Source organism: Mobula hypostoma, chromosome 12 (genome assembly GCF_963921235.1).
Source record: "Mobula hypostoma chromosome 12, sMobHyp1.1, whole genome shotgun sequence".
Classification (NCBI taxonomy): Eukaryota; Metazoa; Chordata; class Chondrichthyes; order Myliobatiformes; family Myliobatidae; genus Mobula; species Mobula hypostoma.
In genome coordinates, this window is record NC_086108.1 from 13,545,441 (window position 1) to 13,813,644 (window position 268,204).

General features: G+C 42.7%; 3 protein-coding genes across 5 annotated transcripts in view; 1 reads left to right on the plus strand and 2 right to left on the minus strand.

Moving 5' to 3' along the window:
- Window positions 1–207: 207 nt before the first annotated feature.
- Window positions 208–159,818, minus strand: cop1 (COP1 E3 ubiquitin ligase). 2 transcript variants are annotated; one of them, XM_063063631.1, is made up of 20 exons: window positions 159,573–159,818; window positions 135,919–135,978; window positions 121,693–121,790; window positions 112,823–112,887; window positions 112,067–112,186; window positions 105,687–105,755; window positions 103,816–103,875; window positions 93,690–93,802; window positions 92,756–92,810; window positions 81,922–82,033; window positions 74,659–74,794; window positions 73,123–73,266; window positions 64,866–64,974; window positions 38,675–38,756; window positions 28,961–29,077; window positions 24,579–24,696; window positions 10,419–10,543; window positions 8,139–8,299; window positions 1,774–1,818; window positions 208–1,450 (listed from the first exon to the last, which is right to left on the minus strand). In XM_063063631.1, exons 1-20 carry the CDS (start codon window positions 159,776–159,778, stop codon window positions 1,433–1,435), a joined length of 2,013 nt encoding a protein of 670 aa, XP_062919701.1. In that variant the 5' UTR covers window positions 159,779–159,818; the 3' UTR covers window positions 208–1,432. The 2 variants fall into 2 exon arrangements, with proteins under 2 accessions (XP_062919701.1, XP_062919700.1); XM_063063630.1 differs by having other exon boundaries at window positions 210–1,450; window positions 92,756–92,813.
- Window positions 159,819–172,143: 12,325 nt separating this feature from the next.
- On the minus strand, window positions 172,144–218,633 carry LOC134354619 (vesicle-trafficking protein SEC22b). 2 transcript variants are annotated; one of them, XM_063063632.1, is made up of 6 exons: window positions 218,339–218,633; window positions 209,675–209,784; window positions 189,887–190,047; window positions 181,572–181,718; window positions 176,905–177,038; window positions 172,144–176,521 (listed from the first exon to the last, which is right to left on the minus strand). In XM_063063632.1, exons 1-6 carry the CDS (start codon window positions 218,411–218,413, stop codon window positions 176,489–176,491), a joined length of 660 nt encoding a protein of 219 aa, XP_062919702.1. In that variant the 5' UTR covers window positions 218,414–218,633; the 3' UTR covers window positions 172,144–176,488. The 2 variants fall into 2 exon arrangements, with proteins under 2 accessions (XP_062919702.1, XP_062919703.1); XM_063063633.1 differs by having other exon boundaries at window positions 172,151–177,038; window positions 218,339–218,632.
- Window positions 218,634–259,110: 40,477 nt separating this feature from the next.
- Window positions 259,111–268,204, plus strand: part of LOC134355117 (uncharacterized protein KIAA0040) — a 13,894-nt gene continuing 4,800 nt past the window's right edge. The window contains exon 1 of the mRNA XM_063064866.1: window positions 259,111–259,318. The gene's annotated coding sequence lies outside the window, so the exon portion shown is untranslated. The remainder of the gene's footprint in view (window positions 259,319–268,204) is intronic.

Below are 268,204 nucleotides of genomic sequence, written 5' to 3' on the forward strand. Positions count from 1 at the left end.
TCAAACAGAACAAATACATACATCAACATCCTGACGAAGGGTCTCGGCCTGAAACGTCGACTGCACCTCTTCCTATAGATGCTGCTTGGCCTGCTGCGTTCACCAGCAACTTTGATGTATGTTGCTTGAATTTCCAGCATCTGCAGAATTCCTGTTGTTTGCGTTTAAATACATACAAGTATTGTTGGCCCTGGCAAGGTTGCATCAAGTGCAATGTCAGTTTAAAATCAGAACAAGAAAAATCCATCATCCAGACAGCACAACTTGAAAAATATTTTAATGATGGTTAGACAATTAGAAACCAATTATGAGTGGAAAATGTACAAAAATGTTGTGACTGAGTTATAGTGTTCAACTTGATAGATGAAAATATTTTCAATACTCCATCACAAGCAACTACCTTTTGACAAGAATTAACTGAAACTCAAAGAAGAATTAAAATCAGACTGTGACAAAGATTTGCTCACAAAGCTAGGTAAACATGACAAGTGTTGAAAGGTCAATATATTTTTTTCAACCTGAATGTCAATGAAGGCCAATCCACAGCCTGACCGGGTAACAATTAATTAAATGGGACAGTCACAAAGCAATGCAGTCTAATTGCCCTCCATAACTGAGAACCTGCTTCATGCACCCTCAAATCTCTGATCACTGTGAAAAGTGCCCCCATTTACACCTTTCTATTCCCACACATAATGCTACACAAACAGCCAGACCTGCCCCCATGAAACAAGTGTGCTGCCATCCTGGAATTTATAAAGCTACCTTTGTAGTATTTTGTCTTAATTTAGTCAAATAAAACACTACACGAGACCAGTGGCGGAGTCCACAGAATCACAGTTACTCAAATGCTTTCATTATTTCTCACTGTACAGCTGGTATCAGTAAAGAATGTATTTGTCCAACACAAGGAAAGAGAGCACTGTTTGGTGACTGTCCAAACCAAAATCATATCAGGTTAAAATCAACGACTTTAAACCTATTTACCAAGGATCAGAGCCTCCAGACAAAAATTGAGTCAGGTTACCTTGGCAGAGCTTAAATAACTGAAATGGAATGGCCTAGTTTTTTCTCTCTAGTCTTGCTCATTGTAATCCAATTGCACTCCGGTTATTTGTAATAATCTGTGATACACAAGACAGAATGTAAATCATTGCAGTTATACACAGACCACATCCATTGAAAATACGAGTTCCTTACTCTTCGGGGATTTCAGTTTATGAAAAGATTGGTCAGGAATACTTCAACCTCACATCTCATTCTCCTGATCTATGAGGAGCATTTACAGTCACATAGTCCTGGCATTTGCAACTGTTGCTGGTGTTGAAGGATTGTGAAAAGGATGGTAGGTTGCCTGCCAAAGGTTTGCATCAATCCCAAGGAACTTATCTTCATGGTAGAACTTGGAAGCTACCACCAAAGTCATCTCCATTCATACCAATTCCAGCACCTGGAAACAATGTAACAGGTTAATTCATGACTGTACCTGAGGAAAAGAATAACAGAAAAACAGAAGCAAAGACCTCTCAATCTGGACTAAAATGAAATAAGCGCACCCAAAATACAAAAACTGCACTCCTCGGGATCGAACTGGTTGAATGTTCACTGCTCCCCCATTAAAGGCAGTGCCTCATTCTAACCTGCTCTGACAGTAAACACAGATTCACTGCAATTTGGATTTAAGCATGAGATAACGGTCCATGGGATGCTCATTCTAAACATGAATATATTGCAACTTTGAAGTTGCTTTTACACTTTACGTTCTTTGCTCACCTTTATTGTGCCTTGGCTGTTAGCAGCTATTAAGACATTCGATTCCTGTTGAGTAAAAAAAAATGCTTAAAACAGGAACAAAGATTATAATAATAAAATAAATCTGAATCTCCATGTAATCATAAACTACAATTATTCATTGACAAAATTCCAATTCACTAATTGTACTTCTTCGTGAACCAGAGTACCCTCTATTCTGAAGTGCAAATATGCATGTGCCCACTTCGTAGGCAACTGGTGTTAAAAGCCCAGGGGCTGGTCCTGAACTGCCAAGCCGATTTTCATCCGCTGCCCATTCAAAAAAGCATTCTGAATTTCTTACATTGAAGTGTGCACCCATTCCATTCACTGAAACAGTATTTTGTATAACCCAGGGGATGGGCATCATCTGAACCAAACATTGTGTGTCCTCAAGATCAGCAATCTTTCAATCTAAAGAAATTGTTTCACCAATCGCCATCATGCAGATAACATACAGCATGAATGCTTCCAAATGTACTAACACTTAGCTAACCTTTCACTCCATCAGAATCAGGTTTAATAACACTGACATATGTTGTGAAATTTATTGTTTTGCAGCAATACATTGCAATACATAATAAAACCTACAAAATATATATAAATAAATACAGTGCAAAAAGAGAGGGGAAAACTAAATAGTGAGGTAGTGTTCAAGGGTTCACTGTCCATTCAGAAGTATGATGGAAGAGGGAAAAAAGCTGTTCCTGAAAGATTGAGTTTGTGTTTTCAGGCTCCTGTACCACTACCTTGATGGTAGCAATGAGAAAAAGGCAGGACTCAGGTGATGGAGATTCTAGTGTCCAAGATGGAGCTGGCTGAATTTACAACCCTCACCAGCCCTTTCTGATACTGTGCAGTGGCTCTCCATACCAGACAGTTAGAATGGTACCTTTATAGAAATTTGCAAGTGAATTTGGTGACATACCAATTCTCCTCAAACTCCTAATGAAATACAGCCCGTCACACCTTCTTTGTAATTGGATATGTTCGGTCCAGGATAGATCTTCACAGATGTTGACAGCCAGGAACTTGAAACTGCTCACCCTTTCCATTTCCGATCCTCCCAGGAGGACTCATGCATATTCCCTTGACTTCCCCTTCCTTGGTCTTACTGACATTGATTATAAAGCTGCTGCTGCAACACCACTCAACCAGCTGATTTACCTTACTTCTGTATGCCTCGTCACCACCTGAAATTCTGCCAACATAGTTGTGTCATCAGCAAATACATAGATGGCATTTGAGCTGTGCCTAGCCACAAAATCATGGATGCTTAAAGAGTAATGGACCAAGAATGCATCCTTGAGGTGTGCCAGTGTTGAATGTCTGCGAGATGTTATTTCCGAACTGTACAGACTGTGGCCTCCCGGTGATTGAGGATCCAGATGCAGAGGGTCAGGTTTTGGAACTTGTTGATTAGAACTGAGGGAATGATTGAGTTGAACACTGAGCTGCAATTAATAAACTACAGTCTGGCATGGGTATTACTATTATCTAGGTGATCCAAGGCTGAGTGGAGAGCAAGTGAGATTTCAGCCACTGTAGATCTATTCTGATGATAGGCACATTGCAGCATGTCCATATTATTGCTTAGGCAATAGTTGATTCTAGCCATGACTAAACTCTCACTGCACTTCATCACAGTAGATATGAGTGCCACTGGGCGGTATCCAAGGAGGTAGCTCATCCTGGGTACTGGTATCATTGAAACAGATGAGAACCTCTGACTGTAGCAGAGAGAGATTGAAGATATCTTTGAACACTTCTGCCTGTTGGTTGGAGCAGGTTTTCAGAGCCCTATCAGGTATACTATTAGGGCCTTATGAGGATTTATTCTCTTGAAAGATGTTCTGACATCAGTCTCCAAGCTAAATCAGACAGTCATCAGATGCTGCAGGGATTTGCATAGGTGTAGTTTTATTCTCCCTTTCAAAGTGTGCATAAAAGTATTAAACTAACTGGGAGTGAAGCATAACAGCCATTTATGATTTTAAGCAATGGCCTGCCAACCCTGCCAAAGCTGATGTGCATCTGATTCTGCCTCTAACCTCAATCAAAGTTGTTTTTTCACCCTTGAAATAGCCTTCCACAGGTCAGACCTGGACTTCTTGCATAGTTCTGGATCACTGGTCTTGATGCCATAGATCTAGCCCTCAGCAGACTAAGAATCTCCTAGTTCATCCATGGCTTTTAGTTTGGGCATGTCTGGTATGTTCTCAAATGCACACACTTGTCCACACAGGCTTTGAAGTCGTCAGTGACATATCCATTCAGATTCAAAGATAAATCCCTGAAAGTTGTCCAGTCCACTGACTCAAAGCATTCCTGTACCACTCCTCTGTCTCCCTTAAGCATTCCTTCTTGGTCCTCACCACTGGTGCTATAGTCTTAGTCTCTTCCTATAAGCTGGGAATAAGAGTACAGGCAGGTGATCGGACTTTCCAAAGTGTGGGTGGGGTATGGCATGGTAAGCATTTTTCTTGGTGGTACAGTAGTGGTCAAGTGTGCTGGTTTCTGTGGTTCAACAGGTGATATATTGGTGGTAGTTATTCAAAATTTCTTCAAGCTGACCAGGTTGAAATCTCCTGCAATGTTAGGGATGCATCAGAGTGTGCAGTTTTGTGCCTGCTGGTCACGTTTGCTCAGCTTGTCCAGTGCCTGCCTGATGTTGGCCTGTGGTGGTACTCACTGCAGTACAATGAACAAATCTGTCCTTTTCTTATCCAAACCAGAACCCTGGATCAACAGTTTAATGCCTGCACTCGCTGCGCGAGACAGCTTTCGCCTTCGGTAACCACCAGGCACTCAAGAAATGCAGCGACGATCTACAGAAGGTCAATCAAGGTAGCAAAACAATAATACAGGGACAAGATCCAACACAAGTCTCAAACAACAGCTTATGGCAAGGCCTGCACACCATCGCAAACTTTAAAGCTAAATGCAGTGGTACTGCCAACATCACTGCCTCTCTCACAGATGAGCTAAATCTTTTTTACGCTCGTTTCGATGTCGCCAACACTGAGCCCCAATGTGACCTGCACCTTGGTCATCTCTGAGCCTGAAGTATGCAGGTGTTTCCAATGAGTGGACAGCTGCAAGGCTGCGGGACTGCACAGCATCCCAGGGTGGGTTCTCAAGTGTGCACGACACAACTGACTGGCGTGATTGCAGACATTTTTAAGTCTCTCCCTCTCCCCATGTAAAGTGCTCTCCTGCTTCAAAACATCTACCATCATCCCTGTACCTGAAAAGACCAAAATAACTTGTCTGGACGACTGGTGTCCTGTCGCACTCACTTCAATAATAAGCAAATGCTTTGAGAGGCTGGTCAAGGACTATATCTGCAGCATGCTACCACCCACACTGGACACCCTACAATTCACCTACCAACACAACTGATCGACAGATGACGCAATAGCCATAGCTTTACACACTGTCCTTACACACCTGGAGAGGAGGGATACTTGTGTGAGAATGCTGTTCTATTACAGTTAAGCATTCAACACTATAATTCCCTCCAGGCTTGACAAGAAGCTCAAAGACCTCGGCCCTTCACTCTGCCTTCTGCAGCTGGATCCTGGACTTCCTGTCAGTTCGCCGGCAGGTGGTAAGAGTGGTCTCCATCACCTCTGCCCCTCAACACAGGAGCCCCCTAGGGCTGTGTCCTAAGCCCCCTCCTTTACTCTCTGTATACCCATGACTGTGTCACCACCCACAGCTCCAATCTGCTAATTAAATTTGCAGATGATACTACACTGATTGGCCTTATCTCAAATAATAATGAGGCAGCCGACAGAGACGAAGTCATCACCCTGACACAGTAGCCTCAAGAAAACAACCTCTCCCTCAACGTCAAAAAAACAAAGGAGCTGGCTGTGGACTACAGGAGGAATGGAGACAGACTACCCCCTATTGATATCAATAGATCTGGGGTTGAGAGGATGAACAGCTTCAAGTTCCTCGGTATATACATCACCAAGGAACTCACTTGGTCTGTACATACCAGCTGTGCAGTGAAAAAAGCACAACAGTGCCTCTTTCACCTCAGACGGTTGAAGAAGTTCAGCATGAGTCCCCAAATCCTAAGGACTTTCTACAGGGGCACAATTGAGAGCATCCTGACTAGCTGCATCATTGTCTGGTATGGGAACAGTACTTTCCTCAATCGCAGGACACTGCAGAGAGTGGTGCAGGCAGCCCAGAGCATCTGTGGACGTGAACTTCCTACTGTTCTGGACATTTACAGCGACAGGTGTGTAAGAAGGGCACGTTGCTACCATCTGGGAAACGGTACCACAGCATTAAAGCCAGGACCAACAGGCTCCAGGACAGCTTCTTCCACCAGGCCATCAGATTAATTAATTCACACTGACACAACTGTATTTAGACCATAAGACAAAGGAGCAGAAGTAGGCCATTCGGCCCATCGAGTCTGCTCTGCCATTTTATCATGAGCTGATCCATTTTCTCCTATTTAGTCCCACTCCCCTGCCTTCTCACCATAACCTTTGATGCCCTGGCTACTCAGATACCTATCAATCTCTACCTTAAATACACCCAATGACTTGGCCTCCACTGCTGCCCATGGCAACAAATTCCATAGATTCACCACCCTCTGACTAAAAAAATTTCTTCGCATTTCTGTTCTGAAAGGGCGCCCTTCAATCCTTAAGTCATTTCTAAGCTATACTGACTGCTCTGTTGTATATCTTACTGTATATACTATTTACCACAAATTACTATAATTTTCACATTGCACATTCAGACAGAGATATAACGTAAAGATTTTTACTAAGAAATTGTCAATTCAATTAGCCTATTCTTATTTTCTCATTACAGGAAAAACAGCCTCTCAACTGCTGTGATAATACTTCGGTTGAAGCCTGGTTAAGTTTCTGGCCACTGCTAACACCAGGATGTTGACCCTGGGTATTCAGAAATACTAATGCCAGTGATTGGTAAAGAAAGGGTGGGGCTGAACTAAGGTACTCAAGGTCAAAGTGATCGTGCTGCCATTTGTGAAGTCCAAACGATATTCAACTTTCAGCTCATACCTGACCATTCTCCAAATTTTACCTTACGCAAAGCTTGCTTTTTTGCTTATGTTGCAGATTCACTGAGTGAAACATTTTCCTCTTGTTCCCATCGTCAGTTTCACTCTGAAACTTGCCAGACAAACAGACTTTGGTGTACATCCCATCTCAACTCTTAGGTTTTACTAAAATTGCCCACGTTTGGAACTTTGTAAGAATGAAACCTGGAGCTGAGTGGTTCAGAAAGCATACAGGGCATTGTTGAGAAAAATGCTTTTTTATGGGACTATTGACAATATCCTTAAGTGGTGGCAATTTACTGAATTAGGTACCCTTTCATTTGGAAACAGCCAAGGAACAGCACGTCAAAAGTCCACCTTTCTGAGAAGATGTCAGAAATGTAGATATTCAAGTGGCATAACTTGACTGTTTACAAAATGTCAAACCTAATCCAGAAAATTAGATTAGAGTATAGCCTACGCTGAAGAATACATTTTTAGCTGAGCAAGCACCACGAGGTAAGCGTTGTTGCCTTTATTGCACTCATCTGATTGCAAAAGGTCTAAATGATAGAGGTTTCAGAAAATACTTGCTTTTGTGGATCAATTTACAAGGTTACAAGGTGGAGAAGCTCAATTGTTCTCTTGAAAGCTAAAAAGTGAGGATTCGATGTAAAATTCTTTATTAGGTTTGGATTGTATAACAGTGATTACTTCAAGGATCAGGGACAAGATCGATGGTGAAGAATAAAAGAATCAGGGAAATTCAAGAAATTGTTATAACTTCAGAATAAGTATGACCTAAAGATATTAAGAAGTATTGAGGAGGACTGAATAGGCATTTGTAGAATAATTTACAAGAAAATAGGGAAAAAGTAAATATGTCAGATCTAAAACACAAAATAATGCAGATGATTATCCACTTATTTAGAGATACAGCAGCCCCATGATTCTGTGCTACTAAATTGTAACCAATTAACCTACTAACCCAAATGTCTTTGGAATATGGGAGGAAACTAGAACACCTGGAAGAAGCTCATGTGGTCAAAAGAGAGAACGTGCCACCTGAAAAATCATTCACTTGAAACATTAGCACAGCTTCTTCCCCACAAGAAGCTACATGATGGTCTGTATGTTTCAGGCTTTTTTGTTTGACATCAGAGAAATGGAATGAAAATGATCGTTCTGCATACTGCAATGAGTCCAGCATTATTTACTTCAAATAAAACAGCCTCCAGCATTCACCATGTATACAATCACCTTTACACTGGCTGTAATAACTCTTTATTACACTAAATATATCACCACTTACCCCATCTGGTAATGCTCTCCAACACACAGCACTGACAAATTCATTGGTATCATCTTCCTTTTTGTCTTTGTCCAAAACACTTTTAACTGTGTCAAATTTAAAGGTAAGCAGTGTTTTTGAGAGCCCCTTGTAGTAGAGGTAGAGAGAATTATTTTCACTTCCTGAAATAAGAAGCAAGGTTAAAGCCACACTCTCAAAATGCATTATTTAACACAATCCATCATTAATATCCCTCAAGATTTCAGAATGGGAAAAAATCTACAGTTGACTAGCAAGAACAGCAGCTAATACAGAAACTGGCAGGGCTGCTCAACATGAATAAATTGCAGTGGATGCAAAGAAAGAGAGAGAAAAAAAACACACAGTCCTATTTACTTTCTCAGTTCCATACAACCACACAACAGATCTCTTTCTCATAGGATTTCCCTCTCATTCCTTTACCACTTATCTACAGACTGTGGAGACTCAAGTGGTCTGAGGGACAACATGGAAATTCCGCACAAGTGGTACCCCAGATCAGGACTGCATCTAGGTCCCTGGAGCTATGAGGCAGGAACACTAAATGAAGTATGAATATGTTACCTATACTCCTCACAGGAATCTTGGAATTCTCACATAATCTTAGCTTCTAAAAATTGTCCTTAAAATCACTTTTCAAGTTGATCACATCCTTTAAAACTTCCTCCATTTAATCTAATTTTGCTTTCATGGATTTTCTTGGGCATTTTTCCAAATAAATAATTTTTCATCAGAATCAGAGAACTTTACACTACCATCCCTGTGGTAGAGTTCTCACCTGTACATTTCCCAAAGCAATTTTTCTCTAACTTTTCCAAGTTACTTCTCATTATTATCACTGCATTTACTTTAACTTACTTTTCAGAGAGATTAAAATGATCAAATTACACTTTAGGTGGTGCTGTTAATTCCTAGAGATCTCTTTTAATAAATATTATTTAATTTCAAATATGATCAATAATCATGACCTGATCAGCAGATAATTTAGATGCAGGGTATAAAATCTTATTTCCAAGAAAAATGTCATATCCACATTTATCTTGACTATATCTCTATCTTTCCACCCCGTCTTCTGTAAAAATGCTATTTCCCTTTTCTCAGTTCCTTTGTCTCCACTGCAGCTGTTCCCAGGATGAAACTTTCCTTTCCAGGACATCAGGGGTGTCCTCTTTCAAAGAACAGTTTCCCTTCCTCCACTATTGATGCACTCCTGCATCTCCTCCATTTCCTGGACATCTGCACTCACTCCACTTTCCTGCCACCGTAAAAGAGTTCCTTTGTCGTCACCTACTAACCCCACGAGCCTCCACATCCAACTCTGCAACTTTTCCCATCTTGAATGGGGCCCAACCACCAAACACATCTTTACCTCCTACCCATTCTACGTTTCCCACAGAGATTGCGTCCTCCATGATTCCATTGTCCATTCGTCCCTCCCCTCTAGTCCAAAGATTCCCTTGTCCATCTGTCCTCTAACACTGGTGAGACCAGACTTACATTGGGGGACCAATTTGTCAAGCACCTCCGTTCCACCTGCAAAAAGCAGTATTACCTAGTGGCCAACCATTTTAGTTCCTATCCCCATTCCCATTCCTTTATGTTGGCCCATAGCCTCATCTTTTGTCATGATGAGGCCACTCGCAAGCTGGAGGAGCAACATGTCATATTCTGTCTAGGTTGCCTCCAACTTAATGGAACATCCATTTCTCAGATTTCCAGAAATTTCTCACCCCTCCTTCCCTCTCAATTTCCTGCTCTGGCCTCTAACTTCTTCTCCTCACCAGCCTATCACCTCCCACTGGTGTACCTCCTCTTTCCCATTCTCCTATGGTCCACTCTCCTCTCCTATCAGATTCCTTCTCTCCAGACTTTTACCTTTCCCACCTATTACCTCCCAGCTTCTTAATCTATTCCTACTCCCTACACATCTATCACCTTCTAGCTTGTCCTCCTTTCCCTCCCCCCACCTTCTTAATCTGGCATCTTCCCCCTTTCCTTTTCAATCCTGATGAAGGGTCTTGGTCCAAAACATTAACTGTTTAATTTCCATTGACACTGCCTGACCTGCTGAACTCCTCCAGCATTTTGTGTGTGGTGCTCAACATTTACTGGCTGTAATTGTCTCTTTGTTTTCACCAATGCCGCCTAATAGGGAGAAATGTTGAACTAACGTTGAGGGTTTGCTCAGAAAAAACACTCTCTTTCACCCATAGCCAATACAAATTCAGGCCTATACAATCAGTACTAAAGTCAGCCACTTACCACAGGCGATATAATCTCCATTAGATGCTAAACCCACAAAGTTCTTTTCATTGATGTGGCCTTTAAATGACCGCAGACAGTGTGGTCTGTTCACATTCCACAGCTTCAATTGACTATCTGTCGACCTGTAAAGAAACACTCCATGTCAGCAACCAATGAAAAATAGTACGATCATCTTCCAAGGATCATGATGGGTCAACACCTGCTCTGTGTGAACTGATCTGTGAATTTGAAACAGAAATGGGGGATGGGGAGCAACACACACAAAATGCTGGAGGAACTCAGCAGGCTTCGCCGAGCATCTATCCTCCATCCGCTACAACAAGCAGGATCTCCCAGCAGCCACCCATTTTAATTCCACTTCCCATTCCATATGTCCACCCATTGTCTTCTCCATTGTCAGGATAAAGCCACACTTAGGTTGTTAGAACAATACCTTATATTCTGTTTGGATAACCTCTAACCTGATGGCATGAACATCAACTTCTCATACTTCCAGTAATGCCTCCCCCGCCCTTCACTATTTCCCATCTCCTTGTCCCTCTCTCATGTTATCTCCCTGCCCACCCACTGCCTCCCTCTGTTGCTCTTCCACTCCTCCCCTTTTTTTCTTTCTGCTCTTTCCTCTGTCTCTTTCACTAATCAACTTCCTAGCTCTTTGCTTCATCCACCCCCCACCCCCAAGTTCCACCTATTGCCTGGCATTTTTCTTTCTCCCCTCCCCCCACCTTTCAAATCGCCTCAGCTTTTTTTCTCCAGTCCTGCCATAGGGTTTCAGCTCAAAACATCGACTGTAGTTATTTTTTGCCCCATAGATGCTGCCTGGCCTGCTGAGTTCCTCCAACATTTTGTGCATGTTGCTCGGGTTTCCAGCATTTGCAGATTTTCTCTTGTTTGTGGGGGGTGGGGAGGAAGGGAAACACAAAAAGAATAGAAAAAGTAGGCTAACAACAGGAATTCTGCAGATGCTGGAAATTCAAGCAACACACCTCAAAGTTGCTGGTGAACGCAGCAGGCCAGGCAGCATCTCTAGGAAGAGGTACAGTTGACGTTTCAGGCCGAGACCCTTCGTCAGGACTAAGTAGGTTGTTTAACCCTTTGAACCTGCTCTATCATTCAATCTGATCATTGTGGATCATCCAATTTTCTTTCCATATCCTGTGCAGGTTGATAGGGTGTTTAGGAAGGTGTACGTCATAAGACTGGGATTAAGTTCAGCAGCTACGAGATAATGCTGCAGCTCTATAAAACTCTGGTTAGACCACGCTTGGAGTATTGTGCTCACTTCTGGTTGCCTCATCAAAGGAAGGATGATGAAGTTTTAGAAGGGTTCAGAGGAGGTTCACCAGGATGCTGCCTAGATTAGAGAACATGTTTTATGATGAAACATTGAGTGAGTCAGGATTGTTCCTCGTTGGAGTGAAGGAGGATGAGAGGTGACTTGATAGGGGTATATAAGACGATAGAAAAGAGTAAACAGCCAGCATTTTATCTCAGGACAGCAATGGCTAAAATGTGAGGCAATTATTTTAAGGTGATTGGAGCAAAGAATAGGAGGGATGTCAGAGGTAATTTTTCTTTTCTTATACAGAGTGTAGTAACTGCATGGAACACACTGCTATGGATGATGGTAGAGGCAGATACATGAGGAACATTTAAGAGCCTCTCAGGATGAAAGAAAAATAGAGGGCTATTGGGAAGGAAGACAGATCCTGGAGAGGGCTAAAAGGTTGATACAACATTGTAGGCCATCGGCCTGTACTATGCTGTACCGATCTATGTTCTATCCCTTAATCTCCTGAATCATGTGAACCATATCCAACTCCTTCATGTACATACTAATAGAATTTGTCTCGATACTCTTCTGTGGTAGAGAATTCTACATGTCTTCTAGACTTTAGTTGAAAAAATTTCACTTCCTGTTTCCCTGTATACGAAACAGGGAGCAAATAAGGTGCTCGAGGAGTATAAAAAGTGCAAAAAAAATACTTATGAAAGAAATCAGGAGGGCTAAAAGAAGACATTTTCTTTGACTAATTTCATTATGAGTTTGGAAGTCTATTATACCTATGTTACTTAAAATCTTTTTTGTATGTTTATTAAGATTATTCCAATCTCTTTGTATCAACGTTGTTATTGTGTTTATAATTCTGAAAATTAATAAAAAGATTTAAAAAGAAAGAAGACATGAGGTTGCTTTGGCAGTCAAGGTGAAGGATAATCCAAAGACCTTCTACAGGTATATTAAGAGCAAAAGGATAGTAAGGGATAAAATTGGTCCTCTTGAAGATCAGTGGTCGGCTATGTATGGAACCAAAAGAAATGGGGGAGATCTTAAATGGTTTTTTTGCGTCTGTATTTACTAAGGAAACTGGAATGGAGTCAATGGAAATAAGGTAAACAAGTAGTGAGGTCATGGAACCTATACAGATTGAGGAGGAGGAGGTGCTTGCAGCAAATCAGAGTAGATAAATCCCCAGGACCTGACAGGGTATTCCCTCGGACCTTGAAGAGAGACTAAGCGTTGCAATTGCAGGGGCCCTGGCAGATATATTTAAAATGTCGGTATCTACGGGTGAGGTGCCGGAGGACAGCTCATGTTGTTCCGTTATTTAAAAAAGGCTCTAAAAGTAATCGGGGAGATTAAAGGCCGGTAAGTTTGGAAGGATCTACAAGTATTTGGACAGACAGGGATTTATTAGGGAGAGTCAACATGGCTTTGTGCGTGGTAGGTCATGTTTAACCAATCTATTGGAGTTTTATTGAGGAGGCTACCGGGAAAGTGGATGAAGGGAAGGCAGTGGATGTTGTCAACATGGACTTCAGTAAGGTCTTTGACAAGGTCCCATATGGGAGGTTAGTTAGGAAAATTCAGTCGCTAGGTAGACATGGAGAGGTGGTAAATTGGATTAGACATTGGCTCGATGGAAGAAGCCAAAGAGTGGTAGTAGAGAATCGCTTCTCAGAGTGGAGGCCTGTGACTAGTGGTGTGCTACAGGGATCAGTGCTGGGTCCATTGTTATTTGTCATCCATATCAATGATCTGGATGATAATGTGGTAAATTGGATCAGCAAATTTGCTGATGATACAAAGATTGGAGGTGTAGTGGACAGTGAGGAAGGTTTTCAAAGCTTGCAGAGGGATTTGGACCAGCTGGAAAAATGGGCTGAAAAATGGCAGATGGAGTTTATTACAGAGAAGTGTGAGGTATTGCACGTTGGAAGGACAAACCAAGGTAGAACATACAGGGTTAATGATAAGGCACTGAGGAGTGCAGCAGAACAGAGGGATCTGGGAAAACAGATACAAAATTCCCTAAAAGTGGGCGTCACATGTAGATAGGGTTGTAAAGAGAGCTTTTGGTACATTGGCCTTTATAAATCAAAGTACTGAGTATAAGAGTTGGAATGTTATGGTGAGGTTGTATAAGGCATTGGTGAGGCAGAATTTGGGGTATTGTGTGCAGTTTTGGCACCAAATTACAGAAAAGGTATTAATAAGGTTGAAAGAGTGCAGAGAAGGTTTACAAGGATGTTGCTGGGACTTGAGAAACTGAGTTACAGAGAAAGGTTGAATAGGTTAGGACTTTATTCCCTGGACCGTAGAAGAATGAGGGGCGATTTGATAGAGGTATATAAAATTGTGATGGGTATAGATAGAGTGAATGCAAGCAGGCTTTTTCCACTGAGGCAAGGGGAGAAAAAAACCAGAGGACATGGGTTATGGGTTAAGGGTGAAGGGGAAAAAGTTTAAAGGGAACATTAAGGAGAGCTTCTTTACACAGAGAGTGGTGGGAGTGTGGAATAAGCTGCCAGATGAAGTGGTAAATGTGGGCTCACTTTTAACATTTAAGAAAAACTTGGACAGATGAGAGGTGCTTGGAGGGATACGGTCCAGGTGCAGGTCAGTGGGACTAGGCAGAAAGATGGTTTGGCACAGCCAAGGGCCAAAAGGCCTGTTTCTGTGCTGTAATGTTCTATGGTTCTCAGTCCAAAGTGGCTTATCCTATACGTTTAGGCAACAACTTCTGATTACAAAGTTCCACAGTGGAGAGCATCCTGACTGGTTATATCACAGTCTCGTATGGAAACACCAATGTCCAAGAATAAAAAAGCTGACAAAAAGTAATAGAAAAAGCTCAGTCTAAAGAAAAATCCTCCCCCACTATTGAGTGTGTACAAAGGGTGTTGTCAAAAGAAAGCAACACTAGTCATCAAGGACCCCCACCATCCAAGTTATGCTCTTTTCACACTACTGCCATTGGGAAGGAGGTACAGGAATTTAGGGCTCACATCACCAGGTTCAGTAACAGATATTACCCTTCAACCATTAGGCTCCTGAACTAGCATGGATAATTTCATTCACAACTGATTCCACAACCAATGGAGTCACTTTCAAGGACTCTACAACTCACGTTCTCAGTATTATTTATTTCTTGTATTTGCACATTTTGTCTTCTTTTGCATATTGGTTGTCTGTTAGTTTTTGTGTGTAGTTTTACATTGATTCTATTGTATTTCTTTGTTTTACTGTGATCCGGGGTAAGAAAATGCATCTCAGGGTAGTGTATGATGATATATGTGGACTTTCATAATAAATTTACTTCAAACATCTTTAGGGGTATCCTTCCTGCATTTTGCCTGTACAGTTTCAATGAATTATAGAGACATGAAACACAGAAACAGGTCTTTTGGCCCACCAAGCCTATAACGACCACAATCCATTTAAGCAATCGAACAAAAAAAATACATCACATTTTATTTTCTCCACATTTTCACTAAATAAAATCCTCCAACCTTCAGAGTTTACCAGCCACCCACAAACATCGGGCAATTTTATGATATGGAAGGAAATTCTTGGCAGTCACAGGGAACGCATGCAAAACTCATACAATGGAGATTAGAATTGAACCAGGATCTCCAGTGTGTTACCGTACTTCAGTTTCCTAAACTCTTCTAAACATCATCACAATGTGCTTTCATACGTCACCTGTGCCATTGCAGGAATCAGTCTTTGAACCTTGCCTGATCTTCCACCATAGCAAAAGCATCTTCCTCAATTAAGGAGAATAAAACTGCACATGATACTCAAGGTAAGATCTCGTTAAAACTCTATGACGGCAGATGGATATCCCTAGCGCAATGGTCCCCAACCACCAGGCCGCGCGGAAATATGATTTGGCGATATGAAACGATTTGAGTCAGCTGCACCTTTCCTCATTCCCTGTCACGCACTGTTGAACTTGAACACCCCCACCCCCCCCCCGCCCTGTCAGCCAGTCTGCAAGAATATCGTCAATATTAAACTGGTCCGCGGTACGCAAAAGGTTGGGGACCCCTGCCTTAGCGTTATGAAGGCTTGCATGCTTATGCTTATTAACTGACATACAAGGAAAACCAGGTTTCATTATACCTGGAGTTACAAGGATTGAATTTCCTTCTCTAGCTGTCTTATCCAAGGAGTTGTCCAAATGCCTTTTAAACACTGTATCTGCCTCAGCCTCTTGTAGCACATTCCATATAACCACAGCTGTGCTCCTCAGATCTCCTTTAAACTTCTCCCCCTGACAATTTTATGCTCTCTAGTTTTAGACTGGCTAACCCATGGAAAATTCTGACCATCTATGTCCTTAATATCCCCGATAAGGATAGCCAGTGAGACAAACCCAACTTATCCAATCTCTCCTAACAGTATCCCTCCATTCCACGCAATATTCTAGTGAATTTCATTTGCATTCTCTATTGCTATCCCATCTTTCCTGAAGTGTGAATCAGAACTGTACACAATACCCTGTCCCCTGACCAGTGCTTTGGAGAGGTGCAGCATGACATTTCAACTCTTATACTCAATGCCTCAATTCAAATAGGATAGTAAAGTCAAATAAGGATGGCAAGCATGCTGTTTTTACCACCCTATTTCACTTGTGTCACCATTTTCAGGAAACAATGAAATTGTACGCAAAGATCTCTATACGATCAATACTAAGGACCTTAGCATTCATGTCTGAGCAACCTATGCACTGCCTTGCTACTCTCATGTTTCTAATATACTTCCCTAATCAATATATCAGCACACCTCAAAGATGTGTGCTTAGCCTGCTGCTCTACTCTCCTTACACCCAGACTACATGGCTGGATCATCTGTGTTCCATTTATCATTCATTACGTGCCATGTTGTTATGATTTGGGTGATCTTGGTCTTTCCATGACCATGACTGTTCTTGGCAAATTTCTGTATAGCAGTGGTTTGCTGTTGCCTGCTTCTGGGCAGTGTCTTTACAAGACAGGTAACACCAGCCATTATCAATACTCCTCAGAGATTGCCTGTCTGGCGTCAGCAGTTGCATAACCAGGTCTTGTGATCTGCACTAGCTGCTCATACAACCATCCATCACCTGCTCTCATAGCTTCATGTGACCCTGACGGGGGTGGGGGGGGGGCACTAAGCAGATGCTGCATCTTGCCCAAGGATGACCTGCAGCGTGGTCTTCACGTCCTTTGGTAGAGACCTGTCACCAGGATCTCAGGTGGGAACGAGGTGCACAGGAGTGAGATAGATCAATTGGTTGAATGGTGTCACAACAACAATCCTGCACTGAGGGGTCAGCAGTGGAAAGGGTGAGTAGCTTCAAGTTCTTGGGTGTCAACATCTCTGAAGCCCAACATATTGATACATAGAAACATAGAAAATAGGTGCAGGAGTAGGCCATTCGGCCCTTCGAGCCTGCACCGCCATTAATTATGATCATGGCTGATCATCCAACTCAGAACCCCGCCCCAGCCTTCCCGCCATACCCCCTGATCCCCGTAGCCACAAGGGCCATATCTAACTCCCTCTTAAATATAGCCAATGAACTGGCCTCAACTGTTTCCTGTGGCAGAGAATTCCAGATTCACCACTCTCTGTGTGAAGAAGTTTTTCCTAATCTCGGTCCTAAAAGGCTAAACTGTGACCCCTCGTTCTGGACTTCCCCAACATCAGGAACAATCTTCCTGCATCTAGCCTGTCCAATCCCTTTAGGATTTTATACGTTTCAATCAGATCCCCCCTCAATCTTCTAAATTCCAACGAGTACAAGCCCAGTTCATCCAGTCTTTCTTCATATGAAAGTCCTGCCATCCCAGGAATCAATTTGGTGAACCTTCTTTGTACTCCCTCTATGGCAAGGATGTCTTTCCTCAGATTAGGGGACCAAAACTGCACACAATACTCCAGGTGTGGTCTCACCAAGGCCTTGTACAACTGCAGTAGTACCTCCCTGCTCCTGTACTCAAATCCTCTCGCTATAAATGCCAGCATACCATTCGCCTTTTTCACCGCCTGCTGTACCTGCATGCCCACTTTCAATGACTGGTGTATAATGACACCCAGGTCTCGTTGCACCTCCCCTTTTCCTAATCGGCCACCATTCAGATAATAATCTGTTTTCCTATTTTTGCCACCAAAGTGGATAACTTCACATTTATCCACATTAAATTGCATCTGCCATGAATTTGCCCACTCACCCAACCTATCCAAGTCACTCTGCATCCTCTTAGCATCCTCCTCACAGCTAACACTGCCACCCAGCTTCGTGTCATCCGCAAACTTGGAGATGCTGCATTTAATTCCCTCATCCAAGTCATTAATATATATTGTAAACAACTGGGGTCGCAGCACTGAGCCTTGCGGTACCCCACTAGTCACCGCCTGCCATTCTGAAAAGGTCCCGTTTATTCCCACTCTTTGCTTCCTGTCTGCTAACCAATTCTCCATCCATATCAATACCTTACCCCCAATACCGTGTGCTTTAAGTTTGCACACTAATCTCCTGTGTGGAACCTTGTCAAAAGCCTTTTGAAAATCCAAATACACCACATCCACTGGTTCTCCCCTATCCACTCTACTAGTTACATCCTCAAAAAATTCTATGAGATTCGTCAGACATGATTTTCCTGTCACAAATCCATGCTGACTTTGTCCGATGATTTCACCGCTTTCCAAATGTGCTGTTATCACATCTTTGATAACTGACTCCAGCAGTTTCCCCACCACTGACGTTAGGCTAACCGGTCTATAATTCCCCGGTTTCTCTCTCCCTCCTTTTTTAAAAAATGGGGTTACATTAGCCACCCTCCAATCCTCAGGAACTAGTCCAGAATCTAACCAGTTTTGAAAAATTATCACTAATGCATCCACTATTTCTTGGGCTACTTCCTTAAGCGCTCTAGGATGCAGACAATCTGGCCCTGGGGATTTATCTGCCTTCAATCCCTTCAATTTACCTAACACCACTTCCTTACTAACATGTATTTCGCTCAGTTCCTCCATCTCACTGGACCCTCTGTCCCCTACTATTTCTGGAAGATTATTTATGTCCTCCTTAGTGAAGACAGAACCAAAGTAATTATTCAATTGGTCTGCCATGTCCTTGCTCCCCATAATCAATTCACTTGTTTCTGTCTGTAGGGGACCTACGTTTGTCTTTACCAGTCTTTTCCTTTTTACATATCTATAAAAGCTTTTACAGTCAGTTTTTATGTTCCCTGCCAGTTTTCTCTCATAATCCTTTTTCCCCTTCCTAATTAAGCCCTTTGTCCTCCTCTGCTGAACTCTGAATTTCTCCCAGTCCTCAGGTGAGCCACTTTCTCTGGCTAATTATGAAGAAGACTGCCAGCAACTATATTTCATTAGGAGCTTGAGGAGTTTTGGTATATCACCAAATACTCTTAGCAAATTTCTCAGATATACCATGGAGAGCACTCCAACTGGTTGCATAACTGTACAGTACGGACAGGTCACTGCACAGGATCGGAAAAAGCTGCAGAGAGTTGTAAACAGCCAGGCTCCATCATGGGCACTAGCCTCTGCACTACGAGGACATGTTGAAAAGGTGAGACATCAAAAAGACAATATCTATCATTAAGGACACCCCCCTCCCACCCTTACTATTTTTGCTGTCTTTTTGCACGACTTATTTAACTCAGTGGCCACTTTATTAGGTACACCAGCTCATTATGCAACATGTGGCAGCAATTCAATGCATAAAAGCATGCAGACATTGTCAGAAGATTCAATTGTTGATCAGACCAAACATCAGAATAAAGAAGAAATGTGATCCAAGTGACTGTGACCGTAGAATGATTGTTGGTGCCAGATGGAGTGTTTTGAGCATCTCAGAAACTGCTGATCTCCTGGGATTTTCATGAACAGTCTTAGAGTTTACAGAGAATGGTGTACAAAACAAAAAACATCCATTGAGTGCCAGTTCTGTGAATGAAAACGTCTTATTAATGAGAGTTCAGAGGAGAACGGCCAGACTGGTTCAAGCTGACAGTAAGGCAACAGTAACTCAAATAACCACATGTTACAACAGTAGTGTGCAGAAGAGCATCACTGAACACACATGTTGAACCTTGAAATGGATGGCTACAGCAGAAGACCACAAATATGCAGTATGCTCAGTGTCGCTTACAGGAGGGACCTAATAATGTGGCCACTGAGTGTACATTTTTTATTGCAACTTCTTGTGTATTTTATGTACAGTTACATGAAAAAGTTTGTGAACCCTTTGCAATTAACTGGTTCTCTGCATTAATCACTGATAAAATGGGGTCTGATCTTCATCTAAGTCATGAAAATAGACAAATACAATCCACCTAAGCTGATATCACACATACAATTGTACTACTTCTTGTCAATGCTGAGTACACCATTTCAACAATCACAGTATAGGTTCAAAAATGCATGTGCACCTTTGGAGTAATGCCTTCCACAAGAGCTTTTTGGAGTCAGGTGTTCCAATCAATGAGATGAGATTGGAAGTGTGGGTTAAAGAGATACCCTGTCCTATAAAAAAAAGACACATAAAGCCAGGTTCCTGATAGAGCCTGCTCTTCCCAAGAAAGATCTGTTTATGTGCACCATGCCTCAAGCAAAACAACTTTCTGAGACCTTCGAAGAATTGTAGAGATGCATGAAGCTGGAAAAGGCTACAAAGGCATCAGTCCGTAATAAGAGAAACTGTCTACAAATGGAGGAAACTCAGTACTGCTGCTACTCTCCCTAGGAGTGGGCATCCTGCAAACATCACACCAAGAGCACAATGTGGAATGCTCAAGAGGGTGAAAAGGAACCCAAGGGTAACAGCAAAAGACTTGCAGAAATCTCTTGAACTTGCTAGAAATCTTTAGTCTCTGTTCATGTGTCCACTATAAGAAAAACACTGAACAAGAATGGTGTTCGTGGAAAGACACCACAAAGGAAACCACTGTTCTCCAAAAAAAAACATTGCTGCACATCTCAAATTTGCAAAAGGCCACCTGGATGGCCACAACGCTTCTGGGACAATGTTCTGTGGACAGATGAGACAAAAGTTGAACTTTTTGGCAGAAATGCACACTGCTATGTTTGGAGGAAAAAGGGCGCTGCACAACAACACCAAAACTTCATCCCAACTGTGAAACATGGTGGAAGGAGCATCATGGTTTAGGGCTGCTTTGCTGCCTCAGGGTCTGAACAGCTTGCAATCATTTGAGGGAACAATGAATTCAAAATTGTATCACAACATTTTACAAGAGAATGTCAGGGTAGCAGTCTGGTACCTGAAGTTGGATAATGCAACAAGACAATGATCCAAAACACAAGAGTAAATCAACAACAGAATGGTTTAAAAAGAAAATGTGTGTTTTGGAATGATCAAATCAGAGTCCAGACCTTAACATAATTAAGATGTTGTGGTATGACCTGAAGAGGGCTGTTCATGCAAGTATCCCAGAAATACTGATGAACTTTAACAGTTTTGTAGGGAGGAATGGACTAAAATTTCTCCTCACCATTGTGCAAGTCTGATCAGCAGCCACTACAGGAAACATTTGGTGGAGCTTATTGCTGCTAAAGCAGGTTCTACCAGTTATCAAGTACAAGGGTTTACATACTTTTCCAGCCTGGACTGTAAATTATTAAACAATGTATTCAATAAAGACATGAAAAGTACAATTGTTTGTGTATTATTAGTTTAGGTAGATTGTGTTTGTCTACTCCTCTGACTTAGATGAAGATCAGATATTTCTTGAGCAATTAATGAAAAAAAGACAGGTAATTGCAAAAGGTTCCCAAACTTTTTCTTACAACTGTATTACTGCCTCAGAACAACAAACTTCACAACGCATGGCAGTGATAATAAACCTGATTCTGATTCTTCTGAAGGGAGTAACCTCACATTTACCAAATATCAATCCATTAATTCAACCTGTCAACATTACATCAGAGTCTCTGTGCTTTTCATCATACGTCACATTTCCACTTAGTTTTGTCTTAACTGGTATCAAGTATGCTGACACCTTGGCCAAGTAAGTTCACCAGCATCTCCATTCCTTCAGGAGTCTGAACACATTCATCCCGCCAGCTTTAACCCATCCAACAATTTTTATCGATGCATTACAGAAAGTAACCTATCCTGATGTATCACGACTTGTATAGGTTCTGCCCGTGATCACAAGAAACTACACAGTTGCAGACACAGCTCAGCATATCGCAGCAGCTTCCAGTAAGGTGGTAGTGCATTCATCGCAGTGGCCAACCAGACATTAAAGAACTTCAAGTATTGTAAATCTACCCCATCAGCAAGTTGCTCGTTAGCAAAGAAACTGAAGGAGCTGGACTTTGTGCTGACCATGCTGCTGCTTGTATCAGAGGCACGCCAGAGGAGTCAGTGCACAAAAGCAGTGTGCAGTCTAAAGCAAAGGATCTTCAGTCACTTTTCTTGTGATCGCAAGACCCTGTTTAACATTGTTAATGTGAAATGCTGCAAGTCCAATTCATTGGTTTATCAGCGGACAGTAGGGGAGCTGCGTGGCCTTTGTTGTAGCGAAGACTCTGCCTCAAGCTGCAGTGTTGCCTGCTTACAGCCACCCAGGAAAGAGGTGCCAGAGTGCTCCACCGAAGGCAGTGTGGCCCAGCGTCCAAGCTGCAATTTAACCTTTAGGGAATCCTGCACAAAGACTCCCAAGTTCCTTTGTGCCTCCGTTTTTTTGAATTTCTCTCCATTTAAATTATTGTCAACGCTTCCATCAATTCCATTGTCCAAATCATTGACATATAAACGTAAAAAAAAATTGGTCACAACACAGACGCCTGTGGAAAACAAGTCACCGGCAGCCAACCAGAAAAGGCTCCCATTATTCCCATTCTTTGCCTCCTGCCAATCAGCCACTGCTTTATCCATGCTAGAATCTTTCCTGTAATACCAGGTCTACTGAAAATCCAAGTACATAACATCAACTGATTCTTTGTCCACCCTGCTTGTTATTTCTTCAAAGAATTCCAACAGATTTGTCAGACAAGGTCTTCCCTTGAGGAAACCATGCTGACGACAGCCTATTTTATCACATGCCTCCAAGTACCCTGAGACCTCATGCTTAATAATCGACTCCAACATCTGTCCAACCACTGAGATCATAATAAATGGCCTCTAGTTTCCTTTCTGCTACCTCTCTCTCTTCTTGAGGAGTGGAGTAAAATTTGCAATTTTCCAGTTTTTCAGAACCATATCAGAATCTAGTGATCCTTCAGATTATTACTAATGCCTCCACAATCCTTTTAGCCATCTCTTTCAGAATCCTGGGGTGCATACCATCTGGTCCATGTGACTTATCTACCTTCAGACTTCAGTTCCCTTCAGGAACCTTCTCTCAAGTAATGGTAATTTCACACAGTTCATGACCCCAACACCTGGCACTTCCACCATACTGCTAGTGTCTTCCACAGTGAAGACTGTTGCAAAATACTTATTTAGTTCACCCTCCATTTTTGTCTCCCATTATTACCTTTTCAACATAGTTTTCCAAACATCCGATATCCACTCTCACCGCTCTCTTACACTTTATGAATCTGCAAAAACTTCTGGTATCCTCTTTATTATCGGCTAGCTTACTTTTGTATTTCATTTTTATCTTCTTAATGTCTTTTTTAGTTACCTTCTGTTGGTTTTTAAAAGCTTCCCAATCCTCTAACTTCCCACTAATTTTTGGTGTATTATATGCCCTCTCTTTGGCTTTTATGTTGGCTTTGACTTCTCTGTTAGCCATGGTTGTGTCATCTTGCCTTTAGAATACTTCTTCCTCTTTGGGATGTATACATCCTGCGCTTTCCAAATTGCTTCCAGAAATTCCAGCCATTGCTGCTCTGCCATCATCACGGCCAATGTTCCCTTCCAATAAATTCTGCCCAACTCCTCTCTCATGCCTCTGGAATTCCCTTTACTCCACTGTAATACTGACACAGCTAACTTTAGATTTTCCTTCTCAAATTTCAAGGTGAATTCGATCATATTATGATCACTTGCCCCAAGGGCTTTTTTAAAACCTTGAGCTCTTTGATCAGTTCCAGCTCATTGCACAACACCCAATCCAGAATAGCTGATCCCCTGGTGGGCTGAACCACGAGCTGCTCTAAAAAGCCATCTTGTAAGCATTCTAGAAATTACTCTTCTTGGAATCCAGCATCAACCTGATCTTCCCAATCTTCCTGTATATTGAAATCCCCCATTACATTGCCCGTTTGGCATGCACTTTGTATCTCCCATTGTAATTTGTTGACCACATCCTTACTACTGTTTGGAGGTCTGCAACAACTCCCAACAGGATCTTTTTACACTTATAGTCCCTTAGCTCTATCCACAATGATTCAATAATTTCCGACCCTATGTCACCTATTTCTATTGATTTGATTTCATTGTTTACTAACAGAGCAACGCTGCCCCCTCTGCCTTCCTGTTCAAGTTTCCGTCAAGTTTTGCATCTCTTTGCCCAGCCAGCCATCACTGAACTCGGTTTCAGTTTATGAGTTGCTGTGCAGTGCAAGGAATATCCAATCAAAGGAATAAACAAACCTCTCAGTTCTCATTATATTTCCCCTCGACACGGGTGAAGTTCCTCTCCCTCAGATCCATACAATCTGTTACATCTGGTAAGGTGAAGAGATTTGAAATGTTTGGAAGCAAAGACCAATATGAACTGCTGACGTTCTGTCCCCAAATGCATTCCTACAAAGAAAACTGAATGGATTGTGCAATAAAGCAACAAATGCATCACAAATGGGTCCAAGAGAGTTTCTTAAATTGACATGGAGGTCATTACAGATCTATAGACAAAAAGCTCAAGAATTAAAACAGAACTTACGCTGAAACTATTTCTTCTCCAATCACAAATTTGGCATATGATACCGCCTTGCGATGTCCTTTAAAGACCATGATGGGTTGTTTTGTATTCCGCAAATCATAATAATGGACACAATGATCTGTGAAAACACAATTTTTGACTTTAAAAATGGAGTACATTCAGCAAGGTCCTATTCACAATAGTCTTTTAATATCTATAATTAAATGTACAGAGTAACCCACAAAATTTGAGATTAGTATTATGAAATATAAAGTGTATAAATTGCAAGAGATAATGTCCATTCAGTGAGCCTAATGGTAATCCGAAACAACTTCATTTTCTGACTAAGGACAAAATTCCCTCATTATTCTGTATTCCTGTATTGTGTCAATAACAAAAAGAAAATCAATCATGGAATCCCAATCAGGCAGTGGATTCCAAACTACAGCCTCCTCTAGGTAAAAATATTCTTCGTTAGCTTTGCATACCTTGGATTTGTGCAAAAATTTCTATGAAACTATGCCCTTCATTATTTTGCATCCTTCTATCAGGTTCCTCTGTTCCCAAACAACCCCAATCCTTCCTCCATTGCTGAAATGATCCATCACAGAATGCATCCTTAAAAATCATCCCTGCAATCTCTCCAGCACAATTATGATCTTCCTCATAAGCCAGATGTACCCAAAATATTCCAGCTGTTTTTAAACACTACAAACCAATGTTTAATAAATTTGTATGACATCTTCTCTGTTCTTACAGTACGTATATTCTATGGTCTGGTGAGTGATGACAAAATACATAGATTAGTAAATTGGTTTGTTATTGTCACATGTACTGAGTGCAGTGGAAAAAATTTGTTTTGCATGCCGACTCTACAGATAATTCCATCGCATCAGTACTTTAAGGTAACACACAGGAAAAGCAATTAAGAATGCCAAACTTACAACACAAAAGATTCTGCAGATACTGGAAATCATGAGCAACACAGCTGGAAAATGATGGAGAAATGGTGGTCAAACTTAATTAATAATTTGCATCACTCTTTACTGTGGAAGACACCAGCAAAATGCCAGAAATTCAAGAATGTCTGTGCACTGGAGTGTGTGCAGTTGCTGATAATAAGAAGGTGCTTGGGAAGCTGAAAAGTCTGAAGGTAGACAAGTTACCTGGACCAGGTGGACTAAATCCCAAGGTTCTGAAAGAGATTGTGGAGGCATTAGTAGTGATCTTTCAAGAATCACTAGATTCTGGAATGGTTCCTGAGAACTGCAAATATCATTCCACTCTTTCAGAAGGAAGGAAGGCAAAAGACAGTAAATTATATAGCCTGACTTGGTGGTTGGGAAGATGTTCAGTATCAGCATCAGACTTAATATCATCAGCAAATGTGAAATGTTGTTATGCGGTAGCAATACATAATAATAAAAACTGAATTAGTTAAATTAAATAAGTATGGCAAAAAAAAAAGTGAGGTGGTGTTCATGAGTTCAGTGCCCACTTCAATAGCTGAGGTTCCTGTATCTCTTTCCCTGATGGAAGCAATGAGAAGAGGGCATGTCCTGGGTGATAGGGATCCTTAATGATGGACGTCACCTTTTTGAGGCATCGGTCCTTGAAATGTTCTGGATGCTGCGTAGGCTAGTGCCAATGATGGAGCTGACCAAGTTGGAGTCCAATCTGAAGAATGAGATTTCAGGGTCCAAGTAACTTCCATGAAAAACTCTACAACATTAGTTAGACATGACCTACCATGCACGAAGCCATGCTGACTATCTCTAATCAGTCCAAGCCTATCCAAATACTTACATATCTGGTCCCTTAGAATACCTTCCAATAACATTCCCACTACTGATGTCAGGCTCAGCCTATAGTTTCCTGGTTTATATTTTGAGTGTTTCTTGAACAGTAGAACTTTGCCCATCTTCCAGTCCTCTGGTACCTCACCTGTTGCTAAGGATGATTTAAATATCTCTGCTAGGGCCCTGACAATTTCTGCACTTGCATGCCCTGGGGATTTATCCATCCTAATTTGCCTCAGGACAGCAAACATCTTCTCCTCTGTAATCTGTATAGGGTCTGTGAAGTTGATGCTGCTTTGCCTCACTTCTATAGAGTCTGTATCTGTCTAGCAGTGTGGTGGAAGTTGCAGGAGTTGGGGGTCATGAAGTGTGTGATGTTACCATTACTAGAGAGAGGTTTCTTGGGAAACTCGAAGGTCTGAAAGCTAGGTAAGTCAGCTGGACCAGATAGTGCACAGTCCAGAGTTCTGAAAGAGGTGGCTAAGAGATCATGGAGGCATTAGTAATAATCTTTCAAGAATCACCAGATTCTGGAATGGTTCCAGAAGACTGGAAAATTGAAAATACCACTCTACTCCTCAAGACAAGAGAGAGGCAGAAGAAAGGCCAGGCCAGTTAGTCTGACCTCAGTGGTTGGGAAGATGTTGAAGTTATTAAGAAAGACACCTCAGGGTACTTGGAGGGATATGATAAAATAGGCCATAGTCAGCATGGTTTCCTCAAGGGAAGATCTTGCCTGACAAATCTGTTGGAATTCTTTGAAGAAATAACAAGCAGGATAGACAAAGGAGAATCATTTGATGTTATGTACTTGGATTTTCAGAAGACCTTTGACAAGATACCACAATTGAGCCTGCTTTAAAAGCTTCGAACCCATGGTATTACAGGAAAGATTCTAGCATGGATAAAGCAATAGCTGATTGGTAGGAGGCAAAGAGTGGGAATAAAGGGAGCCTTTTCTGGTTGGTTGTCAGTAACTAGTGGTGTTCCACAGGGGTCTGTGTTAGGACTGATTCTTTCTATGTTATATGTCAATGATTTGGATGATGGAAATGATGGGCTTGTTGCAAAGTTTGCAGATGTTACGAAAATAGATGGAGGGGCAAGTAGTTTTGAGGAAATAAGGAGGCTACTGAAGGACTTAGACAAAGAGAATGGGCAAAGAAGTAGCAGATGGAATACAGAGCAAGGAAGTCAAGCACTTTGATAGAAGAAATGAAAGAGTTGACTATTTTCTTAATGGAAAAAAAATACAAAAATCTAAGGTGCAAAGAGACTTGGGAGTCCTTGTGCAGGATTCCCTAAAGTTAATTTGCAGGTTGAGCCTGTGGTGAGGAAGGCAAATATGATGTCAGCATTCATTTCAACAGGGCTAGAATATAAAGGCAAGAGTGCAATGTTGAGATTTTATAAAGCACTGGTGACACCTAACTTGGGAGCATTGTTGGCAGTTTTGGGCCCCTCATCTTGGAAAGGATGTGCTGAAACTGGATAAAGTTCAAAGGAGGGTCACGAAAATGATTCCAGTATTAACCGGTTTGTCATAAGAGCAGTTCTGGGCCTATATTCACTGTAATTTAGAAGAATGAGGGGTGACCTCATTGAAACCTATCAAATGGTGAAAGGCCTCGATAGAGTGGGTGTGGAAAGGAAGTTTCCTATGGTGGGAGTGTCTACTACCAGAGGACAGAGCCTCAAAACAGAGGGGTGTCTTTTTAGAACTGTGATGAGGAATTTCTTTAGCCAGAGATTGGTGAATCTGTGGAATTTTTTGCCAATGGCAGCTGTGAAGGCCAAGTCTTCATGTACATTTAAGACAGAGGTTGATAGATTCTCGACTGGTCAGGCCATGAAGGGATATTGGGGGGGAATGCAGAAGTTTGGGGCTGAGGGGAAAAATGGATCAGCCATGATGAAATGGTAGAGTAGACTGGATGTGCCAAATGGTCTAATTCTACACCTTTATCTTATGGGTCTTAAAACTAATAGAATTGTGGTCACTAATGCTTGCTATTTCATTCCCTCAGTGGAGGCCCAGTGCTGTTTCCCCTCTAGTAGCTTTCTTGAATACATTTAACACCCTCCTTCCCGTCCGAGCCCTTTACAATATTAGTGACCAGTCGATATTAAGGAAGTTTAAAATCTCCCAATTATTCTTACATCTCTCAGTGATTACACCACATATCTCCTCCTGTAATTCTTGCAGACTATTGGAGGGCTTCTAATTCAGTCCCAACAAAGTGATAGTTGATGGAAATAGCCTTGCAGGACCACAGAGAAGGGCAAGAGAGATGAAAAGCTGAACTCCGCTACAGTTTGCATGAATATAATGCCTCCCAAATGAGATTGTGAAAATTTTCAGCTCAAGTTCACTTGTTACAAACACAGAATGGTGGGGACACGGGTGCTGCAACAAAATGTTCCAATTTCTGTGGCAATAAAACTGTAGTATTTGCTTTCAATTCCATGTCAATCTTGTTACATATTTTAGAAGTTTAAAAGTGGTACTCCACACATCCAGACAATTCTAAATTCATGCAATCTCTCCATAAAGAAAACACTACACACCAAGTAATAGATAACAGACATTTCAGAGGATGTTACCTGCACATCCAAAGGCCAAGTGGTACCTAGACGTTGGGCTGAACTTAACACAGCAAACATTGGCTTTTGCTTCAATGCTCGCCACAGAGTTGTCCAAGTTTGTGGACCACAATTTCACTGAAATTAAACCAAATGAATTAATAAAAACAGCCATCAAATTAAACAACACAAAACAAAAATCAGGAAATTTATTATTAGAGAAATTCTGGATGGAATCAGCATCCAAGCCTTGATTAAGAGGGATATTTTGCTATGCTAAAAAGTGAAGCGCATGACTGCACTTGCTGCCTGTTAAATTTTACAGAAAAGGACAGCTTCAAAAATAATGGATCAACTTTTCCTTTGTTTGAAGAGCTGATCTTCTCAACTCTACTTTGCCTCCTTTCCCAAAAAGCTTGGAGGTCTGCAGATATCCAGCAATCAAACAACTCGGAAGTTTCATGGTTAGCATTAATGAGATTAAACACTCAGTGGCCACATATTAGGTACAGGAGTAGAATCCCATGTGGTCTTCTGCAGCTGTAGCCCATCCACTTCAAGGTTTAGTGTCATGTACTTTCAGAGATGCTCTTCTGCACATCACTGTTGTAACGTGGTTATTTGAGTTACTGTCAACTTTCATGTCAGTTGAACCAGTTTGGCCATTCTCCTCTGACCTCCCTCATAACAAGGCATTTTCACCCCCAGAACTGCTGCTGGCTGGATTTTTTTTTTTGTTTTTCCACACCATTCCCTGTAAACTCTAGAGACTGTTGTGTATGAAAATCCCAGGAGCTAAGCAGTTTCTGAGAGACTCAAACCACTGCATCTGGTACCAACAATCATTCCAAGATCAAAGTCACTTGGGTCACATTCTTCCCCACTCTGATGTTTGGTCTGAACAATAAATGAACCTCTTGACCATGTCAGCATGCTTTTTTGCATTGAGTTGCCACCTCATGACTAATTAGATATTTGTATTAATGAGTAGGTGTACAGGTGTACCTAATAAAGTGGCCATTGAGTGTAAATTGTTCAGGTTGTTTAAGAACTTTGATTTTAAGTTTGCACTATTGGATTAATAGTGCAGATATCCAGATTAATAGAGTAACACAACAACCCCAATGGAGAATGATTTGGAAATATGCAATACACTTTGAACTTGAACTGGAAAATCTTTTGGCAGGATGAAGCATTTTATCTCTTTCCAGTGAAGTTGTTTAATTTTATACATGGCAGTTTACTTAGTCATAAGAATTAGTAGAGTGTTGTGTCCCAAACATAAACTGCCACTCATTAAGATTGCACTGATCTTCCATTTAAACACCATTTTCTCATCTTATGACCTTTTTCCATAGTTTTCTATTATCTAAAAATACTTCAATTTTGAATGAAATTTAAAACTGAGCTTCCACAGACCTCTGTGGCAGAGAATTCCAACAATTCATTATTCATAAAGTGAAGAAATTGATTATCATTTTAATGCTTCCCACCCCCCATGAGACCCTTAACAATAATGTATATTCTTGTAAACTGTAGAGGACTGTGGCCTAGCCTTTTCAAACTTTCCTCACGACAGTGTTCTCAGTATCTCAATTAGGTTTACTACTATGTTCTTGCAAAAGCAAGTAAATTCTTTGCGTTATATGTAAGCAGACTAAAATTGTACACAATTCTCCAGGTGTTGTCTTGCCAAGATTCTGCATAATAAAGCATCTTTACTCGGCTAATAAACATATCATTTGCCTCCCTAATTGCTTACTACTCCTGCATGATCATTTTCCATGTCATGTTTTCCTATATAGAATTCTAAAGTCATCCTGATCCTCAGGCTTACAGCTCTTCTGACGAAATTATAAATTTTTTCCTTAGATTTACTACAATCTGAAAACTCTATTGCAATCCACGACTGGAACCCATTTTACCTTTCTGCCTTGAATAATGTATATTTGTTGCAAATTATGTTAATGTTCATCATTTCTCGAGTACTACCATACCATTAAAGTGTTTCCCATTCAACAACTGCCAACAAATTCTTCATTTTATAATATTCTTTGTTTGGATTGAACTGCATTACCCCGAACTGCAAATTTCAAGCATTTTATGGTCATCCTCTTTGCACAGCATTTGAGTTATCCCTTTCCGATTGTACAATACTAAATCGAAAACAAACCTGTTAGTTTCCCAACATAATTCTGGAAACCCACCTTTATGCATTCCAGGAATCCATTCTCTACATTGCTTATGCTACTCTGATTTGCTCAGTTTTCATGTAGATTAAAATTCCAAATGTGCTATCTTTGGTACATGCGCCTATAATTTCTTTGTTTTGTTAAAATACAATTCTTGACATCCAATGTTCCCTCAATAATTTTTTTTTTTCACACCTGCACGGACCAAGCACTGCTCTGAGAAGGAAATTCTTAACCGACCTGAAAACTGCATGGCACTTTAACATTATATAAAAGAAAACTCCAGCTCTGCAGCAACAAAGGAAAGTTAGAGAACATAGAAAAACTACAGCACAATACAGACCCTTCGGCCCACAATTCCTTGCCGAACATGTACTCAATTTAGAAATTACCTAGGGTTACCCATAGCCCTCTATTTTTCTAAACTCTATGTACCTATCCTCTGCATAAAAAACTTACCTGACATCTCCTCTGTACCCACTTCCAAGCACCTTAAAACTGTGCCCTTTATACAAGAGTACAGCACAGAAAAAGGCTCTTAGGCCCATCTAGTCCATGGCAAACCATTTAAACTGTCTAGTTCCATTGACCTGTACATGACCCATAACCATCCATACACCTGTTATTCATGTACTTATCCAAATTTATCTTAAACATTGAAATCGAAATTGTATCCACCACTTGCACTGGCAGATCATTCCACACACTCACCATCCTGAGTGAAGATTTCCCCAATGTTCCCCTTAACCTTTTAACCTTTCACCCTTAACCCATGACCTCAAGTTCTAGTCCCACCTAATCTCATTGGAAAAAGCACGCTTGCATTTTCCTGATCTATACTCCTCATAATGTTGAATACCTCTATCAACTCCCCTCTCAATTTTCTACTTTCCAAGGAATAAAGTCCGAACCTATTCAATCTTAGTCCCCCAGTCCCAGCAAAATTGTATATTTTCTCTATACTCTTTCAACCTTATTTACATCTTTCCTGTAGGGAGATGACCAAAACTGCACACAATAATCTAAGTTTAAGCCTCACCAATGTGTTACATACTTCAACATAACATCCCATCTCCTGTACTCAATACGTTGTTTTATGAAGGCTAATCTGCCTAAAGCCAGTGATGCCACTTTCAACAAATCCCGCTGGACAAAGATTCTTTCATTCCTCATTGCCTTATTGTTCACTGACTAAGACCTACACTGGTTGGTCCTACCAAAGTGCAAAACCCCACACTTGTCTGCATTAAATTCCATCTGCCATTTTTCAGCCCATTTTTTCAGCTAGTTCCAGATCCCACTGCAAGCTCTGATAGTCTTCCTCATTGTCTACTACACCTCCAATCTTGGTATCATCCACAAGTTTGCTGATCAGTTAACCACATTATCATTCAGATGGTTGATACAGATGACAAACAACAACGGACAAAGCACCAAACCCTGTGGCACTCCAGTAGTCACAGGCCTCCAGACAGGCAACCATCTACTACCACTTTCTGGCTTCTCCCATAAAGCTAATGTCTAATCCCATTAACAAAGTCGTCTTGAATGCAAAGTAACAATCTTTATACACTATCTCATAGAAAATCTTCTAATAAATTTTCCATAACTGATGTCAGATTCACTGGCCTATAATTTACTGGCTTCTTTTTAGAGCCCTTCTTAAACAGCAGAACAACATTATCTACCCTCCAATCCTCAGGTACCTCACCTGCAGGTAAGTATAATTTAAATATCTCTGCTAAGGACCCTGCAATTTCTGCATTTGCCTCCCACAGGGTTTAAGGGAACATCTCATCAGGCCCTGAGAATTTATCCACCCTAATTTGCCTCAAGATAGTGAACACTCCTCCTCTGTAATCTGTATAGGGTCCATGAACTTGATGTCGCTTTGCCTCATTTTTTTTAGACTCTGTCAGTCTCCTGAGTAAATCCAAATGTAAAAAATTCATTTCAAGAATCCTCCCATCTCTTTTGTCTCCACGCATAATTACCATACTGATCTTCCAAAGGACCAATTTTGTCCCTTGCAATCTTTTTGCTCTTAATATATCTATCAAAGCCCTTGGGATTCTCCTTCACTTTACCTGATAGGGCAAGCTAATTGCTTCATTTAGTCCTCCTGATTTCTTTTGTAAGTGTTCTTTTACATTTCCTACACTCCATAAGGACCTCATTTGTACCTAACTGCCTATAGCTCCTATGTACCTCCTTTTTGTTTCTTAAACAGTGCCTCAATATCACTTGAAACTTAATGTTCCCTAAACCTATTATCTTTACCTTTTATTCTGGCATACACAAGCTTTGTACTCTCAAGATTTCACTTTTGAAGGTCTCCCACTTACCAAGTATACCTTTGACAGTAACCTGCCTGTCCCAATCCACACTTGCCAGATCCTTTCTCCAATTTAGAATCTCAACCTGTGGATCAGACCTATCATTTTGCATATTTACTTTGAAACTAATGGCATTGTTATCACTAGATGTCACCTTCCCTGCTTCATTCCCTAATAAACACATCAAATATTGCATACGCTCTCGTTGGTACTTCTCTGTATCGATTAAGGAAACTTTCCTGAACACAGTTATCAAACTCTATCCCATCTAGTATAGGAGTCCCAGTTAATATGTGGAAGTTAAAATCACCTACTATAACAACTTTAAGAGAAGAGACAAGAGGTCCACAAGAGAAAATTTAGAGAGAAAGGTACAGAACTGGAAAACAGGACCTCCAGGGTAACAATCTCAGGATTGCTGCCTGTGCCACTCACCAGTGAAAGCAAGAACAGGATGACTTGGCAGATGAATACATGGCTGAGGAACAGGTGCAGGGGCAGTGTCTGAGGTTTATGGATCACTGGTATCTCTTCTGGGGAAGGCATGACTTATTAGGTTACAAGCAGAGGTAGTGTTTAGTGAGATCATTGGGAAGGACAAGCAGATGATAGTGGAAATTGCAATCAGTGCGCTGGGTGTGGAGATAAAAGATTGGAAGGTGTGACGCTGTGGGTATCATGAAGTCATAGCTGAAACATAAAATTGACCCTGATGGGAGTTACTTACATGCCTCCGAACAGTAGCCAGGAGGTGCTTTACAAATTACAGCGGGAGATAGAAAAAACATGTCATAGGGGACTTCAATGTACAGTTTAGTTGGGAAAATCAAGTTGGTGCTAGATTCCAAGAGATGGCTTTTTGGAGCAGCTTGTAGTGGAGCCGATTAGGGGATCAGCATTTCTGGATTGCGAGTTGAGTAATGAACCAAGTACAATTAGGGAGGTTAAGGTAATGGAGCCCTTAGGAAACTGTGATGATAATATGTTAGAATTCACCCTGCAATTTGAGAGGGAGAGGCTAACAATAGATGTATCTATATTGCAGTGAATTAGAGGCGGGAGAGAGAAGTTGGCCAAAGTTGAATGGAATGGGGGACTAGCAAAGATGATTGCAGAGCAGCAGTGGCTGGTGTTTCTGGAAGCAATTCAGAAGGCACAGGACAGATACAGCCCAAGGAAGAGGAAGTATTCTGAAAGGCAGAATTGCGCAACCATGGCTGACAAAGGAAGTCAAATCCAACATAAAAGCAAAAGAATAGGTATATAATAGAGCAAAAATTAGTGGGAAGTTAGAGGATTTAGAAATGTTTTAAAAACCAACTAAATAAACCATAAGGGTGGAAAGAAGATGAAACAAAAAGGTAAGCTAGCCAATAGTATCAAAAATGATACCCAAAAGATTTTTCATATTATATAAATAGTAAAATAGAGGTCAGCGTTGATATTGGACTGCTGGAAAATGAAGCTGGAGAGATAGTAATGGGGGACAAGGAAATGGTGAACAAATGGAATAAGTGTTTGCATCAGTCTTCACTGCGGAAGACACTAGGGGGCTGAAGTAAGTGCAGTTGCTATTGCTAGGGAGATGGTGCTTAAGAAACTGAAGGGTGTGAAGTAATTCACCTGGACCTAATTTTCTACACCCTTGGATTCTAAAAGAAGAGATTGTGGAGGCATTAGTAATGATTTTTCAAGAATCAATAGGTTCTGGCATAGTTCCGGAGGACTGGAAAATTGCAAATGTCACTCTGCTCTTCGAGAGGGAGGAAGGCAGAAGAAAGGAAATTATAGTCCAGTTAGCGGTTGGGAAGATGATGGAGTCTATTCTTAGGGATGTAGTTTTGAGGTACTTGGAGATACATGATAAAACAGGCAAAAGTCACTATGGTTTTCTTGAGGGAAAATCTTGCCTGACAAATCTGTTGGAATTCTTTGAAGAAATAACAAGCAGGATATTGAACGCTCTGGGCCTGCAGTCGTTGGAGCTTAGAAGAATGAGAGGAAATTTCACTGAAACCTATTAAATGTTGAAAGGCTTAGATGGAGTGCACAAGAGGAGGTTGTTTTCTTTGGTGGGGGAATCTACAACTACAGGGCACAGCCTCATCATAGAGAGACATCCATTTAGAACAGAAATCAGGAGGAATTTCTTTACCCAGAGGGTGGTAAATCGGAGGAATTCATTGCCACAGGTGGAGGCCGGGTTACTGGGTACATTTAAGCTGGCAGTTGATAGGTTATGGAGATAAGGCAGGAGAATAGGGAGAGGGGAAAATTGATCAGCCATAATGAAATGGCTGAGCATACTTGATGGGCCAAGTGGCCTAATTCTCATGTTTCTCGCTAGTCTGCGGTCTCTGTACAGATTCTTTCCTCCAAATCCTTCAAACTATTGGATGGTCTATTATATAGCCCCATTAACATGGTCATACCTTTCTTATTCCTCAGTTGCACCCATAAAGCCTCACTGAGTTCTCCTGTCTGCATCCTGACTGAGCACTGCAATGACATTTACCTGACTAGTAATGCCACCCATCCCCCTTTCATCCTTCCCACTGTGTTGGGTCTAAAACAATAGGACCCTGGAATATTGAGCTGCAGTCCTTCCCCTCCTGCAACTGTCTCACTAATGCCTACAATATCATAATTCCATATGTTGATCCATGCCCTGAGTATATTTAGCTCAAAACATTAGCTACACAATTCTCAACCTTTTGATTCCCAACTTTAATCTGTGGTCTTAACAATATCCCACAACCTCTCCAATATCTGTTCCAGCACTCTGGGTCCTGTCCCCCTGCAACTCTAGTTTAAATGCCTCTCTCCCTCCCTCCTTCCCCCCACCCCCGCTATGCAGCACTAGCAAACCTTTCCATTAGAACATTAGTTACCCTGCAGTTTAGGTGCAAATTGTCTTTTCTGTACAGTCCCACCTTCCCTGTGAAACACTCTGGTTTCCTCGTTGCCGATCCTCCATCAATCTCACCCCAGGCTTTGTCAAATCACGGTCCCGCTCTGGGTCAAATCCTATGACCTCTTCTCTCTGGCGTATTCTCACTCCATCTCTAACAAAAGCCCAACCTTCGTGTCCGTCACCAGAGAAACCTCCCGTTAATCCGACCTTCCTAATTGGATGGCACACAATTCTCCTATCTCTTTATTCAACAGTAACCCAAACATAAGCTGAGAAAACAAGCACCTTGCACAGAACAGCAACAAATGAAATACGAAACGGCATTACAGCAGAACATTGCACCTGGAAGACAGCCCAATTATCTAAAAAGTCCAAGGCCCTCCTCCTTCACCAATTCATCAACCACATAAACTGTGTGACCTTCCTATTTCAGGCTTCACTAGCATGTGCAGCAATGCTGAGATCACAACCCTGGAGGTCCTGCCCCTTAACGTAGCACCTAATTCCCTGAACTCTCTATGCAGAACCTCATCACTTGTCCTACCCATGTCATTGGTACCTACATGGACCACAACCTCTAGCTGTTCACCCTCCCACTTCAGAATGCTGAAGACTATCTGAGATGTCTAGACCCTGGCACCCGGGAGATAACATACCATCCTGGAATTTTGTTCTCGTCCACAGAACTTCCTTTCCATTCTCCTAAAGAATCCCCTATCACCACAGCTCACCTCTTCTCCTTCCTTCATTCCCAGAACAATAAACTTAAACACAAACAGTTAAGAACAGTATACCATGATCTCTTGAGCCAGGGTCCTTCCAAACGACCCGTCTACACTTGCTCAGAGCAATTCCATTCCCCATTTGCGATTTACTTTCTTTGTAACCTATTCGCCCCGTATTTCCTAATTCTACCACTTCATTACATGAGGGGTAATTTTACAGTGGCCGATTGATCTGAGAATGAAGTACCTGAAGGAAATCAACTTGGTCACAGGGACAGCACCGTAGATCAAGTTTCTTGGGTCACAGGAGCCGAGAGACAGTAACTCAACCAACTCTGCCACTGTGCTACTCAAAGTTTTATTCCTACATTCTCTCTAGCCAAAGGTTAATTTGGTTTATCCTCCTATTCTGTACTTGTTAGAATTGGATACAACCCTGAAGTCACAAACTTTAAGACCAGCTTTTCATTCGCTCACTAATCAACCTCTAGTTGGTTGACCTCAACTCTCTAGTGCAACAATGGGGTCACAACTTTTGGTCCTCTACCTTATCCCTTTGGATACCTTCAATGTTCAATGAAGTGTACAAATTTTTGGTAGAATGGATACAGAGGTGATGCTGTATGAATAGATGCCTCAAACCAGTCCATAGTGTCAGAATAAGGGATCAAATCAAGGCTAAGGCAAGAACAAATTTCCTCATCCAGTTTTATCTGCATTTATTTCTTTAACTTTAATTTAGAAACGTAGCATGACATCAGGCACTTGAGGTCCAACAAGCCTGTGCTGCCCAGTAATACTATTGTGACCAATTAGTCTACTAACCAGTAGGTCTCTGGAATGTGAGAGGAAACTGGAACACTCAAGAGGAAATCTACATGGTCACAAGGAAAACTTGCAGACTTCTTATAGATAGGGGCAGAATTGAATCCTAGTTACTGGCACCGCAATGGTGTTTGGCTAACTGCTACGCAACAGTACCGCCGCAGTGTGCTCTGAGGTTTTGGAGTTCTCTACCTATTGGAACATGGAGGCTCAGTCACCAAGTATATTCAACACAAAGATGAAAGAATTTTAAATATTTAGAGAATCAGTGGTACAAAGGCGAGAAAATCTGCAGATCCTGGAAATCCAAGCAACATACACAAAATGCTGTAGGAACTCAGCAGGCTAGGTAGCATCTATGGAAAACAGTAAACAGCCGATGTTTTGGGCCCAGAATCTTCATCAGGACTCATGAAGGGTCTCAACCTGAAACATCAACTGTTTACTCTTTTCCATTGACGCTGCCTGGCCTGCAGAGTTCCTCCAACATTTTGTGTGTGTGTGACATTGAGTTAGTGTAGAGCTGTGGTGCTGAAGTAAAAGATAAGCCATGATTTTATTTAACTGCTAAGTCAGTAAAAGTAAAATGGCCAACTCTTGCTCATTACAACATTTATCTCACTGTATAATGCTGATTTACAAAATCTGTAAGGCGTCAAATTGAAAGTTACTTTTATATGAATGTTTATGGAGTGCAGGAAATATTGTCATTATTGCTTGCCTCAATGGGCACACAAGATTACCTTTAGCATCGTCAGAACCTGAAGCAAGGAGCTTGGGATCCATTAGATTAAAATCCACACTCCAACATCGCTTTTCATGCTCCTATGATAGAAATGTACAACAGCCGAGTAAAAATAAGCTCAAACAAAGGATATGGTAACACTATTAAGAGATGTTATGGATCAAATGATGATTTACACGAATCCACAAATACGAGTTGCATTTAAAAAATGCATCTAATTTTTTTGGGGGGTGCTTTTCTTCATCATATACTCCACTAACGTCTTCCTGGGGGAGTGGGATTGAGTAGGAGTGAAGTGAGAATGAAGTGAAAGGGATGAGGAAGTGTCCAGGAGGAGATTGTTGAGCGAAGGTGTTCAATAGGGAGGAGGAGGCTGAGAGGTGACCAAACAGGGATGCACAAGTTACAAGATAATAGAAAGGGAAGGCATCAGTAAGCTCTTCCCATACTAGAGATGCCTGTAATCAAAGTGTAGGTTTAAGACTGTAATGTATGGATCCATTTTTTTTTCTTAAAAGAGCAATGACTCTCTTCAGCACTACCTATAATCTGTTGTGTGCACAGGTGCATTGGTCTGTTGACCACACGTGCGCATTGCACCCCTTCCCTCTTGCTGCAAATGTGGATACATCAGTTAAAACCACCTCCCATGAGCGTATTTCTATTTTAATTGATATGTAGATGTGCACAGACACAACAAATTAGCAACGAGTACGAACCTGAATGTCAGAAAATATCACGAACTGCACCAATGGTTACGGGATGAAACAGTGAGGGGCAAGAGTTAAACAGTAAGGAAGTCGTCATGGACACTAACAAAGGGACATGTGAGTAAAGCATAGTACATAGTGAAAGGTGCGCAGCTAGCAAAATTTAAAGTGAAAATAATGTGGTGATGGCTTCAGTCGGGAAAGTTGACGAATTTGACAGCGCTAACGAAGGCTGGGAGTCGTATATCTAAAGGATGAAACTGTATTGTAATGTGAAAAACTTGGAGGAGCAAAAGAAAGCCCCCATGCTTCTTGGCAGTCTCTTACACAACTTGAAAAGACAGCAAACAAGACATTTGATGAAATTGCTACAATTTTACAAAATCACTTCAGCCCTCAACAGCTGGGAATAGCTGAGAGATATAGATTTTACAAAAGGAACCAGTCATTTCTGAACACATTGCAGAACTGTGCAAACTTTGCCAGTACTGTGACTTTAGAGATGGACCTTCTGATGCTTTAAAGGACAGGTATGTATGTGGTATGCATTGTCAAAGCACTCAAAAGAGGCTACTGGCAGAAAGAGACATAACCTTAGAACAGGCAATGACCATTGTAATATCATTAAGGATACAGCAGAACTACAGAAAAAGAGGTTAAAATATGAAATGCACATAATGTCCCTGAATGGTGCGAAAACCCAAAGATGTGGCAAATCCTCTCATGATGCAAATGACAGTTCAAAACAAGTTTGCAGGAAGTGTCACAAACAACGCCATAGAGAGAGTGTGCAAGGCAGACAGAAGGCACTAACAAAGAGAAAAATCACATCAAGTGAAAAGTCTCATACAAAACTAAGCAAATTCATAAAGCGACCAAATATGAAACAGACAACAGAGTCTGACAAAGGTGTGCTGTCATGTCTAGAACTGCATAGCATTACTGAAGCAGATCACAGAATCATATGGATCACAATAGAAGTGTCTGGTGTAAAACTGAAAATGGAGCTGGATACAGGTGAGCTTTGTCTATAATTACAGACGCTGACTACAACAAATTGTTTTCTAAGCTACCATTAGAGAAGACTTCAGTGATCCTAAAGACCTGCACGGGCAAAAAAGTGCCTCCTAAAGGCAAACTGAAAATAAATGTGAGGCCAAACACAGCAGTTAGAGCTTTACACATTGAAAGGAGGAGGCCCATCACTTTCGGATGTGAATGGTTGAGAAAATTCCAACTAGACTGGCACTCAATCAAAGCTCTCAGTGTGACATCAACAGGCAACATTAGCTGGTTAATGCTAATGAGGTTTGAGAAGGGAATAGATAAACAGTTTGAAAATTTGGCCATAAAGTGTTCAGGATGCCAAAAGGTTCAAAAGGCACCGTTATACCCGTGGGAGGAGTAGTCATCGCTGTGGCAAAAAGTACATATTGACTTTGCTGGGTCATTCTCGGACTCTATGTTTCTGATTGCTGTGGATGCTCACTTGAAGTGGCTGGAGGTTATACCAATGAAGTCAACCATCTCAGCAAAGACCATCTCCGCTCTGAAGTCAACCACACCAGCAAAGACCATCTTGCTAGGAATGGCTTACCAGAACAAATTGTGAGTGACAACGGACCACAATACACATCAGAAGTCTGACTACTCATGATGAAAATGGCATGAGACATTTCAAGTCAGCTCCTCACCACCCAGCAAAGAATGGATTAGCTGAAAAGTTTATCCAAACCTTCAAGTAGTCTATTAAAGCTATGAACAAGGAGGACATTTCTCTACAGCACAAGGTGGACTTTTTGTGTATCAGAACTGTTCATGCAACGTCAAATCAAACACTTGTAATGCTGTTCATAAGCAGGAATCTGAGATCTTGTATAGACCACCTGAAACCTGACCTATGGACAGAGTGCAGAATAAGCAGTTCAGCCAGTGGTCAAATGAAGCAGCAAAGAGCTTCAAGATCGGATAGGAAGACCTAGTGCACAATTACCGAGAAGACAAGTGGACACCCGGTAGGATGGCTACAAGAACTGGACCACTGATGTACATAGTGGATGCTGGCAATCATACACGGAGACATCATGTGGACCAGACACTAGATGCTCAATTGAAGAACACACCTGAGTCAACTGCATCCAACAAGATGGACACATTAATAGCCACCAGACTTGCCTCTCAGGTGATGATCATGTCACTGACAGCAACGTGGCACCTGCGAAACCCGATGCCACTCCCCAGGTCAGAGGTGCTATCCTGAAAGAAACAGTGTGCCACCTAAAAGCCTGATTCTTTAGTATAGTGAAGTTAGTTATGGGCCACATTTCTGAAACCAGGTTTATGAAAGGGAAATTGAATGTTTTATAAACATATGCGTTTTATGTAGCATTAATCTAAAGGGCGAGGAAGTATAATGTATGGATTTATTTCTTTCAGAGCAATGATCCCCCTCAGCCCTACACGACCTGTTGTCTGCACATACACATTGCTCTGTTATCTATGTATGCGCATTGCTCCCTTTCTTTCTCTCACACTGCGATGTGAATACACCAGTTAAAGCTGCTTTCCACATGCAAGTTTTTAATAAATTGACACATCAAAGACAATGATCAAGAGGGAACAGAAGGAAAAGTTTCATATAGATTGTTGGGAGTTTGAAATACACCTTCTGAGGGTGCTGGAAGCAAGTACAGTCATTTTATGAGGCTGTACCTTGAAATCATGAGGAACTAAGGGGGAGCTACAAAGCTAATGAGAAGTAGATACAGAAGGACAGACATATTGAAGCAGTCATTTTAAAACTGGCTATTTTGGAGGTTGGAGCCCTGTGGTTGAAGTAAAAGCGCGGGTTTAATTCCATGAAAATAATATCTCAATCTGTTCATTATAACATCTTGCAAAACTATACTCAAGTGCAGAACTGGAAGGGCCCCAATTAGAAAAGAGAAAACCATAGTGTTCTCTCTTCTTAAGAGAAAGGACTGGAACAAAGGATAATAAAGGGGAGTTTTATGTTCCTCCTGTAGGATGTGGGCGATCAAGGACATTTCCACTGTTGATGGTGACTATATTAGGATGCCACAATAGTGTAACAGCACAACGTATTACAACTTGGGGCACTGGAACTCAAGAGTTCATTCCAGTGCCATCTGTAAGGAATCTATACGTCCTCCCTGTGGAAAGCACGAGTTTTCCCCAGGTGTTCCGGTTTCATAGAAAAATAGGTGCAGGAGTAGGCCATTCGGCCCTTCGAGCCTGCACCGCCATTTATTATGATCATGGCTGATCATCCAACTCAGAACCCAGCCCCAGCCTTCCCGCCATACCCCCGATCCCCGTAGCCACAAGGGCCATATCTAACTCCCTCTTAAATATAGCCAATGAACTGGCCTCAACTGTTTCCTGTGGCAGAGAATTCCAGATTCACCACTCTCTGTGTGAAGAAGTTTTTCCCAATCTCGGTCCTAAAAGGCTTCCCCTTTATCCTCAAACTGTGATCCCTCGTTCTGGACTTCCCCAACATCGGGAACAATCTTCCTGCATCTAGCCTGTCCAATCCCTTTAGGATTTTATACGTTTCAATCAGATCCCCCCTCAATCTTCTAAATTCCAACGAGTACAAGCCCAGTTCATCCAGTCTTTCTTCATATGAAAGTCCTGCCATCCCAGGAATCAATCTGGTGAACCTTCTTTGTACTCCCTCTATGGCAAGGATGTCTTTCCTCAGATTAGGGGACCAAAACTGCACACAATACTCCAGGTGTGGTCTCACCAAGGCCTTGTACAACTGCAGTAGTACCTCCCTGCTCCTGTACTCGAATCCTCTCGCTATAAATGCCAGCATACCATTCGCCTTTTTCACCGCCTGCTGTACCTGCATGCCCACTTTCAATGACTGGTGTATAATGACACCCAGGTCTCGTTGCACCTCCCCTTTTCCTAATCGGCCACCATTCAGATAATAATCTGTTTTCCTATTTTTGCCACCAAAGTGGATAACTTCACATTTATCCACATTAAATTGCATCTGCCATGAATTTGCCCACTCACCCAACCTATCCAAGTCACTCTGCATCCTCTTAGCATCCTCCTCACAGCTAACACTGCCACCCAGCTTCATGTCATCCGCAAACTTGGAGAAGCTGCATTTAATTCCCTCATCCAAGTCATTAATATATATTGTAAACAACTGGGGTCGCAGCACTGAGCCTTGCGTTACCCCACTAGTCACCGCCTGCCATTCTGAAAAGGTCCCGTTTATTCCCACTCTTTGCTTCCTGTCTGCTAACCAATTCTCCATCCACATCAATACCTTACCCCCAGTCTTTACCAGTCTTTTCCTTTTTACATATCTATAAAAGCTTTTACAGTCAGTTTTTATGTTCCCTGCCAGTTTTCTCTCATAATCTTTTTTTCCCCCTTCCTAATTAAGCCCTTTGTCCTCCTCTGCTGAACTCTGAATTTCTCCCAGTCCTCAGGTGAGCCACTTTCTCTGGCTAATTTGTATGCTTCTTCTTTGGAATTGATACTATCCCTAATTTCTCGTCAGCCACGGGTGCACTACCTTCCTTGATTTATTCGTTTGCCAAACTGGGATGAACAATTGTTGTAGTTCATCCATGCAACCTTTAAATGCTTGCCATTGCATATCCACCGTCAATCCTCCTACATTCCAAAGATATTACCAGGTAGGTTAATTCAGTGTTGTCAATTGTCCTGTCGTCAGATTAGGGTTAATTGGGGTTCTCAGAGGTTGCTGGGGTGGCATGGCTCAAAGGGCCGGAAGGGCCCACTCCATGAAGTAGTGCTAAATAAATAAAGGATGTGCAGTTGTAACCACTCCCATTAGACCACGAAGCACTCGACTTCCTGAATATCCAGGATGCAGTAAATAAATGTGCAAGATAGTTTGCTTAATGGTCACATCAGATGCACAGCGAAGAGATAGGTGACTTCCAGATAGGGCAGCAAGAGGAGGCACATCCCATCTCAAACAGGTATGCAGTGTTGCATGTATATTTTTTTCTGGTGGAAGGAGTGGCATCAAGGTCTTTTATACACACAAGAAAAGACTAAGAGTGGGAGGGTGATTGTGTTTGGGAATTCTATTGTAAGGTGGGCTGACAGGTGCTTTTATAGCTGCAAATGAAACTACACAATGGTTTGCTACTTCCCTGGTGCTAATGCTAAGAATGTCTTAGAGTGGCTGCAGGGCATTTAAAGGGGGAGGGTGAATAGCCAGAGGTTATGGCATATGTTGGTATCAATGACATAAGAAGGGATGAGATCCTGCAAGCCAAGTTGAGGTGGTTAAGTAGCCAGTGCAGAGTATCCCAGTGGTGGCTCCCTCGAAAAATAAGTATACTGTTTTGGAAACTGTTGGGGCAGGGGAAACAACCTACTAGGGGAAGACACAGCAACTAGTTCTGGTTCTGTGGGTGAGAAGGGAGGTGAGGGGAGAAGAGTGCAGTAGAGATGAGGGATTCCATAGTTATGAGCAACAGACAGGAGATCCCCTCGACACAAAGGAGACACCCAGATGGTATGCTGCCTCTCAACTGGGGGTTACTCTATTGGGGGTATTCTATAGGCCCCCTGGTAGCAGCAGAGATACCGAGGACCAGATTGGGAGGCAGATTTTGGAAAGGTGCAAAAATAACAGGGTTGTTATCATGGGTGTCTTTAACTTCCCTAATATTGATTGGCACCTGATTAGTTCCAAGGGTTTAGATAGGGCAGAGTTTGTTAAGTGTGTCCAGGACGGATTCCTGTCACAGTATGTGGACAGGCCGACTAGGGGGAATGCCATACTAGATCTAGTACTAGGTAATGAACCGGGTCAGGTCACAGATCTCTCAGTGGGTGAGCATCTGGGGGACAGTGACCACTGCTCCCTGGCCTTTCGCATTAACATGGAAAAGGATAGAATCAGAGAGGACAGGAAAGTTTTTAATTGGGTTAGGGCAAATTATGAGGCTATAAGGCTAGAACTTGCGGGTGTGAATTGGGATGATGTTTTTGCAGGGAAATGTACTTGTATGGACAAGTGGTCGATGTTTAGAGATCTCTTGCAGGATGTTAGGGATAAATTTGTCCCGGTGAGGAAGATAAGGAATGGTAAGGTGAAGGAACCATAGGTGACAAGAGAGGTGGAAAATCTAGTCAGGTGGAAGAAGGCAGCATACACGAGGTTTAGGAAGCAAGGATCAGATGGGTCTATTGAGGAATATAAGGAAGCAAGAAAGGAGCTTAAGAAGGGGCTGAGAAGAGCAAGAAGGGGGCATGAGAAGGCCTTGGCGAGTAGGGTAAAGGAAAACCCCAAGGCATTCTTCAATTATGTGAAGAAAAAAGGATGACAGGAGTGAAGGTAGGACCCATTAGAGATAAAGGTGGGAAGATGTGCATGGAGGCTGTGGAAGTGAGCAAGGTCCTCAATGAATACTTCTCTTCAGTATTCACCAATGAGAGGGATCTTGATGGTGAGGACAATATGAGTGAGGTTGATGTTCTGAAGCATGTTGATATTAAGGGAGAGGAGGTGTTGGAGTTGTTAAAATACATTAGGACGGATAAGTTCCCAGGGCCTGACAGAATATTCCCCAGGCTGCTCCACGAGGCAAGAGAAGAGATTGCTGAGCCTCTGGCTAGGATCTTTATGTCCTCATTGCCCACGGGAATGGTACCGAGGATTGGAGGGAGGCGAATATTGTCCCCTTGTTCAAAAAAGGTAGTAGGGATAGTCCAGGTAATTATAGACCAGTGAGCCTCATGTCTGTGGTGGGAAAGCTGTTGGAAAAGATTCTTAGAGATAGGATCTATGGGCATTTAGGGAATCATGGTCTGATCAGGGACAGTCAGCATGGCTTTGTGAAGGGCAGATCGTGTCTAACAAGCCTGATAGAGTTCTTTGAGGAGGTGACCAGGCATATAGATGAGGGTAGTGCAGTGGATGTGATCTATATGGATTTTAGTAAGGCATGTGACAAGGTTCCATACGGTAGGCTTATTCAGAAAGTCAGAAGGCATGAGATCCAGGGAAGTTTGGCCCGGTGGATTCAGAATTGGCTTGCCTGCAGAAGGCAGAGGGTGGTGGTGGAGGGAGTACATTCAGATTGGAGGATTGTGACTAGTGGTGTCCCACAAGGATCTGTTTTGGGACCTCTACTTTTCGTGATTTTTATTAACGACCTGGATGTGGGGGTAGAAGGGTGGGTTGGCAAGTTTGCAGATGACACAAAGGTTGGTGGTGTTGTAGATAGTGTAGAGGATTGTCAAAGATTGCAGAGAGAAATTGATAGGATGCAGGAGTGAGCTGAGAAGTGGCAGATGGAGTTCAACCTGGAGAAGTGTGAGGTGGTACACTTTGGAAGGACAAACTCCAAGGCAGAGTACAAAGTAAATGGCAGGATACTTGGTAGTGGGGAGGAGCAGAGGGATCTGGGGGTACATGTCCACAGATGCCTGAAAGTTGCCTGAAATAGGGTAATTAAGAAAGCTTATGGGGTGTTAGCTTTCATAAGTCGAGGGATAGAGTTTAAGAATCGCAATGTAATGATGCAGCTCTATAAAACTCTGGTTAGGTCACACTTGGAGTACTATGTCCAGTTCTGGTCGCCTCACTATAGGAAGGATGTGGAAGGATTGGAAAGGGTACAGAGGAGATTTACCAGGATGCTGCCTGGTTTACAGAGTATGCATTATGATCAGAGATTAAGGGAGCTAGGGCTTTACTCTTTGGAGAGAAGGAGAATGAGAGGAGACATGATAGAGGTGTACAAGATAATAAGAGGAATAGATAGAGTGGATAGCCAGCACCTCTTCCCCAGGGCACCACTGCTCAATACAAGAGGACATGGCTTTAAGGTAAGGGGTGGGTAGTTCAAGGGGGATATTAGAGGAAGGTTTTTTTACTCAGAGTGGTTGGTGCGTGGAGTGCACTGCCTGAGTCAGTGGTGGAGGCAGATACACTAGTGAAGTTTAAGAGACTACTAGACAGGTATATGGAGGAATTTAAGGTGGGGGCTTATATGGGAGGCAGGGTTTGAGGGCAGGCACAATATTGTGGGCCAAAGGGCCTGTACTGTGCTGTACTATTCTATGTTCAAGTGCCAGGGTCAGGGATGTGTCAGATCAGGTCAACAGCATCCTAAAGGGAGAGAGTGAGCAACCAGAAGTTGAGGCACATATTGGTATCAACAACATAGGCAGGAAAAAGGAGGATGTCATGAATAGAAAATATCGGGAGTTAGGTAGAATGCTGAAAAACAGGGTGGTAATCTCTGGATTGTTACCTGCGCCACGCACCAGTGAGGGCAAGAATATGATGATTTGACAGATGAATCGAGGAACTGCTGCAGAGTTTCAGATTTCTGTACCATTGGCATCTCTTCTAGAGAAGATATGACCTCAAAAAGGACGGGCTACACCTGAGCCCAATATCCTTGTGGGCAGCTTTGCTACAGCTGTTTTTTTTGGGGGGGGGGTCAGATGGAGTTTAAATTAACTTAGCAGGGGAGGGAACTGGAGTGATAGGGCTGAGGATGGGGCAGTTGGTATATAAGACGCAGTGTGTTGTGTAACAGTAACTACAGGCAGATAAAAGGGCAAAATTGCCGTCAGTACAGAGTTTAAGTGTCACATGGTGGTGATGGTGGAAATCAGAAAAAAGTGATGACTATATGACTGAAGGTGTTATATCTGAATGCACGCAGTATATGCACAGTTAGAGATTGGCAGGTATAACGTGGGCACCCCTGGTTTGTGGCCAAAAGAATAGTTGGGAGCATAAACATCCAAGGTTACATATTCCATCAAATGGACAGGTAGGTATGCCAGGGTGGGGGGTACTCTATTGGCAAAAAAAATGAAAACAAATCATTGGAAAGAAGTGGCATAGGATCTTTAGATGTAGAATCGTTTTGAATAGAGTTAAGAAAATGCAAGGGTAAGACGACCTCCAAAAAGAAACCAGGATACAAATTACAAGGGGAGACAGAAAAGGCATGCACAAGAAACACAATGCTAAACAGTCATAAGGGATTTTAATACGCAAGTAGATTGGAAAAATCTGGTTGCTGCTGAATTCTAAGAGAGAGAATTCATATAATGCCTACAAGATGGTTTTTTAGAGCAGCTTGCGGTTGAACCCTAGGGGAGAAGCAATTCTGGATTGGCTGTTATATAATGAATCAGATTTGATTAGGGAGCTCAAGGTAAAGGAACCCTTAGGAGGCAGTGATCACAAAATGAGAGATTTCACCCTGCAGTTTGAGAGGGACAAGCGACAGTCAGATGTATCACTATTACAGAATAAAGGGAATTACAGAGGCATGAGAGAGGAACTGGCCGAAGTAAATTGACACAAAGGTTGGGGGTGTTGTGGATAGTGTGGAGGGCTGTCAGAGGTTACAGCAGGACAGCGATAGGATGCAAAACTGGACTGAGAAGTGGCAAACACGAGGAAATCTGCAGATGCTGGAAATTCAAGCAACACACAAAAATGCTGGTGGAACGCTGCAGACCAGGCAGCATCTACAGGAAGAGGTACAGTTAACGTTTCGGGCCAAGAGATGGAGTTCAACCCAGATAAGTGTGAGGTGGTTCATCTTATAGGTCAAATATGATGGTAGAATATAATATTAATGGTAAGACTCCTGGCAGTGTGGGAGGAGCAGAGGGATCTTGGGGTCTGAGTCCATAGGACATACAAAGCTGCTGCGCAGATTGACTGCGTAGTTAAGGCGGCATATGGTGCACTGGCCTTCATCAACCGTGGGATTGAATTCAAGAGCTGAGAGGTGATGGTACAGTTATATAGGACCCTAGTCAGACCACCTTGGAGTACTATGCTCAGTACTGGTCACCTCACTACAGGAAGGATGTGGAAGCAATAGAAAAGGTGCGGAGAAGATTTACAAGGATGTTGCCTGGATTGGGGTGCATGTCTTATGAGAATAGGTTGAGTGAACTTGGCCTTTTCTCCTTGGAATGACGGAGGATGAGAGGTGACCTGATAGAGGTGTATAAGATGATGAGAGGCACTGATCGTGTGGCTAGTCAGAGGCTTTTTCCCAGGGCTGAAATGGCTAACATGAGAGGGCACAGTTTTAAGGTGCTTGGAAGTAGGTACAGAGGAGATGTCACGGGTAAGTTAGTTTGTTTGTTTGTTTGTGTTTTTTTTATACAAAGAGAGTGCTGAGTGCGTGGAATGGGCTGCCGGGAACGGTGGTGGAGGTGGATACAACAGGGTCTTCTAAGAGGTTCCTGGATAGGTACATGGAGCTTAGAAAAATAGAGGGCTAACCCAAGGTAATTTCTAAAGTAAGTACATGCTCGGCACAGCATTGTGGGCTGAAGGGCCTGTATTGGTTGTAGGTTTTCTATGTTTCTATGGGAGGGGACACCAGCAGGAATGACAGCAGAACAGTAATGGCTGGAGTTTCTGAGAACAGTTTGGAAGGCATGGGATAGACACAATCCCAAAGATGAAGTAGTATTCGAAAGGGAGGATGACGCAACCATTTCTGACAAAGGAGGTGAAATAAAGTATACAAGTCAAAGGGACGGCATATAATATAGGAAAAACTAGTGAAAAGTTAGAGGATTAAGATGGTTCTACATCCGCGGGTCAACCAACCACGGATCGGGATGGAAAAAAAAATCCGTAAGTTCTCTCCAGCACTCGTTGTTTGAGCACAGATCCTGACATTAGTATTATTGAGCCTCCTCCAAAGCATCTTTATTCCCTAAACAATACAGTGTAACTACTATTTACATAGCATTTCCATTGTATTAGGTATATAAGTACTGTAATCTAGAAATGATTAAAAGTATTACTCGTTGTTTGAGCATTGTTTGCCTCGCGTCTTGTTCGTTCGCTCGCTCGCTACTAGTGTTGTGAGCGAGAGGAAGGAGTTCAAGGCTAGTAAGGGATGGCGCTACAGCCTCAAGAACTTAAACATCACGGAAGAATTGTCATCGGCTGATGCCGAGGCAGCATCAGCGTTCCCAGAAGAGCGACAATGGTTGTGTCTGTACTGAACATATACAGAGTTTTTTTTTGTCATTAGTCCCTAAACAATACAGTATAACAACTATTTACATAGCATTTACATTGTATTAAATATAAGTAATCTAGAGATGATTTAAAGTATACTGGAAGATGTGCACAGGTTATATGCAAATACTATGCCATTTTATATAAGGGACTTGAGCATCCACGAAATTTGGTATCCGTGGGGGGTCCCGGAACCAAACCCCCGCAGCTACAGAGTACCGACTGTACTTAGGAAATACAGGCTGCAATTAATTGCAGTTCAGAAGTATGTATGAAGGAGAGTATTCAATAGTTTTGTAAGCTGTCTCGGAAGGATGGGGTTTCGGGGTACATGGAGGTGCATTATAAAGTAGGCCAAAATCAGCACGGTTTCCTTAGGGGGAAATATTGCCTGACAAATCTGTTGGAATTCTTTGGGGAAATAGCACGCAGGATAGACAAAGGAGAGTCGGTGGATGTTGTGTACTTGGATTTTTAAAAGGTGTTTGACAAGATGCCACACGAGGCTGCAGAACAAGATAAGAGCCCATAATATTACAGGAAAAATACTAGCATGGAAATCAGATTTGGTGACAGGCAGGAGGCAAAGAGTAGGAATAAAAGGGGGCCTTTTCTGGTTGTCTGCCACTGTCTAGTGGTGTTCCATAAGGGTTGGTATTGAGACTTCTTTTTATGTTATATGTCAACGATTTGGATGATGGGTAGGAAGTCTGCAGAAGTACTTTGACAGATTGGGAGAATGGGCAAAGAAGTGGCAGATGGAATATTGTGTAGAGAAGTGTATAGCCATGCACTTTGGTAGAAGGAATGAAGGCACAGACTGCTTTCTAAATCTGCAGAACAGTAAAATATCAAAGGTGCAAAGGAACTTGGGAGTCCTTGCCCCTAATGGTTAATTTGCAGGTTGAATCAATGATAAGGAAGTCAAATCTAATGTTAGCATTCATTTCCAGAGAACTAGAGTATAAGAGCAACGATGTGATGCTGAGGCTTTAGAAGACATTGGTCACACTGCATTTGTAGTACAGTAAACATTACTGGGCTCCTTACCTAAGAAAAGATGTGCTGACATTAGAGGAGGTTTACGAGAATGATTCCAGGAATAAAAAGATTAATATATGGGGAGTGTTTGATGGCTCTTGGCCAGTACTTGCTGGAGTTTAAAAGAACAAGGTGGGATCTAATTGAAATATATCGAATATTGAAAGGTCTAGACTGAGTGAATGTGGACAGGATATTTCCTATAGTTGGTGAGTCTACAACTAGAGGGCACAACCTCAGAACTGAGGGATGTCCATTTAGAACAGAGCTGAGAAGGAATTTCTTCAGCCAGAGGATGGTGAATCTGTGAAAAAGCAGAGGTTAATGGGTTCTTGGTTAGGGCATCAAAGATTACGGGGAGAAGGCAAGGGGTTGGGACTGAGAGGGATAATAAATCACCCAAGATGGAATGTTGGAGCAGACTCAACCGCCCAAGTGGCCGAATTCTGCTTCAATGCCTTACAGTCTTACTCCTCCAGGTATTCACTTGACCCAAACTGCCTGTAATTGACCTTTGCCTCATTTTTCCTGATAAGAACATCCATACCACCCATCAAGGGTTAACTACTCTTGCCAGCCTTGCCCTTCACTCTATCAGGAACATGCAGATCTTGAAGTTTTGATAACTCACTTTCAAAAGTCTTCTACTTGCCACGTGTCCTTTTGGCTGCAAACAGCCTATTCCAATCAACTTTTTCAAATTCCTGTCTAATACTATCAAAACTTGCCATGCCCCAATTTTTGAACTTTAATTCATGGACTAGATCTGTCCCTTACCATGACTAATTTACATCATTAAGGACCTTCACCATACAAGACAGATTTTGAACAAACCATGAACATTACCTCAATTTTTGCACAACTTATTTTTTAATATTTCTCATTGTATCTGATAGTATTTTTTATGTATTACACTGTACTGCTGCCACAAAACAAATTTCATGACATGTCGGTGATAACAAATATGATTCTAATCACCTGTCCCAAAGTGCTGCCTCTCCAGGTCCAATCAAAGGTGTAATTGTTCATTTTGTCTGTGTTTTTTTTACCATTGTCAGTCACTGCTGGATACCAAGGACATCAAGCACAGCAGGGCTATCCCATCAACAGCAATGGAGCTGCCGTTGCTGTGTAATTTGCTAGACTTGCTGTGTAATGTTGTGCTGAGACAGTGCACAATCCAACAAGTTGATTAGATTAGATTATGAGGACACTCAGTCCTTGTTTATTGTCATTTAGAAATGCATGCATTAAAAAATGATACAATATTCTTCCAGAATGACATCACAAGAAACACAGGACAAACCAAGACTAAAACTGACAAAACCACATAATTATAACATATAGTTACAACAGTGCAAAGCAATACCGTAATTCGATAAGGAGCAGATCATGGGCACGGTAAAAAAAAGTCTCGAAGTCCCAATAGCCTCGTCATCTCACGCAGACATCTCTCTGCCATGAACCTCCAGCGCTGCAAACTTGCCAATGAAGCACCATTGGAAGCACCCGACCGCAGCGGACTCTGACTCCGTCCGAAAACCTTGAGCCTCTGAACAGCCCTCCGACACAGCCTCTCCAAGCACCATCCTCTGCCAAGCGCTTCAACCCTGCCCCGGCCTCTGAGCAACAAGCAAAGCCGAGGACTCGGGGCCTTCCTCTCCGGAGATTCTGGACCACACAGTAGCAGCAGCAGCAAAGCAATCATTTCAGAAGCTTCCCCAGATGTTCCTCCGTGATCTCACATCCATCTCCATCAAATCAGGATTATGCACGGCACCCTACTTGACAAATTACAGACATCACCACCGGAGTGGCCGCTGCGAGCTGCATCGTGCCGCCTTCTTCTCCTCCCTCCTTTGTTGAATGAGTGATTGTTGTGAATGTATTTATTCTGATTGCAAGACCCTGTTGGACATCGGTAATTTAGAACACTGCAAGTCTAGTTCATTGATTCATTGGTGAGACAAAAGGTGGGACAGCTACATTGCTTTGGTTATGGCGAGGACAAGTCTGAGGCTGCGGTGTTACCTATTCAAACTGCCCATGGGAGGAGAGCCGGGAAGGTGTGGGAGGGGGTAGGGGCCACTGTGGGTGTGCTGGAACCCGTATCAGGTTATGAGGCTGGTCTCTCTTGTAGGCGCTACTCACCAGTGTCTGCTCAGTGTAACACAAGCTGGACCAGGCCAATCTAGTCATGCCACTCAGGGACCTGGGCTATACACTTTTTTTCCTTGTGGCTGCATGTTTTTCTGAAATCATAACCATTTACTACCTGTGGTATGTTGTTTTCTATGTGTTTTGCATCTTGGCTCAGGAGGAACGCTGCTATTTGGCTATTTCATGAATGGGTGAATAAAACTTGAGCTTATTTCTCAGCTTCACCCACAGAGCCTCACTGGATGATTCCTCTGTTATTGCATCTCAGACTACTGCCTTCACATGCTTAATTAGAAAAGCAACTCCCTCTTTATCCCACCTATATAGCACTTGTACACCAGAACATCTACCTGGCAATCTTGTCACTCCCTTAGCCAAATTTCTGTAATGGCTATAATATCCCAGTCCAATGTAGCTCTCTGTGCCTTGAATTCAACCACCTTACCTGTCAGGCCTCTTCCATCAAAATAAATGCAATCGAATCCAACGGTGTTTCCTTGCTCCTTACCATGCTGCAGTCCATCTTGTTTACTGACTTTAGGATCATTGAATTCGGTCTCAACTTTTAGCCTTCTATCTGCTTCACCTCTGTTTTTGATCCCAACTTCCTACAACTTTAGTTTAAACTGTCCATAGCAGCATTAGACATGGGTACCCCTCCAGTTCAGGTGCCACCTGGTCCTTTTGTACAGGTTACCTTCATGTTAGAAGAAATCCAAATAGTCCAAGTCTGAATCCTTTCCCTGCACTAAATTTACAGCCATACATTCATTTGCCACATCTTCCTATTCTTACCCTTACTTATAACACTGAACATCACTGAAGATGTGTCCAGAAGCATCAGTTGATATACGTACACAGCCAGAGATTACAAGCCAATGTCCCTTTTCTTAATTCCCTATATCCACTCTGCAGATCCTCATCCCTTATTATACCCAGTCATTTGAACCAATGTGCACAATGATTTCTGGGCACTCCCCCTCCCCCTTGAGAATGGTCTGCAGCTGCTCTGAAACATCCTTGACCCTGGCATCAGGGAAACAACACATCATCTGAGTCCCTTTTGTTGCCACAGAATCTCCTGTCTGCCCGTAAGCCAGTATCAGACCTAGCGGTCCTCTACCCATGCGGTGTCCAAAACAGCAAATTATATTCAAGGGGAAAATTGTATAATCTACCCCCTCTAACTTTCTTGGTGGCCTTTCTGAAGCCAAGGGATCCACAATGATTTTTTTTTAATCTATGGTGCTCTCAACATCACAGATGATCTTAAGTGTGCCCAGCTCCACTGCAGCTCATTTATTCCATTAAACAAGAGCTGCAGCAGGACACACTTCCTACAATGGGAGTTCAGCAACACTGAAGTTCTCCTGATCTCCCATGTCCTACAGGATAAGCACACCTCCCATCCTAGTGTACCAAGTGTGAAGATTAAAGTTCTGGTTACCCCTTTACAGGAAGGATGCACAGACACTGGAGGGTGCAGAAAGATTCACCAGGACATTTAGAATACGAGCTACAAGAGGTTGTACAAATTTGGATTGCTTTCTCTCAATCACTGAAAGTACATAAAATTAAGAGAGTAGCAGAGAGGGTAGATTGTCAGAAACTTTTTCCCAAGGAGGAAATATCAAATACTAGAGGACATATCTTTAAGGTGAGAAGGGAAAAGTTTAAAGGACATTTATGATGCATGTTTTTTTTAAAAACACAGAATAGTAGAATGCACTGCCAGGAGAGATGGTGTAAGCAGGTGTACTATAATTGTTTAACAATTTAGATATACAGTGGCATGCAAAAGATTGGGCAGCCCTGGTCAAAATTTCTGTTACTGTGAATAGCTAAGCGAGTAAAAGATGATCTGATTTCCAAAAGGCATAAAGTTAAAGATGACACATTTAATATTTTAAGCAAGATTACTTTTTTATTTCCATCTTTTACAGCTTCAAAATAACAAAAAAGGAAAAGGGCCCAAAGCAAAAGTTTGGGCACCCTGCATGGTCAGTACTTAGTAACACTCCCTTTGGCAAGTATCACAGCTTGTAAACGCTCTCTGTAGCCAGCTAACAGTCTTTCAATTCTTGTTTGGGGGATTTTCACCCATTCTTCCTTGCAAAAGGCTTCTAGTTCTGTGAGATTCTTGGGTCGCCTTGCATGCACTGCTCTTTTGAGGTCTATCCACATATTTTCGATGATGTTTAGGTCGGGGGACCGTGAGGGCCATGGCAAAACCTTCAGCTTGCACCTCTTGAGGTAGTCCATTGTAGATTTTGAGGTGTGTTTAGGATCATTATCCTGTTGTAGAGCCATCCTCTTTTCATCTTCAGCTTTTTCTTTCCCCAAACGGTATAATGTTTGCTCCCAGAATTTGCTGGTATTTAAATGAATTCATTCTTCCCTCTACCAGTGAAATGTTCCCTGTGCCACTGGCTGCAACACAAGCCCAAAGCATGATCGATCTATCCCCGTGCTTAACAGTTGTAGAGGGGTTATTTTCATGAAATTCTGTACCCTTTTTTCTCCAAACATACCTTTGCTCATTGCGGTCAAAAAGTTCTATTTTAACTTCATCAGCCCATAGGACTTGTTTCCAAAATGCATCAGGCTTGTTTAGATGTTCCTTTACAAACTTCTGACGCTGAACTTTGTGGTGAGGACGCAGGAGAGGTTTTCTTCTGATGACTCTTCCACGAAAGTCATATTTGTGCAGGTGTTGCTTCACAGTAGAACAGTGCACCACCACTCCAGAGTCTGCTAAATCTTCCTGAAGGTCTTTTGCAGTCAAATGGGGGCATTGATTTGCCTTTCGAGCAATACTATGATGAGCAATTCTCTTGGAAGGTTTCCTTGGTCTTCTACACCTCAACTTGACCTCCACTGTTCCTCTTAACTGCCATTTCTTAATTACATTACGAACTGAGGAAACGGCTACCTGAAAACACTTTGTTATCTCCTTATAGCCTTCTCCTGCTTTGTGGGCATCATTTATTTTAATTTTCAGAGTGCAATGCAGTTGCTTAGAGGAGCCCACGGCTGCTGATTGTTGGGACAAGGTTTGAGGAGTCAGGGTATTTATAAACCTTTGAAATTTGCATCACCTGGCCTTTCTAACGATGACTGTGAACACGCCACAGCCCTAACAAGCTAACTAAGGTCTGAGACCTTGGTAAAAGTTATCTGAGAGTTCAAATCTCTTAAGCTGCCCAAACTTTCGTATGGTGCTCCTTTCCTTTTTTCCACTCTAAGATTGTACAAAAGAAAAATAATACACTAATCTTGCTTAAAATGTTGGAAAGAATGTTTCATCTTTAACTTTATCGCTTTTGGAGATCAGTTCATCTTCTACTCACTAAACTATTCACAGTAACAGAAATTTTGACCGGGGTGCCTAAACTTTTGCATGCCACTGTACACACGAACAAGTAGGGAATAGAGGGATGCAGGTCATGTGCAGACAGATGGGATTAGCTTTGAATGGCATTATGCTCAGTACAGACATCATGGGCTGAAAGGACTGTTCCACTACAACTCCCTCTACACTTCTATCCCCCATCAAGAAGACACTGAAGCTCTCTGCTTCTTTTTCAATAAAAGAACCAATCAGCTTCACCACAATCTTCCTACATCTGGCAAAAAATAGTGCTCTCCCTCAATAATTTTTCCTATCACTCCTCCCACTTTCTCCAGACTTGAGGACTAAACATGAGCACCCACATGGGCCCCAGCTATGCCTGCCTTCTCGAAGGCTCTGTAGAATAGACCCTGTTCCAAACCTTCCCCAATAATGCTCTCCAACTCTTCATCCACTACATTGATAACTCCATTAATGCTGCTTCATGCACCAATGCTGAGCTCATCAATTTTGCCTCCAACTTCTTTAAGGGCCATGCTCTTAAATTCACTTGGTCCATTTCTCCCACCTTTTCTCAATTCATTCCCTCCCTCTCCATCTCTGGAGAAAAACTGTCTAATATAAACCTACTGAATCCCACAGTTACCTCGACTATACCTCTTCCCACCCTGTCTCCTGTAAAAAATGCTATACCCTTTCCTCAATTCCTTCAACCCTGCCACATCTATTCCCAGATTTTCCTTTCCAGAACATCAGAGATGTCCTTTTTCAAAGAACAGCACTTCCCTTCCTCCACCACTGATGCTGCCCTCCCCACATTTCCTCTATTTCCCAAATGTCTGCATTGATGCCATTTTCCCGCCGCCATAACAGTGCTGAGTTATTCTTGTCCTTCCCTACCACCACGAGTGTCTGCATCCAACACATCATTCTCCATAACTTCCGCCATTTCCAAAAGGGTCCTACCACCAAACACATCTTTACCTTACCCCCCCCCCCCCACATTCCACAGGAATTGCTCCTTCCATGATTCCCCTGTCCTATCGTCACTCCCCACTAATCTATCTTCTGGCACTTATCCATGCAAGTGGCAAGTGCTACACTTGCCCATTCACTTTCTCCCCACCTTCATTCAAGCCCCAAATAGTCCTTCCAGGTGAGGCAACATTTCCCCTGAGAATCGGCTGGGGTAGTCTATTGTGTCCGGTGCTCCTGATACAGCCTGCTCTACATTGCTGAGGCTCTTCGTAAACTGGGGGACCACTTCATCTGCTCCATCTGCTGACATACGTGTTCATTTATTTGTTGAGAAAAATGATCCAATATTACATGTATTTGTTGAAAAAAGTATGCGAATCTTTGCTTTCAGTAACTGGTAAGACACCCTTGTACAGTAATAATATCAAACATTTCCAGTAACTGTTGACCAGTCCTGCACATTGGCTTGGAGGATCCTAGCCCATTCCTCCATATGAAACTGTTTTAACTCTGGGATGGATGGTGGGCTTCCTTGCATGAACTGCTTGCTTCAGGTCCTTCCACAACATTTCTATAGGATTAAGGTCAGGACTTTGAATCAGTCATTCCAAATTTTCTTCTTTTTAAACAATTCTGTTGTTGATTTACTCGTCTTTTAAGTCATTGTCTTGTTGCATTATCCAACTTCTATTAAGCTTCACATGACAGACTGCTACCCTGACATTTTCCTATAAAATGTCTTGATACAATTTTGAATTCATTGTTCCCTCAATGATTGCAAGCTGTCCAAGCCCTGAGGCACCAAAGCAGCCCCAAACCATGATGCTCCTTCCACCATGCCTCACAATTGGGATGAGGTTTTGGTGTTGGTGTGCAATGCCCCTTTTCCTTCAAACATGGCAATGTGCATTCCTGCCAAAAATTTAACGTTTGTTTCAGCTGTCCAGAACATTGTCCAAGTGTTGTAGACACATGAGCAGAGAATTCAACAAGTTCCAGAGATTTCTGTAGGTTTTTTTTGCTGTTACCCTTAGGTTCTTTTTCACCTCCTTCAGCTTTGTACATTGTGCTCTTGGTGTGATCTTTGCAGGATGCCCACTCCTAAGCTGAGTAGCAATTGTACTGAGTTTCCTCCATTTGTTGAGAATTCCTCTTACTATGGACTGATGAACATTCAGGTCTTTAGAAATGTTTTTGTAGCCTTTTCCAGCTTCATGCATCGTGTACACGAATAGATTTTTCTTGAGAAGAGCAGGCTCTGTCAATAACCTGACTTGGTGTGTCTTTGTTTTTTTAAGAGCAGGGCACCTCTACAACCCACACCTCTAATCTCATCTCTTTCATTGGAACACCCGAATCCAAATAGCTTTTGTAGAAGGCATTACCCTAGAGGTTCACGTACTTACTTTTTCCAACAAGTACATGTAATATTGGATCATTTTTCACAATAAATAAATGAACAAGTACAACTTTTTTGTGTTATTTATTTAATTGGGTCCTCCTTATTTAGTTTTAGGACTTGCATGAAGATCTGATCACATTTTAGGTCATATTTATGCAGAAATAGAGAAAATTAGAACATAGAACATACAAATCCACAGCACATTTCAGGCTCTTCAGCCCACAATGTTGTGCCGAACATGCAACCTACTCGAGAAACTGCTTAGAATTTCCCAACTGCATAGCTCTCTATTTTTCTAAGTTCCATGTACCTATCTAAGAGTCTCTTAAAAGACCCTATTGTATCCGCCTCTACCACCGTTGCTGGCAGTGTATTCCACGCACCCACCACTCTACAGGGTTCACAAACTTTCTAGCACCACTATATACAGACCTCCAAATGGTGGCCAGAATTTGGGATTCAGATTATAAGTGATAGAAAAAGCATGTAAAAAGGACAATGTTACATGAGTTATGGGGATTTCAAAGTATAGGTAGATTGGGAAAATCAATTTGGTGCTGGATTCCAAAGGGAGGAATTTTCAAAATGCCTACAGGATGGCTTTCTAGAGCAGCTTGTGGCTTTTCCCTTTTCCATAAGGGAAAAGGCTATTCTGGATAGTCTGTGTAACACCCTGGGAAAGATTTCACTGTTAATGTAATGGTTTCTCTGTAGCAGCAGTGTTTGGGCTACGACTAGAGATAACAGGAGCTTTGGAATTTAGAATGCCATCCAATGAGGGGAACGTTTTTTTCTTTCTTGTGTGCCCAAGAGTGAGGTATTTGCGGGGCTTGTGTTGGGCGAAAGATGGAGAGAGAAGATGCCAGAACGGAGAGGTCTTAGACTGCAGGACCGACTGGACGTGGAATGGGGTCAGGAGTCGACAACGCCAGGGGGAAATCGATGGAGAACAAATGGATGGGAAAATCATGAGCTTCAAGGTGCAACTCAGACTGTTACATTAAAATTGGCCCTTTTTACTAACCCTATAGTCAATTAAGAATTATAAAGCCAAGTCATTTAATTGCATATGGTGTACTGTCAGTTATTTCGTGGTGCTGATTTGTAACAGGGGAAAACATCACACAGCATCCACACAAACGAGATTTCACCAGTTTGGCGGGGGCGGCAACTGTCTTCCCCTAGACTAATGCAGCCCAGTGAACCTGGGGGTTACAGGTGTAGGTAATGGACCAAGTTTGATTAAGGAACATAAGGTAAATGAACCCTGAGGAGACAGCGATCATGATAGAATTCAGTTTGAGAGGGTGAAGATAAAATCATTTGTATCAGTATTACAGTGGAGAAAAGGAGACTACTGAAGCAGGAGAGGGGAGCAGGGCAAGTTTGATTGAAAGGGGACACTAGCACGGTTGACAGCAGAATAGCAAAGGCTGGAGTTCCTTAAAGTAATTTGGAACGTGCAGGATAGACACATTCCAAAGTAGAATTAGTAGTCTTATCGACTGAGGCAACTGTGGATGACAAGAGAAGTCAAACGCAGCATTAAAACAAAAGATAGGGCATACAATGTTGCAAAAATTAGTGGAAGCTAGAGGAATGGAAAGCTTTTAGAAACCACAGATGGCAACTAAAACACAATAAAGAAAGAAAAGATGAAATACAAACCACATTTCCAGAAAAGTTGGGATAATTTCCAAAATGCAAAAATAAAAATCTGTGATATGTTAATTCACATGAACCTTTATTTAACTGACAAAAGTACAAAGAAAGATTTTCAATAGTTTTACTGACCAACTTAATTGTATTTTGTAAATATACACAAATTTAGAATTTGATGGCTGCAACACACTCAACAAAAGTTGGGACAGAGGCATGTTTACCATTGTGTTACATCACCTTTCCTTTTAATAACACTTTTTAATCGTTTTGGAACTGAGGATACTAATTGTAATAGATTTGCAATTGGAAATTTTGTCCATTCTTGCTTGACATAAGACTTCAGCTGCTCAACAGTCCGTGGTCTCCGTTGTCTGATTCTCCTCTTCATGATGCGCCATACATTTTCAATAGGAGATAGATCTGGACTGGCAGCAGGCCAGTCAAGCACACGCACTCTGTGTCTACAAAACCACGCTGTTGTAGCCCGTGTAGAATCTGGTCTGGCATTGTCCTGCTGAAATAAGCATGGACGTCCCAGGAAGAGACGTCACCTTGATGGCAACATATGTCTCTCTAAAATCCTAATATACGCCTCAGAGTCAATGGTACCTTCACATACATGCAACCCACCCATGCCGTGGGCACTGATGCACCCCCATACCATCACAGATGCTGGCTTTTGCATCTTTCACTGATAACAATCTGGATGGTCGTTTTCATCTTTGGCACGGAGAACTCGACGCCTGTTTTTTCTGAAAACTAGCTGAAATGTGGACTCATCTGACCACAGCACACGGTTCCACAGTCTTTTGGTCCTTCTGAGATGAGCTCAGGCCCAGAGAACTCGCCAGCATTTCTGCATAGAGTTGATGTATGGCTTCCTCCTTGCGTAATACAGTTTCAAGTTGCATTTCTGGATGCAGCGACGGACTGTGTTGAGTGACAATGGTTTTCCGAAGTACTCCCGAGCCCAGGTGGCTATAATTGTCACAGTAGCATGACGGTTTCTTAGGCCGTGCCGCTTGAGGGCTCGAAGATCATGCGCATTCAACAGTGGTTTCCGACCTTACCCTTTACGCACTGAGATGTCTCTGAATTCTCTGAATCTTTTCACAATATTATGTACTGTAGATGTTGAAAGACCTAAATTCTCTGCAATCTTGCGTTGAGAAATGTTCCTTTTGAACTGACTAACAATTCTCTCACGAACTGTTTTAACTCTGTCCCAACTTTTGTTGAGTGTGTCGCAGCCATCAAATTCTAAATTTGTGTATATTTACAAAATACAATTAAGTTGGTCAGTAAAACTATTGAAAATCCTTTCTTTGTACTTTTGTCAGTTAAATAAAGGTTCACATGAATTAACATATCACAGATTTTTGTTTTTATTGCATTTTGGAAAATATCCCAACTTTTCTGGAAATGGGGTTTGTACAAAGGTAAGCTAGCCAATATTATAAAAGAGGATACCAAAAGTTTTTTTCAGATATAAATAGAGGTTAGCTGCCAGTGACTAGTTGTGTTCCCCCAGCATCGGTGTTGCAACTGCTCATTTTCACATTATATGTCAATGAAGATGATGCTGGAATTGATGGCTTTATGGCCAAGTTCGCAGATGATACAAAGATAGGAGGAGGGGCAAGCAGTGTTGAGAAGCAGCAAGTCTGCAGGACTTAGATAAAGAAAATAGGCAAAGAAGTGGCAGATGGAATACAATGCAGGGAAGTGTGTGGTAATATAATTCGGTGGAAGGAATAAAGGTGTATACTATTTCCTTAATGAACAAATTCAGAAATTAGAGGTGCAAAGGGACTTGGGAGTCCACATACAGTACTCACTACAGGCTAATTTGCAGGTTGAGTCAGTGGTAAGGAAGGCAATGCAATGTTAGTATTCATTTCAAGCAGACTGGAATATAAACGCAAGGATCCAATGCTAAGGCTTTATAAGGCATTGGTCAAACTGCACTTGGGGTATTGTGAGTTGTTATTTATTTATCTATTTATTTATTGAGATACAGTGCAGAATAGGCCCTTCCGGCCCTTCGAGCTATGCTACCAAGCAATCCCCTGATTTAATCCTAGCCTAAACACAGGACAATTTAGAATGACCAATTAATCTACCACCCAGTACATCTTTGGACTGTGGGAAGAAACCGGAACACCCGGAGGAAACACACATGGTCACGAGAAGAAAGCATAAACTCCTTACAGGGAGTGGCAGAAAGCACTGTGCTAACCACTGTGCTACTGTGATGCCCGATATCTAAGAAAGGAAATGCTGGCATTGGAAAGTGTGCAGAGGAGGTTCACGAGAATGACCCCAGAAATGAAAGGTTTAACATATGAGGAGCATTTGATAGCTCTGGGCCTCTATTCACTGGAATTTAGAAAAATAAGGGGGTCCTCAATGAAAGACATCGAATATTGAAAGGCCTAGATAGAGTGTAGAGAGGAAGCGGCTGTTTCCTATAGTGGGGGAGTCTAGGACCTGGGGGCACAGTCTTGCAATACAAGAACGTCACTTTGAGATAAGCCTGAGGCTGGTGAACCTGTTGAATTCATTGTCATGGATGGCTGTGGAGGACGCCATTGAGTATATTTAAAGAGAAGGTTGATATGTTTTTGATTCGTCAGAGCATCAAAGGTTACGGTGGGGGGGGGGGGAAGGCCAGAGAATGGGGTTGAGAGGGATAAGAAATTATCCATGATGGAATGGTAGAACAAACTTGATGGGCCAGATTGTCTAATTCTGCTCTTGTCTTATGGACTTGTGGCAGCATTACAGTGCAATACATTTAAAAACTTACTATTTACAGTAAAAATAAACAGTGCAAAGGAGAACAGTGGGATAATGTTCATACACTGTTCAAAAACATGATGCTGGAGTGGAAGAAGCTGATCCTACAACCACGTTTGTCTTCAGGCTCCTGTATCTCCTCCTTAATGATTGTAATGAGTAGAGGGCGTGTCCCAGACAGTGACGGCATACGAACACTGTTTTCCATGCATGTCACCCTATCCCTTCTCAACTATTGCACAATTAATCTGGTACTGTTACTCTGCTACTTCTCTTTTACAATTGTAAAATGTTCCCAAATGAATAGTTCTGTGGACTGCATCTCAGGATGGATAAGTTGACTTTGAACAAATTGCCACCTGGATTTATAACTATCTAATGACCACCAATTTGAAACATTGACTGTTTCTCAGCAGATACTGACCTTAGATATACTGCACTTCAATTTTTTGCACTTTTCTTTGGACTCCCAGGGTTAGGTTATGAGGATACATTGAGGGGGAAAAAGCTTCGGTATATAGCAATTATTTCTATTAAAGCAAAAGCCTTTGATTTAGGTCTTTCAAGAGAGAAGTACAAGTATCAAAGTCTCTTCTATAAATACCAATTTTATATCCAAGGTTAATCCAAGTTTTAAGGTACGTGGGCAAAAGCAAGTTATGGTTTTCACCCAGCATTCAGTTATTAATTCAATGCAGAGTAAATCAGGTTCAAAAGCTCAAAAGACTTGTTCCTCTTTTCATATTTCACCTGCCTTGTTATTACTTTCATTAGGTGTTTGATATTTCACTAAAAATGGTAAAAAGGTCCTTCATTTTGGTTCAGTCTAATGAATGGCTGGTTTAGACTAGATGATGAGCACCATCCAAACAGAGAACCTAACATACACCTAGTGATAAAAACCCACACATGACAAGTTGAAGTGAAATTGATTAATGAAACCCAAGGTTCACAAACGACACCATCTTTCACAGCTCATGCTACTGTTAATGGAAGATAGACAGCAGTATGTAATAGATGTTACTGTACCTGGTAGACCTTCGACCTCTGCCCTGTGAATCCATCCCAAAGAATCACTGTCCCTTCATAGTCACTGCTTGCTAACAAGTTCTTATGATAGCTGCTCCAGCTGATACAGCTGCAATCAAATCAGAACAATCATTAGCAGCTTTGTGCTTAATTTCATCACAAATATATTTCTGTTCAGACCAACAGCTTTCTACTTCAACCAAAAAAAAAACTTTATCCTGCTTTAGAGTAAAAGAACATGACTTTTGTTAATGATTATGGATACACAATTTTGATATAGCCTCAAAATATATTTTGTCAAATTTTTCTCCTTTTTAAAGAGTAATTTTATAGTGAAAATTATACCATACTGCATACATCTCGGGACTACCTGAAAGGCCAGTGAGTCAAGTTATTTGACACAGAACAGGCCCTATATCCATATCAATGCTAAGATATGTATTGAGCTGTATTTGGCCTATGTTTCTCCAAACATTTCCTATGCATGTACATGTCCCAAGTGTCTTCTAAGTGCACCTACCTCAATCACTTCCTCTGCTAGCTCATTCCATTATCTTCAGTGCCAAAAACCTGCCTCTCAAGTCCCCTATAAATCTATCCCCTTTCCTTAAGTGGTTTCTTGATACGTGTTAGATTCCCATACCATTAGAAAAAAATCATCCACCTTCTTTGTCTCTCATGATTTTGTAAACCTCTTTAAAGTTGCCCCCTCAGCCTCCTACAGTATACTCCAGATAGCAATATTTAGCCGATCTAACCATTCCTTTTTTACTCAAGACCTCCAGTCCTGGTAAAACCTTCATTAGACTTTTCAGCACCTGTGGAAATTGCAGTAAAGCAAGGGTTAAAACCTGTGCAACAAAACTGAGTAGCACAGATTCTCTGTGTTAAAGCTCACTCAGGTAGTAGCCAAGATAACTATCAGAGAGAGTGTGGAGACATATTGCAGTCACCCAGGCTAAACATGGTCCTTGAAAGCCCATCTCTTGTGGGGCCTGGGACATAATGCTCAAACATGCGCTTCACCAGAGTCCCCTCAGGGGAACTGGGACAGGGCGCTCACACTACCATTCACGTATTCACAATCATTTACACTTCAGAATTCTTTTTTACTCACACACTGAAAAGGAAAAGAAAATTCTCTGACCCACTCTGATCTACCTCCTTTTTTTTTTGCTTTTTTCTCCTTCTCTTTGTAGTTGCAGGAGGGGCAGGTCTAGCAGCTGAATATTCCAGGGTTCTGCTGTTTTAAGTGCAACAGCGCAGGTGGAATTAAAGGAGGGAGTGGTCAGGGAAAATGCCATAGCAGGGCTCAGTCAGGACAGACTGGAGAACTTGCTGGAGTTGTACTTAGCTACACAGTCATAAGTGCAAAGCGAGTAGAGCAAGGACCAAGTACACATTCCTGCTGATGGAGATTGTGAAGGAGATGTTTTTGCCATTTCTTACTGATTGGGGTCCACAAATGAGGAAATCCAGGATCCAGTTGCACAAAGGGAGTATTAAGGCTCAGGTCAGGAGTTTACTGATTAGTTTTGAGGGGACGATGGTGAGCTGTAATCAATAAAAAGCATCATGATGTTCGCATCATTGCTCTCCAGGTGTTAAGGGGTTGTGTGAAGAGCCAATTAGATGATATCTGCTGTAGACCTCTTGCTTTGTTAGGCAAATTGGAGCAGAACCAAGTTGCCACTCAGCCAGGAGTTGATACAGCCTCTCAAAACATTTCATCACTTGGATGCAAGTGCCACTTGGCAACAGTCATTTAGAAATGTTACCATGATCTTCTTGGCCACTGGTACAGTTGAAGCCTGCTTGAAGCAGATGGGTATCATACACTGCTGGAGCGAGAGGTTGAAGATATCCATGAATACACTATTCAGCTGGTGAGCACAGGTCTTCAGAACTTGGCCAGATACTCCATCTGGATCGGATGCTTTCCTTGCATTCACTCTCTGGAAGGCCATCCACATATCATCTTCAGACACCGAGACCAAAGGATCTTCAGGAGTCATGGGAGTGTGCAATGTTTCCCCCCTGTTCTGGTGATCAAAGCGAGTATAGAAGGCATTGAGCTCGTCTGGACGCAAAGCTCTGCTGTCCCCTATGTCGCAAGATTTAACTTTGTAGGAGGTTATGGCATTCAAACCCTGCCATAGCAGTCGAGCAACCCTTGTTGATTCCTAGTGCAGAACCACCACTTCGCCTGTGAGATGGCTTTCTGGAGATTATACCTGCACCTCTTGCAGTATTCTTGATCTCCAGACTTGAGTGATCTTGCTCTCGGCGAATTCCAGATTTCATTGCTCTCCAGGGCTTCTGATTAGGGTAAGCCCTGAACAACTGGGTGCATACACACACATCCATGGCCGTTTTAATAAAGTCTGTAATGACACTGATGTAGTCATTCTGGTTCTCGGCTGAGTTCTTGAATACAGGCCAGTCCACTGACTCAAGGCAAGCCTCCCATGACCACCTCTTAAGTTGTCTTGATCTCTGGAGCCTTGTTTTTTTAGGCTCTGTCTGTATGTAAATAGTAAGAGTACAGCCAAATAATCTGTACCAATATGCGGTCTTGGAAAAGAATAGACAACCCCTATAGTACTTAGCAGTGGTCTAATGTGTTGAGACCTCTGGTGATAACTGGGCAGTGATTCCCGCCCCCTCCTCCCCCCACAAACAAGCCTGATTAAAGTCACCAATGATAATTTGAAATGCATCGGGATGGGCCGTTTCTTGCTTACTAACAACACCATGCAGTTTCGTGAGTGCTTGCTTATATCAGCCGCTGGTGGTTATGTAAACTGCTGTTAGGATCACAGATGAGAACTCCCAAGGCAAGTAGAATGGTCGACATAACCCCAATGTCTGTGCACCAGAATTGACTAAAAAGCACACGCCGCCACCTTTTTCCCTTCCAGAGTTTGCCGTTCAATCCATTCTGAAAATTGTAAAACCTTCTGGTCATATCACTCCATTGGAAGTATTCATCATTAACCAAGGTAGGGGAGAGGGATAATACCATCTATCTCAGTGTAAAACAAACTGGTACCGCAGGCTGAGAATAAACGAGATGTTGATTTAGATGTACCCTAAACTAATACAATAGAAGCTTTAAGAAAATGCACTATAGATTGTCATAAGACAGTGCCACACAAAAGATACGTGATGATGCTAATACACAGAACACATTCGCATTCTATTTCAGAAGTATTTCAGATTAACTTTCAAGGTGGGGACACGCCTCTTAATAAGTATTATGGTTATTGGGCTGCAACCTAGGTTATGGAAAACGTATACTGTTACTTGTGTAAGATGAGAAGAGTCAAGTAGAATTGTGAGTGTCTTGCAACATTGTCAGAACTAGTTAACTCAGAGTTAAACATGCCAAGGGAGACAGAGACAAAATATTGTACATGTTGTTTTAAAAAAAAGTTGTGACAGCTGACTTATAGTAGGGGCAAATAAGGGAATGTCCATGAGGGGTATTGTTTTCCTAGCTGACAGTCTGGCCACTGGGCACGAAGGTTCCCTAAGGAACAAGGCAACTGTGATCACAGTCAGCATCCTCCTGCATCACCACAAGTACCTCAGACTACAAAATTTACTTCAAACAACCCCATCCAGAAATGTACTGAAAAACGTGCACATTACAATTCTACCCATTATAAAGATTTCAGAACCCATTAGTCCACTGACTGCAAAATAATAATTTGATTTCCTGGTTGATACTGGAATCAGTTTTTCCACAATTTATACTTCTAATTGATTACAAGCACTTTTAAGCAATTAATCAGTATAGTGGACTTGCAGACATTGTCTCTTTCTTGTAATCTCTTATCAGCTTTTCAGATATGAAGAACAACATGCTTTTGTAGCACAAGACCCACTGATTAATCTGTGGGGACAAGTTTTTCTTTGCAACTAGGATGGTCTCCTGAAGGCATACAATTTGAGGTCTCAGAGACAGTATAGCCAACTATACATGTTAGAAGCACCTGTTCAGATAAACCTAAAGTTTAGTGGTGGAAGTTTAATAACAATTTTTTGTCTGCAAAGCATTACTATGGTTGAGCAACTGCAACAACTCAAGAGGCTTGTACAATGTTAGACAAATATATACGTCTGACATCCAAGTGGCATACGACCATCCCACTCTAAATGGCACATTGCTCTGAAGAAAGTCAAGACCATTCACACATCCATCACAGCAAGTCCTTCTCTCTTGCTCTTTTTGTCCTCTATCAGGACTCTGAGAGTGTAGCCACCTAAAGCTGAACTACTTTTAAATTGTCACCCGATACAAATAGTACTAACATAACTCTTAAATGTTACCATCAACAGGTGTTTCAAGCCCATGAAGATCATGTGAACTACAGAATGCCATACCTACTAGCCTGGAGTTTGGGTACTTGCAAAATCCTACTGACGAAAGTATTGCCTTGAGCCCATTTCAAGTACTGATAACCACATATACTGCTCAAAAGTCCAGGGGAAGCCAACCTCAGTCCATGCATTGTACATTAAGCCAGCGGTGCCACAAGACTAAGGAATCAGTTGCCAGACAATCCTGATGACAAAGACTGACTAACTAAACTTTGATCACACTGCTTGCAATCTTCAGTGATCATTTTGCATTATACATTTTGGATAGTCTGTGCATGTGCTTTCTGCCCAAAAAATTTCTCATGATACTAAGACTCCTAATACTTTTCTTCATCTTAATTATGAATATGCCTTGTGTACCAACCAGTAGAGCTGGTGGGTTTGACTAGAGCCGTGAACCGAGCAGGGGACTGCATTTCCCATAAATAACTCTAACCAATGCAACCAGGCATGGATAACATATGTGCAATCTCTATGTCACCAATCTTCTTCCAAATGTGGTTAATTTCTAATAAGATGCTTGGCCTGAACTAACTCCATGGAGGGGTGTTATTACCTGGCACCGGTGGTACATATATCACATATCATCTCCATACATATAACTGTGTGAGGCCAACAATGAAGGACTATTACAGAGACAGAACATTTCTTAATAATACCACCCATTCTGTGGGATGGCCCGACTTGCTCAATACATCCTCAGTGCTGGAGAAATTGGCCAGTGAGATACTTAGCATTGCATGACACCAGTAAGGCTATTAAAGACATCACAGCTGGGATGTTTACAATTCATACTGTGGCACTTTAGAACTGGTTGGTGTTGGGATTTCCTGCAGGCAAAGGAAGGTGGTATTTACGCCATCATTGGCCAGGAGTGTTGTACACAAATCCCTGATCCAGTTTGAAGCAGTTAAGGTCAAGAAGAGTGTGTAGGGGGTTACAGCAGACCTGGTCACCACCTGGCTCCACTCCTTTCTGGGAGGTTGGTGTTGTTCCATTTGCAGTGGGCAATGGGGGCTATATTCCTGCTAGCTGTGATTCTTGTTTTTAGTTTCTTGCTTGAGATTGCTTTATGGAGTGATAACTCACAGAGCAGCTTTCTCTATTATGATCCAACAAGCCACTATCATCAGCCAATTGCCCCTGATGAAACTGTGCTGGAGTTTCAAAGACTATGCACTACTGAAATTCAGTAAAGCATTGTCCTTTACAGGACAAAAAAAAAGGAATTGTGGAAATTGCAGAAAAGCAAGGGTTAAAATGTGTGATACCAGAGTGCAGGGACTTAGGATAGACCTTCTCTGTGTTAAAGCTCACGAAGGCAACAGTCAAAATAAGCAAGGACAGCATGGAGACATAATGAAGTCATCTGGGCTGAACATGGTCCTTGAAAACCTAAAACTTTTTGTTTAGGCCTGGGAACCAAGGTCACTGAGCATACCAAGACAAGATAAAGATGCAAACAAAGGATTCCAGGGCAACTCTTACTATTGGATAGACATTTTACTAATTCTCACGTATTATTGGCCTTAACACATGGATTTAATTGGTTATTAATACCTGAACTTTGTAGTATGATTGGTAATTATTCAGAAATACACAAAGATTCTATTGGATCAATATTTGTATACAACTAGTCAATTTCTGTATAAGAATGGCATTTCTTTGTTCAAACCAGAGCCATGCGTTGACAGGGACTATGCTGTTCTCTTTGAGCACACATAAATAAAGTGTGATTGAGGAACGAATGCAAGTTGTCTGAGTCCAGATAATCAGTGTCAGTCCATTTCCACATTAATGACATCCTTCCTTTAGGGGGTGCGACCAGGAATGAGTACAGTTCTCCAAGTGTAGTCTCACTAACAAATTGCATTGTTGCAACATGATGCCCAACTTCTGTACTCAGTGCCCTATCCAATGAAGGGAAGCAGTCCAAAATGCCTTCTCCATGCAGTCTATGTTTTGCCACTCTCAGGGAATTACGTACCCATACACTGACATCCCTCGTCTTTTCTGGATACGTTCCAGTCCTACAACTTCCTGTCAAGTCCTGCCCTGCGTTCCAAAATGCAGCACTCACACCTTTCTTTGTTAAATTCCATCAGCCATTCCTTTGTCCACGTCACCGTCTACGTCTTGTTGTAATTTTAGATAACCTTCTTCACCTTCCACACCTCCACCAATTGGTGTTATCTGCAAATTTACTAACCATGTTAACAACATTGCCATCTATATTAATGATTTGGATAAAAAACAACAAAGCCAGCACCGATCTCTGTGGTCACAGACCTCCTAACTGAGTAACAATCCTATACTACCACCACGTCTCCAACCACCAAGCCTATTTTGTATCCAGCTGGCGAACTCACCCTGAATCCTATGTGATCTAACCACCCAGACAAGCCCACCTTGCAGGACTTTGCTAAAGTCCATGTGGACAATATCTATTTCTTTCACCTCATCAAGTCTTCATCCTTGCCTTTCAAAATGCTGTTCTTCAGAAACCCCTCCATTAACTTTCCCATCACTGATCTTGCAGCTCTTCTTAAATTAAGGCACGTTAGCAATATTTCAGTCTTCCTGTACCTCACTGTGGCTAAAGATGATGCAAACCTCTCTGCTAGGATCCCTGCATTCTCTTCTCACCCTTCCCACAAGGTCAGGGCCCAGGGACTTCTACACCTTAACATGCCTTAAGATTGCCAGTTGTAGTATGGGTATGTTCCAATAAATCACTATTCATATTCCTTCATTACTTTGCTTCCATGACATTCTCAATGCTAAACTTCTGAGAAGTTTTCACTTCACACCTTGCCCATCAACTGTGCCTGCACATTGATCTATAATGGGTCCTAGATATTGTTTAGCTCCTAATACACCTCTAGAATCTTTGGATTCACCATGTCTATCAAAGCTTCCTCATGTCCTCATTTTGTCCTCCTGATTTTTCTCATGCGTTCAACACAACCATACCCTCAGTTCTAATGATAAAACACCACAACCTGGGTGTCTGTTCCTCCCTCTGCAACTGGATCCTTGACTTCCTCACCAGGAAGCCACAGTTAGTGCAGAACTGAATTAACATCTCCTCCTCATTGACAGTCAACACTGGCACACCTCAGGATGTGTGCTTATCCCAACTGCTCTATTCTCTACACCCACAAGTATGTGTCTAGGCACAGCTTAAACGCCATCTATAAATCTGTCGATGACACAATCGGCAGAATTTCAGATGGTGACAAGGCAGCGTACAGGAGTGATATAGATCAGCTGGTTGTATAGTGTTGCACTCATCATCAAGAAGACTAAGGAATTAATTGTGGACTTCAGAAAGGGGAAGTCAAGGGAAAACACACCTGTCCTCATCATGGAACCAGCAGTGGAAAGGGTGAGCAGTTTCAAGTACCTAGGTGTCAACATCTATGAAGATCTATTCTAGGCCCAACATATTGATGCAATTACAAATAAGACAGGAAAGTAGCTATATTTCATTTGGAGCTTGAGGAGACCTCATATGTGTCACCAAAGACACTTGCAAATTTCTACAGATATACCATGGAGATCATTATAACTGTTTGCAACACAGTTTTTATTATTATATATTGCAACGTACTGCTCCTGCAAAACAAATTTCACGACATATGTCAGTAATATTAAAGCTGATTCTGATGTACTTTTACATCCCTTTACTTAAGGGATTCTTTTGATCCCAGCTGTCTACACCTGACATACAATTCCTCCTGTTCCCAAACCACAGCCTCAATAACCAGGGTTCTGTAATCCCGTCATCTTCTTCATTCACTCTGCTATCTCTGTCAGCGATCAACTCTGCTGACACTTAGAAACACACCTGCAATTACATTGTACTCACCTGATTTTAGAATTGCATGTCATTTCATTAACCGGATAATGAATATCAACAGCATCCTGGATCACTGTCCCATATTCAAACACCTTTATCCGCTTTGTTACACCAGCAATGGCAAAATAATCACAATCTCGATCAAATTCAATGCTGCAAGGCAAAAGGAGAAAATTTCAAACAAATTGTAAGAGGTGAAGTGAAAGGACATAAGGGATTAACCAACCCCCTGCAAGGAGAGGTATCAGAATAATAACCATTGGAATTTGTTTATTATTGCTACATATACCAAGACACAGTGAAAAACTAGTCCTGCATACTGTTCATAGAAATTAATTCATTACCAACACAATTGAGGTCGCACAAAGTAAAACAGTAACAGAATGCAGAATAAAGTATAACTACTGAGGAAGTGCAGTGTAGGTAAACAATAAGGTACAAGATCAAGACAAGAATCCATCCTATCAGACAAATGATACATTTTATTGTCTTATAACAGAGAGGTAGAAGCTAACTCTGAGTCTGGTGGTACACACTTTCAGGTTTAAATATATTCTGCCCGATGCGAGAGGGGAGTGAGAGAATGGCTTGCGTGTGTGGGGTATTTAATTATGCTGGTTGTTTTACTGAGGCAGTGAGAAATAAAGACAGTCAGAAGGGAGGCTAGTTCTATACGCCCTCACTGGCGTACAACCTTATGTACAGCCTAACGTCACCTTATGGACAAACAATCAATGACTATAAGCTATCTTATGTATTTATATTTATTGTGTTTTTTATTACTTTATTAGTGTTCTTTATCTTGTGTTTTTTTGTAACTATTTCATTCTCCTTATATTTGTGTACAGGAAATGACATTAAACTACCTTGAGCCTTGGTTTCTGTGATGAACTGAGCCACGAGCACAACTCTTTGCAGTTTCTTGCTTTCATGGGCAGAGCAGTTGCCATATGGAACCGTGATGTATCTAGATAGACTGCTCTCTATGGTGCATCAGTAAAGCACGGTAAGGGTTGACAGGGCCATGCCAAATCTCTTGAGCCTCTGAGGAAGCAGACACATTGCTGAGCTTCCTTGGCCATGGCATCTGCATGGCTGGACCGGGACAGGTTACTGGTAATGTTCACTCCAAGAAACTTGAAGCTTTCAAAATCTTCAGTCTCATCACCACTTCTGTTAGCAGAAGCAGGTGCACCACCCCCTTCCAGAACTCAATGACCAGTTCTTTGTTTTGTTGACTTTAAGGGAAAAGTTGTTGCCATGACACCATGTTACAATGTTCTCATCTCTTTCCTGTAGCCCAGCTCATTGTTATTTGAAAACATGCAGGAATCATCTGCAAACTGTAGAGAGATAATCAGGTAGCACAAGAGCTGTTCAGGACGATCATAATCCTTGCAACAAATACAACCACAAGAAAGATGCTTTGTCACAGCAGCTTTTCTCTCCCAAGGACCACACCTGGCTGCAATCCCTCCTAGCAGTCCCAACCCCATCCTCCATGTTTCAGGTCCAAGCCAGGTGCAATCGATCTGCACAACTCACCTAGAAACAATACTTGAGCCATTGTACAAGTCGTTGGCGTAGGAGAGGGTGGCAAGGGGTCTTACTGAGCTGTACCGTGTAAACTTTGAAAGACACTCCTGAAATTCTTCCAGCTGATTGACTGATCTGGTTTCATCTGTAATATGTAATACAAAGAATCAGTCTTATCTCTGTTCCTAACAGCGATGTAACTATAACCTCAATGAATCTGACCAATACTGGACTGGATGAACTCAGTCAGCAAATTGATACTCCGATACCCCTTTAATCACTCTGTTACAAATAAACTGGTGATTTTCACACAGCATGGCCTGAGAAAGCAACTTCGAAAATAAAGTGACAACAGATGTTGCAGTTTGCTATCCTCAGGCGATGACAGTGGATGGGAACTCTAACTGACCACCTGAACTCCAGGTGGTTGACTTGGAAGGTGTTGGGGGAAAAAAAAAGCTATTTCCACCGCTAGCTATCCAGTAGCTTTAAACAGTATGGAAAATTTAAATAGAATTTTCAGGTTGCAATGCATGGTTAACACAAATATATATATTGTTAGGAGATACGCAGTGTTTAAGCAAGATTGATTTTTGAGTCAAAGATGTAGATAATCCTCCCAGAGAAGGGCTGTGCTTAATCACGTTTTTAGGAAAAAAAACTGGGCAAGTGTTGGAAGTCTCAGTTGGGAACACTTCAAAAATTCACAATTCCATAAGTTGTAAGGTTATTATGAAACAGGTTTAAGGTTGTTACTCAAGTTGAAGTCCTAAACTTAGTGGGGGGGGGGGGGGAAGAGGCTGATTTCAATAAAGATTTGCAACGTAGACTGGAAGCAAAGGCATGCAGTTTAAAAAAAGTATCTGACAAGTAGGAGTCTTGTAAAAGAGTTAGCATGAATTGAGGGACAGCATGTTTGGTGAGGGTCAAACACAAGAGATGGCAAAAATAATGACCCTACCTTGCTAGATAAAGGGTGACTGCCAAGAGGGGTAGGCAGGGAAGAATGCAAACGACTCCTATGGCTGTGCACCTCTCCAACCAGTATATCATTCTGAATACAATTGGGAGGTGAGAGGAAGAATGGCCTTTCAAAGTAAAGCAACAGCAGCAGCCAGATCAGCGGCAGCATGATGGCAAACATGAGGAAATCTGCAGATGCTGGAAATTCAAGTAACACTCATAAAATATGCTGGTGAATGCAGCAGGCCAGGCAGCATCCAGAGGGAGAGGTACAGCCGATGTTTTGGGCCGAGGCCCTTCGTCAGACGAAGGGTCTCGGCCCGAAACATCGACTGTACCTCTTCCTCTAGATGCTGCCTGGCCTGCTGCATTCACCAGCATTTTTTATGTGAGCAGCATGATGGGCTCTGTTGTACAGCAGGGTAGGTCAAAGCCTGGGTGAGCAATAGTTATAGAGGACTCTTTGGTCAGTAGTGGAGACAGAAGTTCTATGGTTCCTTGCTGCCAGGATAAAGGACATCTCCAAGTGGGAACAGAACATTTTGAAAGGGGAGGGTGAGCAGTCAGAGGTCGCAGTCCACATTGGCCATGATACAGGTATGAAGAGAGATGAGGTCCATTAAAGAGAACTTAAGGAGTTAGGTAGAAAGTTTAAACTAAACAAGAAAGTCAGGGCTGTAATGCACAATGAAAACAAGGAAAATAGTACAGTCAATTGCCTGGCTAATGAGCTGATGCAAGAGGGAGTGCTTCAGGTTCACGGATCATTTGGCTCTCTTAAAAGGGAAGGTTGCAACTGTACAAGAGGCAAATAAACTGGAGGGGTACAACTATTTATAGAAACATAGAAAACCTATAGCACAATACAGGCCCTTCGGCCCACAAAGCTGTGCCGAACATGTCTTACTCCAGCCTCACAGGCATACTTCCTATTCTTCACAAGTAACTTGCCTCACCTTGACCCACTGAGAAAAAGCCCTCCTACTCTGACTCCCACTACTCTAACACCCGCTCTATAAAGCTGTCTTCTTGTAAAGTCCTTCCCACCGGTCTAACTTGCTGACGTCCATGCACCTGCGCAGTGGTGCCACCATTTCTGCAAGGAGGGGTATTTAAGCCAACATGACAGGAGTGGGAATCAAAGCAGAAGGTCAGCAAGCGAAAGGAGATTAAGCTGAGCAAGTCTAAGAGGAAAAACAGACAATTGAACACAGCAGGACTGACAGGCTCCTGTATTTATTTCAATAAAAAGACAATTAAGCCAAGGCAGATGAATCTAGAGCCTGGATTAGAGTATAGGTTTATAAAGTCATGGCCGTTACTGAGACTTGATCAAGAGAAAAGCAGGAATGGCAGCTCAAAGATTCAGGCTTGAATGTTTCAAGCACAACAGAGGGATATAAAAATGGTGGTAGAGTTGGAATAATGACCAGGAAGAGGGGCACAGCTGCACGAAGACAGAGCATCATGGTGGGCTCATACAGTGTTGCAGTGATGCATAGAGGTGCATCACTTTGATGGGGATATACTATAGGCCTATACCGAGGGAGATGGAGGAACATATACGTAGGCACATTATGGAACGACGTACAAGTAACAGGGTTGTTATTATTGGTAATTTTCATTTTCCAGTAGGCTTAGATGGGGTAGAATTTATTAGATGCATAGAAACAAGTTTTGTGAAACGTTATGTAGATAGTCCAACTAGGGAAGGAGATGCTTTGAAGATAGAGCTCTGGGGAAAGTGCTAAATTGGGGTAAGACTAATTAGGAAATTCAGCATATCTTGATGAGTTTCACCAATTTTGTAGATGCACAAAGAAAGCATTTTATCTAGAAAAATCAGTTTGGTGTAGCAACTGCTCTGTCCAAGATCACAAGAAATTACAGAGATGAAGACACAGCTCAGTTCATAATACAAACCAGCCTCCTCTCCATGGATTCAGTTTACATTACCTGCTTCCTTGGGAAAGCACCCAACATAATCAAAAATCCCTCACTCTGGAAATTCTCTCCTCTCTTTTGATGAAGCAGAAGATACAAATGCTTGATGGCATACCATCAGACAAATACAGTTTCTACACTTTTTTCACCCGAATGGCATCTTTGCTATAGCAGAGTGACCAAAGCTGAACACAGTATTCCAAATCTGACCTCACTATCTGCAGCTTCACACTTGAACTGCTATTTTCAATGCCCTGAACTGCGTGCCAAAACCCTTCTACACAGTCTACCTGCGACATCGCTTTCAGGAACCATATACACCTGTTTTCCAACATTCCTCAGGGCCCTATCATTCACTGTGAAAGTCCTACCCTCATTTGTTTTCCCAAAATGCAACATTTCACACTTATCCATATTGAACTCTACTTGCCATTACTTAGCACACTTACATAGATCAAGTTCCCTTTGTAATTTCTCATAAACATTATTATCAACGAGACCACCTATTTTAGAGCTATCTGCAAATTAACCATGCCTTGTATATTCTCAATGAAATCATAGATATAGATGATATATAGCAATGGCCATAGCACTAAGTCCTGGGGTATACCTCCAGTCCAAAGAACAAGTTTCCACCATCTCTCTGCTTCCTACCAGGAAGCTCAAAGTGTATCCAATCAGCCAGCTCTCCATGGATCCCTTATGACATGACTTTCCAGAGCAGTCTACCATGCTGAACCTTATAAAAAGGTGTTACTGAAGTCCTTTGGATTTTCTTTAAACTTCTCTGCCAAAGCCATCCCATTTCCTTTTTTGCACTTTTGATTTCTTTCTCACGTGTATTCATTGAGGGAATTACTTGATCCCAGCTGCCTATACCTGACCCATGCCTCATTTTTGCTGACCACAGCCTCAATATCCTTCATCATCCATGATTTTCTACATCTACCAGCCTTGCTCTTCACTAACAAAAATGTGCTGATATTCACCTCTTGATATCTCACATTTGAAATGGCTGAGCTTGTTCTCCCTTGAGCAAAGGAGGCGACAGGAGAGCAGTGTAAAAAATTACAACAGGCAAAGACTGAACAGAGTTAAAATGTTTTACCAATGAAAAGGATATATAAAGTGGTGCTAGAAAGCTTGTGAACCCTGTTGAAAAGTAACATTAGCAAATTTGCAGATGACACAAAGCTGGGCGGCAGTGTGAAACGTGAGGAGGATGTTATGAGAATGCAGGGTGACTTGGACAGGCTGGGTGAGTGGGCAGATGCATGGCAGATGCAATTCAATGTGGATAAATGTGAGGTTATCCACTTTGGTGGTAAGAACAGGAAGGCAGATTATTATCTAAATGGAGTCAAGTTAGGAAAAGGGGAAGTACAACGAGATCTAGGTGTTCTTGAACACCAGTCACTGAAAGCAAGCATGCAGGTACAGCAGGCAGTGAAGAAAGCTAATGGCATGCTGGCCTTCATAACAAGGGAAATTGAGTATAGGAGCAAAGAGGTCCTTCTGCAGCTGTACAGGGCCCTGGTGAGACCACACCTGGAGTACTGCATGCAGTTTTGGTCTCCAAATTTGAGGAAGGACATTCTTGCTATTGAGGGAGTGCAGCGTAGGTTCACAAGGTTAATTCCCAGGATGGGCGGGACTGTCATATGTTGAAAGATTGGAGTGACTGGGCTTGTATACACTGGAATTTAGAAGGATGAGAGGGGACCTGATTGAAACATATAAGATTATTAAGGGATTGGACACGCTGGAGGCAGGAAGCATGTTCCCGCTGATGGTTGAATCCAGAACCAGAGGCCACAGTTTAAGAATAAGGGGTAGGCCATTTAGAACGGAGTTGAGGAAAAAATTTTTCACCCAGAGAGTGGTGGATATGTGGAATGCTCTGCCTCAGAAGGCAGTGGCGGCCAAGTCTCTGGATGTTTTCAAGAAAGAGATGGATAGAGCTCTTAAAGATAGCAGAATCAAAGGTTATGCGGATAAGGCAGGAACTGGATACTGATTGTGGATGATCAGCCATGATCACAGTGAATGGCGGTGCTGGCTCGAAGGGCCGAATGGCCTACTCCTGCACCTATTGTCTATTGAATTTTTCTATTTCTCCATAAATATGATCTAAAATGTGATCAGATCTTCACACAGGTCCTAAAACTAAATAAAGAGAACCTAATTAAATAAGTAACACAATAAACATTATACCTGTTCATTGTTTATTGAGAAAAATGATCCAATATTACATCCACTTGTTGGAAAAAGTATGTGAACCTCTGGGGTCCTACCAAAGTGTCTTGGCCCGAAATATCGACTGTACTCTTTTCCATAGATGCTGCCTGGCCAGCTGAGTTCCTCTAGCATTTTGTGTGTGTTGCTTAGATTTCCAGCATCTGCAGATTTTCTCTTGTTTGCGACTGAACCTTTGGGGTAATGGCCTCTAAGAAAACCAACTGGAGTCAGATGGTCCAATCAATGAGATGAGACCGGAAGTGTGGTTTGTAGATTTTCTGCATTAATTAAAGTGTGGTCGATTCTCAATCTAAGTCACAATAATTAACAAACACAATCTGCTGAAATAATACACTAACAATTGTACTTCTCATCAGTATTGAGTGTACCATTTAAACAATCACAGACTAGGTTCAGAGAACTATGTAAATCTCTGGGGTAATGCCTTCTACAAAAGCTATTTGGAGTCAGGTGTTCCAATCTACATTGGACGTGTGGGTTGCAGAAATGCCCTGCCTTATAAAAGACACACACAAAGTCATGTTACTGACACAGCCTGCTCTTCTCAAGAAAAATCCGTTTATGTGTACCATGCCTCAATCAAAACAACTTTCAGAGGACCTTAGAAGAATTGTAGATATGCAAGAAGCTGGAAAAGACTACAAAGGCATTTCTAAAGATCAGAGTGATCATCAGTCCACAGTAAGAAAAATTGTCTACATATGGAGAAAACTCAGTACCATTGCTACTCTCCTTAGGAGTGGGCATGCTGCAAAGATCACACGAACAGCACAACATGCAATGCTGAACGAGGTGAAAAAGAACCCAAGGGCAACAGCAAAAGACCTTCATAAATCTCTAGAACTTGCTCAAGTCCCTGTTCAAGTACCCACTCTAAGAAAACCACTGAACAAGAATGGTGTTCATGGAAGGACACCACGAAGGAAACCACTGCTCTCCAAAAAACTGTCTCAAGTTTGCAAATGACCACTTGGATGTTCTACAACACTTCAGGAATAATGTTTCGTAGACAGCTGAGACAAAAGATGAACTTTTTGGTGGAACTGCACTTTGCTATGTTTGGAGGAAAAAGGGGACTGCACACCAACACCAAAACCTCATTCTGTGAAGCATGATGAAAGGAGTATCATGGTTTGGGGCTGCTTTGCTGCCTCAGGGCCTGGACAGCTTGCAATCATTGAGGGAACAATGAATTCAAAATTCTATCAAGACATTTTATAGGAGAATGTCAGGATAGCAGTCCATCAGGAAGCTTAATAGAAGATGAATATTGCAACAAGACTGACTCAAAAGACAAGAGTAAATCAACAACAGAGTGGTTTAAAAAGAAAAAAAATTCTTGTTTTGGAATGACTGAGCCAAAGTCCTGATCTTAATCTTACAGAAATGCTTTGGAAGGATCTTAAGACCATAAGACCATAAGACAAAGGAACAGAAGTAGGCCATTCGGCAAGCAAGTCATTCAAGGAAACCCACCAACGTCCCAGAATTGAAGCTGTTTTGCAAGGAGGAATGGCTTAAAATTCCTCCAAGCCGATGTGCAGGACAGTTACTGGAAATGTTTGAAGTTATTGCTGTACAAGGGGGTCACACTGGTTACTGAAAGCAAAGGTTCACACACTTTTTTTGAACAAATAAATGTAAAATTGGATAATTTTTCTCAATAATAAATTAAGAATAATGTTTTTGTGTTATTTAATTAATTGGGTTCCCTTTATCGAGTTTTGGGACTTGCATGACGATCTGATCACATTTTATGTCATATCTATGCAGAAATAGAGAAAATTCTACAGGGTTCACAAACTTCCCAGCACCACTGTATCAACAAGAGGGCACAGATTTTGGGTGAGAGGAAAACATTTTCAAGGGGATTTGAGGGGCAAGTTTCTTTTACACCGAGTAGTTGATATCTCGAATGTACCGTTAGAGGTAGTGATGGAATCAGATGCAATTACTATGTTTAAGAAGCACATTAACAAAAAAAAAATAAAAAGATAAGGCACAGAAGGACACAGTCAGTTTACTTGGTGAAAATGGTCAGTATGGACAGGGTGGGCTGAAGGGTCATTTCTAAATTGCATCACTCTATGGAAGTAAGAATTTTACCTGATAAACAAGATAACCTGGTTGAGAAATAACATTGCTCAAGATCCTCAAAATGAGCAGTTAATCGCTTGCGTCGGGAGGCCAATGTGTTGTTGTACGTTTGTCTCTTTCCCTGCAGACATATTAAAGCATCAGTCAAACATCATAAACCAAAAGACAACAGACTCAGCAGATAATTTAGAACATAAAACATAGAAAAAGACACTACAGTACAGGACCTAAGGCCCACAATGTTGTGACAACTTTTTAAACCCTACTCCAAGATCAATTTAGCCCTTCTCTCTCACGTAGCCCTTCATTTTTCTTTCTCGCGTTGTTGCTTGTGATGAAGTATTGAAAATATTTTTGTCTCAGTCACAAAATTTTTATACCTTTTCCACTCATATTGGTTTCTAATGGTCTATCCATCATTAAGGTATTTTTCAAGCTGTGCTGTCTGGATTTTGGATTTCTCCGGCCCTGATTTTAAACACTGCATTTGACGTAATCTTGCAAAGACCAGATAAACTCTTATGTGTTTGTGCCCTTTGAAGCCAACGCCCTTCCCAGTTTGGTGACTTTATGTCCCAGAAACTGCTTTGGGTGACTATTGGCATATACAGTGGCATGCAAAAGTTTGGGCACCCCGGTCAAAATTTCTGCTACTGTGAAAAGTTAAGTGAGTAGAAGATGAACTGATCTCCAAAAGTCATAAAGTTAAAGATGAAACATTCTTTTCAACATTTTAAGCAAGATTAGTGTATTATTTTTGTTCTGTACAATTTTAAAGTGGAAAAAAGGAAAGGAGCACCATGCAAAAGTTTGGGCAGCTTAAGAGATTTGAGCTCTCAGATAACTTTTATTAAGGTCTCAGACCTTAATTAGCTTGCTAGGGCTTGTTCACAGTCATTGTTAGGAAAGGCCAGGTGATGCAAATTTCAAAGCTTTATAAATACCCTGACTCCTCAAACCCTGTCCCAACAATCAGCAGCCATGGGCTCCTCCAAGCAGCTGCCCAGCACTCTGAAAATTAAAATACGTGATGCCCACAAAGCAGCAGAAGGCTATAAGAAGATAGCCGTTTCCTCAGTTCATAATGTAATTAAGAAATGGCAGTTAACAGGAACAGTGGAGGTCAAGTTGAGGTCTGGAAGACCAAGAAAACTTTCCGAGAGAATTGCTCATAGGATTGCTAGAAAGGCAAATCAAAACCCCGTTTGACGGCAAAAGACCTTCAGGAAGATTTAGCAGACTCTGGAGTGGTGGTGCACTGTTCTACTGTGTAGCGACACCTGCACAAATATGACCTTCATGGACGAGTCATCAGAAGAAAACCTTTCTTGTGTCCTCACCACAAAATTCAGCATCAGAAATTTGCAAAGGAACATCTAAACAAGCCTGATGCATTTTGGAAACAAGTCCTGTGGACTGACGAAGTTAAAATAGAACTTTTTGGCCGCAATGAGTAAACGTATGTTTGGAGAAAAAAGGGCGCAGAATTTCATGAAAAGAACACCTCTCCAACTGTTAAGCACCGGGGTGAATCAATCATGCTTTGGGCTTGTGTTGCAGCAGTGGCACGGGGAACATTTCACTGGTAGAGAGAAGAATGAATTCGATTAAATACCAACAAATTCTGGAAGCAAACATCACACAGTCTGTAAAAAAAAACTGAAGGTGAAAAGATGATGGCTTCTACAACAGGATCCTAAGCACACCTCAAAATCCACAATGGACTACCTAAAGAGGCACAAGCTGAAGGTTTTGCCATGGCTCTCACAGTCCCCTTACCTAAACATCATCAACAATCTGTGGATAGACCTTTAAAGAGCAGTGCATGGAAGACGGCCCAAGAATCTCACATAACTAGAAGCCTTTTGCAAGGAAGAATGGGCAAAAATCCTAAACAAGAATTGCAAGACTCTTGGCTAGCTACAGAACGCGTTTACAAGCTATGATACTTGCTGACCATGCAGGGTGCCCAAACTTTTGCTTCGGGCCCTTTTCCTTTTTTATTATTTTGCAACTGTAAAAGATGGAAATAAAATGCTTAAAGTATTAAAGAAATGTGTCATCTTTAACTTTATGCCTTTTGGAAATCAGGTTATCTTTTCTTCGCTTAGCTACTCACAGTAACTGAAATTTTGACCACGGGTGCCCAAACTTTTGCATGCCACTGTATATGCCAATCAATGGAAGGTATTGTGGAAGTTGTGGCAAGGAAAGAGTCAATATAATGCCCAGACAAAGATAGATTACAGCAGCTCAGCCAAGAAAGGTGCTTGAAGAGCATACTCCCCCCCCCCCTTCCCCCCGCTGCAATAAAGCAACAGAACTGCTCTACGGCAGATGCCATAACTTTTGTCATGCACCTGGCCCTGACATACACTTATGTCAAAATGCTGTTTTTGGATTTGTTTGCATTTAACAGTATTGTCCCACAGAGCTTGGTGAACAAACTCTTAATCGTTTGTCTAGTCACATCACTGTGCAACTGGGTGCTGGACATTCCAACGAACAGACCTCAGAAGGTCAGGATGCATATCTGCTTCTTTCTCCCCATCATCCTCAACACAGGTGCCCTCCAGGACTGTGTGCTGAGCCTATTACTGTTCACTCTGGTCATTCATGACTGAACGGCCAAACACCCAAGTAATCACACTGACAAGTTTGCTGATGACGTGACAGTGGCGGAGCTCATCACTAACAAAGATGAGATGGCCTACATTGAGGTGGAAGAGCTTGAGGCCTGGTACCAGGCAAATAACCTCATCTTCAATATCAATAAGACAAAGGGGATGGTTATCAACTTCAGGAGAATTTGCATCACTCATGCCTCTCTTTACAACAGCAGCAAAGCAGTGGAAATTGCACGTAGATTCAAACTCCTGGGAGTGCACATCTGGAAAACCTCTCAAGATCCCAGAACACATCCTACACAATAAAAAAAGGTCATCAACTTTCTGAGGAGGATGAAGAAAACTGGGCAACACACTGAACACTGGAGGAACTCAGCAGGCCAGGCAGCATCTACGGAAAAAACTACAGTCGACTTTTCAGGTCGAAATGTATGAAGATAGGAACGACTGCGCAAGCACGTAGACGTCAGCGAGTTAGACCGGTGGGAAAAGTTTAAAAAGACAGCTTTATCGTGCTGTAGGTTTTCTATGTTTCGATGAGAAGTGGACTAAGCACATGTGTAGTAATGTGCAATAAGCATCCTAATATGCTGCATCATTGCTTGGCACAGGGACTGCACTGCGGCAGACAGGAAGGCTCTACAATGGGTAGTCAAAACTGCCCAACATATCCAAGGCACCAGCCTACCTGCCATCAAGGACATATATACAGAAAGGTACCGGAAACTTTTCCACTGCTTGTACCATTCCATTCAGGGAGGAGACCATCTGGTATCCACACCATGACCACCATCTCAAAAATAAGTTATTTTCCCCCAATACTAAGGCTGATCAATACTTCCACCCACTAACTCATTCCTCCACATACCCTCCACCACTACTTTATCAATTCCTGTTAGTCAACTTATGTACAGACACTCCTGTTTCTAGAGTCTCTTTATGGACATACAATCAACGGATATTTTCATTATTTATTCATTTACGGGATGTGGGCATTGCCAGCTAAGCCAGCATTTATTGCCCATCCCTAGTTGCCCTTAAGAAGATGGTGATGAGCTGCCTTCTTGAATTGCTGTAGTCCCCGAGGTATAAGTATACCCACAGTACTGTTACGGAGGGAATTCTATGATTTTTACCCAGTGACAATGAAGGAGTGGCAATGTGCTTCCAAGTCAGAATGGTGGTTGACTTGGAGGGGGATTTCCAAGTGGTGGTGTTCCCAGTTATCTGCTGTTCTCGTCCTTCTGGATGGTCGTGGTCATGGGTCTGGAAAATGCTGCCTTAGGAACTTTGGTGTGTTATTGCAGTGCATCTTGTCGATAGTATACACTGCTGCAACTGTTCGCCAATGGTGGAGGGATTGGATGATCGTGGATGGGGCTATCTTATGTATCTTAAACTATCTTATGTATTTGTATTTATTATATTAACATTGTTTTTTTCATGTTGCTTTGTATCTAAAGTAACAATTATTTTGTTCTCCTTTGCACTTGTGTACTAGAAAGCGTATTAAAGAATCTTGAATCTTTAATCTCATGCCTGAGATCACTCTGTGGAGTGAAGGTTTAAAGAACACTGCCTCCATCATGATCAAACAACTATCCCTGATGGAACTGTCATGGAGTTTACACTCTTTGCTATTGAAATTCAGTCAGATTCACGTTGTCCTTTACAAGAAAGAAAAGGAGGGAGTGTGGACATTGCAGCAAGCCAAAGATTAAAAAAATGTCCAAGCAAGGATAGGTTGCAAATGGAGTACAGCAGCCCAGGCAAGAAAGGTCTTTGAAGAGCACAACTTCCCTTTGCATTGCAGTTTGCACTTACTACGACAGTCAATATAATAATATAATGAAAGGATGCAAAACACACAAACCAGCTGAGGGACAATTGTTTCGAAGTATCATCGGTTGTCAGCTCATAGGTACTAGCCACTTTTAACAACTGTGTCGTGAATGGTGATTTTCTTGCGAGTAAAGAATTCAAACATACATAGCTTGTCAAATAGTCAATATCCACAAATGCTGGAGCCATAGAGAAGTACAGCACAGAAACAGGCCCTTCTGCCTATCTAATCCATGACAATTATTGAAACTGCCTACTCCCATCAACCTGTACTGGGACCATAGCCTCCATATCCCTACTATTCATGTATCTATCCAAACTTGAACGTTGAAATCGAGCTCTTGTGCACCGCTTGTGCTGGCAACCTCAGTGGAAAAAGCCTGCCTGCATTTAACCAATGTATACCCCTCATTATTTTGTTTACCTCCTTCAAATCTCCTCTCAATCTTTTATATTCTAAAGAATACAGTCCCAATCTATTCAATCTTTCCTCAGGTTCTCAGGCTCCAGAGACCCAGCAATATCCTTGTAAATTCTAGCCGATTCTGTATAAAAATGACATTTCTCTGTTCAGAATTCAGAACAGTGTGAGTGTTCTCCTTATACACAACCATTTATGATTGAGAAATAAGTGCATGTGGTTCAGAATACAACCAGTATCAGAACTGAGTCATGGAGTCAGAGTACAGAACACTGAAATGAGCCACTCGACTGACAAAGTTGCCTGCATGAGCTGATTCTGACTTGGAAATGGAATTTGTAAGCAACATTATTTAACAGCACACTGGGGCATTTGAGCTTTCACTTTACGATGTTTTAGCTTCAGGGTTTAAGAGAACAATCAAAGTTGAAACTGAGGTCCACATTTTACCACTGTGTTACGCTATCTGTTGATGTAAAATAGCTGTAACAATTAACATGATTACATACAGTAAAACAATCCCATGGAACACTTGTCGATATTGGGTCCGATTTCAAAGGTGAAAGAGCAACAAATCACAGGATTTTATTCTTGTGAATTAAAGTTCAAAACAAATTTATTATCAAAATACATAATGTATACTGTTACCATGTACTAGTTTTTATTACTAAAGTGCGTACTCTCAGTGGCCATTTTATTAGGTATATCTGCTTATTAATGCAAATATCTAATCAGCCAATTATGTGGCAGCAACTCAACGTATAAAAACGTAGACATTGTCAGTTGTTTTTCAGACCAAACATCAGAATGGGAAGAAAGGTGATCCAACTGACTTTGATCATGCAATTATTGGTGCCCAAAAAGATGGTTTGAGTATCTCAGAAACTGCTGATCTCCTAGTATTTTCACGCACGTCTCTACAGTGTATAGAGAATGGTGTGATTAACAAAAAACATCCAGACAGCAGCAGTTCTGAGAACAAAAACACTTATTAATTAGATAGGTCAGAAGAAAATGGCCAGACTGGATCAAAGTGACAGGAAGGTGAGAGTAGCTCAAATAACCACCTGATACTACAGCAGAGCATCTCTGACCACACAAACCTTAAAATGGATGGGTACAGCAGCAGAAGACCACATCCAGTTCCATTACTGTACCAAATAAAGTGGCTACTGAGTGTGTATGTTACCACATAGGACCTGATTCATTTATTTTCAGGCAATTTACAGGAAAAACATACAAAGAATTTATTAAACGCTATCCATAAACAGAGGCCAACACATAACCATGTGCAAAAGACAACAAATCGTGCAAACCAAAAACCATACTGAGAACGTGAGTTGTAAAGAATCCTTTAAAGTGAGTTTGTAGGTCATAGACCCAGTTCAGAATTGTGGTGACTGAAGTTATCCTTGCTGGTTCTGAAGACTGATCATTGTAGGGTAATCATTTTTCCTGAACTTGATGGACTGTGACATTTTGTCCGATGGCAGTATTGAAAAGAGGACATGGCATGGATGGTGGTGGGGTAATGCGTTCTTGTGACAGCACTCCATGTAATTGTGTTCCTTTGGGCAGCATGGTAATGTAGCAAGTGTATTGCTATTATAACACCAGGATCAATTCCACTGCTATCTATGAGTTTACATGTTCTCCCCATGCTCCAGTTTCTTCTCACATTCCAAAGATGTATGAGTTGGTAGGTTAATTGTCCAATGGCTGTAACTGGGTGGCCTGGGGTCGTTGTGCCAGAACGGCCTGTTTCATAGCTGTACCTATTAAATAAATAAAACTATGCACCTATCTAAGAGTCTCAAATGTTTCTGCCTTTACAACCACCTCAATAATTTGTTCCATACACTTATCACTCTTAAGTCTACAGAATAGAGTAACTGAACCCTTCCTGTTTCTGCCTTCCACCCTTTCTTCAGCTGTGATCAGTCTCTATGTTCTAAACCATCTTGAAACTGTAGCTGAACCCTCCCAACGCATTTCTGATATACTCAAAATAAATCATCTGAGCAACAACAACCTTGCACTCAATGACAGCAAGATCAAAGAACTGATTATGGACTTCAGGAAAGGGAAGTCAAAGGTACACATACCAGTCCTCATAGAGGGATCAGCAGTGGAAAGAGGAGCAGTTTCAAGTTCCTGGGTGTCAACATCTCTGACGATCTATCCTGGGCCTAACATATTGATGCAATTACAAAGGTGGCATTAGGAGTTTAAGGAGCCGTGGTATGTCACCAAAGACTCTTACAAATTTTTACAGACATCACGGAGAGCATTCTAACTAGCTGCGTCACTATATTCTATGGAGGGCCCACTGCACAGGATCAGAAAAGGCTGCAGAAAGTTACAAACTCAGCCAGCTCCATCATGAGCACTAGCCTCCCCAACATCGAGGCCATCTTCAAAAAGACAGCATCCATGATCAAGGACTCTCACCACCTAGGATATGCCTCCTTCTCATTGCTATCATCCCAAAGACACAGTCAACGTTTCAGGAATAGCTTCTTCTCCTCCGCTTCAGATTTCTGAATAGACGGTGAATCCATGAACATTACCTCAGTTTTCCTTCCTCTCCCTTTCTGCACTGCTTAATATACAAACACATACATATATATGTACAGTGCCTTTAAAAAGTATTCATCCCTTTTTATTATTTAACAACATTGAATCCCAATGGATTTAATTTGGTTTTTTTGACGATGATCAAGAGAAAAGATTTTCATGTCAAAGTGAAAATAAATTTTGACAAATTCGGCTAAATTTATTACTATTATTAACACAAAATAATTTAATGCGTAATTACTCACTCGCTTCAAATCAGTATTTAGTAGATGCCCCTTTGGCAGTAATCACAGCCTTGAGTCTGTGTGGATAGGTCTCTATCAGCTTTGCACATCTGGACACTGTAATTCTTTCCCATTCTTCTTTATAAAACTGCTCAAGGTCTGCCAGATTGCACGGGGATCGTGATTGAACAGCCCTTTTCAAGCCCAGCCACAAATTCTCAATTGGATTGAGGTCTGGATTCTGACTTGGCCGCTAACTGTGCTGTTTATAAGCCAATCCAGTGTAGCTTTGGCTTAATGCTTGGGGTCATTGTCTTGCTGGAAAACAAATCTTCTCCCAAGTTAGTTCTTTTGCAGACTGTATCAGGTTTTCCTTCAAGATTTCCCTGTATTTTGCTGCATTCATTTTACCTTCTACCTTCACAAACCTTGCCGGGCCTGCTGCAGTGAAGCATCCCCACAGCATGATGCAGCCACATTTCGCAGCAGGAATGGTGTGTTTGGCTTAAGCCAAGCATAGTGTTTAGTCTGATTCGCAAAAAGCTCAATTTTGATTTCATCAGACCATAGAAACTATTTCTATCTGACTTCACAGTCTCCCACATTTCAATGACAGACTCTGTCATCTTCTTCAGGGATGCCTGGGTTAAGTCTCATCATACTCACGTATCTCCATCTCTGTTAAAATTCTTTTCCTGTAGTTTTATTTCAATATCTTCCTTTACCAGGCAATCTCAAAAGCCATTGGCACGGCACAGTACAGTGGTTTTGCGCCAAAATCAATCCTATGGCCACTGTGAATACAGTGTTCTGCTACCACCAATTTCTCCCAGTAACACAAACAGATACACCTCCTGTGTACCTTGATGTAGGTTTCCACCATGCGATCTCTCTGCCCGATAAATGCTGCTCCATGTTCACTGGGAATCGCCAGCTGGCCGAAGTCCCAGATCATCTCTGACTCGCATAAGCTGCAAGTTGAGCTTCCTTATGGATTTATGGATGATATTTAACCAGTATTTCTTCAGGATCCTGGCGATCCTTCCAGAAACTGTGGAAATATAGGGAAGACAGGCGATAACGATGGATTCCTCCTCGTTGTTAGGTTACTATCTTAAGGTTGTCGAGTTACTGTCTCGCTAAGCACTCAACAACCATGCTATCACCCTTTGTTTGGGGGCTGTTCAACTTTGTTAAAAGAATAATCAACATCCAGCTGAACCCAGAGCACATAATGGTCAGTTTCAATGTGGTGTCCCTGTTCACGAGAGTTTCCATGAAGGACAGCTTGGTCCTCCTTCATTCAAAGTTTGAGGGGAACTACTTTGAACAAGTGGATGGAGTGGCCACGGAATCACCCTTGTCACTGGCTATTGCTAATTTCTACATAGAGGACTTTGAGGAGAGGCTCTTAGTTCATTAGGCTTATACTCAAAATATTTCTTCAGATACATCGATGACAACTTCGTAGTGTGGCCTTGTGAACTCCAGGCACTTCAACAGTTTCACAACCACCTGAACAGCATACATTCAAACATTCAATCAATGATGGAGATGGAGAACAACGGTTGCTTCCCGTTCCTGGACATTCTAATATGTCGCAAACCAGACAGTAGCCTTGGACCTGGCATCCATCAGAAACCCACTCACACAGATTTATATCTCAACAATAACAGCCATCATCATGCCTCCCAACAAAGGGCGGTTCTTTCAACTTGATTAACCGTGTAAATACTTCAGACCTAGAGAGTTTCGACATTCCTACAGAATGGCTACAAGGAGAAGGAAATCAATTGGTCCCATAACAAGGGCTGATAGAAAAACCAGGAAACCTAACAATGAGGAGGAAACCGTCATTACCGCCTGAATTGCCTATATTTCTATGGTTTCTGAAGAATCGCCAGGATCCTGAAGAAATACCGGATTAATACCATCCACAAACCCGTGAGGAAGCTCAAGTCACAGCTTATGCAGGTCAAAGATGACCTAGGACTTCGATCAGCTGATGTTTATTGGATTCTCTGTGAATGCGGAGCAACATATATCGGCCAGACAGGACACACGGTGGAAATCCGCATCAAGGAGCATAGGAGGTACATTAGTGGAACACTGCATTTGCAATGGCCATAGGATTGATTTCGACGGCTCAAAACTACTGCGCCGTGTAATGGGTTTTGAGACTGCCTGTTAAAGGAAGCCATTGAGATAAAGCTAGAGGAAAAATTTTTTGACAAAAACAAGGTTTCACTCAAAGAAAGAACTGGAATTTGTTTGTAAACAAGGTGGGTGAGCAAAAATGAATTAAATGAGTACTAACCAATCAGAAGGGGTGGACTTCGGGGGGGGCGGGAGGGAGGGGAGAGATATAATTACCGCTGGACTAGATTCACCCAGGCATCACCCCGAAGAAAATGACAGAGTTTGTCACCGAAACATCAATTATAGTCAATACCTGTACTTGGCTTGAAGCCCGTGAAGAGTTTATTCACAACAGAATGGTTTAAAAAGAAGAAAATTTGTGTTTTGGAATGGCCATGACAGAGTCCAGACCTTCACCCAATTGAGATGCTGCGGCATGACTGAAGAGAGCTGTTAAGGCAAGGTATCCCAAAAAAACTATCAACTGAAACAGTTTTGTATGGAGAATTGATCTAAAGTTCCTCCTCTCCATTCGTATACATGTACACACAAACGTATTAGTAATTTATAATTTTTACTATTAGGTATTGCAATGTACTGCTGCTCCAAAACAACAAATTTCACAGTATATGCCAGTGATATAAAACATGATTTTGACTCTGAATAACGTGTATTCGTACTGCACATTTACAAGACACTTCAGAATAGCAGCGAACAGAATGTAGCACTATAGAATAGAGGGGAATTTAGGCATCACAAACAACAGGACAACATGCTTGAAGCTTAATATCAATCAATATGGCTCCCGGTTAACAAGCTAGGGGCATATAATACTTGAGGCAATGCCATGGGCCTAACGATTTCCATCCATGGCACAGCACATCAGTGGATCTAAACTCTGCATAAGCCAAAATTTCCCACTGAAACAGATTCTTCGGTTTGAACCCAATCATTTAAAAATATCTGACCACAATTTATACTGGTTAAGGTTGTAAAATAAATCAACAGCTCACCTGTGAACCTCCACTGAAACCATGGTGCTGGGAATATTCAGGAGAGTCCATAATGCTACTGAAAAGTATACAAGAATAAGGATTAGGAATGTTGTCACGGAAGTTACAGCACAGGAGGTCATTCAGTCCACTGCACCTGTGCCAGCACTTTACTGCAAGGTTAGGGAGAACGAGCCACAGTGCACATCTCGTGAGTGGAGCAACTCACGAGATGTGCACTGTGGCTCGTTCTCCTTAACCTTGCAAATTTTTCCTTACCATTTATCAAATTTACTCTTAATGAAATATTGTTATAATCATGTAAAATAAAACAGAATGAAAGACACTTGAAGATAGCTAGCTATAGTAAATTTCCAACTGATAATTGCAATGTGACAAATTGCATTATTTAAATGAGTTCAAAACGAATCACTTTGCTCATCAGAATTCAATACACCAACATAGAGAATGTTGGTAAGCAGTATTGCTCATTTAGCCAGCTCACCATTTAAAAGATAATTCGATCTCTGATCTTGTGTTGCTGTCACATCACTCTCATCCAAATTTCCTGAACCAGTTGAGTAAAAAAGATAATCTTTATTTTTAAAAGTGTGTTAATAAACCAAATGGGTTTTAAGACAATTTGGCCAGTTCATAATCACCATTACTGAAATACTTAATATACCAAATTTAAACTGACAGCTCTGGATCATCAACCCAAGACTTTGGATTGCTTGCACAGTGATTAAAACATTAGTTTGTTGGTCATGAGGAATGTTAAGAATTCTACTGAAGGACAGGTTCATGGGATCATGTTGCTAATAAGGAATGGACAATTCAAAGTATTAAAACTTGTGTTATTTATTCAAAAATCAATTGGAGTTATCATTTATTAATCAAATACAATGCACATTTTTATGACAGTTACCCACAAACTCAAAAAAGTGATAAGTACCTGTGTGATGGGGATGGTGCTTCAAACTGTGGAACTGTGCTATCCAGATTTGGCACATGAGTCAACTCACTCATAGGAGAATACAGACCTGTTGGCTCATTGAATATCAGCCCCTGAAAGAAATCCTTACATTAAATGCATTCCATTCTCATTCGGGTTGATAATGTTCTTCCATCTTCACCACCACCTTTTTACATCTTTTCATTTTTGCCTTAAAACTTTATTGCTTGGAGTGTAGGAGACTGAGGGGTGAACTTACAGAGACTGTCTTGAGGGGCATAGATAGGGTGAACAGATGGTATTCTCCACCCCCCCAGGAAAATTAAAAACTAGAAGGAATAGGTTTAAGAACCATGTCTCGTCCAAAAACCAATACACTTAGAAACTTTGCGCTGCCATTTCTATACTTTAAACCACATGCCAGTATTAACTATGAATAGTTGATGCAGCTCTTCATCCAAGATAATCCAACAGAACCTCTCAAACTAACATCTACCATTGAGGACAGGAGCTTAGACACATGACAATACCACCATATACAAACCCCGCTTCATGTCACACAGCTTTCTAACTTATTAATATATTACTTGTCTCTCAAAATCCTTGATCTGCCTCCACATCAGCACTGTGCAAGCACCTTTTTCATATGGACTGCAACAATTCAAGACTCAATTTCACAAGGGAAATCAGCAATAATCACACCTATAAAAAAGGGGCTTAAATAAAAAGTGTCTGCATTGCTGAGACCTTGGCTTAGCTCCCTTCTTCACTTAGCTCCTTGCCATTCACCCCTGAGCCTTTGTTTCCTTTGACTTCCAAACTCTCACTAATTTTCTGCCTTCCACACCCGGCCTTGCTTCTCTCTATCTAAATCAGGTTTTTATGCCCTTGCCATGGCAGTCTAATTGCACGAGATAACTTCCTCCAATGATTCTGTTCCAAATGCACTGCAAACAATCCAACACGTACAAGTGTCATCTCCCAGGTAAGGTTCCCAGTACACGAGAAAATGTGCAGATCCTGGAAATCCAAAACCACCACACACAATCTGCTGGGGGAACTTAGCAGGTCAGGCAGCATTTATAGAAAAGAGTCAACTGTCGACGTCTTGGGTGGAGACCCTTCTTCAGGACTTGGTAAAGTTCTCAGTACCACATGAACTAAATCCTTCCCTCTTAGCTGCATCTGTCAGCATCCTTCCTTCTACAGTACTCTCAAGTACATGGGATGAAAAGTAAACTGATATCCCAAAAACCTCGCAAAGACGACCTCAACACTTTTTCTACTTCCATCACCAATATGGACCATGAACGAGTCATAAATTTGTACAGTACAGAAATGGGCCCTGAAGCCCACTACATCCATGCCAACACCTCTGCCCATTACTTCATCAATTCTTCTACTCATCTTCTTAAGTCCATCTAAATGCCTCTTCAATAGAGCAATTGTATCTGATTCTACTTCCTCTTCTGGCAGTGTGCTCACTGTATTAAAAAAAATCCTTCCTCTCACCTTAAGCCTATACCCTTTTGTTTTTGATACTTCTAGTATGGGGAAAAACATTTTACCTACCTTGCCCATGCCTCAAGATCTTACATATTACTGTCGACCTTCTTCACTCCAAGGAAAACAAGTCCAGCCCATCCTTTCTCCTCACACCAGTCCCGACTAGGAGTTGAGGATGCCATCATCTACCTGCTGAACCGTGTCTACGCCCACCTGGACAAGCCAGCGAGCACTGTGAGGGTCATGTTTTTTGACTTCTCCAGTGCGTTCAACACCATCTGCCCTGCTCTGCTGGGGGAGAAGCTGACAGCGATGCAGGTGGATGCTTCCCTGGTATCATGGATTCTTGATTACCTGACTGGCAGACCACAGTACGTGTGCTTGCAACACTGTGTGTCCGACAGAATGATCAGCAGCACTGGGGACTGTCTTGTCTCCCTTTCTCTTCACCATTTACACCTCGGACTTCAACTACTATACAGAGTCTTGTCATCTTCAGAAGTTTTCGGATGACTCTGCCATAGTTGGATGCATCAGCAAGGGAGATGAGGCTGAGTACAGGGCAACGATAAGATACTTTGTCACATGGTGTGAGCAGAATTATCGGCAGCTTAATGTGAAAAAGACTAAGGAGCTGGTGGTAGACCTGAGGAGAGCTAAGGTACCAGTGACCCCTGTTTCCATCCAGGGGGTCAGTGTGGACATGGTGGAGGATTACAAATACCTGGGGATACGAATTGACAATAAACTGGACTGGTCAATGAACACTGAGGCTGTCTACAAGAAGGGTCAGAGCCGTCTCTATTTCCTGAGGAGACTGAGGTCCTTTAACATCTGCCGGACGATGCTGAGGATGTTCTATGAGTCTGTGGCGGCCAATGCAACCACGTTTGCTGTTGTGTACTGGGGCAGCAGGCTGAAGGTAGCAGACAACAACAGAATCAACAAAAACAACAGGAATTCTGCAGATGCTGGAAATTCAAGCAACATACATCAAAGTTGCTGGTGAACGCAGCAGGCCAGGCAGCATCTATAGGAAGAGGCGCAGTCGACGTTTCAGGCCGAGACCCTTCGTCAGGACTAACTGAAGGAAGAGTGAGTAAGGGATTTGAAAGCTGGAGGGGGAGGGGGAGATGCAAAATGATAGGAGAAGACAGGAGGGGGAGGGATGGAGCCGAGAGCTGGACAGGTGATAGGCAGAAGGGGATACGAGAGGATCATGGGACAGGAGGTCCGGGAAGAAAGACGGGGGGGGGGGGGGGTGACCCAGAGGATGGGCAAGAGGTATATTCAGAGGGACAGAGGGAGAAAAAGGAGAGTGAGAGAAAGAATGTGTGCATTAAAAAGAGTAACAGATGGGGTACGAGGGGGAGGTGGGGCCTAGCGGAAGTTAGAGAAGTCAATGTTCATGCCATCAGGTTGGAGGCTACCCAGACGGAATATAAGGTGTTGTTCCTCCAACCTGAGTGTGGCTTCATCTTTACAGTAGAGGAGGCCGTGGATAGACATGTCAGAATGGGAATGGGATGTGGAATTAAAATGTGTGGCCACTGGGAGATCCTGCTTTCTCTGGCGGACAGAGCGTAGATGTTCAGCAAAGCGGTCTCCCAGTCTGCGTCGGGTCTCACCAATATATAAAAGGCCACATCGGGAGCACCGGACGCAGTATATCACCCCAGTCGACTCACAGGTGAAGTGATGCCTCACCTGGAAGGACTGTTTGGGGCCCTGAATGGTGGTAAGGGAGGAAGTGTAAGGGCATGTGTAGCACTTGTTCCGCTTACACGGATAAGTGCCAGCAGGGAGATCAGTGGGGAGGGATGGGGGGGACGAATGGACAAGGGAGTTGTGTAGGGAGCGATCCCTGCGGATGCAGAGAGAGGCGGGGAGGGAAAGATATGCTTAGTGGTGGGATCCCGTTGGAGGTGGCGGAAGTTACGGAGAATAATATGTTGGACCCGGAGGCTGGTGGGGTGGTAGGTGAGGACCAGGGGAACCCTATTCCTAGTGGGGTGGTGGGAGGATGGAGTGAGAGCAGATGTACGTGAAATGGGGGAGATGCGTTTAAGAGCAGAGTTGATAGTGGAGGAAGGGAAGCCCCTTTCTTTAAAAAATGAAGACATCTCCCTCGTCCTAGAATGAAAAGCCTCATCCTGAGAGCAGATGCGGCGGAGACGGAGGAATTGCGAGAAGGGGATGGCGTTTTTGCAAGAGACAGGGTGAGAAGAGGAATAGTCCAGATAGTTGTGAGAGTCAGTAGGCTTATAGTAGACATCAGTGGATAAGCTGTCTCCAGAGACAGAGACAGAAAGATCTAGAAAGGGGAGGGAGGTGTCAGAAATGGACCAGGTAAACTTGAGGGCAGGGTGAAAGTTGGAGGCAAAGTTAATAAAGTCAACGAGTTCTGCATGCGTGCAGGAAGCAGCGCCAATGCAGTCGTCGATGTAGCGAAGGAAAAGTGGGGGACAGATACCAGAATAGGCACGGAACATAGATTGTTCCACAAACCCAACAAAAAGGCAGGCATAGCTAGGGCCCATACGGGTGCCCATAGCTACACCTTTAGTTTGGAGGAAATGGGAGGAGCACAAGGAGAAATTATTAAGAGTAAGGACTAATTCTGCTAGACGGAGCAGAGTGGTGGTAGAGGGGAACTGATTAGGTCTGGAATCCAAAAAGAAGCGTAGAGCTTTGAGACCTTCCTGATGGGGGATGGAAGTATATAGGGACTGGACATCCAAGGTGAAAATAAAGCGGTGGGGGCCAGGGAACTTAAAATCATCGAAAAGTTTAAGAGCGTGAGAAGTGTCACGAACATAGGTCGGAAGGGATTGAACAAGGGGTGATAAAACAGTGTCGAGGTATGCAGAAACGAGTTCGGTGGGGCAGGAGCAAGCTGAGACAATAGGTCGGCCAAGACAGGCAGGTTTGTGGATCTTGGGTAGGAGGTAGAAACGGGAAGTGCGGGGTGTGGGAACTATAAGGTTGGTAGCAGTGGATGGGAGATCCCCTGAGCGGATAAAGTCGTTGATAGTGTGGGAGACAATGGCCTGGTGCTCCTTAGTGGGGTCACGATCGAGGGGTAAATAAGAGGAGGTATCCGCGAGTTGTCGCTGTGCCTCGGCAAGGTAGAGGTCAGTACGCCAGACTACAACAGCACCCCCCTTATCAGCGGGTTTAATAATAATGTTAGGATTAGTGCGGAGGGAGTGGAGAGCAGAGCGTTCCGAAGGAGTGAGGTTGGAATGGGGACAAGGTGCGGTGAAGTCGAGACGGTTGATGTCCCGTCGGCAGTTGGCAATAAAGAGATCCAGAGCAGGCAGAAGACCAGAGCGGGGTGTCCATGAAGAAGAGGAGGGATGAAGACGGGAGAAGGGGTCATCGGTGGGGGTGGAAGAGTCCTTGCCGAAGAAGTAGGCTCGGAGACGGAGATGGCGGAAGAAAAGTTCCGCATCATGGCGAACACGGAACTCGCTGAGGTGTGGGCGAAGGGGGACAAACGTGAGGCCCTTACTGAGAACAGAGCGTTCTGCCTCCGACAGTTGAAGGTCGGAGGGGATGGTAAAGACCCGGCACGGATGAGAGCTGGGATCAGAGGGGGGAGGGGGGAGGCTGGGGGTGTCAATGGAGAGGGGAGGGTTGGGGTGAGAGGAAGATGGAGCCTCTGAGGGCCCAGGAGTTGACGGTGGGATCTGAGGAAGACGGGGCTGCGGAGTGGTGGTGGGGGAAGGGGAGACGGGAGTCACAACAGCAGCACATAAAGACCCGGCCTGGAGTTCAAGGCTGGAGTCGCAGTTGGTGGTTGCGCGATCGCTTTGAATGTCTCCATGGTCGTTGCTGGAGTCCGGGTTTTGAATATGTCCTGAGGTGTTGGAGCCGCCGAGACCAACATTCTTTCTCTCACTCTCCTTTTTCTCCCTCTGTCCCTCTGAATATACCTCTTGCCCATCCTCTGGGTCACCCCCCCCCCCCCCGTCTTTCTTCCCGGACCTCCTGTCCCATGATCCTCTCGTATCCCCTTCTGCCTATCACCTGTCCAGCTCTCGGCTCCATCCCTCCCCCTCCTGTCTTCTCCTATCATTTTGCATCTCCCCCTCCCCCTCCAGCTTTCAAATCCCTTACTCACTCTTCCTTCAGTTAGTCCTGACGAAGGGTCTCGGCCTGAAACGTCGACTGCGCCTCTTCCTATAGATGCTGCCTGGCCTGCTGCGTTCACCAGCAACTTTGATGTATGTTGCTTAACAGAATCAACAAACTCATTTGTAAGGCCAGTGATGTTGTGGGGATGGAACTGGACTCTCTCACGGTGGTGTCTAAAAAGAGGATGCTGCCTAAGTTGCATGACATCTTGGTCAATGTCTCCCATCCACTACATAATGTACTGGTTGGGTACAGGAGTACATTCAGCCAGAGACTCATTCCACCGAGATGCAACACAGAGCGTCATAGGAAGTCATTCCTGCCTGTGGCCATCAAACTTTACAGCTCCTCCCTTGGAGGGTCAGATCCCTGAGCCAATAGGCTGGTCCTGAACTTATTTCATAATTTACTGGCATAAATTACATATTACTATTTAACTATTATGGTTCTATTACTATTTATTACTTATGGTGCAACTGTAACGAAAACCAATTTCCCCTGGGATCAGTAAAGTATGACTATGACTATAACTCAAGTCCTTCAATCCAGGCAATACTTAGTGAATTTCCTTCTGCACTCTCCAGTGCAACTCCATCCTTCCTAAGGTATGGTAAATAGAACTGTACACAATACTCTAGGTGTGGCTGAACCAGTGTTTTGTAATGTTGAAACAATATGTTCCAACTCTGCCATATTTGCCTTTCATCCTAGCTGGAATATACTAGCATGAACACTTGCTAATGCTCTTTTAAGATTCCCACTTGTTAAGATATTGTTTTACTCACAAGTGTTTACTCCTAATTGACTTTCTGTTGAATAGAGTTATTCATTGCCCCACCTCATTCCATACAGTCAGAACAATCCTCATCTGTTCACACTAGGAAGATAACACACCAACCAAGAAGTGGTTCTTGTTTCAGAAATTTCCATTTGCCTCAAAACCATGAGTACAATTGAGCTACCTATGGTGATGTAGATTTAGCTCCTGTTGTAGTTCAAAGTGAACTGAATTACTGTCAGTGAGCCCAATGGACTCAAGGTACTACTTGCTGTGGACTTTATCCATCTGGCTGTTATTCATTCATTTTCTGCCTATACATTCAAACCATTGCATGACCACTTGCAGAAAAAAAAAAGCTACCGTTCTTGGTCTCATAACGACTTCTAGTGATCCTAAATCTTGACTACAAAACCTCAGCTGACCATGTAATGCACACCTGCCTATGAACAGTCTACACAAGAACACAAGAAATAGGAGCAGGAGTTGGCCATCTGGCCCGGCGAGCCTGCTCCACCATTCAATAAGATCAGGGCTGATCTGGCCATGGACTCATCTCCACCTACCTGCCTTTTCCCCATAACCCTCAATTCCCTACTATGCAAAAATCTATCCTTGTCTTAGATACATTTACTGAGGTAGCCTCCACTGCTTCATTGGGCAGAGAATTCCATTCTCTTGGAAAAGCAGTTCCTCCTCATCTCCATCCTAAATCTAGTCCCCCGAATCTTGAAGCTATGTTCCCTAGTTCTAGTTTCACCTACCACTAGAAACAACTTTCCTGCCTCTATCTTATCTATTCTTTTCATACTTTTATGTTTCTATAAGATCTCCTCTCATTCTTCTGAATTCCAGCTAGTACAGTCCCAGGCAACTCAATCTCTCCTCATGGTCTAGCCTCCTCGTCTCTGGAATCAACTTGGTGCAACTCCTCTGCTCCACCTCCAAAGCCAGTATATCCTTCAAGAAAGGAGGTCAGAAATGCACACAGTACTCCAGGTGCTGTCTCACCAGTACCCTGTACAGTTGCAGCATAGCTTCCCTGCTCTTAAATTCAATCCCTCTAGCAATGAAGGCCAACATTCCATTTGCCTTCCTGATAGCCTGCTGCACCTGCAAACCACCCCTTTGTGATTCATGCACAAGCATTCCCAAGTCCCTCTGCAGCATGCTGCAATTTTTTTTTTTACCATTTAAATAATAATCTGCTCTTCCATTTTTCCTTCCAAAGTGGACGACCTCACATTTTCCAACATTGTACTCCATCTGCCAGATCCTTATCCACTCACTTAGCCTATCTACATCTCTCTGCAGACTCTCCGTACCTTTTGCACAATTTGCTTTTCTACTCAATTTAGTATCATCAACAAACTTAGATACATTACACCATGCCCCCTCTTCCAGATCGTAAACGTATTATCATGAACAGCTGCAGGCCCAGCACCGACCCCTGCAGCACACCACTCACTCACCAGAGTAACAGCCATGTATCCCAACTCTGCTTTCTATTAGTTAACCAATCCTCTATCCATGTTAATACATCACCCCCAACTCTCTGCATCCTTATAGATGTCTTTTAGGTGGCATCTTATCAAATGCCTTCTGGAAATCCAAATAAATAACATCCATCTGTTCCCCTCTATCCACTATGCTCGCTATATCCTCAAAGAACTCCAGTAAGTTTGTCAAACAGGACCTGCCTTTGTTGAATCCATGCTGCATCTACCTGATGGATCCACTTCTTTCTAGATGCCTCACTATTTCTTCTTTATTGATAGCTTCAAGCATTTTCCCAACTACAGATGTTAAACTAACTGGCCTGGGCAACTGTTTGACTTGGAAGCCAAAAAAGCAGCATAACACCTAGATTTATAGACAAACACAATTGGTAATTTATGGAGCCAAAAACAAGCTGCTGGTCCAACTCATTGGGAGACCGCAGCATCTGGGAGGGAAATAGACAACCACCCCAGTTCAGATGAAGGGTCTCGACCCAAATGGTGATTATCCATTTCCTTTCATAGGTGCTGCCTGATCTGCTCAGTTCTTCCAGCAACTCATTTGTTGCTTGAGATTCCGGTATTTTCAGTCTCCTTTCTCATCAGGTAACATGTTTATTGACTAGTCATTGGAGAACACCAAGCTTAATTTTAAGCTGTTCTGGAGGGTTCTAAAAATAAGAAAAGATTTCTCTGCCAGCTTTTCTAAAATCAACAAACATAAGTGAACAACAACAGGAATTCTGCAGATGCTGAAAATTCAAGCAACACACATCAAAGTTGCTGGTGAACGCAGCAGGCCAGGCAGCATCTCTAGGAAGAGGTACAGTCGACGTTTCAGGCCGAGACCCTTCGTCAGGACTAACTGAAGGAAGAGTGAGTAAGGGATTTGAAAGTTGGAGGGGGAGGGGGGAGATCCAAAATGATAAGAGAAGACAGGAGGGGGAGGGATGGAGCCAAGAGCTGGACAGGTGATTGGCAAAAGGGGATACGAGAGGATCATGGGACAGGAGGTCCGGGAAGAAAGACGGGGGGGGGGGGACCCAGAGGATGGGCAAGAGGCATATTCAGAGGGACAGAGGGAGAAAAAGGAGAGTGAGAGAAAGAATGTGTGCATAAAAATAAGTAACAGATGGGGTACGAGGGGGAGGTGGGGCCTAGCGGAAGTTAGAGAAGTCGATGTTCATGCCATCAGGTTGGAGGCTACCCACATGCCATCAGGTTGGAGGCTACCACCACTAAGCACATCTTTCCCTCCCCTCCTCTCTCTGCATTCCGCAGGGATCGCTCCCTACACAACTCCCTTGTCCATTCGTCCCCCCCATCCCTCCCCACTGATCTCCCTCCTGGCACTTATCCCTGTAAGCGGAACAAGTGCTACACATGCCCTTACACTTCCTCCCTTACCACCATTCAGGGCCCCAAACAGTCCTTCCAGGTGAGGCAACACTTCACCTGTGAGTCGACTGGGGTGATATACTGCGTCCGGTGCTCCCGATGTGGCCTTTTATATATTGGCAAGACCCGATGCAGACTGGGAGACCGCTTTGCTGAACATCTATGCTCTGTCCGCCAGAGAAAGCAGGATCTCCCAGTGGCCACACATTTTAATTCCACATCCCATTCCCATTCTGACATGTCTATCCACGGCCTCCTCTACTGTAAAGATGAAGCCACACTCAGGTTGGAGGAACAACACCTTATATTCTGTCTGGGTAGCCTCCAACCTGATGGCATGAACATCGACTTCTCTAACTTCTGCTAGGCCCCACCTTCCCCTTGTACCCCATCTGTTACTTATTTTTATGCACACATTCTTTCTCTCACTCTCCTTTTTCTCCCTCTGTCCCTCTGAATATACCTCTTGCCTATCCTCTGGGTCCCCCCCCCCCCGTCTTTCTTCCCGGACCTCCTGTCCCATGATCCTCTCGTATCCCCTTTTGCCAACCAACTGTCCAGCTCTTGGCTCCATCCCTCCCCCTCCTGTCTTCTCCTATCATTTTGGATCTCCCCCTCCCCCTCCAACTTTCAAATCCCTTACTCACTCTTCCTTCAGTTAGTCCTGACGAAGGGTCTCGGTCTGAAACGTCGACTGCACCTCTTCCTAGAGATGCTGCCTGGCCTGCTGCATTCACCAGCAACTTTGATGTGTGTTGCATAAACATAAGTGAAATAGTTTTGTGAAGAAAGGGATTTTACAAACCTCCACCCGCTTGATGTCCTCCTCAAGAACATTCAGCTCCTTTTGTAACTGCTCCAGTTGCTGTGAAGGGAAGTTTGAGGCAGTTAACCTTAGAAAGGATACAAATTCTGTCAGAAATCCAATCCAACCCACATCATGTAAAGGATGGGTGACCCTTCCACCTCTGAAACTGTAACTTTCCTATCAAGTACCTGTCCAAATACCTTTAAGTGTTATAATTCTATCTGCCTTCACCATTTCCTCTGGCAGCTCACTCCAGATAACCACTTCTGTATGGAAAACAAATCCCTTAGATCTGCTTTAAAATTTTCCCACTTACATTAAAACTGTCCTCCCTAATTCTCGATATCCCTGCTCTGGCAAAATGATTCTGATCTATCTATCCTATCTCCGTCTCATAATTTAAAAAAAACTCTATAAAGTCACCCCTCAGACTCCTATGTTCCAGTGAGAATAAATAGAACCCATCCCAGTTTATTTAACTACAGCCCTCCAATCCATGAAACATCCTGGTGAACCTCTTCTGCACTCTCCACTGGTACCGCATTCTTCCTTTAGAGTCCCAATTCAGTACTGTGGCTTCATAAATCAAGTATATTAAATGACATCACTACCCTTTCCTATCCAAGTACCTGCTCAAACACCTATTAAACTTTGTTACTTGTATCTGCCTCTACCTGTGTTTCAATTTTCTGGGGGCAATGGATTTGCACTCCAAGTTCCCTGACATTTACTCTATACTCTACAAGAATTTGACTTCTCAAGGTACATTACTTTATCCATTCCATCCGACACCACTCCATATCAAACTCTCCATCTGATCTATGTCCCACTACAACTACTTTATTATCCACAACTCCAATTTTCCTGTAGTCTGCAAACTTATAAATCAGACCACCTGCATACTCAGTCATTTGTATTTCAAACAGATTCTGGCACTGATTCCTGTGGTAAAACACTTATTACAGACTTTGTCAGGAAAATACCCATCCATCACTCCTTTCTGCCTCCCATCACCAAGTATCCTATGGATAGACTCCATCAGGACATCGGGTTTATCCATCCTAATGTGCTTTATTATTTCCAGGTCTACTCCTTCCTGAAGCAGATGTGCTCCACTCTATCAGTATACTCCTTTAAATTTTCAAACTCCACATCCTCCTTGGAAATATCCCTGGCTCGACTGATTACACAACTGGCTGTTCCTTTCTTAGCTGTCCTTTGCTTCTAATATAAAGGTTTTTAGAATTTTTCCTAATCTACTTGCCAAGATCCCTTTTTGCCATCCTAATTTCTTTCAGTTCTTTCCTGCATCCCTTGCAAACCTCGTGATATTTTTAATATAAATTTGTTAATACCAGATATTTGCTTCCTTCTTTTCCTTCAACCCTTCAATATCCTTTGTTAAAACACAGTTCCCAAAACACCTCTGCCTCCTACTCTTACAGGGTTGCTGAATCGGAACTCTCATTTAAATGTCTCTCAAATGAGATGCTATTATCTTCTCTAGTTGCAGCTTAAAATCTACTTTCCAAATGCTCCTTACACTACTGTGTAGGATTGGTGTAAATAGGTGGTTGATGTTCAGTGTTGCATGAATGTATAACCGAACCTCTTCTGCTGTATTAGGATCAGACTGGGACTTGATTTACCATGTGAACCAAAAGAAAACGTGCTGTACTAATTCAGTAATGCTCCTAGTTTCAGATAAGGCATTGAGAAACCATTGGTGTTGGACTTGAATTCCATTTCAAGGGTAAGTGCTGCCCATTGAATATCCAGGTGTCATATACAGCAGTATCTACTGCCTGACTGTATCTGAATATGACTTTCAAATACATCAGTTAATGGTAAATAAAAGCCAAACTAACCTCCTTCTTATTCCTTCTTGCTTCCTGAAGAAATTCCATGAGGATGTGCAGCTGAGCTGCCTGTGACTCCTATGCAAAAAGAAGTGATAAAGATTTTAAAAAATGTAAAACTGAATCAGATTTATTACCACTGACATGTTGTGAAATTAGTTGTTTTGTGGCAACAGTACAGTGCCCTATATAGAATATACTATAAAGCACAATAAGAAAACACCAGTTCATGGGTTCATTGTCCATTTAGAAATCTTTCAGCAGAGGGGAAGAAACTGTTCCTAAAGCGTTCAGGCTCCTGTACTGATGGTAATAATAAGAATGGGTGGTGGAGGGCTTTAATGATGGAGGCACCTATTTTGAAGATGTCCTAGAAGGTGGGAGGCTAGTGTCCATGGCTGGCTAAGTTTAACAACCCTCTGGAGCTTTTTACAATCCTGTGCAGTGGTGCCTCCATACCATTCGGTGATGCAACCAATTAGAATGCCCTCTGCAGTACATCTCTAGAAACGTAGTAGAGTACTTGGTGACATACCAAATCTCCTCAAACTCCTAATAAAATATAGTCACTGGTATGCTTCCCTCAACTTCCCCTTCCACGATCAATTGTACGATGTTGAGTGCAAGGTTGTTTTTATGAAAGCACTCAACCTGATTTATCCCACTTCTGTACGCCTCCTTTTTAACAAATGGGCTTCTGCTGACAATAGTTGTGTTTTGGCTTATTTATAGATGAGATTTGCACCATGCCTAGACAGAGTTATGGGTGTAGAGTTGAGCAGTCGGCTAAGTGCACATCCTTGAGACGTACAGCGTTGGTGGTTAGTGAGATGTTATGTCCGATCCACACTTTCGGTGGTCTCCCAATGAGGAAGTCAAGGATCCAGATGAGAGGTAGGTAGAGGCACAGGATTTGAGGCTTATTGATTAGTACTGAGGGGATGAGGATGGTGAATGCTGAGCTGTAATCAAACAGCAGCTTGACCTAGGTATTCCTGTTGTCTCGGTGGCATTAGGCCAAGTGAAGCGGTAGTGAGATTGCATCCATTGTAGCTTATTGTGATTCCAGGCAAATTTCTGCAGCTCCAGGTCCTTGTTAAGGCGAGAATTAATTGATAGACTAAGGCAAATCAGCTGATATTGTGCATTTCGATTTTCAGAAGGCCTTTAATAAGGTGCCAAACAAGGCTGCTTAACAAGCTACCAGCCCATGGTATTACAGGGAAGATTCTAGCATGGATAAAGCAGTGGCTGATTGTCAGGAGGCAAAGAGTGAGAATAAAGGAGCTTTTTTTGACTAGCTGCTGGTGACTAGTGGTATTCCACAGGGGTCTGTATTGGGACAGATTTTTTTAATGTTATATGTTAATGATTGCACAATGGAATTAATGACTTTGTTGCAAAGTTTGCCGATGATACAAAAATAGGTGGAGGAGCGGGTAGTTTTGAGGAAGTAAAGAGGCTACAGAAGGACTTAAGATTAGAAGAATGAGCAAAGAAATAGCAGATGGAATACAGTGTCAGGAAGTGTATGGTCATGCACTTTGCACCTCAGTTTTTGTATTTTCTCTCCATTTACAAAATAGTCAACCTTTTCTTCAACCAAAGGGACTTAGGAGTCCTTGTGCAGGATTCCCTGGTGAGGAAGGCAAATGTAATGTTAGTATTCTTTTCAATAGGACTAGAATATAAAAGCAAGGATGTAATGTTGACACTTTATAAAGCACTGGTGAGGCCTCTCTTGGAGTACTGTGAGCAGTTTTGGACCCCTTATCTTAGAAAGAATGTGCTGAAACTGGAAATGGTTCAAAGGAGATTCACGAAAATGATACCAGGTTTGAATGGCTTGTCATATGAAGAGCATTTGATTACTCTGGGCATGTATTCACTAGAATTTAGAAGAATGAAAAGTGACCTCATTAAAACCGAGAAGAGAGGGGAGTCCTCTGTTTTGAGAGGGAGATTAGGAGGAATTTCTTTAGCCAGCGAGTGATAACTCAGTGGAATTCTTTGCCACATGCAGCTGTGAAGGCCAAGCTTTTATATTTATTTAAGGTAAAGGTTGATAGATTCTTAATTGGTCAGGGCATGAAGGGATACGAGGAGAAAGCAGGAGATCAGGGATGAGGGGAAAAATGGATCAATGATGAAATAGCAGAGCAGACTCGATGGGCCAAATGGTCTAATTCTGCTCCTATGTCTTATGGTCTTAATTCTAGCTATGATCAAAACTCTCAAAACACTTCATTTCTATAGATGTGTGTGCAAGTGGACAACAGTTGTTGAGGCAGTTTCCCCTGCTCTTCTTGGGCACCTCACTTGCTTCAGGTGAGAACCTGCAGTCGGAGGTTCTCAGCTGAAGCAAATGAAGACATCCTTGAACACTCCAGTCTGTTGGTTGGCACTTTTTCCAGTGTCCTACCAGGTAAACATCAGAGCCTGACACCTTGTGAGGGTTCACCCTCTTGAAAGATGTTCTGATGTCAATCTCAGACAAATATCACAGGGTAGCCGGATGCTGCAGTGATTTGCACAGGTGTAGCTTTATTCTCCCTTTCAAAGCGTGCATAAAAGACATTGCACTCATCTGGAAGTGAAGAATCCACAGCCACTTATGATGTTAGGAAGTAATAGCTTTCAAACCCTGCTAGAGCTGATATCCATCTGATTCCATCTAACTTCACCCGAATTATTTTCCTGCTCTTAATATACCCTCTGTAGTTTGCAAGTGGACTTCTTGTAGAGTTCTGGATCACCAGTCTTGAATTCAACAGATCTAGCCCTCAGCACACTTCAAATTAATGGTTCATCCACAGTTTCTGGTTTGGGTATGTCTGGTACATTCTCAAAGGCACACACTCATCCACACAGGTCTTGATGAAGCCAGATCCAAAGATGAATCCCCAATGATAGTCTAGTCCACCAATTCAAAGCAGTCCTAGGTGCTCATCCACCTTCCTTGACAGATCTTCACTGCCCTTGCCATTAGTGTTGCAGCACTCAGTCTTTACCTGTACACCAGGAATAGAAGTACAGCCAGGTGCTCAGACTTGCGAAAGTACGAATGTGGGATCACATGGCAAGTGTTCTTAATAGCGGTGTAATAGTGGTCGAGTATGTTGGCTCCTCAGGTTCCACAGGTGATACATTCGTAGTAATTGGTTAGAGACTTCTTTAAGCTGCCCTGGTTGATGTCCCCACAATGATCTGGAAACCATCTGGGTGCGCTGTCTCATGACTGCAGATCACAGTGCTCAGCTCCTCCAGTGCCTGCTCAACTTTGACTAAGGGTGGAATGTACACTGCAACCAGGATGGAACCGGAAAACTCCTACCAACAGATAAAACGGACAATACTACACAGGCCAGGTTGGAGGAGCAGGCGTGAGACAAAACTGCCACATCATCACAAATCATCTTGGCCCTGTCAGTACATTGGTTGATGAAGATTGTAATGCAGTACAGACCAATGAAAGGCTTCTTCAATGTTACAGACAGGTATAATCATGGGTAGCTTCTGAAGATTGCACAGGCCTAACCAGTATCATATCCATTTCTCAACACTGTACACAAAACCAATTGTCTGACATCAGTTTTAAATTCCAGATAGACCCCAACATGCATGACCTTTAGAATTCCATAAGCTTGTGTAAAACTGTTAACCAATTTAGCTCTGAACTGCCAGCTCTAACTAATCTATTAGTCTGTGTTTTGGATTTCCTCACATTATAAAGCAATTTCCATGTACCCTATTAAATCTATTTGTCACTGTAAACTGCATGATCTCAGCAATTCCCAGAGTCTTGGCTGAATTTTTAAACTGCTCATCTAAACATCTACTTACAGATTAAGGATATAGTACAGTAGACACAAAGGGCTGGTCCTACACATTGACTCCAACTTTGTCTGAGTTCAAATAGCAATATTACCATAATAAATTTGGCAAAATGACTCATTGGAGTATTTTCAAAATGCTACCTAAATAAGCTAAGGGGATACTACCCCTTATCTCTACTGTACTAATAAATTGTGGTTGCTTTGAGAACTAAAAAACAATATAAAGCCCTGATTAAAGCACAGAGTTGTGCTTTATCCTTGGAAGAACTGGAATTGTCTTGGGTTTATCCCACCATGCACCTGGTCCATAGCATTTAATCCCTGATGCTCACTAACCAGAGACTACTTAAATGTGATGAGCCATTCCTCCTCCACTACCCCAATATTGTTTTTATATATAGGCATCCGTTAGTCTCACGAGACCATGGATTTGCACCTTGGAAAGTTTCCAGGGCGCAGGCCTGGGCAAGGTTGTATGGAAGACCAGCAGTTGCCCGTGCTGCAAGTCTCCCCTCTCCACGCCACTGATGTTGTCCAAGGGAAGGGCATTAGGACCCATACAGCTTGGCACCAGTGTCGTTGCAGAGCAATGTGTTTGGTTAAGTGCCTTGCTCAAGAACACACACGTTGCCTCAGCCAAGGCTTGAACTAGCGACCTTCAAATCACTAGACGAACGCCTTAACCACTTGGCCACGTGCCAACATAATACTTACAGCATGAAGTGCGCTCTAAAACCCTATCGTTCATTAAGTAAAATTTTCCTCAACTGCACTCTACCAATTTTATTTTAGATTGATTATATTGATTCACATTTCTCCACACTGAATTCCATCTTCAACTATTGTGCTCAGCCAATCACAGATAGCTTCCTGTCATCTACATATTCTTCACTCTCAATGACACTACCAATTAAATTATCAGCAGCATAGTGCTTAAATGTAGCTCTTCCACGTTAATCAAAATTATTCAAGTGTACCATGACAAAAATCTGTAAAAAAAATTTATTGAACACTTTGAAATCCACAAAGATGAAAGGCAACACTCTACAATGCCTCAAAAAAATCAATCAACCCTTCCAACCTCTCCACAAAGTCTATTTTCATCTCTATGGCTCTAATCTACTCTCTTCACTTATTCTTCATTAAAACTTCATTAAAAAGGCTTCTCCTTGAAATTGCCTGCCAAATTATTTTTATGTAAGTGCTTTGACTTCCATATACATTTTTCCCTAAATTTCATCTCTGCATCTTTCACAAATCCTCAAGGTATTCCAAAATGTTCAACTCTTGTAACCTTCATACACTTCCTTTGTATGTTTCCTTTTGTCCTGCATGGTCCTTGAGCTCCCAATGGGACCTAGAATTAAGAGCTCCTTTTGCTTAGAGTATATATTTTTTAAACAACTGAATGACTTACATTCAAATTTCTGGTCCACCTTTGTCGAATCATACATCAGCCTAGTAAAACTGTCCTAGTCCCAGTTTAGAACATTTTCTCTTAATTTAACTTGTTTTTTTTTTGCCAATCACAATACACAATCTATGAGCATTGATCACTGTCCAATATCTTCCCTCAGGGTCATTTTTCATTTGCCCAGGTTCAGTCCATAGCCTCCTAGTAACACCACCTCTCCTATTAGGCTTCTAGCATCTTACTCAGACCAAAATATCCTCATAAAAGTAAAAACCCATGAGATTTTTTTTTAAACTTTCATAAATGGCCAGTTAACATCAAGGTGAACTGAAGCTTCAATTATCAATACATGCAATTTTGTACTTTAGAAATAGAAATGTTTTAAACCTCTATCACAGTTTTGGAATGTATAGTAAAATCGACTGTCCCTTTATTCCTTTTTCCCGTAAATCAATCTCCTTGGTAAGTATTGACCAAATTAATAGTATGTTGAAAGTCAGGTTATGGATTAGATTGGAATTACAAAGTGAAAAATTGAGGTTTTCCATGCATGTAATTACTTAACCTAATGTCAAAGCATTATCAGAAAAGTATTCACTTAAGGAGGAAACTAGAATTTAATGTTAACAAATGCTACAATATGAGCTCCTGCCAGTAACTGCCTATAGGGTAGATCTCAATTGGATTATCTCAATATTTAACTTATGTATTGAGATACAGCATGGAATTGGCTATTCCAGCCCTTCAAGCCACACCATGCAGCAATCCCCCGATTTTATCCTAGCCTAATCACGGGACAATTTACAATGAGCAATTAACCTACCAACCGGTAAGTTTTTAGACTGTCGGAAGAAACCAGGGCACCCAGAGGAAACCCACTTGGTCTTGGGGAGGACGCACAAACTCCTTACAGGCAACAGTGGGAATTAAACCCCAGTCACCTGGACTGTAAAGTGTTGAGCTAACCACTACATTACCATATCACCCTGTGTTTTAATGTTTTATATCCACCTTTCTCAATGCATGCTTAACCTTGCAACTCTTCTCTGATCCAACTTTATACTCCCCCACCCGTCTGGCCAACATTACTGACCAACCACTTAGCCCCAGTATTTTCCAACAGAATGCAGAACACTCACAGCTTCCAGCTGCTGTTTCTTCTGCATAATAAGCTCCAGCATGAGGTTAACATTGGCAAGATCCAAACTGTCCTGGTCTGCAATTAAAACATCTTGTATTGCCTGCCATCTGTGACCATTCTAGAAAAGAAAGCAGGTAACATAAAAATACATCAACATTGAGTATCCAGCCAAAAGGAAAAAAAAAACTATATCCAGCAGCATCAAAACCAACCGTTAGTCATCCCATTCCTGTCTTGCCTCAACATATGCTCACCATTACTGCACCCCAGTTCATTGTTTCCTAATTCCCACTTTTCCCCACCCCCGTTTCAGGCCCCCTTCATCATAATTCCATTATCAATTCCTCAAAGCCAACTCATGCTAACATTCCCCTGCTATACATTCCATCTCATCCAATATATAATATTGTTGCAAAGTATCCTCCTGGTGCATGCCATTATCATCTAGAAATACCTCAGCTACTCAAATACATCTTCCTAGCTTGAAACAATGGTGAACAGCAACAGCAATATAAGTAAGGACATTACTTATTACCAAGTGGACTGAGTGACGAATTTTCTGTAATTATTCCATTCTGATTTCAATTTATATTGACATCCTTCAATCAATTCTGCCATATGACTGTCTGTACCCATCTACCCATCATTAACAGTTAATAATGTACCTTAGTAATCATTAAATGAGCTCCACTAGACAGTCTGCAGTACACTCAGGACCGCTCAGGTATATATGGTAATATTCATCAGTACTTACTGGGTGTTCCAGTTTTATTCGCTTATCTTCAAACCTTTGCTTCTGTTTCAGGATTAGTTCATTAACTATAAGTGAAGAGAAAATTTAGCCAAGTAGCAATCAAACATTATTAACAAAAAAATAATTGTTCTAACTTCAATATAGAATTTTCCAGCAGGACAATGTGATTAAGCAGACCAGCTTAAAAGTACTTTATTGCTTTCAGCAATGCTGCACACTCCCTATGAGGACATAGGAATCATGTGCTTTTGCCCACAAATCCATCAGGACAGAAAGCATCTGTTCTTATTACTTCACCTTTCCTGTCTATCATGTTACAATCAGAACAAGAGTAGCCTATTTACAATGGGGCTAGAAAGTTTGTGAACACTATAGAATTTTCTGTTTCTGTATAAATATGACCTGAAATGTGATTAGATCTTCACGCATCCTAAAACTAAATAAACAGAACCCAATTAAATGAATAACAAAACCTTATCCTTGTTTGTTTATTGAGAAAAATGATAGAATATTACATGTGTTTGTTGGAAAAAAGTATGTGAACTTTTGCTTTCAGTAACAGGTGTGACCCCCTTGTACAGCAATAATTTCAACCAAACGTTTCCAGTAACTGTTGATCAGTCCTGCACATCAGCTTGGAGGAATTTTAGGTCCTGCCTCCATACAAAACAGCTTCAATTCTGGGATGTTGGTGGGTTTCCCTGCATGAACTGCTTGCTTCAGGTCTTTCCACAACATTTCTACAGGATTAGGACAAGGACTTTGACTCTGCCATTTCAAAACATGAATTTTCTTCTTTTTAAACCATTCTGTTCTTGATTTACTCTCGTCTTTTGGGTTATTGTGTTATTAAATTATCCAACTTCTATTAAGCTTCAGGTTATGGACTGCTCCCCTGACATTCTCCTGCAAAACGTGTTGATACCATTTTGAATTCATTATTCCATCAACGATTGCAAGCTGTTCAGGCCCTGGGGCAGCAAAGCAGCCCCAAATCACCATGCTTCACAGTTGGGATGAGATTTTGGTGTTGGTGTGCAGCCCCCTTTTCCCTCCAAACATAGCAATGTGCAGTTCTGACATGAAGTTCAACTTGTGTCTCATCTGTCCACAGAATATTGTCCCAGAAACGTTGTAGAACATCCAGGTGAACTTTAACAAAGATGAATCGTACAGCAATGTTTTTTTTTGGAGGGAAGTGGTTTCCTCCACAGTGTCCTTCATGAATACCATTCTTGTTGTGTTTTTCTTATAGTGGACATCTGAACAGACCTGAAAATTCTGGAGATTTCTGCAGGTCTTTTGCTGTTACCTTTGAGTTCTTTTTCACTCCCTTCAGTACTGCACTGTGCTCTTGGTGTGATCTTTGCAGGATCTCCACTCCTAGGGAGAGTAGCAACAGTACCCTCCATTTGTAGACAATTTCTCTTACTGTGGACTGATGAACATTCAGGTCTTTAGAAATGCTTTTTCTAACCTTTTCCAACTTCTTGCACTTCCTGGCCTTCTCCCCGTAGCCTTTGATGCCATGTCAATCAAAACCCTATCAAGCTCTGCCTTAAAAGCAGCCAGCTTGCCCTCCACAGCTGCCTGCGGTAATAAATTCCACAAATTCTCCACCCTCTGGCTAACGAAACTCTGTTTTAAATAAACGCCCCTTTATCCTGAGGCTGTGCCCTCTTGCCCTAGACTCCCACACTATGGGAAACATCCTTTCCACATCTTCTCTGTATAGGCCCATCAACATTCGAAAGGTTTCAATGAGAATCCGCCCTCACCCTTCCAAATTACAAAGAGTACAGACCCAGACCTATTAAACATTCCTCATATGATAACCCTTTCCTTCCCGGAAAATCCCTGTGAACCTCTTCTGAGCCCTCTTCAATGCCAGCACATCTTTTCTTAGATGAGGAGCCCAAAACTAGTCATAATACTCGAATTGAGGCCTCACCAGAGCCTCAGCATCACATCCCTGCTCCTGTATTCTTGGCCTCTTGCAACGAATGCTAACAGTGCATTTGGCTTCCTCACCACTGACTCAACCTGCATGTTAACCTTAAGGGTGTTCTGCACAAGGACCCCAAGATTTTTGGATTTTCTCCCCGTTTAGAAAACGGTCAGCACATTTATTTCTTCTACCAAACTGTATGACCATGCATTTTTCAACATTGTATTTCATTTGCCACTTTCTTGCCCATTCTTCTAACCTGTCTAAATCCTTCTGCAGCCTACCTGTTTCCTCAACACTACCTGCCCCTCCAATCTTCATATCATCCGCAAACTTGGCAACAGAGCCATCTATTCCCTCAACCAAATCATTGACATACAGCATAAAAAGCGGCCCCAACACCGGCCCATGCAGAACACCACTAGTCACTGACAGCCAACCAGAACAGGGTCCTTTTATTCCCACTCACTACCTTCTACCAATCAGCCAATGCTCTAACCACACCAGTAAGTTTCCTGTAATGCCACGGGCTCTTAACGTGGTAAGCAGCCTCATGTGTGGCACGTTGTCAAAGGACTTCTGAAAATCCAAAAATACAACATCCACTGCATCCCCTTTATCTATCCTACGTGTAATCTCCTCAAAGAATTCCAACAGGTTCGTCAGGTGAGAATTTCTCTCAAGTTGAACCTGCTGACTTTGCCCCATCTTGTCCTGTGTCACCAAGTACTCCATAACCTCATTCCTAACAACTGACACTTACATCTTCCCAACCACTGAGGTCAGGCTAACTGGTCTATAATTTCCTATCCGCTGCCTTCCTCCTTTCTTAAAAGGGTGGAGTGACATTTCCAATTTTCCAGTCATTTGGCACCATGCCAGAGTCCAATAATTATTGAAAGATCATTACTAATGCCTCCAAAATCTCAACTGCTACCTCAGAACCCTAAGATGCAGTTCATCTGGTCCGAGTGACTTATGTACCCTTAGGTCTTCCAGCTTTTTGAGCACCTTCTGCTTTGTAATAACTGCACTCACTTTTCTTCCTTCACATCCTTGAACACCTGGAACAGTGCTGGTGTCTTCCACAATGAAGACTCGTTTAGTTCATCTGCCATCTCATTGTCCCACATTATTATTTCTCCGGCCTCATTTTCTAGCAGTCCTATATCCACTCTTGTCTCTTTACATCTTGAAAAAGCTTTTACTATCCACTTTGATATTGTTTGCTAGCTTGCTTTCATATTTCACCTTTTCCCTCCTAATGATTCTTTTAGTTACTCTCTGTAGGGTTTTAAAACCTTTCCAGTACTCAGTCTTCCCACTATTTTTTGCTGTGTTGTTTTTACATTAACTTTGACTTCCCTTGTCAGCCACGGTACTACAGGTGTTCCCCGCTTTCCAAACATTCTCTTTATGACATTCCGCTTTTACGAAAGACCTGTTCTTACCTGTTAGTACCTGTTTTTATGAAAAAAGATGCTTGCTTTAAACTTGTGTTTACCCCAAGAAAGACTACCATGACCATGAAGCCTTGCGCGGGCAGGTGTGTGTGCATGCGTGACGTGCGAATGCATCTATGTATGCCTGCGTGGCGTGCGTGTACGTGTGAATGCGTGACGTGCACATGCGAGTACATGCCGATTTTTTTCCAACAAATTGATTTTGGCTCAAACTTCCTGATTCTGTTAAGTGAAACTACACTTTATTTCTACTTTATATAGGCTGTGTATATATCATATCATTCCTGCTTTTACTATATGTTAGTGTTATTCTAGGTTTTATGTGCTATTTGGTATGATTTGGTAGGTTAGTTTTTGGGTCTGGGAATGCTCAAAAATTTTTCCCATATAAATTAATGCTAATTGCTTCTTCGCTTTACGCCATTTCGGCTTACAAACGATTTCAAAGGAACGTTCTACATTCGGATAACGGGGGGGAAACCTGTATTTTGCCATTTGAGTATTTCTTTTTTTTTGGACTACATCTATCCTGCACCTTCCTTATTTTTCTCAGAAACTCACACCATTGCTGCACTGCAGTCATCCCTGCCAGCATCTCCTTCCATATTTACTTTAGCCAACTCCTCTCTAATACCATTGTAATTTCCTTTACTCCTCTGAAATACTGCTATGTCAGATTTTACTTTCTCCCCATCAAATTTCAAGTTGCACTCAATCATATTGTGATCACTGCCACCTAAAGGTTCTTCTACCTTAAGCTTACTGATCACCTCTGGTCCATTACATATCACACAATCCAGTATAGCTGATCCCCTAGTAGACTCAACTCAACAATGCTAGATAAAACAAACTCACTCTCTCGAGATCCATTACCAACCTCATTTTCCTAATCAACCTATATGGTGAAATCTCCAATGACTATAATAACATTGCCCTTTAGACACACCTTTTCTATTTCCCATTGCAATTTGTGGTCCACATCCCAGCTATTGTTGGGAGGCCTGCTTATAACAGCATCAGGGTCCTTTTACTCTTGCAGTTTCTTAACTCAACCCACAAGAATTCAACATTTTCTGATCTTATGACACATCTTTCTATTGATTTGATGCCATTCACTACCAGCAGAGCCACGCCACCACCCTCCACCTACCTTCCTATCCCTCTGATACAACATGTAACCTTGGACATTCACCTCCCAACTACAACCATCTTTCAGCCATGATTCAGTGATAGCCACAACATCATATCTGACAATCCGTAAAAGTGCAACAAGATCATCCACCTTATTTCTTATACACCATGCACTGAGATATAACACTTCGAGTACTGTATTTGCTAGCCTTTTTGATTCTGCATTCCCAATGCACTGATACTCACCCTGCTGGCTGCAATTTTGTTCCATTATCTGCCTGCACTTCCTGAAAGTCTGACTGCATGGTAGCTTTGCTTTTTTACCATCACCCATCTTATCCTGAACCCCTTTACTTCAGTTCCCACATCTCTGCCAAATTAGTTTAAACCCTCCCCAACAGCTCTGACAAATCTGTCCACGAGAATATTGGTCCCCCTTGGGTTCACGTACAACCCGTCACTTTTGAACAGGTCATGCTTCCCCAGAAGAGATCCCAATAATCTGAAAACCTGAAGCCCTGCCAAACATTAATCTGCCAAATCACTCTGGGATCTCTACCTTCACTGGCACATGGCATAAGCGGCAATCCAGAAATTACTACCCTGGAGGTCCTGCTTCTCAGCTTTCTACCTAGCTCTCTAAATTTTCTTTTCAGGACCTCTTTGCTTTTACTGCCTATGTCATTGGTACCAATATGTATGAAGACATCTGTCTGCTTTCCCTCCCCCTCCAAAATGCTGTGGACGCAATCTGAGATGTCCCTTACCCTAACAACTGGGAGACAACATACCATCCGAGTGTCCCGTTCACGTCTACAGAATCTCCTGTCTGGTCCCCTGACTCTCAAGTCCCCTACCGCTATTGCTCTCCTCTTCTCCCTCTTTCCTTCTTCACTCTTTTGCACAGTGCCAGTAACCCGGTCCCCATGACATTCCCCTGAAAGGTCAGTACAGAATCTAAAACTGTATACTTATTATTGACAGAAATAACAACAGGTGTGCTCTGCGCTAACTGCCTATTCACATTTCCATTTCTCCTGACATTTATCCAGCTATTCGCCTCCTGCAACTTAGGGATGTCTACTTCCCTGTAACTCTGATCCACTATCTCCACATACTCCCATACAAGCCAAAGGACATCCAGTTGCTGCTCCAGCTCCCTAATACATTTTTCAAGGAGCTGCGGCTGGATGCACTTCATGCAGATGTAATTCCCTGGATACTCTGGGTCTCCAACATCCAACACGTAGAACACACAATAGTCAAATACTACACTAGGTATTGTAAGAAAGGAAAAAAAAGGGGAACCTTAACAGAAACTTACTCAGACCCAACGCCTCTTTCGAGCTGAAGCCTCCTTTGAGCCGAAGCCTGACACTCCTATTCTTACCACTGGCCTACTCCCAACAATGGCCACCCCACTTGTCCATTCTGTATTTTTAAAGTGTCACGAACCTGCGAGGAACTTTGTTGCTGTGTCCTGCTCCTGCCGCTGATTGGGCCATCAGAATATTAGGTTGAATATTCATCTATTTGGCATGGTCATTTGGGTTGGAAGGGCCTGTATGACTAATCTAATGCCAGTAACTGGAAGAAGCATTAGGGGAGAGATGAGGTAAGATTTTTAGGAAGAGCTGGGGAACGGAATACACTTTTCAAATGGGTGGTGGAAGGAACACCCATGTTTAAAATAGCATCTGTCCATCACCCATATATCTATACATTTTGTTTCTCCTTTACTATCTCTCCCCATCCTCTGTTTGGTTCTATCATCCCTCCTTATCTGTTTCCATCCATCATCTACTAGCTTGTCTCTAACCTTCCCCTCCCTTTCTCTACCAAGTTCTATCTGTTAAATCTCACCACCCACCGCCCCCCACCATCACCACGTTGTTTCCACCAGCCTCTGCCACACCCCTCCTTCTCACTTCTTTATACCAGCTATCCTCCCTTTACACACATTCCTGATGCAGGATCTTGACCCGAAACATCGACCATCTCTTTGCCTCCACAAGGTGCTGCCAGACCCTGAGCTCTTCCTGCAGTTTAATCTCCAGTACTTGTGTACTTGAAGAGCCACGATCCAACGCTGGAAGGCGGAACCAGGCTGGACAACTCTTGTTCAATTGGTCAATGCACAAAGGGTTAAATGATCTTGATTAGATATTTTAAATGACTATGAAATGTACATCATGAATTGGATAGACTCAATCTCCCTCTAGTGTCCAGTGAAACAACGTGGCAATATTTCTGACTGAAGATCACCAATAGCTCAGTATAACATTGGCCACCTACCTCGTCCTCCCTCCAAAACTCAAAATGCAATTCAGTACAAATTTATTTATCAAAGACTAGCAAGAACATAGATCTCACTAGCACAATAAGTGGTTAAAGCAAATGATATGGGTATGTCTAATGAAAGGCTAGTGAATCAGTAAAACAAGAGGTATATAGAGATTTAGAGAAACATGGATAGAGTCAGGCGGACTGACTAGGCCATGCCACTTTATTGTAATCACATACATTTTCTTAACTCTTCTAGTCACACTGATTCAGAGAATAAATTATTATACTGGTACAAACTCACATTTGTCAGATTTATGCCATTCATTTCAAGTGCCATTGTGCCATGCTTTCTATCAATTAATTACCTAATCAAATTGATGAAAAATCCTTGCACCCAACTGAAATTGGCCATGCCTTCCTAAGTTACACTATGCCTGTATTTTTCCCTGTATGCACTGCCTGGACAACTACCTTGCTGTCTTGAGGCAAATTAGGGTGGATAAATCCACAGGGCCTGACGTGTTCCCTCATACCTTGTGGAAGGGTATTGCAGAAATTGCAGGGACCCTAGCAAAGGTATTTAAAACATCTGTAACCACAGGTGAGGTGTGGAGGACTGGAGGATAGCGAATGTTGTTCCGTTGTTTCACAAAGGGCAAAAACAGAATAAGCTGGAAAATAATTGGCCAGTGAGCATGACATTAGTAGTGGGCAAGTTATTGAAAGGTATTCTAAGGGACTAGATATACAAGTCTTTGTTTAGGCAGGTGCTGATTAGGGATAGTCAACATGGCTTTGAGTGGTAGGTCGTATCTAACCAATTCCAAGAGTTTTCCCAAGGAGTCTACAGGAAAGTTGAAGAAAAGGCAGTGAATGTTGTCTACACGAACTTTAGCAAGGCTTTTAACAAGAGCCCATATGGGTGGTTGTATAAGAAAGTTCAGTAACCTGGTATTCAGGATGAGGTAGTAAATTCAATTCTACCTTGGCTTCGCAGAAACCACCATAGAGTGATACTATATAGCTGTCTCTCCGACTGGGGGCCTGTGACTAATGGTGTGCCGCAGGGATCAGTGCTGGGTCTGTTGCTGTTTGTCATCTACATCAACAATCTAGATTATAATGTGATCAGCAAATTTGCGGGGCCTAGTGGACAGCTCGAAAGACTATCAAAGTTTGCAGCAGGAGCTGGACCAGCTGGAAAAATGACAGATAAAATTTAATGCAGACAAGTGTGAGGTGTTGTACTTCAGGAGGATTAACTAGGGTAGGACTTGCACAATGAAAAGTAGGGCACTGTGGAACGCAGTAGAACAAAGGCATCTGGGAATACAGATCCGTAATTTCTTGAAAGTGGCATTACAGGTAGATAGGGTCATAAAGAGCTTTTACCACATTGGTCTTCATAAATCAAAGTATTCAGTACAGGAGTTGAGCTATTATGTTAAAGTTGTACAAGATGTAGGTGAAGCCTAATTTGAGTATTGTGTTCAGGTCACTTATTTACAGGATTGGTATCAAGAAGATTGAAAGGGTACAAAAAAATTCAAAGGATGTTGCCAAGACCTGAGGACCTGAGTCATAGGGAAAGATTGAATAGATCATGACTTTATTCCCTGGAGCACAGGAGAATGAGGGGAGATTTGATAGAAGTGTACAAAATTATGAGGGTATAGACAGAGTAAATGAAAGCAGGCTTTTTCCAGAGGTTGGGTGAGACTAGAACTAGAAGTTACCGGTTAAGGGTGAAAGGTGACATGCTTAAGGGGAACCTCTTCACTCAGAAGGTAGCGAGTGTGAAATGAGCTGCCAGCAGAAGTGGTGGATGCAGGTTTGATTTCAACATTTAAATTTGGATAACTACATGGATGGGAGGGGTACAGACTGATGAGACAAGGCAGAGTGATAGTTCAACATAGACAAGATGAGCCAAAGGGCCTGATTCTGCACTGTAGTGCTCTATAACTACTACACATAGGTTACTTTATTGATCAGCTTTACTGATACTATTCAACCATCTGAACTTGGAAACAGACACTTACCTAGAAAGTTGGGATACAGCTGATCAACATTATCAATCACATAATTGCACTTCGGGCACCGGTTACTGACCTCAAGGCTCTGCCGAATACATTTGTAGCTGTAGAAAGAGCAGGTGACAAGTTAGAATAATCATCTTCAACCCAAATGAGTCTACTGTGTATTTCATTTCACCTATTTATTATTAAACTTACTCAAGGGCTCAACTTTGTTCAATAATTAAACACACCAATTTGGATCTGACAACTGCTCCAAACAGAACATGGATAGCCTAACTAGAGAAGGTACTGGACTCAGTTGTAAACACTGTCACTGGGTAGGTGGTTGAAATGTCACAGGGAGAGTGAACATACCTCCTGTGAAATTTAGGGCTCAGGAAAAACAGAAGGCTGCAGATGCTGGAAACCAAGAACACAAAAAGAGTGTGGAAAGAACTCAAGTCAGGTGGCACCTTACGGCGAAAAAATGAACAGTGGACATTTCAGGCTAACAGCTTTCTTCCAAGATTTCAAGTGAGATAAGAATGGCCTGCAAGCCAAGGTCCCAAATGAGATAGAAGGTCAATATCAATACTGTAAGGCAAAACCTGACAAATGTACACTGGGCCAGATATTTGCAGCTCAATATGCAATTGGACAAGCAACATCATTTTTAACTGAAATAATGAGAGCTCAAGGAAAAATGTGTTCTGTGAAGGGTAAAAGATATGGACAGCAATTCAAGGAACTCTGGATTTAGGTTCTGTACAAGAGAAAAATGGAAACCTGTGGTAGGCCAGAGAACTGAAAACAGGAAGGTTGCTGATTAGTACAAAGAGCATAGGGAGTACTTAAAGAGGAATTAAGACAGTAAAGAGAAACATTAATGTTGTCTGCTAGTGATATTTAAAGAGAAGATGAAGCATATAATAAATAAAGGGAATCACGAAAAGGGCCCATTGAGTGACTGTAATTTATGTGTGGAATCAGAATATACGATGGATCTTAAATGAACATTTCTCATCTTTATTCACTAAAGAACATTGTACATAGCCAGGGAAGGGAAATACAACAAATTATTACAAAGGAATTAGATAAAGTTGAACAAATCCCAAAGTCAATGAAATGAAACCTAGTCTACGGGAGTCAAGGGAGGAGACAAAGGTAAGGTCGCAGAAGATTGGACAGCAAATGTAGTCACTCTCTTCAAAAAAAAAAGGGCAGCTGGGATAAGCCAAGTAATTATAAAATAGTTTCAAATATTAGCATTTGGAATGGACAAGTCAGAGCCCAGACCTTAACCCAATTGAAATGCTGCAGCATGACCTGAAGAGGGCTGTTCATGCAAGGTACCCCAGAAATATTGATGAACTGAAACAGTTTTGTATGTAGGAATGGTCTAAAATTCCTCCTTCCCATTGTGCAAGTCAGATCAGCAGATACAGGAAATGTTTGGTGGAGGTTACTGGTGCGAAAGGAGGTTCTACCAGTTATTAAATACAAGGGTTCATATACATTTTCCAGCCTTGGCTGTGAATGATTAATGGGTTCAATAAAGACATGAAAAGTACAGTATGTTATTAGTTTAGGCAGATTGTGTTTTTCTATTTTGTGACTTAAATGCAGATCAGTCCACATTTTATGAGTAATTAATGTAGTAAATCAGGTAAGTGCAAAGGGTTCACGAATTTTTTCTGACAAATGTACCTTGGTGAAGCAAAGACAAAAAAAAAAGGTAAAGACAACAAATGGGATTCTTGCCTTCATTAGCCAGGGAAAAGAACACAAGAGCAGTGTGGTTATGGCACAATGTTATAAAACATTAATGAGGCCACAAGTGGAATACAGATGGCCACAGCTGCAGTAAGCACACTTTAGGAAGGCTGTTATTGCATTAAGGATGCAAAAGAGATTCATTAAGATGTTGCTTTGGCTGGAGAATATCTGAAACAAAGAAAGTCTGGACTTTCTTTAAGCAGAGATATCTGATAAACATATACTGGTGCAGTGTGACTACAATATGGAATTTCTGCAAAATACAGTGGTTAAATCCCTTCCAAATCATCCTGACTTAACCATCTCCAGATTATTTGGATAACATGGTTATAAAATAGTTAGCAATTCTGCCTCTGGTAGGTTTTCAGGGACTCAAGATTGATCCTGACCTCAGGTATTATCTGGAATTGTCAAGAGAGAACAGATTAATTTAGATCACTTTGTAGAGATTGGTTTTCACTTTGACACGAATGAATCTTTTTCTCTTGATCAGTGTTAAAAAACACAAATTAAATCCACTATGATTCCAATGTTGTAAAACAATAAAACATTTCCAAGGCAGGGGTGAATACTTTTTATAGGCAATGTAATTTGTAATTACAGCCACCTCAAGGATTATTGAAGGGTAATAACAGCAAATCTGAAGGTGAAAGAAATACAATACACAGGTGAAGACTATTAATGCAAGAAAAGGGAAACCTTGACAATTTTTCTGAATTGGTCCGAGTTGGAAAGTTCTCTTATAGGTAGAGGTATGACAAAAGATTAGGGAGAAACTAGGAACCGTAGACAATAAACAGGAAATTTCTGGCTTCCAGTAAGATGGCAACATGCTCAGACGCATCAGCTGCTCTGGGTTCAAAGGTGTAACTGTTTGTTCTTTATGTCCTCTTTTTTTTAAACAATTGCAAGATACTGCTGATTATCAAGAACACCAAGCACAGCAGGTCTAACCCACCAGCAAGTTGCTCTATAGCAGTGGAGCTGGACTTGTTGCGCATCGAGTTGCAGCTTGCTTCAGCCACCATGGAAGAAGGGCTCAGAGTCAGTGCGTGGAGGCAGTGGAAATGATTGATTTGGACATTTTAATTGTGATCACAAGACTCTTTTGGACACTGGTAATATAGAATACTGAGAGTCCAATTCAAAGGTTAATTGGTGGGAATGATGGTGGAGGAGCAGCATGGCCTCAGTTGGGCACCGACCAGGCCCTCAGCCTCGAGGTCACCTGTTGTGGCGACCAGGGAAGGAGATGCTGGAGGTAGCTGTTCAGTGTTCCACTGAATTCCGTAATGGAAGACAACCGTTCAGCTGCAGCTGCACCTGCGCAAGATGAGGGACTGCTGAGGGCTTGGTCTTGCAGTAGCATAGCTCCAGAACAACATCCATGCACCATCAACATCTACAGGGCATGACACTCACGGACTTGGGTTACATTATTATTTTCTAATACTTTCTTGTAACTGTATATTTTTCCGTGATATTATATGTGCTGTCGGAACAGTGTTTTGTACTTTGCTCCCAGAGGAAAGCTGCTTCATGTGTAAGGCTGAATGACAATTAAACTTGAACTCGAAACCAAAGTTTGGAATGGGGGCTTTAGAGGGTAAACAGCTAAGAATGCAATCCTTAGTAGCATAATCCATGAGATGATCATGAGGGTTTTAAGAGGATGGGAGTTAACTTTGCACTTCAGGATAATCATGAACATCGATTATTTTTGTCAGGCTTGAAAATAATCTGGTAATTGTCCAAACCTCACACTAGGACCCGGGCTCCGCTGCTGGCAAATCGCTCCAGGCCTAGATTTCACTGCTGAAGGAGCCTTCTCAACCTCTCCTCTGTCCACTCTTTACAAGGATGTTGCCTGGATTGGAGGACGTACCTTATGAGAATAGGTTGAGTGAACTTGGCCTTTTCTCCTTGAAGCGTCGGAGGATGAGAGGTGACCTGATAGAGGTGTATAAGATGATGAGAGGCATTGATCGTGTGGATAGTCAGAGGCTTTTTCCCAGGGCTGAAGTGACTAACACGAGGGGGCATAGTTTTAAGATGCTTAGAAATAGGTATCGAGGGGATGTCCGGGGTAAGTTCTCCCACACAGAGACTGGTGGGTGCATGGAATGCACTGCCGGTGGTGGTGGTGGAGGAAGCGGATACAATAGGGTCTTTTTAGGGCCTATTAGATAGGTACGTGGAGCTTAGAAAAATAGAGGGCTATGCGCTAGGGAAATTCTAGGCAGTTTCTAGAGTGGGTTACATGGTCGGCACAACATCATGGGCTGAAGGGCCTGTAATGTGCCGTAGATTTCTATGTTTTATGTAATAGTTTAAATGTCCACATTGGGCCCAGAATAGCTGAGCCACTCCTGTGTCATATAAATTCAATCTTGTGTGCCTTGTCAGATGTAAAGAAGTTGGGGATAAGGGGTTATGCTGGAGGAGGTTTAAAGATGAGAGACTAATGATCTTAAAAGGGCAAAATGAACACTAGGGCAAGAATAGCTAATATATAGCTCCATAATGGAAAAGAAAATTGAGGGCCAAAGGCAAAACAGTTGGGGTTATTTGATTCAAAGTATTGTACTCTCTTCAGAGCCACAGACATAGGGAACATTAAAAGGACAGAAGATTTGGCAAGGAAGTGCTCAGTGTAGTCCGCATCTGTGATGGATACAATGAGGATATGAATGCTAAGTGGACAGCCATGAACACAAAGAATTGAGAGAGTGAAATATGGGAAAGACAAAGATGAATTGAGAAATTTCATTTCACACAATGAGGTTACTTGCTGTTGAGACAAAGGAATAAAGCAGTGAAAGCATCTCACTGAGAAATTATGATACTTGGATAGGTATTCAAGAATTTGAATTTTAAGAGTGGTTAGACTGAAACAAAGTCAAGGAAAAACATGCCAGACTAGGGAAAGACTAAAAAAAATTTAATTGTGGCAGGGAAACATGAAGTACAGCAGATTGGAGTCTCATTTAACGGGAAGCCACTTTCAAGGTTTATAGACAGAATGTTGATTTGAATCTCCACAAATGGATATAATGGGCTTCATTCACAAGAAACTAAAAACGTTGTGGAAATGTGAAGTTAATGGTTTATCCACAGGCAGAGGCCACAATTTGATAGCCAATATCGAGAGCTGAATTGGTAGGAGACAGGCTGGAAAAAGCATGCCAAAATTGCTGCCTTTGTGTAGGCCTGAAACTAATAATTATTACAAAACACCCTGGTGTTCCCTCACACCTTTAGTGGTAAGACAATCTCATCAAAAAAAAATTACTCTGGGCTTTGATGTCAAGACCATAATTATTACCAATCGCCAATAGCCCAACAAGGTTGTAGCATGTTGCCTTCTTCAATCACTACAGTCGTTTTGGTGAAGGTGCTTCCAAGCGTTGAGTAGCAAGTTCCAAAATTTAAACTCTATATAAAGGAGGAATGATGACTCGGAGGGGAATTGGCAGCTGCTAACATACCCTTGCTAGCCTTATCCTACTAATGATAGACGCTGTCCGACCTGGAAGATGCTGACAGCAATCTAGGCAAGCAAATGAAGTACATTTCATAGATGACGCACACAGAAGCCACAATGCGCCGAGTGCAGGAGGTTACTATTCGTGATGGTGGATTGGGTGCTAATCTGGGTGGAATCAATCTTCTGGAGTGTTGTTTCAACTGCACTTTAAAGTAAGTGATAAGTATTCTATTGCACTCTTAACTCATGGAAAGGCTTTTGGGAATCATATTGAGAGTAAATTGAAATTCAAAGTTGAATGCACATTTATTAAGGTATGTATATGTCACCATATACTATATTGAAATTAATTTTTTGCAGGCATTGACAATAGAACAGAGAAATACAATAGAATAAACAAGCAACCAATGTGCAAAAAACTGGGCAAACAAAAAGTAAATAAATAATACGGAGAACACAGTTGAAGAATCCTTGACAGCGAGTCCATAGATTGTGAAATTAGTTCAGAGTTGAGATGAATTAAATCATCCATGTTGATACAGGAGCTTGATGGTTGAAGGGTCATAAATGTTCCTGAACCTGGTGCTTTGAGACCCAAGGATCCTGTACCTCCACACACAGGATACTTAGTTTCTAACATGTTACTGTTACCATCATACTTGTGTGGTTAGCCCACGAGTTTCTGATCAATAGCAACCTGAGATATTGATCTGAATAACAGACAGTATTGAATGTCAAGAGCACGTAGCTGGACTCTCTCATGCTATGTCAGCATTACATGCCACCTATTAGCATTCTTTAAGTGGGAGGGTGAACAGTCAGAAGCCATGGTCCATGTAGGTACTAATGACATGAATAGGACCTGGTTCTACATAGTGATGAGGTTCTGCATAGAGAGTTCAGTCAGTTAGGTACTAAGTTAAAGGGCAAGACTTCCAGTGTCGTGATCTCAGGATTGCCACCTGTGCCACCTGCTGTGATGCCAAAACTGGGAAGATTATATAGTTTAGTATGTGGCAAAGGAGTCGGTGTAGGAAGGAGGACACAAGATTTTTAGATCATAAGGCTCCCTTCCAGTGAAGGTAGGACCTGTACAGAAGGGATGTTTGCACATGAACTGGAGGGGGACTAATATCCCAGTGGGAAGGTTTGTTAATGCTGCACGGTGGGGTTAAAATTGGAGCCGCAGGGCATGGGGACTAGAGTGCCAGAACAGTTAGGAGAGGTTGTGGAAGCAGATGTTGGTTAGACCTCCAACAAAGTTAGGAATCTAAAGGTTCCTACTGTCCTGAGTAGCGCATATTTCAATGCGAAAAGTATCAAAGGAAAGGTAGATGATAGTGCTGATGATGAGGTAGATGGTTTACAAAAAGAGGCAAAATGGACTGAAGAGAGGTTGTTAATAAAGCAAAATTGCAGTCAACAAGATGAGACTACATAAAAGGTGGGCAAAATCAAAAAGGGTGAAAGTTATACTTGAATGTGTGTACTATACAGAATAGTGTAGATGAATCTGTAGAACAGTTGCATATTCGCATGTATGATGTTGTAGGCATCACTGAATCATGGTTAAAAGAAGATTATAGTTGACAGCCTATTGTCCAATGATACACATTGTATCAAAAGGACTGGTAGGAAAGCTGAAGGGACGTCTTTGCTCTGTTGGTAAACAATGAAATCAAATCTTTAGGAAGAGGTGACAGAGGGTCAGAAGGTGTTGAATCTTTGTGGATAGAGCTAAGGAACTATGAGGGTAAAAAGACCCTAATGGGAGTTGAATACAGACCCCCAAACAGTAGTACAGGCATGCTCTACAGATCATAACAGGAGATAGAAAATGCATGCCAAAAAGCCAAATTACAATAGTTATGGGGAATTTCAATATAAAAGCAGATTGGGAAAAATCAGGTTAGTGCTGGAGTCCAGGGAGGGAATTTCTAGAGTGCCCACTAGATAGCTTTTCAGAACAGCTCGTGGTTTTGTCCACTTGAGGATCAGCTTTTCTGGTTTGGGTGCTGAGCAGTGAACCAGAATTGATTAAGAGAGCTTAAGGTAAATGAACCTCTAGGGGCAAGTGATCATAATATGATAGAATTCACTCTAAAATTTGAGAAGGCAAAGCTGAAGTCAGATCTATTCAGTATTACAGTGAAGTAAAAGGAATTACAGAGGCATGACAGAGGAGCTGGCTAAAATTGATCGGAAAATAACACTGGCAGGGATGATGACAGAACAGCAATGGCTGGAATTTCTGAAAGCAATTCAGAAGGCACAGGATATATTTATCCCAAGAGGGGAAGAAGTGTTCTAAAGTAGTGGTCCCCAACCACGGGGCCATGAGCATGTGCTACCGGGCCACGAGGAAACAATATGATTTGGCAAAATGAAACAATATGAGTCAGCTGCAATTTCCTCATTCCCTGTCACACACTGTTGAACTTGAACACCTCACCCCCTAACCCCGTCGGGCAGTCCGCAAGAATATAGTCAGTATTAAACCTGTCTGCAGTGTGCAAAAGGTTGGGGACCCCTGTTCTGAAGGAAAGATGACACAACCATGGCTAACAAGTCAAAGCCACCATAAAACCAAAGAGGACATATAATAGACCAAAAATTAGTGGGAAATTAGAAGATTGGGAAGCTTTTAAAAATCAACGGAAGGCAACTAAAAAAAGTCATAAATGTAAAGATAGAACACGAAAGTAAGCTAGCCAATAATATTAAACAGGATACCAAAGGTTTTTTCAGATACATGAAGTATAAAAGAGAGACGAGCGTGGACATTGAAACGATGAAAAACGATGCTGGAGAGGTTGTAATGAGGGACAAGGAGATGGCAGATGAATTGAATAGTATTTTGCACCAGTCTTCACTCTGGAAGACACTAGCAACTTGGTGGTAGTTCCAGGTGTCAAGTGTCATGAAATGTGTGAAGTTACTAGAAAGAAGGTTCTTGAGTAACTAAAAGGTCTGAAGGTAGATAAATCACCTGGACCAGATGGAGTATACCCCAAGGTTCTGAAAGAGGTGGCTGAAAAGATCACAGGCATTAGTAATGATCTTGCAAGAATCACTAGATTCTGGAAAGGTTCTTGAAGACTGGAAGATTGCAAATGTCACTGCACTTTTCAAGAAGGGAGAGAGGAAGAAGAAAGGTAAATAGTCCAATGAGTCTGACCTCAATGGTTGGGAAGATATTGGAGTCGATTATCAGGAATGAGGTCTTAGGGTACTTGGAGGCACATGATAAAATAGGCCACAGTTAGCATGGTTTCCACAAGAAAAAATTTTGCCTGGCAAATCTGCTAGAATTCTTTGAAGAAACAACAAACAGGATTGCCAAAGGAGAATCGGTTGATGTTGTGTACTTGGATTTTCATAAGACCTTTGACAAGGTATCACACACGAGGCAGCATAACAAGCTGCAAGCCCATGGTATTACAGAGAAGATTCTAGTATGGATAAAGCATTGGCTGACAGACAGGAGGCAAAGAGTGGGAATATAAAAGGAGACTTTTCTAGTTGGCTGTTGGTGACTAGTGATGTTCCACAAGGTTCTGTGTTGGGACCAATTCTTTTTACGTTATAGGTCAATAATTTGAATGATGGAATTGATGGCTTTGTTGCAAAGTTTGCAGACAATATGAAGATAGGTTGAGGTGCAGGTACTTTTGAGGAAGTAGAGAGGCTACAAATGGACAGATTAGGAGACTGGTAAAGAAATGGCAGATGGAATAGTGTCAGGAAGTGTATAGTCATGCACTTTGGTAGAAAAAAAATGAAAAGACTATTTTCTAAATGGAGGGAAAATACAAAAAAACTGAGGTGCAAAAGGACTTGGAAGTCCTTGTGTAGGATTCCCCAAAGGTTAATTTGCAGGTTGAGTCTGTGGTAAGGAAGGCAAATGCACTGTTCGTATTCATTTCAAGAAGACCAGAATATAAAAACAAGGATGTAATGGTGAGACTTTATAAAGCACTGGCGAGGCCTCACTTGGAGCAGTTTTGACCCCTTATCTTACAAAGAACGTACTGAAACTGGAGAGGGTTCAAAGGAGGCTCACGAAAATTATTCCAGGATTGAATGGCTTGTCATATGAAGAGTGTATGATAGCTCTGGGCCCGTATTTGCTAGAATTCAAAAGAATGATGAGTGACCTCATTGAAACCTATCAAATGGTGAAAGGTCTTGATAGAGTAGATGTAGAGAGGATGTTTCCTATGGTGGGAGAATCTAAGACCAGAGAGAACAGCCTCAGATGAGAACGGAGATGAAGAGGAATTTCTTTAGACATTGAGTGGTGAATCTGTGGAATTCTTTGCCAAAGGCAGCTGTGGACACCAAGCCTTTACGTATTTTTAAGGCAGAGGTTGATTGGTTCCTGATTGATCAGGGCATGAAGGGATATGGGGAGAGAACAGATTAGGGTTGAGAGGGAAAATAGACCATTGGCAGATTCGATAGGCCAAATGGCTTAATTTTGCTCTTATACCTTAAGGTCTAATGGTCTATTGACTTATTTCTAAATCTTGCTAAGTTGTCTAAATATTGCCATACATCAATATCCTGTGCTTCCTTTACTGAGCAGTGGCGAAGGGAATTAAATATTGTTCGATTATCAGCCAATATCTCCACATCTAACCTTGTGATTGGTCACTAATGGAAACAGATGAAGAATCAGTCTCAATCAAGTGCTGGATTCACATTTTAATAAATTCCATTAAGTTTCTGGAATTGCAGCATTTGGAAACTGCTAACTTTAAAAAAAAAAATCCAGTTTTCTTTCGCAATTGTAGGATCAGAAATGGAGCTACTATGTGGATGCTTTGAGTGGTGGGATGGAGATACGTCTCCTGGTTATGCGACCACTGATGCCAGACAATCTCTGAAGAGTGTTGATGATGGCTGGGGTCATCTGTCTTGTAAAGACATTGCCCAGAAGACAATGGCAAACCACTTCTTAGCTAATTTTTCTGTAAAACAATCATGGTCAAAACCACAAACAAGAGAAAATCTGCAGATGCTGGAAATCTGAGCAACATCCGAGATCGAAGGATGACTGCAAGCGTGTGGATGTCAGCGAGTTAGACCAGCGGAAGAGTTTAAAAAGAAGACAGCTTTATAGAGCGGGCGCCAGAGGAGCAGGTGATGGAGTACAGTAAGTCAGAGTAGGAGGACTTTGGTTCAATGACGCTTCGGGGATAACGGGTCAAGGTGAGGTAAGTTACCTGTGAAGAATAGAAACAGGAAGTATGTCTGTGAGGCCAGTGTTCTGTACTGGGTGTCAAATATGGGAAGTTCCGGGAGACTCCCAACCTCCCAGAAGGCCACATCTGTGCCAGGTACCTTGGACTGCAGCTCTTTAGGGACTGGTTAGGGAACTGGAGATGCAGCTGGATGACCTTTGTCTGGTCAGGGAAAGTGAGGAGGTGATAGAGAGGAGCTATAGGCAAGTAGTTACACCAGGGTCTCGGTAGACAGATAAGTAGGTAACGGTCAGGAGAGGAAAGGGCAAGAGTCAGATACTAGAGAGTATCACTGTGGCTGTCCCCCTTAACAATAAGTACTCCTATTTGAGTACTGTTGGGGGGATGGCCTACCTGGGGGAAGGAACCTCTGGCACAGAGTCTGGCCCTGTGGCTCAGAAGGGTAGGGAAAGGAAGAAGGCAGCAGTAATAGGGGACTCTATAATAGGGGGTCAAACAGGCGATTCTGTGGACGCAGGAAAGAAACATGGATGGTAGTTTGCCTCCCAGGTGCCAGGGTCCAGGATGCTTCTGTTTGCGTCCAATATCCTGAAGTGGGAAGATGAACAGCCAGAGGTCGTGGTACGTATTGGTACCAATGACATAGGTACGAAAAGGGAGGAGGTCCTGAAAACAGACTACAGGGAGTTAGGAAGGAAGTTGAGAAGCAGGACTTCAAAGGCAGTAATCTCCGGATTACTGCCTGTGCCAGGTGACAGTGAGTATAAGAATAGAGTGAGGTGGAGGATAAGTGCTTGGCTGAGGGATTGGAGCAGGGGGCAGTAATTCAGATTTCTGGATCATTGGGACCTTTTTTGTGGCAGATGTGACCAGTACAAAAAGGACAGGTTGCACTTGAATCCGAGGGGGACCAATGTTGCCTGGATTGGGGAGCATGGCTTATGGGAATAGGTTGATTGAATTTGGCCTTTTCTCGGTGGAGTAACGGAGGATGAGAGGTGACCTGATAGAGGTGTATAAGCTGATAAGAGGCATTGAACGTGTGGATAGTCAGAGGCATTTTTCCAGGGCTCAAGTGGCTAACACGAGAGGGCACAGTTTTAAGGTGCTTGGAAGCAGGTACAGGGGAGATGTCGGGCGTAAGTTTTTTTTTCAGAGAGAGTGGTGAGCATGTGGAATGGGCTGCCGGTGACAGTGGTGGAGGCGGATACAATAGGTTCGTGTAAGAGACTCCTGGATAGGTACATGGAGCTTAGAAAAACAGAGGGCTATAGGTAACCCCAGGTACTTTCTAAAGTACATGATCGGTACAGCATTGTGGACCGAGGAGCCTGTATTGTGCTGTAGGTTTTCTATTTTCTATGTTTCTATTCTGGCAGAGAGGTTTGCTAAGGCTATTGGGGAGAGTTTAAACTAGAATTGCCGCGGTGTGGGAACTGAACTGAAGAGATGGAGGAAGGGGCGGTTGGTTCACAAATAGAGAAAGCTTGGAGACAGTGCGAGAGGGAGAACAGGCAGGTGATAGAGAAGGGATGTGCTCAGACCGATGGTTTGAGATGTGTCTACTTTAATGCAAGAAGCATCATGAACTAAGCAGGTGAGCTTAGAGCGTTGATCAGTACTTGGAGCTATGATGTTGTTTGCATTAGAGACTAAGATGGCTCAGGGGCAGGAATGGTTACTTAGAGTGGCAGGCTTTAGATGTTTCACAAAGGACAGGGAGGGAGGCAAAAAAAGTGGGGGCGTGGCACTGCTGATCAGAGATAGTGTCGCAGCTGCAGAAAAGGAGAAAGTCATGGAGGGACTGTCTACTGAGTCTCTGTGGGTGGAAGTCAGAAACAGGAAGCAGTCAATAATTCTACTGGTTTTTTTTTAATAGACCACCCAATAGTAACAGGGATATTGAGCAGCAGATAGGGAGGCAGATTCTGGAAAGGTGTAATAGTAACAGGGTTGTCGTGGTGGGAAATTTTAATTTCCCAAATATTGAATGGCGTCTCCCTAGAGCTAGGGGTTTAGATGGGGTGGAGATGGTTAGGTGTGTTCAGGAAGGTTTCCTGACACAATATGTAGATAAGCCTATAAGAGAGGCTGTACTTAATCTGGTATTGAACCTGGTCAGGTGTCAGATCTCTCAGTGGGAGAACATTTTGGAGATTCATTCAGTCAGGTGCCTTGCCGTTCGGTGTGGGCGATCATGGCTCTCCATCCATCACGGTCCCTGACCCTCCAAATTGTAGTTGTTGCCTCCCGTTTCTAACCATGATGTTATTCCATCTTTCATTTTATTCTCTGTCTCTTTCTTTTTCCTTCCAGCTTTCCATTGTAACTAAATGTTTAAACGTCTCTCTTCGCATGATGTGTCCAAAAAATTTTGATTGCTGTTTTCTGATCTTTTTCAAGTAATGTACGTTTTGTTGTCGTCCTCTGTAGAACCTCTTCGTTGGTTATCTGCCCGTATATGATATGCATAGCCTTCTTCTGAGGAACCACATTACTGCTGCATTGATTCTTTTTTCCATTGCATTTGTGCTGGTCCATGACTCGCAGCCATACATCAATATAGGAAGAATATAGCAGCTGAGATTTCTAAGGCAGATGTCAATTGCTATTTTCTTGTTCGTTAGCATGTTTCTCATTCCTGTAAATGCTGTTCTTGCCATTGCTATTCTTGCTTCTGTTTCTCATTTGCCATCAGATGTTACCCATGATCCAAGGTACTTGAAGTTGTGAACTTGTTTCAGGATTTCATTTCCCAATACGATCCTACAGTTTGGGATACAGGATATAAGCAGGAGGAGAAGATGATGGCGCAACAGCAGCGCGCACGGCCTCTCCGGTGAATGATATCTATAATCTGTCAAGTAGGGGGCCGTGCACAATTCTGATTTGATGGAGACAGGCGTGAGAGTGCAGAGGAACATCTAGAGAAACTTCTGAAATGCCCGCTTCACTACCGCTGCTACTGTGTGGTAACCGGAATCTCCAGAGCAGAAGGTCCGAATCCTCGGCTTTGCTTGTTTCAGTGATCGGGGCGAGGTCGAAGGCACTTGGGAGGCTGTATCGGAGGGGCTGGTCGGAGGCTCAAAGTTTTCCGATGGACGGACTCAGTGTCGGCTGTGGTCGGCTGCTTCCAAGGCATTGGCAAGTTGACGGTGCCTGGAAGTTTATGGCAGGGAGTTTCTCCTTTTTGCCGCCTGCTATCGGGGACTCAGGAGTCAATCGACTTGGGGACTTGAGACTTTTTTTTTTACCGTGCCCATGATTTGTGCCTTTAATGATACATGGACTTCACGTCATTCTGCCAAATCACAAATCCTAAATCTACATTTCAAGACAGTAAAGTAACATGCCTGAAGTGAAAATAATATTCATCTAAAGACCAAAAGCCATCAAAATTTGTTTCACAGTGCAATTCAGTCACATTTTAATGGAACATGTCACTTGCAAAACACCAACAAATCTTTATCACTTTCTCAGCAATAATATTAAATTGAAGAACTTCTGTATTCATCTTTAAAAACTGTGGGTATTTAACGGGAAATTTGCTGATAAACCTCTGAAAAATCATGTTTTTGAAATACCAATATATGTGAAGTGTCATTTAGGTTTCATTCCTGTAATTCCTTTACGATTATTACTGGCCAACAAGCATAGCAGGTTTGAAGAGATTATTTTCCCCATTCAATTTCCTATTTCACTTTTAGATCTACTCAGAAAAACCTGAAGAGATTGGTGTCCACGACAGATTTTGAAAGTTACTTAATGCCATGTACTTACCAGAAACTGTGACCACATTTTGTCATATGTGCCTCTTCAATCATCTCAAAACAGATAGGGCTGTGAAGGATGAAATAAATAGAAACTTTTATTATACATTGTCTCAACAGGAACATGGGCTAACAGTTCATTAACTATTTGAATAGCAAAACTATGAGGATTGATCAATGGTAAGTGGCATTTTCTGTACATGAGCCAGGGAAGAAATAGTCAGGTTCATATCTGATTATTTCACCATGGAGCATGTGGAAATAGCCAGTGTCACTTTCAAGTTGCTCAGTGGTCACTGACATAAGCATTGCAGGTTTATATGGAAACAAAGCAGGTGAATTCTGATGAAAAAGAAATCCTGCCAAGTATACCAAATGAAACATTAGATTATTAACTAAACTCAGTATAGCAAATCTCTGAACAAGAATGACACCTAAAAGCCGCTTGGGAAACCAGGAACCCTCAAATTACTTACAGGTTGTTCCCTGTCAAAATACACACCCCTTTTTACAAGTGAGCACAAGACAATATTGTCAGAAAATTGAAAAAAAAAGAAACACAGCGAAGAAACTTGATAAAACATGCATGGAACTGTATGTAATAAATTATATCAAATGCACTCAAGACAGAAAGAAAAACAAAGTGGAAAGGGAGGGGAAATTATTTCTGCCATTCTTAAGAATGAACATATGTACATAAATCGGGCTTTTGAATTTAACATCATGAGGGGAGATCATTTGTATGCAGGTGTATCCATAACCTGGGGATACACTGTAAAGGCAACGGACCACAAACATATATGCACTAATTACAAAGCAAAGCCAAATGACACATCAAATCATAACAGGATGCCTACAGACCAAGTCCGTGTCATATTCAGCACCATACTCTGCAACATGAACAAAGTAGCAAGTACTAATGACCAACTTGCACAAGGAAAAGCCATCTTCAACAGGAGTACAAGCAGTACAACTTCACTCAGAGCACTAACCTTTTCCCCCTTGCATAATATCTACAAGCAACACACATCAAAGTTGCTGGTGAACGCAGCAGGCCAGGCAGCATCTATAGGAAGAGGTGCAGTCGACGTTTCAGGCCGAGACCCTTCGTCAGGACTAACTGAAGGAAGAGTGAGTAAGGGATTTGAAAGCTGGAGGGGGAGGGGGAGATGCAAAATGATAGGAGAAGACAGGAGGGGGAGGGATGGAGTCGAGAGCTGGACAGGTGATAGGCAGAAGGGGATACGAGAGGATCATGGGACAGGAGGTCCGGGAAGAAAGACGGGGGGGGGGGTTGACCCAGAGGATGGGCAAGAGGTATATTCAGAGGGACAGAGGGAGAAAAAGGAGAGTGAGAGAAAGAATGTGTGCATAAAAAAGAGTAACAGATGGGGTACGAGGGGGAGGTGGGGCCTAGCGGAAGTTAGAGAAGTCAATGTTCATGCCATCAGGTTGGAGGCTACCCAGACGGAATATAAGGTGTTGTTCCTCCAACCTGAGTGTGGCTTCATCTTTACAGTAGAGGAGGCCGTGGATAGACATGTCAGAATGGGAATGGGATGTGGAATTAAAATGTGTGGCCACTGGGAGATCCTGCTTTCTCTGGCGGACAGAGCGTAGATGTTCAGCAAAGCGGTCTCCCAGCCTGCGTCGGGTCTCGCCAATATATAAAAGGCCACATCGGGAGCACCGGACGCAGTATATCACCCCAGTCGACTCACAGGTGAAGTGTTGCCTCACCTGGAAGGACTGTTTGGGGCCCTGAATGGTGGTAAGGGAGGAAGTGTAAGGGCATGTGTAGCACTTGTTCCGCTTACACGGATAAGTGCCAGGAAGGAGATCAGTGGGGAGGGATGGGGGGGACGAATGGACAAGGGAGTTGTGTAGGGAGCGATCCCTGCGGAATGCAGAGAGAGGGGGGGAGGGAAAGATATGCTTAGTGGTGGGATCCCGTTGGAGGTGGCGGAATATCTACAACACCAGAATCAGCCAGGCTACCCACTTGCAGGAGGAATGAAAAAGCTTTAGCAGCAAAGCTATTGAAAATAATCAGTGAGTAACTACCACCCACACCCCTGCACAATCTGGTTTCAATTACCAAAGAAAAACACAGCACAGCCTGAATTGTATGAGAGCTGAATTCCACAGATACAAGTTTTTCACAAAAACATGGGGCCCATACACAACTAACCTGATAGGAGAAACATACAAGTAAAGCACAGGAAAGGCACTTTGGCTCACTATGCTGTGCTAACCTAATTAAACCAGTGACTCCAAATTCATCTAATCTCCTTGTCCTGCACAATGACCTCCCTTCTCTGAACATTCATGACGCTATGTAACAGCATCTCAAACATTAACTGCCTCTACCACCACCTGTGGCAGTACATTCAAAGCCCCAACCACTGTGTAAAGTAATTGTCCAGTACATCTCTTTCATACTTTCCCCTTCCCAAATTTATATACATGCTCACCACAGTTCCCTTGGAGACACTGGATTGCGTAGCAGGACTGAGGTTTCAATGAGGGCAGTCGGGATATTCTGCACACCACAGCTTCCTTGGAGATGATGGATTGTGCATTACTAGGCACTTGGCAAGGGCCAATAAAAAGGTACGAATTAAGTGGAGGGGCCATTATGAGTGGGCAATGTTACAGCGTAGAGCTGAGCCTTTGGTTCGTCTAAGTTTTGGAAAGGACAGGTATAGGCCATAGGTAATTTTTTTTGTTACTTATTCTTTCTTTATTATTGCACATTTAGATCAGTAAGGATGCCAGGCAGGATAATGGAATGTTCCTGTTGCGCAATGTAGGAAGGCAGGGAGACCGCCAGTGTCCCTGACACATAGACCTGCAAGAAGTGTATCCAGCTGCAGCTACTAACAGACCACGTTAAGGAGTTGGAGCTGGAACTGGATGAACTCAAGATTATTTGGGAGTTGAGGGGTTGAGAGGCAGGACATACAGAGAGGTAGTTACATTCAAGGTGCAGGTCAAGGGTAACTGGGTGCCCGTCATAAGGGGGAAAGGGATATGCATCTAGTGCGGAGTACCCCTGTGGTCATTCCCCTCAAGAACTGGATACTGTTCGGGGGATGACCTAGCAGAATAAAGCCACAATGGTCAGGTCTCTGGGATTGAGTCAGGCTCTGTGGCTTAGAAGGGAAAGGGGGAGAAGAGGAGAGTTGTAGTGACAGGAGATTAGTTACTTAGGGAAACAAAAAGTAGGTTCTGAGGATGAGAATGAGATTCCCAGATGGTACATCGCCTCCTGGGTGCCAGGATCAGGATTTTGGATTGAGTGCACAACATTCTTAAGTAGGAGGGTGAGCAGAGGTCATGGTCCATGTGGGGACGAGGGGTGACAAAAACCTGCAAAGTGAGTTTAGGGAGTAAGTGCCAAGTTAAAGGACAGGATCTCTAGGGTTGTGATCTGAGGATTGCTACCCATGCCACCTGCTAGTGAGGCCAGAAATAGGAAATACCGTTTAACGTGTGGCTAAGGAGGTGGTACACAAGAGAGGACTTCAGATTTTTGTATCATTGGGCTCTCTTCTATGGTAGGCGAGACTTGCAGCTCAACTGAAGGGGGGTTAATATCCAAGCAGGTAGGATTGCTAATACTGCACGGAGGATGTTTAAACTAGAGTTGCAGTGTGATGAGAACCAGAACAGGTAGTGGAGTGGTTGTGAAGAGAGATTTGTTAAGTCTACATACAAAGTCAGGAATCAAAAGGTTGAGCATGGTGGGACTAATGTTTTGAGCTGCACATATTTAAATGCAATGAGTATTGTAGGATTGTCACCTTGTCATGATGGAGGAGCCTGTGTGGTCCTGTGATCCCGAGAGCAATGCCATCTGGAGCTGTGCTCCTGGTGGGGTCACCCATGGCAGTGAGGTCGAGGGTAAGCTCCCTGAAAGAACAATCCAACCAAGACCTCAATGGTGGAACAGGCGGACGAAGTTACTTCAAACTCAACGGCTGCGAAGGCGGATGAAGGCTGCAACAAATCCATCAGCTCCAATCATCATGGTTTCCATGCCATTGGAATCAGTTGGTTGATTTGTGAAGTATCGTGTGCCTCTTGAAGTGCAACATCAAGTACACATTAAACAAATATATGCACAGGCGTCTTCACTCTCCGCGGCACTTCTTCAGAATGAAGACCATCATCCTCGACCTCGAGGGATAGCCACGACGACGACGATTGTAGGAAGGGCGGATGAGCTTGAGGCATGAATTAGCATGTACAAACGTTTGTAGAATTAGGTCACTGTCATGAGTGAGACTTGGTTGCAGAGGAGGCAAGACTGGCTGCTCAGTGTCTGGGGTTCTAGTCTTTAAGACATGATAAGCAGGAGGGATTAGAGGTAAGGGGTGGCATTACTAGTCAGGGAAAATGTCACTGCACTGCTCAATCAGGACAAACTGGAGAGCTTGTCTGGTGAGGCTTTATGAGTAGAACTGATGTTGAAGAAAGATATGACCATGTTAATGGAATTATACTACAGACCACCCACACAGTGCGGGATCTCAAACTGTTGAAAGAAACACAAGGTTTTGATAGCAGCGCGCGCACACACACACACACACACACACACACACACACACACAATGCTGGAGGAACTCAACAGGTCAGCCAGTATTTATGGAAATGAATAAACAGTTGATGTTTTGGGCCAAGACCCCTCTTCAGGAATAGAAAAGAAGGGAGAAAACACTGGAATAAAATGGTAGGGGAGGGGAAGGAGAAGGAGAAGGAAGATAGCTAGAAGGTATAACTAGGATAGATAGATAGGTGAAACCAGGTGAGTAGGAAAGCCAAAGGGCTGGAGAGGAAGGAACCTGACAGGAGACGAGAGTGGACCACAGGAAGAAGGGGACCTAAAGGGAGGTGATAGGCAGATGAGAAGAGTTAAGAGGCTAGAGTTGGTAAGACAAGAACGGGGAGGGGAGGAGAAGTTGTTTTTTTTAAAACCAGAAGGCAACATTGACATTCACACCATCAGCTTGGAGGCCACCCTGATGGAATACAGGGTGTTGCTCATCTACTGAGGGTGGTCTCATCTTGACACAAGAGGCAGCCGTGGACCAATAGTAGGTAATTTTAACTTCCCGCATATTGACTGGGACTCCCATACTGCAAAAGAGCTGGATGGGAAAGTTTGTCAAATATGTTCAGGGAAGTTTCCTTCATCAGTACATAGAAATCCCAATTAGAGGGAGTGTGATGCTAGATCTCCTATTAGGGAATGAGACAGGGTAGGTGACAGAAGTTTGTATAGGGGAACAGCAATGAGGTCATGGACCATATACAGATTACAGAGGAAGTGTTTGCTGTCTTGAGGCAAATTAGGGTGGCAAATCCCCATGGCCTCCCACAGGACCCTATGGGAGGCTAGTACAGAAATTGCAAGGCCCCCAGCAGAGATATTTAAAATACCCTCAGCCATGGATGAGGTGCCCGAAGACTGGAAGGTAACTAAAGTTGCTCCGCTGTTTAAGAAAGGCTTTAAAAATAAGGCAGAAAACTACAGGCTGGTGAGCCTGACATCAGTAGTCACTAAATTATTTGAAGATATTTAAATGGACCGAATAGATAAGTATTTGGATAGGCAGGGACTGATTAGGGAGTAAACATGGCATTGTGTGTTAGGTCATGTCTATCCAATGTTACAGAATTTTTCCAAGGAAGTTAACAGCAAAATTGATAAAGGCAAGGCAGCGGATATTGTCTACATAGACTTAGCAAGACCTTTGACAAGGTCCCACATGGGAGGTTAATCAAGAAAGTTCAATTGCTTGGCATTCAAGATGCAGTAGTAAATTGGATTAAATACTGACTTTGCGGGAGAAGCCAGTGAGTGGTAATAGACAGTTGCCTCTGACTGGAGACCTGTATTAGTGGAGTGCCACAGGGATCTGTGCTGGACCCGTTACTGTCATCTACATCAACAATCTGGATGATAACATGGTAAACTGGATCAGAAAATTTGCAGATGATACCAAGATTGGGGGGTGTAATGGACAGTGAGGAAGACTATCAAAGGTTGCACAGCATCTGGAACAGCTGGGGAAATGGACTGAAAAATGGCAGACAGAATTTAAAAGAGACAAGAGTGAGGTGTTGCACTTTGGGTAGGATTCACATGGTGAATGACAGTGCCCTGAGGAGTGCAGTAAAACAGAGGGATCTGTAAATACAGATCTATAATTCCTTGAAAGTGGTGCCACATAGGATCATAAAGAATTGAGTGCAGGTGTTAGGTTGTTGGGTGTTGGGGCACCCTTTGAGAGAAGGTTAGTGCAGTCTGATGTGACCAGAATGAACATTAAATTTTCCCAAATGCTATTGGTATCGCTTTGCTTTGGAAACTGAAGTAGAAAACCTCAGTTTATTAGAGAAGAACGACGCTTAGCATAGCAAATATAGCTGCTCCTCATTTAACGAAGGACACTTTTGATGGAATTATTTCTTGTTTATCCACCACCCTTGTAACTCCCGTTGTCATTCTGGAGACATGCAGCCCTTTCATCCCCCGTCTCTTCATCTCTTCTGCTGTTTGTTGTTTGTCTCTGATCCTGGAGACGTACATGCCTCTCCTCCTCTGTCTCTTCTTCTCTCATCTTTATTTGTCCTGACTCTTTCATTCTGGAGTCGGGCAGCCCTGGCCTCATCCGATTCTTGTTCTCTCCCTCTCCTTGCAGCTTCCCGATGACGTTTGGCGTCATCTCTTGACCACAATGACCCCTTCCCGTTCCACGCAAGAGAATTAGGCTGACCATTTTTTTTACCCTAATGCTGGATAGAAGATACGATGCAGTAACACCAAAGGATGCTGATTATTCTTGATGATGTGGTTGGCACTCTCCTAAATGGACGTGATATAGTCACCGCTGTCCTTTGACTGCAGCAAAGGGTCTTATGGGTGTCTCAAAGTACGTCATTACAATAAGATTTAATTGTCCCTTATTGATGGGTGGCAGTTAGATCTGTCCCAATCCTGCACATGCTGATGGTGGGGATTAGCAGAATGTGACCCCGCGAAATAGAGCTGCCCTGCCCTTTTGCTCCAGTAGGTGTCGCTGCTGAAACTGGCCGTGCGCACGCATTGGGCTGTCGTGTCTCGATTTCCATGATGGCCGATCGGGTCTCAGGTTAAAAGGGAGCCTGTTTATTTTGGCGAATGAGCAATTTTATACGAATATATAACTCTGAACATTGCCTGCATTCTGTAAGTTAGCGCATTTTAATTCGATTTAGCCAAAAAAAGTGCCGCTGTAATGCACCGTTTGCGCTAATTGGAGGTCACAAACAGACAGACAGAGCATGAGAGTTTTAGTAGTATATGGAAGTTGAAGTTGTATAAGACATTGGCAAGGCCTAATTTGGAGTTTTGGTCACCTACCTATGGAAGAGATGTCAATAAAGTTGAAAAGAGTACAGACAAAATTTATAAGGATGTTCAAGCACTTGAGGACCCAAACTATAGGGATGAGTTGAAGAAGACTTTATTTCCTAGATCATAGCAGAATGAGGAGAGATTTGATAGAGGTATGCAAAATTATGAGGTAGATTGATAGGGTAAATGCAAGCAGGCTTTTTCCACTGAGGTTGGGAAAGACAACTAGAGGTCATGGGTTAAGGGTGAAAGGTGAAATGTTTAAGGTGAACATGAAGGAGATCTCCTCCACTCAAGAGGGTGATGAGAGTGTGGAATGAGCTGCCAGCAGATGTGATGGATGCAGGCTTGATTCAACATTTCTCTTAAATTTGGGTAGGTACACAGATGGGAGGGGTATGGAGGGCTATAATCCAAGAACAGATCAATGGGACTAGGCAGATTAATAGTTCAGCATGGACTGAATGGGTCAAAGGGCTTGCTTCTGTGCTGCAGTGTTCTATGACTCAATGACATGCCCTCTAATACTTGCTGTTTCAATCCTGGGAAGAAAAGACACTGGCTCTCTGCACTTCTCATTATCTTTATAAACTTTAATCAAATCTCCCCTCATTCTCTGCTACTCTACAGAAAATAGTCACAGCTTGCCCAACCTCACCTCACAGCACATCCTCCAAACCAGGTAATATCCTAGTCGTCGTCGTGGCTATCCCTCAAGGTTGAGGATGATGCTCTCAAGTGGCTTATGAATCCAATCTTGGCTTTGAAAGTTCTTCCGCATTCAGGACAGGTAGTTCCAGATGGCAGATCGAGCTTTGGTTGTTGCTGCCTCTCTTGCCATTTTCTTCTCTTTTCTTCTAATTCTGCACATCTGTTGGCTTCGAAAGTTGCTGTTCCTTCTCGGATGATAGCTTGCCAGAGTTTCCTGTCCTTGGCATTGGTTTCCCAATTGTTGATGTTGATGTTACATTTCTTCATGTTCGCTCTTAAGACGTCAATATCCTGGTAAACCACCTCAGCATGCTGTTCATCGCCTCCACGTCCTTATAATGAGGCAAGCAGAACTGAACACAATACTCTAAATGTGGCCTGACCACGTTTATAAAGCTGTACATAACTAGCTGACTCTCATACTCAACATCTCAACCAATGAAGGCAATCATGACATTTGCCTTCTTTACCCCTTATCAGGTTTGTGACCACTTTCAGGGAATCATATATCTGGACCTCAATATCTCTAGTGCATCAACCCCGTTAAGATCTTACCACTAACAGTGTGAGTTACATTAATTGTGTCATCTCCTTACACTTGACCAAAGTGCAGCACCCGACACTTGACCTGATTAAACTGTAAATGCCACTTCTCCACTCATAACTGTGACTGTCCTTTGGAGCTCTATACACTATTCACAACATCATCTTTGTCATCTGCAATGTACTGACACATAACCACATTTTCGTCTAAATCATTTAAATATGAAAAACAGTGGCCCCAGTACCAATCACTCTGGAGCACTACCAGTCAAAGACCTCAATCCAGAATAAGAACTATTTAGATGAAAATGTGGTTGTGTGTCAATATATTCTGCACAGAAGATAGAGGTCTTGCACTCTATCTTCTACAGGCAAGACAATTTCAGTTACACTGTTTCTGGATGAGCCTACTAAGCAAGACCTTGTTGAAAATGCTTAACCAAAATTCAGGTCTATAACATCCACTGCTCAGCCTTCAATCACCTTCAACACTTCCTCAAACAACTCATTCACTTTAGACAAAAAGGACTCCCTGCACAAAGCCTTGCTGACTATTCCTAAATAGATATTGATAACATCTCCTTGCTCAATCAAACAGGTACATCTCAAGGATGCATGTACAGCCCACTGTTGAGCTCTCTACACTCTTAACTGCATGGCTAGGCATAGTTCAAGCACAACCTATAAGTTTGCCGATTACACACTGTTGTACGCAGAATCTCAGATGGAACAAGATGAGACAAATCGGCTGAATGAATGGTGTCGCAAAAAGGAACTTAACAAAACTTAGTAAAAGAAAGACCACGAAATTGATTGTGGCCTTCAGGAAGAGGAACTTGAGAGAACAAATACCAGGCCACAATAAGGGGTCAATAGTGGACAAAAGTGTGCAGCTTCAAGTTCCTAGGCATCAACATGTCAGAGGACATATTGTGGGCCCAACAGATTGATGCAATCATGAAGGCAAGCCAGCAGCTATACTTCATTAGCAGGTTGAGGAGATTTGGTCTCAGCAAAGACTCAAGAAGATTTCTACAGATGTTCAGTGGAGAGTATTGTAACTGGCTGCATCACAGTCTGGTATGGAGGTTCCAATGTGTAGGACCAAAAGAAGCTGGAGAGGATTGTAGACTCAGCCAGTTCCATCACAGGCACAATCTGCCCAGCATCAAGGATAACTTCAAAAGACGATGCCTCAAGAAGGCAGCATTCATCATTAAGGACCCTCACCAATTGGAACATGCCTTCTTCTCATTACTATCATTCAGGAAGAGGTACAGAAGCTTGAAGACCCACTGAGAAGATTTTAGGAACAGCTTCTTCTCCTCCACCATCAGATTTATGAATCATTTATGATCATTACCTCGCTATTCCTCTTTTGCACCATCAGATTCAGGTTTGTTGTCACTGACATAACTCATGAAATTTGCTGTTTTGTGGTAGTAGGACATTACAGGCATAACAAATTGCTGCAAGTTATAATAAAAATAAATAGTGTGGTAGAGGGATAGCAAGATAGTATCCACGGACCATTCAAGAGACTGATGGCAGAGGCAAGAAGCTGTTCCTAAAACACTGAGTTTGAGTCTTCAGGCTTCTTCACTCACTATAACAATGGATGCCACTTTTCTGAGGTACCGCCTTTGGAAGATGTCCTCGATGCTGGAAGGCTAGTGCCCATGATGGAGCTGTCTGAGTTTGCAACTTTCTGCAGCTTTTTCTGAGCCTATGTATTGCCACCTCCATATCAGATGGTAACGCAACCAGTCAGAATGCTCTCCACAGTACACTTGCAGAAATTTGCTAGAATCTTTGGTGATACACTAAATAGACCATAAGACATAGGAGCAGAATGAGGCCATTCAGCCAATCGATTCTGCTCCACCATTCCATCATGGCTGATTTATTATCCCTTTCAACCCCTTTCTCTTGCTTCTCCCAATAATCTTTGACACTCTTACTAATCAAGAACCTATTAATTTCTGCTTTCAATATACCCAATGACTTGACCTCCACAGCTGTCCATGGCAATGAATTCCACAGATTCACCATCCTCTGGCTAAAGAAATCGAAAGGGGTGTCCTTGTATTTTGGGACCATGCCCTCTGATCCTACACTCCCACTATTGGAAATAATCTCTCCACATTTGCTAATGTAGGACTTTCAGTATTCAATGGGTTTCAATGAAATCCTCCAATTCTTCCACTAAGTACACAGGCACAGAGCTCTCCGAAACTGCTAATGAAGTAAAGCCACTGGCGAGCTTTCATCGCGATTGTATCAACATGGAGGGCACATATTTATTATTTATTTTAATTACTATTTACCATTTCTTGTAACATAATAATCTTTATGTCTTGCGCTGTACTGCTGCCACAAAACAATATTATATACAGTATGCCAGTGATAATAGACCCGATTCCGATTCTTCTCCAAATGTTCACAAGTCCTACTCCTAAGAATCCTCTCAAATAACTTCCCTGCCAGTGATGTGAAATTCACTAGTCTACAATTACCAGGATTATCCCTGTTTCTCTTCTTGAATACAGGAACAACGAGCTACCCAACAGTCCTCTACACACCTGTGACTTATGAAGATGCAATGATCTTGGTCAAGGATCCAGCAATTTCATTTCTTACCTCTCTCATTTCCCTGGGGTATATCCCATCAAGCCTTAAGAACTTCATGTTACCACTTCCTACCTAATCTCAAAATGCCCTAGCATCTTAGCATGCTCCATTATGGTCTCACTATTTGCTACATCCTTCTCGGTAACCTAAAATGTAAAGTACTAATTTAGGATTTCATTCATATCCTTCACCTCTAAGCATGTTACTCCTTTATCCTTGACTGGTCCTAACCTCTTGATCTTGATGTATCCGTAGAATGCCTTGGGATGTAATGTAATCCTACTTGCCAAGGACTTTTCGTGACCCCTTCTAGCTCTCTTGAGTTCCCTTCTGGCTCCTTTATAGTGCTCAAGCATCCTGCTTCATTCCAGATGCATAAGCCATACATATTCTTCCTTCTTATGAACTTAATTAACAAACTTTCTTATCATCCAAGGTTCCCGTACCTTGCCACTCGTGCCCTTCCTTCTTACTGGAACAAACTATTCTGAACTCTGTGCAGCGGTTTTTGAACAACCTCACATCAGTTGCAGATTTGCTCAAAAACAACTCTGCCCAATTAACTCTCCCTGGGTCCTGGTTAATGTTATCCTAATTTGCTGCCTCCCAATTTAATACTTTTCTGCAAGGTTCATTCTTCTCCTTATTTGCAGCTACCTTAAAGCTTAAGCTGTGATCACTATTTCCCAAGTGTTCACCAACTGAGGGGTCAGTCACCTGGCCAAGAACATTCCCCAGTACAGCCTCTTCTTGAGATGGACTAGCCACATACTGCTTCAAGAAACTCTCTTGGACATGTTTAACAAGTTCTGCCCTATCCAAACTTTCTCCACTGAAGAGTTCCAGTCAACATTGTAGAAGTTGAAGTTATCCACAAATATTTTTGCTCCTCTACATAATCTGCTTGCATATCGGTCCTTCAGTGTCCCTATGACTATTTTGGGGTCAATAGTAAAATCCTATTAACTTTATTATTTGAATTCTACCCATGTATTCAATGAGCCCCATCATTTCTTCCCCCAAGAGTGCAGCTCTGATGTTGCCCCTCACGAATAATGCAACTCTTCCCCTTTATATCGCCCCATCTCTTCTAAAACATCAAAACACTGGAGCATAACACAAAGGATCATCAAATGAGATCCCTCACTTCAACTCAACACATTCTACATCTAACACACACAACAGGAGTCCTGTGCAAAATACCAGAGAAAGTCATAGTTGGACAAAGGTGCAGTGCCTCAAGAAAAATGCCCAATACTACAGGTCAACAGAAAAAAGTTAACACCACTTTAAAAATTCAAAAAAAAACAGCATTCCCCTTCATCAAAACTAGTTTATGAAAATGCCAGGCATGAAACACCTTAAATAAAAGCCCATTATTTAATTGTGTTGGCGCATGGCCAAGTGGTTAAGGCATTCGTCTAGTGATTTGAAGGTCGCTAGTTTGAGCCTTGGCTGAGGCAGCGTGTGCGTCCTTGAGCAAGGCACTTAACCTTGAGTAACGACACCAGTGCCAAGCTGTATGGGTCCTAATGCCCTTCCCTTGGACAACATCGGTGGCGTGGAGAGGGGAGATTTGCAGCATGGGCAACTGCTGATCTTCCATACAATCTTGCCCAGGCCTGCGCCCCGGAAACCTTCCAAGGCGTAAATCCATGGTCTCATGAGACTAACGGATGCCTATTATTATTTAAGTACAGGTGTCCCCCGCTTTTTGAACGTTCTCTTTATGAAACCTCACTGTTACGAAAAAAGCAGCGGGTGAAAAAAGGTAGCTTAAACACGTGGCTGTGAGCAGCCGTTTGCAAGATGAGTTCTAAGGTATCAGAAAAGCCTGAAAGAGCTCCTAACGGTGTTACACTAGACATAATTAAGCGTTTCGATCGTGGTGAACCAAGTGAGGACAAAGTGAGTTTGGCTTGTGGAAGTTGACGAAGATGATGTTGAAGAGGTTTTGGCATCCCATGACAAAGAACTGATAGATGAAGAGCTGATGCAATTGGAAGAGGAAAGGATAACAATTGAAATAGAATGCAGTAGCAAACGGACCGAAAGTGAAGTCCTCCAGGAACTGAACGTGAAGCAAATGCCTGAGATTTTCGCTGCAATGATAAAGTACGACTTTAATTTTGAAAAGGTACATCGGTTTAGGGCATATTTGCAAGATGGTTTACAAAGAACTGTATGATTGAAAAATGCGCGAGGCTAGCAGTCAAGCATACTGTTGTTTTTCAAGCCTTCCACATCAGCCACAGCAGACGACGAACCTTGACCTTTGACATCGAGGCAGACAGACATAGAAGATGACCAACCTGCCCTGATCGACAATGAGATGACACCCCAGTGTCCCACCACCCCAGTGGTCCCAACCCCCGGGCCGCGGACGGATACCAATTCGCGGAGAATGCAGCGGTAGCCAGGAGGCACCCAGCATGTCTTTAAGAAAAAAGCCAAAAATTGTGAATGCCAATTGTGTCGCCTCTGATCTGGGCCGACATTTACATGCTGGGCAGCACCTAATTAATTAACTTGATTATTTCAGCTTTTTTTCTTAAAGATGTGCTGGGTGCGTCCCGGCCACTGCTGTACCCCTGCGTGCTTCGCGGATCGGTATCGGTCGGCAGCCCGGAGGGTCGGGGCCACTGCACCACCCCAACCTCTGACGACTCAGCCTAACACACCATCATCAGCATGCTCGGCGCTGTCTTCCAGATTCTCGTAACTGATATTACACTGTACATACATTATTTCTACTTTATATAGGCTGTGTATTTTATGTGTTATTTAGTATGATTTGGCAGCTTCATAGCTTAAAGGTTACTGGAGAGAGTGTTTCTGCCGAGAGCGCTTGCGTGAGATTTTCTGCCAACGGCGCTTGCGCCGTGTTTCTGCCAAGAGCGCTTGTGTGAGATTTTCGCTACGGAGAACTGTGCAGGCAATCGTTGTAGAGAAGTATTTCTAATTTATATAGGCCGTATATTTATCATATCATTCCTGCTTTTACTATATGTTACTGTTATTTTAGGTTTTATATGTAATTTGGCATGATTTGGTAGGTTATTTTTGGGTCTGCGAACGCTCACAAATATTTTCCATATAAATAAATGGTAATTGCTTCTTCACTTTTTGACATTCCGGCTTACGAACCGTTTCATAGGAACACTCTACCTTCAAATGGCAGGGGAAACCTGTATTAAAGAGCAATGTGCACAGTTCTACTCACCACACACTAGGAAAGATGCAACAGAAACAGTGAGAATGATGAAGAATTCCCCCAACTGCAGGTATAAGGAAAACTCCCACTGGAATAAAGGAAGTGGAGGATGACCTTGCAGAAGTTTATAAAATAATTATGGGAATAGATAGGACAGTCAGAATATCTTCTCCCAAGGTCGTGGACTCTAGATGTTGAGGGCACAGGGTTAAAGTGAGAAGGGAGAAATTTAAATGAAAGACAGAACTGCTCCACAAGTTAAGGTCCTAAACTAGCAGGACCAGTTTTGAGAGTTGGATCCTGCAGAGGTCAAATGGGTGAGACAGTCTGCAGATAGAGATGACTAGTGAGTGGAATGCTTTTAAAAGTGTGATAACAGGAGTCCAGGTGAAGTAATGTTCCTGTCAGACAGAAGAGCAGGCTGGATGGAAAAAGATACTATGTGGCTCCAATCAGGAAAAGGAGGCATATATCAGGTTTAGGCCATCAAGAACAAGTGATTCCCCAAATGTTTTTTGCAGGAGTGCACTTAAGGAAATCAGACAGGGTTAAGAGAGGGGAGCTATGGCTTTAGCAAAGAGAAGGGGGCTAAAGCGAAGTTTCTGTTTAGTTCTCTTTCTTTTTTCTATTATTGCATAGTTAGGTGGTATGGTCCTCTTGAACCTAGTATCCCTGATGAGTGTACCTGAAAGAGTGCATCCAGCCGCAGCTCCTTACAAACTGCATTAGGGAACTGGAGCTGGATGATCTACAGATCATTCAAGAGAGAGAGGTTTATTGACAAGAGTTACAGGAAGGCAGTTACTCCTAAGTTGCATGATGTGGGAGGCCTTCAAAAGTGAAATATTAACAGTGAAGAGTTTGTCTGATCCTGGTAGAATTAAAAAAAGGCTAACAGCTAGGGAACTTTGGTTTGAGGGATCAAATGAAAGATGGAGGAGATCTTAATTTTGCTTTGCGTGTCTGTATTTACTCAGGAGATAGACATGGAGTCTGTACAATTGTTGCAAAATAGTAAAGGTCATGGACCGTATCTGGATTACAGAAGAGGAAGCTTGCTGTCTTGAGACAAATTAGGGTGGATAAATTTATTTTTATTTATTTACTGAGATACAGCTGAAATAGGCCCTTCAAGCCACGCCACCCATCAATCCTTGATTTAATCCAAGCCTAATCACAGGTTAATTTACAATGACCAATTAACCTACCAACTGGTACATCTTTGGACTCTGGGAGGAAACCAGAGCACCCAAAGGAAACCCACACGGTCACGGGGAGAATGTACAACCTCCTTACAGGTAGCAGCAGGAATTGAATCTAGGTTGCTGGTACTGTAAAGCATTGTGCTAATCACTACACAACCATGCCACCTCTACAAAAATTTTTTGTGCTTTTCAAGGTGTCCCCTTAAACCTTGCAGGAGGCCAGTGCAGAAACTGCAGGGACTCTGACAGAAATATTTAAAACATCCTTAGCCATGTGTGAAGTGCCAAAGAGTGGAAGTTTACAAATGTTCTGTCGTTCAAAAAAGGCTCCAAGAATAAGCCAGAAAATTATAGGCAAAGGAGCCTGATGTCAGTTGTGGGTAAATTATTAGAAGGTATTCTATGGGAGAGGATATTTGGATAGACAGGACCTCATTAGGATACTCAACATGACTTTTATGTGTGGTAGGTCATGCCTAGCCAATCTTACAGCAGTGTGTTCCTGGCACCTACCACTCTCTGTAAATTAAGAACTTGCCTCGCACACCTCCCTTTAAAATTTCTCCCTCCCACATTACAAGCAAGTCCTCCAATATTCAACACTTCCACCCTGGGAAAAAGACCAACTATCCATCCTAAAAGGGCCAACGCCCTTCATCAGGACTAATGTAATGGCAGCTGCAGAACTTTCTTGAGAGGGAAAGCAAACAGCTAGAGGTTATCGCACATTACAAACAAGATAGGCAGAGCAGGGATGATCATACAGAATGACTATAGGGAATTCAGTCAGAAGTTAAGTAGCAGGACCTTGAGGTTGGTGATCTCCAGATTACTCCCAGTACCATGTGCTTGTGAGGTCAGATACAGAAGGATAGGCCAAATGAATTTTAGCTGAGAAGCTGGGACAGGGATTCAGGTTCTTGAATAACTGGGATCTCTTCTAGGGCAGAGGGACAAGTTGCACTTGATCCATGCAGAAAAATTTGCTAATGCTACATGGAAGGAGTTAATAAAATCCCTTACTCACTCTTCCTTCAGTTAGTCCTGACGAAGGGTCTCGGCCTGAAACATCGACTGCACCTCTTCCTATAGATGCTGCCTGGCCTGCTGCGTTCACCAGCAACTTTGATGTGTGTTGCTTGTAGATATTATGCAAGGGGGAAAAGGTTAGTGCTCTGAGTGAAGTTGTACTGCTTGTACTCCTGTTGAAGATGGCTTTTCCTTGTGCAAGTTGGTCATTAGTACTTGCTACTTTGTTCATGTTGCAGAGCACGCAAGGCTTAAAAACCGGAGAGTTGATCAGCTGAGGACTGGCATGTTATAGCCATAACAGAAATGTACCCGAGACAAGGGCAGATTTGGCAGCTCAATAATCCAGGAGACAGATGCTACAGGCATGACAGAGGTACAGGCAAGTGAAGAAGTGGTGTCCCTTTTGATAAGGGAGGACATAACTGCACTGCTTAGAAATGACATTCTTATGGAATCGCCCAGTGAAGTCATAAGCATAGAAGTTAGAAACAAAAGGTTACTCCAGTGTAGAATTGCCAGTGGGAATTGAGGAGCAGATGCACAAAGATATTGCTCAGCAATGTAAGAATAAAACAATTTTTATTAATCAGAGATTTCAATTTCTGCAGTATTGACTAGTCAGGGTGTCAAGGGCCCAAATTGGGTGGAATTTGTTAATGTGTCCAGGGAAGTTTCTTGAGTCAAAATATAGAGCAGTGGTTTTCCAAGTGGGCAATATTGCCACCCCAATCATGTTTTGCCTGATTTATGATGACATCTTAACTTTCCCCTTTATTAATCGCAATACTTCAGGTTGGAATTAAATAAAATGCAATTGACTGTAGTCACTGATCCATAATGAAAAAGGCAAAAGCAGACCAAATGAAATAGAAGTGTAGACAGTAGAGTATGCAGTATCTGAAATATGAATTTATACCAGCACCAAGCAATTAACATGCAAAATGCGCCTGTTGTGTGAAAATGCTTTCAAATGAGGCAATGAAACCGCCCAGGCTCATTGAACATTACTCAGATAAAGCAAACAAGATCCTGTCTTATTTTCAGCCACTTTGTGAAAACTTACAGAAACAGCAAACACTTCAAAAGATGTTTGCCAGCACTTAACAACAAAACAGTGATGGTTTGCGGGCTTCATACAACATCTCACTGTTTATTACTAAATCTGGAAAGCCATACATGGAGAAGAACTGATTCTGTCAACAGTAAGGGAGGTTCTGAGTACAGTTTTGCATAAATCACCGGACCAAATAATTAAAGCGATTCCGCTCAGCAATAGCTCTGTTCAAAGACAAGTAAATGAAATATCTGAGAATGTGGAAGACACATTGTGCAACATACTTAGGACAACAGAATTTGCTCTGCAGTTGGATGAGTCAAATTTGTTAGGCAATGAATCTTTCTTCTTGGTTATATTCGCTTCATAAATGATAAAAGTATGGTTCAAGAGTTTTTATTTGCAAAGGGACGAGAAACAGGTCAGAAAGAGAAGTCAATATTTCAAGATGCTGAACAATTTTTCCCCAAAGAGAACAACAATCTGTTCACCAACATTGTTGCTTATGCAACGGATGAGGTACCATCAATGACAAGACGGGATGGGGTGATTATTTTCTTGAAAAAAATCTGTACACAACATATTTATTATTCACTATGCAATTCACAACATCTTTCTGAAAAATATCTAAGTGATCGGCTGCACAAATAATTAAATACTGTTATCACTGCGATAAACAAAATCAAGTCCATGCTCTGAATTCGATTATTTCAAAAGTTTTGTGTTGAGAATGATGAACTGTTTGAACTCTTGCTGTTGCATACAGAAGTCAGATGGCTCTCAAAAGGAAAATGCCTGTGATGCTTTTATGCGCTTTCTGAAACAGTGAAAATAAACTTTGAAGACTGAAATGCTTCATTTTACAATCAATTGAAGATTTTTAGGCATGACATTACTTATTTGTCAGAATTATTCACAAAATTTAATGAAATCATCTTCAAAGAAATTGCATGAATCTTATCAAAATCAAATCCACTGTTTTCTATATTCCTGTCCAAGTTTTAAGTGCAACAATGGCCATCGCGACCTTTTCCCATTTCCGAGCCAGAGGTGGAAGAGAAAGAAAAACACTTGATCATCTTCAAATTTATTGTGTCCACCTGGGTGAGCTGCATAAAGACATGTTAGAGATTAAAGCATCTTCTCTCAATCCAAATGCCAGATTAGGTAATAAATCCATTCCCAAACACTTATAATGAAGAATTAACAGGAAGGATGGAAATAGGACTAATCTCACTACAAAATGACTGAGCTAAAGCTGAGGTTCAAGAAATCATATCAAGACTTGTGGTTGCAGTAATAAATCTCTGAACACTATCCTGCAGATAGATCTACGGGTTAGGATCCCAATTTTAAGGGAACTAGGCAGGAACTAATAGATCTCGCTTTGGGGAACCCAATAGAGGGGATAGGAACAAAGAGCAACCTTTTAAGAGTGAGATATCCGAGTCCAGGGTAGGATGTTCCTGTTAGGATGAAGGATAAATCTAGCAAACATCAGGAATGCTGGTTTATGAGAGATATTGAGGCGCTGGACAAGAAAAAGGAAGCATACATTGGATTTAGGAGGTTAAGAACGAATGAATCCCCTGATGACTATAAAAAGATTAAGACTACGCTAAGAGTGAAATCTGGCAAGTGAGGTTAAGAAAAATCCTGAAAGAACCTTAGCTATATTATGAGTAAAATGGTTGCTAGGGAGAGAGGAGATCCCCTAGTAGGGCTGCCTATGTCTCAAGCTGTAGGAGATGTGTACAATTTTTAATGAATATTTCTGTGTTTACTGAGGAGGAAATCATGGTTGCTCAGGTAAGAGAAACAACTAACCTGCACTTTAACTATACCAAATGACTTAGCCTCCACAGCCATTTGTGATAATGAATTCCACAGATTCACCACATTCAGACAACAGAAACCCCTTCTCACCTCTTTTCTAAATGGTCATCATTCTATTGTGCGGATGTGCTTTCTGGTCCTAACCTCTCCCAGTACAGGAAGTTTAAAGATATCGGGGTAAGTTTTTTTTAAAAATGCAGAGAGTGGTGAGGGCGTGGAATGGGCTGCCTGGGGCAGTGGCGGAGGCAGAAACAAAAGGGTCTTTTAAGAGACTCCTGGATGGCTACATGGACCTTTGAAAAATAGAGGGCTATGGGTAAAGCCCAGGTAGTTCTAAACTAGGGACATATTCAGTACAGCTTTGTGGGCCGAAGGGCCTGTATTGTGCTGTATGTTTTCTATGTTTCATCTCTATGTCCACTCTGTCATGGCCTCTCAATATTGGGTAGGCTTCAATAAGATTTTCACCGCACTCCACACCCCCAATTCTGAACTCAAGTACATGCCCAGAGCAATTAAACATTCCACATACATGAACCTTTCATTCAACGATCATTCTCATAAACCTCCTCTGGACCCTCTCCAATGCCAGCACATCCTTCCTTAGATATCAGGCATTTTCACCCAAAGAACTGACAATCACTGGATGTTTTGTTCTTTGCACTATTCTCTGTAAACTCTGGATACTGTTGTACATGAAATCAGGCAGTTTCTGAGACACTCGAACCACCCCATCTGGCACCAACAATCATTCCACAGTCAAAGTCACTTAGATCTTATTTCTTCCCCATTGTAATACTTGGTCTGAGCAACAAATGAATCTCTTGACCATGCATGCATGCTTTTACACATTGAGTTGCTGCCACTTGACTGGCTGATTAGATATTTACATTAATAAGGTGTACAAGTGTACCTAATAAAGTAGCCACTGATTGTACATCTTTTTATTGATCAATAATGGGTTATTGACTAAAACAAAGAAAACAGGGATTCAGTAAACAAGGTAAAGCACATTACAGGATAATATTTCTAACAAAAGGCAAGGCCACCCAATCAACCAACTCGTTGGGATATTTCAAACTATTTTATTCATTGAAAGATTCAGCACGGTAACAGGCGCTTCTGACTCAACAACCCTGCATTGCCCAATTACACCCATGCGACAATTAACCCACTAATCCATACAGATTTAGAATGCAAGAAGAAACTGGAGCATCTGGAGGCCACAATAAAGTGGCCACCGAGAGAAAAGTAGTGGGCACAACACTAAGCCCTATGGATCACCAGATACCAGCAAGCAACCAGAGAGGCCCCTTTGTTCACATTCTGCCTTTTGCCAGTCAGCCAATCCTCTGTCTGTGCTAGCATCTTTCCTGTAAAGTTGGGCTCTTATTTTAACAGCCTCATGCATGGCATATTGTTCAAGGCCTTTTAAAAATCCAAGTAAACAACATCCACCGAGTCTCCTTTGTCTATTCTGTCTGTAATTTCCTCAAAGATTTCCAACAGATTGACAAACAAGATTTTCCCATGCTGACGTCAGCCTCATCTATCATGCACCTCCAAGTACCCTGAGACTTCATCCTTAATAATGGATTCAAACATCTTGCCAATCACCGAAGCCAGGCTAACTGGCCTATAATTTCCTGTCTTTTGTTTTCCTTCCTTCTTGGAGTAATGACATTAAGAACGACAGCATGACAAGCCAAATAACTAAAAGGCAATTAGTCTAATATCAGTAGTGGTGAGGGACAGAATCAACCAGCATATAGACAAAGTATGATTAGGAGTTAGCAAAGGCGTTGTGCACGGAAGTCTTGCTTGATACACCTTTTAGAACTTTTAAAAGAATGAAAAAAAAGAAATATGAGGGCAGAACAGTGCATGCTGTCTATCACGAGTAAACTCACCAAACCTCTGACTCAGGAAGTTAATGTCTGCTTCTGCAAATGGATGCAACACACATAAAAGTTGCTGGTGAACGCAGCAGGCCAGGCAGCATCTCTAGGAAGAGGTACAGTCGACGTTTTGGGCCGAGTCCCTTCATCAGGACTAACTGAAAGTAGTTAGTCCTTCTTTCACATTGTTACTTCTTTCAGTTAGTCCTGACGAAGGGTCTCGGTCCAAAACGTCGACTGTACCTCTTCCTAGAGATGCTGCCTGGCCTGCTGCGTTCACCAGCAACTTTTATGTGTGTTGCTTGAAATTCCACCATCTGCAGATTTCCTCGTGTTTGCGTTCTGCAAATGGATGCTTGATTTTCTAAAGAACAGTCTACAGTCAGTAAAGGTAAGCAGCAACACCTTGTCACAATTATTCTAAACACTGGTGCTACACAAGATTAAGTCCTCACACCCCTACTCTACTCCCACTGATATGAGTGTGCAGCCACATTCTGCTCTAACTCCATCTGTAAGTTTGCAGGTAATAATACTATAGTGGAACACATCTCAAATAACAGTGAGTTTACGTACAGGAAGGAGAAACCGCTTCATGACAACCACCTCAATGTCAACGAGAGTTGGTAATGGTATATGTGACAATAATAAACTAATATCATTTGAAGTTTGGCAAAGCCTTCAAGGCCCTGCACAGTAGGCTGCTCTGGAAGGTTAGATCCCATGGAATCCAGCTGGAGTTAGCTAGGCACTATGAAAATTAACTTTGAGACTGGAAGCTTAGGGTGGTGGTTGAAAGTTGTTACATGGAATGGACACTGGTGACTTGCCAGAGTGATAGGTATTCCTTGCATATAAAAATGATTAGAATGGTGAATTGATGACTCTTTATATAAATTATTTGATTGCAAAGCCACGGGGCTTGATCAGCAAGTTTGACTAATGGAAAGCATCACAGATAATGTTAAAAAAAAAATATTCAGCATGCTGGCTTTCATCAGCAAGGGCAGTGAATATAAAAGTTGGGACATTATTTTGCAGTTATATAATTTATAGAATTTTGCACAGAATTTTGTCATGTTGTTATAGGAAAGATGGGGTTAAACTAGAAAGTACAGAAAAATTTACAAGGATGTCCCAGGACTCCACAGCCTGAGTAATAGGGAGAGGCTGGCCAGGCTAGGTCTTTCTTCTTTGGTGCGTAGAGAATGAGGGACAAACTTATAGAAATGTTTAAAGCTATGAAGGGCTTAAAAGAGGTTCATGGTAACAATCTTTTCCCCAGGCTGGAGGAGTTGAAAACTAAAGGAAATAGATTGAGGGTGAGAGGGGAAACATTTAAAAGGCAATATGTGATATATGGAATGAGCTGCCACAGGAAGTATCATTTAAGAACGAGTTGGACTAATACATGAAGGGAGAGGCAGGGAGGAGTATGGACCAAAACAGGAAATTTGGACGAGGTGGGTGGGACTCGTGACCATGGACCCAAAGGGCCGAGGTCTCTACATTCATAATGTACTGCTCGATGACTCTGTAACATAGTAACAGGCCCAATGGCTCTTCACGTTGATCCATATACATTTAGAAATGTGACAGTCTGTGCAACCACCGCCCTCTCAGGTATGTTTCCGTTCATACCTTCACCAAACAAAAGTCTTGATCACTGCATCTCCTCAGCAGCATTTGCTGTCCAAACTTGCCCAGGTGTCTGGTCAACACAAACCCTCTTCCTGCTCATCCACTGCACCGGGAACTAGACAGTGATTACCAAACATGATCCACAGTGAGGCCGGGGATGCTCCGCTAAGCCGCCAGCAGACAACCCTTAGTGTCCGAGGCGTGGGCAGACAAGAGACGGAGCTGCTCTTACATACCGGCTCGGATCTTCCTCCTTCCCCTTAGTCGTCGCTGCGGGGTGAGGCTGACTCCCAAGCCGGGGAGTCTCATGCGGCCCGTAAGTAGGTGTGGGGCTGATACCGCAACCCGAAGTCTAATGCCAAGGGCCGGGGCAACAAGCCAGGCTCGAGTCGCCCAGTGCCGGAGAGGAGTCTTGTCTCCTCACACTCGCCCCCCACTCCTCCCCCTCCCTCTCTCCCCAATTAGTCCCCATCCCCATGCCCTCCACGCCTCACCACACGAAGTCGCTGTTCTTGTCCTCGTACGAGTTCACTAGGCCATTGAGGAGCGGCCGCTTCTTGCTGCCAGAAGCAGGCGTCTTGCCGGGCCCGCGGCTGCTGCCCGGGGCGGGGGCCGAGCCGGGAGCAGAGGCGCCGCCCACCGAGCCAGGCCCAGTACCGGTCCCGGGCTGTGGGCTCGAGCTGTGGCGGTTACTCGCCATGTCCGCGCTCGGCACAGCACAACACCGCCAACCGCCGGAAGGTGAGTGCACGGCATCCTGGGAGTCGTAGTCCATGTCCGGAAGTGGTGAAGCAGGAAGGGCAGGAGATGGAGGTGGGAGGGAATGTATGGGCTCGGTGGTGCCTGCTGTGGGCAGGACTTACCAGGAGCGGTCCTGGCCAGTGTAGAACGAGAACTGGGCGAAGAATGCAGCGTTATATGGGCGGGGCAAGATAAATGTAGGTGGGGGTTAGGTCTGTGCCCCCAGATTTGCTGCAGAGGTACGACTATTTCCAATAACCACAAAAAAATGGAAAGAGCAGGAGCTCTTACTGAATCTTCTGGGGTGAGGGCGGAGGCGCTGTCCGTGCAGGACAGTAGGATCTTAGCACCTCTGGCTTTTCTGGTGTCCTCTCGGCCTTAATAACTCACCTCGGGAGAACGAGATGTGGACGTCGAGTCACTTCGAGCGATGCCGTTGCCAATGATTCTGCCTCATCTTTGCCACTTACAAGCGAGCATCTATTAGAATCAGGCTTATTATCACTGACGTACGTCGTGAAATGTGTGGTTTTGCGGTAGCGGTGCAATACATAAAATGATCAATACATAGTGCAAAAAGAGAGCAAAATGAGGTAGCGTTCGTAGATCATTCAGAGATCTAATGGCGGAAAGAGAGAAGCTGTTCCTAAAACATTGTGTGCGCGTCTTCGGAGTCGTGTACTGTACTTCCTTCTTGATGATAGTAATAAGAGGGCATAACTTGGCAGATGGGGGTCGCTAAAAATGGATGCTTCCGTTTTGAGGCACCGCCCTTTGAAGGTGTCCTTGATGGAGGGAGGCGAATGCCCAAGGTAAAGCTAGATGAAACCCCCTGAAGCTTTTTTTCTTATTATGTAGCAGCTTCCATACTTGACAGTGATACAATAAATCAGAATACCCTCCCCAGTACATCTGTACGTATTTTCTAGTTATTGGTGACATAAGACATGGGAGCAGATTTGGGCCATTCAATCATGGCTAATGCTTCTTTACCCCTCCTCAGCCCCACTCCCCAGCCTTCTCCCCATAACCTTTGATGCCATAACCAATCAAGAACCTATCAAACTCTGCCTTAAATACACCCAACGACTGGGCCTCCACAGCTGTCTCTGGTAATAAATTCCACAAATTCACCACCCTCTGGCTAAAGAAATTGCTCAGCATTTTTGTTTTGAATGGACGCCCCTCTATCCTGAGGCAGTGCCCTCTTGTCCTAGACTCTCCCACCATGAGAAACATCCTTTCCACATCTACTCTGTCTAGGCCTTTCAACATTAGAAAGGTTTCAATGAGATCCCCCCTTATTCTTCATCGAGTACAGACCCAGAGCTATCAAATGTTCCTCATATGATAACCATTCTCGGAATCGTCCTTGTGAATCTCCTCTGGACCCTCCCCAATGCCAGCGCATCTTTTCTTAGATGAGGAGCCCAAAACTGTTCACAATACTTAAGTGTGAAGAACACAACAGTGTTCATTGAGGAGTTAGCAATGGTAAGGGTGAGCAGCTTCAAGCTGAGTGTCAGCTTCTCAGAAGGTCTATCCTAGGCCCAACAGAAGAATACTTAAGGTGAGGCCTTATAAAGCCTCAGCATCACATCCCTGTTCTTATATGCTAGACCTCTTGAGATGATTGCTAAAATTGCATTTGCCTTCCTCACCACTAACTCTACCTGCAAGTTAACCTTTAGGTTGGTCTGCACAAGGATTCCCAATGTTACATGCCTCAAGGAGATTTTTTCTTTTTTTTTGTATAAGTTGTTAAAATTTTCTTCTTTAAGAGACCAAATTTTTTTTTGGAGGGAGGTGTTACATGCCTCAAGGAGATCCGTGTTTTTTTGTGAGAATGATGTAATGGTCTTTTGGAGGTCACCTGATGTAATTTTCCCGCCGATGTGAGGTCATGTGATGACATGTGCACCACGGGTATATAAGGGAAGACCCCAGATGACACAGTTAGTTTTTAGTTTTTAGATTTCCAGCTAGAACGTACTGTGTCTCTGTTTCTGTTGCGTATTTGTTTTTATGACGCAGTTTCATTTTTAAAACGGTTGTACGTTCTGTTGCAAGGTACAATATTACTGGACTGGAAATTTTTGGCTAGATGTGCTGATGTACCTTATTCCAGCAGTAGAAGAGAGAGTGAAGACTTTATCAAAGTACAGGATCCGAAGGATTGAGAGGAGTCGGTATCGTTCGGCAGTTTAACAAAGGATCGACCTTATTGAGTCTTTGTTGAAGGAGTAGTGACCTGCATCAACGATAACTCTTGCCAAAAGAGCAAGGAGTTCATGCGGGATTTGCTCTCTAGAAGAATTTACAGTCAGTTGTATTAAACTGTTTATTTTCGGCATGGTGAATCCTGTGGACAGAACCAGCAGGAAAGTCGCTTCTATGAAGAAATCCTTCTCCAGAGAAGTCTCTCCCAACTGAACGTATAAGTTTGTTGGACTTTCGAATTTACCATTTTAAGAACCATATCTGACTTTACCACTTTAAGAACTGTTTTCACATTTAACGTTTTAAGAACCAGGGCCGAGTGACTATTTGTTGAACGGCTGCATAACGGTTAACTTCCAGTTAAGGTTTTTGTTTGTTTTTTTATCGTTTATCCGTGTTTAATAAATGTTTGGTTGTTTTTATATAAACTGTCTCGATTGATATTCATTGTTGCCAGTTACGTAACATAATCTGTGGGGGCTCGCGGGAGATGTTCCGATTTTGAGTTTAAGTGCTGGTAATTGCCATTTTTATTTGGAAAAGGAAACTACTAGTTTTTTTTTGTTTGATTGGTGTATGAGTGGTATTCGGCAACAATGACTATTGATAGGTTTATGGACACGCCTGACGCGGGGTCTTTAGAGAATGCGAGAAAACCTGAGGTATTGAAGATTGCTGGGAGGTTGGATATTAAAGGAATTACAAAGAATTCCACCAAGGCTTTCATACAAAGAAAAATCGCTGAGCATTATATAACTTTGAAACTGTTTGATGAAGAGGTGTTAGATAGGATTCCAATGAGTAATCTGGAAATGCAGTTACATCTTGAACAGTTAAAGTTTGAAAGATTTAAAGCAGAAATGGCTGAAAGAGAGGCTAATAAAATAAGGGAATTTGAAGAAAGAGAAGCTGAAAACCAGAGGAAATTTGAGCTAGAGATGCAGAAATTAAAGTCCAGGAATCAGTCTTCTGGTTCTACGAAACAGTTTATTGCTAGTCGTGTGGTTATTTTGGCTCCTCCATTTAATGAAGCTGAAGTGGACAAATATTTCCAGCATTTCGAAACTGTTGCTCTAAGTTTAAAGTGGCCGAAAGAGCAATGGCCAGTGATGTTACAAAGTGTAATTAAAGGCAAGGCACAACAAGTTTATACAGCTTTAAATGCTGATCAAGCACTGGATTATGATATTGTTAAGCAGCATATTTTAAAGGCATATGAGATGGTTCCGGAAGCATATAGAGAAAGATTCAGAAATTTGAAGAAATCTGTGGAAAAAACTTATGTGGAATTTGTCTATGAGAAGTCTGTTTTGAGAGATGGGTTTCCTCTAAAAATGTGAATGGGGGGTATAATAAATTAAAAGAGTTGATTTTGCAGGAGGAATTTAAAAGAAGCATTACTGTTGAAGTGAGAACATACTTAAATGAACGGGACACTGCTACATTGCAGGAGGTTGCTAAATTAGCTGATGAGTATATTTAATTCATAAGAATAAATTTTCTCCAGGTAAAACTTTTAAAAGGAAAAATAGCACAAAGAGTCAAGGTAAACCAGAAATTAGACCTGAAGTTAGTGAGAAAAGTAAGGATGAAGGGAGACATGTGAAGGAAAGACATTTTGGTATTAATTGTAATTATTGTAAGAAACCTGGACATGTAGTAGCTAATTGCTTTCGATTGAAAAGGAAAGAGAAAGAAGTGGCCCCAGATGCTTGTGTGCAGCATATTGAAAAACCTGTAAAGCCACAGGGTTCAGAAAATATTAATGAAGATGTGTCAGAGTCTGACCAAGTTAAGAGGGGAGATGAAATTTTATAACAGAAGGATTTGCATCCTTGAAAGAAGGATCCAATTCAGTACCAATAAGGATACTTAGAGATACTGGAGCTTCTCAATCACTAATATTAGACAGTGCGCTAGTTTAGTGATGAATCTGACATTGCTGAGGTAAATTATATAAGAGGAGTTGGGAGTGCCCTTATGCCAGTACATTTACATAGAGTAAATTTAAGGTCAGGATTAGTTATAGGGGTTGTTAAAGTAGGACTACAATCCAGTTTACCTGTGAATGATGTTTCTCTTTTGTTAGGGAGTGATTTAGCAGGTGGACAAGTTTTTCCTGAAGTGCATTTGACAATAATTTCAAATTCTGAGGAACCACAGAGGGATTCTAACACAGATTCTTCCTGTGCTGTAACAAGAGCTATGGCTAAAAATACTGATATACAGGTTGAGGTTGTTACCCATGATTGTTCAAATCAAGATTCAAATTTTGAGGATGTATCAGAAACTTTCTTACCTACACTGTTTGATCAGGATTTTGGTGGTAAATCTGACCAGAAAGATTTGTCTTTATCTCGGAAGGAGATGATAGCAGAGCAGGGTAGAGATCCTGAGATAGTTAAATTGAAAGAACAAGCTCTTCGAGATAGTGAAATTGAAAAAGTACCAGGAGGATATTATTTTGAAAATGGGGTATTAATGAGAAAGTGGAGATCGCCTACAATTCCTGCTAGTGAGGAATGGGAAGTTAATCATCAGGTAGTAGTTCCTAAAATTTACCGAAATGAGATTTTAACTATGGCTCATAGCATTCCTTTGGGTGGTCATTTAGGTGTAAAGAAAACTATGAACAAAGTTTCTAAACATTTTTATTGGCCTAGTTTAAGACAAGATGTGGCGACATTTTGTAGAACGTGTCATACGTGTCAAATTGTGGGTGAACCTAATCAGGTTACTCCAGTGGCCCTACTGCAACCAATTCCAGTATTCAGTGAGCCGTTCTCAAAAATCATTGTAGACTGTGTAGGTCCTTTGCCAAAATCTAAAACTAGACATCAATATTTATTAACCATTATGTGCACAGCGTCTAGGTTTCCAGAGGCAGTACCTCTTAGGAATATAACAGCCAAAACTGTGACAAAGGCTCTTATAAAATTCTTTACTTATTTTGGGTTGCCTAAGGAAATACAATCAGATCAAGGTAGTAATTTTATGTCTGGGTTGTTTCAGCAGATAGTTTATAAACTGGGAGCAAAACAGATTATTTCATCAGCCTATCATCCAGAATCACAAGGAGCCTTGGAGAGATTTCATTCTGCACTAAAAACTATGATTAGGACATAATGTGTGGAAAATGAAAAGGACTGGGATGAACGTATACATTTACTACTTTTTGCAGTACGAGAGGCAGTACAGGAATCGTTAGGTTTTAGTCCTTTCGAACTTGTGTCTGAGCATAGAGTTCGAGGACCTTTGGCCTTGTTGAATGAACAGTGGATTAATAAAGAAGTACACACTAATTTGCTGGATTATGTTTTAGATTTTAAAGAAAGATTGTATAGAGCTTGTAGCTTGGCCAAGGAAATTTTAAAGTTAGCTCAAGAGAAGATGAAGACTTGGTATGATAAGGAAGGTAGGATAAGGTCATTTAAACCTGGAGATAAGGTATTGGTTCTTTTCCCAGTGCAAACGAACCCATTACAAGTCAAATTTCATGGTCCTTTTGAGATTAAATCTAAAGGAAATGATGTAGATTACGTGGTAAACACCCCAGATCGGAGAAAGACAACACAGCAAATATGATAAAACCGTATTATGAAAGAGAAGCTGCTACTATGACTGTTGTGATTAATAATGAGTCTGATCTTGATAAAAACTTAATGGAGGATTCATCTGAAACTCAGTTTAGACCCAACATTATTTCAACCAGGTTACCAAATTCAAAAATTCTAGAAGATATTGATGAAAAATTAGTTCATTTACAGCCAGAGCAGAGAGAGCAGATGAAACAGTTAATTTTTAAATATAGAGATTTATTTCCAGACGTCCCTAGAAGAACCACCGTAGCTACGCATGATGTAGATGCAAAACCCATGAAACAACATCCCTATCAAATGAACAGGGAAAAATGTGAACTTGCTGAACAAGAAATTAAGTGTATGTTAGAGAATGATGTTATTAGACATTCTAATTCGAATTGGAGTTCACCGTGTGTTATGGTGCCTAAGCCAGACCATGGTATTAGATTTTGTACGGATTACAGAAAGGTGAATGCTGTGACAAAGACCGATGCATAGCCAATGCCTAGGGTAGATGATTGTGTGGATAAAGTTGGACAGGCCAAATTCCTTACAAAAATTGATTTGTTAGAAGGTTATTGGTGTGTTCCATTGACAGATTCCATTTCAGCATTTGTAACCCCATCTGGGTTATATAAATATAATGTTCTTTCATTTGGGATGAAGAATGCACCAGGTACTTTTCAGAGGATGATTAATAGTGTGATTCACGGATTAAAAGATACAGATGCCTATATTGATGATTTAGTTACAGGAAATAATACGTGGAAAGCGCATATTACTGCGGTGGAGAAACTATTTGAGAGACTTTCAAAAGCTAACTTAACTATTAACTTAGCTAAAAGTGAATTTGGTCATGCCACAGTGACTTACCTTGGTTATATTGTGGGTCAGGGAAAATTAGCACCTGTTCAAGCAAAAGTTCAGGCAATTTTAGAAGTACCCACTCCAACTGGTAGAAAAACTCTCAGAAGATTCTTGGGTGTGGTAGGATATTACAGAAAATTTTGTAAGGATTTTGCGAACATTGCTCTTCCATTAACTAATCTCTTGAAGAAAACTAAAAAGTTTGTTTGGACAGAGTCTTGTCAGGAGGCATTTGGTAAATTGAAAACTATAATATGTAGTCAACCTGTACTTAAATCTCCTGACTTTGAAAAACCATCTTCATTAGCTGTAGATGCTAGTGATGAAGCTGCAGGAGCAGTGTTACTCAAAGAGATGATGGTGATGAAGTTGATTGTCCGGTAGCTTATTTTTCTAAGAAATTTAATGCCCATCAAAGAGATTATTTAACAATAGAAAAAGAATTGTTATCTCTTGTTTTAGCTTTACAACCTTTTGAAGTGTATGTTGGTACTACTCATAAACCATTCACAGTTTATACCGATTACAATCCGTTAGTGTTTTTGAGTAAGATGAAAAACAAAAATAGAAGATTATTAAATTGGAGTTTAATTTTACAGGAGTACAATATTTTGATCACTCATATTAAGGGTAAAGATAATGTGATCGCTGATTGTTTATCTAGATGTTAAATGTACAATGAAAATTTGTTTTTTATGGAGTGGTATTTTAACATTTGTAACACTCCTACTGTATATTAGTTTGTAAAGTGTTGAAAGGTGAGACTGTATATATTGTGTATGTTGTAAATTTTATACCTTTGTATTTTTTTCTCTTTTTTTTGTATAAATTGTTAAAAATTTGTTCTTTAAGATACCAAATTTTTTTGGAAGGAGGTGTTACATACCTCAAGGAGATCTGTGATTTTTTTTGTGAGAATGATGTAATGGTCTTTTGGAGGTCACCTGATGTAATTTTCCTGCCGATGTGAGGTCACGTGATGACATGTGCACCACGGGTATATAAGGGAAGACCCCAGATGACGCAGTAAGTTTTTAGTTTTTAGATTTCCAGCTAGAAAGTACTGCGTCTCTGATTTGGTTGCGTATTTGTTTTTATGACGCAGTTTCGTTTTTAAAATGGTTGTTACGTTCTGTTGCAAAGTACAATATTACTGGACTGGAAATTTTTGGCTAGGTGTACTGATGTACCTTATTCCAGCAGTAGAAGGGAGAGTGAAGACTTTATCAAAGTACAGGACCCGAAGGATTGAGAGGAGTCGGTGTCGTTTGGCAGTTTAACAAAGGATCGACCTTATTGAGTCTTTGTTAAAGGAGTAGTGACCTGCATCGACGATAACTCTTGCTAAAAGAGCAAGGAGTTCATGCAGGATTTGCTTTCTAGAAGAATTTAAGGTCAGTTGTATTAAACTGTTTATTTTCGGCATGGTGAATCCTGTGGACAGAACCAGCAGGAAAGTCGCATCTATGAAGAAATCCTTCTCCAGAGAAGTCTCTCCCAATTGAACGTATAAATCTGTTGGACTTTCGAATTTACCATTTTAAGAACTATATCTGACGTTACCGCTTTAAGAACTGTTTTCGCATTTAACGTTTAAGAACCAGTGCCGAGTGACTATTTGTTGAACGGCTGCATAACAGTTAACTTCCAGTTAAGGTTTTCGTTTGTTTTTTTATCGTTTATCCGTGTTTAATAAATGTTTGTTTGTTTTTATATAACCAGTCTCAACTGATATTCATTACGTAACACCAAGCCCCTTTGTATCTCAGTCTTCTGAGATTTTCTCCCTGTTTAGAAAACAGTCTGCACATTTATTTCTACTGCCAAAGTGCATGACCATGCATTTTCCAACATTGTATTTCAATTACCACTCTCTTGCCCAATCTACTAAACTAAGTCCTTCTGCAGCCTACCTGTTTCATCAACACTACCTGCCCCTCCACTATCTTCATATTATCTGCAAACTTGGCAACAAAGCCATCAATTTCATCATCTAAATCATTGATATACAGCATAAAAAGAAGTGGTCCCAACACCAACCCCAGCAGAACACCACTAGTCACTGACAGCCAACCAGGAAAGGAACCTTTTGTTCCCACTGGCTGCCTCCTATCAATTAGCCAATGTTCTAACCATGCCAGTAACTTTCCTGTAATGCCATGGGCTCTTAACTTGGTAAGCAGCCTCATGTATGTCACTTTGTCAAAGGCCTTCTGAAAGTCCAAATATACAACATCCACTGCATCCCCTCATCCATACCACATTTCTTCAAACTCCTAAAGAAATATAACCACAAGTCATGCCTTCTTCATAATTGCATCAATATGTTGGGCCTAGGATAGAACTTCTGAGAAGTTGACACTCAACTTGAAGCTGCTCACCCTTACCATTGCTAACTCCTCAATGAATACTGTTGTGTGTACTCCTTCCTAACAAGAGAAATCAGGTAGACTCTCGCCTCCAGTCCCAACACCTTACCTTTCCAGTCTATCTGGGCTGATATTTAAATTGTCCAAAAAAGTAGAACATGCCTCGCATTAGGACCCAGGCCCTGACGCAGCAAACACCCTGGGCCTAGACCACGCCATCCAGCCCGAAGCTGTCCTTGACCTCTCTGAATCAGCTCTATGCTGAGAGCAATCCAACCTTGCACCTGGATTAATTAGGCGGGCATCTAAACTCCTCTGCCTGGATAACTTCTCTCTGAATTGCTCGCTCCAACTCCATCTGTGTCGATTTTGCAATGCAGAAGCACGGCTCATCCCTCAAATTCGCTCACCTCTTCATTATTTGTGGTGATAGTTTACCAAAATTCACTTCAGAAAATGTCACTAGTAATGTTTTTAGTTGAATCTCTTACCTTTCGAGATACCAGTACGCTGTTGCTCACCTTTAGTAGCACCATTTTAAACCAGAGGTTTTCCATGATTCTATTATCTATTACCTTTGTACACTTCTGTCAAATCTCCCCTCATTTTCATACACTCCAGGGAATCTTAAGCAACACACACCAAATAGTAGTGGAACTCAGCTGAAACATTTATAGAGGGAAATGAAGAGTCAACATTTGGGCCAAGACTTATCATCACAACAGGACGATCAAGACCTTAAACCCACTAAGTTATGGTCTTCTGACAGCAGTAATTTCCATCTTCTTGAGACATGGATAATGTCTGGCAAGAATCTCAAGTCATTAGGTATCGTGCTCCATTGTTTGTCATCTATATTTAAAAAAAAAATTTGCAATATACTGTGCTGCTGTAAAATACAAATTTTCATGGTATTTATATATTGCAAATGTATACCCATGACAGTAAACTTCAACTTGATCATGAGGCAGTGATAAGATCACGGTCTTTTCCACATGGTGTACGAATCTAAAATAAAGAGACAGGTTTAAAGGCAAAAGGGGAAGATTTCTCACATAGTGCTGAGAATGTGGTAAAGGTGACTAAAATTACAATATTTAAAAGATATTTGGATAGGTACATTGATTGGAAAGGCTTAGAGGAATGTGGGTTAAATGCAGGCAAATGGGACGAGCTTAGGTAGTCAACTTTGTCGGCAAAGACAAATTACGCTGCAGAGCCCGTTTCCATGCTGTATGTCTGTAAATCCACTGAGAGAATCCTGTAAGGGAATGGACATCAGCGTCCTCTCCCAGGCCCAATATTTCCACCATTAATGCCTCTAGTTACACTAATTTAGCAATTTTGGTCAGACCACATGGCCCATAGCACTCTCCTGAAACAGATTTAATATTTTCACTCTGTCCATACATTAAGGATAAGAATCAAGGAGGTTACCTTAAATCCTTTAAGAAAATGATCCTTTAGAATGGACTGGTGTTCAGCTCACTGCGCAGTGAGGTTTACTCGTCTCTGCACTGAACTGAGGCCGTGGCCGGTAACGAACAGGCCCCTGGTCCGGCTGCAGTGATGACTGGTTGCGTAGCTGTGAACTCACTTTTGTGAACTTCAGTTCTGAATGTTATTTGTTTATTTTTTATTGTTTGCATCATTTCTTTTTTTGCACCTCGAGTGGTGGTCTTTTTTAAATGGGTTTTACGGAATTTCTTTGTTTTGTGGCTGCCTCTAAGGAAATGAATCTCAAGCTTGTATATAGTATATGTACAAATGGTATAATAATTGTACTTTGAACTTTTGGACTTCGAAATCCCACTGACTACTGTGAATCTCTGATTCATGAGAAGCAGCATTCAAGATGATATGGAGAAAATCATCCATATGTTGGGAATATACAGAAACCTCAAGGTGGAAGGAGTTCACTGCCTCACAAACTATCCACCAGGCACCTCCTGTTTAAACATTGTGATTGTACCCACCTCCACTACTTCCTCTGGGAACCGTGTAAAAATATTTGCTCCTCAGGTTCTTACTAAATCTTCCACCTCTAACTTTAAAACTATATCCTCTCATCTTCAGTTCCCCAACCCTGGAAAAAAAGGACTGCTCACCATATTTATGCCCCACATTATTTTGTATACTTCTACGTCTCAATTTCCTGTGCTTTTGTCTAACCTTTCCCGATAACTCGGTCCCTTAAGTCCTGACAAGCTGATAACAAGCTGGCCAAAACTGAATGCAATACTACAAGCGTAGCTTCATGAACATCTTGTACAACATCACAATTATAACCACAACATCACCTCCTAACTTATATATTTAATGCCTAATGCCAAAAGCCTGTACTCCAAGGTCCCTCGGTCTGCAACAGTACCCGGGACCCTTCTGTTCAATGTTATAGTCTACTCTACCTTGATTTATCTTTCTAAAAATGTAACACTTAATTTGAATTAAGTTCCATTTGCCATTCTGCAGCCCACCTACCCAGCTAATTAAGATCTAACTGCATTTCCTGATAATCCTCTTCACTGTCAATACCACATATTAGTGCCAACTGAAAATTCACTGTTTCCATTTATTTTAATACAAATCATTAATACACAACAGGCCCAGCAATGACCCCCGGGTATACTAGAAGTCACATACCTCTAATTTGACTTAAAAAAAAATTCTTCCACCATCATACTCTGTTTCCTACCATCCACCCAATTTTATATCCAGTTTGCCAGCTCTCCTTGGATGATATGCAATCTAACCTTCCAGAACAGCCTATCAGGCGGAACCTTATCAATAGCCACACTGAAATCCATATATATCTATTACCCTCCCCTCATCAACCTTCCATGCCATCTCAAAACACTCAATCAAATTCATAAGACAAGATAAGCCTAAATTCCACCCTGCCTTTCCAAATTTAAGTACATCTTATCCCTCAGAATGCTTTCCAACATTTTACCTAACACAACTGTTAGGCTGACAGCTCTATAATTACCTGGTCTATCTTTACAGCTCTTCTTAAATAATGGCACAATACTTGCTATTCTCCAGTCTTCTGGCACCTCACCAGATGAGAGGGAATTTGCAAATACCTCGGTAGGTCTCCTGCTGTTTCTTCCCTAGCTTCCCGTAATCTTGTCTAGCTTTATACATCATAACACATGGAACTCTCTTCTATGGTAACATGTAGTGCTCCCAAAGCATCACCATTAACTCTGCCAGGTTCCCAAGTCTTCACATCTTTCTCCATGGTAAAAAAAAAGAGAGATTAGATTAGGTTATGAGGACACTCAGTCCTTGTTTATTGTCATTTAGAAATGCATGCATTAAATGATACAATATTCCTCCAGAATGATATCACATAAAAAAAGGACAAACCAAAGACTAACACTGACAAGACCACATAATTATAACATATGGTTACAGCAGTGCAAAGCAATACCATAATTTGATAAAGAGCAGACCATGGGCATGGTGAAAAAAAGTCTCAAAGTTCCAATCGACTCCCGATAGCAGGCGGCAAAAGGGAGAAACTCTTCCTACCGTAAACCTCCAGGTGCCGACAACTGCCTATGCATTGGAAGCACCCGACCACAGCCGACTCTGAGAAATAATACTGAGAACTCTGCCATCTCCAGTTGCTCCAGGATTTCCAAATTGGTCTTTGAGGGACCCTATTCTCTCCCTAATCATTTTATCACCTTAATATACTTTAATATCCTTGGAATTCTCTGCTAAAGCCATGTCATGCCCCCTTTGGCCTAATTTCCTTCTCGGGTGTATTCTGACATCCTCTATGCCTCCAGTGATTGATCCCAGCCATCCATTTCTAAACCTAAGCCTCCTTTTTCTTGACAGGAGTTACAAAATCTATTGGCATCCAGGGTTCCCAGCAGTTTTGCCTTTTATGTAGTCCTTGAATTATTGCTATCTCACTTAAAAGCCTCACATTTATCAGAGGTCCCTTTGCCTGCAAACTTTGCAAGCTCCTATCCAATGCTGTCAAAATTTACCTTGTCCCAATTCAGAATTTGAATCTGCAGACCAGTTCTGTGCCTTTCCATAACCATTTATAAAATCATGGAACTATGGACGCTGGATGTCAAATGCTCCACTACTTTGGCCTCAGTCACTTGACCTTCTTTCTTCCCCAGCAGTACATTTAACTTTGCTCCGTCCGTGGAACCTTCTGCCTTCTGCCTGAGGAAATTTCCCTGAACACACTGAACAAGTTCTATTCCAGATAGACCTTTAATACAATGACACTATTATAGAAGTTAAAATCTCACAATGATAAACCTATTCTTCTCACAACTCTACCCAATTTCCCTGCACATTCATTCCTCTAATTCCCAAGGACTACTTGGGGAAAGAGGGGTGAAAAAGGTGATCATTTTTCAGTCCCATCCATAAACCCTCACCAGATAATCTTTCAGTAACATCATCTTTAACTACTGTCATGATGTTTCTCTTCTTCAAAAATAAATCTCCCTTGTTTCCTCCATTTTGTCAAAAGCACCTGTGTCCCATAACATTAAACTACACCCGCCCTTCCATCAGCCATATCTCCAATAATAGCTCTAAAACCCTAGTCAAATACCTATCCATTTCCTAAATTCATCCATCTTTCCTACCAGACCTCTTGCACTGAAGTACATTCAATTTAATCCCAACTTTACCATGCTCTTTCCCGTCCTGCCAGCTCAATTTGCTTTTGCTCCTTTTTCTATCACTATCCTGCCTGTCAATTATCTCATTTAAACCCTTCCTAGTGGTACAAGAAAATCCGCTCATTAGGATATTTGTCTCCCTTCTGTTTAGGTGTAACCCATTCCTCTCATACAGGTCAACCCTGCCCAAAATGAAATCCCAATGGCCCAAAAATACGAATTCCTGCCCTTTGCGCAAATTCTTCAGCTGTCTTGTGAGGGTAAAAATTCCTTCCCTCAGAATCCCATGGTATAGGGTGCAATCTGGATCTTACCTCCCTGGAGGTATTGCTTCTTAACTTCTTCCCTAACACCCTATATTCATTCCACAGGACCTCATCCTTATTTCTACTCAAGTCATTTGTGCCAATTTGCACAATAATTTACGGTAGCACACTCTCCTCTTTGAGAATGTGCTGCAATAATATTCAAACAGAACACTTGTTTTTGAGAATGGCCATAGGAGAATCCTGCACTCTCTGTCTACTTGCTCTTCCTAGTGGTCACCCAACTACTTCCAGCCTGAACTTCAACAGTAACCACTTTATAACTTTATAACCATATAACAATTACAGCACGGACACAGGCCATCTCGGCCCTTCTAGTTCGTGCCGAACTCTTACTCTCACCTAGTCCCACTGACTTACACTCAGCCCATAACTCTCCATTCCTTTCCTGTCCATACATCTATCCAATTTAACTTTAAACAACAACATCGAACCTGCCTCAACCACTTCTGCTGGAAGCTCATTCCACACAGCTACCACTCTCTGAGTAAATAAGTTCCCCCTCATGTTACCCCTAAACTTTTGTCCTTTAACTCTCAACTCTTGTCCTCTTGTTTGAATCTTTCCCACCCTCAATAGAAAAAGCCTATCCACATCAACTCTATCAATCCCCCTCATAATTTTAAACACCTCTATCAAGTCCCCCCTCTACCTTCTACGCTCCAAAGAATAAAGACCTAACTTGTTCAACCTTTCTCTGTAACTTAGGAGATGAAACCCAGGCAACATTTTAGTAAACCTCCTTTGTACTCTCAATTTTATTGACATCTTTCCTATAATTCGGTGACCAGAACTGTACACAATACTCCAGATTTGGCCTTACCAATGCCCTATACAATTTCAACATTACATCCCAACTCCTATACTCAATGCTCTGATTAATAAAGGCCAGCATACCAAAAGCTTTCACCACCACCCTATCCACATGAGATTCCATTTTGAACTTTGCCATCAGATTTCTGAAAGATCAATGAACACTACTTCATATTTGTCGTCTTTTTGTCACTTCTAATAATTTTTGTTTCAAACTGTCCACCTGCTACAAAACAAAAAAAAACTTCACAATACATCAGTGACAAAGACCTGATTCTGAAATCTAACAAAAATTTTCAGCCTTACATCCGCAAGGGCAAGACAAGTTGATACAGGATTCCTTACCAACATATAATGGTTCCACAACCCGCACCCACAGTTTTCTGAAGATGAAGATTGAAACGTGAACTCATCATCTCAGTAATGGCAAAGCAGAAGATGTTTGCTGACAAGACTTCTAAAGCAGGTTTCCCAACACAACCCCATTTCCCGCAGCTTCCAGCTGAGAGACTAGGGTAGCAGTAGGTACAAGCAGTGCAGAGAGACTTAGAGCTTTATGATACGACTTCCTGCAATAGTCTCCTTATTGACTGAGGAAAATACTTGTTCAGTTATTATGGTGATGAGCATATGAAAACAAATCTTGAAATTGATGACTGTTCAAAAACAGGCTCCCTTCAGTGTTAGAAAAACTTCAAAGCAAGTTCGGAAATGCAATGCCTTAGAAGTCTCAGAAGTCAAAGACATTGACACACAGAATGCAGGAGGAACTCAGCAGGCCAAGCAGCCTCTATAGAAAAAAAGTAAATGACTATTTACACTTTTCTATTGATGCTGCCTGGCTTGCTGACTTCCTCCGGTACTTTGTGCATGTTGCTTGGGTTTCCAGCATCTGCAGATTTTCTTGTGTTTATTGACACATGAAGATGTGCATTGTCTGCCTTAATTCAAATATACTGTTTTTATTTATTGTGTGTGTGTTTTGAATTGGTGAATTAGCTGCATCAAACAGAGTCAGAGCACAGAAAAAGGCCCTTTGGCCCATCATGTCCAGACCAGCCATCAAGTACACACCTGTGTCTATATTTTGGCATTTCAATGTTGATCTGAAAGGTTCTTGTGAGAGAAACTCCCTTGGGCAGCAAGTTCCAAGTTATTTTCAACCTCTGAGTGAAAAAAACTGTCAGGTCTCCCCTACATTTACTCCATCTTACTTTAGACCTTTGCTATCTAACCACAGACCCCTTCGCTGAGGGGTCAGGTTTCTCACGACCTATCCTTACAATTCTGTACACCTGAATCAGCTTTTTCCTCCCCAAGTAAAACCCCCAACCTATCGAGTCTCTCCTTGAAACAAAAATACCCCATCCCCAGTGAGTGCCCCCTGCACCTCTACAGTGCAATCACATCTTTCTTTCACTCTTTATTTCTCTCTCCGAAGCTCAGAAAATATGAAAAAAACACCTTTTCAGATGTGTTCTGTGTCTGATCATCATCTTGGGTTTTGTCAGCAGTGACATACATAAAAGCAATAAATTGAAACTGCTGATACCTCGTATGTTTAAATCAGGCAGTTGTTCTCTTTGTAACAACTGATGTGTATACCTACTATATAAAGACACCAATACAGAAGGTACAGTAATGATCTCCAAGTTCCTTGATTAGGTTGTAGAGAAAACACAGATGAGAAAGATCTCCCAGCATCTTCTAACAAACATTTAAAACCAATGTATGTCCTTGTAATTGATAAAGCCATTTTGATGGTATGTGATTTTATTCAATGTACGAGTGAGATCAATTTCTACACAGTTACAGCACAATGTTATCTTTCACTCAGCCCCGTTGCTCCGATCCACACCGGCCTGTGGACAGACAGATTTCAGAAGGTCATTCTCTCTGTGGATGATTTTGCTACTGCATTTTTCAAAATTTCCAATCTTAAAATGATTCAGAAAACAAAATTAACATTTATTATTCGTCTTCAGATGTTAGAATGCACATTCCAAAGGGCTTCTTCAGTTCAACATCTGTCATTGGTAAATGTAGTTTAATCGTGCCAAATACTAAAGGCCTATCATATCATAGTAATTACAACATAAAGACAGACCAATATCCAGAATAACTGGCAATAAATTGCAGGCCTCAGAGAAAGTGCATTCCAGGAACTCTCAGAATTTGGTGCAATGAGCACAGATCACTCACGCCACATTACATTCAGTCAATTTTAGAGCCACCAGAATCGTACATAAACTATTAGCATTACTGCAAAAACGGCGACGGCTGCCAGCTTAGCATATGTCGAACGCATGTTCAAGTACTTGGCATCTTGTCGGTACTTCTTCGACAAGCTAGAAAGACCGCTGGCCTTACTGTCCAAAGCTGTAAAAACATAGAATGAAAAAGAATTATTCCAAATGTAGAAGCTGGATAGTAGCAACTGGGACTGGTGGGTTGAGGGTGAAGCAAATACCTGAACCATCAATTCTACAACTCAGACCCCAAGACCGTCCATAGGCATCCGTTAGTCTCATGAGACCATGGATTTGCGCCTTGGAAGGTTTCCAGGGCTCAGGCCTGGGTAAGGTTGTATGGAAGACCGGCAGTTGCCCATGCTGCAAGTCTCCCCTCTCCATGTCACCGATGTTGTCCAAGGGAAGGGCACTAGGGCCGATACAGTTTGGCACCGGTGTCGTCGCAGAGCAATGTGTGGTTAAGTGCCTTGCTCAAGGACACAACACGCTGCCTCAGCTGAGGCTCGAACTAGCGACCTTCAGATCACTAGACCAATGCCTTAACCACTTGGCCACGTGCCAACACAAGGCCATCCAATGGTGTAAAAAGGCTGTGTATGGTTTTATCAATTCTACCTTGAAATCTAATCTACAGCAATATACTTGTAAGCTCAACTTTCCTATGCTTGCTTGTAGCTTTATATAATAACCTATATACATAAAACTGTTCAGCAACTTCCCCAGTAATTATAGTACTGTTGCTTCTCTATTTTCCTAGAAACTTTTAATTTTCAGGAACAGATGTCATGCTACTTGTATCTGGTTGTTTTATAAGTTAATTATTATCACTGCAATTTTCGTTATCTCTAGTTTGAGTATGAGATGACCATGACTGCTCTTTTCTTTGTTTTCTTGGCTTCTCTTTTTTGTGTGTTTTCCACTCTGTAACCTTCAATAAAGCATTCATAAGCAATCAGTTTTATGCCTCATTCTTGACTTCCGAAGAACTTTGTATCACAAAACCATTAGGATTCAACAACATGTACTTCCTCTTTATGTTAGAGCTCCCAAAGCCCAGCACCTCACACTTGTCTGCATTAAACTCCATCTTCCATCACAATTAATGAAACAAAGACAGTTTGAGCAAAGATAGTAAGCAACAAAGGTCAAGAAAAAATGCCGTATAGATTTAACTGAGGAACAAAAAAGTCAGACCGAAGGTCAATGACTTGAAAATTAAATTCTTCAAATATTGCCTGATCTGCAGAGTGTTTCCAGCACTTCCTGTTTTGAAAAAAAAGTGGCACATTGTCTAAGTTCAAGGGAGGCACAAGAGTGTGTAATATTATGAGAGGTGCACAATAATAAATTTCAGCTACTTTAACAATAAATGGAAAAGGTACAAGAATGTAGGACCAGAATTGTTTGTAAAAGAAAACGTAAGCTGAAAGTAATAAAATAGTTGTGGTAAAAGCTAGCATTGGTCCACAAGTTAAAATCCTACATTGGAGCTAGACTAATTTTAATGGCATTAAATGAGAATTTGCAAAGGTTGATTGGCAGAGGCTGTTAGTAGCTACAGGGACATCTGGCAATGGGAGGAGGGGGTGGAGGGCTTTTATATGTCAGGCAAGGAGAGTTCAGAACTTACATGTTCCTGTCATAGAGTGCAGGACAAGGGTGGCAGGAATAAGAAAACCGTGGCTACCTGGGAATATTGAGGCTCTGGTCAGAGACAGGCAGTGGGAATCAAGCAAATCTCTTCAAGAGTATAACAGGTATAGGAACACACTTATAAAGGAAATTAGAAGGGAAAAACGGGACACAAGATATTCCTGACAAATAAGGTAAAGGAGAAGCTTAAGTGTTTCCATTTTTTGTGTGTGAAACCATGAAGCATATATGAAGTGCATGTGCAATCTTTGCTTCTCCCAGGGCAGGCGACAGGGCATAAGTTTAAGGTAAGCGTTGAAAGATTGAAATGGGACTTGAAGCAAACTCTTAAACCAGAGGGAGGTCGGTATATTGAATGAGCTTCCGGAGACAATGGTTGATGCAGGTACAGTAAGAGAATTTAAAAACATTAAATAGATAGGAGGGGTTTAGAAAGATATGGGCAAATAGGTGGGAACTAAAATCAGCATGGATGAGTTGGGCTGAAGAGTCTATTTCCACGTAGTATTACTCTATGACTCTACAACTAAGTAGATTAAGAACAAGTGGGTAATTGCAGAGGGAAAAAGCCTCCCTTAGGAATCAATGTGGCCACCTATATGTACATCCTTGAGAGTTGGGCGAGGTCCTAAATGAGTACTTCTTGTCTGCATTTACCAGGGAGAAGGTCATGGAAGGGAGGGAATTTAGGGAAAAGTACTGTGATGTCCTGAAACAGGTCAATGTGATAAAAGAGAAAGTGTTGGCTGTTTTGAGGCATATAAAAGTAGATAAATCCCAGGTGCTGAAAGAATAGCTTAGGATGTAGGAAGCAAGGGAAGAAATTCCCGCGGCACTGTTCACAGATTTTTTTTAAATCTTCTTTGCCATGGGTGTGGTACTGGAAGGCTGGATGATGGACAATTGGCTTTCATTTAAGAAGGGTGCAAGGACATGCCCAGCCGATAAGCTTAAAATCAGTGATGGAAAAGTTACTGAAGGAGTACTGTATTGAGAGGTAGGATCTACTTGCATTTGAAAAGGACTGATTAGGGATTACCATCATGGCTTTGTGTATTTTTTTTTAAAAAGAGGTTACTGTTAAGGAATAGATATCACACTTCAAGTTTTTTTCTCGTGTCATGACTGATTTCTTACCCATTATTTTATACCTGTGGCTCCTAGTCCTCTGTTCCTTCACCAATAGAAAACAAACTCCCACTATTCACTCCATCCAGACTTCCATCATTTTCTATAATTCTATCTTATCTCCCTCAACGATCTCCAGAGAAACCAGCCCCAACCTCTCCAATCTGTCCTTCTAATTGTAGTCCAACATCCCACAAGCTATTTTAGTAAACTTCCGCCGCACATTTCACACAATGAAGCAACCAGAATTGAAAACAGTACTCCAGCTGTATTTGGACTAAGTGGTTATTTGGAAGTTCAGCACAATCTTCTTGCTTTTATACAAAATGTCTGTGTGGATAGAGCCCAGAACCATGTATGCCTGCATTCTCAATCTTACCCACCATTTTGAATGATTTCTGTGACTATACCGCAAAGTCCCTCTCTTCTTCAACCTCTTTAGAACAGTACCCTTTATTCCAGAATGCTTCTCTTCAGTACTCTTACCACCTTAGATGTTTCAGTATCAAACTTCATCTGCCATTTGTCTGCCCATTCTACCAGTTTACTTTTCTGAAATATTTCGCTATCCTCATACCGTCAAGTTTTGCTTCATCTGCAAATTTAGAAATTGCAGGTGATCCTGATCAAATACATTTTCTTACAATGAACACTTGAATTAAATGTTTGTTTTGAAACAAATGCCTTCATTTAATGTGATCATCAAACTGTTGGGATTTAAAAAATTCAAAGCACATGGTCCATTCATGTCCTTTAGGGAGGGAAATCCCTATCCTTACTCAGTCTTCAATACTACTACAGAAAGGTCTTTAAAATTACAGCCAAATCCAGTACAACTGGGTGCTTTATGAAGGGCTCACTGTTTCAATTAAAGGCCTGAGGTTGTGCAAGGACACAGAGGCAAAGAGATGGAATCTGAATAACCGATCAGACTGACCAAGACCTGTGGCTGAGGTCATTGTTACAGGTACACAGTAACTTGGGAGATTATCTTTGACTAACTTTTTGAAGGAGCCACCCAACACATCAGGATGAGGAGGAGCTTAGGAGACAATGGCGACTGCTTTGCTTGCATCTTCAGAAACAGCTCTATTTCCATCTTTAACATCTCTATTTTCCCCTTTCAGGGTTCTTCTGAAGACCCTGACCTGGAGTTACACATTGACTTCAGTTCTTTGCAGGAATGGGACCTGCCCTTGGGGTTTCACGACTGGCCGTTATTCGATATGCCTAGGATGTGGCCTAACAGCTTAGCTTGCCTTCGGAGATCTGGGATCGCGTGGCTCTGGAGATGGGCAGACTGAAGGGTCAGTGTCTCTGCAGGAATCCGGGGAGTCATGGGAGATGGAAGATCGAAAGCAGCAAGCTGGCTGCGTGCCCAGAGACCAGAGTTCTTTGGGCACAGAGCTCGGAAAAAGCGATGCAACAGACTTTTAACATCATAAATCAGCGAGTTGTTTGTCATGTATCCCCTCTTGCCCTGAAACAGGATAAGGTTATAAGGGAGAAAGCAAGCCTGTGGTGTGTTGAATTACCTGGTGAACAAGTAGTCTTTGGGGTACTGTAAGTCTGTGTCTTTGCTGATGCTTTGCTGCATGCTTGAGTGCTCGATGGGTGGGGGGGGTACTGATGCTTTTTTTTGCTGGTGGGGGAGGGGGGATTGTTGCTTTGCTGCTGCTTACATGTGGGAGGGGAGAGATGGGGGGTTTTGGGGTTCTAACATTTAATTGTTATTCATTCTTTGGGGGCACACCTCTGTTTTCCTGGATGGTTGCAAAGAAAAAGCATTTCAGGATGTATATTGTATACATGTCTCTGACATTAAATGTACCTTTGAAACACATCCTAAATTGCTGTTGCTCAGACACAGAAACTTTACCTGAGAGTGCTTCTCCTCGCTGCAATACTTCTTCAATATTGGCCACCATTATTCTCTGCACATCTTGTAGCTCTGTGTTTATGGAGCCAAGGTTTCTCCGTGCTCTGCTATCAATATAGGATTTCTTTGTTTTCTGAATGTATGTGTCTGAAAGAAAACATGAAAAGCAAAACTTAAGTTACATTTGACAATCACCATCCATATAATCTGGCTCCTTACCACCCAGTCACCTCCCAGTTATCAGTTCAGGAGCGGAGATGTTCAGTGGTACGTGTAGAACATTCAATTTCAATCACAACCCCTCAGCAAATGAACCAATCCACACCCGCACACAGCAAGTCAACTTGCAGGTATGGTCAATAATTCCCAGGCAGTGACCATCTTGCAAAAATGCAAATCAAACCGCCAAACCTTGATATTCAAAGGTATTAACATTGCTGAGACCCCACCGACAACGTTCTGGGATTGAGTTCAAAAGTCAAGAGGTTATGTCGCAACCTTATAAAATTCTGGTTAGGCCACATCCGGAGTATTGCAATCAGCTCTAGTCACCCCATTATAGGAAGGATGTTGAAGCTTTGGAGAGGGTGCAGAAGTGATTTACCAGGATGCTGCCTGGGTTAGAGAGCATGTGCTATCATGAGAGGCTGAACAAACTTGGGTCGTTTCCTTTCGAGCGGCAGAGGCTGAGGGGAGATCAGATAGAGGTTAATAAGGTCGATAGGTTTCAATGAGCTTCCCCTTATTCTTCTGAAGTCCAGGATGTCCCCGGAATCATTCTTTTGAATCTCGACTCTCTCCAATGCCAGCACATCTTTCCTTAGATAAGGGGCCAAACTTATTCAAAATACCTCAAGTACAGTCTGACCAATGCCTTGTCTCTCTCTCTATTCTTCTGTACTCCCATTACTCTCCATGACATTTACATATCAGAAGTAAATCATTTTTATTCCTGGACAGAGTATTATTCTCTAGGGACATGCTGAAGGACTCAGTCTCAAACATCAACAGTTTATTCCCTTTCATAGATGTTGCTGAGTTCCTACAATGTTCTGCATGTGTTGCTCTAGATTTCCAGAATCTCTAGTGTTACTTGGTTTGAAGGGTGTATAATTAAGGACAATTAAATAGGAAAACTAGCTTGGAGAAGACAATGTAGAACATGGAGGGAAAGCCATTGGGATAAGCGCTGAATGCTGGGAGACCTACAAAAGGAGCTGGGTGTAATAAATTAGCATAAGAGTAAGAGTACTGCAGCACAGAACAGGCTTTTCGGTCTATCTGGTCCATGCCAAACTGTTATTCTGTTTAATCCCATCAACCTGCACCATGACCACTGCCCTCCAAACCAGTACCATCCCTGTATTTATCCCAACTTAAATGTTGCAATTAAAACCCACATCCACCACTTGCACTAGCAGCTCATTCCACACTTGCACCACCCTCTGAGTGAAAAAGTTCCCCCCAGGTGCCTCTTAAATATTTTACCCTTAACCTATGACCTCTGGTTCTAGACTCTTCCCAACCCCACAGAAAAAAAGTCTGTTGCATTTACCCTATCTATATCCCTCATAATTTGTATACTTTTGATCAAATTTCCCCTCATTCTCCTGTAATCCAGGGAATAAAGTCCTAACCTATACAACCTCAGGTCCTCAAGTCCCAGCAATAACCTTGCAAATTTCTCTATACACTTCCAATTTTATTGTTACCTTTCCTGTAGGTAGGTGACCAGAACTGCTCACAATACTACAGATTAGGCCTCACCAACATCTTATACAACTTTACATAACATCCCAACTCCTGTACTCGATACTTTGATTTATGAAGGACAATGTGCCAAAAGCTCTCTTTATGACTCTATCAGGTTAACCATATTGTCATCTACATTAATGATCTGGAAAATAAGCAACAATAGGTCCAGCACTGATCCCTGTGGCACCCCACTAGCCATAGGCAACCATCGACTACCACTTTATGGTTTCTCCCACAAAGCCAATGTCCCATTCAATTTCCTGAATGCCGAGCAATTGTACCTTTCAACCAGACACTCATGGCCTTGCTAATGTTCATGTGGACAACATCAACTGTCTTGTAGACCCCAAGATGGTGCTATGCTTTGTGGGCAGCTTACAAAACTTCTAAATTTACTTCCTCTGAAGTACTCTCATGCAATCTGCAGCTTGCAATTTACCTTTAAATTATGTACTTCTGAACCATCTTAACGAACAAGCGATTTCATGATCTTCTGAAGGACTTTGTGACTTACAGTACCTACAAAGAGTATTCACCCCCCTTGGAAGCTTTCATGTTTTATCGTTTAACAACATTGAACTGGATGGATAGGACTGCTGATTTGGCAAAGCCAAAAGGTGCCGGGGGGGGGGGTGCGCTCTGTTATTTATGATAAACTATTTGAAGTGCTCGGACACAGTGTTCTTGTTGCCCTCGTTTCCCTGACCTGGAACTTCTAATGATTAAGTGCCGACTGTTCTACTTACCAGGAGAGTTCTCCTCCATGATCCTGACCGAAGACTGATGTTAGGCAGGCACTCGAAATGTTGAGTGCCACCGTCAGCAAACAAGGAAAAGCCGAACCAACACTGTTCAAATTATTGTCTGGCTTCTTTGAAGAAATCTTTGCCCAGTTATGATCAATGTATCACCTACAGCACGGCTTAAAGTCAGCATGGTTTCCTTAAGGCAGTGGTCCCCAACCACCGGGCCACAGAGCATGCGCTACCGGGCCGCGAGGAAACGATATGATTTGGCGATAGGAGTCAGCTGCACCTTTCTTCATTCCCTGTCACGGCCACTGTTGAGCTATTACGCATGCGAGGTCATTACCCGCGTGTCATCCATGTCAGCACGGGAACAGGATCAACTCCTCGAGCTTGCCAATGACGGCGGGCTGAAAAGTACGTTTGACATAACATCTCTGCCGGCATTATGGATCAAAGTCAAGGCTAAATATCCTGAGATAGTCAGGAAAGCACTGAAAACGTTGCTTCCATTTCCAACGTATCTCTGCAATGAATGCAACGAAAACTAAATTGCGGAATAGACTGGACATTAGGAACCCCGTTCGAGTATCGCTGTCTCCCATCACCCTTCGATAGGACCGTCTTGTTGCAGTAAAACAATCCCAGGGCTTCCACTGATTCAGCGATTATTGGTGCGTTGCAATGATTTTATATGTTCATACGGGGAAAATATGTGCTGCGCGTTTAATATCCAAACGATACTTAAAATGTTATGATGCTATTGACTTATATAACTATATAACAATTACAGCACAGAAACAGGCCATCTCTGCCCTTCTAGTCCGTGCTGAACGCTACTCTCACCTAGTCCCACTGACCTGCACTCAGCCCATAACGCTCCATTCCCTTCCTGTCCATATACTTATCCAATTTTTCTTTAAATGATAATATCGAACCTGCCTTTACCACTTCTACTGGAAGTTCGTTCAACATTTACTTCAAGCTCCCCTGATAATTGACTTATCACTATATTCATGCGAGGAAAATATGCGCTGTGTGTTTAATATTAAATTCGTTAGATAAACCCTTTTAGAAATGAAATTGAGTGTATTAGCTAATTATCATCTATATTCCGGTCGTGATTAACACCCCCCTGAACAGAATCGCCAAAAACGATTTGCTGAAAAAAAAAATCGTACACGCATGCGCGCTGGTGCCCGTGCAAGGCTTCATGGTCATTGTAGTCTCTCTCGGGGTAAACCCAGTGTATTTGACTGCTACTCTTGTCCATTGACAACCCTACTCCCCCACCCCGGTCAGCCGGTCCGCAAGAATATTGTCAATGTGAAACCGGTCCGCAGTGCGATAAAGGTTGGGAACCCCTGCCTTAAGGGAAAATCTTGCCTGACGAACAAGTTGGAATTCTTTGAGGAGATCATATATAGCTTAAAGGGGTTGCAGTGGATGGTGTATATTTGGACTTTCAGAAGGCCTTTGACAAGGGCCACACATGAGGCTGCTTACCAAGTTAAGAGCCCATGGCATTACAGGAAAGTTACTAACATGGTTAGAGCACTGGCTGATTGGTAGGAGGCAATGAGTGGGAATAAAAGGTTGGTTGCCAGTGACTGGTGGTGTTCCCCAGGGGTCAGTGTTGGAACCGCTTCTTTTTATGCTGTATATAAATGATTTAGATGATGGAATAGATGGCTTTGCAGGTGATACAAAGACTGATGGAGGGCCAGGTAGTGTTGAGGAAACAGGTAGGCTGCAAAGGACTTAGACAGATCAGGAGAACAAGCAAGAGAGTGGCAAATGAAATACAATGTTGGAAAATGCATGGCAGACACTTTGGTGGTAGAAATAAATGAGCAGACTATTTTCTAAATGGGGAGAAAATCCAAAAATCCGAGATGAAAGGAACTTGGGAGAACAACCTAAAGGTTAACTTGCAGGTAGAGTCAGTGGTGAGGAAGGCAAATGCAATGTTAGCATTCATTTCAAGAGGTCTAGCATACAAGAACAGGAATGCGATGGTGAGGCTTTATAAGGCATTGCTGAGGCCTCACCTTCAGTATTGCGAACAGCTTTGGTCTCCGCATCCAAGAACCAATGTGCTGGAATTGGAGAGGGTTCAGAGGAGATTCACAAGGATAATTTTGGGAATGAAAGAGTTGTCACACTAGGAATGTTTGATGGCTCTGGGTCTGTAAAGGATGGGTGGGGGGGATCTCATTGAAACCTTTCGAAAATTGAAAGGCCTATATAGAGGATGTTTCCCATGGTGGGAAAGTCTAGCACAAGAGGGCACAGCCTCAGGATAGAGGGGCATCCATTTAAAACAAAGATGCAGAGAAATTTCTTTAGCCAGAGGATGGTGAATTTGTGGAATTTATTACCACAGGCAGCTGTGGTGGCTAGGTCCTTGGGTCTAATTAAGGAAGAATTTGATAGGTTCTTGATTGGTCACAGCAACAAAGGTTACGGGGAGAAAGCTAGGGAGGGCTGAGGAGGGAATTAAAGGATTAGCCATGATTGAATGGGCCAAAAAGCCTAATTCTGCTCCTGTCTTATGGTCTTACACCACCAGGAGATCTAATACACTAAACTACTGCTATATGACCATAAGGAATGTCTACCTTTCAATCCCTAGATCGCATTTTGGGAAATCTGACCATTTGGAGGATCATCTGATCCTCCTACCTCCACAAAGGCAGAGGCTAAAGGGCACGGCTCCAGTAGTAAGGACAACAAAGAGGTGGTTGCAGGAGGCAGAGAAGCAGCTGTGGGATTGCTTCTAGTCAGCAGATTGGACTGTGTTCTAGGACTTATCAGAGGATCTGAATAACAGTTGTCACAGACTTTTTAAAACAGTTGTAGATGAGTGTGCTCCCATAAAATCTTCCCCAACCAGAAGCACTGGATGAGCCATGAGATCCACAATCTGTTTATGGCCAGATTAATGGCATCCATGTCTGGAAACCAAGTAAAATACAAGAGGTCCAGGAACAGTCTCCAGAAAGCCCTCTCACATGCAAGGTGGCAATTCCATACCAAATCTGAATCATTGAAGGATGGTCAACAGTTGTGGCAAGGCTTGAATGCTAACAGCTCCTATAAAGTGAAACCGAGTGAAAAAGGTGACAAGAAGGCTTTGCTCCCAGGTGAGATCAATGCCTTTTATGCTTGCTGTGACCTTCAGAACATGGAGGCACAACTTGCATGCCATATCCCTTGCAATGAAGCCATCTGAAAGCAAATTAAGAAAGATACTAGATGATGATACAACAGTCTCGATTCAGAACACCATGAACCATTGCTCAACAGAGAACAAGCATTGGTGCCAACATCTGTGCCTCTGGTTGGGCAGCATATTGGAACAAGGAAGGACCGGGCTGCTCAGGGGAAGTGTGGAAATGATGAAAGCAGTGGTCTGACTACAACAGTTTTTGTAGGGAACATTATCTGAGAAAGCCTCTGATATGTTAAGCAGGCAGTGACTTGCAAAATCTGGCTTAGTTTTAAGCTCGAAGGAAGTTCAAGGAGCTTCAGGAAAGTTATAAGCATTCAGCTTTTGTGAGTATAAAGAACCAGGATCTACTCTGTGTGCATTAACGTTATTGGATGAACTTTAAGTGAGAAACAAAAAACTGCTTGTAAAAGTAGATGCAAAGACCAAAGGCCAGCTGGATGAATGGAAGGCCAAAAAGAAAGGAGTCAATAAAGATACAAAACCAGAGGATTTATCATCAGCTGATATTGTGGATGAGGAAACCAAAAGGAGAGAACAGATCGTAGGGGGAGCAACGAAAGGATCAATAAGAGAATACTCCAGTGAACTAAATGAACCTTCCCAAGATCAAGATGCACAAACTAGAAGAAAAAGGAAGAAGAAACTACTCTCAGAACTACTTCCTGCTGTCTCAGAGTCAACTCCCACAACCACCACAGAGGCCTTAGAACCAGAAATTGTTTCACAGCCACAAGTCTCAACTGCCATGCAGAGCGAACCCCTTTATCAGTAAAGACATTATTCCACAACAGTAAGAATCATCCACAACAATTAAATCTTTAGGTCTGAATGGGACAATTTAAAATTTACTATGGTGTGGATATCTGTTTATAGTAGTCGTATTATATAATATACTTTGTATAGAGTTGAGATGTGTTCTCTGTTGAGTTGGATTTTATAGTTAAGCAGGGAGGAATGTATTTAATATTTCAGTAATATTTGGGTAATCTTGTATATATATTGTTTGATTAAGCATTCTTGTTTGTTTAAATAATTCATTAATGGTTATATGTATACGAACATGAATTGCATATACTGTATGTCCTCACACTACCACGTGATACATATGCACCTTGCTTAAAGTAAACATGACGTTAGGCACACATTTTGGACTCTGTCTTCCCTTGAATTAGTTTAATGTTTCAAAGATACAAAACATAACACCCTCCAGTTCAGGTGGAAACTGTGTACAGGTCCTACCTGCCATGGAAGACTGCCCAATGACTCAAAAATGTGAAGCTCTCCCTTCTGCACCATCTCCTAAGCCGTGTGTTAAACAGTATTATCTTCCTATTTCTAGCCTCACTAGCACATGGCATAGGTGCAATCTGGAGATCATCATCCCGTCCTTTAGCTTTGCTCCTAACTCCCGAACTCACTTTCCAAGGCCCCGTCAACCTTCCTGCCTTTGCCATTGGTACCAACGTATGCACAATCTTTGGCTGCTCACCTTCCCCATTAAGAACGCTATGGACTGAATCCAGGATGTTTCTGACCCTAACACCTGGGAGTCAACATACTATCCGGAGATCTCATTCTCATACAAAAAAAAAATCACCTATCTGTCCCTAGTGCTCGCCTCTTCTCCTCCCTTCCCTTCAGTCACAGAGCCAGACTCAGTGCCAGAAACCTGAATGCTTGGCTTTGCTGCTATCCAAAACAATATACTCATTATTGAGGCAAACGTCACAGGCATATCCTGTACTGGCTGCCTACCCTCTTTCTCTCTTCTGATGGTCGCTCAGTTACATGTCACCTTAGGTGTAACAACTTCCCTGTAAATCCTATCAATCACCTCTCCATTTCCCGTATGACCCAAAGGTCATTCAGCTCCAGTTGCAGTTCCCTAAAGTGGTCTGTAAGAAGCTGCAGTTGTATGACCTTGTAGGTGTGGCAGCCAGCGATACCGAAGGTCTCTCTGCCTTCCCACATTCCGCAAGAGGAGCCCTCCAATGTCCCGACTGTCATTCCCACTGCTTTAACTGGGCAGTAAGCAAGAAAGAAAGAAACTTAACAGAAGCTTACCTAAACTTTCACCTCTTCTTGCCAAAGCATCCTGATCCAAAGCCTCAGCTCCCCATTCTAACCCTGGCACATTCTAACAATGGCTGCTCCTACAATGGTCGTTTGGTTTAAAACTAACTTCTTTCTATTAGTCCTTGCCAAATTCCTAATTATCCATACAATCTCAAGCTCTGAAGAAAGTCCCAACAGGTCCCGTTCACCTTCTTAACCTAGCATGTTACTCTCTGCAAGTAACTGTCCTGCAATCGCAAACTCCACAGAAAACCCCAACTTCAATTTTAAATCTGGTCCACTACTCTCCAAAAGTAATTGTCTCGTGATCTCAAATTCCTGAAAAAAATCAAAAGAATGTGGAATGCTTAGACTAATTTTCTTTTTAAATAAAATTAAAGCTTCCCTTCTAAAAGTCTCACCCTCACTGAACACCTATAAACCGAACAAGGAGGCAGCTAGGTGTGAGTGACAAGAGAGGCGATTGCAAATAAAAGAGCAAGACCAGGGAATGGTACACTCACCAAATTCAATGAACGAGTAAGGGCGGGAGACTGTTGGGACTTTCTTTCCATGCTGCTCGTCAAATTCTGCCTGCAGGTCCTCAAGATACGCAAAAGCCAGTTTTTTTGAATATGATGCATCACATAAGACCAAATAGCAGACACCTTTCTCTATCACATAGCTGTAAAAGAAAAAAATCATGTTAGAGAAATAACTTCTGTTAAGGCAATAGTTCAATGATCATTTAGGATAACACATCTAACACTTCTGTTCCAAATGGAAAATTCCAATCATTAACTGCAGCAGAAGTAGGAGACAAAGTTTTCAGATTTGCTCATCCACAAAAGTGTAATTCTTTCACTGCCATCTCATTTCACAATGGATAGTTTATCCAATTTAAACTGACTAAATTGTTAAACCACTGCTTATATTTTGTTGATTGCTTACAAATAGACGCTGTCCATGCATTACTGATTATTTATTCAGGTTTACCGGCATTATCTTACGATTTAGTGATATCAGAATCAGGTTTACTATCACTGGCATGTGACGTGAAACTTGTTAACCTAGCAGCAGCAGTTCAATACAATATATAATCCAGCAGAGAAAAAAATAATAATAAATAAAATAAAACTTAATAATAAACAAATTAATTATGTATATCGAATAGATTTTTAAAATGTGCAAAAACAGAAATAATGTATATTAAAAAAGTGAGGTAGTGTACATTATTGGTCATTTTAGTGCAATGCAACTCAATGTACACAATGTAGTGAGTATTTTATGCAAATTCCATGTTCACATGATGACACTGATAAGTTAATTCTGTATATTTCCACAGATGCCGTTTGACCTCCTGGGTGTTGATTTCTTAAAAGTCATCAAGAAGCTTTTGGAAAATAATGACTACTCTGTGTGTGCATGCATAAACCAATGAATGCTGCGAGTACTCAAGAAATCAGGCTGCATCTGTGGACAAAGAAGCAGAGTTAAGACTTTAACTATAAGATTTCTGACATGAATTGTTAAAATTTCTCTTTGCATAGATGATGTCCGAGTTTCAGCAGCATGATCTGTTTTTATTTCTGATTTCCAGCATACACCGTCTAATTTTCGAACTGAAAACAACATTCCCTACTGTCAGAATTTTACAACAGATTCAAGTTAATTGGGTCATTGGTTAATCAGGATAGCCACTTATTTAAGACAACTCTTAAAGAACAAAAACTAATGAAGAAAATAACCAGGTTTCCCTTCATTTAGTTGGAACACAATGCCGCTTAATTGGGACAGGACACTGTTTCTAACAAGCGCCAGTCACGTGCACTTGTGTGGCTGTTGTGTGGCAGACACTATGCCTTGCTTAGAGCAAACAGTTTTTAAACAATGTCAGTAGCGTGTGCTTGTGTTACGTTGTCCATTGGGTCGATGGATGAAGATTCAAAAATCAGTGATTTTTGATCATTTTGTTTTGCTTTAATTTTTGACTTAAAAAAAATTTGAGACCCTTGCCAAGGTGACATGAAAGGATTTGACAATTGCCAAAAAAATTACCCTTCTGGATCAAATTAAAAGTCATCCGCCTACCACTACTCATCGTCAGCTGGCAGAGACATCTAGAGTGCCGAAATCTGAAATTGCACGCTTGATAGAGGCAATGGGCATTAAACAAGTGACAACAGGGAACATCCCAAAAATGAAGGTGTGAAGGCAAGATGTTTAAGAGGCCCTCAATGAATGATTTTCCATTGTAACTGGACAAGCTGCGTGTGTCAGTGGACCAATGTTAAAAACAAGTCAGAGGAGTTATCTAAGAAGGTCGTCACAGGATTTTAAAGCAACAGATGGTTGGTTGTCTCACTGGAAATGTCGGCACATTAAATTCAAGAAAACGCATGCCGAGAAAGATAGTGCTAATGCTCTACGTGCAGAAACATGGAAATCGACAAAACTCACTGACTTGCTTCAAAAATTTTGATCAGGTGATATTCACAATGCCAATGAAACAGGCCTTTTTGGAAAAAAATCACACCCCACCTGATAGTTCCCTCTACTATAAAGACACAACAATATCAGGTTCAAAGAAAACAATGGATTGCAAACTGTGTAGCATTGTTCAAATATGTCAAGAACTGATAAAAAGAAATTGTTAGCTACTGGGAAGAGCGTTAAGCCTCGATACTTTCAGGGGCTAAGAGTGGATAGTTTACCATTCGAGTACTATGCTAAAAAGAATGCATGCATGACTTCTGAAATTTTAAGTAATGTCTGATGAGTTGGGATATGAAGCTACAACGGAAATCAAGTAAAGTTCTTAGGCTTATTGACAATTGTACAGTACACCCTGATTCAGAATGTTTGAGAAACATCCGGCTGGAATTTCTGCCTGCCAATCCAACATCCTTAATGCAGTCAATTTATATGGGAATCATAAAAAATTTAAAGATATTATCGCAGAAAACTGGTGAACAACCAAGGGAGAAAGTGCAAAGGTTAACCTTTTACAGGCAGTAGAGTTTGTCAGTGATAATTGGTGAAAAGTGAGCAGTAAACAATTCAGAACTGTTTTGTATCAGTCTTCACTGGCAACATGCCAGAAATTCAACAGATAGGGACAGAAGTGAGTGAACTCTCTTCCACAGTATCCAAAATATCTTCACGGAGCAGTGCCTCAGAGAGGTGGTGTCCATCATTAAGGGCCCCCTTCGCCGACGACATGCCTTCTTCTCATTGCTACAATCAGGCTGGAGGTACAGAAACCTGAAGGCACACACTCAGTGATTCAGAAACAGCTTCTTCCCCATCGCCATCAAATTTCTAAATGGACATTGAACCCATGAACAGTGCCTCACTTTTTTATTATTTCTGTTTTTGCACCATTTTAAATTTAACTATTTAACATACATATATACTTATTGTAATCCATATATTTATTTTTTTCTACATTTATAATGTCTTGCATTGTACTGCTGCTGGTAAGTTAACAAATTTTATGAGATATGCTGGTGATTCATTACTAAGGAGGTGGTGCCTGCAAAGCAATAAGGTCTAAAGGTGGACAAGTCACCTGGACTGGATGAACTACACCCCAGCCTTCTGAAAGAGGCAGCCAAAGAGATTGTGGAAGCACTCGCAGTGATTCTTGAAGAATCACCACAGTCAGGAATGGTTCCAGAGCACACAACAAGTCTGCAAATGTCGCTCCAATCTTAAGAAAGGAGGGAGGCAAAGGATGGGAAATTACTGGTTTATTAGCATGACCTCATTATTTAAGGATGAGTCCATTATTTAAGGAGGTGGTTTCAGGGAACTTGGAAGCATGTGAAAAAACAACCCAAAATCAGCATGGTTTCCTTAAAGCGAGATGTTGCCTGACAAATCTGTTCTAATTCTTTGAGGAAGTAAAAAGCAGAATAAACAAAGGAGCATCAGTGGATGTTGCTTACATTGATTTTCTGAATGCCTTTGACAAGGTGTTGCACGTGAGGCTGCTAAACAAGGTAAAAGCCCATGGTTTTACAGAATAGAAACTAGCATGGATAGAAGACCGGCTGACTAGCAGAAGTCAAAGAGTGGGAATGAAGGAGGCCTTCTCAGGTTGGCTGCTGCTGATTAGTGGTGTTCCATAGGGAGTCTGAGTTGGATCCACTACTTTTTACGTTACATGTTAATAAGCTGAATGATGGGATTGATGGCTTTGTGGCCAAGTTTGCGGATGACACAAAGATAAGTTGAAGGGTAGTGCTTCAGTTAAACTGGAGAGGAACTAATTTCCTAGCCAGAAGATTCACTAGTGCCACTTGAGAGAGTTTAAACTAGTTTTTGCAGGGGGATGGGCAGCAGGCTACAAGGTCAGAAAGTGGAGGGATGCAGAGGAAGGTAGATGTCAGGACCAGTAAAAATAGGCAGGAGAAAAGTAATACATACAATGGGGTGGAAAGGATAAAGTTTGTGCATTTTAATGCTAGGAGTATTATGGGTAAAAATGATGAACTTTGAGTATGGCTCTTGCTTGAGATAGGGCCAGGAATGGGTTCTAAATGTCCCAGGGTTTTGATGTTTTAGAAAAGATAGAGAGGGAGGTAACAGAAGGGTGGGGAGGGGGTAGGTGCACCACTAATCAGGGACAATATCACATCTGCACTCAGAAAAGACATATGGGTAGAACTCAAAAATAGAAAGGGTGCAATCATTCTGATGGAATCGTATGATAGATCCCCAATAGCCACCTGGACTGTGAGGAACAGATGTGCAGGCAGATTAAAGAAATGTATAAAAACAATAGGGCTGTTGTTCCTTATATAACTGGGACCTTCTTAGTACAAATGGTTTAGATGGGGAACAACTTGTTCAGTGCATCCAAGAGGGTTGCTTAAATAAATATGTAGATAGTTCAACAAGAGGGGAGGCTGTAATGGACCTGGTGTTGGGTAATGAGCCTTGGCTAGGTGACTGACCTTTCAGTGGATGAGCAGTTAGGGAACAGTGACAACAACTCCTCAAGTTTTAAGAAAGCTATAGATAAGGATCTTGCAGGACGCATCAGGGATGCGAAAAAAGAGCTACCTTTTAATCAAGATGTCGATAGAGATTTTAAAGACAGAGTTTCGTAGCAGTTTCTCTAAGTTGAGGAGTGACCAATCAGCAAGAGGGCGTGCATAAAAATAGCTACCTTTCAGTTAGGTCTGCATTCAAGATTTAAGATGCATGTTTCGCACCCGTTTTCTCTGAGTTAGACAATCCACGTCGGGGTGAGGGAAAAGAGTTACCTTTTAATCAGGACGGTGATCAAGATTTTAAAGACAGAGTATTGCAGTAGTTTCCCTGAGTTGAGGAGTGACCAATCAGCAAGAGGGGTTCATTAGAAGGGGCAGATAAAAATACCTCAAGTGCAAGTGGAACAGCCATTGGTTTGGAGAGTGCCAGTGTTAAGAGTGGCTTTGGCTCATCAGGCTTGGGTGAGATTAGGTTTGGACGTGGCATTTTATTTTATAAGTTACCCTCTCTCTCTCTGTTCTTATTTATTCATTTCTCGTCTGTTAGGGTATTGTAGTTCAGTGAGAATGGCTCCGGGGCAGTGTTTTGTATTCTGTGCAGAATGAGGGAAGTCTGGGAGATCTCCAGACTCCCGAATAAACACATCTGCTCCAGGTGCACCAAGCTGCAACTCCTGAAAGAACATATCAAGGAACTGGAACTGCAGCTCGATGACCTTTGATTCATACGGGAGAATGAGGAACAAAGTTGATGAACTGAGAGCTTGGATACATACATGGAATTATGATGTAGTGGCCATTACAGAGACTTGGCCGGCACCAGGGCAGGAATGGATTTTCAATATTCCTGGATTTCAGTGCTTTAAGAGAGATAGAGAGAGTGGAAAAAGGGGAGGAGGAGTGGCATTACTAGTCAGGGATAATATTACAGCTATAGAAAGGGTGGATAATGGAGCAGGATCCTACTTTGAGTCAGTATGGGTGGAAGTCAGGAACAGGAAGGGAGCAGTTACTCTATTGGGGGTATTCTATAGGCCCCCTGGTAGCAGCAGAGATACAGAGGAGCAGATTGGGAGGCAGATTTTGGAAAGGTGCAAAAATAACAGGGTTGTTATCATGGGTGACTTTAACTTCCCTAATATTGATTGGCACCTGTTTAGTTCCAAGGGTTTAGATGGGGCAGAGTTTATTAAGTGTGTCCAGGACAGATTCCTGTCACAGTATGTGGACAGGCCGACTAGGGGAATGCCATATTAGATCTAGTACTAGGTAATGAACCGAGTCAGGTCACAGATCTCTCAGTGGGTGAGCATCTGGGGGACAGTGACCACCACTCCCTGACCTTTAGCATTATCATGGAAAAGGATAGAATCAGAGAGGACAGGAAAATTTTTAATTGGGGAAAGGCAAATTATGAAGCTATAAGGCTAGAACTTGCGGGTGTGAATTGGGATGATGTTTTTGCAGGAAAATGTACTATAGACATGTGGTCGATGTTTAGAGATCTCTTGCAGGATGTTAGGGATAAACTTGTCCTGGCGAGGAAGATAAAGAATGGTAGGGTGAAGGAATCATGGGTGACAAGTGAGGTGGAAAATCTAGTCAGGTGGAAGAAGGCAGCATACATGAGGTTTAGGAAGCAAGGATCAGATGGGTCTATTGAGGAATACAGGGAAGCAAGAAAGGAGCTTAAGAAGGGGCTGAGAAGAGCAAGAAGGGGGCATGAGAAGGTCTTGGTGAGTAGGGTAAAGGAAAACCCCAAGGCATTCTTCAATTATGTGAAGAAAAAAAGGATGACAGGAGTGAAGGTAGGACCAATTAGAGATAAAGGTGGAAAGATGTGCCTGGAGGCTGTGGAAGTGAGCGAAGTCCTCAATGAATACTTCTCTTCAGTATTCACTAATGAGAGGGAACTTGATGATGGTAAGGACAATATGAGTGAGGTTGATGTTCTGGAGCATGTTCATATTAAGGGAGAGGAGGTGTTGGAGTTGTTAAAGTACATGAGGACAGATAAGTCCCCGGGGCCTGATGGAATATTCCCCAGGCTGCTCCACGAGGCGAGGGAAGAGATTGCTGAGCCTCTGGCTAGGATCTTTATGTCCTCGTTGTCCACGGGAATGGTACCGGAGGATTGGAGGGAGGCGAATGTTGTCCCCTTGTTCAAAAAAGGTAGTAGGGATAGTCCGGGTAATTATAGACCACTGAGCCTTACGTCTGTGGTGGGAAAGCTGTTGGAAAAGATTCTTAGAGATAGGATCTATAGGCATTTAGAGAATCATGGTCTGATCAGGGACAGTCAGCATGGCTTTGTGAAGGGTAAATCGTGTCTAACAAGCCTGATAGAGTTCTTTGAGGAGGTGACCAGGCATATAGATGAGGGTAGTGCAGTGGATGTGATCTATATGGATTTTAGTAAGGCATTTGACAAGGATCCACACGGCACACTTATTCAGAAAGTCAGAAGGCATGGGATCCAGGGAAGTTTGGCCAGGTAGATTCAGAATTGGCTTGCCTGCAGAAGGCAGAGGGTGGTGGTGGAGGGAGTACATTCAGATTGGAGGATTGTGACTAGTGGTGTCCCACAAGGATCTGTTCTGGGACCTCTACTTTTTGTGATTTTTATTACTGACCTGGATGTGGGGGTAGAAGGGTGGGTTGGCAAGTTTTCAGATGACACAAAGGTTGGTGGTGTTGTAGATAGTGTAGAGGATTGTCAGAGATTGCAGAGAGACATTGACAGGATGCAGAAGTGGGCTGAGAAGTGGCAGATGGAGCTCAACCCGGAGAACTGTGAGGTGGTACACTTTGGAAGGACAAACTCCAAGGCAGAGTACAAAGTAAATGGCAGGATACTTGGTAGTGTGGAGGAGCAGAGGGATCTCGGGGTACATGTCCACAGATCCCTGAAAGTTGCCTCACAGGTGGATAGGGTAGTTAAGAAGGCTTATGGGGTGTTAGCCTTCATAAGTCGAGGGATAGAGTTTAAGAGTCGCGATGTAATGATGCAGCTCTATAAAACTCTGGTTAGGCCACACTTGGAGTACCGTGTCCAGTTCTGGTCGCCTCATTATAGGAAGGATGTGGAAGCATTGGAAAGGGTACAGAGGAGATTTACCAGGATGCTGCCTGGTTTAGAAAGTATGCATTATGATCAGAGATTAAGGGAGCGAGGGCTTTACTCATTGGAGTGAAGGAGGATGAGAGGAGACAAGATAGAGGTGTACAAGATAAAAAGAAGAATAGATAGAGTGGATAGCCAGCGCCTTTTCCCCAGGGCACCACTGCTCAATACAAGAGGACATGGCTTTAAAGTAAGGGGTGGGAAGTTCAAGGGGGATATTAGAGGAAGGTTTTTTCCACTCAGAGAGTGGTTGGTGCATGGAATGCCCTGCCTGAGTCAGTGATGGACGCAGATACACTAGTGAAGTTTGAGAGACTACTGGACAGGTATATGGAGGAATTTAAGCTGGGGGCTTATATGGGAGGCAGGGTTTGAGGGTCAGCACAACATTGGGGGCCGAAGGGCCTGTACTGTGCTGTACTATTCTATGTTTTATAATGAGGAGATGATAGACAGGAGCTACAGGGAAGTAGTCACCCCTGGGTTGCGGGAGACAGGTAACTAGGTGACTGTCAGGAAGAGGGGAAATGCACAGAGAGTGCAGAGTACAACTGTGGCTGTTCCCTCAATAACAAGTATACAACTTTAGATACCATTGAGGGGAACGACCTATCGGGAGGAACCAGAGTGACCAGGTCTCTGGCACTGAGTCCGGTGCTGTGGCTCAAAAGAACAGAAAGGTGAAGAGGACTGCAGAGTTCATAGGAGATTGCTTAGTCAGAAGAACAGAGATTAGGTTCTGTGGGTGTGACAGAGACACATCTGGTGCCAGGATCAGGGATGTCTCAGATCAGGTCCATGGCACTTTCAAGGGCGAAGGTGAGCAGCCAGAAGTCTTGGTACATATTGGCACCAATGACATTAGGTGGACACGGTGAAGAGGTCCTGAAGAGAGATTTTAGGGAGCTTGGTGGTACCTCTAGGGTAGTAATCTCTGAATTGCTGCCTGTGCCATGTACCAGTGAAGGTAAGAATAGTATGATTTGGCAGGTGAATGTGTGGGCTGAGGAACTGGTGCAGGGTGCAGGGGTTCAGAAGATGAGATTGTTGGTTTACAAAGACAATGTGTAGTGAGACTCTTAGCAAGGAGAGGTTGGTGCTGGGCAAAATTACAATCAACAAGATGAGTTGCAACATATAAGGTGGACAAGATTGAAAAGGGTGAATACAGGACTAAAGGTGTTATACTTCAATGCGCACAATATACGGAATAAGGTAGATAAACCTGTAGCACAGTTACAGATTGGCGAGAATGATGTTGGCATCACTGAATTATAAATCAGAATATAGCTGGGAGCTTAATGTCCAAGGATAAACATCGTATCAAAAGGACAGGCAGGAAGGCAGAGGTGGTGACATTGCTCTGTTGATAAAATATGAACTCAAATGATTAGGAATAAGTGACATAAGGTCAGAAAGTGTTGAATCGTTGTGAATTGAGCTAAGAAACTGCAAGGATAAAAACACCCTGATGAAAGATGTATTCAGACCCCCTTACAGTAGTAAGGATGTGGTCTACAAATTACAATGGGAGATAGAAAATGCATGCCAAAAGGGCAGTGTTACAATAGTCATGGAGGATTTTGATATGCAAGTAGATTGGGAAAATCAGGTAGGTGCTGGATTCCGGGGGTGGCGGCGGGGGGGGGGGGGGGTTAGTTTCTTTAGTGCCTATGAGATGGCTCATTATGGGATCAGCTATTCTGGATTGGGTGTTGTGCTGTGAACCTGAATTGATCAGAGAGCTTAGGGTAAAAGAACCCTTAAGGGCGAGTGATAATAACATGATCAGATTCACTCTGAAATTTGAGAAGGAGAAGTTAAAGTCAGATATATCAGTATTACAGTAGAGGAAAAGGCAATACAGAGACATGAGAGAGGAGCTGGCCAAAATTAATTTAAAAAGTTCACTGGCAGGGATGACGCCAAAGCAGCAATGGCTGGAATTTCTGGAAGCAATTTGAAAGGCACAGGTTATATACATTCCAAAAAGGAAGAAATATTTTAAAGGCAAGATGACACAACCATGAATAAGAGAAATCAAAGCTAACATAAAAGCCAAACAGAGGGCATATAGTAGAGCAAAAATTAGTGGCAAGTTAGAGGATTGGGAAGCATTTGAATACTAACAGAAGGCAACCAAAAAAAGATAAAGATGGAATACAAAAGTAAGCAAGCCAATAATATTAAAGAGGATACCAAAAGGTGAGATTTTTTTCCAGTCTTGATGAAGGGTCTTGGTCCAAAACGTCAACTGTATTTTTCATAGGTGTTGCCTAGCCTGCTGAGTTCCGCCAGCATTTTGTGTGCGTTGTTTGGATTTCCAGCATCTGCAGATTTTCTCTTGTTTGTAGATGATATTGTGCAGTGTGTTAGATTTAATTCATGACCTCATTGTGAAGATGCCTCAAGGTAACAATGATGTGAATTTTACAGTTGAAGGAGACGGATACCAGACTTGTATTTTAACTTATGTCAGGGCATGAAAGCAGAGCCAGACAATCAGGTTACAGGATTAGACAATCAAACTGCAGAGGTAGACATCTGAGGGAATCTTTTCCAAACAGAAGCATTCCACAAGAAAGAAAATTCCAAGGGGGAAAAACCAGCATCTGTAGTTAACTAACAAGTTAAAAAAAAGTATCAACATTATAGAAACAGGTGACATGTCAAAAGATCACATATAAAACAGCAAAGACTAACAGGGTAAGAAGTAATAAAAAAAAACAGAATGAGACAAATCTGAGCAACACACACAAAATGCTGGATGAACTGAACAGGCCAGGCAGCACCTACAAAAAAAAGCACAGTCGACATTTCGGGCTGAAACCCTTTGGCAGGAGTGGAGAAAAAATTGAGGAGTAGATTTAAAAAGTGGGGGAAGGAGAGAGAGAAACAAGATGATAGGTGAAACCTGGAGAAGGAGGGATGAAATAAAGAGCTGGGAAGTTGATTGGTGAAAGAGACAGAAAGCCATGGAAAAAAGAAAAAGGGGGGAGTGGGGGAGTACCAGATGGTGGCGATGGGCAGGCAAGGATATAAGGTGAAAGAAGGAAAAGAGATTTGAAAATGGTGGAAGAGGGGGTGTGGGTGGCATCACTGGATGTTTGAGAACTCTCTCCCTTACCTTCTGCTTTCCGCAGGGATCGCTCCCTACGCGACGTGTGGTGGAGAGTATATTGACTGGCTACATCACAGCCTGGTATGGAAACACCAAAACCCTTGAACAGAAAATCCTACATAAAGTAGTGGACATAGCCCAGTCCGTCACAGGTAAAGCCCTCCCCACAAAGCAGTATCTATCGGCTAGGACCCCCACCATCTAGTCCATGCTCTCTTTCTCACTGCAGCCATCAGGTAGGAGGTATAGGAGCCTCAGGACTCACAACACCAGGTTCAGGAATAGTTATCACCAACCACCAGGCTCTTGAACCAGAGAGGATAACTTCACTCACACCATCAGTGAACTGTTCCCACAACCTATGGACTCTTCATCTCAAGTTCTCCATACTTATAGCTTATTTATTTATTATTATTATGTATTTGCACAGTTTGTTGTCTTTTGCACATTGATTGTTTGTCTGTCCTTTTGGGTTCAGTCTTTCATTGATTCTATTGTGTTTCTTGGATTTACTGTGTATGCCTGCAAGAAAATGAATCTCAGGATTGTAAATCGTGGAATACATGTACTTCGATAATACAGTTAATTTGAACCATATTTCACGTGCAAGAAGTATTGGTGTGGACAAAAGATGGGCTGCTAACAAGGAACACAGAAAAGGAATGAATAGGTCATTGCTAAGTAAAATTAGAACAAAAGGTGCGCCAGAGTGAATGGTGTTGGAGCCTCAGTTTTTATAATTTATATAGTGACTTAGACACACACTGAAGATAGCATTGCTAAATTTGCTGATGACACAATTAAAGTAGGAAATTAGCAGAAGACAACACAAGGAAATTGCAGAGGAATACAGGTTGGTTAAGTGAGTGGGCAAAGATCTGGCAAACATGAACAGAGAACAGTACAGTATAGAACAGACCCTTCCACCCACCATGTTGCATGGAAATAAGGGCTGAAACCCTTCATCAGGACTGGAAAGAAAGAGGCAGAACATTTGACTTTTAATAAATGCTGCCTGGCCTGCTGAATTCCTCCAGCATTGTATGTGTGTTCCCCAAGATTTCCAGCATCTGCAGAATCTCTTGCTTAAGTATGCCATTCATCTTCTTTGTGACCCTATCAACCTGTGCAGCCACTTTCAGGGATCTGTAACTTGAACCCCAAGATCTTTCAGTACATTTACACTGTTATGGTCTTGCCATTAACGATGTACTGCCCTATAAAGTGCAAGAGACTCCAGTATGGATCACTGTGGAACATTACAAGTCACAGATCTCCAGCCCAATAAGTCTCATCAACCACTACCCTATGTCTTCTATGGACAAGCAATTCAGAGTACAAATGGCAAAGTTACTGTGGAACCCATGCACCTTAATCATCTGCATTAGCCTCCCATGAGGGACCTTGACAAATACCTTACTAAAATCCACGTGAACAACACTGACAGCTCTACCTTTATCATTTACCTTTGTCAGGTCCTCAAAAACCTCAATCAGACATGATTTGCCACTAATGTTTTGCTCATAGTTTTCAAAATGCTCATAAATCCTCTCCAATAGCTTTCCTACCACTATATCAGACTCACTGATCGATAATTCCCAGCATTATTCCTATTTCTCTACATGAAAATGGAACTTTAGCAAATTGGCAGTCTTCCAAAACCCTGGCTAGAGAGGCCACAAAGATCTAGATCAAAGCCATGGCAATCTCATCTCTTGCCTCTCTCAAATAACCATCAAGCCTTGTGGATCTATTTGTCTTAATATTCTTTAAGTGACCCAACACTACCTCTGTCTTTAGCTCAAATGCCCTGCACAGACCTCACTACCCTCCACGTTCTTCTCCTAAATAAATTCTGATGCAAAGTACTCATTTAGGACCTCACCCACATGCTCTGTCGCCAAGCACGTTCCCCTATCCTTGAGTGGTCCTATCCATTTCCTTGTTATCATCTTGCTCTTGACTGATGTATTGAATGCCTTGGGATTCTCTTTAATCCTACTTGTCAAGGATTCCAAAGCTCCACCTGGCTTTCCTAATTCCCCTCTTGAGTTCTTGTCTAGCTTCTTTATAATGTCCAAGAGCTGTTTGATGTTGGTTTCCTAAACTTGAAATAAAGCATACAAGATATAAAGCACAGTACAGGCCCTTCGACCCACAATGTTGTACTAACCTTTTAACCAAGATTAATCAAACCCTTCCCTTCCGCAATGTCCTCCATTTTAATTTTATTTTTTGTTATTAAATTCTCCTCCTCTTTCACAAAAGGTTGTCTATTTTGGCATTTCTGCTCGTAAAAAATAAAATAATTCCTTTATCACAAGAGATTGTAGAGCTCTGAGTTGCAGAGGGATTTGACGGTCATGGTTTACAGAAGGATGGTGTGTGCATGTACATTGAGTAAACGAGAATGCTCAGGTTGTTGTTGTTTAAAACAAGGGAAATTGAATAACAAACTAGGGATGTTATGCTTTAATGATACAGAGCCTTGATAAAACTATGTCTAGAATACCATGTACATTATTATTCTGCTTATTTATGGATAAATGTTAACGTTGGAAGCAGACATTAACACTTGGAACTGTACTGGGAGTGGGCAAGTTGTCATCTGAGACTAAGTGTTGGACAAGTTAGGCTCGTGTCCACTGGAGCTTTGATTTGACTAAGACATGAACAGAGAGCCACAGAGCACAGATGCAGGCCCTTCAGCCCAATGAGTCCATACCAACCATGATACCCACCCAGCTACTCCCAATTTCCTGCATTTACCCATATTCCCCTAAGCCCTGGCCCTCCATGTACCTATCCAACTGCTTTTTAAATGATACTACTATGCCTGTATCAACCACTTCTTTTGGCAGCAGCTTCTTTTCTCCTGAAGATATCTTACAGTGAATGTGAAGAGAATAGTTCCTCTTGTGGGAGAATCTGGAACTTGTTACCTTTTGCATATGGAGGGGACATTTCCATTACTATGAGTGTCCAGAATTTGAGGGCATAGCCTCAAAATAAAGGCAACTGAGATGAGGAGGAATTTCTTTAGCCAGAATGCGGTCAATCTGTGGAGTTTAAGTCAATGGGTGACTTTAAAACAGGCTCTTGAATGGTTAAGGGATTGAGAGTTGAGGGATAATGTAGGTGAACGTGATTGAGAAAGCTGAATGGCTAACTCTGCTCTTACAGTAAATTGTAACTGCCTGGATCACTTTCTCCGGCAGCTTGTTCCATTTACACATCACCCACTGTGTCAACAGAAGGATGGCCCTTTAGAACAGAGATGAAGGAATTTCTTTTACCAGAAGGTAGTGAACCTGCAGAATTCATTGCCACAGATGACTTTGGAGGATGAGTCATTGGGTATATTTAAAGAGGAGGTTGTCTTGGAAACCACTTTTTTTAAAACTAATACTTTTTATAAGATTTGTACCTTTTAAAAAAAGTTCATGTAAGTTCAGACGGATGTTTGTTTGCTTGTAACCTGATATTATGGTTACAGCGGGGATTGTGAGATTTGTGACATTCAAAAGTGGAGTTTTCTTTAATATCAAAATTAACGGCCAAAGCTTTGAAACAGACTGGCGGTTCACTTGAAAAGTTAAATGAAATCTTAACTACTTACTTAAGTGATTCATATAAACAATACCGTTGGTAAATAAATAGAGGAAATGCGCTGTCAATGCTAGCTATAGGACAATTTGACTCAGTTACTCAGGAGCCCCAGGAATAAGCGAAAATAATATTGAAGACACTATATTTGGCCCTCTTTCGTGGATGGTGAAGCTAACAAGAGCAAATTGGAGTAAAAGTGCTGTATCCGACAGTGAACTAATATAAGCTGCCAAACAAGTAGAACAGGATATCGACGTCCAAATGAGATCAGTACAGAGTGTTCAACGGTCTCCACTTGCTGACCAATAACAAGTGGAATTGGACATGCAAATTATGTGGGAGAAGAGGGCATTGAACTAGATCTCGTTGGCATAGGAAACCAACTTCACCACAGTGAAGATAAGCCATCCAATTTTTGCTCTACCACTGCAGACAAAGGCTGCAGGCCCAAGCCTAGTCATTTTTGCAACTTTGACCACATCTCCATTACATTTGCAACTGTAGCCTGAAATTATGCAATGCTTTTCTTCTCTTGTGAGGTAAGAGGTTGACTATATTCCGAGATGGGAATTGCCATGCCACATTGACTCTGACCAGGAAATGCATTTCACTGGAAATGTTTGTCAAGAATTATCGTCGACTGATGAAGTTTGAATGGTCTTTACACTGCCCACATCATCCAGAGTCATCAGGACAACTGTCACGAGGACACTGGCATCATCAAACAATGGCTGACTTGGTATCACGAGGAAGGTGTACCATGGCCTACAGCTCTTCCTTTGGCTTTATGCAGCATCAGGGCAACCCCAAACAAGAAAACAAAACTGATCCATTTGAAGTGGTGACGGGGTGACCCATGTCACTACTGGGAGCGCTTGATCTTGATACACATGTTATGTCAGATACTTCAGTTGATTATTGTCCAAAACTAACATAAACTGTTTAGACTGCTTCTCAACAGGATTCTGCTGTATAGAGTACTCTATCAGAAGGACACACCTCGATTCCTGGCGAGTGGGTCCTGGTGAAGAAACCGCATAAGGAATCCCTGGGGGCTCGGTGGGAAGTACTGTTAATTACCAATTCAGAAGTCAAGGTAGAAAATAAAAGTAAGTGGATACACACCAGCCACTGCAAGCAAGCTAAAGTGACTCCAGATTAAGACAGGTACTGTGGGAAGACTTCACGCACAAATATAATTACTGGACATTTTTATTGGATATTATCATAATCTACATTTTTTGTGTTTGTTTACTCTGTAATGTAAACACTTAAGTTTTTTTGCCTCTGAATTTTCATATGTGATTCTGTCACGATCCCTTATAGAATCAAAAGGGAGGACTGCTGGAAACAACTTTTTTTAAAATAATACTTTTCTAAAATTTGTAGTTTTTAAACAAACTCATGTATTTTTCAAACTCACTGGCAGAAACGCTCAAACACAGCTAAACTACCGGTTATCACCTTTCTCATTGGCTACGTTTTAGCACATTACCCACGTGATGCAATTGTTTTAGTTAAGTAGCCTACTAACTAATTTGTCTCCATGGAAGGAATTTATGTTATCTATAAATGTGATAGATTTTTCAGAGGTACTATCTTTTATTTATACCTTTGTCTTACACCCTTCAGCATTAATTTCCCTGTTACCATTGTTTCTCAGCTCTTTATTTAGGGTGTGTGTTTGTACTCAAAAATAAACTGCAATGTTGAAATTAAGACCGCTTGCCATTTTTGACACCCAGAAGAACCCCAAGGATCAGAAATTAAACAGAGATTTTAACAGTCGATATGTTCTTGATTAGTAAGGGTGTTAAAGATAGTGGGCAAAAGGCATGAGAATGGGGTTAAGACGAAAAATAAATCAGTAATGATCAAATGACAAAGCAGACTCGATAGGCCAAATGCCTAATATCTTGTGGTCTATGTGAAGATTATTTATCCACTTAGTTAGCTCTCTCCTTAGCTTTGCCAAAGTCTGAAAAGATAACATCCACTGCCCTGCTCTCATTAATTCTACTGGTAATTCTTCAAAAATTTATTTTAATAATCTCCCATAAACAAAGTTGAGCAGGATATCCTTAATCAATCTTTACCTATTCAAATGCTGGTAGATCCTATACCTCAGAAAACCAATCAGTAACTTACTGTTGTCAGACTGACTTTCCTGTAGTTCCTCACTTGTCTCTGTTGCCCTTCTTAAATAATGGTAAAACATTACCCACCCTCTAGTCTTCTGGATCTTTACCCATGATGCTTGCAAAAGTCACTGCAACTTGTTCTCTAGCTTCCCAGAAAGTCACTTCCTTGTAGGGCGATACAATAGTTACAGCACCATATTGCACAGATACAAACCCTTCAGCCCAACTCACCCATACCATTCGAGATACTTTTCTACACCAATGCCATTTTCCTGCATTTAGACTCATAGAAAAGTACAGCCCAGAAACAGGCCCTTTGGCCCATCTAGTCTGTGCCAAACAATTTAAGCTGCCTACTCCCATCAACGTTGACTGGGACCATAGCCCTACCATCCAAGTACCTATCCAAACTTCTCTTATACTTTGAAATTAAGCTCCCATGCTCATTCCACACTCTCATGACCCTCTGAGTGAAGAACATTCCCCTCATGTTGCCCTTATCTTTGAGTGCTGAAACTGGAAAGGATTCAACGGAGGTTCACGAAAATGATTCCAGAATGGAATGGCTTGTCGTATGAAGAGCATTTGATAGCTCTGGGCCTGTATTCACAGCTAATTTTATAAATCTCTACAAGCTCACCCGCATCCTCCTACATTTCAGTGAAAATCCCAGTCTATATAAAAACTTGTTAGTAACGAAAGCCCTCTATTCCAGGTAACATCCTAGTGCAGCGGTCCCCAACCACCGGGCCGCAAAGCATGTGCTACCGGGCCACAAGGAAACGATATGAGTCAGCTGCACCTTTCCTCATTCCCTGTCACGCACTGTTGAACTTGAACATAGGGTTGCCAACTGTCCCGTATTTGCCGGGACATCCCGTATATTGGGCTAAATTGGTTTGTCCCATACGGGACCGCCCTTGTCCCGTATTTCCCCCGCTAAGGTAGAGCGTTCCTATGAAACCTTTCGTGCTGAAATGGGTAAAGCGAAGAAGCAATTACCATTAATTTATATGGGAAAAATTTTTGAGCGTTCCCAGACCCAAAAAATAACCTACCAAATCACACCAAATAACACATAAAACTGAAAATAACACTAACATATAGTAAAAGCAGGAATGATATGATAAATACACAGCCTATATAAAGTAGAAATAATGTATATACAGTATAGTTGGGAAGATGAAGGCAAAACTGATTTGTGGAAAAAAATCGGCACGTACGCACATGCGCACACAGGTGCCCGCGCAAGGCTTCATGGTCATGGTAGTCTTTCCTGGGGTAAATACAAGTGTCCCTGGATTTGACTGCTACTTTTGTCCCTTATTTGGGAGTGAGAAAGTTGGCAACCCTAACTGTAAAAGACATGTTGAGGTGAGTTTAACCCTACTTGAACACCCCCCCCCCCCCCGGTCGGCCAGTCTGCAAGAATATTGTCAATATTAAACTGGTCCATGGTGCAAAGAAGGTTGGGGACCCCTGTCCTAGTGAATCGCTTCTGCAATTTTTCTAACACCATCCTAAGCTTCCAATTATATGGTGACAAGAGATAAACACAATACTTCGAGTGTGGCCTAACCAATGTATGGTACAGCTGCAACCTAATGTTCCAACTCTTTTACTCAATGAGCTGTCTATGAAGAAAAGCAAGCAAAATGCCTTCCTTACCACCTATCCACCCATGATACCATTTTCAGGGAGCTATGAACTCGTACGCAAGTTCAGTTTGTACACCATTTGTCACAACTTTACACGCCAGTATACCCGCAGCTAGTAGTAAGACAGCCCGGTGTATTCCTTCACACTTGTCTGAATTAAATTCCATCTGTCATTACTCCACCCAATTTCCAGCTGATTTATATCCTGCTGTGTCCTTGGTCAACCATCTATAACTCTACTAATCAGCAAACTTAGGTGGAAGACAACCTCCAATTTTAACCCTAACCTAATCACAGGACAATTTACAATGATCAATTAACTTACTAACTGGCATTACAGGAGGAAACCAAAGCACCCAGAGAAAACCCATGCATTCCATGGGGAAAATGTACAGACTCCTTGCAGAGGACGTCGGAATGGAACACCGAACTCTTTTGATGCCTTGAGCAGTAAAAGTGCCGTGCTAGCCGCTACACTACAGTATTACTGCAGATAAAAGGGTGTGAAAGGTTCTTTCAGACAGACTGAATGCAGTATCAAGGTGAAAACTAAAGCCTGATTTATACTTCTGCGTTAACTGGACGCTGTAACCTATGCAAGTGGCCTACGCGCGTTGTGAGCATTTATACTTGTGCGTTGGTGTGTCCGCGTCGCTCTGCATTTCATGCACGTCATGCATGCGCACACACCTGCCCGCGCAAGACTTCATGGTCATGGTAGTCTTTCTCGGGGTAACAAGAAACGAGCGTCTTTTTTCGTAAAAGCAAAATGTGTCCTCCATAATTTCGGAGGTCTGTAAAGCTTTATGGAAAGCATTGCAGCTGGAGTTCCTTCCCTGCCCTTCAGTCGCCCAATGGGAAGCTATTGCAGCGTAGGATGAAATACGACGTTACCAAGCGGACCAGAGTTGTTGCGTTCTGCGTTGCCGCGATGCGCGGTTACATTTTGGGAGAGGTGCGCATCGCAGGCTCTCGCGTAGGGTTCCGCGTCGGCTTTGCGGCGACACAGTACTTACGGCGACGCATTGACATATGGTTCAGCAGGCTCTAAAGGCTGAGTCGCCTGCCCCTGTTCTGAATGTGCTTGCTGGTGTGGAAAGGCTTAGCTCTGTGGGTCAAGGTGGCCTTGCACACAGCCAGGACAGACTCAATCGTCTGAATCGTTTGATCCTTCAATGATTCTATAATGCAGTTGAGTGAATTTCTGGCCCACTAAGAGGGCAGACAAGAATTAGGCCTTGGGTTTTAAAGTACACATCAGCCAGATTGGGTGCAGACAGCAAATCACATTCTCACAAAGCTTTAGGTGGATCTTTACAATGTGTCACAGTTTCACCATCGCCACTGGTACTCAACCAAGATTTATTTTACTAAACTGGATTTAAATTGCTGAATAAATTATTCAGAAACACAGCCACGTTGGGATTTGAATTCAACAGCTGGGTTTCTGGGTGGTTTGCATGATGTTGTAATCACTATGCTGTCTACATTTACACAATCTGAAGACAACATATCCACATCGAGTAGGATTAGCTTACATACCTACTCTAATAGAAACAAAAGGACGCAGAGATCCACTGTCAAAGCACTTGGAAACATAAAACAACGTCATAAAAAGGGATCAAAGTGTGCTGGTTATTCTGCAAGGATAGCACTTACTGGAAGGACATGGATCCTGCTTGCAACGTACATCGAGTGGGTGACTGCTCATTAAGCTTGCGGAACAGCTGCTTGGCCTGGCTTTGATAAAGTTGCAGATCTCGTCCAGACTGAAAGAAACAATGGATTGGGTTGAGCAAAGATGAAATAAGGAACGTTTAATTCAAACTGTACTAGTGCCAGCTCCATATTGTTTGCAGCACCACTTTAACAGACTTCGCACTCAACATTATGCAGATGTTCACTCGCTGTATTGGGTATTTATATTTCTCCATGATGACAAGTACTTACACATCTCAACTTTTTTCTCTAATCTTTTATAGGACGGAAGCGTTGCTACTCTGGCCAAAATTTATAGCCCATCACAAGATGGTGGTGAACAAATCAGTGGTAAAGTACTACCTAACCAGCTTCACTGCAGGAATTCCAGGATCTGGATCTGGATTTGGATCCTGTGTCGGTAACAGAGAGCAATGATTGCATCTTGCTCCAGTCTAAAGCTTCTCTCCTCACTGTTAAGCACATGAGTAATCAGGTCCTTCACGGTAAACTGGCCCGAAAAGTTAAAGCGCAATGGGTCCAAGTAAGATGACAAACTGGATTCAAGACTAACACATACAAAATGCTGGAGGAACTCAGCAGGCCAGGCAGCAGCTATGGAAAAGAGTACAGTCGACGTTTCGGGCCGAGACCCTTCGGCAAGACTGGAAGGGGAAAAGAAGCAGTCCTGCTGAAGGGTCTCGGCCTAAAACGTCGACTGTACTCTTTTCCATAGCTGCTGCCTGGCCTAGTGAGTTCCTCCAGATTTGTGTGTGTATTGCTTGGATTTCCAGTATCTGTAGATTTTCTCTTGTTAGTGATTCAAAACTAACCTGATGGTTGGAGGCAGATGGGATGGTGGAAGCAGACTGACAAAACTGAGCAATATGGAAGCTGTAATAGAGAGATTTAGAAGTCTATCTAAAACAACAGATCTTCTTCAGAGAATCTAGAACCTTCTTGTAAAGTTTAAAGGCAGTTGGCAGACCAACATAAGTTGCATTATCGCCTTCTTGAGTTTGGGTGTGGAGCAGAGACAGGATATATACCCACTAAATTTCACCTCCCCTAAAAAAACTCAAATACTATCAAAAAGTCTAGTGCTTTTCATCAAGTCAAATACACATTATATATATTACAATGGCAATGATATCCTGACAAACTTTCCATGTGAAACTGTGTCTGTCCTAAAGATCTCAGTTGAGCAATTAGATGCTTCCTTTGCACCTCATAGGATCTGCCTTCAAACTATACTTCACTGTTTCTTGACAAGTGCACACCCGACAAATGCCTATATCATGCATGTTAATTCTGAACAAGGAATAATTCAACCGAGCATGTGCATTATGTAAACATGAAAACATAACTTCTTTTCTCCTTTTATATCCATCTCCCAGTTGAGTTCCCACCATCTTCTGAATTTTATATAAATGACATCCTTTCTTTTCTTTACCGCAACTCTGTTGCCAGTGATCAAATACACTTTTTAATTATGGCTTTCATGACCCGTTTATGCAAAGGCACCACTACATTTACATCCTTAATTCTAAGTGATTGCTTGGCAAGAATGTCTGCCACCTCCTTTCCTTCAACCCAACATGGGCAGGAACCCGTAAGACATGTACACACAAGCCCAGACCCTGTAGCCTCAACAGATGTTGTCCAATCTCAAGAAGAATATCTGGCCTACAATTTGAAACACCTGCTTTAATAGATGTCAAAACCAAGATGAAATCAGAGCACTTAAGCAGATCATCAGGGCGTATGTCCTCAACCCATTCCAAGGCTAAAATGACAGCAACCACCTCAGGCGCAAATACTGATACTTTGTCTGATAACCTTTTCTTACTATTCACCTGAAACTTTGGAAGACAAACAGAAACAGCTGAATGACCTGTCACTAGATTTTTTCAACCATCTGTATTGAAATATATGAAGCTTTAATATCTGTCTTGCATAGGGTATTGCTGAACTACCAATGCCATGATATACAATCATTCTTCATCTTGATCATCTCCAGAGGCAATGTTTAATACTTTTTAAATACAAAGATAACAATAAGTGATTAACGATGGCTATAATCACCTACTTAGCTTTTAGCATTTTGAATGTAGACAAGTAACTTGGAGTACATATTTAACATGGTAGCAAATCCCAACTCACAAAATGTCACTGATTATTCGAAGAATGGTAGTTGATCTTAGCACCAACTTCAGACACCCCAAATATATCTCTTTTATTGCAGTGTTGAGAGATGGCTCCCTGATCATACAACTAGCCAGAACATTAAGAGACAAAACAGACCTATCTTGATCTGGTAATATGTCTTAAATGATACTCAAGACAGGAGATAGTCTTCCCTGAACATCCTGAAATTTTCAATGACGTCCTATTAAAATTTACAATCATTTATTGTCGTCAATTGGTACAGAATCAGAATGTCCCACACCCAGTATCTGGTTTAATTGCCTTAAAGTGTCAGTTAAATTGTGAGCAAGTTTTATTTCTGGAAGTCCCATTGAAGGGATTTGCAACATTCCTCTCCAAAGATGCTGCCTGACCTGCTGAGTTTCACCAGCATTTTGTGTGTGTTACTCTTCTTTTCTTGAAGACTAGTTCTCATTTTAATTAATATCTGCTATCTATCATTTACTAACTCTAGAATAATTCCTAACAGAGTACCATGGGGGCTTGTGCTGGATGCAAGTACAGGAGAATGATCAGCAAGTTTGTGAATGACACAAAATGCGGGCAGTGAGGAAGGTTGTCTACAGCGACAGCAGGACATAGAGTGGATGCAAAATTGGATAGGGCATTGGCAAACAATTTAATCCCAACAATACAAGGAGATACACTTGTGAAGTCACATATGGGTAGGGCATGCACAGTAAGTGGCAGGATACTGAAGAACGTTGATAAACAAAATAGATCTCAGAGTTTAAGTTAGATCCGAGAAGTGGCAATAGAATAGGTTTGGAATATGAAAGTTGGGCCATTACATTGCAAATTTACAAACACTGGTTAGACCATACTTGGAGAATTGTGCGTAATTCTGATTGCTACGCAGGAAAGGACTGGGAGAGAATGCAGAGAAGATTTTCCAGAAAGGATTGAAGAATTTTATTTTGGGAGAAAAATTGGATAGGCTGGAGTAAAGGAGCCGAGGAGTGACCTGATGTCAAATTATAAGAGCCATAATCAAAGTTGATAATCAAAATCTTTTTCCCATGTTAGGGGTTTCAAAAACAAGAGGGTATAGTTTAAAATGAGTGGAAGGGGTTTAAAAGGGGATCTGAGGGGTAAGTATTTTACTCACTTAAATAGGCAAGGCATAGAAGGATATCGACCTAGTGCTGGAAAATAGAATTAATGTTCGTGACTAAAAATGGCTGGCTTCATCCCCCTTCCTCTTCAGTCCTGTTGAAGGGTCTCAGCCCAAATTGTTGTCTGCTGATTCCCTTTCATAGATGCTGCCTGACCTGCTGAGTTTCTCCAGCACTTTGTGTGTGTTGCTTTGGATTTCCAGCATCTGCAGAATAGTGTGGTTATGATTTGGCATGGATGTGGCAGTCCGAGCGCCCTGTTCTGTGCTGTATAACTCTGTGACTCATTGAGCACAACTAATATTTGTTACCATCCAATTTACTACATCTGCACAATCCCTCAATACATTCAAATCACGTAGTACTTTCCTACACCCACAAGACCCAACCTCACGCCTAGCTTGTGTCCTCTACAAACTTGTAGGTATTATATTTATTCCCCAGTCATCAGTATATATTGTGAATAGCTGATGTGCCAGCACTGACCCTGTGATTATCACTGGCTTAGGGAAAGGCATCAGAGGGTGGCACTGGAGGGTTGTTTATCAGACCAGACTGAATAGATCTGAGCTGAGCCCCCTGCTGTTTGTCATCTATATAATCAATTTGTGTGGGAATGTAAGTGTCATAATTAATACGTTTGCAATGTTTACCACAACTGAGGTGAAAAAGGTTGCAAAAGGACCTAGATCAAATAGGAAAGGAGGCAAAGGAATGGCAGATGGAATTTAACTTGGACAAGTGCAGTGATGAATTCTGGGAAGTTAAACCAAGGCTGGACTTGCATACTGAACAACAGGGCACTGGAGAATGTTGTACAACAGAAAGACCTCAGGGTACAGGTATACAGTTCCCTGAAAGTGGTCACACAGGTAGACAGAAGGTGGTGTATTGCATGTTTGATCATGAGTAGCAAAGATAAGGTGTATAGTCATGATCTTTTTTTCAGATGAGGGAAGTCTAAAACTAGAGGCAGTTTTAAGGTGCGATGGAAATGATTTAAAGCAAATCTGAGATGTAAGTTTTCCACACAGAAGCTGGTGGGCACATGTTATGAGCTGGCAGAGGCAGAGGTAGATACAATTACAATACTTAAAATGTATTTGAAGTATATACATAGATAGAAAAGGTTTATGGACCAAATGTAGGCGAATGGGACTAGCCAGGAAGGCCCTTGGGCAAGCTGAGCTGAAGGGCCTGTTTCTGTGCTTTGTAATTCTATGACAGCTTCCACTCAGGAAAAAAAAACTATTTATTCCTGCTCCTTGTTTACTGTCAGCCACATTAGCACTTTACCCCAATCCCACGTTTCATTTTTTTTTCATCTCTTTTATGCAAACCTTATCTACATTTACGTAAAAGTCCAAATACACCACAGCCACTCAATCTCCCCATCTATTCTGCTGGCTAGATCACAGAAAAATTCCAGATGTGACAAGCATGATCTCCCTTTCACAAATCTTTGTCCAAACCTGTCACTAATCTTCAACTGCTCCACTATTATCCTGGAACCTCGCATTTCCCCACCACTGATGTCAGGCTAATTAGTCTACAAGTCCGTTTTCATTTCCCCTCTACCTCTGGGGGTGACATTATCCACCCTGCAATCCACTGGAATTGTTCCAGACTCTAAAGATTGTTGGGAAATGGCCACTGCTATTTTACAGTCACCTCCCCAGACGCTCTGGGTTGCAATCTGTTAGGCCCTGGGGACTTATCAGTCTACAATCTCATCAAATTCCCTAATAACCCTGATTTTCTACAGTTGTCTCTCTCACTGGACCCTGTGTTCAACATTCCCGGGAGGTTATTGATGTTAACCTTTATGAAGTCAGATGAAAGTACTTGATCAACTGGTCTGCATATGTCTTGTTCGCCATATCCTGTTTTGACTGTAAGGGAGCCACATTTGACTTCACCAGTTTATTTCTCTTCACATATCTCTACAAGCATCTACACTTGATTTTTATCTTTCTTACAAGCTTATCATCATTCTCAATTTGCTGTACTGAAACCCGATCCTAGCCCTTACCTATATATGCTGCTTTTCAGGGGATTTTCCTGGATATAACACTGAGTTCCAGAGTTTCCTTTGTCAGCCACAGCTGAGATAATCTTCCCAGTTATTTTTGGAAAAGAAACAATTTCATTTACATGGATAAGCAAGGCTTTTGACAAGTTTCCACATGCTAGGCTGCTCCTGAAAGTTAAGGCACAAGGGATAAGTGGCCTGTTGCCACACTGGCTTAGAATCTCCTCTTACTTACCGCTCGAACAGGACCCCACTAAAGAACACCAAGCCACTGTCTCCCACACCATCACCAACCTTATTGACTCTGAGGATCTCCCATCCTCCGCCACCAAGCTCATAGTTCCCTTGCCCTGCACCATCTGTTTCTACCTCCTACCCAAGACTGACAAACCCGCTTGTCCAGGCAGACCCATTGCTTCAGCTTGTTCCTGCCCCACTGAACTCATATCGGCTTACTGCGACTCTGTTTTATCCCCCCTGGTTCTATCCCTCCCTACTACATTCGTGACACCTCACACACACTTGATCTTTTCAAGAATTTCAAGGTCCCTGGCCCCCATCATCTCATTTTTACTATGGATGTCCAGTCCCTGATCACCTCCATCCTCCACCAGGAAGGCGTCAAAGCTCTCGGTTTTATTTCTAGACACCAGACATAACCAGTTCCCCTCCACCACCACTCTCCTTCGCCTAGTGGAATTTGTCCTCACTCTCAATAATTTCTCCTTTGGGTTCTCCCACTTCCTTCAAACAAAAGAGATCGCCATGGGCACTTGCAAGGGTCCCAGCTATGCCTGCCTGTTTGTCAGCTATGTGGAACAGTCTATGTTCCAAGCCTACACTGGTGACCGTCCCGCACTTTTCCTGCACTACATCGATGACTGCATTGGTGCTGCTTCCTGCACTCATTCTGAACTCGTCGACTTCATCATCTTTGCCTCCAACTTCCATTCTGCCCTCAAATTTACCTGGTCCATTTCTGACATCTCCCTCCCCTTTCTTGATCTCTCTGTCTCTGTCTCTAGAGCCAGCTTATCCACTGATGGCTATTATAAACACAAGGACTCTCACAGCTAGCTGGACTATACCTCTTCCTACCCTGTTACTTATAAAAATGCCATCCCCTTCCTAATTCCTCCTTCTCCACTGCATCTGCTCTCAGGATGAGGCTTTTCATTGTCCTCCCTTTTCAAAGAAAGGGACTTCCCTTCCTCGACCATCAACGCTGAACTCAGCCGCATCTCTTCTATTTAACATAGAACATAGAATAGTACAGCACAGTACAGGCCCTTCGGCCCACAATATTGTGCCAACACTTAAACCCTGCCTCCCATATAACCACCCACCTTAAATTCCTCCGCATACCCATCTAGTAGTCTCTTAAATTTCACTAGTGTATCTGCCTCCACCACCGACTCACGCATCCTTCTGCCACCCTACCGGGGATAGGATTCCTCTGGTCCTCACCTACCACCCCACCAGCCTCCGTGTCCAGCACACAATTCTCCGAAATTTCTGCCATCTCCAACGGGATCCCACCACCAAGCACATCTTACCCCGCTCCTTGCCCACTTTCTGCTTTCCAAAGGTATAGCTCCCTACGTGACCCACTTGTCCATTCGTCCCTCCCCACTGATCTCTCTCCTGACACATCCTTGCAAGCGGAACAAGTGTTACACCTGCCCCTACACCTCCTCCATCACTACCATTCAGGGTCCCAAACAGTCCTTCTAGGTGAGATAACACTTCACCTGTGATTCTGTTGGAGTCATATACTGTGTCTGGTGCTCCCGGTGTGGCCTCCTGTATATTGGTGAGACCCAACCTAGAATGGCAGACCACTTCATCGAGTACCTACGCTCCACCCGCCTGAATAAACGGGATCTCCCAGCGGCCACCCATTTTAATTCCACTTCCCATTCCGATATGTCAATCCTGTACCTCCTCCAGGGTCATGAAGAGGCCACAATTATGTTGGAGGAACAACACCTTATATTCTATTTGGGTGGCCTCCAACCTGATGGCATGAACATCAATTTCTCGAACTTCTGATAATGTCCCCCCCCCACCTTCACCAATTCCCATCCCCTTTTCCCTCTCTCCCCTTATCTCCATCACCTCCCCCTCTATCACTTCACCAATCAACTTCCCAGCTCTTCACTTCATCCCTCCCCCTACAGGTTTCACCTATCACCTTGTGTTTCTCTCTGCCCTCCCCCAACCTTTTAAATCTACTCCTCAGCTTTTCTTTCTCCAGTCCTGCCGAAGGTTCTCGGCCTGAAACCTCGACTGTACTTCTTTCCATAGATGCTGCCTGGCCTTCTGAGTTCCTCCAGCATTTTGTGTGTTGCTTGGAAGCAGGAGGTAGATGGCAGTTAATGGTTATTTTGACTAGAGTCTGTGACAATTGGTGTACTGCAAGGAGAGTACTGGGACCCTGAAATATACTGAAATTAGTTGGATGAGAATGTAGCTATTCTGATTAATAATTTTGCAGACAACACTAAGGTGTATTCTGATGCAGGGTCTCGACCCAAAATGTCAACTACCCCTTTGCCACAGATTCTGTCAAACCCACTGAATTCCTCTTGCAGTTTATCTTTGAATGAGGTAACTCAGAGAGTTGAGGAGGTGAGCTCAGGTGACAAAGATCATATTATACAAGGACTTTAGTAAGCAACCTGGTATGCGAATCAAATAAAAGCCCATGGGTTTCAAGAAAAAAGTACACCAAGTCCAAAACTAACAATGGCCAATAACTCGGAATATGGTGGGTTACAGAAGGCCGAAGCCACTGCACTCTGCAGTATTCATAATGCAGACTTGTCCTTAGGGAACACAGTCGGGAAATAATAACAGAAAGTTACATAAATTCACAGCAGGCCCAATGACACAAGTGGAAAGAGAATCTGCTTCGGACTGCCGACCTGTCTCTCTCTTCTCCCCCTCCCCACCAGGCGCTGCCTAATCTGGTGAGATTATCTAGTATTGTCAGTTTATTTCAAATTTCTAGCAAAGAAGAACACCGCCAATGAAATAGGTTAACTGCAGAGATGCGTGAACTGGCGAGCTGAACAATGTACGTGAGTGAGAGGGAGAAGACAAGGTGCAGTGCGGACAGCGCTCGGTCCCAGTCTCGGGCAGTGACGTGGCCCGGCGGGACAATGAGTGGGACTGAGGCGGGGCTGTTGTCGGGCCCAAACTGGGCCACCACCGACCCGTCCTGGGCAACCGCGTAAAGTCAGGAGGGGCCGAAGGGCCAGCTCTCACCTGCTCATCCTCTTGCATGGAGGCAGCGAGCGGCAGGCCGTCGGCCACCCGGGCGATCATCGTCAGCAGCACCATCGTGGGTAAGTTCCCCCACCGGCCCGCAGCTGGGCCGTAGGCTCAGGTTCTCCTGGGGACGCGCCTCGGCCGGGCTGGGACGCTCTCGGCCTCAGGTTCTCCGGGACACGAGCCTCTCCTCGTCGGCCCGGGATCTCCGAGTGTCCAGGACCAGGCCTCGAACTGAGCTTCTCCTGGGTTCGGCTTCGTGCTGCGATGCCGTCACCAGCAGAGGGAGCGGTTGCGGGGACGGACAGGGGGCGGGGGCGGGGCAGGACTTCTCGTCGGCCGCCCGGGGTCTGATCCCGATCCCGACCCCGACCCCCCGCTCCCGGCTGTGGGGGGCGAGTGCTGATGGGATCAGTGAACGTCTTGTTCTTGTAAATGGTGATTGCAGTCGCCATGAAACTTTAAAGTGCATTATTGCCACCTGCTGAGTTGGAGCGTGGAGCAAAGAGACAGGAAGTGATCCCACTAAATTCCTCCCCGAACAATGCTTTTCAGAAAGTCAAATACATATTATATACATTACGATGGTAGTGATAACCTAACAAACATGTTAAATTGCGTCTGTCCCAAAGATCTCAGTTCAACAGCAATTGAATAGGTAAGACTCTCCCAACCATTGAGTACATCTACAGGAAACGTTGCCGTAGAAAAGCAGCATCCAACATCGAAGATTCTCTCCACTCAGGCTATGCTATTTTCTCGCTGCTGTCATCAGGTAGAAAGTACAAGAGCCTCAGGACTTACAACATCAAGTTCAAGAACAGTTACTACCCCTTGACCATCAGGCTCTTGAACAATGGGGGATAATTACACTCATTTAAGGACTTTTTTTCTTGTTAATTCATGCTCATTGTTTATTGCTATTTAATCATATCTGCATTTGAACAGTTAGTTTACAGTTTTTGTTCTGTAGATTTGCTATGTCCACAGAAAAAGAATCTCCAGGTTGCCTGTGATGACATGTATGTACTCTGATAAGAAATTTTACTTTAAAGTTTTGAACCTTGAACTTTGTTTCCTTTGCACTTCTTAGGAACTGCATTTAAATAATATATGCTGCACATATGCAGTCCATACAAATGCCCACATCCTGCATGTTAATTCTGAACAAGGAATTGTTCAACCTAGTATGTCCAGTATGTAAATGTTTATGTATAACTTCTTCTTTCCTTTTATACTCATCTCTCAATTGAGTTCCCAGCATCCTCTAAATTTTATATAAATACCATTCTTTCTTTGCCTTATCCCAACTCTGTTGCCACAGTGAGCAAATAGACTTTTTAATTATGGCTTTCATTTCTCATTTATACAAAGGCAGCACAACATTTACGTCCTTAATTCTAAGTGATTGCTTGGCAAGAATGTCTGCCACCTCCTCTCCTTCAACCCCAACATGTGCAGGGAGCTGTAAGACATCTACACACAAGCCTGTGTGACTCTGCAGCCTCAACAGATGTTGTCCAATCTCAAGAAGAATATCTGGTCTACAATTTGAAGTACCTGTTAAAATAGATGTCAAAACCGAGAATGAATCAGAGCACAGAAGCTCATAATCAGAGTGTACTTCCTCGACCCATTCCAAGGCTAAGATGATATCAATATTCACATCTCGGATGTGAATATTGATACTTTCTCTGATATTCTTTTTTTAATAATCACCTGAAACTTTGGAACATAGACAGAAACACCTGAATGATATGTCACTGGATCTTTTGAACCAGCTGTATAGATGTGTAAGGAGCCATAATATATGCTTTGCATCTATTGCTGAATTACCTGTGCCATTGATATGCAATCATTCTTCATCTTGAAGGCTTAAATCAACCCAGGCAATGGTAAATACATGGAAGAGCGACAGAAAAGGGTACACTGGGACTATATTCTACATTAAACGACCCAAGATTTTGTACCCATTCAATTCTCATCCACCCAAAAATGCAGTGCTCACAACACTCTACTAATGTTACCAATATTGGACGACCCATTGCTTCTGTACTTAGGAGACAGACACTGACTAAGAAGTGAGCTAAAGTGGCATCAACTTCATAGATCCTGTACAGATTACAGAGGAAGAAGTATTTACTGTCCTGAGGCAAATTAGAGTGGATAAATTCCCAGGGTCTGACAAAGTGTTCCCTTATACCCTGCAGGAGGCAAGTGCAGAAATTGCTGGGCCCCTGGCAGAGATACTTAAATCATCCTTAGCAACAGGAGAGGTACCAGAGGATTGGAGGATAGCCAATGTTGTTCCACTGTTCAAGAAAGGCTCTTAAAAATAAACCAGGAAATTATAGGCTGGTGAGCCTGACATCAGTAGAGGGAAAGTTATTGGAAGGTATTCTGAGAGACCAGGTATATAAGTATTTGGAAAGACATGGAGTGCTTAAGGATAGTTGGCATGGGTTCATGTGTGGTAGGTCATGTCTAACCTTGTTACATACACTTTTTAGGGTGCATTCTCCAGTTACTTTATAAGGTAACCGTAACCTTCAGCCAGGAGCAGATGTCATCAGGTGGTTCCCAACCTCCACCGAGTGTTTCGACCCCTAACCACGACACTCTACAGTTGGTGGGCTGGCAGTGGTGGCCAAATCACTGCCCATCTGCTCCTGGCTTCCAGCTCCCCTCCTCTCGCCTACTCCAAATCCAACAAGAGGCTCATTCTGCTTCTTCCCCCATCCTACGAGCTGCTTGTTTTTTGCTCCTTTCGTCCAGGCCCATATCTGACAACAACCGCCATGCTGATTTGGCTGGGAAACCTCTGCAGCCGATCTCCACAGGGAACAACCATGCCTGCCATCCCTTGTCTTTACACTCCTGCAGTAAGGGCTGGTACTTCAAGGTCTTTCTCTCGTGGGCCCCTTCCCATCCCTCCTCCCACGGCAGTCAACTCAACCAGAATTATTTTCTTGTCTTTGGTTGACCACAGTACAACGTCTGGGAGTTGGGTTGTGTGCACCACTTCCGGGAACTGCAACCTCCTTCCCACATTGACCCTCATCTCCCAGGACCTGGCCGTTAGCAGCAGATTGGGCTTTGGTTGTTTGGTTACAAAAGTCCCAGCTCCCTCTTTGATGAAGGTGATGGCCTTCCTCAAATCTGTGCCAGCCGTCCTCTTCTTGCATCTGTCCCGCTCTAGTGTGTCAGCAAGAGCCAGAAGCACCTTATCATGGCACCACCTATACCGTCCTTGAGTTAGAGCTGTTTTACACCTGGACAGTATATGAGCCAGTGTCCCCTTTTGACCACAGAGCTTACAGTTTGGGTCCCCTCTCATCCCCCATGTGTACAGATGTAATGGCGAAAGAAGGGTGTCATACGCAAGAGGAAGGAAATACGGAAGGGCTCCAGTCTCCATAACTCTGCCCATGAGATCTTGCGCTTAGGCAGATCCCATTCTGTCCAGGCACCCTGGGACCCTTGTTCCACTGCCTTTGAAATCTGCTTCTCTTCCTCACGGATCCGTACTTCTGCCTGTATCATGTCTCGCCTGTTCTTTATGCTTGCATTTCCCCACTTCTGGAAGTGAACTGAGCCGAGGCCTTGCCGTCTGACGCAGGGGTTGCTGATGATATCTCGCAGCTTCAGAAAACACACTGCCTCCTTCACAGTTGCGTGGGCTGCCCACTTGCGCCCAGATCTGGTTGTAACGCCTGCTTGCTTTACCAAGACGTCACTGGAATCTCTAAAGCTTAATAAAGCTCTGCATTTTGCCACCTTGAATTCCTCCACAACAGATGACAGGGGAAGCTGCAGTTGCCCAGAACAAATGTAGAGGCCCACTGAAGAGAAGCTTAGGGGAACTCCCAACCATCTCTGCAGGTGCTTGTTGGTTTTCCTCTCGATGCCCTCTACGACAGTCATGGGGAACTCATAAAGTGTGAAGAGCCAGAGAAGCCTGGGCGGAAGGCCGTATTGGTACAGCCAGGTCTTGAATTTACCGGGAAGTCCGAATTTGTCGATCTTCTTCAGCCATTTGTCTGTCTGCTTCACAGCATTGGTGACATTGGTCCCATCTGTCAGTGACACATTAAACCACTTCCCCAAGCATTTTATCGGGTTATCTTTGATGGAAGGGATGACCTCACCCTGAACCTGGAGGCTAAACTTGCTAGTAACTTTGCCCTTTCTGATCACCATACACCTGGACTTCTTGGCCTTGAAGGCCATCCTCACCCAAGTGGCTACATTACCCAGGGTATCCAATACCCATCTTGCTTCGACATGTGACACAGTTGTTATAGTGATGTCATCCATGAACCCTCGTAGAGCCGGCTGAACAATGCCTGACTCCAGCATCCAGCGGGTTACATCTTCTGCTGCTGATAATAGGAGGTTCATTCCCATAATAAATAGGGTGGGGGAGATGGTGCACCCCGTTGGAATCCCCTTCTGGAGCTCCTGCCAACTAGTTGTGAAATGGGCTGATGTAAATCTGAGTTTGAACCCTCCTAGGTAGCTGGTGATTATGTCTCGAATAGCTACTGGGATGTAGTAGTGGTCAAATCCTTCTAGGATGAGGTCATGTGGGATAGACCCTAGGCGTTCGCGAGGTCTAACCAGACAACTGTTAGGTCGCCTTTTTTCTGCTTGGCCTCATGGATCAAATAGCTAATCATTGAGGTGTGTTCCAGACACCCCGAAAAGCCTGGAATACCGCCTTTCTGGATGGATGTGTTGATATAGCGGTTCTGCGTCATGTAAGAAGTCAGCCTTCTTGCGAGCACAGAAAAGAAAATCTTACATTCCACATCCAGGAGAGAAATTGTCCTAAACTGAGCAATTGTGGAAGAAACCTCTTCCTTTAGAATAAAGCATCCCTCTGCCAATTTCCAACTTGATGGAATAGTAGCAATTGTGGAAGAAACCTCTTCCTTTAGAATAAAGCATCCCTCTGCCAATTTCCAACTTGATGGAATAGTACCTTTGGCCCAGATTTTGCTCATGACCTTCCACAGCCTCCGAAGAAGTTTTGGGCATTTCTTACACACCATATAAGGTATGCCGCTTGGGCCTGGGGCAGCTGATCCTTTAGCTTTCTGGATGATGTCCTGGATTTCCTGCCATGTAGGCCATTTGATCCTGTCTTTCCTTGACGAATGGATTGGGGTAGCCGAAGAGGAACTCACTAGGTCTGTTGTTTGGTGCTGAGGCGACTCAAGTGTGGAGAGATCTTCAGCTCCGTGGGGAGCTTCCTGGCTGGAATTCTCCTTCGTCTCACCGGACACTAAGTTCATGTGCTGCACTTGGGTCACCATTGATCCACATCTAGACTTACTCTAGTGTATCTTGAACCCTCTGATGTTTTTGCAGACTTTCCTGCAATGACGCCTCACCGTGAATTCCTCTCCGGTCAGTGTTGTTTGCTTTAGCTTCCTCGGAGTCGTGTTTTCTGTCCTGGCTGTTGCCGGTATGACCGTACTGTTGAGTCTCTCATCCTCCCCCTCTCTCGGGAGACTCTGGGGGTATTGCTCTTCGTGTTCAGTCGTAGCCTGAGCGGTGCCCTCTTGCAAGTGCTGCCCACAAGGTTACTAGCCTTGTGAGCCCGTGCCAGTCTTTCCTGGAGGTCAGCTGTCTCTCCAGCATCACCGACCTTCCTCGGTTGCCATCCAGTCTTTCCTGGAAGCCAATGGTACTTGTTACATACACCTGTTAGGGTGCATTCTCCAGTTACCTTATAAGGTAACTGTAGCCTTCAGCCAGGAGCAGATGTCATAAAGTCTTATAAAGTCATTCAAGAAAGTTACCAGGAAAGTTGATGAAGGCGAGGCAGTGAATGTTCTCTACATGGACTTTAGTAAGGCATTTGACAAGATCCCATGGGAATTTGGTCAAGAAGGTTCAGTTGCTTGGCATTCAAGATGAGGTAATAAATTGGATTAGACATTGGCTTTGTGGGAGAAGCCACAGAGTGGTAGTAGATGGTTTCCTCTCTGATGAAGGCCTACGGCAGAGATAGGTGCTGGGTCCATTGTTATTTGTCATCAATATCAATGATCTGAATGATAATGTGGTTAATTGGATCAGCAAATTTGCAGATGACACCAAGACTGGGGTGTAGTGGTCAGCGAGGAAGGCTATCATGGTTTGCAGTGGGATCTGGACCAGCTGGAAAAGTGGGCTGAAAAATGGCAGATGGAATTTAATACAGACAAATGCGAGGTTTTGTACTTCTGCAGGACAAACCAGGGTAGGTTTTACATAGTGAACGGTGGGGCACTGAGGAGTATGGTAGGACAAAGGGATCTGGGAATACAGATCCATAATTTGTTGAAACTGGCGTCATAGGGAAATAGAGTCGTATAGAAAATTTCTGGTATATTGGCTTCATAAATCAAAGTATTGAGTGCAGGAGATGGGATGTGATGTTGAAATTGTATAAGATATTGGTGAGGCCTAATTTGGAGTATTGTGTGTATTTTTGGTCACCCACCTGCAGAAAAGATGTAAACAAGATTGAAAGAGTACAGAGAAAATTTTAAAGGATGTTACCAGGTGTAGAAGACAAGAATCATAAGGAAAGATTGAATAGGTTAGAATTTTATTCATTGGAATGTAGAAAACTGAGAAGAGATTTGATAGGGGTATGCAAATTTGAGGGGCAGAGATAGGGTAAATGCAAGCAGGCTCTTTCCACTGGGGTTGGGTGGGACAACAACCGTAGGTCATGGGTTAAGGGTGAAAGTGAAAAAGTTGAAGGAGATCATGAGGGGAAACTTCTGTGGAATGGACTGCCAACACAAGTGGTGCATGCAGACTCGATATCAACATTTCAGAGAAGTTTGGATAGGTACATAGATCGTTGGGGATGTGGAGGGCTGTGGTCCCAATGCACACACTAGCTCTCCCACACCCCTCGGACTCCATACCACACCACATCTCAGGAAAGACATGAAGGTTTGGGAGAGGGACAGAGATTTGGTGAAATGATGACATTTATGGTTCTATTACTATTTATTATTTATGGAGCAACTGTAATGAAAACCAATTTCCCCCAGGATTAATAAAGTATGACTATGACTATGACATAGGAGCAGAATTAGCTCATTAGGCCTATTGAGTCTCCTCTGCCACTTCACCATGGCTCATTTATTTTCCATCTCAACCCCAATCTCTTCCCATAGCCTTTGATGTCCTCACTAACAAAGAACCTTTCAACCTCCAGTTTAACTACACCCAATGACTTGGTATCCACAGCTGCCTGTGACAATGTATTCCATAGATTTAAGACTCTCTGGCTAAAAATATTCCTGGTCCTCTTTGTCTAAAGGGTAGTCCTTGTACCCTGAGGCTTTGTCCTGTAATCCTTAGATTCTGCCACTATTGGAAACTTATCTAGGGCTTTCAATATTCAGTGGGTTTCAATGAGATTCTACCCCCCCCCCATACTTCTAAACACCAATGCCTACAGGTTCCTTAAGGATATTATACCCCAGGGGTGGTATTAAATGCACCCAATGGCATGTGTCTCAAATAGCCTCTAACAACTAAGTCCAGCTCCTGGCCTTCACGTCCGGTGGAACCGTTTCTAGTGATAGGAGAAGGGGCAAAGGCAGGTTATTGGCACTTAAAACCTGTCGCTTCGGGCAGATGAGACTCGTTAGCCAACTTGTTTCATCTGCCAACTTACAAATCATGAATGTGGATATTTCAAACAATAATAATTCCAACACTGATCCCTGTGGTACACCACTAGTTACGGTCTTCCAGTCCCTAAAAAAAAATCCTCATAACCTCCATCTAATCAGCATCTGCAACACTAGTTCTTGTCCACTCTATTATTTTTGCTCTGAGGAAAATAACCGGAGGTTTTTCAGTCTGGTATGATGGCTGATATCCCTCACACCGTCGGCCATCTCAGTAAAACTTTACTAAACTCACTGAAAACTTCACACCCTTGATTAAGTTGGTGAACACTATTGGATGCCGTGCTCCAGTATTTTATACAGGTTTGATATTACTGTCCTGGATCTCTACCTTGTGCCAGTGCTTTTGAATTACAGCATCCCAAAGTTTGGAGTGTTCTAAAATTATTTATAAACTGCATTCAAAGTCCCCGGCAGTCTTGGTGGAAATTGATCTGTCCCTTCTACATCCTCTGTTCCCAGGATTTCACAGTGCTCCCAGGTGAAACAGCACTTCTTGCAATTGAGTATACTTCAGCCAGTGTTCACCATATGGTCTTGTCAGCACCTGAGAAACCATACAGGGGGGATAATTTTGCAGAACACCTCCATTCTGTCTGTATCACCTTTTACTTCAGTCTTCCGCACCATTCCCATTCAAATTTCTCTGTTCTGACCTTCAGCACTGGTTCATTAAAGTCCAAAATAAACTTGAAACTACCACCACAAGTGAGAAGCTTCTTAACCCCAATTCCATGTATAATCTTTCTCTAACTCTCCCTCTCCCTCTATCTCCCCTCCCCCTCCCCGTCCTCTCCCCTCCCTCCCCTCTCACTCTCCTTCCTCACCCTCTTCTTCCCCCCTCCCACCCTCCCTCTCCCTCTACTCCTCCCTTTGGGTCACCATCCCTTTCCCTGACACCACCGTCTCTACCACACCCAACTTCCTCTCACACTTGTCACTGACATTCTCTCTCTTTCTCCCAGTGCCACCTTCTCTCTCTCCCCCTCACCCAGGTGCATGCTCTCTCTATTTTACTTGGGGTCCATCCATAGCTCCCTGAGAGTGGCAACTCAATTAGATGAGGTGACAAAGAAGGCATATGGCGTGCATTGTTTGCCTTCATTGGTCACGGCATCGAGTATAAAAGTCAGGAAGTCAGGTTGCAGCTGCATGAAACATTAGTTAGGCTGCATTTTATGTTTTGTGTGCAGTTCTAGTTACCACATTACAGGAAGGATGTGGAGGCTTCAGCAAGGGTGCAGAAGATTTAACCAGGATTCGGTCTGGATTAGCGAGCATGAGCGTGAAGGATAGGCTGTGCAGACCTGGTTTGTTTTCTTTGAAGCATCAGAGACCGAGAGGAGGCCCAAGAGAAGTTTCTAAAATGATGGGAAACATAGATTGGTTATACATTCAGAATCCTTGTCCCACAGTCTGTCAAACAGCAGAGGGTAAAGTTCAACCTAAAAGAGTGTAGCAGGGGAACAAACACTTTGAACCACAGTGTCTGGGGCAAAAACAATGCAGTATTAAACTAATGTTCTTATTCATGCACAGGACCCACCTCCTATTCAGTTCATTCATGTGTCTAGCAACCTTTTAAACACCACTGTATGCAGGGATAGAGGGACATAGATCATAAGCAGGTAGATGTTTGGCACAGTCATATTGGATGTAAGTGCCTAGTGCTGTGTTGCACTGTTCTGTTTTCTCCCCACAATTTCACATACTCTCCCCTAGTATAACTCTCTTTCTTCCTCTGTGTGTGTATGTCTTGCTCTTTCCTTTTCTTTCTCTCCCTCCCTTTCTCTCACTGTCCTGCCTCTCTTTCTCATTTCTCCCTCTCATTCCTCTCTCGATCTGCCCACTCTTTTCACTGCTCTGTGCGATTCCTCTCTTTCATACTCCTCCCTCCCTTGCTCTCAACCTGTGCCTTTCTTGTCATTTCTCTCTCCCCCTCCTTCCATCTCTCTTACTCACACTCCCCCATTCTATTTTTCTCCCTCTGCCTCCTTCTCTCACCCTCTTCCCACACATTGTACACTCACAGATCATTGGTTGTCCCATGCCTGTCAGTTGCCTGTGCCAGTTGTGTTTCTAATGCAGACCTCAACACCTACACAATGCACAGACTCCAACACCTGCAAACTCTGAACTGCTCTTTAGTGCAGTCAATTTACAAGCTGCTTCTGTTGCAAGCTGAGTGCTAACAGGAAGAATTAACCTCTGACCTCCCACTGCGCACTCTCTGTTCCAGAATGCGTATATTACTTTGTTCTACTCTAGCATCAACTCCACTTCATTGGGTCGGTGTTTGCCACAAATTAATATGTCTGTGGCGTTCAAGAAAGTGGTAAAATTTACCAATTAAATTCATAATATGTTTTATTATTGTCACATGTACCAAGGCACAATGAATACTTCTGTTGCATGCTGTTCATTCATTACAGCAGTGCATTGAGATAGTACAAGGTGAGCAGTTACAGAGGGAGTGACGTGCAGCTAAACAATAAGGTATAGAACAAGATAGATTATGAGATAAACAGTGCATTCTTATCGTACTACGGAACTGTTTAATAGTCTTATAAAAGCAGGACAGAAGCTGTCCTTGAGTATGCTGGTATATAGTGTCTAGCTTCTGTTTTTTCTGCCTAATTGGAGGGGGTGAAATGAGAATATCTGGAATGGGTGGGGTCTTTGCCTGTACTGGTTGCTTTACTAAGTCAGAGAGAAGTAGAGACAGCGTCCATGGATGGGAGGCTGGCTTCTGTACTATGCTGAACTGTGTCCACAACGCCTTGCAGTTTCTTGCAATGACGTGTAGAGCAGTTACCATACCAAGCCATGATACCTCTGGATTAGATTCTTTCCATGATGCATCAATAAAAATTGGTGAAGGTCAAAGATTAGAACTAAAAAACTTACAGAGGAGATGTCAGGGGTAAGTTTTTTACGCAGAGAGTGGTAAGTGCGTGGAATGGGCTGCCGGTGACAGTGGTGGAGGCAGATACGATAGGGTCTTTTAAGAGACTCCTAGATAGGTACATGGAGCTTAGAAAAATAGAGGGCTATGGGTAACCTTAGGTAATTTCTAAGTAAGTACGTGTTGGGCACAGCTTTGTGGGCCGAAGGGCCTGTACTGTGCTGTAGGTTTTCTATGTTTCTTTGTTTCTAGATTCTTTCCATGGTGCATCAATAAAAATTGGTGAAGGTCAAAGATTAGTCCTAAGAGAAGAATTTGTAGAATGCCTACAAGATGGCTGTTTAGAGCAGCTTGTGGTTAAGCCCACTAAGGAAAAGACAATTCTAGATTGGATGTTGTGTAATGGAGCAGATTTGATCACAGCGCTTAAGGTAAAGGAACCTTTACGAGGAGGTGATCATAATGTGATAGAATTCAACCTGTAGTTTGAGAGGGAGAAGCAAAAATCGTGTGTATCAGTATTAGAGCGGAGTAAAAAGATCTGCAGAGGCATGAGGGAGGAGTTAGCCAATGTTGATTGGAAGGGGACACTATCAAGGATGACAGCTGAATAGCAATGGCCAGAGTTTCTGGGAGCAATTCAGAGAGTTCAGGATAAATACATCTCAAGGAAGGTATTCTAATTGGAGGATGAGGCAACTGTAGCTGACAAGGTAAGTCAAACAATTTGAAACTGTGAAAGAGAGGGCATACAATAGAGCAAAATTTAGTGGGAAGCTAGAGAACTTGGAAGCTTTTGAAAAAACAATAGAAGGCAACTGAAAAAGCAATAATGAGAGAAAAGATTAAGGTAAGCTTGCCAATAATATCAAAGAGGATACCAAAAGTTTTATTTCAGATATATAAAGAGCAAAAAGAGAGGCAAGAGTGGATATTAGACTGTTGGAAAATTATGCTGGAGATGTAGTAACAAGGGACAAAGAAATGGCAGACAAATTTAGTAAGTATTTTGTGTCAGTCTTCCCTGTTGAAGACACTAGAAGTAGGCCAGACATTCAAGAGTGTCAGGGGACATATGCGAGTGTAGTTGCTATTACTAGGTAGAAGGGGCTTGGGAAACTGAAAGATCTGAAGTTAGATAAGATAGGTAGATAGCTTATTGATCCCAGAGGAAATGACAGATTCACAGTGGCATTACAAGTGGACATATACAAATATTAAAAGAGAAGCAAGAAAAAATTTTTTAAATGTTACCTCAAACAGTCTGAGAGGAGGTGGTTATCACTTCCCCGGCCGGGCTATAGGTTGACTCATTATAGAGCCGAATGGCCAAGGATAAGAATGACCTCGTATAGTGCTCTTTGGAGCAGTGCAGTTGTCTTAGTCTATTATTAAAGTGCTCCTCTGTTCAGCCAAGGTGGCATGCAGAGGGTGAGAAACATTGTCCGGAATTACCGTAGAGTCCTTTGTTCTACCTCAGCCTTCAGTGTGCCCAGTTTGACTCCCATAACAGAGCCAGCCTTTCTAATCAGTTTATTGAGCCTGTTGGCATCATCCATGTCACCTGGACATATGGATTACACCCCAGGGTTTAGAAGGAGATGACTGAAGAGACTGTGGAGGCATTGGTAATAATCTTTCAAGAATCACTAGATTCTGGAATGGTTTTGGAGGACTGAAAAATTGCAAGTGTCACTCTACTCATTAAGAAGTGATGAAGGGAAAAGGTGGGAAATTATAGGGCAGTTGGTCTGACTTCAGTGGTTGGGAAGATGTTGGAGTCTATTATTAAGGATAAGGTTTTAGTGTACTTGGAGGCACATGAGAAATTAAGACAAAGTTAGCATGGTTTTCTAGATGGGAAATCTTGCCTGATAAATATGTTGGAATTCGTTGAGGAAGTAACAGTCAGGACAAAGGAGAGTCAGTGGATGCTGTTTACTTAGGTTTTCAGAGGTCTTTGGCAAGGAGCCACATAAGAGGCTGCTAAACAAGATAAGAGGCCATGGTATTACAAGAAAGTTACGAGCATGGATAGACTGGCAGGAGGAAAGGAGTGGGAATAAGGGGGGCCTTTACTGGTTGGCTACCAGTGACCAGCAGTGTTCTGCACAGTCAGTACTGTAACTGCTTCTTATCATGTTATATGTCAACATTTCGGGTTGCAGATACAGAGTTTCAGCAAGAAACATTACCCAATTCTCAGCCCCCCCCCCCCACAAATGTTACTCAACCTGCTGAGTTCCTCCATCAGATAGCTTGTTGCTGTATTATGTTCCTGATGGCCTTGTTGGCGTTTTTATGTATTCCAGTGTTGTGATATGCTCAGGTACAACAATGAAGTGGTATCTTACATTTTAAAAGCAGAAATGCTGGAAATAACTCAGCACGGCATGCATCATTAGTGGAAAAACAATCAGAGATAACATTTCATTAATAAAAAACTCAGCAAAGCAAGTTTTAAATTGTGGGGGAAATGGGGAGGAGCAAGTGAATTAAAGGAAAGGTGTGTGATAAGATGGTGATCAGGAGATCAGGACAGATCGAATGATACAAATGGGATAGTTCCATTCAGGAGAATGTGGCAAGGGCTGTCGAACAACACAATATGTTTCAGGGAGGTATAAATAGATAAAATCTGATCCAGCAGACAAGAAGAAAAGGGGTCGTTGTTGTAGCGTAGTGGTTAACATAATGCCAGTGATTCAATTCATTTCCACTGCTGTCTGTGGAGTTTGTACTGTTCTCCCTGTTACCACATGGTCTTCCTCCAGGTGCTCTGGTTTCTCCTACATTCCAAAGACACGTGTGAGTAAGTCAATTGGTTGCATGGGTGTAATTGGGCATCAATGAGCTCTTTGGGCTGGGATGGCCTACTACCTTCTGTACCTCTAATAAAAAATAATAAATTGATTAATTAATTAAAAGTGAACATTGGAAATGTACGCTGCTCTTCAAGCTTATATTGGTTGTCATTGGAGAGAATGGAGTGCAAGTGAGATGGAAAAGTGAATTGAGAGACATTGGGAGTTCAGGGTCACCCTGATGGACTAAATGGAGGAGTAATGCAAAGTTGCCACTCAATCTATGTTTGTTTATTCCAACAGAGAGGAGACCATATCATATAAAGTAAACAAATTTGGAAGAAACCTTTTGTTTTCTTATCACTTACAGTATTCTTCTACAGTGAATACATCCACATTCTACTCACTTATTCCTCATGAAAGATCTACTTATATCCCAGGAGTCAAGCTTAGGGAGCCATGCCTTTATATCTCCCATCTTTCATACTTGTCTTCCTTATCTGCAGTAATCTCTTTGCTCCCATTTGTCCCAACCTCTGAGTCCTTCAGATTACCAAAGACAAATACTGTATAGGTTTCCTTATGTCAGAAAAAGGGAATTATACTGGAGAACGAGGAAATGGCAAATGCTTTGAATCTGATTTCACACAAGGTTCAAAGTTCAAAGTAGATTGATTATCAAAGCACATATACGTTAACATATACTACCTTGAGATTCATTTTCTTGCAGGTATTTACAGTACAAGTAAAGAATACAATAGAATTTATAAGAAACTAATCAAACATAAACAATGTGCAAAAAAAATACTGGAAGTGAGTCTATAGGTTGTAGAATCAGTTCAGAGTTGTGATGAGTGAAGTTGGGAGCCTGATGGTTGTAGAGTAATAACAGTTCCTGCATCTGATGGTGTGGGGTCTAAGGCTTTTGAGCCTTTTGCAGGGGAGATGTTGTTGCCAATCTGCATTAACTGGGCTCTGCCAGTGTTGAAATCAAGGATCCAGTTGTACATAGAGGTATTGAGGTCCAGCTCTTGGAGCTTAGAGGTGAGCTTCCAAGGGATGACAGTGTTGAATGCTGAGCTGTAGTCAATGAAGAGATTCCTGATGTATGCAACCTCATAGTCCAGATGTTCCAGAGCTGACTGAAGAGCCAATGAAATGGCACCTGTTGAGATGGATCCAAAATGGAGCGGATCCAAGTCACTCCTCAGGCAGGAATTGATATGCTTCATGATCAACCTCCCAAAGCGCTTCATCACAGTGGATGTAAGTATGACTGGATGATAGTCATCGAATCAGGTTACCCTGCTCTTGGGTACCAGTGTGATTGAAGTCTGCTTGAAGTAGGTGGGTAGCTCATACTGCTGAAGTGAGAGGTTGAAGATGTTTGTAAACACTATTGCCAGTTAATTAGCATAAGTCTTCAGTACTCAGCCAGGTATACCGTCTGCTTTCTAAGGTTTCAATGCTTCTACATTGGTCTCAGAGACCGAGATCACAGCATCACCCACTCTCTGTCTCGCACCCACTCTGTCTCGCACCCACTCTGTCTCGCACCCACTCTGTCTCGCACCCACTCTGTCTCGCACCCACTCTCTGTCTCGCACCCACTCTGTCTCGCACCCACTCTGTCTCGCACCCACTCTGTCTCACACCCACTCTGTCTTGCACCCACTCTCTGTCTCGCACCCAGTCCCTCTCTCTCCCCCAGTCCCTCTCTCTCCCCATCACACCCACTCTTTTTCTCTCTTGCACACTCTGAAATGAAACATTGTATCATTTCTTAATGCATGTATGCATTTCTAAATGACAATAAAAGGGGTCTGTGTTCTCATAATCTAATCTAATCTCTCTCACACCACCCTCTGCGCCCCCTCTCTCCCTCCTTTCCCCCTCACCCCCATCTACCCCCTCCCCATCTCCCTCTCCCCTCCCCCTCTCCTCCTCTCCCTCTCCCTTTCCCTCTCCTCCACTTCCTCCCTACCTCACCTCACCCCTCCCCCTCATTCCCCCACCGGTCTCTCCTCCCCCCCAACTCCTCCTGATGGTGGAGAGTTAGTTGCCAATACTCTTGTCAGAGAACCTGAGGTAAAAAAGCAATGCGACAGGTTTTATCATCACAAATCAGTGAGCTGTTTTGTTATGTCTTCCCTCTCGCTGTCTAAGGGGAGATCTCTTTTTCCATTTATTAAGGAGAGTGAGAGAGAGCCAGTGGTTTGTCCAATTGCCAGGTGAATGACTAGTTTTTGTTGTACTGCAGTTCATGGTCTTTATGCAGTTCATGGCAAATGACACTTAAAGGGTTGACGGTGGATATGCAATGGCAAGCATTTAAAGATCGCATGGATGAACTACAACAATTGTTCATCCCAGTTTGGCAAAAGAATAAATCAAGGAAGGTAGTGCACCCGTGGCTGACAAGGGAAATCAGGGATAGTATCAATTCCAAAGAAGAAGCATACAAATTAGCCAGAAAAAGTGGCTCACCTGAGGACTGGGAGAAATTCAGAGTCCAGCAGAGGAGGACAAAAGGGCTTAATTAGGAAGGGGAGAAAAGATTATGAGAGAAAACTGGCAGGGAACATAAAAACTGACTGTAAAAGCTTTTATAGATATGTGAAAAGAAGAAGATTGGTTAAGACAAATGTAGGTCCCCTACAGACAGAAACAGCTGAATTGATTATGGGGAGCAAGGACATGGCAGACCAATTGAATAACTACTTTGGTTCTGTCTTCACTAAGGAGGACATAAATAATCTTCTGGAAATAGTAGGGGACAGAGGGTTCAGTGAGATAGAGGAACTGAGGGAAATACATGTTAGTGGTGTTAGGTAAATTGAAGGGATTAAAGGCAGATAAATCCCCAGGGCCAGATGGTCTGCATCCCAGAGTGCTTAAGGAAGTAGCCCAAGAAATAGTGGATGCATTAGTGATAATTTTTCAAAACTCTTTAGATTCTGGACTAGTTCCTGAGAATTGGAGAGTGGCTAATGTAACCCCACTTTTTAAAAAAGGAGGGAGAGAGAAACTGGGGAATTATAGACCGGTTAGCCTGACATCGGTGGTGGGGAAAATGCTAGAGTCAGTTATCAAAGGTGTGATAACAGCACATTTGGAAAGCGGTGAAATCATCGGACAAAGTCAGCTTGGATTTGTGAAAGGAAAATCAAGTCTGACAAATCTCATAGAATTTTTTGAGGATGTAACTAATAGAGTGGATAGGGGAGAACCAGTGGATGTGGTATATTTGGATTTTCAAAAGGCTTTTGACAAGGTCCCACACAGGAGATTAGTGTGCAAACTTAAAGCACACAGTATTGGGGGTAAGGTATTGATGTGGATTGATAATTGGTTGGCAGACAGGAAGCAAAGAGTGGGAATAAACGGGACCTTTTCAGAATGGCAGGCAGTGACTAGTGGGGTACCACAAGGCTCAGTGCTGGGACCCCAGTTGTTTACAATATATATTAATGGCTTGGATGAGGGAATTAAATGCAGCATCTCCAAGTTTGCAGATGACACGAAGCTGGGCGGCAGTGTTAGCTGTGAGGAGGATGCTAAGAGGATGCAGGGTGACTTGGATAGGTTAGGTGAGTGGGCAAATTCATGGCAGATGCATTTTAATGTGGATAAATGTGAGGTTATCCACTTTGGTGGCAAAAACAGGAAAACAGATTATTATCTGAATGGTGGCCGATTAGGAAAAGGGGAGGTGCAACGACATCTGGGTGTCATCATACACCAGTCATTGAAAGTGGGCATGCAGGTACAGTAGGCAGTGAAAAAGGCGAATGGTATGCTGGCATTCATAGCAAGAGGATTTGAGTACAGGAGCAGGGAGGTACTACTGCAGTTGTACAAGGCCTTGGTGAGACCACACCTGGAGTATTGTGTGCAGATTTGGTCCCCTAATCTGAGGAAAGACATCCTTGCCATAGAGGGAGTACAAAGAAGGTTCACCAGATTGATTCCTGGGATGGCAGGACTTTCATATGATGAAAGACTGGATCAACTAGGCTTGTACAAGTTGGAATTTAGAAGATTGAGGGGGGATCTTATTGAAACATATAAAATCCTAAAGGAATTGGACAGGCTAGATGCAGGATCCCGATGTTGGGGAAGTCCAGAACAAGGGGTCACAGTTTGAGGATAAAGGGGAAGCCTTTTAGGACCGAAATTAGGAAAAACTTCTTCACACAGAGAGTGGTGAATCTGTGGAATTCTCTGCCACAGGAAACAGTTGAGGCCAGTTCATTGGCTATATTTAAGAGAGAGTTAGATATGGCCCTTGTGGCTAAAGGGATCAGGGGGTATGGGGGGAAGGCTGGTACAGGGTTCTGAGTTGGATGATCAGCCATGATCATACTGAATGGCGGTGCAGGCTCGAAGGGCCGAATGGCCTACTCCTGCACCTATTTTCTATGTTTCTATGTTTCTTGGCGGGTTTACTACTGCTTGTTTGGTGGGTGGAGGGGGGTTTGGGGTTCTAACTATTTAACTGTCGCTTATTCTTTGGGGCACTCTTCTGTTTTTGTATATGGCTGTGAAGAACAAGCATTTCAGGATGTATTTTGCATACATTTCTCTGATACTAAATGTTTCTATTGAACTATTGAATGAGAACAAACCAGGCCTGATATCCCATGGTCATTTTCAAAGGATTTTGGGGTCATGATCAGATTCTAGGTCCAGACGGGCAGCGACTTCAAACAGTTCTCTTCACTGGTGAGAGAAAATGACATTGTTCTGTGTATTGAGGTTGGAGTGGCTGCACTACTGTATGATGGAAACTCATCTGGGAGTTTTCTGTCCTCATTATACCTGGTGAGCTGGGCCAGAAGTCCGCGCTTCAGTGACCTCGCCCTTATCACTCAGTGACACCAGCTGTGAATTTAGGAAGTTAAAGTCATATGTACTCCAAGTTTAGAAACATGAAAGTAAAAATGGGCAAGTCCAAGAGTTAACTGGACTGGAACATTTGGGTGGTGTACAACCCTTGGGAGACTCTGCTTAGTAACATCTTTCAATGCCTTAGATAATATTTAGAACTACTTGAGCATTACAGAGGAGAGCAACATAAAAATAATACAAAGTGGGTTTTCTTGGTATCAAATTTGTCCACTATTCATCAGATCAAAGCTGAGCTTCCACCTCACCACCATCTTCTTGCATTGTCCCCCTTCTCTATTAACATCCAAAAAATGGTGAGTGAAATGCCAACACCTGCCCCAATAGACTCCAAAGCACCCAAACCCACCGTCACCATTGCAGATCAGTCTTCTGGAGAGTGAAGCTGTGGGAAGCATCTGGCCAAGATGGTGTCCCTGGCCGTACCTTTGGAGAGTGTATAGATGGTGGTACTTGCAGATAATCTGAATCTCTCCCTGCTTCATTCTGGATATGAGATGATCACTCAGCTATGGAACCTCTGGACAATGAAGATGTATACATCAGGATGCTCTTTGTTGATTACAGCTCAGCTTTCAATGCTATCATCCCCTCAAAATTAATCACTTACCTTCAAAACCTCGGCCATGATACCTCCTTATGCAACTGGATCCTTGAGTTTTTTCACTTGCAGCCACAGTCAGTACAGACTAGCAACAATATCTCCTCCCCACAATCACCATCAGCACAGGTGCACCACAAAAGTTGTGTGCTTATTCCTCTGCTTCGCTCACTTTATACCTGTGATTGGCCAAGTACAGCTCCAATATTGTATTTAAGTTTGCTGATGACACCACTGTTATTGGCTGAATCAAAGGTGGAAAAGAATCAGTATATAAGAGGGAGATAGAAATGAATTGAATTGACTTTATTTCTTGCATCCTTCACATACATGAGATGTAAAATTCTTTATGTTACGTCTCTGTCTAAGTGTGCAATGTGCAATCATAGTAATGTATAATAATTTGTAATAAATAGAACATAGAACATAGAATAGTACAGCACAGTACAGGCCCTTCAGCCCACAATGTTGTACTGACCATCAAACCCTGCCTCCCATATAAGCCCCCACCTTAAATTCCTCCATATACCTGTCTAGTAGTCTCTTAAACTTCACTAGTGTATCTGCCTCCACCATTGACTCAGGCAGTGCATTCCACACACCAACCACTCTCTGAGTAAAAAACCTTCCTCTAATATCCCCCTTGAACTTCCCACCCCTCACCTTAAAGCCATGTCTTCTTGTATTGAGCAGTGGTGCCCTGGGGAAGAGGCGCTGGCTATCCACTCTATCTATTCCTCTTATTATCTTGTACACCTCTATCATGTCTCCTCTCAGCCTCCTTCTCTCCAAAGAGTAAAGTCCTAGCTCCCTTAATCTCTGATCATAATCCATACTCTCTAAACCAGGCAGCATCCTGGTAAATCTCCTCTGTACCCTTTCCAATGTTTCCACGTCCTTCCTATAGTGAGGCGACCAGAACTGGACACAGTACTCCAAGTGTGGCCTAACCAGAGTTTTATAGAGCTGCATCATTACATCGCGACTCTTAAACTGTATTCCTCGACTTATGAAAGCTAACACCCCATAAGCTTTCTTAACTACCCTATCCACCTGTGAGGCAATTTTCAGGGATCTGTGGACATGTACCCCCAGATCCCTCTGCTCCTCCACACTACCAAGTATCCTGCCATTTACTTTGTACTCTGCCTTGGAGTTTGTCCTTCCAAAGTGTACCACCTCACACTTCTCCGGGTTGAACTCCATCTGCCACTTCTCAGCCCACTTCTGCATCCTATCAATGTCTCTCTGCAATCTTCTATGTTCTAATTGGGGTGACTCGGGTCCCCAGTGATTCTTCAGGCCCGTTTTTCACACCTGAATTTGTAAATGTCTTGAATCATGGGAGGTTCACAACTACAGATGCGCTGGGCTGTCGTACCACTCTCTGCAGAATCCTACGATTAAGGGAGGTACAGTTCCCATACCAGGCAGTACAGGCAGGCAGGATGCTCTCAATTGTGCAACTGTTGAAAGTTCTTAGGATTTGGGGGCCCGTTCCAAAATTCCTCAACAGTCTGAGGTGAAAGAGGCGCTGTTGTGCCTTTTTCACCACACAGCTGGTGCATACAGACCACGTGAGGTCCTCGGTGATGTGGATACCGAGGAACTTAAAGCTGTCAACAGCTGTTAACCCTCAACCCCAGATCCATTGATGTCAATAGGGGTTAACCTGTCTCCATTCCTCCTGTAGGTGGTCTATGCCCCAGTCAGGGTGATGGGCTGAAATAAGTAAGTAAATAAGCTCCAGATATGGTCTCTCAAAGGCGTGAGATAATTGTAGTTCCTTATTTGTGTATTCGAATCATCTTGCGACAAAGGCTAATATGCCATTTGTCTTTCTTGTTGCTTGCTTTACACCCACATATTGGTCTTCACTGACTCAAGTATGAGCACAATGAGATTCCTGCAAATTTCTACATGACCCACTCCCTCAATATTTTCCCAGCAATTTGCTTTTCTTCATCAAAGTGCACGCCATCATATTTTCCATATTGTATTCCATCTCCTACATTATAGTCCACTCATTCATCTTGTCCGGATCTCCTTGATGGTTTGTTATATCTCCCCCTATTCACAATCCCTCCAAGATCAGTACCAGTAAAGCTGGAAGTATGAAATTTGGTGCCCTCAGCCTAATCACTGGTATAGATTGTGAATCTTTGTCTGTAGCCCAAGTATAGTTTTCACATTAGAGATGAAAGGTTCAACAAGAACACGAAGGGTCACTTGTACATAGTAAATGGTAAATATAAGTGGTTGAGGCAAGCACATTAGATATATTTAAGAGTTTAGAGGATATGGACCAAGTACTGGGAAATTGGTTTACCTTGAACGTACATCTCAGTCAGCATGGCCATTCGGCCCAAAGGGCCCTTTTCCATACTGTACAACTCTATGACTTGATGACACTGGCATTAAACATGTTGGTCATTTTCTAATTTCTCTCTCTTTTCACGAATACATTTGTTTCCTTCCAATCTGCGGGAAGAATCCCAGAACGGCTTCAGAATTCATTGTAAACTTGTTTCAAAATGGACCAGCAAGCTGAGTATCAGTCATGAGGTGCCCTTAACATCAAGGTAGCTAATGGAGTGTGGTATCACAAACCTGAAATAAATGGATACATCATGTTATTTGAGGTTGAGGTTGATCTTCCAAATCCAGAACATTACTATAGGCGTTTCTTAGGACAGTGTCCTGGGCCAAACATCTTCGGTTGACATAACAATGACCATCCTTCCATCATAAGGTAGAGAGTGGAAATATTTGCTGATTGGCAAATAAGTGGCAAGTACACTTGCGTCACAAAAAGTGCCAGCCAATGACCACCTCCAACAACAGAATAAACAAGCGACACACACAAAATGCTGGTGGAATGCAGCAGGCCAGGCAGCATCTATAAGTAGAGGTACAGTCGATGTTTTGGGCCGAGACCCTTTGAAAGAAGAGATAGTGGGTGGGGGGGGATCCAAAATGATAGGAGAAGACAGGAGGGGGAAGGGATGGAGCTAAGAGCTGGAAAGTTGATTGGCAAAAGGGATATGAGAGGATCGTGGGACAGGAGGCTGAGAGAGAAAGAAAGGGAGATGGGGGAAGCTCAGAGGATGGGCAAGGAGTATAGTGAGAGGGACAGAGGGAGAAAAAGGAGAGAGAGAAAAATAATATATATAATAAAAAAATAAATAACAGATGGGGTACGAGGTGGAAGAGGGACATTAACGGAAGTTAGAGAAGTCAATGTTCATGCCATCAGGTTGGAGGGTACCCAGACAGAATATAAGGTGTTGTTCCTCCAACCTGAGTGTGGCTTCATCTTTACAGTAGAGGAGGCCGTGGATAGACATATCAGAATGGGAATGGGATGTGGAATTAAAATGTGTGGCCACTGGGAGATCCTGCTTTCTCTGGCGGACAGAGCGTAGGTGTTCAGCAAAATGATCTCCCAGTCTGCATTGGGTCTCACCAATGTATAGAAGGCCACAACGGGAGCACTGGACGCAGTATATCACCCCAGCCGACTCACAGGTGAAGTGTCGCCTCACCTGGAAGGACTGTCTGGGGCCCTGAATGGTAGTAAGGGAGGAAGTGTAAGGGCATGTGTAGCACTTGTTCCGTTTACAAGTCTAAGTGCCGGGAGGGAGATCGGTGGGAAGGGATTGGGGGGGGGTGACATATGGACAAGGGAGTCACGTAGGGAGCGATCCCTGCGGAAAGCGGGGGGGGGGAGGGAAAGATGTGCTTAGTGGTGGGATCCCGTTGGAGGTGGTGGAAGTTACGGAGAATTATATGTTGGACCCGGAGGCTGGTGGGGTGGTAGGTGAGGACAAGGGGAACCCTATTCCTAGTGGGGTGACGGGAGGATGGGGTGAGAGCAGATGTGCGTGAAATGGGAGAAATGCGTTTGAGAGCAGAGTTGATAGTGGAGGAAGGGAAGCCCCTTTCTTTAAAAAAGGAGGACATCTCCTTTGTCCTGGAATGAAAAGCCTCATCCCGAGAGCAGATGCGGCGGAGATGGAGGAATTACGAAAAGGGGATGGTGTTTTTGCAAGAGACAGGGTGAGAAGAGGGATAGTCCAGGTCTGCTGTGAGAGTCCATAGGCTTATAGTAGACATCAGTAGGTAAGTTGTCTCCAGAGATAGAGACAGAAAGATCAAGAAAGGGGAGGGAGGTGTTGGAAATGGATTAGGTAAACTTGAGGGCAGGGTGAAAGTTGGAGGCAAAGTTAATGAAGTCAATGAGCTCAGCATGTGTGCAGGAAGCAGCGCCAATGCAGTCGTCGATGTAGTGAAGGAAAAGTGGGGGCAGATACCAGTATAGGCTTGGAAAATGGATTGTTCCACAAAGCCAACAAAAAGGCAGGCATAGCTGGGACCCATACGGGTTCCCATGGCTACACCTTTAGTTTGGAGGAAGTGGGAGGAGCCAAAGGAGAAATTATTAAGAGTAAGGACTAATTCCGATAGATGGAGCAGAGTGGTGGTTGAGGGGAACTGGTTAGGTCTGGAATCCAAAAAGAAGTGGAGAGCTTTGAGACCTTCCTGGTGGGGAATGGAGGTATGTAGGGACTGAACATCCATGGTGAAAATAAAGCAGTGGGGGCCAGGGAACTTAAAATCATTGAAAAGATTCAGAGCATGGTAAACACTTACCTGTGTTATTCAATAGAAACCCCATCACCAAGTCCCTGACCATTAACATCCTTGAGTCAGCACTGACCAGAAACTGAACTGGATCAGCTACAGAAAATGTCAGATGCTGGGTGGCCTAACAAATCTTTGAATTTCTATTGATGTCCACTGGAGAGCCTTCTGACTGGTTATCACAGCCTGGTCTGGAGGCTCCTAGGCATAGGGTTGCAAGAGGCTGCAAGGGGGAATAGACTTTGCCAGCTCCACCATAGATGCAACCCTTCCTACCTTTAAGGACATCTTCAAACGGTAGTGCCTCAAGAAAGCAATCTTTGTCAATAAGATCACTCACCATCCGGGATATGCTCTCGTCTCATTACTATCATCAGGGAGGAGATACAGGAGCCTGAAGACCCACACTCAACATTTAGAAACGGCTTATTATCCTCCACCATCAGGTTTCTGAATGTTCTATGAGCCCATGAACATCATTCCTTATGTTTAATTTATGTCATTTTGTGTCTTTGCACTGTACTGTTGCCACAGAACAAATTTTACATCAGATATCAGGGATAATAAATCTAATTCTGATTATGTGCTGGACAATTCACCTGCTGGTGCTTCAAGATCCTTATCCCATCTGAGTGTAATAGAATACTCTCCATTTGTTTGGAAGACTGCAGCTCCAACAACTCCTAGAATACTAGAAACCATCCCAGAATCAGAATCAGAATTAGGCTTATTATCACTGGCATGTGTCGTGAAATTTGTTAACTTAGCAGCAGCAGTTCAATGCAATACATAATCTAGAAGAAGAAGAAAAAATAAATAATAAAATAGTAAATAATAATAAATAAGTGAATCAATTACAGTATACGTATATTGAATAGATTAAAATCATGCAAAAACAGAAATAATATATACTTTAAAAGTGGGGTAGTGTTCACGGGTTCAATGTCCATTTAGAAACCATCTGAGACCAAAGCAACACATTGTCCAGCATCAAACATCCCAAACAAACATTGCTTTATGTGTTTCGAGTATCTCGTGGTAACAGTGTGTACAAAATGTGCTCACCTAATGGCAACTCCTTTGCTTGCATCTTTGGGAACAGCTCTATTTCTACCTTTAATATCTTTATTTTTCCCTTTTAGGGTTCTTTTGAAGACCCTGACCTGGAGGCTTCAGTTCTTTGCGGGAATGGGACCTGTTCTTGGGGTTTCACGACTGGCCATTATTCAACATGCCAAAGGTTTGGCCTGAGAATCACGATCATGTTCGGAAGCCTAAGATCTCGGGGCTCTGGAGACGGGGGGATCGAGGGTCGGTGTCACGGCAGGAGACTTGCGTGTCTTTGGGGAGGCCGGAAAATCTTTCGCTGTGGGCTGAAAGACCCGAGGTCTTTGCGATCTTTGGACACAGGGCTCAAAAAAAGCGACAAAACGGACTTTTAACATTGTAATCCAGCGGGTTGTTGTTATGTCTCCTGCTCGCTGTGAAAATGGGGGACACCTCCCTCACCCTTGCTAGTGTCGAATTTTAGATGAAATGCAAGGCCTTTGAGGTAACTTTGGCCTGTGTTGTTGCTATTGCTTAGCACACGCTTGGGCTCGGTGATGGTACTGATGCATTTTTTTTGCTGGTGGGTGGGGATTGTTGCTCGCTGCTGCTTACTGGGGAGAGGGGAAGCTCGGGGGGCACTTTAGGGTTCTCACGTTTAACTGTCGTTCATTCTTTGGGGCATTTCTCTGTTTTTGTGGATGTTTGCGAAGAAAAAGCATTTCAGGATGTATATTGTATACATTTCTCTGACATTAAATATGACCTTTGAACCTTTGAATGTGCTGTACCTTCCTCTGATAGCACCTCCTGAACTCACACACTTCACCTCCAACAAGGGCAAGAGCAACAGCAGCAGGAGATCACCACTACTGGCAAGTTCCTGTCTCCAGTATGTCACACAATATCCTAACTTGAAAATATATCATCAATCTTCTATTGGTAGGTATACTGTAAGTCACAGTCATAAAGTGTAAAGCCCCTTGACTGATCCTTTACATCAGCATCAGCCAGCCATTTGCACATGATCCTACATTAATCCTGTCTTTTATTTCTCTATATTCTCTCCACCCAACCAAGATTCTACCACTCACTCATGCACTTGGTGCAATCAATAGTGGACAGCTAGTTTACCAATCCACATATCTATGGAATGAGGGAGGAAACAGTGCCCCCACAGGCAACCCACACAGTTATAGGAAGAAAGTGCAAACCCCACACAGACAGCAGTGGAGGTCAGCATTGAACCTGGGTTGAGCACTATTTTGCACTGGGACCTCCATGCTCAGTGCAGTGTGTTTCCAGCAACCTTCTGAATGGGTTATAAAATGCTGGTCTTACCAGTGATGCCCAGTATCACAAATTAATACAAAAGGTACTGTAGAGGATACCAACAACATCCACAATGACTAATCCCTAGCGTTTCTGAAAGAGTGTCAGTAGGGTGGTCTGGATATTGCTGATACCAGACCCCTGTGTTAGGGGCTTCTGTCAGAGATGGTGCTAATCTCAGACTCGTGTGCTGGCATGTGGGTCTGGGACATTTCTGATCCCAGTCTCGTGTAAGATCCCAGCACTGGGTGTGTGGCACTGGAATGCTGCTCCCTACAGACAACTGTATTGGGTGGAGTGTCAGTCTGGGTTGGGGCTAACCTCAGAACCCAGTGTTAGGGATTTGGTTCTGGGATGGGGCTGACCACGGGCAGCTGTATTCGATGTGGATCTAGCTGGTGCTGACCACAGAACACAGTTTTGTGTGGGGGTGTCAGTCAGACTCGGTGCTCAGAGTCCACTGGTATGGATCTGGGTCTGGGTTGACGACAGATGCTTGTGTTGGGGAATGGATCTGGGACATTGATTACCTCAGAACCCAGTGTTCAGTGGGGGTGTTGGTCTGGGATGAACAGAACCCAGTGTTGATGGTGTGGGTGTTGGATGGTGCTGACCTCAGTGTTGGATGGTTGGAGTGGGATGGAGCTGAACAGACGCCAGGGTGTATATTGTATACATTTCTCTGACTTTAAACTTTACCTTTGAACCTTTGAGTTAGTCTGACCTCAGTGGTTGGGAAGATGTTGGAATCACTTGTTAAGGATTAGATCTCAGGGTACTTGGAGGCACATGATAAAATAGGCCAAACTCAGAATGGTTTCCTTAAGGGAAAATCTTGCCTGACAAACGTCAGAATTCTTTGTAGAAATAGTAAGCAGGATAGACAAAGGAGAATTGGTGAATCTTGTGTATTTAAATTTTCAGAAGGCCTTTGACAAGGTGCCACACATGAAGCTGCTTAATAAGAAAAGAGCCCATGGTGTTACAGGAAAGATACTAGAATGGATGGAAGATTGGCTGATTGGCAGGAGGCAAAGAATGGGAATAAAGGGGACCTTTTCTGGTTGGCTGCTGGTGACTACTGGTGTTCTGCCGGTGTCAGTATTGGGACAGCTTTTTTTTATGTTCTAGGTCAATGACTTAGATGACAGAATTGATGATTTTGTGGCCAAGTTTGCAGACAATACCAAGATAGGTGTAGGTAATGTTGAGAAAGCAGGGAGGCTGCTGAAGGACTTAGACAGATTAGGAGAATGGGCAAAGAGTGCCAGATCGAATAGAGTGTGGGGAAGTGTATGGTCTTTGGTAGAAGAACAAAAGCATCAACTATTTTCTAAAAAATTCAAAAATCGGAGCTGCAAAGGGACTTGGGAGTCCTCATGCAGGATTCCCTAAAGGTTAACTTGCAGGTTGAGTTGGCGGTGAGGAAGCCAAATTCAATACTAGCATACATTTCAAGAGGACTAGAATATGAAAGTAAGGGTGTAATGCTGAGGCTTTATAAGGCACTGTTGAGGCCACACTTGGAATATTGTGAACAGTTCTGGGCCCCTTATTTAAGAAAGGATGTGCTGACATTGGAGCGGATTCAGAGGAGGTTCATAAGAATGATCCTGGGAATGAAAGGATTATCATATAAGGAGCATTTGATGGCTCTGGGCCTGTACTCACTGGAATTCAAAAGAATGAGGGAGGAACTCTTTGAAGCTTAACAAAAGTTTAAAGGCCTAGACAAAGTAGATGTGGAGAGAATGTTTCCTATACTTGGGGAGTCTAGGACCAGAGAGCACAGCCTCAGAATAGAGGGGTGTCCTTTTAGAATGGAGATGAGGAGGAATTTCTTTCGCCAGAGGGTGATGAATCTGTGGAATTTGTTGCCATAGGAGGCTGTGGAGGCCAAGTTTTATGTATATTTAAGACAAAGGCTGATAGATTCTTGATTGGTCAGGGCATGAAGGGAAATGCGGGGGAAGGCAGGAGATTGGGGCTGAGAGGGAAAATGGATCAGCCATGATGAAATAGTGGAGCAGACTCAATGGGCTGCATGACCTAATTCTGTTCCTATGTCTTATAGTCTTCTGGTCTAAACGTGTCCCTCTACATCCACCCATCGTCAACAACTCTACAGTTAGCACCATTTCTACATTCAGGTTCTTTGGTGCAATTATTTCACATCACCTCATGTGGGAGAACCATTAGTAAAGAGCTAAGGATTGGTAAAATTCCATCTTGCCCAGAACATCCCGGTGCAATCCTACGCTGCCATCATAGCGAGCATCCTCACATCAGCCATGACTGTCTGGTTTGGCACAGCACCCTCTCACAATTTACAAACGTACAAAAACTACAGTGAACTGTCAGGTCAGCAGAAACTGTGATTGGCTGCAGTCTACCAACACTACAGGACAAAGAAGCAGGTAGGAAAAATCTACCCACTCTGCAAAATGCCTTTTCCAAAAACTCTCTTCTAGAAAATACTATTAGATCAGATCACTGTAAGCAATGAATTAAGTACTGACTATGTCTGTGACTGCAGTGTGTTTGAATAATTTCTCACAGCTGCCTTCTTTGGAGCAAGGTGATTAAAGTTCGTCCAGATCCACATAGATGTCTCTGGGCTTTTCACACCTTTTGATTTTGACAAAAAGCAGAACCTGATAGAAATTAGGCAGAACATTCCTTTCTTAATTAAAGCATAAATTTGACGGATGTTCTTATCTTTGTCATTAAGTTGTGGCTCCAGCAAACCAGGTAGGACATTCTTTTCTTTAATTAAGGTGGCTGGAGTGTCTAACAAATTGATTGTACTTTTGTATCAATAGTCCATTAACTTGACCGGAATAGTTATCAAACTGATTGTTCTCTGTATCAACAGTCCATTGACTTGACCGGAATAGTTATCAAACTGATTGTTCTCTGTATCAACAGTCCATTGACTTGACCGGAATGGTTATCAAACTGATTGTTCTTTTGTATCGGTGGCCTTATAACTTCTGACAATTCTGTTATCGGGCAGTGAACTTGTAGAACCGCCAGGGAGATGAGACAGGGTCTCTCCCTGATGTCAGGTCCAAGTTCACTCGCCGGCTGAGCTCGAAGAAATAAACGGGGGAAAAGATAAGTAACGACCTTTTTGTGCTGTCGTTATTTGATCCAGCAAAGTTACATTTACACTGTTCCTCACTGGATGTCTAAATAAATAATAAGTAAATAACCTCGCCCAATCTTAAAAGTTTCTTCCTCCAGCAGTTAATCCCCATCCCCATCTATCTATTATCCCCATTACTGTTCTGACTGTAAACACGAAACAACTTTTTATAATGCTACTTACATTGGAAATACATGCTGGGTGGTTTTATGTATTTCAGCAAATTTTATTCCATACCTGTACTTAACCATTTTATTTTTATATATTTTTAAAAATTCTTTACAATAGTTGAATTTTGTTGTTTTTTTTTTGTTGCTTGTCGCACCCTGACCAACACCACAGCAAATTCCTAACACATGTAAATGTATATGGTGAACAAAGTTGATCCTTGCTCCTTGATAAAGATCTGAGTAAGGCTGGAGTTATAACTGCTGCTGAAGTACTCAGCAGGTAAGAACATGCAGATACCTGTCGGAGAAAAGCACTTAAACAAGTGGTAAAAGACTGTCCCAGCGCAAGCCTGGAGAGCTGCGATACAGGCTCACGCCAATTCCAGGAAGGTGCCTTTAGTTGCAGTAAAAGATTGTAGAGGAAATCAAGGACAGTCTCTGAGTGGTAGGGCACAAGGGAGACTGTAGATGCTGGATATCTGCATGCACAAAATGCTGGAGGAACTCAGTGGGTCAAGCGACATCCATGGAGGAAATTGTACAGTTGATGTTTCAGCTTGTGCCCCTCCACTCAAAATGCCGGAGAAACTAAATATGTAAGTCAGCTTTGCTTTTGTGGTCAGTGAGGACACCACACATGTCACCGCTGCTCTAAAATCTGCATATCACTCTCCTCTACTGATCACAGATGGATTGATGCTGATTATCAAAAAGAAACAAATCTTCAGAATCAGAATCAGGTTTATTACCACTGAATTAGAAGGCATGAAATGTGTTCTTGTGTAACAGCCATACAGAGCAAAGGCATAGGTTACAAAAATAACTAAGTTGTACATAAAGAATCATGAGGTCATGTTCATGAATTCATGGGCTCGTGATAAAATACATTACCTTAGCAGTTCTACTCTGTCCTAAATAAACCATCCACAATTACTGATGAAGCAATAGATCACATTCCAAAATATCCAGCGTCTTTGCCACATTTCCCCTAGATGTGGTGGAAGTTCAAAAGTCACTGACATAATTATAATGTAGCAAAGCTCCAGTATCACATGGCACACCAGCAGAATCTTCATAAAAGGGTTAGGGTTAGGGCTCCCCTGTTGATTGAGAAACTGGCAGAGCTACTTCAAGTGCTGGGGAATAAGGGAAAGCACCCCGGGACTTCAAGAATTGCTCAATTACATACTCGTACAAGCATAGTGGAAATTTTCGAGTCTGCGATAATTACAGAGCAATCTATTTACTCCTGATTGTTGGTAAATCATTGTTACATACTTGCTAATTGGACTGACCTCAATTTGAGGAAGTTCCACTTTCCATTTCTATAAAGGGCATGGAACTGTAGACACGGTCTTCAACAAGGCGACCCAAAAAGAAGTACCGAAAACGCAACTGCAGCTTGTTCACTACCTTTCAGAAGTTTGAGAGGAGGGAATTTCACTCAGTTCACTGTCTGAGTAGAAAAAGGCAGTGAATGGAGAACTGGACTAGTGAGGCGTTATGGTGGAACTGAGAAATAAGAAAGGTTAATGGGGCTATATTACAGGCCACCCAACAGTCCTAGGGATTTAGAGGAGCAAATTTGTAAAGGGGTCACAGACTGTTGTAAGAAACACAAGGTTGTTATAGCAGATGTTTTAACTTTTCACATAATGACTGGGAATCCCATTCTGCAAAAGGACTAGATGGGATAGAGTATATCAAATCTGTTCAGGAAAGTTTCCTTAATCAGTTCCTAGAAGTCCCAACAAGAGAGTGTGCAATACTGGATCTGCTATTAGGGAATGAGACAGGGCAGGTGACAGAAGTTTGTGTAGGGGAACACTTTTCATCCGGTGACCACAATGCCATTAGTTTCAAAGTTAATATGCGAAAAGATAGGTCTGGTTTAGCATTGAGATTCTAAACTGGAGAGAGGCTAATTTTGATGGTATCAGAAATGATCTGGCAAGTATGGTTTGGAACAGGCTGTTTTCTGACAAAGGTGTACTTGGGAAGTGGGAAGCCTTCAAAAGTGATATGTTGAGAGTACAAAACTTGTATGTGCCTGTCAGAATAAAAGGTAACAATAACATGTGTAGGAAGCTTTGATTCTCAAGAGATACCGAGGCCCTGGTTAAGAGGGAAAAAGGGGGTGCATAGGCAAGCAGGAACAAATTAGATTAGATTAGATTAGATTCAACTTTATTGTCATTGTGTCGAGGTGCTTAAGGAGTATACAGATTGCAAAAGAACACTTAAAAATAAATTAGGAAGGCGAAAAGAAGGCATGAAGTTGCTCTAGCAGACAAGGTGAAAGGGAATCCTAAAGGATTCTATGGAGCAAAAGGATTGCAAGGGACAAAATTGGTCCTCTGGAAGACGAAGAACGGTATCCATGTGTGGCACCAAAAAAGATGGGGGAGACCTTAAATGCATTCTTTGCAACTGTATTTATTCAGGAGACAGATACAGAGTCTATAGAAGTGAGGCAAAGTGGCATCAACTTCATGAATCCTGTACAGATTACAGAGGAGGAGGTGTTTGCTACCCTCAGGCAAATCAAGATCGATAAATCCTGAGGACCTGACAAGGTGTCCCCTTGGCCCTATGGGAGGAAAGTGCGGAAATTACCAGGGCCCTAACAGGGACATTGGAGGATAGCCAATTTTGTTCCACTGCTTAATAAAGGCTCTGAACATAAACCAAGAAATTATAGGCCGGTGAGTGACATCAGTTGTGGGAAAATTCTTGGACGTTATTCTGAGGGACCAGATATATATTTGGCTAGATACGGACTAATTAGGGATGGCCAGCATGACTTTGTGCGTGGTAGGTCATGTCTAACCAATCATAGAGTTTTTCCAAGAAGATACAAGGCAGTGGATGTTGCCTACATGGATTTTAGTAAGGTATTGTCACCCAGTTTGGATATGGCCCAAGTGCGGAGTGAGAGACACTGAAGCAGGTCACAGACTTTAATGCAAACAATGTTAAAGGGAAAGGAAAACAATAAACACTGGGCCAAAGAGGGCCACTAACTAAAACTCTCAAATGGAAGAAGAAGCCTACACTGCGGTTGAAAAGAGCAACTAAGAATAGAACAAATACCGCTAGTCTTCAGAGTCAGTTGGCTTGACAGTCCAATTTCTCAGGCAAGGTGGAATGCAGGCAGCGAAATGTGTCTTGTGTCCAAGTCTCGACAAATACTACAATGGAATGAATGGTGTTAAATACTATCACAATGAAATAATAATTAGCTGACACATGCATATTCACGAGCGCAATTTCCATATCTACTGCACTGCCGAATCCACGGTTGTGACAGGCATTTGACAATGTCCGACATGGGAGGGTGGTCAAGAAGGTTCAGTTGCTCAGCATTCAGGATGAGACAGGAAATTGGATTAGACATTGGTTTTGTGGGAGAAGCCAGAGAGTGGTGGTAGATGATTGCCTTTCCGACTGGAGGGCTGTGACTAGTGATGTGCCGCAGGGATTGGTGCTGGGTCAGTTTTTCATCTATATAAATGATCTGGATGATAACATAGTTAACTGGATCAACAGATTTGAGGAGGACACCAAGATTGGAAGTATAGTGAACAGTGAGGAAGGCTACCATGGCTTGCAGAGGGATCTGCATCAGCTGGAAAAATGGGCTGAAAAATGGCCGATGGAATTTAATGCAGACAGTGTGAAGTTTTGCACTTTGGTAGGACCAACTAGGGTAGGTCTTATACAGTGTACAGTAGGGCACTGAGGAATGTGGTAGAAAAAAGGGATATGGGAACACATGTCCATAATTTATTGAAAGTGGTGTCACAGGGAGATAGGCTCGTAAAGAAAGCTTTAGGCACATTGGTCCTCATAAATCATAATACTGAATACAGGAGATGGGATGTTATGTTGAAGTTGTATAAGACATCGGTAAGGCCTAATTTTGGGTATTGTGTGCAGTTTTGGTCATCTACCTACAGGAAAGATGTAAGCAAGGTTGAAAGAGTGCAGAGAAAGTCTACAAGGATGTTGCTGGGTCTGGAGGACCTGAGTTATAAGGAAAGATTGAAAAGGTTAGGACTTTATTCCTTAGGACACAGATGATTGAGAGGAGATTTGATAGAGTTACATAAAATTATGAGGGGTATAGATAGGGTAAATGCAAGCAGGCTTTTTCCACTGAGTTTGGGTGGGACTACAACCAAAGGTTAAGGTGAGAAGTTTAAGAGGAAATTTCCTCACTCAGAGAGTTATGAAAGTGTGGAATGAGCTGCCAGTGCAAGTGGTGCACGTGAGCTTGATTTCAATATTTAAGATTTTGGAAAAGTACATGGGTGGTAGGGGTATGGAGGGAAATGGTCCTGGTGTGGGTCGATGGGAGTAGGCAGTTTAAATAGTTTTGGCATGGAGGGCTTGTTTCTGTGTTACAATTCTCTCTGACTCTTTGACTCTTTGTCAATCTCACTGAAGGTTTCAACACTCGTTGTTGGGGGGTCTTATGGAAAGTCATGGCAAAGTATTTACCCAGAAAAATACACATAAGATACTGGAGGAACTCAGCAGGTCAGGCAGCATCTATGGAAAAGAGTAAACAGTCGACGTTTTGGGCTGCGACCCTTCTTCAGGACTCACAATCAGCACCAAGCAAGCATAAGTTACAGAACTCTTCAGCACATGACGTTCTGCCAACCAAAATCAGCCTACTCCACAATCATTCTGGTGTTCCCTCCTACACAGCCCAAAACGCTGCATTTCTGTTCCATCCACGTGCCTAAGAGTCTTAAATATGCATATTGCATTAGCATCTCCCACCATCGCCAGCAATGCCTTGCAGGCAACTACTCCTTTCAGTATAAAACACTTACCTCTGATATCGACCCTAAATTTCCACTTACTCATGTTAAATGGATGTCCTCTGGTATTGACCATTGCCACCTGGGAGAGAAGTGCTGGCTGTCAACTCTATCTATCCCTCTCATAATCTTGTATACCTGTATCAAGTCACCTCTCATCCTCTTCACTCCAAAGACAAAATCCCTAGCTTGCTCAAATCTTCCTCATGGGACATGTTTTCTAATTCAGGTGTAACATCCTGGTAAACATCCTCTACACCCTCTCTAAAGCTTCCACATCCTTCCTGTAATGAGGTGACCACATCTGAACACTCGAGATCTGGTCTAACCATAGTTTTATAGAGCTGAAACATCACCCCGTGGCTCTTGAATTCAATCCCCTCCAACTAATGAAGACCAGTACACCATGCACCTTATCAATTTAGGTGCTAACTTTAGGGGATTTACAGATCTGGACCCCAAGATCCTTCTGTTTCTCCACGCTGCTGAGAATCCCATGATTAACTTTGTATTCTACCTACAAGTTTAATCTCTCAAGGTGTAATACTTCACCCTTTTCTGGATTGAACATCTGCCACTTCTCAGCCTAGCTATATCTAGTTGTATTCTACAGCAACCTTCTACACCATCCACAACACATTCAATCTTCTTGTCACCTGCAAACTTACTAACCCACCTTTTCACTTCCTCATCCAAGTCTTTTATGGAAGTCACAAAGAGCAGGGGTCCCAAAACAGATCACTGCAGAACACCTCTAATCACTGACCTCCAGGCAGAATACATCCCACCTGCTACCATACTCTGCCATTATGCACCAACGTGTACTGAACACCCCAATACACAGAAACAAAATTCTTCTGAATGATCAGCGGCTTTCAGTAGTGGACAAGTTCACAGACGTTGCTAGCAGTCTTGAGATCAGGCAACATTAGGATAGCAAAAGGCAGCTCTGCTTTAAGAATTAAAGTGTCAGAATGAAGAGGACAAAGCTGAAGATATACTGTACTATCGTCATACCCACACTGCTGTACGCTTGCTAGGCATAGACATTGTACAACAGATATCAGACAGATGCCAGACTGCTCAAGGGCATCTAACTTGATTTGTCTGTGCAGAAAATTTCATACAACAAGGCAAGACTCCAGGCACACGGATTCTGTCCCAAACATAGCTGCACCAAATTTACATGTGGTTAAAAGAATTACAGAGCATGTCAAAAGAATGTGTGAGCACAGGTTACCAAATCAGCTACGTTATACAGGCTCAGTGGTTGACAGGTAAAGAGATTTGAAAACTCTCTTAGAACATCCCTGAGGACATTAAACCATCCCAATGGGAACATTGATACTGTACATCCCACTGGGAACAATGTATATTAGATCCTTTTTTGATGTATCTGCATAAAAAGAAAGCTAGAATGGAAGAATTCAGAGAAAAAGAGAATCTTGAAAATCAAGAACCACTGAAGCCACAGCATCCTTGCTCCTGTCACCAGAATGGTCTAATCACACTTCTTTATACATATTATAACACAGTAGAGAAACATGTCATAGTTTTACTAGTTACAAACATCAGTGAGGACACCATAGCAAACCCAAAACAAGGTCAGATGTCCTGACGAAGGGTCCCGGCCCAAAACGTTGACTGTACCTCTTCCTGTAGATGTTGCCTGGCCTGTTGCGTTTCACCAGCAATTCTTGTGTGTGTTGCTTGAATTTCCAGCATCCGCAGATTTCCTCATGTCAGATGTGCAGAGCTGGATCATCTACCCCAAGTAGGGGCAGATGACCTCTCCCTAGAATTGTTGCCTAGTACCCCCTCTCTCTCTGCTCCTTTAATAGTACTGCCTTGTTTCTTCGCACTGACACCCACAGATTGCCGCACTCTTCCTCTCTCCTGTTACCCTGGAGCTTGCCACTCTTTGGTTTCCCTCTCCCATTGCCTTTTTCTCCCGTTTTCGCTTACACTCTACTTTCTTTCCCACTCCGTTACCACTCTGATTTATCACTACAGTTTCATTCTCATTGACCTCTGGTTTCTCTCTGCTGCTGTCCTTACACCCATTTTTATAGTTATTACAGTGAAGGGAGAAACCATTTGGCCCACTGGGTCCTTTCCAGCCCAAGAGAAGCAATCCCATCCATCACATTCTCCCTCTCCTCATCTCCTGCTAATCTCACTGACATGCCTCTCACCTCTTTTGTTACTGGCCCATAGTGGGGGTCAGTTCGACAAAGAACCTGACAATTAACTGCTGGATTATCCACTGGTCTTTCTTATCCCTCATTTCTGATTCCCTTCTTTAGCAAATGGGGGATGTGGGGACTTATTCCCCTTGGTTTACGGGACATAAAAGAGTCTCATGGTGCAGTAGACAACACTGTCAGGGCAAACCAGAAAGCACGGCCGACAGCAGAGGTCTGTCCACTGCTTCGGGATCAGGACACTGCCTCAGAGCAGGGGACAGGACCACTCTAAGTTTGGCAAGTGCTGCGCCCTCCCTCAGGAAGGTAAAGTATGAGTATACACAAAAATCCCACAGGCACCTTTGTGCACCAGCAACGCTTGGTACATGTGGCAAGGTATACAAGCTATAACCAATTACAAGTTACCCTGCATGTCAACAACAGCAATGTCTCCCTTCCTGACAGGCTGAGTGCTTCCTATGCAGACTTTGAGCAATTGAATGATGTGACATCGAGGGAAAGCCCCTCTCTCCCCGAGGAACAGGCACCCTGTCCGGCCACAGCTGAGGTGAGGAGGACCCAGCCAGGGTAACCCCTCACAAAGCTGCAGGGCTGGACAACATACCTGGTCAGGTGCTGAGGGACAGTGTGGCCCAGCTAACAGAGATCCTAATGGACATTTTTAATATCTCTCTGAAACAGTCTACTGTCCCGACAGGCATCAAGACAGCTGCCATCATTCTGGTGCCCAGAAGAGCCTCAGTAACTCACCCAAATGATTACCACCCAGTGGTGCTGACTTCAACAATCACGAAATACTCTGAGTGGCTGGTAATGTATTTATAAACTCCCAACTTCCAGTTATATTGGACCCTTTCAAATTCGCCTACCACTCAAACCAGTCCACTGATTCTACAGTCTCAGCCCTCCACTCTGTCCTTTCCCACTTCGAAAACGACACCTCGTACACCGTAAAGTTGTTCATCAACTTCAGCTCCGCGTGATCATCTTTCAGAGGCTGGTGGGTAAACTGTCCTCGGTGGGATTCAACGCCCCTCTCTGAAACTGAATCTTGGGCTTCTTGACAGGAAGATCCCAGTCAGTCTGAGTTGGGAGCAACATCTCCAGCTCCATCACGCTGATCACTAGTGCCCCCCTCCACCCCCCCGGGTTGTGTACTCAGTCCACTGCTGACTCACGACTGCACTGACAGATCCAGCTCAAACGGTACCATCAAGCTCCCTGATGATTCTACAGTGACTGGCTCAGCAGTGGCGTACAGACGGGAAGTGGAGAGACTCGTCAAATGATGCAAGAACAACAATTGAGTCTCAGTGTAGACAAGTCAAAAGAGATAATTGTGGACTTCAGGAAGGCACAGGTCGACCACTCTCCGTTGCATATCCATGGCTCTACCGTGGAGAGAGTGAAGAGTACAAAGTTGCATGGTGTGCACATGGAGGACGATCTAACCTGGACTCACAGCACCTCTTCACTAGTCAAGAAGGCACAGCAGCATCTTCACTTTCCAAGGAGACTGAGATGTGCAAGGCTCCCCGCCCCGATTCTAACGAATTTCTACAGGAGCACCATCAAGTGTGTCCTGTCTGGCTGCATCATTGTGTGATATGGAAACTGAGAGGTGTTGGGCTGCAAGACCCTGCAAAGGCCGGTGAAAACCACCGAGAGGATCATCAGGACCTCCCTCCTCCCTATTTGTGACATTTACCAGCAGCGTTGCGGACAAAGGGCCCAAAGCATTGTTGAGGATCCCTACCACCCATCCCACAAACTCTTTGACCCATTACCATCATGAAGGAGATACAGAAGCATCAGGATTAGGACAGACAGACTGGGTAACAGCTTCTTCCCTCAGGCTGAGAGTCTAATGAATACCCTGCCATCACCGAGGTCTCATCACTAGGACAGCGAGCTGTTTACTGTTTACCTGTGCTGCACTTTACTACATGTATTTTGAATATTTTATTAACTTATTTATAATACAACACTTTGGCTGATGAGCTGTGTGTGATAGATGTTATGTGGGTGCACCATGGTTCTGAGGAACATTGTTCTGTGCAGTCAGATGACAATAGCTTGAACTTGAGTAGGAGAGGAAATTGAAGGAGGTGTGAGGGAAACTGGCAGCTTGTGATGTTTTGTACATTCTCTACTCTCTCTCCCAGCTATTCCTGCCCGTCTAGTTTTCCCTAGAGGGTTAGTAACTTCAAATTCCTTTATATTATCATTTTAGGGGATCTGTCCTGGAACCAGCCCGTAAATGGCATCACAAAGAAGGTAAAACAGCACCTCCACTTTCTTAGATGCTTGCTTATATTTGGCATGTCATCTGAGACCTTGGCATCAACTATGGATGCAGAGTATTTGGACTGGTTGCTTCATAGCCTGGTAGGTGTTGGGACCACTTCTTTTCATGTTGTATGTCAATGATTTGGATGATGGAATTCTTGGGTTTGTGGCCAATTTTACAAATTATACAAAGAGATGTGGAGGAGCAGGTAGTATTGAAGAAGCAGGGAGCATGCAGAAATACTTAGACAGATTAGGAGATTGGGCAAAGAAATGGCAGATGGAATATAGTGTAGTGTATGGTCATTCACTTTAGTAGAAGGAATAAAGGCATAGGCTATTTTCTAAATGGGGAGCAAATTCAGAAATCAGAGGTGCAAAGAGACTTGGGAGTCCTCGTACAGGATTCCCTAAAGGTTAACTTGCAGGTGGAGTCATGGTGAGGAAGGAAAATGCCACGTTAGCATTCATTTCAAGAGGATTTGAATACAAAAGCAAGGATGCAATGCTGATGCTTTATAAGGCATTGATCAGACTGCACTTGGAGTATTGTGAACATTTTTGGATCCCTTATCCAGGAAAAGATGTGCTGCCATTGGAGAAGTTCACAAGAATGATTCCGGAAATGAAAGGGTTAACACACGAGGCGTACAGTATTTGATGGCTCTGGGCCTGTACATGATGGTTAGAAGAATGAGAGGGGATCTCATTGAAACCTATCAAATATCGAAATGCCTGGATAGAGTGGACGTAGAGAGGACGTTTCCTGTAGCAAATGAGTCAAGGACCAAGGGCACAGTCTCAGAACAGAAACACATTCCTTTAAAAGGGAGATGAGGAGGACAAACACGAGGAAATCTGCAGATGCTGGAATTTCCAGCAACTTTTATGTGTGTTGGTTGAGATGAGAAGGAATTTCTTTAGCTAGAGGATGGTGGATCTGTGATTGCCACAGAATGTTGTGGAAGCCAAGTTATTGAGTACGTTTAAAGCGGATGTTGAAAGGATTAGTAAGGGCGTCAAAGGTTATGGGGAGAAGGCAGGAGAATGGGATTGAGAGGGATTATAAATCAGCTATGATGGGTTGGTGGAGCAGGTTCGATGGGCCGAAAGTACCTATGTTTTATGGACTTATGGTCTGCAGGAGTGGAAAAGTGTACAAAAAAGTAGTGGCTACATCCCAGTCCATCACAGGCAACTTCCTTGCTATCATTGAAACACCTACCAGAGAGCTCCCAGAAGATAGCAGCATCCATCGACAATGATCCTCACTATCCGGGCCATGCTCTCTTCTGACTACTACCATTGGGCAAGAGGTACAAGAACCTTAGGTCCCGCACAACCAGGTTCAGGAACAGTTATTGCCCTACAACCATTAGGCTCCTGAATCATCGTGGATAACTTCTCTCAACTCAACGCTGAACTGACTCCAGTACCTACAGACTCACCTTCAAGACCCTACAACTGATGTCCTCAGTATATTTTTTTATTATTTTCACAATTTGTATTCTGTTGCACATTATTTGTCAGTCTTTGTTTACGCATAGATTTTCATACATTCAATTGTATTTCTTTTATTTTCCTGTAAATCTGCAAGAAAATGAATCCTATTATAGTATACGTGATATAAATATATGCACTTTGATAATTAATTTATTTTGACTGACTTTTTCTCCTTTGCTCTTTCCTTACTGGGAATTTCTTCTTGGAATTGTAGCCGATCCAACATGGGCCTCACCTGAGCTTTCCATTCTCCACCCACCATCCAACAGGACGTGAATGAGGGAATTGTTAACTTGGCTTGGAAGTTGTCCACAGATTGACTGAATCTGTAGTATTTGATTGGAAACTTTTATTTACGTATCGAGATTCTCCCTGCAATGTTCTGGAGCTGAATTCCAAAGCACTGCAGTCACTCTCATAAACTCTGTAAAAAAAAAATGCGGAATGTCTCCTGGGAATACTTTGTGGGTTAGGGTCAGGGCTCTCAGATTCTAAAGTTAGTACACACCAGCTAAATTTAGTGTATTATAGTCAAAAGTATGAGCTGCTTTCTTACTGGGGCGGGGTGTATAAAGTTATCTTAGAACACGCCACCAATTCAGTGTACAATCAGTGAAATAAACAGGAAGCTTTAGTCAATGTGTGAGCTTTGACGTCACATGTGAAAGCTTTAAAGTTTCTGACCACAGGCAGTTTTTCAGTGAGGAGTACAGAGTAAGCTAAGAGACACAAGAGAGAGGGAGCAGGAGAGACTTGCCACAGACACAACTCTTTGACAGTGTTTGAGACTCCAGGGCAGACTGAGTGATGAGACTATAGCCCAAAGAGCAGATCGGGCCCTGAAAATGTCGTCAGGTTGCCTCGGGAGCTGAACAAGTGAGGTGAGTGTCAGTTTAAACAGCACAGCACTGGTGCTAAGGCTAAGTTTCGTTACAAGTTCAGACTGGGCCTGCCAGGTAGATCTAGACTTGATCCAGTAAGGGTGTGGTGAATGACGGAACAAGCTGGCTGCATCACAGTCTCTGTGGCTCCAGTCTGTCAAGGACTTATTTAAGGCATTCGCATAATATTTTAACTTACTGTGCGTGGGAGATACCCTTATGTGGTGCTGACTGACCCAGGTACCTCAGTGCCAGGTCCTGCACACGTGGTAAAAGAGGAATGATTTAACTAGTTTAAACAGCACAGGCTGAGTGTGTTTCTCTGTCAGCCTGTCTCTGTGTACCTTAAATACTTCAGTCCTGTTTGGCAACACTTGTAAAATACTGCAGGAACTCAGCAGGCCAGGCAGCATCAATGGAAGAGAGTAACCAGTCGACGTTTTGGGCTGAAACTCTCCGTGAAGAACTGTCTCGGCCCGAAACGTCGACTGTACACTTTTCCATAGAAGCTGCCTGAGTTCCTCCAGCATTTTGTGTGTGTCGCTTGGATTTCCAGCATCTGCTGATTTTATCTTGTTCAGTCCTGTTTGGATATGTGTGTGTGTGTATTTAAGACCAAGACCCAGTGATTAAGAGGAACAAACCACTCTAGTCCAGTTCTCTGCTGCTTAAACGAGATAAAACTTTCCTCTTTTACCACGTGTAGAATTGTGGTTGGAGTGGATATCTGAGATCTTGCCCATGACTGCTCCATTCCGTTCTTCTCTGTTCATTTCTAGCTCTGGCCATCACTGGAAAGGCCCCTCTCTGCTCTTTAGAGGTGATGAGCTGACGCCTTACACCGCTGCCATCCTGTGTGGTTTAAGTGTGAAAGAGGGGTGAATAGGAAGAGCATCAGCCCTTCTCACAAATTCGCCATTAGACATGTATCACAGGGCTGTGCCAGTATATATAGGCCATCCTTGATTGCTCTGAACTGAGGCTGATCACTCAGAGACAGCCATACCTGCCCAAGGCCCTGTGTCTTACAGTTATTAACCACTGATTTATCAGCTCAGTAGCCGTTGATTTGTTGGACAGACTTGTGTAGAAAAAACGCATCCAGCTTCTTAAAGTCATAGCCGTAGAATAGTACAGCGCAAAAACAGGCCCTTCAGCCCATCTAGTCCTTGATGAACTGCGTATTATACTGCTTAGTCCCTCCGTGTCCCTCCTATCTGTGTACTTATCTAAATTTCACTTAAATGCTGAAATCAAATCTGCATCCACCACTTCTGCTGGGAGCTCTTTCCACACTCTCATCAATCTGAATGAAGAAGTTCCCACTCATGTTCTCCTTAAACAGTTGTAGTCTCACATAAAGTCAGTGGAAAAAACTTGCTTGCATTTAACCAATCTATACACCTCATAATTTTGTCTTGCCTCAGAATCAGGTTTAATATCACTGGCACATGTTGTGAAATTTGTTGTTTTGTGGTAGCAGTACACTGTAATACCTAATAATAATAGTAATAATAATAACAACTATAAATTACATTAAGAATTTTATCCCCCCTCGTTCAATCCCTTCCTACCTATGTTCGTGACACTTCTCATGCTCTTAAACTTTTCGATGATTTTAAGTTCCCTGGCCCCCACCGCTTTATTTTCACCATGGATGTCCAGTCCCTATATACTTCCATCCCCCATCAGGAAGGTCTCAAAGCTCTCCGCTTCTTTTTGGATTCCAGACCTAATCAGTTCCCCTCTACCACCACGCTGCTCCATCAAGCGGAATTAGTCCTTACTCTTAATAATTTCTCCTTTGGCTCCTCCCACTTCCTCCAAACTAAAGGTGTAGCTATGGGCACCCGTATGGGTCCTAGCTATGCCTGCCTTTTTGTTGGCTTTGTGGAACAATCTATGTTCCGTGCCTATTCTGGTATCTGTCCCCCACTTGTCCTTCGCTACATCGACGACTGCATTGGCGCTGCTTCCTGCACGCACGCTGAGCTCGTTGACTTTATTAATTTTGCCTCCAACTTTCACCCTGCCCTCAAGTTTACCTGGTCCATTTCTGACACCTCCCTCCCTTCCTAGTTCTTTCTGTCTCTGTCTCTGGAGACAGCTTATCCACTGATGTCTACTATAAGCCTACTGACTCTCACAGCTATCTGGACTATCCCTCTTCTCACCCTGTTTCTTGCAAAAATGCCATCCCCTTCTCGCAATTCCTCTGTCTCCGCCACATCTGCTCTCAGGATGAAGCTTTTCATTCCAGGACACGGAAGATGTCCTCCTTTTTTAAAGAAAGGGGCTTCCCTTCCTCCACTATCAACTCTGCTCTCAAACGCATTTCTCCCATTTCACGCACATCTGCTCTCACCCCACTAGGAATAGGGTTCCCCTTGTCCTCACCTACTACCCCACCAGCCTCTGGGTCCAACATATAATTCTCCGTAACTTCCGCCACCTCCAATGGGATCCCACCACTAAGCACATCTTTCCCTCCCCACCTCTCTCTGCTTTCTGTAGGGATCGCTCCCTACGCAACTCCCCTGTGCATTTGTCCCCCCCCATCCCTCCCCACTGATCTCCCTCCTGGCACTTATCCTTGTAAGCGGAACAAGTGCTACACATGCCCTTACACTTCCTCCCTTACCACCATTCAGGGCCCCAGACAGTCCTTCCAGGTGAGGTGACACTTCACCTGTGAGTCGGCTGGGGTGATATACTGCGTCCGGTGCTCCTGATGTGGCCTTTTATATGTTGGCGAGACCCGATGCAGACTGGGAGACCGTTTTGCTGAACACCTATGCTCTGTCTGTCAGAGAAAGCAGGATCTCCCAGTGGCCACACATTTTAATTCCACATCCCATTCCCATTCTGACATGTCTATCCACGGCCTCCTCTACTGTAAAGATGAAGCCACACTCAGGTTGGAGGAACAACACCTTATATTCTGTCTGGGTAGCCTCCAACCTGATGGCATGAACATCGACTTCTCTAACTTCCGCTAATGCTCCATCTCCCCCCGTACCCCATCCGTTATTTATTTTTATACGCACATTCTTTCTCTCACTCTCCTTTTTCTCCCTCTGTCCCTCTCACTATACTCCTTGCCCATCCTCTGGGTTCCTCCCCCCCTTTGTCTTTCTCCCTCTGCTTCCTGTCCCATGATCCTCTCAGATCCCCTTTGCCAATCACCTGTCCAGCTCTTGGCTCCATTCCTCCCCCTCCTGTCTTCTCCTGTCATTTTGGATCTCCCCCTCCCCCTCCAACTTTCAAATCTCTTACTAACTCTTCCTTCAGTTAGTCCTGACGAAGGGTCTCGGTCTGAAACGTCGACTGTACCTCTTCCTAGAGATGCTGCCTGGCCTGCTGCGTTCACCAGCAACTTTGAGGTGTGTTGCAAGAATATAAGTCGTCACTTTTTATTGTCATTTCGACCATAGGCTGCTGGTACAGTACACAGTAAAAATGATACAACGTTCCTCCAGGACCATGGTGCTACAGGAAACAACACAAAACTACACTAGACTACAGACCTACACAGGACTACATAAAGTGCAAAAAACAGTGCAGGGCAGTACAATAAATAATAAACAAGACAATAGGCCCAGTAGAGGACAAATTACAATATAATAATAAATGATGTAGATGTCAGTCTAGACTCTGGGTATTGAGGAGTCTGATGGCTTAGGGCAAAAAACTGTTGCACAGTCTGGTCGTGAGAGCCCGAATGCTTCGGTGCTTTTTGGCAGATGACAGGAGGGAGAAGAGTTTGTATGAGGGGTGTGTGGGGTCCCTCATAATGCTGTTTGCTTTGTGGATGCAGCGTGTGGTATAAATGTCCGTAGTACTGTAGCGGGAAGAGAAACCCCGATGATCTTCTCAGCTGACCTCACTATCTGCTGCAGGGTCTTGCGATCCAAGACGGTGCAATTCCTGAACCAGGCAGTGATGTAGCTGCTCAGGATGCTCTCAATACAACCTCTGTAGAATGTGGTGAGGATGGGTGGGTGGGAGATGGACTTTTCTCAGCCTTCGCGGAAAGTATAGACACTGCTGGGCTTTCTTGGCTATGGAGCTGGTGTTGAGGGACCAGGTGAGATTCTCCGCCAGGTGAACACCAAGAAATTTGGTGCTCTTAACGATCTCAATGGAGGAGTCATCGATGTTCAGCGGAGAGTGGTCGCTCCGTGTCCTCCTGAAGTCAACAACCATCTCTTTGGTTTGTTTACATTCAGAGACAGATTGTTGGCTGTGCACCAGTCCGTTAGCCGCTACACCTCCTCTCTGTATGCTGACTCGTCCTTGCTGATGAGACCCACCACGGTCGTGTCATCGGCGAACTTGATGATGTGGTTCGAGCTGTGTGTTGCAGCACAGTCGTGGGTCAGCAGAGTGAACAACAGTGGACTGAGCACACAGCCCTGGGGGGCCCCTGTGCTCAGTGTGATGGTGTTGGAGATGCTGCTTCCGATCCAGACTGACTGAGGTCTCCCAGTCAGGAAGTCTAGGATCCAGCTGCAGAGGGAGATGTTCAGGCGCAGTAGGCTCAGCTTTCCAATCAGTTTCTGAGGAATGATTGTGTGATTGTGAATGACTGAATAAATTAAAGAAGTAGTACAAAAAGGACAAAAAATGGATTCATTCTTTCAATGTCCATTCAGAAATCTGATGGCAGAGGGGAAGAAGCTGTTCCTGAAATGTTGTGTGTGTGCCTCCTTATAGACGGAAGCAATGAGAAGAGAGCGTGATCTGGGTTTTGGGGCTGCCGCCTTTTTGAGGCATCACATTCAGAAGGGGTCCTCAATGCTACAGGACACCTACAGCAGAGATGTACCTCCATCAAATCTCCCCTTATTCTCATACGCTCCAGGGAATAAAGTCTTAACCTATTGAACCTTTCCCTATAAATCAGGTCCTGGCAGCATTCTTGTGAATTTTCTCAGAACTCTTCCATGCTTCTGATCATGATCTGTTCACAAACACGCATAGGCAGGTGACCAGCACACCAACATCTTATACAAATTTTTTTTTATTTATTCATTTACGGGATGTGGGCATCGCCAGCTCAGCCAGCATTTATTGCCCATCCCTAGTTGCCCTTGAGAAGGTGGTGATGAGCTGCCTTCTCGAACCGCTGCAGTCCCTGAGGCGTCGGTACACCCACAGCGCTGTTAGGGAGGGAGTTCCATGATATTGACCCCACAACAATGAAGGAAAAGCAATATGTTTCCATGTCAGGATGGTGGTTGACTTGGAGGGGATTTCCAAGTGGTGGTGTATCCAGGTATCTGCTGTTCTCGTCCTTCTAGATGATAGTGGTCATGGGTCTGGAAGGTGCTTCCTTAGGAACTTTGGTGTGTTGTTGCAGTGCGTCTCGTAGATAGTACACACTGCTGCAACTGTTCATCGATGGTGGAGGGATTGGATGCTTGTGGAAGGGGTACCAAGCAAGTGGGCTGCCTTGTACTGGGTGGTGTCAAACTTCTTGAGTGCTGATGGAGCTGCCCTCATCCAGGCGAGTGGTGAGTATTCTATTACACTCCTGACCTGAGCCTTGTAGATGACGGACAGGCTTTGGGGAGTCAGGAGGTGAGTTACATGCCTCAGGATTCCTAGCCTTTGACCTGCTCTGGTAGCCATGGTGTTTATATGGCTAGACCAGTTCCGTTTCCTGTCAATGGTAACTCCCAGGATGTTGAAAGTAGGGGATTCATTGATGGTGATGACACTGAATGTCAATGGATGATGGTTAGAGCCTCTCATTGGAGATAGTCATTGCCTGGCACTTGCATGGCTCGAATGTTATTTGCCACTTGTCACCCCAAGCCTGCATATTGTCCAGGTCTTGCTGCATTTGGGTATGAACTGTTTCACTATCTGAGGAGTCATGAATGGTGCAGAACATTGTGCAGTCATCTGCGAACATCCCCACTTCTGACCTTATGACAGAAGGAAGGTCAGTGATGAAGTAGTTGAAGATGGTTGGTCCTAGGACACTTCCCTGAGGAACTCCTGCAGTGATGTCCTGAGGATGAGACGATTGACCTCTAACCATCTACCTTTGTGTCAGGTATGATTCCAACCAGCGGAGGGGGCTGAGCTGAATCATCTACTAGGCACTCCCGACTGAAGATTGTTGCAAATGCCTCAGCCTTATCTTTTGCACAGGTGTGCTGGGCTCCTCTATCATTTGGGATGGAGATATTTGAGGCGCTGGATGTGCAGGACTACAGAGTTTAGGTCTGATCCGTTGGTTGTGGGACCACTTAGCTGTGTCTATTACTTGCTGCTTATGGTGTTTGGCATGCAAGTAGTCCTTCCTGTATTGTGTCTTCACCAGGGTGATGCTTCATATTGAGGTATGCCTGGTGTTGTTCTCAGCATGCCCTCCTGCACTCTTCATTGAACCAGGGTTGATCCCCTGGCCTAGTGGTAATGTTAGAGCAGGAGATGTGCCGGGCTATGAGGTTACAGATTGTAGTTAAGTACAATTCTGCTGCTGCTGATGGCCCACAGCGCCTTATAGATACCCCAGTCTTGGGCTGCTGGATCTGTTCGAAGTCTATCCCATTTAGCACTGTGGTAGTGCCACACAACGTGGTGGAGGGTTTCTTCAGTGTGGAGTCAGGATTTAGTCTCCACAAATACTGTGCGGTGATCACTTCTACCAATGCTCTCATGGACAGATGCTTCCATGGCAGGCAGGTTGGTGAGAATGAGGTCAAGTGTGTTTTCCCCTCTTGTTGGTTCCCTCACCATCTGCTGTAGTCCCAGTCTAGTAGCTATGTCTAGTAGGACCCGACCAGCTCAGTCTGCGGTGGTACTGCCAAGCCACTCATGGTGATGGATATTGAAGTACATTCTGTGCCCTTGCCACCCTCAATGCCTCCTCCAAGTGCTGCTCAACATGGAGAAATACTGATCCGTCAGCTGAGGAAGGATGGGGCGTAGTAATCTGCAGGAGGTTCCCTTGCCCATGTGTAACCTGGTGCCATGAGACTTCATGGGGTCCAGAGTCGACATTGAGAGTTGCCAGAGCAACTCCCTCTCTACTGTATACCACAGCGCCACCATCTCTACTAGGTCTGTCCTGCCAGAGAGACAGTACATACTCAGGAATGGTGATGGTGGAGTCCGGAATGGTAACTGCAAGGTATGATTCTGTCAGTACAACCATGTCAGGCTGTTGTTTGACTAGTCTGTGAGACAGCTCTCCCAACTTTGGCACAAGTCCCCAGATGTTAGTAAGGAGGACTTTGCAGGGTCGACAGGGCTGGTTTAGCCTTTATCATTTCCAGTGCCTAGGACGATCCTGGGTTGTCTGTCCAGGTTCATTCCTTATTATTTTCTCTTTAGCAGTTGGATACAACTGAATGCCTTGCTAAGCCATTTCAGAGGGCATTTAAGAGTCAACCACATTGCTGTGGGTCTGGAGTCACATATAGGCCAGACCAGATAAGGACAGCAGGAATCCTCCCCAAAGGACTTCAGTGAACCAGATGGGTTTTTAAAACAACCGACATGGTTTCATGGTCATCAGATATTTTTATTGAATTCAAAGTCACCATCTGCCATGGTGGGATTCGAACTCATATCCCCAGCGTATAACTGGGTCCTTGGATTACTCATCCAGTGGTAATTGTCACTATACCAAATCTCCCCGTCGACATAACATCCCATCTCCAGTACTCAGTACCTTTATTTATGAAGGCCAATGTGCCTAAAGCTCTCTTTACCACCCTCTCTACCAGTGACACCACTTTCAAGGAATTATGTATCTGTACTCCCAGATCCAGGATGGCGGGGTGGAGATACTTCTCTACCAAAGGAGGTGTAAGGTGCTTCTTCCTTCCACTAGCCTGGAGATCACGCTTGGGCAAGGCTTAGCACCTGCTTAGTCCCCTCACCCCCGATCAGGGTCACGTGAAGCCATGGGAGCAGGTGGTGGATGGTCGTATGAGCAGCAGCTGCACATCACAAGTCCTGGGTATGCAACCACTGACGCCAGGTAGACAATCTCTGAAGAGTATTGATAATGGCTGGGGCCACCCATCATGTAAAGACACTGCCCAGAAGAAGGCAATGGCAAACCACCTCTATAGAAAGGAGAGTCAGTGGATGTTGTTTATTTCGATTTGCAGAAGGCCTTTGACAAGTTACCACACATGGTCTTGTGGTGTAAACGTACTTTCAGCTTTGAACTTTGATGAATCTGTGCAGAATTCCATTCAAGACTAAGTACTTCCAAAGATTCAATGCCTGGAACTCTGCATCTCCATGTACACATCTGGATCAGAACCTCCTGGCCCTCAATGTAGATTTGAGGAGCCTTTCTCATGACCTTTCCAACTGTTGCTCTTTTTTGAATGTGTGTGTCCATGCGTCTCTGATTTGTCCATGGACTCCTTACGTTGCAGTTGCACAAGATTTTGGTGAGGGCCATTGTAAAATACTTTGGTGAGGTTGCACTCAGCATATTTTGCACTATTCAGGTTATTGGAAAATATTATTAAGCTGGAAAAATACAAAGAAGATTTATGAGACTTTTGTTGGGACTCAAAGGAGTCTGGGCAGGTTGGGACTTTATTCCAAGGAAGGCGACGGGCCCAGATGGTGTCCCAGGAGGGGTTCTCCGGGCCTGTGCAAGCAAGCTAGCTGGAGTATTGCTGACATCTTCAACTGCTCCTTGCTTCAGTCTAAGATCCCCTCGTGTTTTAGGAAGGCAACGATAATCCCAGTGCTGAACAATAGCAAGGTGGCTGTGGCTCTGACGTCAATTGCTATGAAGTGCTTCGAGAGATTGGTTATGGCACACATCAACCACAGCCTACCGGTCAACCTCGATGCTTTGCAATTCGCCTACCGGAGCAACAGGTCAATGGCAGATGCCAT

Bases quoted from the DNA above. Each gene is read 5' to 3' on its own strand.
- cop1 (XM_063063630.1), bottom strand. From the start codon at position 159,778: ATGGCGAGTAACCGCCACAGCTCGAGCCCACAGCCCGGGACCGGTACT. The intron at 93,803-103,815 runs GTTTGTAAAATC...GATTTCTTTCAG, and splicing joins AGGACATCAAGCGGGTGGAG to GGGCTGATATTCAATGAGCC. The intron at 24,697-28,960 runs GTAACATCCTCT...GTGTTTTCACAG, and splicing joins CTTGGCCTTTGGATGTGCAG to ATCATTGTGTCCATTATTAT.
- LOC134354619 (XM_063063632.1), bottom strand. From the start codon at position 218,413: ATGGTGCTGCTGACGATGATCGCCCGGGTGGCCGACGGCCTGCCGCTC. The intron at 181,719-189,886 runs GTGAGTGTACCA...GTTTTCTTTCAG, and splicing joins TTACTCGTTCATTGAATTTG to ACACATACATTCAGAAAACA. The intron at 177,039-181,571 runs GTAAAGTTTCTG...ATGTTTTTACAG, and splicing joins GCGAGGAGAAGCACTCTCAG to CTTTGGACAGTAAGGCCAGC.